We start from the raw sequence: 288,358 nt of genomic DNA on the forward strand, positions 1-288,358 counted from the left end.
AGGAAATAAGTCCACTCCTGGGAATGCATTAGTGACTTAACTCTAGTAGAAATATCTCTTAATTATTATGTGATCTAGGAAAAAGAGAAGAAAACAAAACACTGCAATCGATAATAAAATCTACTTTAATATTTAGAGAAAGCAACAGCTTATCTTTTTTCTTAGTTTCTGAGTGGAAAATTCAAAACTAAAATACAATTCTGAAAGTTAAGTACAGTAGGAATGTTTTGTATACTCATTAAATCAGTGGATAGTTCTTAGGATAAAATTTTAAACAAATGCATGTAGTCATGTTTTTTCTTTGTGTCTCACATGTTATATTTTCTGGGGAATCATAGCCACAAGTATATGATGGAACTCATTGTATGAATGTTTGCCTTATGAACTTACCTAAGCACTTTGATACTACTTTTTAAATAAATTTCAAATAATAAATCAAGAGAACATAGATATTATTGCATATTTTTGACTCATTCACCCTTGAATGAACTAAGCAATTTGAAAGCCCAGAGACATTTGGCATTCAACAATTTCTGAAAAGCTATTTAACTGCTAAATGTTTTATTCTCACTAAATTTAATCCACCCAGGGCAATGCCCTTTTGATTATCACAATCTTTACATTCTCCTCCATCAAGTTGAATAATTTTATGTTAATATCATGTTTAATGTAAATCTTCTGAGTTTTTTTATTAACAAGATACTAAAAGATGTTGTTATGCATTGAGATTTCTAATTATAGTACTTTCTAAATTATTTTGCTTTCTGAATTTCTTTTCTAAATTGCATCTTGAGTCAACCAAACTGCAATGAAATTTTTATAGATAATTTTATTTGGACAATATTTTAGAGTGAAATAATTTTGCTCTTGGATGGTTCATGAGCATTTCTATTACAACTTTTACAAAGATAAATGGGGGTATTGATTTATACTTTTATTACTTATTTATTTTATAATAATATGCACTACAGTTTATATTTTTTTCAAATTGAGATATATTTTATGTGTATGAGAGATGGGGAGAATATTACTGAGATAATAAATACTATTTTGTAATTCAGAGTTGCAATATAATCTAAAATATGTATAATGATTTTGACTTTAAAATCTTCATAAAATATCTCTTAATAAATGAATGCTTTATGAAGAAGTCTTCATGTACTTATTCTGTAATTTAGTCCTTTTGCTTTGAGAAAACAAAAAAAAAGTTATTTTAAAAACATGTTGAAGGCTTAATTTAATAATGACAAATATGACATTAATTTGAAAAACAATTATTTAAAACCTACTATTTTATGACAAGCATACAGGACAGTTTTACATTGTCATTAAATTTATTATTTTTCATTTTTAAAGTGTATATGTTTAGGGGGTACAAGTGTAGGTTTCTTGCAGGCATATATTACATAGTGGTGGGGTCTGAGCTTTTGCTGTACCCATCCCCCAGTAGTGAACATTCCAACCTACAGGCAAATTTTCAACCCTTATTACCCCCTTAATATCTTCCCTTTTGTAATCTCCAAGGTCTGTTATTCTACTCTGTGGTCATTGGGTTTCTCTGTCTCCACTTTATGTGTCCACTTTATCTTTATTGTTTAACAAAAATACAAAGTCAAATTGTTGACCTACCAAACATGGGGGAATTTTCCTAGTGCAAAATATTATAAGTATAGTTTAATGTAATATATATGAAAGTTAATTTTATAAAATAACTGTTTCAAATTTTATTCAAAACTAAACTAATAATTCAATATAAATACATGCAGAAAAATAATACCTTCAGATTCAAGTAGATGTACTTGTTATATGTCATGTATTACTTTAGGAATTTAGTTGTTAGCTGAAAGTGTAAGCAACGTGAGGCTTGTATTTCTCTTTAAAAACTAACTCCTCTTAATGCTTTTAACATAGTGTTTTCCAAAGAATGTTGTCACAGATGCTGAAGCATTCATTATATATTCAATTTGAAGGTGAGATTATTCAGTCAGCATTAACAACATCTTGTCTGCAACCTTGCTGCTCTGTATAAAAGCCAATAAATACTGTATGTAGCGGTATTATCTGAGAAGAGCAATCTTGCCCAGGACACTGAGCGATTGTTCCTGTCTTCCTTCAAGTGCCTTCATGAAATATTTACCTTGTAGATATACCAGCAGTGAATTTCAGTTTAATATCTATTTTCAACCATAGCTATGTTGATGCATGCATTAGCCTTTCTATGTGAATTTTGGAAATATGATTTGGCTTATAATAGTAAATCAAGATAGTCAATTATTGATTAGTTATAATGATTAGGGGAAATAAACACTGACATAAATAGTTGTAATGAAAGAATTTACTGTATGTATTTGAACTTTGTTTTATGTTATGATTAAACCCCCAATCTCTGTAATATTGTAGACTCAGCAAGATAGTGATCATAGACCCTGTTTAGGAAATACATTCCAGATCCAGATGCAGATTAAAAAATAGGTAAACTGAAGCTTTTATTCAATCTGAAATTAATCTTGGTTAAAAAAATGTGCTAAACGTAAACTAAATCAGAACACTCTGAAACTTTTTATATAGACTGAAGGAAAAAAAATCTATCTATGCTTATACATTATAAACAATTTCTAAATTGAAATAAATGAATGTAATTTTCATACATTTTAAATTGTATATTTGCATAAATTTAAACACCCATTTTACTCTTATAGAAACTTTTAAGATGTGTCTCAACAACAAATCAAAAAATGTTTTATGCTATTTATGTAATTGTATAAATAACATCAGTGATGATAATTGAATATTTTATTACAGCATTTTGATCTACTTTTAGGAAAAGTGATCAGTGTTTTACTATCTTTTTTAATTGGATCATCATTTTTGTAAACTTTATTTACTAAATTTTGCTTTCGCATGTGAAAAAATTACAACTCCCCCAAAAAAGCCTACTTTAATTTCAAAGTATGACAATATAGCAAGACAATATATGCTTTGGAATTCATAGATTTTCTCTTTTTTTTTTCTTGTTAGAGAACATCTGAATTTAAAGCTTTATTTATTGCCCCCATCCACCACCCCAACCGGCTATCATTTTATTTGATTTGATATCAACTTATTATAAGTTATTTTAGAAAAGATGGAATAAAAAGAGCTATACAGAAAAATGAGCATTGGCTTGAGAGTTGAGAAAGAATTTCTGACTAATATGAACTAATTAGCAAGACAAGTGATTGTGACTAAGTTCTATCCTATGAAGAAGAACAAGGTGGAGCTCGATGATAACACATATATTCTAGCTATTAGTATTTGTGAAATAGGGTTTTCACTCTTATTCTATATAAGACACATTAAAAAATTATCAATCATTGACCACACACAAAGATATACTTACACTTAGACATTCTAATGTCTCATAATCCTAATCACAACTTTTAAAGTGCTTATATTGCAGCCTTTGAACTAGTAGTACACTATTGATATCCTTTAATTGTGCTAACCTACCCTGTGTTAGCCTAACAGACTCCATCTTGATGAAAGCCAGACAGACTCTATCTTAACCCCTGCCTCACCCCTCCCACCATTTTTCCCTTGAATGCATACCTGGGTCACACAGTGCTGGGTCATGTTGTACTTAGAACCATAGAAACAGATAACCATTGTAAACATATCCTGCTTAACAAGCCCCCTTGCTATTGTTAACAACCCTTGATTAATTATACGGAAAGTGCCAAATGTCCCCTTGGTGACCAACAATCATGGGAACCACTTGTATATATCCTCCTTAGTTAATCAACAATCATGGGAGTCTCCCGCCTCCTGGTTACCAGCCTCCTCCCCTAACCTGCATAGAGTATTCTGCTTCTGTAAAATTCCACTTCAGCTAGGCCTCCCCTCCCCTACCTAAATCCAGGTATAAAGGGAAATCAAACCCCTTCCTCAGGGCTGAGAGATTTTAAGGATGAGCTGACTCTTGGTCGCTGGCAATAAAGGACTCACAATCACATCTCAGAGAGTGGCCCATTTTAACAACTTTCTCTGATACAACATAATTATAGATTGTTAGAACTCTGATGTAATATAAGGATAATTCTTAATTCTGTTATGATTATAAAGAAGATAAACACTAGTCATATGTTTGTTTAAGTTGTATTTTTTATAATAATTTAAAGGATACTGCCAACAACAAAACATAAATAAAGCATTCAGTTCTTGAAGATGTTCAAAAAATCAGCTCTACAAATGTATGTCCTCTCTTGACTAATAAGGTCATATTTAACTTGGATTCACATATAAAATGTAAGGAATGCATGTAGAACATTGTTTATAGAGTAAGAATATTTCTATAATACAATTTCTATTTATATCCCATTATTACCAAACTTAACTGATATCTTCCAGCCAGGAATAGTCTGCCAAATTGAAAAGCTTCAGGTTTATTTATGATGAACTTCCAGGACAGACTGGGGATATTATGCCAAATGCATTTAGTAGATAAGGACTTCCTGTTATCTTTTACTGAAATATTTTGGCCAGGATATCTGTCTTCTATGATAAAATTAAGAAATTCATTTTAAGACTGTTGAACCATTTTCTTCCCTCTTACCGATTTGTTAAGTAACGAGATTGTTCTGGGAGAAAAGCATAAGGACTGGTTATCAGAATGAAGTAAAAATCTGCGACAATCTTTGTCCTATGTCATGGTCATCAAGGACACCCACTATCAGTAAGGTTCTCCATAATCAATTAAACAACATGACCTATTTACTGGATATCAATGATCCATTCATGTGCTTGTCAAAGTTCTCTGAAACAAGGTAATCATGATGGCAGTGGTGAAGATTATGTATGAACTCAAAACCAGAAACATCTTTTTATCAAAAGACACAGACAAGCCAATACAAAAGAGTGCTTAATCTGCTAGCAGAAGAGAAAAATATGGTGCCCAACCATAGAAGAACTCACTATGGCACTCAACCATAGAAGAATCAGCTACAAGGAAAAAGGCTGATTTTCCAAAAATACATTTATGATAAGGGAAAACAACTTGCCTTCACTGGAATGACACATATTCTGGATAATTATTTCCTTTCCCTAGAAAATATATTTCTGCCAGAAAAAAAAAAAAAATTACCAAGTGCTATATTGACACTAAATGTATCCCATTAATTTTGTTTCTAAACAAATAAGTAAAACAAACAAGGAAAAAAGAGGCTCTAAGCTGTTATTTATGAATTTCCATTACATTAACACATGTGTTGAGTACATAATAATGAAAATTATATAGTAACTTTTAACTGACTTGAAAGTAGAACCATAGTAGAATAATAGAATAGCTTATTGATGATTTGTTTTCTGTGTTAGCTGAGACCATAATCTTGAGATATTAGAAATTTGACCTGTAAGATGCAACATATTCTGAACCATTGGACTTTTTAAAGTGTAATTAATCTTCTATACCTCAAATATAAGAGTCTAAGTGTCAATGCACACAAGTAACTTTCTTTTAAATGTGCCAGTTCTCCAATCTTGTGACTTTGAGATCTGTTTTCTAAGGGATCTATCTATTGAAGAAATGTCTCCAAAGGTGGTAGATATGTTCATTTTGACTTCTCATACCAGTGAGGAAATAGGCCAAAAAGTTAAAATAGTGCCTAATGTAATTAAGCCTCAGGTGAAAAAGCAGAATAAAAAGTGGTTATCATGAACTCTGTAGATAAACTGCATGGGTTTAAGTTCTAGATATATAACCATGAGCAAATTCATCTAATATTTATTTAACAATTTTCTCTTCTATACAATTTGAGAATAGAAGAATTTGCGAATTTGATTACTAATAGTTAAATTTCCAAAGCTCTTTGAAAAGTACCTGTTACATAATAAGTGATACATACATGTTAACTGACAGTGGTAGTATTACTGTGAGATAATATTGCTCCAGTTGGGGAAGTAAGGAGTTTATGTATGGAACCCAGGAGACCCCATGGGTTGCAGCATACAATAATAAAGTTATTACAATCAAATACAGAAAGGACCACAAAGGTTCAGACCATTCAGGAATAATGTTTGAATTATTCTATAAGGGAGACAAATAATACCTTAACATCTACAATTCTGAGGGTATTTGAAGTAGAGTGGGAATGGAGGAAAAAAATTATAAATGTATTATATTTATGATGAATATCAAAAGTAGTGTATTGTAGTTTAATGCTTACTTCTGTCTCCTTTCTTCTTTCTCACTCTTTTTCTCTCTCATTCCCTTCCCTTCATGCATATTCTCCTTCCATTACACTGTCAGACTCTCTCTGTGTTCTATTCTCTCTTTTACTATTTCTATATTATGCTATCATCAGAATTTTTCTTGAATTTTTCATCACTTTTGCCAATTTATTTTCTTCGCTCTTTTTAATCTACAATTTAATATAGAATGGGTTATTTATAAATTACTTTATAATTAAATACATTGGTGAACTTATATTAAGAGGGACATCTGAGTAAAACAGAGGAGGACTGATTGTGTTGCCCTTATTGGTGAGGCCAATATGCAAATAAAGAGGAATGTTGACAGTGAAACTTTGCACTCTACATAAGTGCAAAGTACCCCTACTGTGGGTAGGGGGTTGGGGGAAGACCTAGATTTGTATGCATGTAATGTTGAAGGAGAAAAGGAGCTAACTGTTGTAACATTCTTCTATGCCAGCATGTCCAAGTATTCTTTAAACTTTCAAATCCATTATTACCAAGAACAAGAAAAAGATAATATTTCTTTGCTATCAAGTCAACATTGAGCCAAGTTCTTAATAATTTACTTGAGGAAAACTTATGAAACCTCTTTGTAATGTATTATCATTCTTATTTTTATAGAGAAGAAATAATTGCTAGAGTGTGTAATATAATTTTCCCAAATGTCACATATCTAGAGAATGGCAAAATTTGTTTTTCAACCAAATTCAAATCAAACCCGAGGCCTACATGTCATTTTTCTACTCTGCCATACATTCTTAAAGGATATGAAATTAGTTGAGCATGATATTAAGAGGATAGTCTTTAGGGTTTTTATGGTGTTAGGTCTTATGTTTAAGTCCTTAATCCATCTGGAGTTAATTTTAATATAAGGTGTCATGAAGGGGTCAGGTTTCTACTTTCTGCACATTGCTAGCCAGTTTTCCTAACAACATTTATTAAACAGGGAATCCTTTCCCCATTGCTTGTTTTTGTCAGGTTTGTGAAAGATTAGATGGTTGTAGATGTGTGACATTGCATCCAAGGCCTCTGTTCTGTTCCATTGGTCTACATCTCTGTTTTGGTACCAGTACCATGATGTTCTGATTACTGTTGCCTTGTGGTATAGTTTGAAGTCCAGTAGCGTGATGCCTCCAGCTTTGTTCTTTTTGCTTAGGTTTGTCTTGGCTATGCAGGCTCTTTTATGGTTCCATAGGAAATTTAAAGTGTTTTTTTCCAGTTCTGTGAAGAAGATCATTGGTAGGTGGCAAAACCATACAGGACATAGGCATAGGCAAGGACTTCATTACTAAAACACCAAAAGCAATGGCAAAAAAAGCCAAAATAGACAAATGGCATCTAATTAAACTTCAGCACTTCTGTACAGCCAAAAAAAAAAAAAAAAAAAAAAAACAATCAATAGAGCAAACCAGCAGCCAACAGAATGGGAAAAAGTTTTTGCAATCTGCCCATCTGACAAAGAGCTAATCTCCAGATTCTACAAAGAACTAAAACAGATTTATGGGAAAAAAAAAAACAAACAAATCTATCCAAAAGTGGGTGAAAGATATGGACAGACACTTTTCAAAAGAAGACATAGATGAAGCCAACCATCATATGAAAAAATGCTCATCATCACTGGTCATTAGAGAAAAGCAAATCAAAACCGCATTGAGATACTATCTCAGGCCAGTTAGAATGGCAATCATTAAAAAATATGGAGACAATGGACACTGGTGAGGATATGGAGAAATAGGAACATTTTTACACTGTTGATGGAAGTGTAAATTAATTCAACCATTGTGGAAGACAGTGTGGCAATTCATCAAGGATCTAGAAATAGAAATTCCATTTGACCCAGCAATCCCATTACTGGGTATTACCCAAAGGACTATAAATCATTCTGTTATAAAGACACATGCACACATATGTTCATTGTGGCACTGTTTACAATAGCAAAGACTTGGAATCAACCCAAATGCCCATTAATGATAGACTGGACAAAGAAAATGTAGCATATCTACTCCATGGAATACTATGCAGCCATAAAAATGATGAGTGTATGTCCTTTTTAGGGATGGATGAATCTGGAAACCATAATTCTCAGCAAATTGACACAAGAACAGAAAATCAAACACCGCATGTTCTCACTCTTACATGGGTGTTGAGCAATGAGAACATGTGGACACAGAGAGGGACCATCACACACTGGAGTCCATTGTGGGGGCTAGGGGAGGGACAGTACAGGGGAGGATGTGGAAGGATAACATGGGTAGAAGTGTCAGGTAAAAGTGATGGGGGGATGGAGGTAGCAAACCACCTTGCCATGCAACAATCTTGCATGATCTGCACGTGTACCCCAGAATCTAAAGCACAATTTAAAAAAGAAGAAAAGAAAAAAGATTCCTTAGTGCCAAAAAAAAAAAAAAAAGATAGTCTAATTAAAAAAAAAAAAATCATGTAGGAAACTGGAAGAATGGTGTCTTAGGGCAGAATAAATATCATGAATAAAGGCATGTAAAATTTCCAAATAAGATATAAAAAGTTATTTATGGTTAGAGGCTACTAACCTGAAAGGCAAATAAATTTGGATATATGATTTGGTGATTGTGAAGGAATAATATGTTTAGATTTAATTAATTTATCCTGTTGGAAATTTGGAATCAGGAGATATAAGTCTAAAGCCCAACTGTGCTTGTGAATATACAAGCTAATCAGGCTGTAGGAAAGAATGTGAGTAAGAATATATCTTTGTAATCATAAATCTAGACTGTATATGATGGAAAGGCAGATGTCACATTTTGTTATACAGGAAAATGATAAAAATAATCCTATTTTCAAGCCTGGGAAGTAATACAACATTTAAAAAAAATAGTTCATAAATTCATTACATTGCTTCCTACAGATAAGTGAGTCCATGAAGAACGCAATGGGTTCTCCTTTCTTGTTCTTAATCAAATGAGAGTAATCTCTCCACTCAGCACATTATAAGACTTTTTAAGCTGTGAACAAACAGGCAATGTAACTTGAACAGGAGTCCAAAGATAATCCATGTAGAAGATATTTACTAGTATTGTTTCTACTCAACTGGATTCCATTTACTTGTCTTTGAATAAAACTTTTTTTTTTCTTTTCACTGTGCTAGCAGAATGAAAAATTAAGGGGTGATAATTGTTTGAATTTTAATTTCAAATGTAGAAACATTTTTACGTTTAAATGTTTCTTTTTTGGTAAAAGATATTTTGAATAATGTGCTTATGCATAATGCTAAGCATTTTGACAGAAAGGTCAAGTTAAATAGATATAATCCTTGTCTTCTTTTCCACAAAATGATTAATAAATATGTAAACAAACTTCTGTCAATGTTCTGATCCCTTTTCTTACTTTCACTTAGAGTCAGGGGTATTTTTACTTCTGTTATTTTCCCCGAAATTATAATATTTTGCATATTATTACAATTATTATTTTGTTTTCTTAACCTTCATTTCTGAGCTTTTAGTAACTTGTGGATGATTAGAGAAAAAGTCACAAGTTAAAATATAGCACTTAGATAATTTAATGTAGTGTTTTAGAGCATATATCTACTTGGCACTGATTTAAAGGGAACTCACACCATCAGGACTTTAAAGTCAATTCAGATAATGGTGAGGGGCATGTTAGAAGTCATGAATTACTTTTCAGGCTACTGAAAAGTTGTAAAATATGTTTTACACAGGAGAAAAATGAAACTCCAGAAACCATACTGAATTTTAAATTATTGTACTGTATCCTGAATATCATGTGTAGCAGTATCGTTGCCCCTACCCTCTTTATATCCACGTCCCAATCCCCGTAACCTGTGACTATGATACTTTACGTAACATAAGAGAATCTGGACATATAATTAAGCGTTCAGACTTTAAGATGGGGAGATAATACTAGATTATTTGAATAGGTCAATTTGATCACATAAATTCTTTACAACGGAGAATCTACAATATCAGAAAATTTGATGACTGAGTCAGACGCAGGAAATATTTGAAGTGTGACAGGGAAGGACTCTTGACTTGGTACACTGGCTTTGAAGATGAAGAAAGGGTCTATGAGCCAAGCCAAAGCATGTGGGTGGCATCTAGAAGCCAGCAATAGAGGCCCTTTCCTGACAGCCACCCATGACAGAGACATCAAGTCCTACGACTTCAAGGAACTGAATTCTGCCAATATCCTGAAGAAGCAAGGAAATTTATTTTCCCCTAGAGTCCCCAGAGAAGAATACAGCCTTGTAAATACCTTTCTTTTTCCTTTTTTCCTTTTTTTTTTTTTTTTTTTTTTTTCCCCTCACGTTTTTGAAATGGAGTCTCTGTCTGTCTCCACACTGGAGTGCAGTGTGGGTGATCTCAGCTCACTGTAACCTCTGCCTCCGGGTTCAAGTGAGTCTCCTGCCTCAGCCTCCTGAGTAGCTGGGATTACAGGCACGCTAGGTGTGGACCCAGCTAATTTTTGTCTTTTTAATAGAAACGAGGTTTCACCATGTGGGCCAGGATGGTCTCAATTTCTTGACCTCATGATCCGCCTGTCTCGGGCTCCCTAAGTGCTGGGATTACAGGCATGAGCCACCACTCCCGAAAGTAAATATCTTGACTTTAGTCCATGAGACTCACACTGGACTGCTGATGTACAGAACTGTAGTTAATAAACTTTTGTTTTAAGCTGCTAATTTATGGCAATCTGTTAACGAAAGTAATCTAAAACCAGCATACACGTTAAGGGGGTAGACTTTGTTAAGATTAGGTAACTGGAGACTTTGAATATTAAAATAGTAAAATCAGCTCTTTAGAAAATATGGAACATTTTTATTGTCATAAACAGCATATATTCCACCTTTCTGCCTTCCTTAACAAACCCTTTAGTTCATGTGTCTCCTTCTCTTATTGCAGTCCATAAACTGTCATATCAGGGTCATCTGCATAACTCTAGAGTAGTCTTACTAATTTTTCTCATAACTGATTAATATAAATGAGCAGCTAATCCAGTTCTTCCAGTGAAATTGTGAGAGGTATGCAGTATGCTTCTAAGAAGATTTTCTGAGTCTTTTGGGAGAGAAAATTTTCAAGGAATGGGAAAGGAACAGAATATAGTCTTAATTGTTGCTTATAACCACTTGGTGAACATCATGGAGAGAACTCTTATAATTATATTGATGTTATGAACAACAAAGCGGAGTGAAGGAAATGTGGATCCTCAATGATATAGTGCAGCCCATGGGGAAACAACCTTAATTGATGCTTCTTATGCCTTTGAATTTCTTCTTAGATACCTGAATAACTAAACTCTCTTATTTGTAATTTAAGCTATTTTTATTGATGCTGCAGTTTTTTCCAGATTTAATAGAAATACAAATATTTCTATTCTGAAAAAGAAATATTTGTAGAAACTAACTGGGGAAATTAAATAATGACCAAATTAGAGATACCAGTTAGTCATAGTAAAACACATTACAATGACCCCAATCAAATACTTAAAATAGCCTGTTCTAAACATTTGTAACTGTTCGTATAAATGTATAATTCCCACTGATTTCTCCTTTATAATGAGTATAGTAGTGATGGTTTAAGCAATTATATCTGTTGTTATAGATTTCTCGTGTATTACCCTCGGTCTCACAAAGTTAATGCTGTTCTAAAAATATTTTTTTAAATAGATTTCACAATGTTTTCTGACATGAAAAGAATAAATACAATTTTTGTGACTTCTCAAAATACTATTTGGATTTTACTAATGTGAAAATTTTAAGAACCGCAGATACTGATAAGAGTACATATGATTTGTCGAATTGTTCTCTATTAAATAATTTAACTCTTGAATCTGTCCTTGAGCTCTAAGTGTATTAGATCTTTTACACCAATTAAGTCTAAAGCATCCTACAAATTCACCATCCTTTAATCTCTAGATATAGCTGCACTAAAATAAAATTGTAAACAAATACATATTTAAATATCATTATGTAAAATACCAATGTAGGCACTACAAAGTTTTTCTCTAACATGTGTTACCGAGACATACAACAGAGTGCAAAACATTGTTAAGCTTCCTGCAGTTGATACACTTATATTCTTGCAATTACAACTATCAAATTGTATTTTAATATGTTTAAAATTTGGAAGGTATAATAAAGAATAAAATAGGAAAATATAAAGATATTTAAAATAATTAGAAAGATGAGAAAAAGAGTTTTGTACTTCACTTGATAATAAAAATCATAAAAGTCTGTAATTTTTTCTAAATGACCTATTATCCCTAACCCCAATTTGAATACAAGAAGAAGGAAGTACTGCAGAGAGAGAGAATAGAAAAAGAGAGCAAGATTTAAAAAAAAAAAAGAAAGAAAAAAAGATGCACCTGTTCATCTGATTATATTGCTGAAGATTTTATGTAAAAAGACATTTGTTTTTTCTATTCATTCGCATTTTAGTGGTACTCCTTATACAGATTAATTATCTGATATTTGATCCTCATTTATATTCCATATTATTTATTCTTGTATTTGCAAATTTAGCATCCAAATTCACAAAAACTTTTGCATTTGTTCTGAGCTACTTGTATTTCTATGTTCATAAAAAATCAACAAATTTTTAGCTGTGCTACTATTACAAAAGAAGAGTGTATATAATATATATACACAAACACACACACATATATATACTCACATATATATATACATATATATAAATATATATATGTATATATATATTAGAAAACACTCTGAATATCTGTGATGTTTGTTTATCTCCTTGGAAATTAACAGTGAATTTCTTTCTTCTCAAAACGATGATCATGCAACCCAGAGTCTGAGAAAATTATCAATATCTTATCTAAATTAAAATCTAAATTAAATCTTTTTTCTCCTATGATTCAACTTCTTGGTGAATATTCAATTATTATGATGAATTTATTGTTGTTCTTTGGACAGGAAAACATTTTTAAAATTGAAAGAATTTCTCAGAGGAAAGTCATTTAGCAACATATTCAAAGTTAAAAAAATAGGAACTGGTGTGAGAACAGAACAAAGGTGAGAAGAGGATTTAGAAACTCATGGAAGAAGTGTCTCAGGAAAGCACAAGAGCAAAGGGCATTTCTAAAACTAGTAGATAGTGGAGAAAGCTTCAAAGCTATCAATATATAAAGCATGAGAACAAGCATTGTTTAATATATTAATTTATTGATACTGGCTACATTTTAACAACCAAAACAAAAATTACATTGTAATTTTGTGTTTTAATATTGGTATAAAAAATGTATAGTAATACATAAATAATGACAAAAGCCATAATGTATGTATGTAAAAATGACAAAAGAAGAAATAATGTCTGTAAGCCTTTTGTGAGTTAAGATTTACGTATACCTCCTCAAAATCAGGTATTGAAGTCATCTTTCATTGTTGATGCCAGATTATTTATGTAATGCATATGTCTTTCTAAACACTCCTCTAATTATGTGATTCTTAATCTTTACACATCAGTAATACACTATGAAGTCTATGATAAAATAATTAGACGTTCTCTTAGGAATTATAAATGAACTTTTCATTCTAACTAGTAAATCAATTAAGAGCATTAATAATTTCTCCCACCATCAAAATATGTCCAGAATGTGACTGTATGCATGTAATAGAAAGAAAGTTACTATCATCTATCTATTATTTTATTTGCAAATTACTCTAAGTAGAAAAAAAGTCTGTGAATTATAAAAACATAGCAGGACAAAATTTATATACATTTGCTTATTAGCATTATTTTAACAAAATATGAAAATACTAAGATAATAGAGAAATTTTTAATAACATCTAAATGTTTATGTAATATGGAAATGACAAGAAAGGACAGATGGTTTTAGTATTATGAATAACAAAGTTTTTGAATACCCATATCAAATTATGTTATGAATTGCACAACTCTATAAATTACAATGTTTTGAATCACTATTTAACATAGGATCTTTCTTTTATTCAACATCGTAGTGAACATTCATAAACAGTTAAGTATAAACATTAAGTTAACTTCAATTTTTGCTAATTAAAAAATGTTGAAATATATCACTTGAAGTTTAGAACTTTTTTAGACACATTTTATATATTTGGATCCTGCATTTCATGATGTGACTTGTTTGAAATGGATAGCTAGATTTCCAACAGCTGTACCAGTGTTGAGAAGAGCTAATAATAAAAGGACTTCTTGGCAAGCTACTTCTCCTGTTAAATGGTGAATGCAATGTGCTTGACATCTGTAATTTAAGTAATTTGTAAGAAAACACATTACTTAGCCAGCTGTAGATTCCACCATTGCATGTTAAGTTTACAATCCATTAATCAACTTATATACATAAATACACTGTTGTTCTAAACAATAAGAATTTAAACACACTATAAGCAATGAATATGATTAAAACAATAGTCTACAACAGTCATTCATATGCCTTCCAGCTGTTTGTTGAAATTACTGAAGCATACAGCCAAAGAGCTAATGCCATGTTTAGTTTTGTTTATTGAAATAATGAAAGTGTGTTAATGACAAAGTACAAAGTTACATAATAGAAATTAATGTACTGTGAAATAAAATTTTGCTCAAAAATAAAAATGAGTACAGTATTAGCTTAAGACTTTAAATGAACATTGCATAACACATTTAACAAGTATTTGATCATTTTTATGTAAGTGTATCTGCAAATTATACTCCATGAAAAATGACAGCAATATGCTCAAGATAGACTAAGTCTACTGTATGGGTTTAAATGAATTTTACACAATATTTAAAGGCTATTTTGTATAATCACAGCAAACAGGAATGCAAAAACATCTGCATACACTGTACTTAACTCTTTTCAATGTTTATACCCACATAACATTTTTAGTCTCACTCTTGCATAGTTAATTCTTACAGCTAATTATTTCATGAAATTCAAATGAAAATAGACGCTGAGTATCTCATGTGTAGTATAAAATTCATAGATATTAAATAATTATTCACACATAAACTTAAACAAACTTAATATCATTAGACCTTACATATTAGATGGTATTGACACAAATATCAGAGGTTACTAATTTTAATGTTTGAATGTTGTCTGTGATATCAATAGCTTTATAGTTTTTTTTTTTTTTTTTTTTTTGAGACGGAGTTTCGCTCTTGTTACCCAGGCTGGAGTGCAATGGCACGATCTCGGCTCACCGCAACCTCTGCCTCCTGGGTTCAGGCAATTCTCCTGTCTCAGCCTCCTGAGTAGCTGGGATTACAGGCACGCACCACCATGCCCAGCTAACTTTTTGTATTTTTAGTAGAGACAGGGTTTCACCTTGTTGACCAGGATGGTCTCGATCTCTTGATCTCGTGATCCACCCGCCTCGGCCTCCCAAAGTGCTGGGATTACAGGCTTGAGCCACCGCGCCTGGCCGCTTTATAGTTTTTAAAAGTATAATACCATGAATTTATAGGCCATCATTTAAAAATACATTAATTTACCAACAGATACGTCTTAAATGAATGAGAAAGGCATACAATGATATTAGTATTAATGATTAAATAATATTTGGATATTGTTTCAAAAAGACTTTCAGCTGAAGTACTTTATGAATTTATTCATCAAAAATATTTTTTTAATTCTCACTGATTTCTATTTAAATTAGTAATTGATAAACATCAACATTTTAAAATTATATTTTAGTACTAAATTATAGAATATAACCATAGTCATTTCATTTCTAGTAAATGTTCAAAATAGAGTAAACACAAATACAATTTTTATGTTACCAAATTTAAACTTAAATATAAAACTTTCTTATGAAGATTGTGTATTTAATGTTGTAACTCCTTTTGGAGAGAATTATTAGTCATGGATAAGAGTAAATATACTTCAAAATAAATTTCTTCATTGAAGTGACCATTTTATCTTGTTCATACTAGACTTTCAGTATATCTTTACTGAATTATTAAAAGAATAGATGTATTCTGAATAAAATGAGGAACTGATAAAACACTAATCTCAATGGTAATTATGAAATTTGTTATGTATGTAATAAATGTTAAAAATCTATATGTTTAAAATATGGTTCACATTTCATCAACAGCTTTATTTATTTTCTAATAATTTCAGTTCTTATTTTAGATTCAAAGGGTTACAAGTGAAAGTTTGTTAACTGGGTATATTAAGTGATACTGAGTTTGGGGGTACAATTAATCCTGTCACCCAGGTACTGAATATAGTATCCAATTGTAATTTTTTTTAATCCTTGTTCCCACCTCCCCTCTAGTAGTCCTCAGGGTTCTATTGTTGCCATTTTTATTTTTATAAGCCTGCATTGTTCAGCTCCCATTGGTTTTCTGTTCCTACATTAATTTACTTAAGATAATGGCCTCTAGCTGCATCCACATTGCTGCAAAAAGTGTGATTTCATTTGTTTTATTGTTGTGTAATGTTCTATGGTGTATATGTACCACATTTTCTTTAGTCATTTCCCCCATTGATGTGCACCTATGTTGACTCCACGACTTTGCTATTGTGAATAGTGAGTGCTGCAATGAACATAAAAGTTCAGGTGTCTGGTTGAACTATTTATTTTCTTTTGAAAACCTATCCAGCAATGGGGTTGCTGGACCAAATGGTAGTTCTAAGTTTTTGAGAACTCTCTATGCTTCTTTCTCAGGGACCTAATTTACATTCTCATCAACAGTGCATACATGTTCTCTTTTCTCTGCAGTCTCATCAGCATCCTTTTTATTTATTTATTTATTTATTTATTTATTTATTTATTTTATTTTTTAGTAACAGACATTTTTATTGGTGTTAGATGGTATCTTATTATGGTTTTGATTTGAATTTCTCTGCAGATTATTTGTACGTTTCTTGGCTGCTTGTATGTTTGTCTTTTTTTAGACGGAGTCTTGCTCTGTCTCTGGGCTGGAGTGCAGTGGCGTAATTTCGGCTCACTGCAACCTCCACCTCCCAAATTCAAGCGATTCCCCTGCCTCAGCCCCCAAGTAGCTGGGACTACTGGCACGAGCCACCACAGCTGGCTAGGTTTTTTTCTTTTTTTTCTTTTTTTTTTTTTTTTTTGTAGTATTACAAAGAGACAGGATTTCACCACCTTGGCCAGAATGGTCTTGATCTCCTGACCTTGTTATCTGCCCGTCTTGGCCTCCCAAAGTGCTGGGATTTCAGGCGTGAGCCACTGCGCCCTGTCTGTATGTCTTCTTATGAGAAGTCTCTCTTCATGTCTTTTGCCTGCTTTGTAATGGAGTTATTTGTGGTTTTGCTTAATGATTTAAGTTTCTTATAGCTTTGAGATATTAGACCTCTGAGGGATCCATGCATTCAGTTTGTGAATATCTTCTCCTATTCTGTAGGTTTCCTGTTTACTCTGTTGCTGTGCAACAGATCCTTAGTTTAATTAGGTTCCACTTGCCAATTTTTGTTTTTAGTTTCAATTTCTTTTGAGGAGTTTGTCATAAATTCTTTCCCATGGCTGATAGCCAGAATGATGTTTCATAGGTTTTTTTCTAGGATTCTTATAATTTGAGATCTTCAATTTAAGTATTTAATTCATCTTGAGTTTTTTATATACAGTGAAAGAAAGAGTCGAGTTTCATTCTTCTGTATATGACTAGCCAGCTATCCCAGCAACATTTATCGAATACAAAGTCTTTTCCCATTGTTTATTTTTGTCAGCTTTGTCAAACATCACATTCCTGTAGGTGTATGGCTTTATTTCTGGGTTCTCTCTTCTGTTTCACTGGTCTGTGTTGTCTACATTTGCATCAGTACTATGTTGTTTTGGTTACTGCAGACTTGTAGTGTACTTTGAAGCTGAGTAATAAAATGTCTCCAGCTTTGTTGTTCTTGCTTATGACCACTTTGACTATTCAGACTTTTTTGGTTTCATATGAATTTTAGAATAGTTTAATATAGATCTATGAAAAATGTTCTTGGTAGTTTGATAAGAATAGCATTGAATCTGTAAAATACTTTGAGCACCATGGGCCTGCTTTTACATTTGTTTGTGTAATCTGTGATTTCCTTCAGCAGTGTTTTGTAGTTCTCCCTGTAGAGATCTTTCACCTTTTTGATTAAATGTATTCCTAAATATTTTCATCTTTTGTGGCTATTCTAGGAATTATGTTCTTGATTTAGCTCTCAGCTTAAATGTTATTGATGTATAGAAATGCTACTGATTTTTCTTCACTGGTTTGTATCCCAATATTTTACTGAAGTCTTTCATAATTTCCAGGGCCTTTCAGTAGCATCTTCCTCATTTTCTAGGTATAGAATCATACACCATCAAAGAGTTTGACTTTATTTCCTATTTGAATGTCTTTGATTTCTTTCTCCTGCCTGACTGGTTTGGCAATTGTACTTCCTGTATTATGTTGAGAAGGAGTGGTGAGAGTGAGCATTCCTGTTTTATTCCAGTTCTCAAGGGGAATGCTTCCAGTTTTTGCCCAGTGTGATGTTGAATATGAGTTTTTCATAGATGGTTCTTAATATTTTGAGACAAGTTTCTTCAATGCCTAGTTTCTTGATGGTTTTTTATAGTGAAAGGATGTTGGATTTTATAGAAAGCTTTTCCTACATCTATTGAAATAATCATTTGATTTTTTGTTGTTGTTGTTTTGTTTTGTTTTGCTTTTTTCTTTTTAATCCATTTATGTGGTAAATCAGTTATTGAATTTGCATGTGGTGAATCAACCTTGCATCCCAGGAATTAAGCTGAATTAATCATGATAAATTAACTTTTTAATGTGCTATTTGATTCAGTTTGTTAGTATTTTGTTGTGGATATTCGCATTTATGTTCATCGGAAATGTTGTCCTGCAGCTTTCTTTTTGTTGTGCCTTTGCCAAGTTTAGGTATTAGGATGATGTTGGCTTTGTAGAATGAGTTAAGAAGGAGTCCCTTTTCCCTGATTTTTTTGAATAGTTTCAGTAGGAGTAGTATGAGTTCTTTATACATCTGGTAGAAATCGGCTGTGAATCTATCTCATCTGGTGGTTCTTTTGGTTGGTAAGTTATTTTTTTAATTACTAATTCAATTTTGGAACCTGATATTGCTTTGTTCAGGGTTTAATTTTTTTCTTCATTCAATCTCGGGAGACTGCCTGTTTCCAGAAATTTATCAATTTTCTCTAGAATTTTTGGTTTGTGTGCATAGAGATCCTCATAATAGTCTCTGAGGATCTTTTGTATTTCTGCATAATAAGTTATAATGCCATCTTTGTTGTTTATGAATGTCCTTATTTGGATCTTATTGAATTTTTTTTCTTTTTTTTTTTTTTGGTTAATTTATCTAGAAGTCTATCAAGCTGGTTTATCCTTTTGAAAAACTGACTTTTGTACTTTTTGGTGTTTGATTCTTTGTATGAATTTTTGGGCCTAATTTCATTCAGTTCTGCTCTGATTTTAGTTACTTCTCTTTTTCTGCTAGCTCTTGTTTTTTTTCTTTTTTCTCTAGGCATCACCAGCTTTAAAATAAAAAAAAAGATACTGAACTCAAATTTAACAAGCAAAGTAAGACTAACAAAAAAGTTGAATTTTTGAATAAATATCAAAGGGAATATGATTCTTTTAAAAAATCTACTCTTTAATATTATCTTTAGAATGAGAATAAGTCAACCCCTACTTATACTTAATATTTCAACATGTGTTTTGTATTAATCCAGTTTATTGAATTTTTGGAGGCAGGAAAATGTTAAAAGCAAGAAATTAACAATTAGGTTAGTTGAAACAAGTTTTATGAAACTGAATAATCATTTTATTAAGAGTGTCTGTGAAATATATATATTTTTAAGACTTGTTAAATAACATAAACAAGTCTTAAAAAAAGAAAAGAAAACAGTAAAGTAGCAAACTTTCATAAATGGAAAATGTGTAGATTTTAATTTTTTCATATATAGATTTGCTCTTCTTTACTGCTACTTAGTACTTTCATGCACAGCTTCTATATTAAATTAATTTTGTTTATAATTCTAAAGTAAATCATTTGTGAGAGGTATTCGATTTTATTCTCTTCTTTGAGGTGGGAAATCTAAGTATCAGTTATAGTGAGAGGACTAAATCCAAGATGCTGTTCAGTTGGGTCTTTCCTATTGACAGCATATTTCTTCCCCTTCCCTTTCACTCAAACATGGCCTAAGCATTAGCGATGGGGTTAGGGGTGGAGGCTTGCATAGTGAATACTCAGATTAGATAATAAAAAAATACATTACTTGCTCTACTGAATAAATAAAAACTCTCCTGAAAACTAAAAATGTAGAATAAACAGTCAAAATGCTGACATTTTCCTCTTACTTGATTTTTGAGACCTCTTTCTGGGACACTGGATAGTTTAGTGCCTGACCAGGAAGACAAAAGAGGAAGAGGAGGCAAACAAGGAGTTCCCAACTGGTACATATAGGATATCTTAGGATACTTCTGTGTTACTAAAAATGATTATAGTGGCTGTCCAGCCCCTAAAAGTATCCTAAGACTCATTTTGGGTTTTGCTTCTTCCCAGGAGCTTCTTAAAACACTGATCAAGAGGCAGCAGTCTCAGCGCTAAATTTCTACAACTTTCTATACTCTTATTGTTAGATATATTATCTTGATTACAACTAATGTTTTATGTGAATATTTTCCCAAGTAGGTTTTCAGGGCAGACACAACATCTTATTTGAATCCCTAGGAACTAGAAGTGGATAGAAATTACAGTAAAAACTCAATAAATATCTACAGTTTAAATTGATGAATACATAAATTCCTTTTGACCTTCAAGAATAAAGTAAATAGATCAAGGAGCACTATAGAGAAGCTCATTGTACAAAAATAAAACATAACATATAAAAATCTAATTGAATTAAGCATTTCATGCAGGCTGGAACCATTAAAAGTTTAATAACACTGTTTTAAATTAATTGTTTCTTGCTGTAGTATTGCATCTAAAAGCTATACCACCACTGTGTCTAGCAGTTTTCGAAATAATCTCAAGCAGGTTAGTTTAATTAAGCCATAAAATTTTTCAACATTTCATGTTTGGCCATAGCAAAAATACATCTACAATAAGAACTTTCAGATCAATTGACTTAAATTCTATGGTTCATTGCCACAGAAACACAATACAGTTTGTGGAAAGCTGTTTTAATATTTTTTTTAAAAATCTTTTTCAAAATTAAGTAGATCAAAAAGTATGAGATGTGGATTTTAATAAGATTGGTCAAATTTGCATAAATTGTATTTGTTTTGTACCCATAACTTTGAATTTCACTTATTGAAAATACCAGTAAGGAGTTAATGTGTATTTGCAGGTGGGTGAGGCTGCGGCAGAATTTGCCTCCCATTCATACTTTAGACCTCCTGAGGGTGCAGAAAATCTTAGCATTCAAGATGAACATATCCTTTGGCTCAGGATTCAGTTACAGAAAGTGGAAAGAAAAGGAGAAAAAATCTTATAACAAAAAGAAAAATTAAAACTTTATCATTCATCAGAAAAACCTGTGCTATTAGAAGAGGCTAGCAACATGTCAGGCTGAAATGAATGAGTATCTTTACAACAAAACACATTATATTCAGAAAAAAGATGTGGCTTTAAGAATCAAACTGAAATTATTATATAACAAATAATATTGAACATACATTGTTCTTATAAGGGCAAATGTAGTTTTAAACATGGCTTGATGAAATAAAAATTAAATAACAAAATTGTATACAGACAAAATTTTTATATTTGTTTGACATTCTAAACTCCACTTAAAAATATACACAGGATCATATACAGTTCATTTGTCCTGACTCATTTCTCTATGAATTTGATGTTGAAATTACCTTTTGTCATACGTTGAACTGATTATCTTACCTAGGGAAGATATATATTACACGACTACTATCCTATGTTTAGAACATAATCTGTTTCTTTAATACGACATAAGTGTATATTGTATACCATATCCTCTCATATTATAAAAAAAAACCTTATTTTAGTACTTTATTCTGATAGTTGGTACTAAATATTTTCTGTTTACCTAATTCATATACATAGGATTAGGTAAATTTTTAACCAAAATAGTTGCTACCAATCCTGACATCTCTTTTGATGGTTATAAATCATAGAATTTTATTTTTAAATGTAGAATGTGGCAATGTAATTATCATTTATTTTTAATGGTCTAATACATGAACATGACTGTAATTTCTTTCTAAGAAATTGAAAGTAAGAGAAATGAAGTTACTTTCTGAGGATTAAATATTGAAATCTACAAAAAGACATATGATTTTATAGTTATATGAGTACATTTATATATCATAGAGGTATAATTTAAAAATTTGAAAATGTCTAAAACTTGAAGTAACATTCTGAAATTAGTCTCAATAAATTATGATGCATTAAGTAGAAAATCTATTATTAGTTTTACTGTATTTCTGTAAAATCACATGGAACATAAATATGATAAGATTAGTTATTGGTAAGGAAACAAATAGAAAAATATATTGCCTATCTTTTCTATCTTCTATGACTTGAATATATTTATTTTTACTGACTCCTTCTCAGCAATTATACATATATGTATGCCCTAATTAAATAAAACAAAACAAAATTTCAAACTGTCAAATCTATGTTCTCTTCATATACTACTGAACTTTCTCTTTTCTTTATGGATCCTTCTTGGGAAAAAATAAATTACATTAAAATCAATAGATACTGAGCTCTTAATTGCTTCTGTAACTGTTGTAAGTCCTTGACATTTGTCACTTAATAGCATAGATAAAAACACATATTCTAGTGGATAAAACTAAACATTAATAATAAACATTGTAAACAATTACACATTATATTAGATGGTTCAAATACAACAGAAGGCAAGAAATTGGGTGTTTGGTGAAGGCAGGTTGTAATTTGCAATAAAGAATCACAATAGGCTTATAAATATATGAAATTTGCTTAGGGATTTCAAATAAATGAGTAAGTTAGTTGTGTTATTATCTTTAGGAAGAATATTCTAGGGATAGAGAACCACCTGGACAAGTGTGGAAAGCAAGAATATGGTTAGAGACTTGGAACACCACAAGGTAAGCAGAGTGCATAGACTGGAATGAATAATGAGACTAGGAAAAGATAAGCAGGGGAAAAGCTGAATTAGGTAATATGGGGCGGTGTGACCCTGCATTACCTGATGGGTATTTGGCTTTTACTTTGAATACCTGCAGGGTATTTGGCTTTCACTTTGAATAAAGTGGGAGTTCTTGTGATGTTTTGAGCAGAGAAGTTACATGATTAATCACCTTTTATGATGATGAGGTTAAATGTTATGCTGAAGCAATGGTAGAATAAGAGAACCCAAAAAGGAAGACTTTGGACAATCGTGTCCATAGATATAGTTGTCAGAGCTAATGGATGAAACAATTAGGTGATGAGAATTCATCAGAGTCTGGAATTATTTTGAAGATATAACAAACAGTATTTGTGCATTGATTGGGTATTATAAAAGATGAGAATAATCAGTAATGCCTCTAAGGCTTTCCTCTGACCAGGAAGTTACGAGTTTTAATCAACCAAAACGAGAGAAACATTAGTGTAACAAAGATTTTTTGTGGAAGGTGTTGAGTTTATTATAGAATATGTCAGTGCTATAAATAAATAAAACAGGAATGTGAAATTAAATGTGTAAAATTTTGGAGTGGTATTGGAAATTGTTAGAAAAATGAGAATATGACATATAAATGTTATTTAACAATAAGATGAGGTTTTCATGACATTATTTCTAATTCTTTTCCTCCAACTACTTCTCAGACTACTCGGATTACTTTTGTACTCATCGTCCTTAAATACTCTGCAAATCATTAATACTCTCCTGGCCTCTATATATCTATTTCTTATTTTATTTAATTTCTGGAATACATTGCCGCAGCTGAACACACTGGCCTTTAAAAAACCTTCTCCTTTCTTGATATTTGAGTTAGTAGGTCTCCAGTGTTCTCTTTCATTCTCTTGACTGTTCACTTTATTTATTTTTTAATTTGTGATGGAGTTTTATTATTATATGTATTTAAGGTGTCCAACATACTTTTTTACCTTGCAATAATTTGGCATGGAAGATGTTAAGTTTCTATTCTCAAAAGAAGATATACAGATGGCCAACAAACATACAAAAAATGCTCAACATTTTTTGAAGATACACAGCACTTGTATATCTTCTTTTGAGAATTATTTTGAGACTATGTTTTACTCATTAGGTGGTTACATAAATAAGTTCTCTAGTGGTGAGTTCTGAAAATTTGGTGCACCCATCACTCCAGCAATGCACACTGTACCTAATATGTCATCTTATATCCCTCATCCCCCTCCCATCCTTTCCCCAGAGTCCCTAAATTTTATTGTGTCATTATCATGCCTTTGGATCCATATAGCTTAACTCCCACTTATGAGTAAATACAAATGTTGTTTACTTTTTCATTCCTGAGTTACTTCACTTAGAATAATGGTCTCCAATGCCATCCAAGTTGCAGTGAAAGCCATTATTTTATTCCTTTTTATGGCTGGGTAGTATTCTATTTTATATATTTATATATCACATTTCTTTTTCTTTTCTTTTTTTTTTTTTTTTTTCAAGATCATGCCTGGGTGACAGAGTTGAGACTCTGTCTCAAAAAACCAAACCAAACAAAAACAAAAACTTTATAAATTGAGAATGTTTCGTTTTATTTCTGTTCTGATTTGCAAAGTTGGAGATTTTTCTAAATCTAGGAGTTGGGATTATGTAAATTGTTGTGGAATGGGTTATATGAATTATGTATCCTACACATCCCTGAAAACTCAACTGATCTTGGCTGGATGATGGTCAGTTTTAAGAAAGAAAGAAACAACCTTTGGGTGAGAATCAATATAAGACAATCTTTGCTCCTTAATCAAAAACCAATTATTCTATGGTTAATTCTGAACTGCATTTCTACTCGCACTAGAAGTTTGCTTTTTTTTTTTTTTTTTTTTTTTTTTTAGAAAGAGAAAAAGAATAATAAGAAAAAGAATAAAGAAGAGGGAGAGAGAATGGGGGTATTGCTTTGTTGCCCGGGGTAGAATGCAGTCTAAATATGGGTATGCCTATAATTGTCCTTAATAATGGAGACATGAAAGAAAATGAGGGAAGAGAGTAACAAACAAGGAGCCAACCAACATTTCGTTTAAACTTCTAAGTTGATATGATGTGGTACTGATAAGAGTGTATATTTTGTGTAAAGTGGAGAGTTCTATCAATGTTAATTACGTTTACTTGTTCCAGATCTGAGTTCAAGTCCTGGATATCGTTGTTAATTTTCTGTCTCATTGATCTGTCTAATATTAATGTTGAAGTCTCCCACTATTATTGTGTGGGAGTCTAAGTCTCTTTATAAGTCTTGTATGTCTGGGTATTCCTGTATTGGGTGTGTATATATTTAGGACCTTTAACTCTTCTTGTTGTTGCATTGATTCTTTTATCATTATATAATGTCCTTCTTTGCTTCTTTTGATCTTTGTTGCTTTAAATACTATTTTATCAGAGGCAAAAATTGTAACTTCTGCTTTTTATTTATTTATTTTTGCTCTCTGGTTAGTTGGTAAGTCTCTCTCCATCCTTTGTTTTGAGTCTTTGTGTATCCTTGAATGTGAGATGGGTCTGGTTGCAGCATACAGTTTTAGTTTTTAGTCCAAGTTGGCTGTCTGTCTTTGAATTGGGGAATTTAGTCAATTTAAATTTAGAATTAATAATGATATATGTGAGTTTAATACTGCCATTTGCCCATTAGTTGATGTAAGTTCTTCATTATATTGATGTTCTTTAGTTTTTGGTATTTTTTAGAAAGGCTGATACTGTTTGTTCCTTTCTATGTGTAGTGGTTCTTTCAGAAGCTCTTGTAAAGCAGGCCTGGTGGTGATGAATTCTCTGAGTGCTTGCTTGTTCACAAAAAACTTTATTTTTCCTTCACTTATGAAGCTTAGTTTGGCTGGATGTGAAATTCTTGGTTGAAAGTTCTTTTCTTTAAGGATGTTGAATATTGGCCCCCACTCTCTTCTGGCTTGTAGGGTTTCTGCTGAGAGATCTGCTGTAAGTCTGATAGGCTTCCCTTTGTGGGTAACCTGACCTTTCTCTCTGGCTGCCCTTAGTATTTTCTCCTTCATTTCAACCCTGGTGAGTCTGACGATTATGTGCCTTGGAGTTGCTCTTCTTGAGGAATATCTTTGTGGTGTTCGCTGTATTACCTGGAGTTGAATATTATCCTGCCTTACTAAGTTGGGAAAATTTTCCTGAATAATATCCTGAAGCATATTTTCCAGCTTGGATTCATTCTCTTCGTCACATTCAGGTACACCTATCAAGCGTAGATTAGGTCTTTTCACATAGTCCCATATTTCTTGGAGACTTTGCTCATTCCTTTTTATCCTTTTTTCTCTAATCTTGTCTTCTAGTTTTATTTCATTAAGTTGGTCTTCGACCTCTGATATCCTTTCTTCTGCTTGATCAATTCGGCTGTTAAAACTTGTGCATACTTCACGTAGTTCTTGTATTGTGTTTTTCAGCTCCATCAATTCATTTATTTTCCTCTCTAAATTTTGTATTCTTGTTGACATTTCGTCAAACCTTTTTTCAAAGTTCTTAGTTTCTTTAGATTGTGTTAGAACAAGTTCTTTTAATTCACAGAAGTTTCTTTTTATCCACATTTTGAAGCCTGCTTCTGTAATTGGAACACACTCGTTCTCCATCAAGCCTTGTTTCATTGCTGATGAGGAACTGGGATCCCCTGCTGAGGAAGAGGCATTCTGATCTTGGGTATTCTCAGCCTTTTTTGACTGTTTTCTTCCCTTCGTTGTAGATTTATCCATCTGTGGTCTTTATAATTACCGTCTTTGTAATTGGGTTTCTGAGTGGACATCCAACTTATTGATTCTCAGCGCCGAAATCTGAGCAACCCACTGCACCGACTAAATCAGCGGTGTTAAGATTGGTGGTGCTTTTCTGACTCTGCACCAAGAACCGATGCTCTGAGGTGCCAGCAAAACCGCCTCGCCGGTCACAAGAGTCGTGCTGACGACCCGTGGGGCTCCTCCGCTGGGAATCTCCTGGTACGTGAGCAACAAGAATTCATGTGAAGGTGTGGCGTCCTCTCGTTCTTTGCGTTTTCACTGGGAGCTACAATCCCGAGCTGCTAGTGATCAGCCATCTTGGATCTCTCCCTCACATTTATTTTTCAATCACTGATTGAAGGGCATTTGGGCAGTTTCCATATATTTGCAATTATGACTTGTGCTTCTATAAACATGTATGTGCAAGTATCTTTTTTGTATAATAACTTCTTTTCCACTGGGTAGATACCAAGTAGTGGGATTGCTGGATCAAATGGTAGTTCTACTGTTAGCTTTTAAGGAATCTCCACACTTTTTTCCATAGTGGTTGTACTAGCTTACATTTCCACCAGCAGTGTAAGAGTGTTCTCTTTTAATCACATCCACACCAACATCTATTTTTTTTTTTTAATTTTTTGATTATGGCCATTCTAGGAGTGAGGTGGGATCACATTGTGATTTGCATTTCCCTTATCATTAGTGATATTCAGCATTTTTTCATATGTTTGTTCATCATTTGTATATCTTCTTTTGATAATTGGCTGTTCAGATTTTTTTCTTTATGCACATAAACTAGAAAATGTAGAGGATTTGGATAAACTGGAAATATGCAACCTTCCTAGATTAAACCACAAAGAAATAGAAACTCTGAACAGATTGATAACAGGCAGTGAGGCTGCAATGGTAATAAAAATTTGCCAACTAAAATAGTCCAGGACCAGATGTATTCACAGCTGAATTCTATCAAAGGAGAATTGGTACAAATCTTGTTGACACTATTTTCTAAGATAGAGAAAGAGGGAATCCTTCCAATGAAGCTAGATATCAAAATCACGGAAGGCCATAACAGCAAAAGAAAACTACAGACCAATATCTCTGTTTAATATAAACACAGAAATTTTTAACAAAATACTAGTTAACTGAATTGAATAGCATATGAAAAAAATGATTCACCATGATCAATTTGGTTTCATGCCAGAGATGCTGGAATGATTCAACAAATGCAAATCAATCAATGTGACACACCACATAAATAAAATTAAAATAAAAATTTATATGATCATCTCAACTGAAAAATTTTTTGACAAAATCCAGCATTCCTTTATTATTAAAATCCTCAGCAAAATCAGTGTAGCAGGGGCATACCTTAATGTAATTAACAGTCATATATGACAAAACCACAACCAACATAATACTGAACAGGGAAAATTGAAAGCATTCCCCCTGAGAACGAGAACAAGACCAAGATGCCCACTCTCACCACTTCTGTTCAGCATAGTAATGGAAGTCTTAGCCAAAGTAACCAAATAAAAGAAAGAGATCAGGAGCATCCAAAATGGTAAAGAGGAAGCCGCACTGTTGTGGTTTGCTTATGATATAATCATATACCCAGAAAACCCTAAAGACTCCTCCAAAAAACTTCCAGAATTAATAACATAAATTCAACAAAGTTTGAAGACACAAAATTAATTTACACACATCAGTAGCTCTGCCATATACCAACAATGACCAAGCTGAGAATCAAATCAAGAACTCCACCCCTTTTACAATAGCTGCAAAAATAAAATACTTAGAAATATACCTAAGCAAGAAGGTGAAAGACTTCTACAAGGAAAACTACAAAATGCTGCCAGAAGACATCGTAGATGACACAAACAAATGGAAAGCCATCCTCTGGTCATGGATAAGTAGAATCAATATTGTGAAAATGGCCATGTTACCAAAAGCAATCTACAAACTTAATGCAATTTCCATCAAAATACCACCATCATCCTGGACTGTTTACTTTCCTCTCTCCTCTCTTATGCAGTATCTTTGTGCTTTACTATTACCTAATGATTGCTCCTTCCAGAGATGTAACTGGGGACTTTTTCTTTTCACTTGATATGCTTTTTCTGGGCAACTTTGTTAGCCAGGGTTCTTTATTTCAAGGGAAAAAAAAAGACAAAAACAAACAACAACAACAAAATAAAACAATTTTCTGTTATCACGATCAAACAATGACTATATTGAACTCAAAAGATAAATAAGGAGCTAGAAAAGAAGACGGAATCCTAGCAGGCAGAGATACCTCTTTTTCCTGGCAGAATGTTACTTTTTGTTTGTTCACTGGTTTTTGTTTGTTTGTTAACAAGGTCTCACTGTGTTACTCAGGCTGGAGTGTAATAGTACATGCATGACTCACTGCAGCCTCAAATTTCTGGGTTCAAAGTATCCTCCCACCTCAGCATCCCAAAGTGCTGGGATTGCAGGTATAAGCCACAATGGCCAGCATCAGAATGCTACTTTTAAGAATATGTTCAAAGTCTTAAAATCATTCAAGGTCTTCTCTGCTTTCTTCTGCCCAGCTACTCACTTGATACTAGGTTGGTGCCAATGTAATTGCTTTCAGTGGCAAAACCACAATGACTTTTGCATCAACCTAATAACTCTCCCAACCCCACTCCTTCCCCAATTCTTTGTTCCAGCCATATTGGATCTCTCTCAGCTCTTCCGTGATAACATAGTCATTGATCTTAGGCATGTGCTTTTTACACATCTCATGGATACACCGAAGTCAGATCCTTTTGGTTTAATTTCTTTTTTCCCTTCTTTCTCTGTGGAAAGCGCTCCCGGACACTGCATTTTCTCTCTGCTCCACATATCTAGGTGGATGTCTCTACACTGTAATCTCACAGAAATCTAAATTGCTACACATTGGAATATCTGATAAGCTTGCTAACAATCTAATTGCTTATTTCCCCCTCTAGACTCTTAACGACTAAAGCATAACAATTGTGCTTACCATTATATCTCTATCACATAATATTACAGTAAATGTTAAACATTTGTTGAATAAATGTGTACACTGGGGAGTATATTGGAATCAATAAAATTATGAATTCTTACTTTGGAACAGATATATTTATATTGTTAATTATGTAGGTAACTCATCTCACTCTGAATTATTATTCGTTTCAGATGTAACCGTCAGATTTTAGTATGATGACTCAATTGCCTTGCTAACTTAGATCCAAAGAATATAGTAGTACATTGATGAGCATTCCGTTTTACTCAATATTTCTATTGGGGGAGGTTTATGAAGAGGTTTATCCTCATCTGAAGCAAAATTTGGTGACCTATTGCAGAACTGGGGCTGACTCACCCATTAAAACCCAGAAAGAATATGCAAATCATCACAGACCCCTGCAGGTTTCTCTTTTTTTTTTTCTCACAAACTTTGTGGGAAAGCCTAAACTACATGATTCAGAAAACTAGGACGGAATCATTAATTAATTCACATAAAGGAAAATACCTCAGTGATAATTGGTACTGTCCTTGTCTTACTGTCAGATACCTCGACCAGGTTGACAATGATTAAGCCTAGAACAGCATTTTATAACCTCTTAAGAGTTAATTTTTTGCTGCTATTGTATAGCGTTGTTGTCACTTATGAAAGTAACAAAGTGATCAACCTTTACATTCTAAAGAATTGTAAATGAACTTGCCTGCTTCCAGGTAAATTGCTGCTTGTGGAATATTAATAACCACCCACTAGTGTTTCTCTAATCTAACTGTGCAGTGAATCACAATACAGACTTGAAAAGAAATTCAGATGCCAAGAGATCCCCATAGGGCCACTGAATCAGAATCTTGATTTAAAGAGCTCTGTCTGTGCTTGATGCTCAAGTAAAGTCAGGGTTGATAATGATAGACTTAAACAGCTAAGACTGTTAACATACCTAGAAAATTAAGTTAGGACAAAGGTGATAATTGGTAAGAGAAGAAAAATATCAAAGTTTTTAAAAGTTGTGCTGTCTGTATACCAGCATATAATTTTAATCATATAAAGAAGGCTTGGTATATATGTTTGAATAATGAGCCTGGTTTAAACTAGAATCAGACTAAGATGAGGAATGAGTCAGTGAAGTTAGCATATATATGTGATCAACTTTTATATAATTAGAATCTCGCATACAGGTTTGATAAAGTTAGTATTGAGTGTTTGGAAATACAAATTCAACAACAGGCCCCCATGAGAAACATAATCTTGTTGTCTACATTTGCATTTAAAAAAATGGAGTGCAAGAATGTATATGTATTTTTTTGGTTGATCTCTCTTCCTCTTTTTCTTTTGAATGTGCTGATCAGATGTTGTGATTCCTCCTAATTTTGAACAGGCTATCATAATAGTTTCCCTCAAATACAAAAACAAAATGATATCATAAATATGTTTATATTTTTTATTCGTTTTCCTTTAATACACTTTCATATATAATTGACTTATCAAAATCAAATATTATTTTAGTTCTAGCATTTAAAATATGCAAGGCAATTAACTGCTTGCTAGTATTAATGTTGTGGGTTTAGTTTTCCCATACTTTATATTTTCAGTCAGGAGAGTGTCTAATGATTTTATGAGGTATTTTCTTTTCAACTTTGATATTACAAGCAAACCACTTAAACAACTCAAAAAAGATGGAAAGAAGTAGAATTCGCTTAGCATAGATAAGTGTAAGCAAAACAACTTAGAATGTTGTAACTAAAATTTAATTCCCTTCTGCTTGGTTTTAATTTCCATACTCTTAAATAGTTACTACTTAATGTAATTATTTAAAAAAAATCAAAGAAGAAAACACTTTTATGCTCTTGTAAAATGTAAAAGATGATTTAATGTATGTATGTATCTTTTTACTTTTTAGAAAGTTGTTCAAGTTTATGGTTACCATACCAAAAAAACTGAACTTTTAACGTTATCATATTACGTTTAAATGCTAGATCTAAAATAATTTTTGGATTTGGTAAAATGACAAAAATAATAACAATCAATTTGAAAAGCTTTCATTTTCAATTCATTTCTGTATTTGAGGCGCTTACCTCCCTGGCTTTTGTTTCATAAAGTTTAAACAGTAAAATATTGAAACTTATTTTGAAAGCCTCTTCTATTTTCTCACCCCACTGCTTAGTCTAAGGGAGAACAATCAGAGAAATCCTCTTTGATCCTCCACTCATAATGTTTACTGAAGTTCTGTTGTTTTCATGCTAATAATAATCATGGGAATTCCAGGCATTCTTCTGAAAACAGTAGTCTAATGTATAGGGTCCAAACTCCCAAGCTATACCACAGGATTATTTCTTGCCTCCATAATTCAAGGAGGACAAGCACATATGTGAACCCCACATAGAAACAGTTGTCTCCTTCCTTTATGGAGAGAAACTTTCTCTTTCAATGTTACAAAAATCAGTATCTTTTGAGGCAGAGAGGATGTATCTTTCAATCATCTATTTACAAATAAACTTACTTAGTGACAGAAATAAGAAGTGATCCTACACTTTTCTGTGATTTCAGGGTATGAAAAAGCATCAGAATCTCATTGGTCCTTAGTACTGAAAGGAAAAGGAAAGAATGAGATAATTTTTTTTTTCCTTTTTTTTTTTCTTTTTTCTTTTTTTTTTGGATTGCATTCTTTTTCTTTAGTAATGACTTCTACGCCTTTGGAAAACTTATGAAAACAAATCTCTAATGTACTGGTGTATCTTCACGCAATGGATACTTATTGAGCACCTTTACATGATGAAATATGAAGCAAAGGAAGATGATATAGGGAATATCTTTTTAGTTGAATGATAGTTTTCTCCAAGAGGTTGGAAAGGGTAAAAATGTAAATCAAACTTTCTAACATTCCTGCATTAACTTGTCTGCATTTCTCTTTCTAGCATACATGCATATTCTACAAACCCCACAAACACCCACTACAATCATCAAACACCTACCTTTTCACTGCCCTTCGAATGGTATTCTAAAAATGTTTAAACTTTCTGAAACAAAAACCAGGGAGGTAAGTGCCTAGAATATAGAAAGGACTTACTTTTTAAAATGATTATTACTTTTTTAAATCATTTTAGGAAGTTTTTCAAGTTTATGCTTACCACACTAAAAAACTGAACTTTTAATGTGATCATATTACTTTGCGTGATTAACCAAGTGTGTGCTTTCAAGCCTATGAACAGATGGGAGCACTGAAACATTGTAATTCATACTGGATAGCTTTGGTGTCCTTGTTTTCTAAAAGGTTTTAAGTGTATATCTTCTGTGAAAACAAAACTAGGAGCTGCCTAAATTGAATATCTAAAGGCAATTATTGTTTATATTTTGTTTTTGGATTGAATTTTTCATTATGGGAATTTATATTTATGAAAACACTGCTTATTGTTTATAATTCTTTGAGTCTCTTTGCCTGTTGATATGGGCAACAGCAGAAAACTATGGATAACTATGACAAGCTTAGCTAAAGACAGGGATTACAATGTATAAATCATAAATTATTTTTTAAACTGCTTTAAATATGTCTCTAAGCAAATGTTCATATACAGTGCACACACAGTGATACACATCCAGCAGCATTTCAAAGGTGTTCATTTCTGTCCTACATAATTTTAACAATCCCATTTCATATAACCATGTTATTCATCTGAACATCTTTATAATTTTCACACTTGTCATTTGGAAATTTTAAAGCAGATTTAAATATTTTATTATACATACATTTGAAGTAGGTGCAGCCTGATTCAAATCTTAAAAGAAAAAAATGTTTTCAGAATGCAAAAAGAGAAGTATATTTCATGGGACGGGAATTTTAACAAAAAAGATCTATTTTCTTCTTCAGGCATGGAGAAACAGTTTTCAGATATCTGTAAGCATACACAGAGCTCACGACATGCACAGCAATGTGATCATTTTAGAAGTTCCGTTATGGAGTGTGTGAAAGCCAGAACCATTCACTCAGCAGGCACAGTCTTCTGCAGTACTGGCACAGTCTGATATTCATCGGCAATCTCTGTGTCTAACTCTCTGTTCCAGCAGCCCTTCTGTTATTCTACGTTTAAAGAGAATACCAAATAATGTCCATATGCATATTTAAATATTTAAGATGCTATTTTGCTACTAAAATTCCTGTTATGATATTACTGACACTTAGGTTTTCTACGATAGGAACAGTATTCTAAAAACAATTACTGTTATCTCTTGAAGGAATAAAATAATTGTAAAACTTTTGGTGTTGGTTATAAGAATGTGATATGTATTAACTTAGGCCAGTTGGTGGATTTTAAGATATGATGTTGATATATTCGTATAGATTTAACAGAAGAGAACATTATTTCTACTCAAAGTATTAACCATATAAAAATGAAGATGTAGTAAATTAAAACAGACAGAAAGTATAAGGTATATATAGCTTTCTAACAGTAGTATGCATACATATTAAATTTTGAAATAAAAATAAATATTTTTATGAGATTTCACATTTCAGGGGTATAACATGACTGTCTTTGTGTGTCCAAGTTATTTGGCAAAGACATAGAATAAATAGCTATCAGTAGAAATAAAAGTGTAACCTGAATTAGCAATTTCAGAATGCTGTATTTCAAAATAATATCTATAGCAATGTTCATGTTCATGGATTTAACATATTTTAGGTTTATTTCACATATATTCTAATATAATGCCATCAACAATGTCTTCATTCTTAGGACACTAGATCACACCAAAACAAAGATTGCCTTTTATATTTTTATGAAATACTCTAGCTGCTGAAAAGTAAATTATATAGATTTTACAAAGAATTCTGGTTGCTTTAACTTTCCTACACCAGCTAATGTTATATATTTTAAAAATCCTTCACATTTGTTAGTCATCTCATTATATTAATAGAATAACCAATAGGCTCAATAGGCTTTAATAATATAAAAATCAAATATATACATACATTTGTTAATATGAATTTTTCATTCTTTCTATTAAGAAATTCTCATGCAAATAGAAATATAAATTGTTCACATTTTTAGAAAACTAAAACAAAATCTCTACACAATAATATCACTTCCAGAAATCAAGTCATTAGTGTATTATTAAAAGTACACCTAGGCTAGACTTGGTGGCTCACACCTGTAATCCCAGCATATTAGAAGGCTGAGTCAGGCAGATCACCTGAGGTCAGGAGTTCCAGACCAGCCTGGCCAACATGATGAAACCCTGTCTCTACTAAAGTGCAATAATTAACAAGCCATGGTGGTGGGCACTTGTAATTCCAGCTACTCAGGAGGCTGAGGCAGGAGAATCATTTGAACCTGGGAGGTGGAAGTTGTAGCAAGCCGAGATTGCACTACTACACTCCAGCCTGGGTGACAGAGCAAGACTTTGTCTCAAAAAATAAATAAATAAATAAATAATAATAATAATAAAATAACAGTACACCTATATATGTAAGAAGATATTTGTTACAGTATAGTTTATATTGCAAGGGGGGTGGAGATTATGTTAATCCATTCTGTGTTTCTATTAAAGAATACCTGAGGGCAGGTAATCTTTAATAAAAGAGATTTATTTCAGCTTGTGGTTCTGCAGACTGTGCAAGCATGGCATCAGTATCTGCTTCTGGTGAGGTGTCAAAAGCTTACCATGAGAGTGGAAGGCAAAGGGATAACTTGTGTGTCACCTGGTGAGAGGGAGCAAGAGTGAGAGGAGGAGGTGCCAGACTCTTTGAAAAATCAAATCTTATTTGAACTGACAGAGCAAGAACTCATTACCATGGGGAGCGCACCAAGTCATTCATTAGGGATCTGCCGTCATGACCCAAACACCTCCCACCAAACCCCAACTCCAACACTGGGGATCACATTTCAACATGAGATTTGGAGAGGAGGAAACATCCAAACTATATCAGGGACTAAGACCAACAAAGTACTAATTAATAGAAAACAAATTTCTAAGTTTTGTTATATTCCTACAGCTAATTACTCTGGAAATATTAAAATTAATGAAGTAGAATAAATCTAAGGCAGATATGAAAACTACATTATGAGAATAATGAAGAAATTAAGATAATTTTTAATAAAGATAAGAAACAAAATGTTTTCAGAATGCAAAAAGAAAAGTATAAATGAGTTTAAAAAGCTGTGGGTTGACATCCAATTTTGTTCTATAGTTTAATGAATTGACTGACTACTCTCACCTTATACAGGCATTACATTTATGGCTATTTATTTTTAATTTCAAAGTGATTATTGTATTGGGAATATGAGTCATTTTAATATTCTCCATTACATTTTTATTTATTTTGAAAACAATTATTATTAAAAATAAAAGAAGATGCCAGTAAAGAGAAAGATTATTTAATTACAATAAAAAAAAAATCCCTCTTAAGTAGAATGCTTTTTAATGGAATCTTTAATTCAGTTCTAAAAGTTTGAAAACTTGAATCTCCTAAGTCTTCATCTATTTTAATATTCATGAACCATCAGAAAAAAGAGCTTTACTTTCTTAATATTTTAGTAATATTTGCCTGTGCAAAAAGTGAAATGATTATGAATATTGAAATAGCCACTATCCTGTAGAAGTATCTGATTTTACAGATTAGAACAACAAAAATAACCATTTCCACACAAAGTGTTAATTATCATTTCCATTCATGAATTTCACCATCTGTACAAGTCTTAAAGAATTATGAATTTAGATTTTGCTTCACTAATTAAAGGTACTTTTTAAGATTCAAAGAAAATAATTGAAGCTATATTTTTTGCAACTGGTGACACATTAACATAATTCTGTGAAACAACTTTTTATACAATTGTATTTTTACTACTTTTAGTAATTTCTGAAGATATCAGTTTAATAACACGTTAATGTTTTACTGTTTAAATTTTGGATTAGTAACAACTAAAAAATTTTTTGTTTTAGTAAATATATCCTTTGGGAAAATTGTATTAGCTATAAATATTTATCCAAATTTTTAACAGTTAAGTCTCATTTTTTAAAACAAACATCCATTATTATATAGAACTGTTTGAAATCTGGGATTGTACTATATTTGCTAAGCTAGAAAACTAATCTCTTAGTGTCTGTGAATGCCCACAGAGGACACATGATTCTTGGAGTAGAGACAATGAAGTTTACTACTAATTGCAAAAGTCATGGTAAGAGTTTCCTGTTTCCCAGTCACAAAGGGTCAACTCAGGTGACTGAGAGAATGACTGCATACACAGTGGGTTGCATTAGAGGATGGAAGTGCTGTGAGCTGAGGTAATCTATTACTTTTATTGTAATCCTGCTGTTTGGTGGGATGTATTAAATTGAGATTACATATGCAAAAGCAATCCTCAGAAGTGGCCCATATAAAGAGTAGTGAGACACTGCATTCTTAGGTTACTAGTAAGAACATGCACCACCTTTGGAAGACTGTCTCTTACTCTGTTGTTAACAATTAAATTTCACTTGTTAGGAGATTTTTTATTATCTGACCCACAGGATATATACAAGGGTCTATCACAAAGCATAATGGATATGTGATGGATTTCAATTTGGAAGGGATCTTCTGGAAGCTCTTTAGTGTATTATAACAAATAAGATGTATAAAGAGTCAGTAATAGGGAACTCACAATTAAGTAAGTAGTACAAATTCATTAGGGACTGATTAAAAATATGTCACAAAAGGGAATTATAAATTGGAGAGAGTGTTGAAAGTAGCACACTTAACCTAGGGAAATACAACTAAAAGTATTAGTAAACTATTTAAAATACCTACAGTAACTAGAGCCAAGAAAGGAAAAATTATATCGAGAGATGTTAGAAGTATTGTACATGTCAGTTAGATCTGGAATTTGAAATAAATATACAGTTTTAAAATGACAAGATAGAAGCCTTAAATAAAATCTCCCTGGCTTCAATCCAGGAAGTTAAAAAGAACCCAGATGAAGAAATATGGTATGTCTAATAATGAATTGGTAAATTATTTGTCCACAAATAATGAAGTAGGAAATTCAGACAAAAGTCAAATTATGTAGGGCCATGGTATAAATCTCGGCTTTTATTTTCAATGAAATAGGAAGCCACTAAAATTTTTAAATAGGTTTTAGACATGGTTTGATTTGTAATTTGCAAAAACCACTCTTGCAGCCTTTGAGTTTTGACTATCAGGAAAAAAAAAAACAATGTAAGCAAGGGAAACTAGGAAGAAAAAGAGAATAGAATAGAGGTTGGGAGGGCAGTGAGAAAGGGAGAGATGTAGGTCAAAGGATGCAATATTGCAGATATTTAGTATGAATAAATCTAGAGACCTACTGTAAGGCATGAAGGCTATAATTAGCAATATTTTAATATCTAATGGACATTTACTAACAGTAGATTCTAGGTGTTCTTACCACATGCACACAAAAAAGCTAACAATGGTGTGAGATGATGAATATGTTAATTTTTATGGCTTTAACAATCATTTCACTCTGCGTATATATATCAAAATATCATGTTGTTCACATTAAATAGAAGAAAGAAAGAGAAAGGAAAGAAGGAAGGGAGAGAGAGAGGGAGGGAGGAAGGAAAGGAGGGGAAGGAAGATAAAAGGAAGGAAAGGAGAGAGTGAGAAAGAAATAGAAAGAGAAAAAGAAAAAGAAGGAAGGAAGGGAAAGAAGGAACGAAGAATGGAAGGAAGGGGTGGAGAAAGGGAGGGAGGGAGGGAGGGAGAAATGAAAGAAAGGAAGAAAAAGTTTATTTGGAAGTTTAAAGTCTTGGAAAAATTGTTCCCTGATATTATAACAAGGTGATTTTTAAATGTGTAAAGAATTAAGTATAAGAAATAATTAGTTCTTTCCTTTTCATTCTTTTTTCCCTCTAATCTTGTCTTCACACCTTATTTCATCAGAGGTCTTCAATCTCTGATATGCTTCACAAAGTTCTTGTGCTGTGTTTTTCAACTCCATCAGGTCACTTATGTTACTCTTTGGTTATTCTAGTTAGCAATTCCTATAACCTTTTATCAATGTTCTTACCTTCCTTGCATTGTGTTAGAATATGCTCCTTTAGCTCAGATGAGTTTGTTATTACTCACCTTCTGAAGCCTACTTCTGTCATTTCCTCAATCTCATTCTCCCTCCAATTTTGTGCCCTTACTGGAGAGATGCTTCGATCATTTAGAGAAGAGGATTCTGTCTTTAGAATTTTCAGCGTTTTTGCACTCATCGTCCTGGATTTATCTACCTTTAATCCTTGAGGCTGATGACTTTTGGATGAGGTTTTGGTATGGGGGTCTTTTTTGGTGATGTCGTTTTTGTTGCTTTCTGTTTGTTCTTTGTTGTTTGTGTTTTTTATTCTAACAATCAGACCCTTTTCTGCAGGTCTGTTGCAGTTACTGGATGTCCACTCCAGACACTCTTTGCCTGAGTATCAACAGTAGTGGCTGCAGAATAGCAAATATCACTGCCTGTTCCTTCCTCTAGAAGCTTTGTCGTATAGGGGCAGCAGCCTAATACCAGCTGGAGCTCTCCTGTATAAGGTGCCTGTCAACCCTTGTTGGGAGGTCTCTCCCAGTTAGGAGGCCCATGGGTCGTGGACTCACTTCAGGAGGCAGTCTGTTTTTTTATGGAGCTGGTACGCTATTCTGGGAGAATACCCCTTGTCAGAATCAGCTGCTGTCTTCAGAGCTGACTGGCAGGAAATTCAAAAATCTTGACTTAGAAAGTTAAAGTTTAGGAACTATTATTTTTCAACTCCTTCAATTTTAATTAAAGAGTCAATTTAGATTCATAGAAACAAAATGATATAGAATGCATATGGATTATATTTCTCTGGAAATAATATAACAAATGGAATAATGAATATTCCACTCAGAGTAAATCTTACTTCTGATACTAACCTGAACTCTTCTTTATCTAGGTTGTCTCCTACTGTATTTCATTGATTGTTAAATACAGAATATGGCCTATCATTCAGGTTTCAAGCTTGAAGCCTGGTGGTCATCCTAACTAATCCCTCTTACTCACGCCAAACAAGTCATACATCAAAAGCTCTATTTATTTTACCTCTTCAATATCTCATAAATCAACATTTTTATTTTCACAATATACTGTTCTGTTGCTGGTGCTTTCCCTCTTTCAAAAAAGGCAAGGAATAACAAAGTAATCTCCTCTAGTCTAGCTATTTCAGAATCTCTGCAAGATGAATTTTCGTTACTTACACCACTACACTTCCTTACTTGCTACTTAAACTCTGCAAGATGTAATACTCCTTCAGGGTATTACAGCATAAGCTTCCAGGTACAGTCAGAAAGAGAGAGAGAGAGAGTGAGTGTGTGTGTGTGTGTGTGTGTGTGTGTGTGTGTGTGTTACATATAGTAGAAATCATTAGCAGTTTGTAAGAAACATTGGTTTGAATTCTTCAAAAGTGGTATTTTAAATTTAAATGTAAAATGGTCACATTTTAGGACAAGTTATATTGTGCAATTTTGGTTAACTTCCAAGTGAACTCTCTATATTTTTGGAGAAGTAATTTTTGGAGAGTTATTTAATATTAGGTTTAATAGGTCATTTATTTATTAGTTTTACAAATGAATGGGAATGGTGGCAAAAGGACATTATTGGTAACTAATATCCATTCCTGATAGCTTTCTTTAGAATCTTTTTTCTCCAAATTTGAAATTTCTTTATTTGTTAAATACAGACAATACCGTTTAGCTTACAATTTTGTTGTATAAATTAAATATTAAAATTTATGAGCCATAGGGCATGCCCTGTAACTGAAACATGTTTATACATGACTGACACTTCCAGCTGCCACCCTTTCATTCTTAAAACTATAACTTGTAACACTATAATGCAATTATTTACATACATTAAAAACACTAAACAGAACTTCTGTGTGTTTTGGATTTGACAAGATGAAGAAGAATTTCAATCTGGTTACTTTATTTCTAATGTAAATTCGATAATGGGAGATAAATAATTTTCTTAAGTATTCTTTCACAATTTGGTTAAAGATATCATTCAAAAAAGAAGTGACGAAATAATACTAGCACCCTAAAAATTAAATCAAGCCTCCAAGATTATCAAGCTGGGGGAAAAAAATAGTAAGTTGTGCTATTTTTAATTAAAAAATTTTCATAATTAAAATGTTTAAATCATTGAAATTTATTGAGGTTGAATGTATACAATATAAAAGAAACAAATTTTGAATTATTTCTTGACAGTTTCAATTACTAAATTAAAGAGACTTTCTGTGAATAAATATTGTATAGACATACAAATGTGAACATAGTTATTTTTAGAGAAGTCTTGGGTAAATTAGAAAGATTTATTTAAAATATATATACTGTAGTTTTATCTCAAATCCCCTTTTATAAATTAGAAGTTGTTGCACAGCACGTTCTCCCCATGTAATGTGCCAAATCTCAGGTTATAGAGTTCACTTTTCTCATTTATAGGTGTGAATATAACTGCTATAATTGGCTTGAACATCTGTAGAATCATGACACAGCTGTCTGAATTCTACTTATGGTGGTAAGTAGCTGTCTTTCTGAATCATCTCTTAATACTGACTATAGTGACCTCAAGTTTGTATTGATTTGGCCACCACTAGAGGAAGAACACTTTTATTATCTGCTGTCTCGTCTATTACTATGAGTTTTCAAAATATTTTTCTGAAATACCTGTGACAAATAATTCCATTCTCTTAAGAATAATTTAACTTGACAGAAAAAATTTTAGAACACAATAAGATAAGTAATGAATTCTTAGTTTGTAACTGTGTTAAATAAGGACCAAACCTTTACCTAGGTTAACATCCGCTTGTAGAGCAGTAATTAATATATTAACTATATAGAAAAAATGTGTTTTTTACAAAATATGTTTAACAAGGAGAAATATATTTAATTCTGAAAAAATAATGTCCATTGATATTATTCTAATGTTATCTCAGTGTACTCTAAAATAAGTGGTTACTATTATTATTTAAATTTATATTCACTGCAATATTCACTTTTCTGATGTACTGTTATTTAGTGTTTTGTAAGTGAATAGATTCCTATAAACAACCACAGGCAGTATACACACAATTCAAGTACCCTAAATAAGGTCTCATGGTGTTCCTATATTTTTGCCTTTTTTAGTATGTCAACCATAGAGTGGCATACTCTATATAGAACCATGCAGTATGCCATAGGTTGAGTCTGCTGCTTTCACTTGGGATAGTGCATTAGATAATTTTTCATATTGTGGCTAGGTAATATTCCAAGGAGTGCTGTAACATAACCTGTATATCCATTTACCTATTAGAAAGCAGGTAGATCCATTCTAAATTCTGGCAATTATGAATAGCCACTATAAACATTTATGTCTAGATTTTTAAAAATTTATGGATAACATAATTTAAGATGTAAAATATCAGTTCAAACATAAGCTTATGAACATAAATTTCTAGGGAAAATACCCATAAGAAATGCAATTCCCAGGTGCTTCAATAAGTATTTTTAAGTTTATAAGAAATTTTCATACTATAATTTTAGAGAGACTGCATCATCCTGTATTCTCCTCCTCAATGTAGGAGTGTTTCTCTTTTTCTATCTTTTCCTATTTTTTTTTGTCTTGTTTTGTTTAGTTATTCTAATAGATTATAATGTGTACTTATTTCTCTACTGACTAATGTTGATTTGCATCCTTTCATTTGTTGATTGTCTTTCCATATATTGTCTTAGGTAAAGTGTCCATTCACAGCTTTTGCCTGTCTTAAAATTGGGGTTATTAGTTTTCCTACTTTTATATTTCTGTAATTCCCTATATATCCTAGATCTAAGTCCTTTCTCTGAAACTTAATTTGCAATATTTCCCTCCAGCTTGTAGCTTGCTTTTTCACCCTTTTACCAGTTCAAACATAAACTTATATAAAGCAATAACATTTTAACTTTGATGAAGCTCAATTTACAGGCTTCTCTGTTGTACATTGTTCTTCGGTTGTCATATTCTATGAATTATTTCCCTCATCCACAGTCACGAAGGTGTTTTTTCCTGTACTTTCTTCTAAGAGTTTTTAAATTGTATGCTTTATGTTAAGATCAATGATATGTTTTGAGTTAATTGTTAAATAAGTTATTATTTGTAGATTTATTTTCCCTTAACTATAGGTGTCCAGTTGTTAGTTGTTACAGGCCCATTTGTTGACAAAACTATCATTTCTCCATTGAATTACTATTAAATATTTATCAAAAATCACTTAAAGTATGTGTGTGAATCTATTTCTGAATCTTCTGCTCTTTTATTCCATGAGTTTTACTTTTCATAAATACCACACTGCCTGGACTACTATAGATTTATAGTATGTCTTAAAGTCTGAAAGAGTAGGCTCCCTAACTTTGTTCTTTTTCAAAATTGTTTGACTATTTTGGTTCCTTTAACTTTCTATGTAAATTTTAGAATCAAATTGTCAATGTCTAAAAAGAATCTTGGGGTTTTCATTAGGATTGCATTTCATTAATAAATTTACTTGAACAATATTAACCTCTTAACTATATCAATCAATCCAAGCTATGAACACAACACATCACAATATATATTTCTTTTTCTTTGGTATCTTTTATCAGCAATTTTTTAGTTTTCCACCTATAGATTGTGCACATGTTGTAAAAGATTTATACTTAAGCATTTCATTTTTGGAGGAGCTACTGTAGATGATATTGTGCTTTAAAATTTCGGTTGTTTATTCCTATTATATCAGAAATATAATTTTTCTACATTATTTTTATAACCTAAACTTGCCAAAGTGGCTTATTATATCTAAGATTTTTTTGTTAATTTTTTGGAATTCTCTATGTATACAATTATGTCATTTGTGAATGGTGATAGTTTTATTTCTTCCTCAACGATCTGAATGTATTTTATTTCTTTTTCTTGCTTTATTAAAATTTATAAAACCTCCAGCACAATATCATATTGGTGAGGTGATTATTATGAATACACAAATACAAGCAAAAAATTTTTAAAAATTAGAATAAAGCAGCACAGGAGCTGTTAAAAAATAGAAGCGTTCCTACAGCAGGACGCAGTGGCTCAAGCCTATAATCCCAGCACTTTGGGAGGCCAAGGCAGGTGGATAACGAGATCAAGAGATCAAGGCTATCCTGGTCAACATGGTGAAACCCCGTCTCTACTAAAAATACAAAAAATTAGCTGGGCATGGTGGTGTGTGCCTGTAATCCCAGCTACTCAGGAAGCTGAGGCAGGAGAATTGCCTGAACCCAGGAGGCAGAGGTTGTGGTGAGCCGAGATCGTGCCATTGTAATCCAGCCTGGGTAACAAGAGCAAAACTCCGTCTCAAAAAAAAAAAAGAAAAAAAAAAAAAAAAAAAAAGAAGTTTTCCTACAAAGAGACTTAGACTCCCACATAATAATGGTAGGAGACTTTAACACTCCACTGTCAATATTAGATCAAAAAGACAGAAAATTAACAAGGATATCCAGGACTTGAAATCAGATCTGGACCAAGCAAACCTAATAGACATTTACAGAACTCTCCTCCCCAAATCCAAAGAATATACATTCTTCTCAGCACCACATCACACCTACTTTAAAATTGACCACATAATTGGAGGTAAATCACTCCTCAGCAAATGCAAAAGAATAGAAGTCATAACAAACAATCTCTTAGACCACAGTGCAATTAAATTAGAACTCAGGATTAAGAAACTACCTCAGAACCACACAACTTCATGGAAACTGAACAAATGGCTCTTGATTGTTGACTGGATAAACAATGATATGAAGGCAGAAATAAAGATGTTCTTTGAAACCAATGAGAATGAAAACACAATCTTCCAGAATCTCTATGAAACATTTAAAGCAGTGTCTAGAGGAAAATTTATGGCAATAAATAGCTACACGAGAAGCAAGGAAAGATCTAAAATCAACACCCTATCATCAAAACTGAAAGAGCTAGAGGAGCAAAACAAAAAAAAATACCAAAGGTAGCAGAAGACAACAATAACTAAGATCAGAGCAGAACTGAAGGAGACACACACACACACACACACACACACACACACACACACACACACAAAAAACCTTCAAAAAATCAATAAATCCAGGAGCTGGTTTTTTGAAAAGATCAACAAAATAGATCGCTAGCCAGATTAATAAAAAAGAAAAGGAAAAAGAATCAAATAGATGCAATAAAAAACTATTAAGGAGATATCACCACAGATTCCACAGAAATCCAAACTGCCATCAGAGATTACACCAAACAATTCTATGCACATAAACCAGTAAACCTGGGAGACATGGATAAATTCCTTGACACTTGCACCCTCCCAAGCCTAAACCAGGAAGAAGTTGAAACCCTGACTAGACCAATAATAAGGGCTGAAGTTAAGGCAGTAATTAATAGCCTACCAATCAAAAAAAGCCCAGGTCCAAATGGGTTCACAGCTGAATTCCACCAGACATATAAAGAGGAGCTGGTACCAATCCTTCTGAAACTATTCTAAACAATCAAAAAGGGGAAATCCTACCCAAATCATTTTATGAGACCAACATCACCCTGATACCAAAACCCAGCAGAGACTAAACAAGAAAAGAAAGCTTCAGTCTAATATCCATGATGAACATAGATTCAAAAATCTTCAATAAAATACTGGAAAACCAATTGCAGTGGCACATCAAAAAGCTTACCCATCACGATCAAGTAGGTTTCATCCCAAGAATGCAAGTTGGGTTCAACATACACAAGTCTAAAAATGTTATTCACCACATAAACAGAACCAAAGACAAAAACCACCTGGTTATCTCAATAAATGCAGAGAAGGCCTTATGACAAAATTCAACAGCCCTTTATGCTAAAAACTCTCAATAAAATAGGTATCAATGGAACATACCTCAAAATACTACAAGCTGTTTATGACAAACCCACAGCCAATATCATATTAAATGGGCAAAAACTGGAATCATTCCCTTAGAAATCTGGCACTAGACAAGGATGCCCTCTCTCACCTCTCCTATTCAGTGGAGTACTGGAATTTCTAGCCAGAGCAATCAGGCAAGAAAAAGAAATAAAGGGTATTCAAGTACGAAAGGAGGAAGTCAAATTGTCTCTATTTGCAAATGACGTGATTGTATATTTACAAGACCCCATTATCTTATCCCAACATCTCTTGAAACTGATAAGAAACTTCAGCAAAGTCTCAGGATACAAAATCAATATGCAGAAATCACAAGCATTCCTATACACAAATAGCAGACTTAAAGACAGCCAAATCAAGAATGAACTGCCATTCACAATTGCTACAAAGAGAATAAAATAACTAGGAATACAACTAACAAAGGATGTAAAAGACCTCTTCAAGGAGAACCACAAACCACTGCTCAAGGAAGTAAGAGAGGACACAAACAGATGAAAAAACATTTCATGCTCATGGTTAGGAAGAATCAATATCATGAAAATGGCCATACTGCCCAAAGTAATTTAGACATTCAATGCTCTCCCCATCAAGCTACCTATGACCCTCTTCACAGAACTGGGAAAAAAACCTTAAACTTCATATGGAACCAAAAGAGAGTACATATAGCCAAGTCAATTCTAAGCAAAAAGAACAAAGCTGAAGGCATCACACTACATGACTTCAAACTATACTGCAAGGACACAGTAATCAAAACCACATGGTACTGTTACCAAAACAGAGATATAGACCAATGGAACGGAACATAGTCCTCTGAAGTAATGCCACACATCTACAACCATCTGATCTTTGACAAACCTGACAAAACAAGAAATGGGGAAAGGATTCCCTGTTTAACAAATGGTGTTTGGAAAACTGGTTAGCCATGTGCAGAAAGCAGAAACTGGACCCCTTCCTGATACCTTAGACTAAAATTAACTCCAGATGTATTAAAGACTTAAACATAAGACCTAACACTATAAAAACCCTAGATAAAAACCTAGGCAAAACCATTCAGGACATAGGCGTAGGCAAGGACTTCATGACTAAAATACCAAAAGCATTGGCAGCAAAGCCAAAATAGACAAATGGAATCTAATTAAACTCCGGAGCTTCTGCACAGCAAAAGAAACACTCTTTAGAGTGAATCATCAACCAACAGAATGGTAAAACGTTTTTGCAATCTACCCATCTGGCAAAGGGCTAATATCCAGAATCTACAAAGAACTAAAAGAGATTTACAAGAAAAAACAGACAAACCCATTCAAATGTGTGTAAAGAATATGAAGAGACACTTTTCAAAAGAAGACATATATGAGGCCAACAAACATAATGAAAAAATGTTCATCATAACTGGTCATTAGAGAAATGCAAATCAAAACCACGTTGAGATAAATCTCACACCAGTTAGACTGGCGATCATTAAAACATCTGGAGACAACAGATGCTGGAGAGGATGTAGAGAAATAGGAACACTTATACACTGTTGGTGGGAGTGTAAATTAGTTCAACCATTGTGGAAGACAATGTGGCGATTCCTTAAGGACCTAGAAATAGAAATTCCATTCAACACAGCAGTCCCATTCTTGGGTATATATCCAAAGGATTATAATTCATTCTATTATAAAGACACATGCATACATATGTTCGTTGTGGCACTGTTTACAATAGCAAAGACATGGAACCAACCCAAATGCCCATCGATAGTAGACTGGACAAGGAAAGTGTGGCACATATGAACAATAGAATACTATGTAGCCATAAAAAATGATGAGTTTGTGTCCTTTTTAGGGACATAGGTAAATCTGGAAACCATCGTTCTCAGCAAACTGACACAGGAACAGAAAATCAAACACTTCATGTCCTCACTCACAGGTGGGAGTTGAACAATGAGAACACATGGACACAGTGGGGGGAGAATCACACTTTGGTGTCTATTGGTCGGGGGGATCAGGGGAGAGGCAGCAAGTGGTAGGGAGTTGGGGATGGATAACATGGGGAGAAATGCCAGATATAGGTGACAGGGGGATAGAGGCAGCAAACCACATTGCCTTGTATGTACCTATTAAACAATCCTGCATGTTCTGCACATGTATCCCAGAACCTACAGTGCAATTATATATATATATATATATATATATATATATATATATATATATATATATATATGTGTGTGTGTGTGTGTGTGTGTGTGTGTGTGTTTGTGTGTGTGTGTGTGTGTGTGGTTAGAGAACAAAACCCTAAACAAAACCAGTATCTCTCGTATATAAACACAGACATTAATAAGCATTAGAAAGTATTAGAAAATCAAATCCATCTCTCTCATGCTCTCTCTCTCTCATGCACACATGCATGCACATACACATACACACACTAACACACATCAGGACCACTTAGACTTTTCAAGAAATGGAAGTTTGTAGTCACACTAAAAAATCCAACAATTAGATTCACCTTATTAATAGACATAACCAAGGAAATGATAATCATATCAATAGATAACAGATTCATTGCCTAGTTTCCCACCCTAAGTGGAGAACACAGAATCATCTTCATTAAATATAATGTTAGTTTTATGCCTATTCTAGATGTTCCTTATCAAACTGAGAAAAATATTTTGCTTCCTAGATTATTTAATCATTTATAGATACTGAGTTTTTAAAAAGTTTGCTCACTTTAGATAAATAGATAAACATGAATATAGATATGGGTAGATCTTTCTGGATTCATTTTCTAATATTTTGTTGAAGATTTTTATATCTATATTGGACTGTAGTTTTATTTCCTCTTATTATATTTTGTTTTGACATGATTATAATACTGGTCTCATAAAATGGCATGTTTCTTAAAGGAAGTTTGTTCATCTTTCATTTTCTGTAAGAAATTATCATAAGTTAGTACCACTTTTCCCTTAAATATTCAGAAGAAGTCAACAGTGGAACCATCTAAAACCAAAGGGATTGTTTTTGCAAGCTTTTAAACTGCAAATGTTATGTTTGTAAATAAATACATGGAGGTTCAGGTTATATTTTTTTTCTGAGTGATTTTGGTAATTTGTCTTTAAGGAATGGGTCCAGTTCCTCTGTTTTCAAATGTATTCTGTGAATCCAATTACGGTATTTCCTTATCCTTTAATGTCTGTAGTGTATTTGTGATACTGCTTCTTTTACTGATATCACCTCTTTTATTCCTGATGCTGATAATTTGTGTCTTCTCTTTTTACAAACTTATTTGCATTAAAAAATAAATAAAATGCATTCATTTATGTCATGATTGACGCAATTTTTTTCTTAAGATTAAAAATATATCTTCTGATATTGTTTCAGAAATAAACAGCAACCAAATGAAATATATCAATGTTGAAATATAACGTACATGGGAACAATTTGCTAATTTATAAAAATTGTCTATTTTGTCAGTGATAAATATAATTCTGTTGACCTTAAAATAACATTATGTGTCCTATGTTCTGACTGAAGGTAAACAGTTATATTATCACTTTTCTCTGTAATTTAAATATCTACTGAATACTGTAATAGTAATACATAAAGATTATCATAGATTGGATTATATAGTAACTCTTGTTTCCAGAGTAATTTTTAACAGCTTCATTTCTTTGTGTTTATATACTGGTAGATTTTTCCAGCTTTAATTTGCACTAATTGAATTACCATTTAACAATTAAATCAAGCTCTTTTAAAATTCACCAAATTTAGTATAAATATATTTAATATATCCATTTAATATTAACATTAATATATTGAACTATTTTGCTGACCTCTGTAGAAGTCTTTGAAAAATGTTTTTGGAGGAGGAACAATTTGTATAGTTAATGAGTTTATGAAGCATTATATTATATTCAGAATGACCCATTATAGCTACTCAGGTTGTTCAGTGCAAAAAGTTCTCACTTAAAAATCACAGTTTGTGCCACAGCTATATAATAGCATATTATCTAGCATGGGCAGGTGAGAGATTCCAGACCTCTTGGAAAGAGCAGCAGAGGGACAACCCTCTCCTATGTAAACCCACACCTTCTCACAAGACCCTGAGCTCCCTTGAGAATATGCTTCTCCGCTGAGAGTAATGCTTCATGGAAACATTCTTTCAAGGAAACAGACACAGATGTCTGCCTTGACCATGCTTCAGATGTAGTGCTGCTGTGGTCATTGTCTTTGCTCACCTGTCACATCAGACTTCATATCAAACCAGATATCTTTTCTTCAATTTACTATGGGTAAATTTTGGACTGTTTCTGTTGCCACAACCATCAGTGACAGACCAGATATCTGATGTATGTGGGAATAGATCAGAGCATGGTGGCATTTGTGTGAAGAGCCAGAACTTCTGCACTCAGGATGCTGAAATGCTCCTCCTAATTAAGAATAAGTTTATCGGGACTCTTCTTTTTTTTTTTTTTTTTTTTTTTTTTTTTTTGGAGATGCATAGTGTGTATTTACAAGTAAAATAATTTAAAAATGCATAGCAGTAGAGAAAAAGTATAAAATATATTTGGACCCAATGTGTAACACAGGTTATAAAAAAAAAAGCATAAAATCTATTTGAACCCAATATGCAATGCCTGACATGATTTCCTATTATTTCTATGATCATTTATAATATGTATTAACAAAATAATCCAAACTTTTCACATTGTTTACAAAGGTGAATTCTTCTTTTATCTGATAGAAGAGATAAACAAGCTAAATTAATTTTGTTTACTTAAGTTATCTCATGCAGCATTCTTAACTGTCCTTTAAGAATAGGGAAATTATCTATTTTCCTTTTTCTTTATACCCATAACTCTAAGAATTGGGCTTGGTATATTTTAGGTGCTAAGTAAATAACTTAAATATAAATAAACCTTTTTTTATTCATCTTATTATGGTGTATCTTTTTTAAAGAAGAAAAACAAAGGAAGAAAACACCTTTTATTTAACAGAAATTCAGCTTAATATAAAAACTAGAGAAATTGAATCATCATTGTGTAAAAGTGAGAGTGTTAAGAATAATAATGACTCCCAAACATTGAGAACTTCGAAATAACCTGTTAAATTCTCATTCTGAGTGACTTTTCTTAGAGTTTTATTATACTCTCTAACATTTCACAAATGTATCATATTGAAAAACGAAAAACAAAAACTAACTTTTTCCTTCTTTAACTGCTATTAATTATTTGGCTTACACTTTAATTTGTTCACTCATAAAATATGTGATTTAGACTAAATTGTTCTTGTGGCTCTTTACAGTTATAACCTGTATAAGACTTTATGCTTTTTACTTTGAAAATGAACTTCAGTGAATGAATAAAATATGACAAAATTTTAATTAGTGCAATGACTGCTAAGCAAGTAGGTATTGATAGTAAAGAAAGTAAGAAAATATAGTGGAAAGAAAATACTCTTTGGAATTAGCTAAACATGAACTTGAATTCCCTTTTGCTTACTATCCATGAGATTCTAGGATGAGATTGATAAGATAATGAAGGTAGAATAGAGGCAATGAGACATAAATTGTGATATTAATAACTATCGATATAATAAAGCAATGTCTGTTGTTTTATATGTCTGTCTGCTTTTTAGTGTAATATATTTTGAATGACAGTAGATCCCAAGAACTATTTTAGTGTGACAGAAATTCATGCTTTTTCATCTATTTTGTTTCCTAGTGGTAGTTTTATTATTATGATTTGAATTCACAGATGGAATTGCATATATTTATCATGTACAACTTAATGTTGAGATATGTATCTCAAGAGATAGTTTCAAAAGGGGCCCAGTTTCTGTTAAAATTTATCCATATAGTTCTTGGGTTTTTAGAAGCCAGTTAATTTATTTTACCTTCACAACCGTGAATAGTAGGCTGTTTACAGTATTTCTTTTTTGAGCTCTGTTGCTACAATCATGCACAGCTTTAAAAGAATATAGTTCCAACCTCTTCAGAGCAACATTATAGAAGCATATCTTAGCTACACCACATTTTGTCATATTTAGCTTTTTCACTCTCTTTGCTTTCTCTGAGGCAAAACACAGTGCTGATGTTCACTTGGATCAGGTTAAAACTTCAAAACACTCAGATTTTTCTTTTCTGTCTGTCATATGGTATAAAAAAATATACACCACAGGAAATTTTTCCATTCAGGTATGCAGAGGACTTAAACATATTCAAGAAATTGTTAAGTTCCCTAAATAAAAGCTATAAGCCATGGGGAAAAGCAAAGTTCAGCTGGATCAAATCTGGGTGTCCCATGGTGCTTTCATGCAAATATCCAGACTAATCTCAAATAATTTCAAGTATATTTAAGGTTATTACACAGATTACATTTAATATACCTTTGCCTGCCATCTGCTGTACCTCTCAGGGAAATGACACTAAACATTTGGGAATTCTTTATATATATATATATATATATATAGGCAATAATGTTTTATTGCTCATAAAATATGAATGAAGTAAACTCTTTTAATTTTAATTACATGAGAGACATTTATATAATGACAGTTCTGAGAGAAAGAGTTATATGTCTTTCTGTGCAGGTGGTGGATAATTACAGATGCAAGGAATATACACAGATATGTGCATCTCAAATACACAACCTTTTAAAATATTATTTTATATATTTTTTGACTTTGTTAAAGAACAAAAGTTACTTTTTAAAAATATGCAGCATCAATTCAAGCAGAAGAAAGACGGGGATTCCATCTTCCCAGGCAGATGTCAAAAACATTTAAACAGCTGTCAGACCAGTTCAAACTGTCATCACAAGTGACCTTAAACCAAGTTTAGTTTTTAAATGTTCTTAAAGAGTGAAAAAAAAAACACACACACACACACACAACACCGTGCCGTTATGCAGCTGTCTGAAATATTAAATGAAAGAATGAACATCTGTTCAGTTGCTGTTCAAACTTTAATGGTTTGTAGAGAAATTCTGTTGTCTTAGATCTTTGAGAACATCTGAGGCCCATCCAGCTTCAACACCTGTGAAAGGTCCTCTCTGAAAATGTAGATTCCCACTTCAAAGCCTTTTACTACTGCTCTTTGCCAAACATATGCCACCAAACAACAGAAAAAAGGTATTAATACTATTTATAATATTTAAGACCTTCTTGCATTATATTTTAGGCTGACAATACAATTCTTTGACCTTAAACAAGCTTTTATTTACAGAAAAATATATTTATTTCCCTGTGATGGAATATACTAAAGTAGAAATATTTGTAGCCGTAATTGAGATACCATTTTTAGCATGGTTAAACACTTGATATTTGAAAGCATTTGTTTTAGAACTAATATATAAATATGATAGAATGGTATTAAAATGCAATACTCTCATTTTTTTATTCAGCATCTATGATATCATTCATTTTAGAGCTAAAAGAAATGCTTCACAGAAAAGCATCAGGTTTAAAGTATTGATTGAATAAAAACTATCTTACTGATATAAATAAATAAACTGCTCCCATAAATGTTTCTGCCTAGTACATTTTCTGCTAATGTCTTTATACACATGTACATGTATGTGTGGGAGTGCAAATGCATGTGACTTTGTTTGGATAATATGTTTTCCAAATTTTAGATGAAGATATAATACTCAAAATTTAATTCAAAAATGTATAATGTGGCCTTATTAAAGAGATTCTTTCCATATAGGTCTACTTGTGTATGTTTCATATAGGTCTACCTGTGTATGTGAATTTGAAGAAATCATTTTCAAATTCCCAGTGATCTTTTGCATCTTTTAAGAAAAAACAAATTTAGGATTTAAAATACAAGTGAATATTTAAAGCCAGAGTTATTTTAAGTTAAATTGGAATTTAGGCACTTGCAAATCATTACATTTGAGAGTTTTAAAAAGAAACAATTTATTACCTGACTATACACATATAAATAATATATTAAATGTTTATTAGTTAAAAAATACTAGTGAAAATGTAGATGGATTTATAGGGAAACTACACTTTAATGCCTGGACACATGATTAATATTTCTGTAAACTGACATTAGACTGAAATGTTACTTTTTTTCATGTTTCTGGAGATGTTAGTCAGGAGCTCTTAACTCTGGCTCCACATTAAAAACATCAGGGAACATTTAAAAAATTCATATGCACAGATTATACCCCAGACCAAGTCAATTAGAATCTCTAGGTTCAGACTAGGCATCAGTAGTTTTAAGACTCTCCACATAGTTATAATATGCATCCAAGTTTGGGAACCATCTGTACAAAATGTAAACAAATAACCATTTATAACCAAATGATCATATGTTTTGTATTAGTTTATCTATATTTTACAACCTTTAGAAAATATTTTAATGCATGTCCATTGCATTTAATTTCACTTCCTTGGTTTGTGTTTGCCATCAGCTAATATTTCATTCTATAATTAAATGTGTATAATATTTACTAAAGTGTTTAGTATTTTCATCAATCTTCCAATAAAGACTCATGAAAATATTTATCACAGAATATCACTGGTTGATTGTAAAATTAAATCGACACTTGAGAAAATTAGAGAAAATAAGAAAAACAATTGTCTACCTACATTGCCAAAGGCAATTTAAGTTCAATTTGAATTATATACAAACCTTTATGTTTATAATGGCAACATGTAAATATTTTAAATACATTGTGATATATACATTCAACAGGGTTACTAAATTAGTTTTATATAATTTTTCTAAGAATACATTTTTCTAAGATTTGTTACTATGAAATTCATGATTATCTTTTGATCATATTTTAAACTACTTTTAGAACCTTAACATATGAAACTTCATTTTATTCCTAGTTTAACATGGAGAAAGTTTTGTCTTCTTTTGTTTAAAGATAAGGTCTTACTCTGTCACCAAGGAGGGAGTCCAGTTGCATAATCCTAGCTCACTGCAGCCTCAAACTCCTGGGCATAAGTAATGGCCCTGTCTCAGCCTCCCAATTACTTAGGACTGCAGTTGTGTGCTACCATGCTTAGTAGATTTAATATATATATATATTTTTTTAAATTAGAGTCAGGGTCTTGCTATGTTGCCCAGGCTAGTCTTAAACACCTGGTTTCAAGCAATCTTCCTTCCTTTGCCTATCAAAGAGCTAGAATTATAGGCATGAGCCAGCACACATGGCCAGTTTTCTCTTCTTTATGAAGCAATAGATATTTAGAAGATTTAGTAATAGTAAATTATATAATGACACTCAGTATACTTTCTAATTAATTGAGAACATCTCATTAACAATGAATGTGCTACTCACATTTATAGCGCATCTTACTATATTAGAGTCAACTTGATTAACTTGATTGGTTAATCAAGTACCCAATTAATAAGCAAAAATAAATACAAAACACACACACACACACACACACACACACACAGAGCCAAAAAACAAAAACACATTAACCTAGATGTTGTGACTAAAAAAAATCCCACTTATTTTAAATTTACATATTTATGTACATATATATGTACATATATACATATATATTACACATATATGTATGTGTATAATATATATATATATATATATATACACACACACACATACACACCCACACAATAAGGTATATTTATTAGTTCGAATTGTATATTAGTAATAAAATGCTTAATTTTATATGGATTACAGTTTGCTATTTACAGACAAAAAATTATATGGAATGGTTAAATATTAAAGAATCATAGGTAATTTTTAATAGCTAATAATTATAACTTAGATTATTTTTCTGAGTACCTGAATCAACAATTATTGAATCATAATTATTCTTCCTACAAAGTTTTGTTATATACCTGTATGAGTTTGTCATCACACTGCTATAAAAAATATACTTGAGACTGAGAAATTTATTTTTAAAAAGGATGTTTAATTGGCTCACCATTCTGCAGGCTCTACAGGAAGCATGGCTGAGGAGGCCTCAGGAAATGTAGAATTATAGTGGAAAGCCAAGGGGAAGAAGACACACCTTACATGGCTGGAGCAGGAGGAAGTGGGGGAAGGTGCTACACACTTTTAAACAACCAAATCTCATGATAAGTCACTCAATTATCATGAAAACAGCACCAAAAGGGAAACCCACGACCTGTAGGGAATCCATGAGCCCCACACATTGGGTGGCAGTACATAAGGAATCCATGAGCCCCACGTTGGGCACCAGAATGTAGGGAGCCAACCCTATATCACCCATGGGTACCCCAAGTTTGGTGGCAACAAAGGAATGAGAAAAAGTCAGATTAAGAGAGACAGTGGGATGAGGCACCATCACTTTATTACTCTGGAGGAGGCAGTGAAGGCCTTGAACTCTGGTTATCCATACTATTTATTGATTACAATCACTTTGATCTACAGGGTAGGGGTGGAGTAATGGTGGAGTGAATCAGTGAGCCGGAACTGATGTGTCATCCTAAGTATTGATAACGGTGGCAATTTGGGAGTTTCACAAAAGGAGAACATGTGGTTATCTTTAACTTGTTGTCTTTGTATACCTGGTAGAACTCAGGCCTTTCAAGGAGCCTACAAGTCTGGCTACCTCATAGTGGGACAAAGGGATTTTACGTCCTTGAGCACAATGCTAATGGCAACGTGACTTAGGTCACCCTGCACCAGAACATGAGGCATGGAGGGGCCTTCCTCCTCAGAGGCCTCCTGCGGCCTTCTGCAGTTTGTTTTTCCTTGTTTATGTGTTACTCATAACCAATTTATGTAGGCACTCTGTAAGTCCTTTCTCCTTTGCTGCTTTTCCCAACAGCCACCATGATCCAATCACCTCCCACCAGGTCCCACCTCCAACATTGGAGGTTAAAATTTGACATGAGATTTGGCCAGGGACACTGAGCCAAACTATATCAATACCATAATAGTTAAATAAGTTTTATAACTTCATAAAGTTTGTGTAAGTCGAAAAAATATTTTTAAAATTGTTTGCAATTTTTTTATAAGTCGAATTTGCATACTAAAAATGAACCAAAATTGTAGAATTCTTCATTAAAGAAAGCACAGCTCTGTAATTTATATCAGAAAATACAGTAAAACTTATTTTGTGTTTGAACTTCCTGTTAAACTCAAAGTATTTATGCTAATATTTTTATATGTTTCTCAGAAAAAGAGAAATTTCCATCAACTAGTATTCTGATGTTCTGCTTAACCTCACATATCATTTGCAAATAATTTTAATTATTGCTTATGTTGCTTTACTTTTGAAGTTATATTTCCATTTATTCTTTTATAGAAAGAGTAACAATTATTGAAATCATGAACCAATACTTATAAAACTCTTCAATACTTTTTTAAATAATTTTTTAAATCTACATGTTAAATTTTTAGAAATTCAGACCCTCTCTAAAACTAGGTATCTTTCAATTAAAATATAAAAAAAAAACCTAAAGTTGAAGATCAGTAGAATCTAAGAATAAGATTCTAAATCTTAAATCTTCTGTAATAATTGACATTTAATTCAATAATAGTATTAATAGATAATGAAATATCAGCAAGTATTGGTTGAATTACTAATATTACCTAATATATTTCTACTTTATTCTTTCCATCTGAGACTGTAAAAGACATTGTCTTATGTTTAGAGTAACAAATGTAACCTCTTTTACTCCTTGTTAAATAAAATTTAAAACAGCATATTGATTAGGGTTTATTTTATTCTCCTAACTAAACATGTTTAAGAACATATTTACTAAATGATTACTTGCTTGAAATTTTAAAACATACAAATACTAAGGCAATATGTACACATACACACAGTCTCTCAATACACATGTATATAAATGTCTCTATATGTAAACTTAACTAAATGTTTTATATATGTATATACATAATGTATTTTCATATGTACCTATATATAGACATAAATTTTGGTATACATATATGTCTGTGTACACAGACATGTATATCAAATATATATATTTGATTTTATTTTTATCTTACAGAGTTCTGTGTCTCTTAGAAAACATCTTTGTATAAATTAGGTAATTTAGTTTAAGACATGTATTTAAAACTCTATGTGTAACTAGACAAATGTCTTTGTATAAATTATGTCATTTAGTTATAGGCATATATTTAAAACTTCAAGTGTGAGGCCGGGTGTGGTGGCTCAAGCCTGTAATCCGAGCACTTTGGGAGGCCGAGGCGGGTGGATCACGAGGTCAAGAGATCGAGACCATCCTGGTCAACATGGCGAAACCCCGTCTCTACTAAAAATACAAAAAAATTAGCTGGGCATGGTGGTGCGTGCCTGTAATCCCAGCTACTCAGGAGGCTGAGGCAGGAGAATTGCCTGAACCCAGGAGGCGGAGGTTGCGGTGAGCCGAGATCGCGCCATTGCACTCCAGCCTGGGTAACAAGAGTGAAACTCTGTCTAAAAAAAAAAAAAAAAAAAAAAAAAAAAAACTTCAAGTGTGAAAAAATCCTCTTCTGGACTATGAGAAACACAAATAAATAATAAAGTAGGTTCTAAATTGAAAATGTGAAATTATCTCTTAATATGGGTTGTAATACAAATCTTTGACATATACTCTTTTATTAAAATATTTTTAATGTTTTTTTCTAATCATTACTATTTTTCAAACTATATAGGTAGTAAAAACTGTAATAGCTCATTAGCAGATGGTTTACTATCTGCACATAGAATCCAGTGTGGATTCATTCTTGAAACCTGTGATTAAATACCACTGGAACATATTTTCTTAAGGATATCTTTCATAAAATGGTTTGTTCAAATTGCGTACATGTACTGTTAAAGGAGTATGATGGAACAGGATCACAGAATGGAATTTTAAAAATTGATAAATGTTTACGATGTATTTGCAAATATTGTTTCACTGAAACCAGTAGTATTTAGCTCTTTGTGTTGTCAGTTATTCTTCGCATTTCATAAATTTTTTGGCATAGTTTAAGCTTTGAGTAGAAAACAATTTATGAAACTGTTATATCAAATTGGAGAAAAATTAGCTCAACATTATTTAGTCAGAGCAAAAAGATGTGATGATTTAAAAACGTTTGGCAGTGTAGTTCTCATTTAAGAACAAAATGATTTGCCTTCAATGAACTTTTACTATAATCATAGCCTTGTTCCAATGACAATAGTGCCTCATATAGATAAGCAGCAACTGATAGTAATATCTGAAAAACCGAATATGGTGATAGGAAAGGAAATGTGTAGAACTAAAATGCAGCGTACTACATATACACATATTTGGCACAATTTGAGATGGTCAACTGATACGTTATTAAAAGAAATATGTCTAATTCAAGAGAAAAATATGAATTTAACCCATCTTCAATTTATTTTTTATTCTTTTTCTGGTTAATTAGTAAAACATCACGTGGTATAGCTTAAGAGAGCATTGCATATGTTGGGTCTACCATGCACCCTAAGCATAAACCTACTTGATCATGGTGGAAAAGCTTTTTGATATGCTGCTGGATTTAGTTTGCAGTACTTTGTTGAGAAGTTTTGCATGGATGTTCAAGGGTATTAAACTAAAGTTTTCTTGTTTTGTTTTGTTTCTGCCAGGTTTGAGTATCTGTATGATGTTGATCTCATAGAATGAGTTTCTCCTCAATTTTTTTTGGTATAGTTTCAGCAGCAATGGTACAGTTCTTCTCTGTACATCTGGTAGTATTCAGCTATGAATCCTTCTGGTCCTGGGATTTTTAAACTCTGTTTCAGAGCTCATTATTGGGCTGTTTAGGGATTTAATTTCTTCCTGGTTCAGGCTTGGGAAGGTGTACATGTCCAGAAATCTATCAATTTCTTGTATATGTTATAGTTTATGTACACAGAGATGTTTATAATATTCTCAGATGATTATTTGTATTTCTGTGGAGTCAGTGGCAATATCTTCCTTGTCATTTCTGATTGTGTTTATTTGGATTGTCCCTTCTTTATTAGTCTAGCTTGTGGTCTATGCAGTTTATTAATACTTTAAAAAAAAAAAAAAACAGCTCATTGATTCATTGATCTTTGAAGAGTTTTTCATGTTTCATTCTCCTTACATTCATCTCTGATTTTAGTTGTTTATTGTCTTCTGCTAGTTTTTGGATTTATTTGCTCTTGGTTCTCTAGTTCTTTTAGTTGTGATGTTAGGTTGTTAAATTTAGATCTTTATAAGTTTCCGGTATGTGTATTTAGCACTATAAATGTCCCTTTTAACACTGTCTTAACCATGTCCCAGAGATTCTGGTATATTATATATTTTTTCTTGATTTCAAAGAACTTCTTGATTTTTGCATAAATTTCATTATTTACCCAAAAATCATTCAAGAGCAGGTTATTTAATTTCCATTTAATTGTATGATTTTGAGTTAATTTCTTAGTCTTGATTTCTAATTTCATAGTGCTGTGATCCAGGATATTTTTGGTATAATTTTAGTTCTTTTACATTTTCTGAGGAGTGATTTACTTCCAATTATGTGATCAATTTTAGAGTAAGTGCCATGGGTCAATGAGAAAACTTTATAATTTGTTGTTTTTGAGTGGAGTGTTATTTCAATGTCAATCTGGGCCTCTTGATCCAGTCCTGAGTTTAGGTCCTGAATAACTTCATTAATTTTCGGTCTTGATAATCTAATATTGTTAGTGGGTGTTAAAGTCTTGCACTATTATTGTATGTGATTCTAAGTCTCTTTAAGGGTATCTAAGTACTTGTTTTTATGAATCTACTTGCTCCTGTGTTGTGTTCACATATATTTGTTATAGATAGATCTTCTTGTTGAAGTGAATCCTTTACCATTATGCAATGCTCTTCTTTGTCTTTTGTTAGTGGTGGTAGTTTAAGGGCTGCTTTGCCCAAAACTTACATTCCAATTCCCTGCTTTTTTCCTCGTTTTCATCTGCTGGGTAGATTTTTCTTCATTCTTTTATTTTGAGCCTATGTGTGTCATTGCATGTGAGATGGGTCACTTGAAAACAGCATACCAATGGGTCATGGTTATTTATCCAGCTTGCCACTCCGTGCCTTTTATTTGGGGCATTTAGCCCATTTACATTTAAGGTTAGTATTGATAGATGTCGATTTAATCCTGTCATCATAACCTTAATGGTTTATTCTGTAGACTTTTTTATGTGGTTCTTTTGTAGGGTCACTGGTCTGTGTACTTCAGTGTATTTTAGTGGCTGGTAATGGTCTTTTCTTTTGATACTTCATTCAGGAGCTGTTGCAAGACAGGTCTTGTGGTAGAAGGTTCTCTCAGCATTTGCTTGCCTGAATAGTATCTTATTTCTCTTTTGCTTATAAAGCTTAGTTTAACCAGAGAGGAAATTTTGGGTTGGAATTTCTTTCTTTCTTTTTTTTTTTTTTAATGTTGTATATTGGCCCCCATCTTTTCTGGCATGTAGTGTTTCTGCTGAGAAGTTTGCTATTAATCTGGTGGGCTTTGCTTTGCAGGTTATTTGCTTTCAAAGCAAATGGGCTGTGCTTTGAAAGGTCTTGTGACCTTTCTCTCTAGCTGCCTTTAACATGTTATTTTTTTTCATTTTGACCTTGGATAATATGATGTTGGTGGGTCTTCGGGACTACCTTCTTGTGAAGTACCTTACTGGGGTTCTCTACATTTGCTGAATTTGAATGTTGGCCTCTCTACCTAGATTGGGGAAATTCGCATAGATGACATCCTAAAATATGTTTTGAAAATTGTTTCAACATATGCAAATCAATAAATATGATTCATCGCATAAACAGAATTAAAGGCAAAATCATACAATTACTTCAATAGATGCAAAAAAAGACTTTTGATAAAATTCAACACCCTTTCATGTTAAAAACTCTCAGCAAACTAGGTATTGAAGGAACATACCCAAAGTAATAAGCCGTCTATGACAAACACACAGAGAACATCAAACTGAATGGACAAAAGCTGGAAGTATTTACTCTGGAAAGTAGCACAAGACATGAATGTCCTCTCTCACCAATCCTATTTGGTGTAGTGTTAGAAGTTCTGGCCAGGACAATTAAGCAGAAATAAAGGGAAATCAAGAGAAAGAAATAAAGGACACTCAAACAGAAAGATAGAAAATTGAATTATCCTTGTTTGCAGACAACATGACTTTATATCTGGAAAATCACATAGTCTCAGCCCAAAAGCTTCTTAAGCTAATAAAAAACTTCAGCAAAGTCTCAGGATACAAAATCTATGTGGAAAAATTACTAGCACTTCTATACACCAACAAGAGTCAAGCCAAGAGACAAATCAGGAACACAATTCCATTCATGATTGCCACAAAAAATCAATAAATTACCTAGGAATACAGGTGAACAAGGAGGTGAACAATCTCTACAACACACTGCTAAATGAAATTAGAGATGACACAAACAAATGAAAAAAAACAAAAAACATTTCATGCTCATGGATAGGAAGAATAAGAATCATTAAAGTAGCCATACTGTCCAAAGCAATTTGTAGATTCAATGTTATTGCTACTTAAATACCAATAATATTCTTTGTAGAACTAAAATAAATGATTATAAATTAATATGAAACTAAAAATGAGCCCAAATAGCCACAGCAGTCCAAAACAAAAGGAACAAATCTGGAAACACCACACTACTCAACTTCAGAGAATATTACAGTGCTACAGTAAACCAAAGCAGCATGGGACTGGTATAACAGTAGACACATAAACTAATGGAATGAAATAGAGAACCCAGAAATAAGGCTGCACATCTATAACCATCTAATTTTCAACAAAGGCGACAAAAATAAGCAATGGAGAAAAGATTCTTTATTCAATAAATGGGCTGGCATAACAAGCTAGCCATGTGCAGAAGATTGAAACTGAACTTCTTTCTATCACAATATACAAAAATTAACTCAAGATGGATTAAAGACTTACATGTAAAACCCAAAAATGTACAAACCCTGGAAGACAACCTAGACAATACCATTCAGCACATAGACATGGGCAAAGTTTTCATGACAAAGACATCAAAAGCAATTGCAACAAAAGCAAAAACTGACAAATGGGATCTTATTAAACTAAAGAACGTCTGCTCAGCAAAATAAATGATCAAAAGAGTGAACAGACAATGTACATAATGGGAGAAAATTTTCACAAACTATGCATCTGACAAAGGCCTAATATCCAGCATCTATAAGCAACTTACACAAATTTACAAGAGAAAAAAAAAAAAAAAAACTATTTAAAAAAGTGAGGAATGGACATGAACTGTTTTCAAATGAAGACATACATGTGGCCAACAATCATGAATAAGTGCTCACATCACTGATTATTAGAGAAATGCAAATCAAAACCACAATGAGATGTCACATCAATCAGAATGGCTATTATTAAAAAGTCAAAAATAAATGCTGATGAGATTTCATAGTAAAAGTAATGTGTATACACTGTTAGTGGGAGTGTAAATAATTTCAACTCTTGTGGAAAACTGTGGTGATTTTTCAAAGACCTAAAAACAGAATTGCCATTCAACCCAGCAGTTCCATTATTGGGCGTATACTCAAAGGAATATAAATAATTTTATCATGAAGACACATGAACACAAATGTTTGTTCCAAAACTATTCACAATAGCAAATACAGGGAATCACCCTAAATCCGCATCAGTGTTAGACTGGATTAAGAAAATGTTGTCCTATACACCAAGGAATACCATGCAGTTAGAAAAAAGAACAAGATCATTTCCTTTGCAGGAACATGGGTGGAGCTGGAAGCCATTATCCTTAGCAAAACAATGAAGGAACACGCAACCAAATACTACATGTTCTCACTTATAAATGTGCACTAAATGATGAGAACACGTGGACACATAGAGGGGAACAACACACATGAGAGCCTATTGGAAGGTGGAGAGTGGAAGGAGGGAAAGCATAATGAAAAATAAAGAATAGTTCCCAGAAAAGTATCAGATATGAGAAGAGAAATGTGGTCAGCTTCTCATTTCTTGGCTTACATTTTTTCATTGAGCCTGCTGACTGTTTTTGATAGAATTTTGACCCATGACCAGTCAAATTTTTATGAAAAAAAAAATCACAATTCAGCAGCACCTTTTTTCAAAGAAATTTTAATGTATCTTCATATCAATATATTCACAATTGTTTTAGACTCTTGATGTAACTGAGACATTTAAATATGGCAAACTGCTCCTTGGTAGTTTATTTCTACAGAATGATCTGTCGCACAACATACATTTGCATCTAATTTCTATTTTAGGGAACCAACCAAAAATTCCATGTTAACAGCCTTTTTACTGGAATTCATTTGGAGAGGAGAAGGAAGAAGAAACATAAATAACTTGTAGTCAATTTTTTCTATGGCTAGCATGCCAGATAACATGCTCTCTTTGCTAGATAATATTAGTTTCCCATATAATTCTTAGTATTAAATGTTTAATTTAAAAGTAGATTTGATTTCAGAAACATGAAGCTATTTCCATGTATAACTCCATGACCATGTCACCTCCATGATATATTCCTGAATATACATTCAGGAAATAGTTTTTTCCAGGTCTGGCAAAGTTATTCTTTGAAGTGTTTTGATGATACTCAGTAATTTTAGTTCTCTATATAATCAATGTATGGACATGTTACAGTTTGGACTATGGGTTACAGGTCTGGAAAAGAGAAATGCACAATGATGAAAATACATGATATCATTTATATGGAGTTTTATATAAAGGTTTTGTCTTCCTTTGCTCCATCACTCCTTTCTTTTTCTCACCAAAACTTATTATGCTTTGTGGAAGTCACTACCTTGAACATCTACCTCCATAATGACTAGAAGTAAATAACTGTGCGTGCAAGGTGACATTTGTTGTACCAAGAGTATTCTTAAATTGAATCTTTTTTTTTTTTTTCTCAGAGTTCAGGCAGTTTCTCAATGAGAGAGAAAGACAGATCAGCTATGTATGTGTGTGTGTGTGTATGTATATATATATATACAGAGAGCATGTATATATATACATGCTCTCTGTATATATAATATATATTATGTATTATATATATAGTTGCTCTCTCCTTATTATTTATAGGAATGAATTGGCAGGAAAACTAATTTTATTAATGTGAGAAAAATCTCAGTTGTTATTCCAAAATAAATACTTTTGAATTAGTTATCAGTGTCAAATTAATTAAATATTTACAGGTTCTTTTAAAAGACCAGAAAATTAGACAACCTGAATTCCAATACTAGATAATAAGAGAAAGACTCACTGGAGCTAGGGTGGGAAAGAAGAACAGCAGAAGAAAGAGTAGAGAGGTACTTTTTTATATTAATATTAACAGGAAATATTTACTAGAAATGTGATATGCTAAAAGAGCAGGGAGGCCAATCTGGGCAATATACTTGAATAGACAACAGAGGATGAGATATATTAAATTTATAAGGGGATTGGCCTTAGTAGACCTATAGGCAGTTTCTCCATTGTAAGAGGCGGAAAGGCAGAATAGATATACTCAGATTCTGGAAGATAGATAATTGTGGTTGTAGCAGCTTGTAGTTCTCTATGATTGATTCTGTTTTCTTCTTGAAATGGAATAAGTGTACTTGCTGAGAGTGAAGAAGGAAAAGGAATGGTTGGGAAATTGTGTAATAGAAAGAGGAGAGAGATTTAACTGGAGAAATACACTGTGATTGCTTAATTTTATAATCATAAAATGAGACCAGTCAGTATGGTTGCTGAACATTTTTGGTAGGACCCTGTGGTATAGCTTTCTCATCTCTACGAATCACAATTTACTGATAAAATGCTGCTTTAATATTTACTCGTTACCATTTTATTATTAGTACATCTAAAAAATTAAATTTTTTAATGAGCAAAATCATTTGTCGATTACAGCAATTAATTTATCTTATCAGCAATGACATATGCTCAATAAAAATTGAATTTTTTGATGTAATAATAATAACAAAATGGTGGTAAATATTACTGAACCTTATAAATAGCCAAATCTAATTAATAAGCTAATATGTTGTGTTATCTGCAACTGTATTTTGTGTAATTTTTGTGACTCAGACTAGTACATTTCTTATGAAAACTGGTTATTTAGATGTAATTCCATTTGTGACTGAGAGCTATTTTTATTTTCATTATTTCTTTACTCGCAAATTTCAAAATTACGGGATTTCTACAGATGATTTTCAGATTATCTAATTATCTTAATACTACCTGTGCGGCAGTGCTGCAAGGTATACTAGAGGCAGCATGCTTCAGTCACATTCAGGACCCCATAAGTAATGCTTTTTGTATATGCAGAATTAAACAGTGATTTTATGGGAGAAGAGTTTAACGTTTCTTATGCAGAAAAAGGAAAGATCTTGTATAACTTTTCTTGAAAACTCCACCAATTGTGTGGATTTGCTGCATGAATTAGACATTTTGTGGCTAAGCTTATTTATTTCTTCACTGTGAATTTTTAATATTGTGCTTATTTCTCTTTCTCTGTTCCTTTCAAGTATGTCAGAATGGATTTCCTTTCAAAAATATTTTCTAATTTGAGTTATTCTAATCCATAAAAATGGAATTTGCAAACCTGTCAATTGACTGCTGAAATGGATTCCTTAGTCTATATGCTATTTTCTTCTATAATTTTATTTTTAAATAACAGCAGTGATCTTTGTTAACGTGTAATTTTTTAAATTTTAATTTTTGCTTACTTGCCATTTATTCACATTGCATGGATTGTTACACTTTCTCAACGGGAACATTCAAAAACTAATCCAAACTGAGATTATATTGTCTGACAATTCAAGTATTTTAGTTTTAGAAAACAATTTTCTATTTGAAGTAAAAAGGAAACAGTTATCCCATTTGATTGCTAAGAAGTTTTATATCTCTGTTACAATTTTATCTGCATCAAACAGAGAGTCCTTATTCCTCAACATGATTGTGACTGGCTGAGAACATACAGTGTCCTGGGTTTAGAGCACTGGATTGGGAAACACCTTGCTATCATCTATTGGTACTACAGGACAAGTCAATTTCTACTTAAAATTTCCACATCCAAAATGAAAAGACTCATCAAGGATTCAGGAGTTTGCAAAGCCTTCAAATGTACTGTGCTTGAATTTTTGACTACATAGGGTAACTTAATCACATAACTCAATTTTTAAGGTAAAGATTTATAATTCATTCAAAATATGTATTATGAACTTTAATATGTGCTGTATGAACTCTAGTAGGTGGAGTATAATTAAAATAGACTATTCGAAAGAGAAAGGACATATAATAACTGTGAGTAGATTAAGTATTGTCTCAAAACTGAAGAACTATGGGAATTCAGGAGAAAACAGTATTATTTTTATGTTTTCTGTGTAGAAGTCTTAGTGGAGTGAGCATTCGAACCTTGCTTTGAAATGTGGAGAGGATTTGGGAAGGTATACATTGTGAGAGCACATGGATAATTATGAGCCATACATGAGGAGATGAAATCGGGAGTGAACTTAAAAAGATAGTTGGTTGAGAATAATTTCTAGGTAGGGATTATCAAATTACTTGTCTAACACAAGTCATCAAATATGTATTGGAAGAAAGAAATATAAATTAAGCTATGTTGCATGGTGACTCTTTTACATTTGGGTGTATGGTAGATTCACAGAAAGAGCTGGAGGATGGGGGAGATAGTCAAGTGGCATTTCAAAGCCACATGATTACTTCTATTTTAATAGAAATTATTAGAATGAAGAAAGAGGAATAGGGTTGAGTAATATTGGGGATACAGACCACCTCTAGGCCTGAGGAAAATAAATTACTTTTAAAACAATCCCAGATGACTGGGATGATATTAATACCATTTTAAAAATTAAGCAAATGAGTAGGAAGAACAGATTTTATTTTATTTTATTTTATTTACTTCAGAGAGAGTCTTGCTCTGTCACCTAGGCTGGAGTGTAGTGGAGCAATCTTGGCTTACTGCATACTCCACTTCCTGGATCACATGATTCTCCTGCCTCAACCTCCCAAGTAGCTGGGATTACAGGCACCCATCACCACACCTGGCTAATTTTTGTCTTTTTTGTGAAGATGGGATTTCACTATGTTGGAAGGGCTAATATCAAACTCCCGACCTCAAATGATCCACCCCCTTGGCCTCCTAAAATATTCAAATCATAGGTGTGAGCCACCACACCTTCCAAAAGAGCAGTTTTAAAAAGAAGGATGATAATTTCAATTCTAGGTGTGGGTTTGAACATGAATAGGTTTCTGTAAAATGATCACTTTGAGGATAAGAAGTTACAGTTATACATATAGACTTTGAGATCATTCATACATAGGTAGGGTTAAAGAGCTGAGGTTGGATATGACAGGGAAACAATAGCAAAGCAGAGATGAGAGAACAATACCATTGGAAAAATCAACTTTAATCTATAAAAAAAAAAGGCCAATAAAAATGTACATAGAGGCTGGACGTGGTGGTTCACACCTGTAATCCCAGCACTTTGAGAGGCCAAGGCTGGTGGATCACCTGAGGTCAGGAGTTCGAGATCAGCCTGACCAACATGGAGAAACCCTGCCTCTACTAAAAATACAAAATTAGTCGGGCATAGTGGCACATGGCTGTAATCCCAGCTACTCAGGAGGCTGAGGCGGGAGAATCGGCTGAACTTGGGAGGCAGAGGCTGTGGTGAGCAGAGATCCCACCATTGCACTCCAGTCTGGGCAACAAAAGCAAAACTCCATCTTAAAAAAGAAAAAAAAAATGTACATATAGGTTATTTTTAATTCATGAGTACATATATTTCTCTGATAGTTTTAAACATTCATGAAGCTTCAAATTATATCTTTATTTGTTTGTTTTTGAATTACAAAGTTCAAAGTTAATGTATTTTGGTTAGAGGTCAGTTTGCAAGAATACTGCCATGTTTTTTCTAAGTTCAATATCAAGGCAACTCTAGAAAACTACTAAGTTCTACCTGGCACAATTTTTTCCAAATAAGAAAATATTTTTATAAGTATATGTATTAAAATATAAATATAAGATGTAGTTATGTGTTATTCAAAAATACTTGGTTGTTATAAATTATATATAATAATTGCTAAAAATATCAAATTAACATATAAAAGTACAAGAAGGTTTAAGTTTTTTTTTTCATTTTAAAAAAAGTTTTATTTTGAGATAATGGTAGATTTACATGCAGCTGTAAGAAACAATTTAGAGGGATCTCAAATACGCTTCATCCAGTTTTCCCAATGATAACATCATTCATGACTATGGTACAATGTCACAACTAGGACACTGACATTGATAGTATCCATTCACTTTATTTTGATTTCATCAGTTGCATATGCACTCATTTGCTTGCATATATAATTCTATGCAATTTTATCACATATGACCACCACCACAGTAAAATACAGAACAGTGCCGTTACCACAAGGATACCTTGTATAACATTTTAATAATCACACCCATCTTTTCCTCCCCTCCCCCCTGCCATCTCCTCCTGTGTCCATGTGTTCTCATTGTTCAACACTCACCTATGAGAACATGCGGTGTTTGATTTTCTGTTCTTGTGTCAGTTTGCTGCGAATGGTGGTTTCCAGGTTCATCCATGTCCCTAGATAGGACACAAACTCATTTCTTATGGCTGCATAGTATTCCATGGTGTATATGTGCCACATTTTCCTTGTCCGGTCTATCATCGATGGACATTTGGGTTGGTTCCAGGTCTTTGCTATTGTAAGCGTACGTGTTCATGTATCTCTTATAACAGAACAATTTATAATCCTTTGGATATATACCCAGTAATGGGATTGCTGGGTCAAATGGAATTTCTATTTCTAGGTCTTTGAGGAATTACCACACAGTCTTCCACAATGGTTGAACCAATTTACACTCCCACCAAAAGTGCTAAAGTGTTTCTATTTCTCCACATCCTCTCCAGCATCTGTTGTCTCCAGATTTTTGAATGATTGCCATTCTAACTGGCATGAGATAGTATCACAATGTGGTTTTGATATGCATTTCTGTAATGATCAGTGATGATGAGCATTGTTTCATATGTTCATTGGCCTCATATATGTCTTCTTTTGAAAGTGTCTCTTCATATCCTTCACCCACTTTTTAATGGGTTTATTTGTTTTTTTCTTGTAAATCTGTTTTAGTTCTTTGTAGATTCTGGATATTAGACTTTTGTCAGATGGGTAGATTATAAAATTTTTTTCCTATTCTGTTGGTTGCCGGTTCACTCTAATGATTGTTTCTTTTGCTGTGCAGAAGCTCTGGAGTTTAATTAGATCCCATTTGTCTATTTTGGCATTTGTTGCCAAGGCTTTTGGTATTTTAGTCATGAAGTCCATGTCTATGCCTATGTCCTGAATGGTTTTGCCTAGTTTTCTTCTAGGGTTTTTATGATGTTAGGTCTTATGTTTAAGTCTTTAATCCGTCTGGGGTTAATTTTAGTATAAGTTGTCAGGAAGGGGTCCAGTTTCTGCTTTCTGCACATGGCTAGCCAATTTCCCCAACACCATTTATTAAACAGAAAATCCTTTCCCCATTGCTTGTTTTGTCAGGTTTGTCAAAGATCAGATGGTTGTAGATGTGTGGCATTACTTCAGATGACTCTGTTGTGTTCCATTGTTCTATATCTCTGTTTTGGTACCAATACCACGCTGTTTTGATTACTATGTCCTTGTATAATAGTTTGAAATCAGGTAGCGTGATTTGTGAGGAAGTCTCCAGCTTTGTTATTTTTGCTTAGAGTTGACTTGGCTATGCGGGCTCTCTTTTGATTCCATATGAAGTTTAAGGTGTTTTTTTCCTGTTCTGTGATGAGGGTCATTGGTAGCTTGATGGGGATAGCATTGAATCTATAAATTATTTTGGGCAGTATGGCCATTTTCACAATATAGATTCTTCCTAACCATAAGCATAGAATGTTTTTCCATCTGTTTGTGTCCTCTCTTACTTCCTTGAGCCATGGTTTGTTGTTCTCCTTTAAGAGGTTCTTTACATCGTTTGTTAGTTTTATTCCTATGTTTTTTATTCTCTTTGTAGCAATTGTGAATGCCAGATCATTCTTGATTTGGCTCTCTTTAAGTCTGTTATTGGTGTATAGGAATGCTTGTGATTTCTGCATATTGATTTTGTTTCCTGAGACTTTGCTGAAGTTGTTTATCAGTTTCAGGAGATTTGGGGCTGAGACAATGGAGTCTTCAAAATACACAATCATGTCATCTGCAAATAGAGACAATTTGACTTCCTCTTTTCCTTATTGAATACCTTTATTTCCTTTTCTTGCCTGATTACTCTTACTAAAACTTCCAATACTCCATTGATTTGGAGAGGTGAGAGACAACATCCTTGTCTAGTGCCAGATTTCAAAGGGAATGATTCCAGTTTTTGCCCATTCAGTATGACATCTGCTATGGGTTTGTTGTAAATAGCTTTTATTATTTTGAGATATTTTCCATGGATACCTAGTTTATCAAGAGTTTTCAGAATAAAGAGCTGTTGAATTTTGTCGAAGGCCTTCTCTGCATCTATTAAGATAATCAGGTGGTTTTGTCTTTGGTCTGTTTATGTGGTGAATTACGTTTATAGACTTGCATATATTGAACCTGGCTTGCATCCCCAGGATGAAGCCTAGCTTTTTGATGTGCTGTTGCAATCAGTTTGCCAGTATTTTATTGAAGATTTTTGCATCTATGTTCAACATGGATATTGGCCTGAAGTTTTCTTTTCTTGTTGAGTCTCTGCCAGGTTTTGGTATCAGGATGATGTTGGTCTCATAAAATGATTTGGGTAAAATTTCCTCTTTTAGGTTTCTTTGGAATAGTTTGAGAAGGAATGATACCAGCTCCTTTTTGTATGTCTGGTAGAATTCAGCTGTGAACCCATCTGGACCTGGGCTTTTTTTGGGTGATAGGCTCTTAATTACTGCCTCAACTTCAGACCTTGTTATTGGTCTATTCAGGGTTTCAGCTCCTTCCTGATGTAGGCTTTGGAGGGTGCAAGTGTCCAGGAATTTATCCATTTCTTCCATATTTGCTGGTTTATGTGCATAGCATTGTTTGTAGTAATGTCTGATGGTAGTTTGTACTTCTGTGGAATCGATGGTGATATACCCTTTATTGCATGTATTTAATTCTTCTCTCTTTTACATTAATCTGGCTAACAGTCTGTCTATTTTCTTGGTCTTTTCAAAAAAACAGCTCCTGGGTTTATCAATTTTTTGAAGGGTTTTTTTGTGTGTCTCTCTTTCCTTCAGTTCTGCTCTCATTTTAGTTATTTCTTGTCTTCTGCTAGCTTTTGAGATTTTTTGATCTTGCTCCTCTAGCTTTTTTAATTTTGATAATAGGGTGTCAAGTTTAGATCTTTCCTTGCTTCTTATGAGGGCATTTATTGCTATAAATTTTCCTCTAGACAAATGTTTCCCAGAGATTCTGGTATGTTGTATCTTTGTTCTCTTTGGTTTAGAAGGACATCTTTATTTCTGCCTTCATTTCATTGGTTATCCAGTCAACATTCAAGAGCCAGTTGTTCAGTTTCCGTGAAGCTATGCGGTTCTGAATTAGTTTCTGAATTCTGAGTTCTAACTTGATTGCACTGTGGTTTGAGAGAGTGTTTGTTATGATTGCTGTTCTTTTGCATTTGCTGAGGAGTGATTTATTTCCAATTATGTGGTCAGTTTTAGAGTAGGTGTGATGTGGTGCTGAGAGGAAGGTATATTCTGTGGATTTGGAGTGGAGAGTTCTGTAAATGTCTATTAGGTTTGCTTGGTCCAGATCTGAGTTCAAGTCCTGGATATCCTTGTTAATTTTCTGTCTCGTTGATCTGTCTAATATTTACAGTGGAGTGTTAAAATTTCTCACTATTATTGTGTGGGAGTCTAAGTCTCTTCATAGGTCATTAAGAACTTGCTTTATGTATCTGGGAGCTTCTGTATTGGGTGTGTATATATTTAGAATCATTAGCTCTTCTTGTTGCATTGAACTTTTTACCATTATGTATGTCCTTCTTTATCTCTTTTGATCTTTGTTGGTTTAAAGTCTGTTTTATCAGAGACTAGGACTGTAACTCCTGCCTTTTTTTTTTTTTTTTTTTTTTTCCTCTCCATTTGCTTGGTAAATCTTCCTCCATCCCTTTATTTTGAATCTATATGTATCCTTGCACGTGAGATGGGTTTCCTGGATACAGCATATCAATGAGTCTTGACTTTTTATCCAATTTGCCAGTCAGTGTCTTTTGATTGGGACATTTAGCCCATTTACATTTAAGGTTAATATTGTTATGTGTGAATTTGATCTGGCCATTTTGATGCTAGCTGGTTGTTTTGCCTATTAGTTTACACTGTTTCTTCATTGTGTCAGTGCTCTTTACCATTTGGTACATTTTTGGAGTGGCTTTTGCTGGTTAATCCTTTCTATATTTAGTGGTTCTTTCAGGAGCTCTTGTAAGGCAGGCCTGGTGGTGATGAAGTCTCTCAAAAATTGCTTGTCTGTAAAGGATTTTATTTCTACTTCACTTATGAAGCTTAGTTTGGCTGGACACAAAATACTAGGTTGAAAGTTATTTTCTTTAAGGATGTTGAATATTGGCCCCCACTCTCTTCTGGACATAGAGTTTCTGCTGAGAGATCGTTTGTGAGTCTGATGGGCTTCCCTTTTGGGTTACCCAACCTTTCTCTCTGATTGCCCTTAGCATTTTTTTCTTCATTTCAACTCTGGTGAATCTGATGATTATGTGCCTTTGGGTTGCTCTTCTTGAGGAATATCTTTGTGGTGTTCTCTATATTTCCTGGACTTGAATATTGGCCTGCCCTGCTAGGTTGGGGAAGTTCTCCTGGATAATATCCTGAAGAGTGTTTTCCAGCTTGAATTCATTCTCTCCATCACATTCAGGTACACTTATCAAGTGTAGATTAGGTCTTTTCACATAACCCCATATTTTTTTGAGGCTTTATTTATTTTCACTCTTTTTTCTGTATTCTTGCCTTCTTGTTTTATTACGTTGAGGTGATCTTCAATCACTGATATTCTTTCTTCTGCTTGGTCAATTTGGCTATTGAAACTTGTGTATGATTTGCTAAGCTCTTATGTTGTGTTTTCAGCTCCATCAATTCATTTATATTCTTCTCTAAGTTGTTTATTCTCATTAGCATTTCTTCAAACCGTTTTCCCAGGTTCTTTGTTTCTTTGCATTGGATTAGAACATGTACTTTTAGCTCAGAGAATTTTGTTATTACCCACTTTCTGAAGCCTGTTTCTGTCAATTCATCAGATTCATTCTCCATCCAGCCTTGTTCCCTTGCTGATGAGGTGTTGTGATCCCTTGGTGAAGGACAGGCCTTCTGGTCTTGGATGTTTTCATCCTTTTTACACTGATTCCTTTTCATCTTTGTGGATTTATCTACCTGTGGTGTTTGTAGTTGGTGACTTTCACATGGGGTCTCTGAATGGACATCCTTTTTGTTGATGATGAATTTATTTCTTTGTTTTTTAGTTTTCCTTCTAACAGTCAGATCCCTCTGCTGTAGGACTGCTGGAGGGCCACTCCAGAACCTGCTTGCTTGGGGATCATCTGCAGCAGCTGCAGAACAGTAAGGGTTGCTGCCAGTTTCTTCTTTTGTTATCTTTGTCCCAGAAGGATACCTTCCATATGTCAGCTTGAACTCTGCTTTATGAGGATATAAACTCTTTGGATATATGGGGGTTGGGGAGCTGCTTGAGGAGACAGTCTTTCCCTTATAGGAGCTCATGTGGTGAGCTGTGAGCTCCGTTGTTCTGTTCAGAGATGCTGGGCAGGTACAACCACTACTGAGGGAGTCTGCCATTACTGAGGCAGATCTAACTACACCTCTATAAACAAAACCACAAGGAAGTTGACACAGCAGCTGGGCAGAGCCTGCAGCAGCTCAGCAACACCTCTGCTGGCAGACTGTGACTAGACTACCTCCTTGCTGGGCAAGACATCTCTCAAAAAAGGCAGCAGCACATCAGGAACTTATAAATAAAGTCCCACCTTCCCAGGACAGAGAACTTGGGAAAAAAAAAAAAATGTGGTTATCAGTTCTGCTGCAGCAGACTTAAACATACCTGCCCAGCAGCTCTGAACAGAGCAGCTTGAACAGAGCAACAGTGTAAGATTTCATTTAAAAATGAAGTGTTAAAATTAAACACAAAATGAGAAACAATATGATGTCCCCTCACTACGACCATGATCATATCACAATAAAATAAAATATTCCCCAAGGTAATATAAATTAATTGAAAAAAGCAATAATAACAGTTATTAATATAAAATTCTCCCTATGATTAGAGATTATAACTTTAGAAATGATTATCAAGTTTACTGTTCAGAAATTAAAAGTTAGCCTCAAACATACAGAAAGCAAAATGTAACTAGTTGATAGTTTGCTTTTTTGTTTGTTTGACTGTTTTCAGGGGGAGTCTCCCTCTGTTGCCTGGGCTCTTATCCTCTCACTGCAACCTCAGCCTCTCAGGTTCAAGTGATTCTCCCTGCCTCAGCCTCCCAAGTAGGTGGGATTATAGGCACCTGCCACTAGGCCTGGCTAATTTTTATGTTTTTAGTAGAGATGGAGTTTTGTCATGTTGGCCAGACTGGTCTTGAACTCCTGACTTCAGTTGATCTGCCCACCTGGGCCTCACAAAGTGCTAGGATTACAGGCATGAGCCACTGCACCTGGCCTGACACTTTGCTTTCAAATCATAGGGCTTACAAAGCCTTTATTGAGTTCTGGAGCCGAAAATGCCATTTCATATTGAACAGCCATAATGGAATTCCTTTATTATATTCATTCTGCCATGGGCACTCTCAGGTCATATTTCTTCCCTGTAATTCTGCTGTAATAGAATGAAAAAAGTGATGGTTTAAAAATCATGAATTCTCTTTTAGTGACCATTGATATCTTAAACTATTTTATTATATTTCAAACCAAATATGAATTCTAAAATATTGAAAAAGCAAAACTCAAAGAATAATAATCTGAATTTGGACATAGTACATTTTTTACATGATCATTGACAAGACCGTTTTTCTGACATAAGCCAGTATTACAACCTGGTTTACACAATGCATATAACTGTCTCTTTGACTGATTTAGAATTAGCACTATTATATGGAATGTTGCCTTTGTAAGTTGTGAACACAGGAAGAAACCAGATGAAAATACCAACTTGAAAGGATAATCTTGAGAATCCAGAAGGGTAACACCTCTATCTCTGTGCTCTTGACCTAGGTATAGTCTCTTTTTAAACAAATAGATAATCAGGGAGAAACATGCAGCAGTAAGGAAAAGGAGAATAGCTTAACCAGATGGGCCAAATGAACCTGATAATTAAACATTTGACAAATACCGCCCCCTGTTTACTAATTCATCTTGACATTACTCGAAGAACAGATCATATGCCTGACATTGTAAACTTTGCTAAATTTATAAGGCATAAAATAAAGCAAATAAATCATAAGGCACAGATAGCCAGTAAGATATTTCTCAAGAGAAATTCCGATTTGCAAACTTTCAATGATATAGTTGCCAACATTTTTGTTTAATTCAAAATGTACATGAATATGGTTTTAGAAAGACCAATATAGAGAGTTTTTAAATTAATGCCTAATTTTCTCTGAACTATACGTAGTGTTTTTGAAAAAAAAAATGCTAAGTATAGTAACATTTCTAAGTTAAAAATCTCCTCTTCAACCTATTTTGAGATTTAATTATCCAAACATGAGTAGTGGTAAACAAATTTTTAAAAATCAATGAATTGAAATTATTCTTCAGTGCAATTAGTTTACTCTAATAGCAAGAGTTTAAATAGCAAAATAGTCCCTGAGGATCTGATTGTTCTTGGAATTAATTTTATTTAACCACTCAATTACATCTTCATTCTTTCAGGCACTGACTCCAAGAAGACAGTGCTGTAGATTTATCAGATGGCAACTCTGTGTGTGTGTGTGTGTGTGTGTGTGTGTGTGTGTGTGTGTGTGTTTGTAACTGTGTGTTTTCTTTGCAGAAAATTCAAACTACTGATGTCTTGAACTTTGGACATTAGTTCAAAATAAAAGGCAATTTAGAAAGTAAGAACACAGACATATTACAACATATTACCAGATACAGAGGTATCTTAATAATGGGAGTACAAATAAGTCTTATCATCTAAACCATGGACATAAAGTCCTACTATTCTAAATGCACCTTAAATAGAAAAATGTGCTTAAATGGAAAAAACACCAATCACTTTATGTTCAGTGTTCTTTCTGTCCCACAGCCACTGTTGAAGAGGTACTTAAGTACAGGCAATTTCAACCTATCCACAGAGCTGTAACTGACTTAAGCAGGGATAGGCAGCTGAGCTGAGGTTAAAAGGAGAAATAAAAATTATAGTCAACATTCTAATCTATGGGGACTCATTGGAACAAAATCAGTCAGAATGTTCCTGGAAACAGAAAGAAACTCACTCTTCTCAGATATATAAAAAATACATAGAGAAAAAATAAATAGAAAAAGTAACCATGTACTATTAATAAAGATTTGTGGCAGGAAAGAGTTGAAAGACTAGTCATTTATGCAAAGAATTCCTAAGCTATTTTATTTATTCTTAATCATCCATTCCTACGTCAATCTAAATAGCTTTCTATTCCTATCACTTCACTGGAGAAGAAGGGGTTCCCTAACATCATACTGAAAAGTCAATGAGTATAATTTTTTTTTCTGGTATTTGAAACCTTCATAATTGTCTCACTCTTCCAACATTTTTCCACATATTTAACTATTCTACTCTACATATACCTCACTATCTATCAGAAGAATTAACCTGTCCTTAACCCTTAGCACAATCAATCTAGGTTCTTCCATTGGGCACATTTCACAAATCTGCAATCCTAAATCCATCATACAGAATATCTGTCCTAATATCCAATGAGGTATGCTTTACTAGAAAACATAAGAAAATCAATTAGAATATCATAAACATATTTAAAAAATGTGAAGCATAGTGGTCAGAAGCGTGGCTCTGGAATTAGATTTGTTATTTATTTATTTATTTATTTATTTATTTAATTTTCTCAAACAATTTTAGGTTCAAGGGTAAATTTGCAGGTTTGTCCCATGGGTAAATTGTATATCATGTGGGTTTGATGTACAGATTATTTTGTCAACAGGTAATGACCATAGTACCCTCTAGGTAGTTTTTTCTCATCCTCCTCCACCCTCTATCCTCTACCCTCAAGTAGGCCCTGGTGTCTCTTGTTCCCTTCTTTGTGTCCATGTGTACTCAACGTTTATCTTCTACTTGTAAGGGCTTATAAATGCTTAGGACAATAGCCTCTAAATGCATGTATGCTGTAGGAAAGGACATGACTTCATTCTTTTGGATAGTTGCATAGTAGTCCATGGTTTATATATACCACATTTTCTTCATCCAGTCCACCACTGATGAACTTCGAGATTTATTCCACATATTTGCTCTTGTGAATGGTAAAGTCATGGACATACACGTATATGTGTCTTTATGGTAGAACAATTTATATACTTCTGAGTATATATCTAGTAAGGGATTGCTGGGTCTAATGGTGGGTCTTTCTGTTTGAAGTTTGTTGAGAAATCTCCAAACTGCTTTCCACAGTGACTGAACTAATTTACAGTGTAAAGCATTCCCTTTTCTCAATATCCTCATCAGAATGTTAATTTTTTACTTTATAATAATAGCCATTCTGATTGGCATTTTATTATGATTTTGATTTGCATTTCTCTAATTATTAGTGATGGTGAGAATTGTTTCATATGTTTGTTGGCTGCATGTATGTTTCTTTTGAGAAGTGACTGTTCATGCCTTTTGCAGTTTTAATGGGATTGTTTGCTTTTGACTTCTCAGTTTAAGTTTCTTAAACATTCTAGATACTAAACCTTAGATAGAGGTATAGTTTGGAAATATTTTCTCCAATTCTGTCAGTTTTCTGTTTACTGTGTTAATAGTTTCTTTTGCTGCTGACAAGTAAGACCTAGTTTAATTAGGTCCTGCTTGTCAACTTTTATTTTTGTTGCAATTGCCCTTGGAGTCTTTGTCATAAAATCTTTGCCAAGGCCAATGTTCAAAATTGCATTTTCTAGGTTATATTCTAGGGTTTTTATGGTTTTAGGTTTTAATTTATGTCTTTAATCCATTTGAGTTTATTTTTGTATATGGTGAAAGTAATAGTTTCAGTTTAAATCTTCTGCATATGGCTAGCCAGTTAACTCAGAACCATTTATTGAATAAGGGGTTCTTTCCACATTGCTTGTTTTTATCAAATTTGGTGAAGAGCAGATGGTTATAGATATGTGGCTTTATTTCTAGGTTCTCTATTCTGTTCTTTAATCTATATGTCTGTTTTTGTATTAATATCATACTGCTTCAGTTACTGTGGCCTTGGAGTGGAGTTTGAAATTGGGTAGTGTAATGCCTCCAGGTTTGTCCTTTTTGCTTAGAATTTCTCTTGCTACTCAGGCTACTTTTTGGCTTCATATGAATTTTAGAGTAGTTTTTTTTTTTTTTTTTTTTTTTTTTTTCCTAGTTCTGTGAAGATTGCCATTGTTAGTTTGATAGGAATAAAATAGAATCTAAAAATTGCTTTGGGTTGTATGGTCATTTCAACAATATTGGATATTCTTATCTATGAACATGGAATTTTTTTTTTATTTGTTTGGGTCATTTCTGATTTCTTCTAACTGTGTTTTGTAATTCTTATTGTAGACGTCTTTCACCTCCCTGGTTATGTGTATTCTTGTATTTTATTTATGTTTTGGCTATGTAAATGAGATTGCATTCGTGATTTGGCTCTTAGCTTGGACATTATTAGTATATTGAAATGTTTTTGATTTTTGTACATTTATTTTGTAGCCTCAATCTTTGCTGAACTTGTTTATCAGATGAAGGAGCTTTTGGGCAGAGGCTGTGGAGTTTTCTAGTTATAAAATCATGTAGTCTGCAAAAGACATAGTTTGACTTCCTCTCTTCCTATTTGAATGCCTTTTATTTCTTTCTCTTGCCTCATTGCACTTGCTAGGACTTCCAGTATTATGTTGAAGACTTGCATTTCAGTTAGATTCCATACTGTATGACTTTCTACTTCTATAAAATTTGGGAAATTGTTTTGGTTCTTCACATATAAAATGAACATAATAAAAGGACTTACTTTAAAGGGCTGTTGTTCTTATTTAATGTGTTTATCAAATAGAAAGAATTTGGAAAAGCCATTAGCATATTTTCAGCACTCAGTGACTGTTATTTTTACTATTACATTACTACTACTACTGTTACTATCACTGTTACTCCATGTGAGTTTGAAAACTCACTTTCTTTTATAACATCATGAACTCACTTTTTGACTTGTCATTGGCTAGTTCTTTTGGTAGGCATTATTATTTTTTTCACAATGCTTATATTCCTCTCATGTCTTGCCTTACTTTTCTTGTGACTGCAGTAGACTTTCCTGGCCCATAGGTGATGTGCTTTGCCAATGTAATTAAATATATATAATATAAACAAAATGTTTAAATGTGTTTTTATAATTTTGCTTTGTGATTTTAATTGTTTGCAATTCTCTCTTCTGACATGCAAATAGCATGCTCTGTTGCCTCTGAGTTCCAGAATGAATGGACATAGGAACATAACTGAAAGTAACTTGCAGTTAGCCATAGCCAAAACCAGTTGAGCCTAGGCAACTTGCAGCCAATTTTCAGACCCTTGATCTAGAAATATATATTTGTTTTATAAACCATTGAAATGTTAGAAGAATTTATTGTCTCAATATTATCTAACTACTGCAGAAACGGGCCCTACCATAACTAAAACTAAAATATGTGGTGTTGGCTTCTGGGCAGTGTATCAGGCAGAATGAAAATGTCTGGAGTTGGAAACTGTAACCCATATTACATTCTGGTAAACATTTGATAAAACTGTAGCTTGTGATAGCCCAGAAAACTGAATTCACACAATAAACTTGTGATATTTCCAGACAAAATTTTGGTAGTATAAATTGGCTTGTATAAATATTTTGCAAAGTACTACAATAATGACACCTGTTCAGTATACAAGAAGAAATACAAAGTCCCCAGAAATCCCTAGAAATGAAGAGGTGGATAGTAGAACTATTTCTCTACAAATTAGGACTATGATCATCTGATGCAGCCTTGGAACAAAGATCAAATCATGTCCGTGACTGTTAGACCATCTAGTAAAATTTCTGTTTAATAGAAAAAAAGAAAAAGCATATAAAATGTCCCTAAATAAGAGACTAACTGTTGTCTCAGAGAAATCTAGCAAACTATATTTTACCAGGTAAACCTACATTTTAACATACACATTTTTACCATTCGTCACAAAAAGTTTTAGCAATATCAAATATATGGGGAATGACTGTTACAAACAATTCCCCACTTAACGGTTTTCAAATTGAGAATGAGTTCATTGGGACGTAACTCCATTGGCAGTGGGGAGAATATGGACCTAAGATGATTTGACTTACCATTTTTTTACTTTATGATGAGTTTATTGGGGTACTAATGCATTTTTGAATTACAATGGCTTCAGCAGGACTTAACCCCATAATAAGTCAAAAAGCATTTGTATATTGAAAATATATGAATTTTCCAATTCAATTTGTAGGAAAAATTAGAGTTGCTTCTTTCCTCAGTGTTGTTTCTAATTGCAAAACATTGAATAGTATATGTCCCATGATATGATCCTAATTTTAAAAGCATTAGGATTTCTTATAACACAATAGTATTTGTCTAAAATTACATATTATGTGAATATCTAATGACATTGAAATATATCATTATTTCTTAAATGAAAAATAAAATGGCATATCACATTCAGTTATGATCTAATTTTTCCTGAGAAGAAATATAGGATTTTGAACATAACTGTTTGGATGTAGCTGCACATTTTCCAACATAATGCTGTTAATAAACATCTCTGACCAGTACTCTGATTTGGAGGACTTGGTTATTCACAAGATTGGCTTCATAATTTGCCAGCTCTGAGACACATGAAAATGAGGGAGTCCTTGTTCAAAAATTGCTTATTTTAAAACAGCAGAGCTTGAAACCAAGCATTGGGTTTCCTGTATGTATCAAGAGCACAGGTCACATATCCATAAGGGTGGCCCTAGCTGTCCAATATAGGTGCTTTATTTATTTCCATGTTGTTAGGTGTTTTACAATTTTGTATTTCCTTAGTTTATTTTTATTTTTTATTTTTAAAGCTTTAGGGTTACAAATGCTTTTTGGTTACATGGATGAGTTATACAGTGGTGAAGTCTCAGTTTTAGTGCACACATTACTCCAATAGTGTGCCCTGTACCCAATATGTAGTTTTTTTATCCTTCAAGACCCTCCCCCTCCTCTCTTCTAAGTCTCCAATGTCCGTTATATCATTCTATATGCCTTTGCATGACCATAGCTAGTTCCCACTTATAAATGAGAATGTATGGTATTTAATATTCCATTCTTGAGTTACTTCACTTAGAATAATGGCCTCCAAATCCATCCAAGTTGCTGCAAAATACATTATTTAATTCTTTTTTTATGGCTGAGTAGTATTATATGGTGTATCTATAACACATTTTTTATCAACTTATCAGTTAATGAGCATTTAGGTTAGACTTATATATTTGCAGTTGTGAATTGTCCTTCAATAAACATACATGTGCAAGCATCTTTTGGATATAATGACTTATTTTTCTTTGAGTGGATATCCAGTAGTAGGATTCTGGATCAAATGATAGACCTATTTTTAGTTCCTTGAGAAATCTCCATACTATTTTTCATGGAAGTTGTACTAATTTGCATTCCCACCAACACTGTGTAAACATTCCCTTTTCACCAAATCTACACCATCTATTGTTTTCTTTTTAATAATGGCTATTCTGGATGAGATAAAGTGGTATCTTACTGTGGTTTTCAATTTGCATTTCCCTAATGATTAGTGATATTGAGGATTTTTGTCTTCTCATACATTTGTTGGCCATTTGTATATCTTATTTTCAGAAAGGTCTATTGATGCCAATTGCCCACATTTTGATGGGATTATTTGTTTTTTGTTTGTTTGTTTGTTTCTCCTGCTTATTGGTTTTAGTTTCTTATAGAGTTTGGATGTTAGTCCTTTGTCTGATGCATAGTTTGCAAATATTTTCTCCCATTCTCTTAGTTGTTATTTTACTCTGATGATTATTTTTTTTTGTTGTACAGAAGCTTTTTAGTTTAATTAGGTCTCATTTAGTTTTTTGTTGTTTTGTTTTGTTTTGTTTTGTTTTGTTGCACTTACTTTTGCAGTCTTAGTCATTAATTTTTTGCCTCAGCCAATATCTAGAAGACTTTTTCTTAGGTTATTTGCCCAGAATTTTTCTGGTTTGGTGTCTTAGATTTAAATATTTAAGCTACCTTCAGTTGATTTTTATATATGGTGAGAGAAAGTAATGTAGTTTCATTCTTCTACATGTAGTTATTCAGTTTTCTCAAAACTGTTTATTGAATAGGGTGTCCTTTTCCCTATTTTCCTTTTTGCATGCTTTGTCTAAGATCAGTCGATTGTAAATATTTGGCTTTTATTCTTGGTTCTCCATTCTGTTCCACTGGTTTGTGTATCTGGTTTTATACCAGTACCATATTGTTTTGGTGACTACAGCATTGTGGTACAATTTGAAGTTGCTTAACACTATGCCTTCATATTTATTCTTTATGCTTAGGAATGCTTTGGCTATTTGGGCTCTTTTTTTAGTTCTATATAAATTTTAGGATTGCTTTTTCTAATTCTGTAAATTTCAGAATAATTTTCATTATTTTGAAAAGTGATGTTTGTATTTTGACAGACATTACATTTAATCTATATATGGCTTTGGGCAATGTGGTCATTTTTATAATGACCAGTTCATGACCATGGGATATATTTCAATTTGTTTATAACATTGATGATTTCTTTCATTAATATTTTGTAATTAGCTTTGTAGAGATCCTTCACCTCCTTTATTAAGTGTATTTCTAGGTATTTTACTTTTTTTGCAGCTATTGTAAAGGGGATTAAGTTCTTCATTTGATTCTCAGCTTTGTCATTGTTGGGCTACTGCAGTACTACTGCTTTGTGTATGTTGATTTTGTAATTTGAGACTTTACTGAATTTACTTATAAAATCTAGAAGTCTTTTGGAGGAGGCTTAAGGGTTTCCTAGGTACACAATCATATCATCAGCAAACAGATACCTTGACCTTCTCTTTTCCAATTTGGATACATTTTATTTCTTTCTCTTGCTTGACTGCTCTGGCTAGGAATTCCAGAACTATGTTGAACAGAAGTGGTGAAAGTGGGCATCCCTGTCTTGTTCCAGTTCTTAGGGGAAGTGTTTTCAACTTTTCCCCATTCAGTATAATGTAGACTGTGGGTTTGTCTTATATATCTTTTATTATTTTGAGGTATCTTCCTTCTATGCTTAGTTTGTTGAGGGTTTTTATCATAAAAAAAATGCTGGATTTTATTGAATGCTTTCTCTTTGTCCATGGAGATGATTATAAGAACTTTGTTTTTGATTTGGTTTATGCAGTGAATCACATTTATTGACTTGCATTATGCTGAACCATCCCTGCATCACTTGGCTGAAATCCCACTTAGTGATGTTGAATCATCTTGCTATGCGGTTGAATTTGATTTGTTGATACTTTACTGAGGATTTTTGCATCTATGATCATTAAAGATGACTGTCTGTATGTACTTTCCTGGCTTTGGTATTAGTATGATACCAGCTTTATATAATGAGTTATGTAAGAGTCTCTGGTTCTCGATCTTTTGGAATAATATAGTGTCAGTGGGACTGGTACCAATTTTTCTTTCAATGTCTGGTAGAATTTGGCTGTCAATTTATCTGGCCCTAGACTCTTTTTGTTGCAAAATGTTTCCTGTTGATTCAATCTTACTGTTTGGTGTTGGTCTGTCAGGATTTTTCTTTTTTCCAGATTTAAGCTAGAAGGCTTGCATGTTTCCAGGAATTTATCTATTTCCTCTAGTTTTTCTAGTTTGTGTGCATAGAGGTTTTCATAGTAGTCTGAAATAATGTCTTATACTCCTGTGGAACTAGCTGTAATTTTCATTTCTAATTAAACTTATTTGAATCTTCTCTCTCCTTTTCTTGATCGATGTAGCTAATGGTTTACTGATTTCATTATTTTCTCTAAGGACTCAAAGTTTTAGTTTTATTGAACTTGGTATTTTTTGTTTCAATTTCATTTACTTCTACTCTAATTTTTGTTATTTTTCTTCTTCAGCTAGCCTCAGATTTGGGTTGTTCTTATGTCTCTAATTCAAGGAGTGATGTTAGATTGTCAATTTTGGATCTTTCAGTTTCTTGATGTGAGCATTTAGCATTACAACTTTTTTATTAGCACTGCTTTTGCTATATCCCAGAGGATTTCATATCTTGTGTTACTGTTACACATTTTAAAATTTCCTTCTTGTTTTAATTGTTAACCCAAAAGTCATTCAAGAACAGATTGTTTGATTTCCATATATTTGTATAGTTTTGAGGGTTCCTTTTGGAATTGATTTTAGTTTTACTCTGCTACAGTCTGAGAAGTTACTTGATATGATTTCAAATCTTTAAAATTTATTGAGACTTGTTTTGTAGCCTACAATAGGGTGTATCTTGAACATTGTTTCATCTGCTATTGAGAAGAATGTTTTCTGCAGTGCTTTTGTAGAATGTTCTGTGTATCTGTTAGGTCCATTTGTTCTAGCATGCAGTTTAAGTTCAATGTATTTTTGTTGACTCTGCCTTTTATTTATCTGTTTTTTCCTCCAGTATTTTTTTCACTATGTTGAACAGTTCAAGTTGTAGGACAGTAAGCGGTATCCATGGGTAAACACTCACTGGCTAAAGCAGGTTGGTAAATGCAATACTCAATGGTGGGCAAAGGTTCCAGTTTTGACAGAGTGGGGAGCTCTCAGCCAAATGTACTGAGGTCTTTTCAGGGGCAAAGGTAGGAGCCCCACAGCTTCCCTTCCAGTCCAGCAGGAAAGCAATTTGCCTCCCAATCAACTCTTGACCCAGTGTTCTGGCTATACAGATCAGAAAGGCTTCTCTTTTTATCTGCAGGAATGCTAACATTCCATGCAGAGAATAATGGTAACTCTACCTCTCATGCAAGCCTGAATCTGAAGGGTACTCTTTCTGTGGGGATACAGTCACCCTGAATGTTTGAGAAAAGCTGTCTACAGGTATACACACAATGGGCTCCTATGAAAAAAGCCCCAGCTATGTCTGCAATGGTGGGTAAGTGGGGGAAGTCACCTTCTGCTAAGATCTTTTGCAAGCACTAGGGCTGCCAGACTGTTGGGCTGCTGTCATCTTTCCCCACTGAGCCCAGTATTGCACCAGTGCCTCTGCTGAAAGAAGCTTCCCAAAAGTGTAAAGTTCTGGCACTCAAGGCCTGCTGTCTGGATTCTTTCGTCCCAACGGTGCTCCTTTGATGGGTTGTATTCCCCCTTCCCCTAGAAGAAGTTCATAAGAGCCAGATTACAGCTGCTTCTATGGGTCTAGCCAACAGTTGGGGCTGCCACACTCCAGTTTGATGTTGCGGAATGGTCTGCAAGGGATCCAGTGACATGACCTCTCCTCAAGTCTCCCAGCAATGGGTACCAGCACCAGCTCTGATGAGAATGGCAGGGCAGTGACATAGGCTCTGTAAGATTTCCTTGGCTATAAATAGCCTTAGTATGCTGGCTTTCTAAAATGTTGGGTTGTAGTAGTGGTGAACTGGTCATATGGACAGACTGAAGACCTCCTGGTTAGCCAGGATGATGTAGGCAATGGTGATAGCTAAGGTGGTGCACAAGTTTTCTTCTTCCTGGGTGCCATATTAGTCTGCTTGCAGATGCAATAATGACCTGTTGGCCTCTAGCCAGGAGGTAACATCTGCAAGAGAGCACCAGCTGCAGTGGCAGCAGTGGGATTTGTGTTTCCCTGATATTCCCCAGGAAAGATATTACGGTGTTTCAGGCAATGTTTGGGCCAAAGAGCTTCCAAAAATTTCTGTCCTTTGTGTTAAGCTACCAAGGCCAGTAGAGAGGTGACATAGTTTGGTTGTGTCCCCACCCAAATCTCATCTTCAACTGTAGTTCCAATAATCCCCATATATCATGGGAGGGACCAAGTGGGAGATAAATGAATCATGGGGGCAGTTACCCCTCTGCCGCTGTTCTCATGATAGTGAGTGAATTCTTATGAGACGTAATGGTTTTACAAAGGGCTTTTTTCCCTTTTGCTCAACACTTCTCCTTCCTTCCATCATATGAAGGACATGCTTACTGCCCCTTCTGCCATGATTGTAAGTTTTCTTAGGCCTCTCCAGCCCTATGGGACTGTGAGTAAATTAAACTTCTTTCCTTTATTAATTACCCAGTCTAGGGTATTTTTCCATAGCAACACGAGAACGGGCCAATACAAGGGCCCACTCCAGATGGGTGCTGGGTCAGGAAAATCTGTATTGTGGCTCCCCTATGCAGGCACAGGCAGTGACCCCAGAGGATTGGAGGGAAGTTTTTTGAATGCTGGGGTTATGTTCCATGGAGGAACACAGCTGCCTCTTCTGCACAGAACAATCAGCATGGGGTGTAAGGAGTAGCAAGTGGAAGTAAGCCCAACTCAGCTCCTATGCACTTGGCAAGGCAGATTTCACACCCGCAGTGTTCCACCAGCAGCAACTGGCTAGGTTCCAAACAGTCTGCACCAGAACTCAAAACTCCCTCAAGCCATAATACTTCCTCACCAAGATAGACATCATGGCGTTCAGGCCATGCCTCTCCTGGTCTATCCATGAAACAGGGCACTCAGCTCCTTCACTTATAACCATAGCCCACTCCCCATTTGCATCTCACTCAGTTTTGGCCAAGTGATCTTATCCCTACCCAAGATTATATTATGAATTTCAGCGGGGAGTTACCCTCAACCTATGACCAACACCTGAGTGAGCTGACTGACTTCTGCGAGGTCCTCTGTGAGGTAGGATAAGAAATGGCTTCCTCCATTTGTGCCTGAGTTTGGGGGCACATACAAAACATGTCCTGATGGTGCTTTGCATATATTTCTCACTACTCACTAAATCAGCTCAAGCGCTGGGTAGGGTTAATGCCTGCCCCTGTGGCCTGGCTTGCCAGATTCTCCAGAGGGAGTGTATAAAATGGAGGCAGTCTCTCCCCCTCACACTCTGGGGACTTAGTTTGCCACCTGGCTCACAGTGTAGGTTGCAGCCCACTGCTTCTTTCAAACGATCTTTGGTTTCTTTCAGTTTCCTGTTAAGTTTCTGCATTGATTCCTGGGGAAAAGTCCACAATATAAGTCTCTCCACACTATTTTGCCTTTCCAAGTTTAAGAGGGATACTAACAATGCTTCCAATTTGCCTCTTGGGAACAAAAGAGAGAGAAGGGAGGTCACAGACTCTTTAACCACCAGATCTTGTGGCAACTAATACTGAGAACTCACTCATTCCTGTGAGGAGAGCACCAAGCCATTCTTTAGAGATCTTCTCCATGATAAAAACACCTCCCACTAGGCTTCAACTTCAACATCGGGGGTCACATTTCAACATGAGCTATGGAGGAGCCAACTATCCAAACTATCATGGCCCTTTAGAGAAAATGTTGCTGAATCTAATTCAATTTGCTGCTTCTCTTTTCAAGCAATTTTGCACATTTGTCTTTTCAAATGTTGGAAGTTATTCTGGAAATTAGTTTTGGAGGGATCACAGGTCAAATTTTAGTTGTCAATTCATTTGCATTTGTCTATCAGTGGGAAAGGAAGATGGAAAGAACTATGTTCCCACTCAAGTAAACAATTTAAGGATCAGAGGTTCACTTCTATTTTTTCAAGGAGAAGAAGCATGGAAAGGGGCTATGTCTGTGACTCTAACGTAATATCTCTAGCAGATGCATGTTATGCATTGTTCCGTGTCCCTTCACTTCTGCAAATTTCAGCCCTCCTATGGTTCCACACACTACTGCCCAGTTACCACTTAAGGACTTCATTCCTGCCTCTCTATGCTCTGCTTTCTCCCAAGCTACAGCAGTGAATGCACTAGTCCCAAGACAGCACTGCAGAATAGAAATACTCATTACCTAGTTCAGGGCAGGATTTCTCTCATGACAGCTCACAGCTCAACCCTCCTCAGGAAATGTTTTCAGCTGGAGGGAGATGCCTTTTCCAGCCTCCTGATTCCTAGTCCAGCCCCCACCGAAAAATCAGTTTAGGTTTAGAGCTCTCTGAGGTATTCTCTAAGTTACCTATTGTAACAGAATCGTATTTCACATTCCTCTCTGCCCAATACGGCTTTCGTTGTCTTTACGCAATACTGTCGTGGAGCCAGTGGATGCTGATTTTTAATATTTGGGAATTTCGGAACCACGTTAAACCATTGGCAAATTGGAGAAAAAAGGCCATGGTAGGCATACTTCAGCTGATTCTGCACTCCAAGGATTCATGTTTCCCTAGAGGGCTGATTTAGCAGCATACTAGAGCTTACAGTTGCTATTTCCAAGAGTACTCCTTAATGCATTTTCTCTTTTTCTCTCCTTTTTTTTTTTTTTTTTTTTTTTTTGAGATGGAGTCTTACTCTGTTGCCTAGGCTGGAGTGCAGTGGCGCGATCTTGGCTCTCTCCAACCTCCGCCTCCAGGGTTCAAGCAATTCTCCTGCCTCAGCCCCCTGAGTAGCTATGACTACAGATGTGTGCCACCATGCCCAGCTAATTGTTGTATTTTAAACAGAGGCGGGGTTTTACCATGTTGGCCAGGCTGGTCCTGAACTCCTGATCTTGTGATCTACCTGTCTCAGCCTCCCAAAGTACTGGGATTACAGGATTGAGCCACATGCCCAGCTAATACATTTTCTTCATCCAGCTCTCCATTTCAGAGCCTGATTCCTGGGAAAGTTACCTAAGAAAGTTGGTGAGAGCTTCAAGGAAGCAACCGCCAAATGGAAATTTTTAGCTGGATTACTCAACCCCTCGTTAACAATGGGAACACTGTTACTGATGTGAGAAAGAATACTACCACCTGCAGCATGATGGAGTTGTGATACTGCCACAGTCATCACTGGTGGTGAACAGGGATTGAATGCCAGTAAAATAAAATGCTCTGATACAGTATCTTAGACATCTGAGTAGTTCAGGGTAATAATAGTTACAAAGTAATGGAATTAGATACATTTGAGATATGCATCCTGAGTGAGATAGATGCATTTGAGAAATAAAATGACAGGTTGAAGGTGATTAATTACCAGTTTAAGAAAGAGTCTAAAAGTCAGAGGGCCTATTTTATAGCATATAAAAAGAGTCTTATCTTTTGGAATCAGATGGAAGAGAAAGCTGAGGATGAGGCCCACAACTTAATTATAAGGCTAGCAGAGATCCAGAGAAATGTTGAATTCTCAATCCTGAAAAGTGTGTTGTGCCAAGTCAGGGATCTAGTTGGGAAGGACTAATACTTTTTCACTTGAGACAGGAATATCCAAGGCAACATACTTAGAACCTTGAAACTCCAGATTTCCCAAGACCTTCTAGCTTAAGGACATTCTCCATTGTTTCCTCTCAAAGGCTAACAATCTCCTCCCCTCACTATCCACTCCTTTCTTCAAGATTATATGGAGCCTCTATCTTACAAAGCAAAATCAATCGCCTTCAGAATCTACACATACTTTTTACTTCTGATCCATACTAAAGTACAATCACAAACTAACCCATTCTGGAAAGTGCTGAGTATGCTTTGCAAGGACAGTTACTATCCCACAAAGGAGCTGAGGACCTATTAATTATTTATCAGCAGGAAACAGGACAATATGTATGAGATTAAATCCTGAAGGTGCAGAATCAAAGGCAAAGGGATATAAAGTTGAAAAGGGGTTAGCTTATCCATACAGAAACATGCTCATCTGAGAGAAAATTTAACACCCTGGCAAGGTCCTCATAATACAATATTAATGCACTGCCAAGTGGAATTTTGGAAACTTAAAAAATGAGATGGCTTACACAAATTGAATTAAAACTGGCAGAGCAACCATGGTCCACCATGGGAATAAGGATCAAAGGGCTCAAGAAAACGAGAACAAGAGAAGGGATATGTTATGCAAGATCAGAAAACCTACCTGTTGCCTATGGCCCATGGGAAGACCCAGAAGACACTCACTTCCCTAAAATAATTAGAAATGTGTCCTTGAGAAAGGTTTTAGGACAGAATGGATAATAGGAGATGTTACAGAATTATATTCCCTGTTATCAATGTAGATGATCAAATATCAAAACAATACAGTATGGGCCCCTAATTGTGAAATAAAAATGGACAAATTTATTTTAATAAATGACAAGGTGAGATTGATAGCATAGGGTGCTTAACCTTCAGAGAGTTAGGCAAATTCTTCAAAAGCATAATTTTCAAAATAAATGGGCATCAACATCTGCTCAATTTATAAAATTTAAGGAAATAAAGAATTGCTGATGAGGCCCTTAACTCAATAAAAAATACTGACCGCTTGCCCATTGCTTGAAATGGAGTCATTGCTTTAGCTCTATATCCTACTGAAGAAGAGTATATTCTTCTGAGGACCCTGAGTATCTCATAGAACCTGATTTAGATGATGATATTCTGAACTTCAAGCATGCAACTGATGCCGTGAGGGAATGAGGCTTCTGGGGAAAAGGTACTATGAGAGGGCTATGTGTATTGTGCATTTGGTAGGTATGTAAATTGTCGTAGAGGACTTCTAAAAACTGTATTTTTCCTAAAATGAGAACATTATTTCCTATCATAAATGACTGGGCTGGTCGCGGTGGCTCATGCCTGTAATCCCAGCACTTTGCGGGGCAGAGGTGGGCGGATCACAAGGTTAGGAGATTGAGACCATCCTGGCCCACGTGGTGAAACACCATCTCTACTAAAAATACAAAAATTAGCTGAGCATGGTGGCTGTAATCCCAGCTACTCAGGAGGCTGAGGCAGAATTCCTTCAAGCATGGAGTCAGACATCGCAGTGAGCCAAGACTGTGACACTACACTCCAGTCTGGGTCACAGAGCAAGACTCCATCTCAAAACAACAACAACAACAGAAAAAGCAAAACTGTCTTCCAGCACTATCTGTTATTCAAAGTCAGAAAAAAAGTTGTGACATATATTTTGTCCATATTTATGTTGTGGATTGTAAAAATAAGAACCAAGACTATGACTGCTGGTATATAGCAGAAGGTCTAATATCCAAAGGTCTACATCTACGTCTGTCAGTGGATGATCACAGTTGTTAGTCCAGAAAAAAAAATTAATGACATGAAGCCTACAAATATCCCAAATGTGACAAATTGGAAATATCATGAAAGAACAGTTTGAACATTTCCATTTCTCTATAAGGACCCCAAATTTATGAAGAGAGATTAGTCAAAAGTACACATTCAGTCTCCTGTGCAGTTCTGCTATCCTTTACAGATCTGCTATACAGTCCTGAAACTGATTTTCAAAGCAGTCTTTCCTACTGCTACAGGAGCAGGGGGTGGTTAGTGGAGGGCTCTTTAAATGTTTCCCGGAGACCTTGTGGCTTTTATTGTACCTATGAAGTTAATTTAAAAAAAAATAATAATAATTGTAAGAGGCCCAGATCATCAAATTCCTTCAAGGCTTTTACACTTATTGACAAAAGCAATATTCAATTCTAAAATATCCTTAAATTATTTACTTGAACTATATATACAAGTGTTAGAGCTATTGAAAAACTCAATGTTTTACTTTTACTTCTGATTAGTCACAACTCACCATACATTAAAGTTTTTCTACTTTTGATACTACAGCCCTCCAGAAGTTATCACTCTCCTAACTTAACACCAGAAATGTGACTAGCAATCTATCGATTTCCAAAATCTCAAGAGGCTACTTTCTGTATTTATTTTATAAAGCATTCAACTTTTTTTTTTTTCCTTGAAGCAGGGAATGAGAAAAAGACTCCATTGTAGCTTATTAATTTGTAGCATAATTTCACAAAGCAGGATTTAAGAAACAGGTAGATTGGAGAAAAGAAGAGGAAAAGCCAGACTTAAGGTTCATTATTAAGGTCACTGCTGTAGACAATGTAACCATTACTACTGCTGATTCATTATTAACCCTAGAATATATATCAAATGCAACCCAGAACTGTTGGTCTACTGTGAAAATCCTGGATCATTTATTGCTTCCATCTCCTTTTGTCGGCTGCTATCTTGGGTTGCTCCCTGCATTTTCTGAGACGGTAGCAGTAGGTTACACACGTGCTGCACTGTAGTCTGTTCTGAGTCAAAAAGCAGAATTCATGCTTCATGCAAACTTGAAACAAATAGCTAGTATCATGAGGTGAATCTGATCTCTCAAGAAACTGACCAACACACCTGAAACTGTATTGAAACGTGTATTGAAACACAAACTGTATTGTATTTTGTATTTAAATACAATAGTGATTAATTTTAAGAAACATAAGTTTTAAATCAAGATCTATCAAATAGAAAATTTCAATGGAATATTTACTATTATTTTTGCCTTTAAAGACCATAAAACTGATAACATTTAATAAAAAAAAAATTGTGTTTCTAGCAAAATAATGAATAATTTGACTGAACTATATTGTTGAATGTCTTCAGCTTGACACATTGCTGGTGATGTTGACAGGTTACATGGAATTATACTGCATTACTTGTGTGACGGAGGGCTGTAACATGGGTCATCAAAGGTTTCTGCTACAACTCACTTTTAATATTCTAAGGATCTGAATACCTGACTAGTCTGTTATCTCTTTTCCCATTCACTGTCTTTCTGGGTAAATGCCTTTTTGATTCCTTTAATTTTATATTGCTAGGAATTCTGGAGTGAGTAGAAATAATTGCTTATTTCACTGAGGATACCAAAGAAGCATATCTTATTGCCTATTTTTTTAAAAAAGGTACATTGAGTAAATCATTAAAGAATTTACACAGTTATAAAATAGCATAACATTCAAATGAAGTTAGTTATTAAAGACTAAGGTTTACTATATATAGTATACTGTCGAAAAAAACAAATAACACATTCAATTTGTTTACATGCCCAAACTAAATATATGTGACATATCAAAATTAAATTACACAGAAAATAATTTAACTTTTACACTGGTGTATTTTTCGATCTGAAAATATAGTGCAATTTTTTAAAAAAGATATGTGTAAACTCAAGGTAAAGCCCAACCAAATATATGTTAAAATTTTTAAATGATCGTTATAATTTTGACTTTGATAAAAATGCTTTGTTGACACTATATGAATGCAGAGTTTTTCAGGACAAACTTAATTAAAATCATTAATGGCCTAGTTTATTGCACTGTAAGAATCACAATTTTCAAGAATATAAAATATATTTGCATTATGTGTAAGATTAAATTTATGAAAATTACCTGTAATTTATTGATGTATATATGACACTGCATTGTTTTAAATATCTACTGGAAGTCCATTTATTTATAATTTTCTTTTAATGGAGAAAATGCCAGGATTTCTTTCTTCAACTGATAAATAATTTAATGACAATAGTGATTAATTTTAAGAAACATACATTTTAAATCAAGATCTATCAAAAAGACAATTTCAACAGAATACTGTTATTTTTGTCTTTAAAGACCATAAAACTCTAATAATATTTAATAAAATAATTATTGTGTTTCTAACCAAACAGTGAATAATTTGACTGAACAGTGTTGTTAAATGTCTTCAGCTTGACACATTGCTGGTTATGTTGACAGGTTACATGGAATTATAGTGCATGCTTACTTGGCTGATATTACATATCATCAGAGTGTTTCAAGTAAGAGAATGTTAAAATTCATGCTCAACTAAATGTGGCATGAAGAGAAATATATTAAAAATCATTCTATCCTCCATTAGCATATGCTAATGATGTTAATTATGAAAGCATGCATCATGTAATCTTATTGTGCTAAGGTTTTCAATTAGACAGTTATCTCAGAAGAGTGCCCACTGACTCTCTTAACTATCCTCATCTATGATTGCAGGTTTGGTAATTCAGGTAGCAAACTGTGAGATGGACAATAGCATGTGGAAGTCTATTAGGGAATATTCTTGGGGTTAAAATCTGTGGAGGGGAAAGGAAATGCAGTAAATTCTTACAATTTATGTTGACTTGGGATCCATTTTGAATGTAAGTTTAACTTTCTCATGCCAGAAGCAGGGCTCAGGCATCTTTGGCACAATTTCCAGTTCTGTATCACACCCAAGTGGCTTAAGCCTGTGGCCAGAAGTAAAAACTTAAAGTCATCTCTTCCACCAAGCTGACTGGGATTCCCACTTTTCCCTCTGCTTCTGCTTCCTTTAAACAGACCATTCAGATTTGTCCATGAACTTAAAGTGACCCAAATTCTATTCCCTTATGAATACTGCCAGTTGTCATTCACTTTTCTATCTCTGCCTGGCTTTTCATTCCTGCCTAGTGAGACGTGAAGACAAATGATTGCCTTCCCGACTTTTTATGCCCTTCTAGCTCAGGATCTGTAAGAATCTTAGTACTTGTTTTCTATTTGTGCCTTCCATCTGAAGAACTAGGGATTGCCCCAGGCTAGGTTTTCCCTGGTACTTGGAGAGAACACAAATTTGAACTCCCAGCATTAGAGCAATGGTTTGGCAGGCATAAACTGAACACAGGTCAGGCAAGAGCCGTAAGAGAAGCTGCCAGTGATTATATTCACATGAGAATCTTATTCATATGATTTTTAAATTAAAAATAAAAATAAAAACCTTTTTGTTATGGGTTGGACAACTAGGCATTAGACCATATGCCAGTAAAACATTATCCCATGAATGGCACACTGGAAACACCCATTTCCAGCTTCCCTTCATTTCCTGTTAGGGAAGAGTTGCTAGCTGCTCTCCTCTTAGTTTATCTGGGGACTCTCAAAATAAGGAGAAAGCAGGATTAAGCAGTGAGAAAGTTAAGTGTGATGCAGTCTTAACAAAAACCTCAGCCAGTTTCAAGGAGACTGCTGAACCTGTAATTGCCCAATGGGTTCTTCTTGCCCAGTGCACAGATAAAATTAATTTACTGAGACAGCAGTATATTACAGTTATAATTGGCTACACATCTAGCCAATTATCACAAGGCTAGATGTATAGACGATAAGAATTTATTATTTAAATTAAGTCTCTTTGAAAATTCAGAGGCTACAGTTTTTCAGGGATGATCTGGTGGTCATAGGCTAGGGAATGGGCATGCTGATTGGTTTAAAGATGAAATCAAAGGGGGTAAAAGCTGCCTTCTTGCACTGAGTTAGTTCCTGGGTAGGATCCCAAGGCCAGTTGAATGAGTTTCTTGGAATGGGTTACCAGTTAAGATGGTGTCAGCTGGCCTTATCAGAATGCAGGATTTAAAAATATCTCAAACTCCAGTTTTAGGTTTTTATAATAGTGATGTTATCTGTAGGATGAACTGGAAAGGTTGCAAATCTTAGGACCTCTTGCTGCAATACCTGGTGATTGTTTAACTCTGCCTTCAATTTAACAGAGTTTAGACCACTCCCATAATCCTAATCCTATGGCCTTTCATTTGTGTTATAAAGGTGATTTTTGCTCTCAGACAAATAGGGGGTAATTTTGAGAAAGGCTATTCTTATCCTTGCTTTAATGTTCAATTATAACCTAAATTTCTCCTTAAGCTAGTTTTGCATATTCACAGGAATTAACAGGGAGAGCTTGCAGATAGAAACAGCATGGAGTCAGCTATGTCAGATCTCTCTTACTGTCATAATTTTGCAAAGGTGGTTTTATTCAGAGATGGCTTATTCAGAGTAGTCTTGAATTGGGGTGTAGGGGCTGAGCCTTTTGTCCCCCACCTAAAGCAGCCATTGGTTGGTGAGCTGCCTCAGAAAGTTAATGAAACTTTAAGCAAAGCTATTTTCTTTAGGTAATGTAAATTCACACAAGGGCCAAAAATCTAATGTACTCTGGTAGAAGTGCTCCAGGAAACTGAAGAAAAATGAAAGTTTCTCATTATTTTTGTTTGTTTCTTTGTTTGTTTGTTTGTTTTCTGAGACAGAGTCTCATTCTGTTGCCCAGGCTGGAATGCAGTGGCACAGTATTAGCTTACTGCAACCTCTGCCTCCCAGGTTCAAGTGATTCTCCTGCTTCAGCCTCCAAGTAGCTGGGACTACAGGAGCATGCCACCACACCCAGCTAATTTTTTGTGTTTTTAGTAGAGACTGGGTTTCATCATATTGGCCAGGGTAGTCTTAAACTCCCAATCTCATGATCCACCCGCCTGAGCCTCCCTAGGTGCTGGGATTACAGGAGTGAGCCACCATGCCCAGCTGAAAGTGTCTTATTCTTGAATGGGAATCTGGGTTCTGTATCACACAATCCACTACAATTTGTCCATTTTGCTACACTAAACTATGTATTTATATAAGTTTTTAGAGTAGCTCCTCTAGAACTCTAGAATATTTACTATACCAAGTGAGACATAAAATGGGAAAGCTAGTGGGACAGATGACATCTCCCAGGATTGCAGCTGGGCTGGGAACAGTAACTTGCATGCATCATATCTTATTATCTCCCTTCATATCATCATCTAGATTCCTGTCAAACTCAAAAAGCAGCTATGCCAGTATCAGTGGCTAAACTGGTGATATGATGCAGATTCTCATTCATCAGTGAAAGAATATAATATTTGTAGGATGTCCAGCTGGACCAAGTCTTTCTGGATTATGTTAAGATAGAAAGTAGAAGAAACAATGTAGCTCTGGGCAAGATTGTAAATGAATACTGAGGTCTGTTCCAAGTAAATACAAAATGTTTTAGATCTGCTTTTCTGATAAAAATGGAAAAGAACCAATTTGCCAGATAAATGGCTGCACGTCATGTACCAGAGCCCATGCTGATTTTCTCTAGCAAATGTATTACATCTGGCAGAGCAGCTGCAGTTGAGGCTGTTACCTGGTTGAGTTTGTAGTTATCCACTGTCATCATTCAGGCTCCATCTTTTTTTTTTTCTTTTTCTTTTTTCTGGAGCCATATGGGTAAATTAGATGGAGATATGATGGAATTGTAGATCCTTTAGGTCTTTAAGAGTTGTACTGATTTTTGCCATTTTTTCCCCTGAGACTCAATATTGTTTTCTATTTACTTTGTACACTAAGGACTGGTACATTTTTAACATCCACATGTATTTATTTTGTTCTGAAAGCATGAGATTTTGAATTAGAGATCAGGTTTATTATTATAGAAAAAAACAGCACTTATTCCCTGTGGTCTAATCTTCCTGGGGTAATACAGTAAGGACAGATATATAACCTGTATATTTGTAGGAGAGAGACCTGGTAATTATGTATATCAGAACTTATATAGGAACTCCTTTTTAGTTCCCCATCACTTCCCACTGCTCTTGAGCTAGGAAGAGAAAATCTATTTTGAAAGCGTAAGCAAATTCTCTTTTGGAAGAGAAGGGGAAAGTCACTAATTTGTACAGCCCTTTGAGATGTAAATAAATGACTAAGCATTTAATTACATTTAAAATGCAAGAACAAGGCTATAGATGTAACACCCTTAGATGTGAAGAGCAAATAATTCTGGGGGAAACTGCATTCTTTATAGCATTTCAAATTTCTTTTTTCAGAAGGTCCTGTCAATGCCAAACGAAAATATATTCCTTATACGGTATGGCAGTTTTAGAGTTTTGTACTTTCAGAGTTTTGTACTTAGGCTTCACCAAGATAGTTCTTACACTTAAAGGCAAAGAAAAATTAAAAGATTCTTTCAATTAGGTAATGTTTAAGAAATTACCCATTTGAGACTGGATGGGCTCTGAAGGCCTTGGGTAGCTCTGTTCTTGTGGCTCTGCAAGCTACAACATTTATGCCTGCTTTCAAGGACTGGCATTGAACATCTGGCATTCACCTGCCAGTGAATCTATCATTCCAGGCTCTGGAGGATGATAGCCTTCTCTCAAAGCCCCACTAAGCAGCCACCCAGTGAGGACTCTGTGTGGAGAATCCAGTACCACATTTTCCCTCAACACTGCCCTAGCAGAGGTTCTCCATCAGGACTCCACCCCCATAGCAGACTTCTGCCTGGGCATCCAGGTTTTTCCATACATCCTCTGAAATTCAGATGCAGGGTCCCAAACTGTTGCCTTCTGTACACATGAAGGCCCAACCCAACATGGACATCACAAAGGCTTCTAGCTTGCACCCACTGAAGCAATTGCTTCAGATGTACTTTGGCCCCTTTTAGCCATGGCTTGAGCTGGAGCAGCTGGAATGCAGAGTGCCATGTCCCAAGGCTGCACAGAGCAATGGGGCCCAGGACCTGGCCCATAAAACCACCTTGTTCCTCCTAAGCCTCCAGGCCTATAATGGGAAAGGCTTACACAAAGGTCTTTGAAATACCCTGGAGGTATTTTCCCCATTGTCTTGTCTATTGCCATTCTGCTCTTCTTTACTTATGCAAATAACTGTAGCCATGAATTCCTCTCCAGGAAATGGGTTTTCTTTTCTACTGCATGGTCAGGCTGCAAATATTTCAAACTTTTTTGTTCTGCTTCCCTATTAATACATGTTCAGTTTCAGACCATCACTTTGTTCATGCATATGAGCTATGCTGTTAGAAACAGTCAGGTCAATCTTGAATGCTTTATTGCTTAGAAATATCTTCTGCCAGATACCCTAAATCATCTCTCTCAAGTTCAAAGTACCACAGATTCCTAGAGCAGGGACACAATGTCGCCAGTCTCTTTGCTAAAGCATAGGAAGATTGACATTTGCTCCCGTTCCCAATAAGTTTCTCGTCTCCATCTGAGACCACTTCGGCTTAGACTTCATTGTCCATATCACTATCAGCATTTTGGTCAAAATCCTTCAACAGGCCGGGTGTGGTGGCTTACCCCTGTAATCCCAGCACTTTGGGAGCCTGAGGCAGGCAAATCACAAGGTCAAGAGATTGAGATCATTCTGACCAACATGGTAAAACTTTGTCTCTGCTAAAAATAAAAAATTATCTGGGTGTGGTGGCTCATATCTGTAGTCCCAGCTACTCAGGAGGCTGAGGCAAGGAAAATTGCTTGAACCTGAGGGGCCGAGGTTGCAGTGAGCTGAGATGGTGCCACTGCACTCCAGCCTGGTGACAGAGTGAGACTTTGTCTCAAAAAAAAAAAAAAAAAAAAAAAAAATCCTTCAACATATTCTAGGAGTTCCAAACTTTCCCTCATCTTCCTGTTATCTTGTGAGTGATCCGAACTGTTCCAACCTCTGCCTGTTACCCAATTTCAAAGTTGCTTTCACATTTTCAGGTCTCTTTTTAGCAATGCGCCACTTTTCTTGTATCAATTTTCTATATTATTCTGTTTTCACACTGCTATAATGAACTACTTGAGACTGAGTAATTTATAAAGAAAAGAATTTAATTGGCTCACAGTTCCCCACAAGTTTAGTAGGAAGCATGACTAGAAAACCTCAGGGAATTTACAATTATGGTAAAAGGTGAAGGAGAAGCAAGGGCCTTCTGCATATGGTGGCATAAGAGAGAGAGAGAGCATGAATGGGGAAGTGCCACATACTTTTAAACCATCAGATATTGTGAGAACTCACTGACTATCATGAGAACAGCAAGAGTAGGTGGAAATCCACCCCCATGATCTAATCACCTCCAACCAAGTCCCTCTCCCAACACTTAGGATTACAGTTAAACATGAGATCTAGGTAGAGTCACAGAGCCAAACCATCTCAGTTCATATATCTATATATTTCATATACCCCACTACAACAGGGACTTGCCATGAAACTCTGGAGTCCTGCACATCAGTGTCAACTTGAAATTTCTGTCTAATAGTCCTCAAAATATATGTCCCTTTCCTCGCTTATATATTTAACTGAATACATAGTTTAGGTTTCTTTGAAGAATAATAATTACCATGTGTAAAAGACATGATATGGCAGGTTTTCCTCATGGAGACCTAGAGTCTTCTTTAATCAGTGTGTTCTAAAAATGAATTCTAACACACTTGGAAATGAACAAGGAAATAGCACATTTTTTTTAAAGCTAGTGCATTGTATCTTCTAATTGTCTATATTTGATTACATAAATTGAGTATTACCTTGGGTGACTGTCCATCTATTTTGCCTTTAGAGAAGACATGATCCATTAAACACTTCCATCTGCTATTTGGGCCAGTCCCTCATTATGATGATTTTGTTCACTTAAATTCTGATGATGATAGGTTGACAGAAATTGAGAGTTACTAGCATCTAATGGTTTGACATGAGGCCCTACTGCAGGCTCAGAAAGTTGCGGAAAGTCTGGAAATGCATGGTTATGGGGCAAATGAGTCTAGTTATTTCCATCTCAGGTATCACAAACACATTCTTTCCCAGCTAGGGACTTGATCTTGAGATAGTTGACCTCTATAATTTAATAGAGTAACTTTCTTTGAAGCTCTGCTGCTCTAATAACACAAGTCCTCAGATTTTTCTTCCTTCCGGCTACAGAATTTGAGTCTTTTAATATAGTAACAAGAAGGCCTCTGACTTTTATGTAAGGGGTTACTTGTTAATTAATCACTCTCATTCCTTTATCTTTTAAAGCATAAATTATGATTAGAAACATCAACTCAATTTCAAATTCCTCATAGTTACGAATTTTCTCTTATTCTAAAAGACTTGATATTTTGTACCTACTAGTTAATTCCTTCTACAGGAATATCACTCTAGTGTACCACCATAGAAAGTGTTAAAATTGCCCTATTACCTGTTGCCAGGAGATTTCTTTGCTTTGCCTTGAACTAGTGATTGTGACTTCCTGCCAGCTAAATAGCAGTTGGTCCAAAATCTTATGTTAGTGTCTGCTTTCTCACACCAATACTGATACTAGATGCCAAATGTTGAATTCCTCGGACGTAGATTCTAAATATCCCTTTGGAGTAGCACCTGAGATGGAGATTAGCAGCCTGTAGAAAATATAAGAATGCTCTTGGAATCTTTACTTACTGAACGGGTGGTTACAAATCAATGTTAGGCCAATGGAGAACTTGGGCTACAATGCAGTTTCAATGAAGGACTCACATAGTCCCATGGGAAGTTCTGTAAATTTGAATTATTCTGAATTTTAACAAATGAATTGGACATTTAAACCCTTGTATTAAAATTATTCACTAGTTTTGAGCTGTTCTTGCAAAGGAGTGTAATCTTGGATGAGACAACTCACTTTACCCAAAGTAATTCTGCCAGAAGGCTGAGAGCCAAGGGTTATCTACAGGTAACACTCAGCAGCTGAAGCAATAAGGCTTGAAGAGGGATCGGGCTGGTGCATCCCAGTAGGCATTATATCTACTAAAGTAGAACAGGTTTTTTCTTTCTCACTTCCTCTTTTTAAAAATTCATTTTATATATACTTTTGGAGGTAATCGTGATCAATTAACACAGACACTATTATGGGTTGCATTGCATACCCCAAGATAATATGTTAAATACATAACCCCCATAATCACAATATTTAAGATTGTGATTTTTTTCGGAAATAGTTTTTTTTTTTTTTTTTTTCAGTCAAGGCATTCAGGTTAAAATAAGTTTATTAAGATGTGTCTTAGTCCAATATAACTTGTTTAGACATAGAAACAGATATCTGCAGAAAGAAGACAACATGAGGGAACACAGGAGAATGTCATGTAAAGGATTGCAATGAGTATCGATAACCTAAAGAACAGTCAATATTGCCGGAAAACCGACAGAAGCTAGGAAGAGTCAAAAAAGAGTTTCCCTTCAGTTTCCAAAGGGAGTATCAATTTTCTAAACCATGATTTGGGACATGGTTTTTTGTTTTTTGTTTGTTTGTTTTCCAAATCACCACCAATACATATCCACAACTGTTAGACAAACAATTTTTACTATAAGATACCCAGTTTATGATCTTTTGTTATGGAAGCCCTAGGGAACTAATACAGAACCAAAAATAAATAATATAACAATTCACTGAGACTTTTTCTTAGTTTGGTTATTCCCCCACTTAAGGTTGTTCCTTTACATAGATGACATACAATAAAGATGTAATTGATGGTGGCTCATGCCTGTAATCCCAGCACTTTGGGAGGCCAAGGCAGGTGGATCACAAGGTCAGGAGATGGAGACCATCCTGGCCAACTTGGTGAAACTCTGTCTCTACTAAAAATACAAAAAAAGAAAAAAAGAGTGGGGTGTGGTGGCACACACCTGTAGTCCCAGCTACTTGGGAGGCTGAGGCAGGAGAATTGCTTGAACGCAGGAAGTGGAGATTGCAGTGAGCCGAGATTGTACCATTGCACTAGAGCCTGGGGGTCAGTGCAAGACTCTGTCTCAAAAAAAAAAAACCAAAACTACAACAACAAAAAAACCACATAATTGAAGAAACAATATCAAATATTAATGAGATTACTGATGTTTATAACATTGTACAGATTGAGGATTTCAAATCTAAAAATCTGAAATCTAAAGTGCTCCATAATTCTGAACTTTCAGAATTGCCAACATGACATCATAGGTGGAAGATTTCATATTAGATCTCATGTAGCAGGTTGCAGCCAATATACAGTTAAAACTTTGTTTCATGAACAAATTTATTTAAAATATTGTATAAAATTACTATCAGGCTATGTGTATAAAGTTTACATAAAACATAAATTTTATGTTTAGACTTGGGCTCCAACCCCAAGATATTTCATGGTTATACAAATAGACTAAAATCCTCTGGTTCCAAGCACTTTGAATAAGGGATACTCAAGCTGTAACAATACTAACGATTAATAAAAAATCTGGAGAAAAATGATTTTATGGTTTGATCATTGACTAAGAAGACAGTTTGTGATATTACCTGTTCTGAGTAGTCCTCACTGGAAAAATAATGTTTGTGCACAGATGGTATGGTACAGTTGAGAACATGCCTGATAAACTGTAAGAAAATTAATGTGTCCAAAGTGAATAGAGTGAATGTGTTATGGTTCAAATAATAACAGAAGATTTTTTTTTTAATTTTGTCTCAAAGAAACTTAAAGATTGTTAGAAATGGCATATATTAATAAAATGAGATTCTATTGCAATACTTTCTTTTTTTGTTGTTTTGTGTTGTTCTTTTTTGAGACAGAGTCTCACTCTGTTGCCCAGGCTGGAGTGCAGTAGTGTGATCTTGGCTCACTGCAACCTCTGCCTCCTGGGTTCAAGTGATTCTTCTGCCTCTGCCTCCGAAGTAGCTGAGACTGCAGGCGAGCACTACCACACCCGGCTAATTTTTGTATTTTTAGTAGAGGTGGGGTTTCACAGTATTGACCAGGCTGATCTCAAACTCCTAACCTGATGATCCGCCTACCTTGGCCTCCCTAAGTGCTGGGATTGTGAGCCACTGTTCAATGCCTGTCATATTACAATACTTTGAATAGAGAAGTAGTGTAATCTGATTTTCATTTTAACTGCATCACATACATTATTTTATTAATAAACATTAAAAGAACAGACAATAGAAACAAGGAGAAAAATTAGGAGGCTACAAAAATTCAGGCTAGAAATTATGATTTGGCTCTGGGTGGTAGCACCCTGACAGATTCTTTAGATTTGATCTGACTCAATTTTGGAGTTGGCTAAGCAATGTATAGATAATTGTTTTCCAACTCTGGTGGTAAGTAAAACTGCTACTTCCCCAGGGACAGTAGCTGGAAAGCAAAGACAGGTATGAATCAAAAGAGAGTGTCTACAAACTGAAACCTCTGAGGACAAATTGGATCCCAAAAGAACAAACTGAAACACACAGCACCAAATAAAATCTACATTTAATATTCAACAACTCCAACCTCATTAATGCATGTTACCTCCAGAAGAAACTGACACCTTTCACCATAGAGCTACACATTTACCTGAACCAGAACTTGAAGAAGCCTAATGAGAAAATCTAAGGGAGTTGGAAGAGCTGTAGGTCTGGCTGCTGCCCCAGACCAACAAGATATGCCAGCATATCAGTGCCGTTTGTCTTCTGCAATTGTACCTGGTGCTCTACACCAACTCTGAGAGTAAAATGACTGCTACTTCACTTCCACCTTTCAAAATAGCACTCACATACCACTTGCCCCCGACCCTAGCCTGTAATCATGCAAAAAGGAAATTCAGCCTGTAATTTTGCAGAAAGGAAATTCTAAGAAACTTCTTTACACATTGCTAAGTTGACACTACAAAATTACCAAAATTTATCCTTTGTCATCTTAGTCCGTGTATATTCTTTTAAATGTATTTAACTTGTTTAGTAAGTCAGAAGCAGAATCATGCTTTTACTTAACATGATGCAGCTATCTTTCATACAACTTAAATATAATAACTATCTTTCTAAAATGTATATTATATGTTTCCTCTATCTTATACATGCAACCCTAACTTGTAATCATGCAGAAGGGAAATTCAGCCTGTAATCTGGCAGAAAGGAAATTCTAAGAAACTTCTCTCCACATTTTTATGTTGACACTAAAAAATCACCAGAATGTATTGTTTTTCTACTTAGTATCCATGTATACTTTTTCTTTCTTTTCTTTTCTTTTTCTTTTTTTTTGAGACAGAGTCTCACCCTATCACCCAAGCTGGAATGCAGTGGCACAATCTTGGCTCACTACAATCTCTGCCTCCCAGGTTCAAACAATTATCCTGCCTCAGCCTGCCGAGTAGCTGGGATTACAGGCTCCTGCCACCACACCCAGTTACTTTTTGTGTTTTTAGTAAAGACGTGGTTTCACCATGTTGGCCAGTCTCATCTTGAACTCCTGACCGCATTATCCACCCACCTCAGCCTCCCAAAGTGTTGGCATTACAGTCATGAGCCATTTTAAGTGTATTTAACTTTTTAAAAATGTCAGAAGCAAACCTATGTTTTCATTTAACATAATGCAACAGTCTTTCATACAATGTTATAATGACCCTCTCTCTAAAATATATGTCATATATTACCCCTGTCTTATGCATCACCCTATCCACCTATCTTTGAGTGATGGCAATCTAACTGGCTCAAAAACATCCTTTGATATTCTGGAACTTAAATACTGAAATATAAGTTAGACCACTATTATACTGTATTAGCTGAATAGGAATGGTGAAGGAGAAAATAATTGGTTGACATATGGATACATATTTATACCAAAATAAGAAATATGTACTTTATTAAAGTCTTTGTTTTGGCCATGGGTTAGATGGGCATAGCTAGTATTTATAAATTCCACAACCTCTTCCACAATCCCTTTATTTTCTCAGCAAGAATTTAGGAAAGTAGTAATTTACTGTCTTGTTACTTATATATATATATATATATATATATATATATATATATATATATATATACTTAAAAAAAAAATCAAGTCCTAAAATCTCCTACCCACACTGGGTTTTTTTGTTTCGTTTTGTTTTGTTTTTTTTTTCAGTTTTCCATTGAATTTTATCAAAGTACATGGCTAATCTGAAAGGTTGCCTAGGAGATTCCGTGCATTACAGATATCCTATTTATTTTCTTCATTATGTAACAGCAACCCAATTTTGCCTTGATTATTGAGTTAAATAGCCTTAATCGGTACAGCAACACCATTGATTGTGTGTTAGTTCACTAACGTGAGGAGCTGATGTAGGCAGATAGCAGTCCTAACTGTCATTGTAATGGAACAGATGCTATGTCTTCTCGTGACACATTGAGAACCAAGGTCTCTAGACCAAGTGGGCCCAAAGTTGGGGTGACTGAAAACAAACATTTCACTAATAAAATTATCCTGAGTAATAATAGCAGAAAGATTTATCTGATGTACCTATGAGTCCACCTCTTAATTTCAGACTCAGGAATTCTAAATATAGAAGACACATCACTGTATATTGGTCTATGATTTAGAGAATATGTACGTATATCCTGTTATGAGGATAAACTTCAGCCACACAAGGTGTTTCTACCTTATAGCTTAAGCGTATCACTAAAAGGCTCATCAGTGATACGCTTATCACTGTTGCAGTGATAAGGATATATTGCTTGTGCACCAAAATATGATAATATTAAATATACAAACGGAATTAGCTCAGTGTAATGATTTATGAGTACAACTCTGGAGCCAGAATGCTTATGCTTAGTTTGAAATCATAATGTCCATTTTCTTCGTATGTATAGTGAAGTAGATTATAATAACTACTCGATAGCTCTGAATATACATACATACACAGAAATAAGGTTTAACCAAATATCAGGATACCCTTTGATCCAGTCAAATTGGCACTTAAAATTAATTATAGTAGCTTTCTGAAATAGTACATCTTGTCTCGAAATTCTAAAGAGGAGCACCGTATGTCTGCCTCATTCTCAGTGATAGAAAAGGCAACGTTCAGTAATGCTACCCTTTGCCTTGTAGAGAAACTCTTAGCACTTCTAATTACTACTCTAATTACTCAAGTCTTACACATTTCACCATGGACAGGCTGAACCTTCATTGAGTCTATCTTTTACTTCCTCGCATGCATATTTCTTGTTAGGGCATCTAGTATACTTGTTACTTCCTGTTCTTTAGGTATAATTAGAATGATATTGTGGAGCATTACAGTGGATGAGTGTAAGTTACATGGAATGTCAAGACGATCAAGGTCCTTTTAAACTGTATTGTGACAGAGCAAGACAGTTAACATATCTCTGGTGTAAAATATTTTATGCGATTGCTGTCCTTATGTGCACAGAAGCTGAATTTTATTTTCTTCGATGATAGGGATTGCAACTAATGCATTATCTAGATCAACAAATTCATAAAAAAAAAAAAATCAGAGGTTATATTTTTCCCTCATTGCTGATACCATACAAGTTGTCATGGGAACTACTGCTTAGCCAAGCTATCATTGGGGCAATGATTTGGTTAAGTTTTCTGGAGTAATTTACCACTTTGAATGGGAGTAGAGATCTGAAATAAAAGAGGAAATGATGAGCACCACTCCTCTTTTATATTCATATATAGAATTAAAGATGATAGAGATTTTAAGTTTTAAAGGCTCTCAGCTTCACCCTTCTGTTCATTAATGGCTCATAAATGGTTGATGGACCAAAGTGAGAGTTCTAAATTGCTAGATATTCCTATTCTAATTATCTATTGAAAAAAGTATGAGCATGTGGGTGTTTTATTTACTAAAATGTAGAATTAAACCAGGACTCCATTTATCACCTGGTTTCCATATGCCTCCTGCCTGCAAGGAAGCCCATTACTTTTCTCAGGGATCAGTTTTATTTCAGAGCTTCTGTTGAACCACCCTGAAAAGGTTTAGATGTTTTCTCTCTCCATTGCTGTGTAGATGACCACAGACCCTTTGGAAGAATTGAGAAATTATTTACTCCCATATTTATAGTGGTGTTTCAGTGTCATTTTAGGGAAATCCACCTTTCATGTCTATGGGCTCTGGATTTAAGAAATGCTCAAGTATGTAAACAGGGTTTGAAATCATTTTTCCATTTGACACATTGATATGAGCTTTCTACTTAACAGATTTTTACTTGATTTTGTTTTCTTGTTATGAGTTTAATGGCAACTAAACTATCACTTGCTAACTATCTCATTTGTAGGAACACTGTGGTTTGTTAGCTATCACTATAGATTCCTGTAGATATAGATCCCTATAACTATAGGGACTTTGGCTGCTGCTTAATATTTATTGTACATTTGCCTAATTATTTTTGCCATGCATCTGATGGTTAAACGTCAACATCTGACCTTTGTTATTCAAGATCATCTCATTCCCATTAACGTGGAAAAGCCCAGTTACATGGCTATCAATGTTAAAGTTGTCCTTTTGAGGAAATTAACCACATAGCTAATCAAGGAATTAATTAATAACGTAGCTAATTGCAAAGTGTCCCCGTAGATTGAGGTTATGTTTTTTTTGTTTTTTGCGTGGTCTCTGAACAACGATTTTTCTTTCTAATAAAAAGGGTGATACATGCAGGCCCAAGGGTGTTAGGGCAATCTGGTGTTAAAGGTTTTCATGTGCATCTATCTAAATATTTTCATCTGCATCCCTGGACTCACTCTTTTCTAATCAGGACAATGACTTTGATGTATAAATCCAGTCATAGATAACATTGGCTTTCCTTACATATCCAGAGTGAGAGATAGCTACCCTGAGCCTATAATTATTTTTTTCAAGCCTTAAAAGACATTTAATGAATGCCATTGATTGTACAATTTGTATGGTCATTACCACTCCCAAATCATTTAAGTGCTAAAGCATTGACTCTCAAAAATTAGTGAGTATGAGTGTCCCCTAATTAAAATACAGATTTATGGGGCCTGAACCTCAGTTTCTCATACAGTAAGATCAAAATAGATCTAAGAAATGGCATATGAACAAATTTCTCAGCATGACTGATGCTTCCAGTTTGGGGTTGCTCCACATCTCAAGAAACATGTGCTGCAACTCCTATATAACTCAGGTACCTCCCTTTCATTTGCACTTAGTTCCAGTTCACTAAAGGCAAAATTCTTAGTTATTAAAATGCTATATATAATATGACAGAGACTACCAACAATCTACTTGCCATCAGCATTGTATCCTTCTTGCCATGTAGTCATTGGGAGATCTCCCAGATTCTCATCTCAATTACGAGTCTACTTACTTTAACCTCTCCTAATAACAACTCTTTAAGTTTGGTTTCCCTTGAAAGCAGAACCTGTCAGAAAGTCTTAGGTACAAATGCTTCAGTAGGGAGGTGACCACAGTGCCACAATAAACATATGTGTGCATGTGTCTTTATAGTAGAATGATTTGTAATCCTTTGGGTATATACCTGGTAATGGGATTGCTAGATCAAATGGTATTTCTAGTTCTAGATCCTTGAGGAATTGCCTCACAGTCTTCTACAATGATTGAACTAATTTACACTCCCATCAAAGGTATAAAATCATGTCTATTTCTCCACATCCTCTCCAGAATCTGTTGATTCCTGACTTTTTAATGATCACCATTTTAACTTGCATGAGATGGTATCTGAATGTGGTTTTGATTTGCATTTCTCTAATGACCAGTGATGACGAGCTTTTTATTCATATATTTGCTGGTTGCATAAATGTCTTCTTTTGAGAAGTACCTGTTTGTATCCTTTGCCCAGTTTTTTTTTTTTTTTTTTTTTTTTGCCTGGCTATTTATTTATTTATTTATTTCCATTTTTTTTTATTGCATTTTAGGTTTTGGGGTACATGTGATGAACATGCAAGATTGTTGCATAGGTACACACATGGCAGTGTGCTTTGCTGCCTTCCGTCCCCTCACCTGTATCTGTCATTTCTCCCCATGCTATCTCTTCCCACCTCCCCACCCCACCATGGGGTTGCTTTTTTCTTGTAAATTTATTTAAGTTCTTTGTAGATTCTGGATATTAGCCCTTTGTCAAATGGATAGATTTCAAAAACTTTCTCCTTTTCTGTAGGTTTCATGTTCAACCTGATAATGGTCGCTTTTGCTGTGCAGAAGCTCTTTAGTTTAATTAGATCCCATTTGTCAATTCTGGCTTTTGTTGCCATTGTTTTTGGTGTTTTAGTCATGAAGTCTGCACATGCCTATGTCCTGAATGGTAATGCCTAGGTTTTCTTCTATGGTTTTTATGGTTTTAGGTATTACATTTAAGTATTTAATCCATCTTGAATTAATTTTTGTATAAGGTTTAAGGAAGGGATTCAGTTTCATCTTTTTGCATATGGCTAGCCAGTTTTCCCAACACCATTTATTCAATAGGGAATCCTTGACCCATTGCTTGTTTTTGTCAGGCTTGTCAGAGGTCAGATGGTTGTAGATGTGTAGTGTTATTTCTGAAACCTCTGATCTGTTTCATTGGTCTATATTATCTGTTTTGGTACAAGTACCATGCTATTTTTTGTTACTGTAGTCTTCTAGTATAGGTTGAAGTCAGGTAGCATGATGCCTCCTGCTTTGTTCTTTTTGCTTAGAACTGTCTTCACTATGTGGGCTCTTTTTTGGTTCCAGATGAACTTCAAGGTAGTTTTTTCCTAATTCTGTGAAGAAAGTCAATGGTAGCTTGATGGGGAAAGCATTGAATCTATAAATTACTTTGGGCAGTATGGCCATTTTCACAATATTGATTCTTCCTATCCATGAGAATGGAATCCTTTTACATTTTTTTTAATCCTCTCTGATTTCTTTGAGCAGTGGTTTGTAGTTCTCCTTAGAGAGGTCCTTCACATCCCTTGTAAGTTATATTTTTAGATATATAATTCTCTTTGTAGCATATGTGAGTGTGTGTTTGAGAGAAGGTGTTCTCTTTCTGGGTCCACAAGGGGGCATAGTTTTAAGGGCAAGAACTTCCTAGCACCATGCCCCCCTCCCATCTCTCTTCATCTGGGAGATTTAATGGTTTATGTTTGAATTTCGCGGGTGGAGGAAGAAACTAAGAGTCAATCACTCCACCAAAGTCCTAAGGAACTCCTTTCGTTGGCCAGGGGTCTTAAAGAAGGTTGTGGTCTCTCCTAGGTTAAAAGTCTACTTCTTCCACACCCCTTTGGACTCCATGTTTTGGTCCCCTTCCACGAACACTCCCTTCCTAGAAGCCATCTTTCTCCCTCCTGGATTTCCCCTTTGGGGTCCCCTTCCACACTCTCTCATGGAAACCTGTCTTCTCCTCCTAAACTCTATCTCTGTCTATTCTCTAACACTCTTGTGGAAGCTTTTTTACTCTCCTGGATTCCATCTTTCTGGATTCTCTCTCTCAGTGTGAGAGTTAGCTGTTTCTTTCTCTCTCCTCCTGTTTCTCTCTCTTTAAATAAATTACTTTCTACAAACACTTTTGAGTCTGGCATTTACTGTGCACTGTGCCGTGGTGCCGTCTCTCATTCTTGAGAGGGCAGGAGGTCAAGAACCTGGAGAAGCATCCTCTCAGGGGAACTGAGGGCACCCTGAACCCCTAATCTCCAATATTACAAGTTCGCTCATGATGTGGCTCTCTGTCTGTTATTGATGTATAGCTTGTGATTTTTGCACATTGATTTTGTATCCTGAGACTTTGCTGAAGTTGCTTATCAGCTTAAGGAGATTTTGGTCTGACATGATGGTGTTTTGTAAATATACAGTCATGTCATCTGCAGAGACAATTTGACTTCTTCTTTTCCTAATTGAATACCCTTTATTTCTTTCTTGTGCCTGATTGCCCTGTCCAGAATGTCCAATATTATGTTCAATAGGAGTGGTGAGAGAGGGCATCCTTGCCTTGTGCCAGTTTTCAAAGGGAATGCTTTCAGTTTTTGTCAATTTAGCACGGTATTAGTTGTGGTTTTGTCATAAATAGCTCTTATTATTTTGAGATACATTCCATCAATACTGAGTTTATTGAGTTTTTATCATGAAGGTCTGTTGAATTTTGTTGAAGGCCTTTTCTGCCTCTATTGAGATAATCATTTGTTTTTTGTCATTGGTTCTGTTTATGTGATAGATTACATTTATTGGATGCTGAACCAGCCTTGCATCCCTGGGATGAAACAGACTTGATGGTGCAGGCTAAGCTTTTTGATATGCTGCTGGATTTGGTTTGACAGTTTTTTATTGAGGATTTTTACATTGAAGTTCATCAGGCATTCTGGCCTGAAATTTTATTTTTTTTTTTGTTTTGTCTCTGCCAGGTTTTTGTATCAGGATGATGCTGGCCTCATAAAATGAGTTAGGGAGAAATCCCTCTTTTTCTATTGTTTGGAATAGTTTCAGTAGGAAAGTATAAGCTCCTCTTTGTACCTCTGGTAGAATTCACCTGTGAATCCATCTGGACTTTGACTTTTTTTGGTTGGCAGGCTGTTAATTGCTGCCTCAATTTCAGAACTTGTTATTGGTCTGTTCAGGGATTTTACTTATTCCTGGTTCAGTCTTGGGAGAGTGTATGTGTCCAGAAATTTATCCATTTCTTCTGGATTTCCTAGCTTATTTGTGTAGAAGTTTTTATAGTATTTTCTGATGGTAGCTTGTGTTTCTGTGGGATCGGTGGTGATACCCTCTTTATCACTTTTTATTGCGTCTATTTGATTCTTCCATCTTTTCTTCTTTATTAGTCTGACTAGTGGTCTATCTTGTTTGTTGATCTTTAAAAAAAAAAAAGAAAGAAAAAGTAAAAAGAAAACAGTTCCTGGATTCATTGATTTATTTTTTAAATTTTTTTTTCCTGTCTCTATCTTTGTCAGTTCTGCTCTGATCTTAATTATTTCTTGTCTTCTGCTATCTTTCAAATTTATTTACTCTTGCTTCTCTAGTTCTTTTAATTCTGATGATAGGGTGTTGATTTTACATCTTTCCTGCTTTCTCTTATGGGCACTTAGTGCTATAATTTTCCCTCTACACACTGCTTTAAATATGTCCCAGAGATTCTGGTACGTTGTGTATTTGTTCTCATTAGTTTCAAAGAACATCTTTATTTCTATCTTAATTTTGTTATTTACGCAGTAGCCATTCAGGAGCAGGTTGCTCAGTTTCCATGTAGTTTTCCGGTTTTGAGTGCATTTCTTAATCTTGAGTTCTAATTTGACTGCACTGTGGTCTGAGAGACTTATAATTTCCATTCTTCTGCATTTGCTGAGGAATGCTTTACTTTCAGTTATGTGGTTAATTTTAGAATAAGTGTGGTGTGGTGCTGAGAAGAATGTATATTCTGTTGATTTCAGGTGGAGAATTCTGCAGATATCTGTAAGATTCACTTCATCCAGAGCTGAGTTCAAGTCCTGGATATCCTTGTTAATTTTCTGTGTTGTTGATCTGTCTAATGTAGTTATCAGTGGGGTGTTAAAGTCTCCCACTCTTATTGTGTGGGGGTCTAAGTCTATTTTTATGTCTTTATGAACTTGCTTTATGAATCTGGATGCTCTTATGTTGGGTGCCTATATATTTAGGATAGTTAGCTCTTCTTGTTGCATGGATCCCTTTACTATTTTGTAATACCCTCCTTTTTTCTTTTTTCTTTTGATCTTTGATGGTTTAAAGTCTGTTTTCTTGGAGACTAGGATTGCAGCCCCTGCTTTTTTTTTTTTTTTTTTTTTTTTTTTTGCTTTCCCTTTGCTTGGTAAATATTCTTCCATCCTTCTGTTTTGAGCCTATGTGTGGTGTCTTTGCACGTGTGATGGGTCTCCTGAATACAGCACACCAATGGGTCTTGACTCTTTATCTAATTTGCAAGTCTGTGTCTTTTATTTGGGGCATATAGCTCATTTACATTTAAGGTTAATATTGTTGTGTGTGAAATTGATCCTGTCATTATGATACTACCTGGTTATTTTATCCATTAGTTGATGCAGTTTCTTCACAGTGGCCTTTACATTTTGGTATGTTTTTGCAATGTCTGGTACCAGTTGTTCCTTTCCATATTTAATGCTTCCTTCAGGAGCTGGCAGGCCTGGTGGTGACAAAATCTCTCAGCATTTGCTTGTCTGTAAAGAATTTTGTTTCTTTATCACTTATGAAGCTTAGTTTGGCTGGATATGAAATTCTGAGTTAAAGATATTTTTTTTAAAAAATGTTGAATATTGGCCACTACTCTCCTCTAGCTTGTAGGGTTTCTGCTGAGAGATCAACTGTTAGTCTGATGGGCTTCTGTTTGTGGGTAACCCGACCCTTCTCTCCAGCTGCTCTTAACATATTTTCCTCTCATTTCAACCTTGATCAATCTGATAATTTATGTCTTGGGATTGCTTTTCTTGAAGAGTATTTTTGTGCATGTGTGTGTGTGTGTGTGTGTGTGTGTGTGTGTGTGTTCTCGGTATTTCCTGAATTTGAATGTTGGCCTGCCTTGCTAGGTTGGGGAAGTTCTCCTGGATACTATCCTAAGGAGTGTTTTTCAGCTTTGTTCCATTCTCCCCATCACTTTCAAGTACATCAGTCAAATGCAGATTTGGTCTTTTTACATAGTCCCATGTTTCTTGGAGGTGTTTTATCTTTTCTTCTTTTTTTGTTTTTTTGTTTTTTTTTTGTTTTTTTTTTTTCCCCCACTCTTTTTTCTCTAATCTTGTCTTCTCACTTTATTTCATGGAGTTCATCTTCAATCTCTGATATTGTTTATTCTGCTTGATTGATTTGGCTATTGATAATTGTGTATGTTTCATTAAGTTCTCATGCTGTGTTTTTTAGCTCCATTAGGTAATTTATGTTCTTCCCTAACCTATTCTAGTTAGCAGCTCATCTAAGCTTTTGTCAATGTTGTTAGCTTCCTTGCATAGGGATAGAACATGCTCCATTAGCTCAGAAGAGTTTGTTATTATCTACCTTCTGAAGCCTACTTCCGTCAGTTCATCAAACTCATTCTCCATCCAGTTTTACTCCCTTGCTGGCGAGGAGTTGTGATCCTTTGGAAAAGAAGAGACATTCTGATTTTTGGAATTTTCAACCTTTTTTGCATTGGTTTCTCCCTATCTTTGTGGATTTATCTATCTTTGGTCTTTGATGTTGGTGACCTCCAGATGGTGTCTCTAAGTAGACATCCTTTTTGTTGATGTTAATATTATTCCTTTTTGTTTGTTGGTTTTCTTTCTAACAGTCAGGACTCTTGCTCCAGGTCTGCTGGAGTTTGCTGGAGGTCCACTCCAGACCCTATTTGTTTGGGTATCACCAGCAGAGGATGCAGAATAGCAAAGATTGCTGCCTGTTCCTTTCTCTGGAAGCTTTATCCCAGAGGGGCATCCACCAGATGACAGCCAGAACTCTCCTGTATAAAGTGTCTGTGTGTGGTTTTAATATAATATTTGCAATGTGTGGTTTTGTTAAATGCTTGATAATTAAATTTTAAAAATTTCTAATAGAAAACACTATAGAATATTTCACTAATATTTTAAAATATTGAATTGATAATATTTTGTATATGTTAGATATGTTGGACTAAATAAAATGTATTTTAAAATAATTTCTTCTCCCTCTGGCTATACCAAAAATAATATATTTGACTCTCACTATGTTTCTATTTGATGGCACTGTTATTAAGGAAAAGCAAATTCAAAGTATATTTATTCAGTTAGAGAAGATGATATGATAGATTATTCAAACAGTTTGCTTCATTCAAGGTATATCAAAACCTATCTCCCAATTTCCATCAAATTTACAGTAGGATTCAAAGATGTTACCTAGGGATACAAATATGAGCATGTTTTGTTTCTGGACACTTTTCCAAATTAACTGAACAATGTTCCTACCACACCAGTCTTCTTATTTTACATATAATCTGACAAACATATTCTAACACTGGAAACTTCAAATTTGCTTTTATCTTCATTTAGAATACTTTTGCCTCAGATACTCAGATATCCCCATACCTTCTACATTTTATGTTTCTACTTAAAAGTCATCTTTTCAGAAATGTGACCATTTCCTTTCCTCTCTATCCTATTGAAAATTATACTCTTTATTTCAAATTTTGTGCTGTATAATATTTTTACTATTTTTTATTATCTCTTTGTGTGTTTATTGCCAATCTTCCTTATTACAAAATAAACTTCGAAAAGACAGAAAATGTTTCTCTTTTTCACTGCTGTATCTCCAGTTGCATGAAGAGTGACTAACATACTTTAAGATTCAATAAATAATATAGCTAGTCTTTGCAACCTAACTGAACTTTTTTAAATGAACAAAAGAATGGTTAATTAAATGACCTAGAATTAAGTAAAGCAGACTGAAAAATTACCTAAGCATCAAAATCAAATTACTGTATAGAAAAAATATATATTTACTTACACATAAAATGATACAGTAAAATATTTTCACCAAAATGTTGCCAATATATTATAATGTTCATGAAATTACAAAAATTTTCACTTTGATTATGCATATATTCTGTCTTTTTTACAATTTACATATTCTATTAATTCAAAAAATATTATATTTAAATTAATCTTCAAATACCTGTATTTTGAAATTAATTTGAAACATAAATTGTTTAGCTACATTTGACATTTTTAAAACAAAGCACAAACATAAATTATTTTAGTAGCCTGAACATATTTAGAAAACAAACCATATTCAATGCACATGAAGTCAGCATACATTATTCAAGACAGAATGTAATAAAAAACAATGTTTTATAAATATCACTTTTTTTGAGAAATAGGTATAATTCAAAATCTATAAAAATCCTGGAATATGTTTTTACATATTGTTTTTCTCTCTATCATCTAATCAAAGGTGATAAATATTCAGGGAGTAAAAGGGTAATGGACATTTTATCCTTCGCCTTGAGAAAGATTTTAATATTCAAACAAAGTTTGTAATTGACCCATTATCATAAATCTAAGTTCTTTAATGTAAAAATTTACATTGTAAATATATATTGCTTGTCTGAGTGGAAAATGTTCTTCATTTTTCTAGTAGGCACAGAAGTTCTATGTTTTAAAGAAAAATAAAATCATTATAATAGGAATAGTTATGTCTATTAATACTACAGCTCACTTTCTTTATGGTAATAATTTGAAGGTTGATTGAGTCGTTTTATATCATTTCTTTATTTAATAAGATGAGTGAAAAACCCACCTCATTCATAAAGCTTTTAACTTATATAAAAATAGGGTATATTTATATAATATGCTCTATTTAAAGAATCTCTCAGTGGCAGCGTGCAAAGATTATAACATTTTATTATTATTTCCAGTGCACATTAAATTATTTTTGATAAATTAAAATTAGGCATTTTAATTAATTCCTTTTTTCCTGGCAACATATGTCATGCTTTATTCAGGATTAAATTAGACTTTTAGAATTTAATTAACTCATTTTAAATGCACACAACTTCTAGTAGCATAAAATAAAAATTATGTACATACATAGAAAACAATAGATCCTTCTGGCTTTAAGAATTTAAATAACTCAGTTGAGTTACAACTGCTTATTATTTGTGATACAAATGCATATATCTCTTCCACTTAGAAAATCAAACATAATTATACTAAATACAGTTTGGTACTATATCTATTAAATCAAACATTTTATTATAAATAACCAAAATGTTAGATTGGTAAACACATTCATCTTTAAGTAATTATTTGAAAAATGAATATTGTTAATTTAAATACATCTGAACAGATACTTTTCTGATCGGTGGCGTATTTCTTTTAAATAAAATAGTTTACTAACATCATAATTACTAATGGATCTTTAAAAAATATATATAACTCATATTTTTAATTTTATTCAGAAGGAATAAAGAATTATTAACAGCATTTTGAAATTGGAATAATTGACCCTGTATTTTGAAATCTTACACCTTCCAGACAGTAGAAAAAACATAATAATCAGAAAGGAAAATATAACATACTAAACCTATAATATTTAGAATATGTTGTCTTCTAGATAACAAAGCAATGAACATAATAAATAAGAGTTTCCCTTCTCATTCTTGGTTATATAGTCTAGTTTAGAAATAAAGTGAGAAGAAAAATAAGTAAAATAATTTCAAATATGATAAGTCCTGTACATTTTAAGAAGAGAGTACTGTGATTGTGATTTATGTTGGCAGAAGGGAGGAAACACCTTCACTATGGAGGAAAGTAATCAGGTTTTGATGTATTTCATTGTGTAAAAATTGAAATATAATACCAAATGATCTACACATGAATGGTGAAATGAAAACTATTAGGATTGGGATTGTTAGTTTATTTAATTTAACATGTTATATTTTTAGTCCATTTTAGTTCCTCTGTGTTTTTCTTATCACTATCCCTGAACTGAATTCCCTGAGGACAGTGGCTGTGTCCTCTTTTAGCCATAAACTTGCATAGCACCTGCATTTAGACTACCCTAGATGCATGTTTCTTAGGAAAAATAACTGATGAATGGCTAATTATTCCCAGCCAAAAGATCCTTTAAGAGGATTTGATTGCTAATAAATACCTAACTTTCCTGAATGCTAGTGTTTTGACAATAAAGATTTTCTATTTTAGCTTTTATGCACTTAATTCTACAAATTATAGACTAATCAGATTCCAACCAGTTTTCACATAAACATTCTACTTAGTCAAAATATATGTAACAGTGATCATTTATAAGTATCTAAGCAATCGTACCTCTCAGTAGACACCCTATCAGATGGTGCCTCAAACTGATACAGCCAATTATTACTTCTGTTGCAATTGACCTTTCTTGAAAAAACTCACGATTTTCAGTTACTGATATGAGAACATGGAGGGATGCAATACACACAGAAATATGTGATTTTTTATTATTTGCTGATGGTTTCTAGAAGAGCAACAATAACACAAAATAAATGTTTGATTCTCTTTTTGTATTTGGTATCAAAACATAAAAATACGGATTTCATGACTCAAAGGCAAAATTCCACAAAAATTATGCATTCATTTTTATTCTAATTTGTGGTCTTGTATCATTAGGTTGGATTATAAATATTAATACATTATAATTAAAATATACCCCTGTATTCCTGTCACACATTCCTCCACTACCCAATTAATCTCATGCCTTAAACTATTCTTCATATCATACCTAAGATTTCATTCTAATTATTTACTTTCTGTTGATGTACTAAGTTTCTATATGAATTTTTTCATTGTCAAAACCTTTTGCAGGTTGAGTTTGTGTTGTTTTTTAAAATTTGAAACGTCCATAAATATATGTTAAAGATATTACTGGTTATCATCAATTTTATATGGCATTTTTCCTCTTTCTAGCACTCCTGGTATGCCTAACCTAATAGAAGAAATTTCTCTCCCCCTTCCCCTCCAAATTGAGAAAATGTTAACATATTAAAAGTCTTACTAAACAGAAAATATGATCTATTTAAAAACACGTAGACCACTTAGACTTATTACAGATGTGATGAAGTGTAGGTTTTCTAGGTTTCTAGGGCATTCATACCTCATTCAGTTTTACCCTGATCACCGGTAACTGTTTTCCTGCATACTTATATGAACCACACACTAGGGATCCAATTACCCCAGCTGTTTTTCAGAAGGCTTGCAAGTGTCCCAAAGAGATAGACCCTTCTATTTTAAAAATTCTATGATAACAATGTTTTAAATGGCTTTGCGATGATTCCTAAAAATGGTACTTCCTCATCTGTGGGATAGAAGACTTCTGCTTTTTCCACATGTAGAATTTTGTGCATCACATTTTTTCCCTCTCTCTCTAAAGTTTCAGCCATTACCCATGTTCCCTCTACACTTTTCTGCTCTTATAAAGTCTTTGAGAGAAGAAAAATTCTTCTTTCCCCTTTTGTACTGGATTGATTCTTCCTATATTGTTAAAGGATCAATTAAAATGTTAGTGGTAGAGAAGAATGGAAACAAATGGGATATGAAGTGATTAGTATTTGGAGAAACCTAATGAAAAAGAAATAAAAAAATACCAGGAAACCTCACTTTTCAGCAGCCCACCTAACTCTTGCTTTGAAATTTTTTTGCTTTGCATTATTAAGCACTTGAATTTGAGGACTTGTCTTTTTTTTTTTTTTTTAATCTTTCCATTCAAATTACATTGACTACCACTCTTATGGGTGTACACTTCAGGGAATTTTTGTAAATCTCACATGCATATTTTGGTTTTCCTTAAGTGAATTTACAACTCATTAGCTCTCCAAAGAACTTTTCCCGTAGGATTCACTGAGCTGCTGTTCTACTGAGCCAACTGCTCAGTATTCCAGTGGCCTTTGCTAATCTCAATACTTTTGTCTGCAAATAGTTTCCTATTTCTTTCTTAATTTTTCAGGACCTCATAGATCAAGAAATAATTGCTGTCTACTACTATAGAATATTTGAGGACTTATTTCTATGCACTATGCATTTTTCTTTACTTCTAAAAAAAAGTATTTTGGGTCTCCTTTACCTATAGGCTGGATTACCATAAAGATACCTATGATACACATGTTTAATCATATGTGCTTGATTGACACAATTTAAGCAGCAATGGACATCTTAAAGCTGCTACTCCAACATGCTTTAATTACTAATGCTCTTTCTCTTGGAGACTGCGTTTTTGATATAAGATAGAGCTCTAAAATCTCATACCTCTCTCTGTTTTTGCTCCCCAGTGAAGTTCTGTATTCTCTGTATTTCAATTCTTCCTTACCTATTATATTTTTATAACTTTTATATAGTTTATTTGTTAAGTTTGAAAGTAAGCTTCTCTGTATTTTACTTGCAGGACTTACATAATTTTGAACTTTACCTTATGGATGGGAAATTACATATATGATTTCCTATTTCAGATTTTATGTCCCTTCAAAATTTTCCCAGCAAAAAATCAAGAAAAAAACGATCAAATCCAATCTTCCAGGAACCTGTGTGTTAGTCTAAACTTTACCTTGAATTACTCTAGTAACAAGTTATTGTGAGAAATGTGAAGATTTTTGATACCAGGGAATAACTGATTTCTTTCTGTGTTCTCAGTTATCTGTGGATCTTTCTCAACAGTCACCCACATATCTACAGAAAAAAAAAATTACTAAGATTTTCAAGACTTATAGTACATAAACCGATGCCTTATGTACTGACTGTTCTTTTTTTCCTTCTTTTTAAAATAACTGGGTCATATATTTCTTTGTATATATTCTGCCCTATAAATAGGCCCTGTGAAATTTTCATCTTCTATATTGTTCCTAGTAACTTATAGCCAGGGCTATTACTAATATGATGTCCTCTTATTCTCGTATATTTTCATCCTCAAGATACAAGATTTTTGGTGTTTAAAAAATATTCCTTTTTAAAAGGGGTGGACACGGTAGCTCACACCTATAATCCCCGCACTTTGGGAGGCCAAGGCAGGTGTATCACCTGAGGTAGGGAGTTCGAGACCAGCTTGACAAATGTGGAAAAACCCTGTCTCTACTAAAAATGCAAAATTAATGGGGTGTGGTCTTGCATTCCTGTATTCCCAGCGACTTGGGAGGCTGAGGCAGGGGAATTGCTTGAACCTGGGAGGCAGGGATTGCAGTGTGCTGAGATCGTGCCACTGCACTCCAGCCTGGACAACAAGAACAAAACTCCATCTCAAAATAAATAAATAAATATAAATAAAAATATTAATTTTCACCTATTAACTTCCATTCATTTTCTGAAGATTTTCTTTCATCTATCTTAATAATTATATAATTATTATATGTATTAAGAAAAAGGAAGGCAGCAAACCACACTGCCATGTGTGTACCTATGCAACAACCTTGCATGTTTTTCCCATGAACCCCAAAACCTAAAATGCAATAAAAAATTTAAAAAAAGAAAGAAAAAGTTGCTATATTATCAATTAAGTATTTTGTTTTTATAATGTCAAAAAGATTATGGGATATTGGAGAGCTGGAGTTTTGAAATATAATACACTTAATGAGTAATCTTTTAAATTTTCAGAATAAATGTACAAATAATTACATATTTATATCTATGTTTGCCCATGTAAACATATGTAGATACACCCAGATACATTTATGAAAATATATATGATTAACTATAGATAGACATATATATGTAAGAATGTGGGCATGTATACACATATTGCCTTTTTCGAAAATATATCTGACATAATAGCATATTCAGTAAAAGTACAGGTTACTATATCTAAATTATTTACTTGATATTAGAAGACAGGTTATACTAAAAATTGCCTGCAAAAAAAGCCCACATTTAACAGTCTCACAATTAAACATAGAAAGTTTCTATTGAACCACAAATTTGCATAATCCAGCTATCATAAGAAGTCTGACATTTGCATTAGTTATATAATATCAGTATTTTTTGTTTTTAAGTTTAAAATTGCATTGTATCAAAATATAGTCAGGGTTGTATATTCAGACTGATCACCTGCTGGAAACCTAAATCATAGTTTACTTTTACAGTTTCTGAGTGTTCACATCTAAGACATGTTGAATTGCTGTTTGGAGAGATTTTTATTATAGATATGGTTGAGATATCACATTTTGAGGAAAACGACCAATAAAATCTTTAGACTTCCTCACATGAAAAATACCTGAGTTCATATTCTGAATCCTATCTCATTGGCTCTTCTTCTTTTCTTTCTAATCAAATAGATTTTTAACTTTGAATTGTGATCATAATGCATTCATCACTTTAATTAATATTACAGAAATTCTACAAAATAATTTAAATTTTTGCTTTTTTGTAACATAAACATTGAAGATGTTTTTGCACAAATATGTATACATAATACATTTGCTAATATGTTGCTAGGGTTATTATATCTTGAAATGGGAACGATCATATAGATTATTCAACTCCACTTTCTCCCCCATACTATTTTATTGTTAAAGAATCTTCTGTGTTTTAACAAACTATTGCCACAGAAGCATGTGCCAAAATATCAGAGATTTAATTTAAAAATGTATTTACTACTTTATCTTTGTCCATCCATAATTATAATAGGTCCTTTGAGTTAAAGCGGCCATCCTTTTTATAAAGTAGATACTTACCTCTATTTCCTTTTTTCTTATATTATTTTTAATGTAAGACAATTATTTTTACTCTTAAATCTCATGAACACCTATTTGCTCAAAATGTAACAAATTGTCTTGTGCTATAAAATAAAATCTTTTATCCAATTAGAGGCTTTTATTTCTATCCTAGATTATCTGTGTTTTGAATTCTTTTAGAGGAGATACTTTCATTTCATTCTCATGTGTGTTGCATACAGTGGTATTGGATGTGGTTTAAAGGGACCTGCAGTCTTCTTTGGACAGTATAGCTATCATGTACAATTTATGGTGCGTGCATGAAACTAATGGTTATTTCCCCTTATCTCCCAAGCTTTTCAGTGCTCTATACTCTTAGCATAATGAATAAGCCAGCTGTTGTCATTCACTCTATAAAACAAAAAAAGCACCTGTAACACAAAAAACAGTAGCCAATTGGACCAAAGTTGTTGTTGTTGTTGTTGTTGTTTTTAATAATTATTAGCTATTATTTCTATTCAATATGGCAGTTAGATTCAATTCTCTCTTAATTCTTGGGGCAGGTCAGTCATTTTCAAATTTAAAACTATTCTCAAACCAATTATTACCCTCTAAAGGAAATGTAAAAAATATAAAAGAAAAATTGCATTTGATATATTTGCTTCTAAATAGAAATGAAGCAGTACATGTTCTGCCAAGTTCAAAGCACAACATAATGGAAGGAGTTATTTTTAAGATTTTATATTTAAAAAGGTAGAGTTTATTGTATATGCTATCTTTATTTGATAAAAATGCATGCTCAACACCAGAAAACAAAATGATAAAGTGATTACAAAAGGTATTAATTGCAATCTGAAAGGATAGTATGATAAAACTACAATGTTTGTGTGATCTGTCATTTTTTTCTCAACTATAAAAGCAATTCTTTATAGCTATGCCCAAATATGATATTTTTGTAGAAAAAATGCTTTAAAATTTTTATGAACCATAAAAATATTTGCTTTTCTATCATACAAGTGTATTCTCTTTCTTTCATAATGTAATCTATTACCTTAAATACTCTTAAGTACTGTATTATCTTCTTTCTTGTACCTTCTGTTCTTGACACTCATACTGAATTATCCTGTTCAATTCTACTAAATATAGAAATCATATCCAAGTAATCACAGGGAATACAGACTTTTTGTTTCTACTGTTATATTATTAATATTCCACAAAGTATGTTATTATTAATATTAATAATATTATCAGTATTTTATATATAGATAGATCTTGACTAAAATTTATTATTTTTAAAATTAGGTTTAAAATTATGGTTTGAGTAAAATGAATAATTTTTTATTTTAAATGAATTTGCTATGATTTGGTGATTAGAATAACAAAGGTAATATGATACATCTGAGAGTGTCAAAATATTCTATGGCTAATGGTTGGTCTTAGGAGATCAAATGGGGAAAAAGAGAATGAATTATCAAAAATACTTCATGAATATGGCCATTATTCATAGGAAAAATAATTTAATTATAGATAAGAGTAAAGTAAGCTGACATTTTATAAAGCAATAGTATCAGATTTCCTTTTTTTGTGTGTATGTCAATCTATTAAAACACTTTATTGGTTTAGACATCAAAATCAAGTACTTTGTTCAATGATCTATATCTTTTTCACATAAGGTCATCCAGTTATATAAACTTGTCTATTATAATTGAATATGTGTCTAACCACTACTCATTGTAGAGTTTATATAATTTTAACATGCCACAAAATATTACAGGTCAAATATATATCTGTTTAGAGATCAAAATTATTTAATGGAAATCAATTGTTTCATCAGGAGCTTTTACATGCTCTTATACTTTCCAATTTTCACATTTTTTTCCTTTTCAAAGATGTACAAAAATATCTTTGAGAGGTTTTAAATGAAGTTCTAATTATGTGACTAGCTTTTGTAATCCAAACTAATGCAAAAGAATAAAAACAGAATCAATTTATAACTAAGAATATGAGTAAATGTATGTACAGTTGTTAAATTGGACCTCTGTCAATTTTTGCTGATGTCCAAAAATGTGAGATGACAACTACTCTCACTTTCGATAATAAAGTTCTAGATCACTTCCTCATGAAGAGCAAAGGCTGTATCCAAGAGTCAAATCAGAGACAAAACACCAACAGGCTTGAGCCTTTTTAAAAACAAGTTAACATATCTGAGAAAGAATCAAGGAATTAAGAAGAGAATTGAACTGGAAATAATTATCTGTGTTACGAGGGTCAAATTCACTGATACATAGGAGAAGCTTAGAATGGATTCTTTTAGTCGTGAGAATTCCTTAGAAAACTTAATATGGGTTTTATGGAATTTGAGAAGCACAGTGGACTACTGTAAAAATTATGCTTAAGAAAGTTTAGTCAAGAAACCGAGTAAAGTGGCCTGCGGGTTGTAGCTGCAAACTCATCTACAGCAACATAAAAGTCCTGTAATGCCAGCATACCACATAAGAGAATCATTCTGATGTTAATTCAGATGACATTTGCCTGGAGAGGTAAAGAGAATTCAGCAAAAATAATGTGGGCATATATATTCACATCCCAAAAGAGAAAGCAGCTGTCTAGAGGTCAAATGTTGGGGATCCTCAAGGGGCTCTGAAAGATGTCCCAGAAGAGAATACTTTTAAACATCTTTCAAGCTCAAATTAATCACAGAACCCATAAGCTAGGCATATATTGATTTCTTAATCCTCCTTCCTTTTCTGGCTTTTATCTGAGAGGTCAGTAAAGACATTTGGCATGGGAAAGGTGTAGAAGTGCAAAGCACTAATTTGAGGACGCCATCCCCATTCCTCAGTTCCATTAAAGGCTTTCAGGGTTAATTCTGAACTACAGAAAAAGAAATGTTTTGTTTTCAAAGGAAGTACAGAATTTTGTCTGTTTAATTAGACTGGTTATTTAATGACAGTTTAATGACTTTAAATCATTAGAGGGTTGTCATTATCTTACTGAAGAGTTAAGTCATGAGACCTGTCTTAGATCTCATCCAGGTACTGGGGAATTAGACATCTAGCTTCATAGAAGAACATTTCTGAACAAGTAAAGGGGAAAATAATAAGATTTTCCCTATTATTCTCTGAGTTCCATTTATTCAATGTGAAATTCCTCAAATTAAAGACATGAATGATTCTTAAGAACTCTATTGTTAAAGGTATTATATCTTGTCATTTTAGGTAATGCTATAATTACAACTGAAATGTTAAATTATGTTAATAATATTTCTATTTTAGTGACCTACTACTGCATTGTAATTTTATAAAATTAATATATTTTTCTGTATTTCTAAAAGTTTCTGAAGATTTTCTTAGCATTTTAATAATATTTCAAGCAGCTGACTATCAATTCTAGTGTTTACATTTTGCTGTTAGAGATTTCCCCCAACTTAATTCGGTTAATTTTAGCATATATTATGATTTTCGTAACTATTTTCTTATGCATTTTTTTTCAAAATACATTAATTTAATGAAAAAATCACTTGGTAGGTATTAGATGATTAATTATCTTTGATTTGTTGCTAATTTGTATGTTTTTCTATGTGAAGTATTATAAGCAGAAAATCTACTTACATTATTGTAGGGAACCAGACCTACGTCACCTGCAGGTACCCCATATTGGGTGGTGACAAAGGAATGATAAAAAGACAGATTAAGAGAGAGAGTGGGACCAGGAGGCCATCAATCATTACTTTGGAGGAAACAGTGAAGGCCCTGAGCTCTAGTCATACACACTATTTATTGATTACAATCACTTTGATCTATAGGGTAAGGGTGCAGTGATGGTGGAGTGAATCAGTGAACTGGAAATGGAGTGTCATCCTAAGGATTGATAACAGTGGTGGTTTGGGAATTTCACAAAACAAGAACATGTGGTTCTCTTTAGCTTATTATCTATGTACAGCTAGTGAAAGCATGGACCTTACAAGGAGCCTGCAAGTCTGGCTACGTCATAGTGCTATGAAGCAGTTTCACATTTGTGAGCAGATTGTGGTAAGGAAGCCTAGGTCACCCTGCACCAGAACATGAGGCATGAAGAGGCCTTCCTCCTCAGAGGCATCCTGCGGCCTTCTGCAGTTTGTGGTTCCTTGTTTATGTGTTACTCATAATCAACTTATGTAGGCACTCTATAAGTCCCTTCTCCTTTGCTGCTTTCCCAACACATTGTATTGCAGGCTAAGTAATTAACTTGATATTTGCAAAATATACAACTGATAGTTCCAATATTGCTTAAATTTTGTCAAAATTTCAATAAATATTTTACCTGAATAGAAGCTAGTTGGTTTTAATGCATTTTCCTTATGTTTTACATGCCTTTTGAATTGACTTTTAATTAATAAGAGCTTTATTATGTAGCCAACTCTTTTGTAATAAAGGATAAAATATGGACATTTTGAGGGAATTATTCTAATTCTATTGGTATGCAGCCAACAACTTCATCAACCAACAAATAGCTCAATTACTTTTAAATATGGCTGGAACCAATAAGTTATCTAGAAAGAAAAGGGTAACAAGGCTGAATATATAATTAGACTGCAGTGTGTCTGAAATGTATGCTAAAATAATTGTTTTGTAGTTCAGTGGAAAGCCAGTAAAATTTTGAATGCAAGAAGCTGGCATAGTCAATACTTACTTTGATTCTGATTCATCTCTTGGCAGTGTATGTAATTTTTTAAAAAATTGAAAAGACTAGAATAAGAAAGAATATAGGCCATTGAGTAATATCAGAAATTAATAATATTCAGAGTATAACTAGCTAGTGGCTAGTTAAATTAAATAAAAGGGTAATTATTGTGAAGAAAGAATTTGCTAGAATCAATTTCTGATGTAAAAATGTAGATTAAGAAATAAATTCTAATTGTTATGCTAGAATAATATAAATTTTATGTGGTCATGCTATCCAAAAATAATTACATACTGATAAGAGATGTGTTCAGGGACAATCTATTGTTGATTATTTTTTTATTCTGAGAGTAAGCCCCATTCAACTGAATTAGGCTGTGTAGTTTTCCATTGTGTGGAGCATTCTATGAAAGACTGAACATTTGTCTGTGCAATTGAGGGGAATAACTTTTATGTCTTCTCTTATTTATTCTGTCCTGTGCCTGCCCAGGTGTTCTGTCCTCTTGATATCTACCAATTCGCCTTGCCTCATCCCATGCCATTAATTGCTGCTTTGCTGGCATATACTCTTGGATTAAAATATTTTTAAGAAATACTTATCATGTTTTGTATTATCCTGGCTTTTGGTGCTTCAAATAAAAATTACAAAGCAATTGAAGCCCTAAAAATGGCAAATAAATGAAAAGAAAAATGGATAGAGTGTCAAGCATGAGAAATGTCTATACATATACATATATAAATACACACATATATGTTCATTTTATATATAATTATATAAATATGAATTATAAATAGAAAAACAATTGGTCAGAAACCAATTCAAAACAATATTAAAGTTCATGAAGAGTCTGGTTACTTCAGATGCACTAAAAGTAATAATACTTGGTTTATTTTTTTCTCTGCAAAAGGTAGAGACTAGCCTCATTTGCCTCCTTGCAGACCTCGTGCATGCTAAGCCACATAATCATATGAGAATGCAGCATTTAAGCTTGACAGAATAATAAGAAAAATTTCTTTTTGTAAAATTGATTCCAAGTTTAACTTGGCTTTAATAAAATAGCAGGATATAAGACCTTAGTTATTCTCACAGCAGAAATTTATGCTGGGACTGAAACCATTCATTTACACTAAATAAAAATGTAGATGTTTCTATCTTCAAAATGATTGTGGAACTAGTCTAATGGCAAAAATTTAATAATATTTGGATATTTATTTTTATATATTCAATTTTATAATACTGTGTTATATTTTTATGATATACAGAAGTTTAAACATTCTGGCACAGAAATGAGGCAGCACAAAGAACCCTTCATTAAACTTATTCACTCTGAATTACATAGAATCAGCATTTATGCTTTGGCATCTTTTTCTTATATTTTATAATTTATAGTTTCCTACTAATTGTATGTTTTGCTATGAATATTCTTTCATTTTCATGACTTGGGAAATCAAATGCTAAACTAGTCTCTGAGTATATATATATATATATATATATATATATATATATATATATAATAACCAACTTTTTCTATCCAAATATTTTCTCGTATTTTACTTGTCTTAGAAAAAATTCATTAAACTGGCTGGTTTGTACAATAGTTACACATTAAATAGAATTGCCTCATTTAAAAACTATCTTTTCCCTATGAATTTTTATTTTATTGTTGAATTTATTTCATTAATGTCTGCTATTTAACTTAGCTGCCTTGGTCAATTTTCTAAGGCTAATGAATATTAGCATTAACTTGACTTAGTCTACTGAGCATTATAAATGTCAGAAAATGATTTCCTCTTTTCAGCAGTTGTCTTCTTTACAGCTTTTTTTCTCCATATTTTTTGACTCCTGAAAATATATTTGAGATTCTATTTTGCCATGGTTTTGCTTAACATCAAATAAAATGCACAAATAATTTATTCATATATAAGCTCACCATTAGCAAGCTTACACAAACCATTAAACACATTATTTGCAGGTTTGTAAATTACATTTTTTAGCACAAACTATTGCTCAAATCCACTATATATTTTATAAATGGAAAAGAAATAAACAGGGTCAATTGAATCCTTTTAGCAAAAAGGTTTTAAATTCTGCCTTAAGTGAACTTATTTCCATTCATTATTTTTGGACACATATAAATATGGACACATACAAAGAATGAGAAGAAATACTTCTTTTTTGTTGAAGAATATGTTTTAATTCTATTCATATCTGTTGAAGCATAAGAATAATAACTTGTTTAGAAAACCATGAATCTTATGTTGTAAAATATACATAGTAAATAATTTTTAAAAATTAATTATATGTTTTTATTTCTGAAAAGTTATTATAAAAAGAAAAGCAACTAAAAATAAATCACTTCTGTCTTATTTTCTATTTCCTTGCTATTTTTCTAAAGATAGCTATCTACTATCACATTTCTAGAGTATCTTGTGCCCAAAGAGTGTTTGATATAATTATTGAGGGTACATTTTTTCTGTATGTTTTATAATTTTGAGTGAACAAAAAATACAAAAAAGTGTGGTAGTGGTTATTAGATAATGTTATTATATGGCTATTGGTTGTTACACAATGTTATTATGTAGCTATTAAATCTGTTTAACTCATAAGCTAAAATAAGTAGTTGTTTTTGCATATAGACATTTTGACATTAGCATTGCTCTTTAAATTAGAATAAATATTAACAGGACTATATGCATAGGGTTTGGAAGGCCTTTAAGGAAAACCACTAAAGGTTAAACAGACACAACACAATGTAAAAATGTAACATCTCAAGTACTCATGGTAATCAAGAGAAAGATGTCTTCAATGATATTAAATGTTACATTATTTACTCAACACTTACTTTGATTTCTTTATCATAAAGGACAATTACTAGGTGAGCTTCCCATACTCACTTCAGAGATACTTAATATCCAGCTAATTCATTACTATTTCAGTAAGAAAAATTACAGATATTACTATCGATTACTTTGGAAATCAATTACTACCCACACAGTGCCTAAAACCATACTGAATAGGAGTTGTCCACTCCTTACAATTCAGAAATATACTGTGTGATAACATTCAGAGAGAGATACTGTGAAATTTTTTGAGTCCTAAAGATTTTATTTAAGAATATTATTGTATATCAGAAATGACAAAAAAAAAGTGGTGAAAATGAATCATCTCACTTCATATGATTGATTCTTAAAAGATGACATCATCCTCCCTACTTCATTTGTCTCCCCACTTCTTCACCCCCACCAAAAATGCATAAGTGCAAATAAATGGTTTCCTGTATATTCCATAGAAGTATTCAATCTCATAAATATCACATATTAAATTGGAAGTCAAGTGTTCTGTCTTAACATATGTGTTAGTTGCTATACTGCTTTCATGTCAATAACAATAATAATAAAAACAACTAATACTGAAACAATGAGGTGGATACTGTAGACATTATTCTTGGGTCTTAAGATTTCAAGAATTAAATTTAGTTGTTTCCTTGTGGACCTAAATTAGGTCTACGCATACATTAGTCTGTGTCCTAAATTCATGCTTATTGACATGAGCCTTCTTTTTAAATTGAACATATGTACAGATATACAAGCCAGTCCTGGGAATTCTATAAATGAGTGGGGAACTTTTAGTAAAATTGCTGTAGAGCTGTATAATTAAAGTACAATTAGCATAATATATATGTAGTTAATATAATCTACTTCAATTATTAGTTATTAATCAATAATTTAATCCCAATTCTTTGCAAAACACCACATGAGCATTAAGATAAATGATAAACCCATTTGGTATTTTTCATTCAGAAGTACAATATATGTAAATTCAGATCTTATATAGCACCCTATGAGTAATACAGACTTAAGTATTGAAGTAGATAAGACAATTAGAAGACGATTCAGGGGGAAGATAAAAATAATGAGTCATTTTTATACTGCATTTTAGAATCTGTAAATGTATTACATCAGAAGTCAGCAAACTGTTACAGATCCCTGGCCAAATTATCTAAATTATCTACATTGCTTATTTCTATGAATCAATCATATTGGAAAACATCCACACCTGTTTATTTATATATTGTCTATGGCTGGTTTTGTACCACAGTTGCAGAGGTGAGTGGTGCAACAGGAACCATATAGCCTGTACAGCCTATGCTACTTGCAGCCTGGATCTTTACATAAAAATTTGCCAGCTTTTGCATTATGTCATTAGAAAAATGTCATTAGGAAAAATATTGAATTATTATAGAAAAGAAAAAATAGAAGAGACTTTGGAGAAAATACTAGCATAATGTGACACTCAATCCTTTCTACTAAAAAGAACAAGAACTGTTGAATAAAATAAAATAATTCAAAATCTGTAAGGAAGGGTCAACCAAGAAGGGCATGTTAACCAAACTTTTTAAAATTTCAAGCTGATATTATATGAGCTATGGAGAAAGGGTTTAGGTACTAGATCTAAGCATATATTATTATATCTAAGGATTTAGGTTTCTAAAACAATTTTGGGACAGGCAATAAAACCTACCTTTTGTTTGATAAATAGGCAGAGACTAAAATCTGGAACCAACTTCATAAAGCTACTGGCCTTTGCTGAAAAATTAATATCAATAATAATTTTGTGTGTGTGTGTGTGTGTGTGTGTGTGTGTGTGTGTGTGTGTGTGTATGTGCAGCAGTCAGAAAATCAGACACAGGAATGGGTTGAAAAGATCACATAAATATTGACAATCATATGCATAAATGTAAAGAAATAATTATGATAATTTGGGAGGCATTCAAAAATGTAAGAAAAATGGATGTAATCAAATTTAAAGCATATAAAGCCTTGAATTATTTAACAAATGGGCATAGACATTGATCAATATTAGGCATATTTCATATACATGAAAATGTTGGGCTACTATGAAAAAAATATAATGCATAACTTTCTAACCAGTATGAGAAATTAACAGAAAAAAAAAAAAGATTATGAATCAGATGAAAAAAAAAAAAAGCAAGGAAAGGGGAAAATGTGTTAGAGGTATAGGAAAAAGCTTAATGAGCACAAAATAACATGACAGGGTGCAGTCTAAATATAAAATAATCACAATAAATATAAATGAATTAAAAATGCCAGCATAATCAATCTGGATTAAAAGACATGGATAACTCACAATTTGCAAAAGTCAGAGTAAAGCATAATTACACAACAAGAATAAAAGTAAAACTGTGTGAGACAAATAACCAAAGAAATATGATTTAGCTATACCATCAACAAGAATATAAAGCAAATACAAAGTAAATTACTTCATATAAAAAATGTTATGAGATAATAAAGAAATCACTAGTAAACTATGAAATTACAAAATTTTATGCCCTAATAATATAAACTACTTTTGTAGCATTCAAAAATAATGAAACAATAAGAAAAAAATTAAAAAATTCCCAAGCAGTGGAAAATTTTAAACACAGTTTTTAGAGAGATTTCCACATCAAGTTGAGATTTTCTTTTTCAGATGCGGTGGCTCATTCCTGTAATCTCAACACTGGGGAGGTCAAGGTGGGTGGACCACCTGAATTCAAAAGTCTGAGTTCAAGAACAGCCTGGGAAACAAGGTAAAACTACCAAAAATACAAAAGAATTAGCTGGGCTTCATGGTACCCACCTGTAGTGCCAGCTCCTTGGAGGCCAAGGTAGGCGGGAGGTTGCAGTGATCCAAGATGGAGACACTGCATTTCAGCGTGTATGACAGAGTGAGACCCTGTCTCAAAATAATAATAATAATAATAATAAATTAAATAAGAAAAATAAAAATGAGAAGAGACATTTTTCATTTTTAGCTAGAATATAGAACGTGTAAATAATATAATTAATTATTCATCAAATTTATATATATATATATATATGCCTATCTAAAATAATCATGTAATACATATTTTCAAACACACATGGAATCATTATAAACATTGAACAACTAGGTCATGAAATTTTTTCATAAATATCAAATAATCAGTATAATATAGAAAACATTTTCTAACTACATTGTTGTTATAGTATATCAGAAATAGTCCCTACCAAATTACTAATATATGAAACTGAAAACATGTATATATATAATTAAAGAGTAAAATAATAAAGACTAATGGAAATATATGTTTTCATACACATACACACAATTAGAATTAAACGGTGATGAAAATATGACTTTGTTACTTATACTTCTATGCAGCTTCTTGTAACATAAAGCCCAAAATAACAGTTGTTCATTCAAAAGAGAAGTTTATTTCTCACACACACATTAATTTAGAGCAATCCTTGGTATTGAGACACGATCATCCATTACCCAAGTTTCTGTCATGTTGCATTTGCCAATATGTAATTTAATTTTACCCACCTAAAAAGGAAGACTGATCAGGGAAAGAACATACCCTGTTCTTTAAGGACTCTTACCAGAAGTTGCACATAGTTCTTTATTTTATATACCTTGACTAGTTGTTAGTGATACCTCCACCTACTGATGCAGAAGTTGGGAAGTGTACTCATTCTTATGGTGAGACTGGAGTCCAGTGGATACAATTAAGGTTTCTTTTACTATAGAAGATTAGGTAAACAGACACTAGGAGACAACTGATAGCTATCGTAGTCACAACATGTTAAAACAGAGAGGCTCAATAACCAGAAATCAAAGCTTTAAAGAAGTCATTTCATCAGTAGCAGAATATATATTACATCATTTCTCTTGAATTTATTTGCTCTATTTAAAATTGAATTGTTTTTATAATTTATTAGATATATTTCTAATAAATTTCTAATTTATTTCCAATAAATGTCATAATATATATGTTTCTTTGGAAACAAAATATACTAAATTCCAATACTTTTTTATTATTATAATTAAAGTTCTGGTCTACATGTACAGAACATGCAGGTTTGTTACTTAGTTATACACGTGCCATACTGCTTTGCTGCACCCATCAACCCGTCATCTGCATCAGGTATTTCTCCTGATGCTATACTTCCCCTAGCCCCCTACCCACCAACAGGTCCTGGTGTGTGATTTTCCCCTCTCTGTATCCATGTGTTCTCATTGTTCAGCTCTCACTTATGAGTGAGAACATGTCATGTTTGGTTTTCTGTTCTTGTGTTAGTTTGCTCAGTCTGATGGTTTCCAGCTTCATCCATGTCCCTTCAAAGGAAATGAACTCATTCTTTTTTATAGCTGCATAGTATTCCATGGTGTATATATATGTGCCACATAGGCTTTATCTAGTCTGTCACTGATGGGCATTTGGGTTGGTTCCAAGTCTTTGTTATTGTGAACAGTGTTGCAAAAAACATATGTGTGCATGTGTCTTTACAGTAGAATGATTTACAATCCTTTGGGTATATATCCAGTAATAGGATTGCTGGGTCAAATGATATTTCTAATTTTAGATTTTTGAGGAATCACCACACTGTATTCCACAATGATTGAACTAATTTACACTCCCACCAACAGTGTAAAAGCATTCCTTTCACTCCACTTCCTCTCAAGCATCTGTTGGTTCCTGACTTTTTATTGATCACCATTCTAAATGGTGTGAGATGGCATATCAATGTGGTTTTTATTTGCATTTCTCTAATGACATGGTATGATGAGCATTTTTTCACATATCTTTGGCTGCATAATTGTCTTCTTTTGAGAACTGTCTTTTTATATCATTTTTCCACTTTATGATGGGGTTGTTTTTCTCTTGTAAATTTGGTTAAGTTCTTTGTAGATTCTGGATATGAGACCTCTGTCAGATGGGGAGCTTGCAAAATTTTTCTTCCATTCTGTAGGTTGCTTGTTCACTCCGACGATAGTTTCTTTTGCTGTGCAGAAGCTCTTTAGTTTAATTAGATCCCATTTATCTATTTTGGCTTTTGTTGACATTGCTTTTGGTGTTTTAGTCATGAAATCTTTGTACTTGCTTATCTCTGGAGTGGTATTGCCTAGGTTTTCTTCTTGGTTTTTATGGTTTGGGGTCTTACATTTAAGTCTTTAATCCATCCATCATCCATCTTGAGTTAATTTTTGTATAAGGTGTAAGGAAGGGATCCAGTTTCAGCTTTCCGCATAGGGCTAGCCAGTTTTCCCAACACCAATTATTGAATAGGGAATCCTTTCAACATTGCTTGCTTTTGTCAGGTTTGTCAAACATCAGATGGTTGTACATGTATGGTATTATTTCTGAGATGTCTTTTCTGTTCCATTGAGCTGTATATCTGTTTTGGTATCAGTACCATGCTGTTTTTGTTACTGTAGCCTTGTAGTATAGTTTGAAGTCAGGTAGCATGATGACTCCAGCTTTATATTTTTTTTATTTTTTCTTAGGATTGTCTTTGCTATGCAGGCTGCTTTTTGGTTTCATATAAAATTTAAAATAGTTTTCCAAATTCTGTGAAGAAAGTCAATGGTAACTTGATAGTGATAGCATTGAATCTATAAATTACTTTGGGCAATATGGCCATTTTCACAATATTGATAATTCCTATCCATAAGCATGGAATGATTTTTCCCATTTATGTGTGCCCTTTCTTTTTTCTTTGAACAGTGGTTTATGGTTCTCCTTAAAGAGGTCCTCACATCCTTGTAATTTGTATTTCTAGGTATTTAATTCACTTTGTAGCAATTTTGAATGGGAGTTCACTCGTGATTTGGCTTTCTGTTGTTCTATTATTAGTGTATAGGAATGCTTGTGATTTTTGCACATTGATTTTGTATCCTGAGACCTTGCTGAAGTTACTTATCAGCTTAAGGAGATTTTGGGCTGAAGTGATGGGGTTTTCTAAACATACAATTATGTCATCCTCAAACAGAGACAGTTTGACTTCTTCTCTCCTTAATTGAATACACTTTATTTATTTCTCTTGCCTGATGCCCTGTTCACAACTTCCAGGACTATGTTAAATAGGTTAGAGAGGGCATCCTTGTCTTGTGTGGATTTTCAAAGGGAATGCTTCCAGTTTTTGTCCATTCAGTATGATATTGGCTGTGCTTTTGTCATAAATAGCTCTTATTATTTTGAGGTATGTTCCATCAATACCTAATTTATTGAGAGTTTTTAGCAAGAAGGACTGTTGAATTTTGTTAAAGGCCTTTTCTGCATCTATTGAGATAAACATGTGGTTTTTGTCTTTGGTTCTGTGTATGTGATGGATTACATTTACAGATTTGCATATGTTAAACAAGTCTTGCATCCCAGGGATGAAGCCAACTTCATTGTGGTGGATAAACTTTTTGATATGCTATTGGATTTGGTTTGCCAGTATTTTATTGAAGATTTTTGCATCAATGTTCATGAGGGATACTGGCCTGAAATTTACTGTTTTTGTTGTGGCTCTGTCAGGTTTTGGTATCAGAATGATGTTGGCTTGATCAAATGAATTAGAGAGGATTTCCTCTCTTTGTATTTTTTGGAACATTTTCAGAAGGAATGATACCAGCTTATTCTAGTAGCTTTGGGAGATTGCGGCTGTGAATCCATCTGGTCCTGGACTTTTTTTGATCGGCTGGCTGTTAATTCCTGCCTCAATTTCAGAGCTTGTTATTGGTCTATTCATGGATTTGACATTTTCCTGGTTCAATCTTGGGAGGGTGTATGTGTCCAGGAATTTATCCATTTCTTCTAGATTTTCTGTTTTATTTGTGTAGAGGTGTTTGAAGTGTTCTCTGATGGTAGTTTGTATTTCTGTGGGATCAGTTGTGCTATACCCTTTATCATTTTTCATTCTGTCTATTTGATTCTTCCCTCTTTTCTTCTTTTTTAGTCAAGTTAGCAGTCTATTTTGTTGATCTTTTTAAAAAAAACAACTCCAGGATTCATTCATTTTTTGAAGGGGTCTTCATGTCTCTGTTTCCTTCAGTTCTGCTTTGATCTTATTTGTCTTCTGCTAGCTTTTGAATTTGTTTCTTCTTGATGCTCTAGTTCATTCAATTGTGATGTTAGGGTGTCTATTTTAGATCCTTTCTTCTTTCTCTTGTGGGAATTTAGTGCTATAAATTTCCCTCTACACACTGCTTTAAATGTATCCCAGAGATTCTGGTACATTGTGTCTTTGTTCTTGTTGGTTTCAAAGAACTTCTTTGTTTCTGCCTTAATTTGGTTACTTACCTAGTAGTCATTCAGAAGCAGTTTGTTCAGTTTCCATGTAGTCGTGCAGTTTTTTATCTTTATTAACAGATATTAAGTACAAATTGGTTTTAGACATATACAGAAAAAAAGTTCACCAGTTTCCTAAATCAGTATTAAAAATAGATTGATATTACTTAAAGTATCATCTAAATATTTAAAAACAAAGTAATATTGCTTCCTAACCCTCTCCTTTCTCTTCTCTCCTTACCCTTTCTCCCATGATCATCCTCCTTATTCATCTTCACAAAAGGGGAAAAGAAGTGCTGCTGTTAAAGTTACCTTAAACCTCTCCTATATTCTGTTAAGTCCTATATATAAATGAGGCCTAAGAATTAAGATTGTTTTTTAACTTTTTGTGTCTAACTTCTTATTTTAAGGGATAAAATGTTGATCTTAAGAAGTATTTGTAATTAGTGCATAAATACTAGGTAATCAATACAGAAGAAAGAAATGTGCTTACAAATATACAGAAATGCAGATACATGAATGAGTGTGATTATATATATAGTACATATAGATTACATATACATGTATATATTTATATGTATTACAAATATAATATACATATAATAACATCTGGTAATCGTGTATATCTGAGCCATGGTTTTCAAAACACTGTGATTAATGTGCTGTCAATGTACTCATTAGTTTATTTGAAAACATACTGTCTTCTAAAAATAATAAAGCCATTCAATTTAAAAATAGTATTTTTCTCATTTTAATAACGTTTAAAGCATTTTTTTTTTCATTTTAAACTTTAATAAAGGAAGTGTTTAAAAATATTTTAAAAAATTTAGCTGGAGGGATCATATGTACTATGAATATTTGTGACAAATTTTACTCTTTTGAGACATGTGTTAGAAAGCTGTTGTCATTATTAGAATTTCCAAATATAATACTTTCACTGTTATTACTTTTAGTAACATATATTATGAAAATGGAGTAGATGTAAACTGCAGGACTTGGTAAAATGAAATATCCTTAAAGAAAATAATAGTGTTGAATTTTTTAAAGTACCCCATAAAATAAAAATATAAATGTGCTGTCAATAAAAAGATACTAACTTACTATAAAATGCCTACTTACATTCAATTTATGACTGCTTTACTCTATACCACTGAATAAATTTCCTCAGTTTATCTTTTATGGTTTTATCATTACCCAGTTTAACAAAAGCAGCATCATTATCTTTGCTATCATGTGATAGAATATAAATGAAATTCGGCCCAATTCTTCCTTATTGTTGAGAACAAGATTTTAACCCCTACCATACAAGCAAAACAGAATAGTCTTAAAAATCTGGGGTTATGAAATACACTTTCTGTATATTTCAAGTCTGTGACATTAATTGAGTTATTGAAATGTTCTGAGAAAACATTTACACATTTGTTATTGGAGCTAAGAAAATACAGGAATAGGGTAATGATCAAATGGAGTCATACATGCAAATTTCCTATTTAGGGTCATATAAATAGAAAAGATTTAAATTTTAATGTATTGTTATTAACATTCAAAACTATTAATTAACTATGTTTTCATTTGCATTGTATTTCTATTAATATTGGTTATGGTATCATGTATACTGTTTAGGAGGATTCAAATAAAAATGAAGTTAATGCTTGGAAATAATTCAGTTGTAACACATATCACCATACATGTCAGTCTACAACTTGCATTCTTATAATCTATCAAATAGACTGTTTTATAAATATCAAGATATTATTTATTATATAGCAGACATATATAATATGGTGTCTATTATATATTGAAGTTTAAAATAATTAAGAATATCCAAGAGTATCCTAAAATATTGGATACATTATTATGGATTTTGTTTGTAATATCAAATTTAAATTAATTTAAAGTCCCATTAAACTATAATTATGAGGCACAAAAAATTAAGGTACACATTTAATTAACTTTGGTGAATATGGATGTAACTGCATGACATGACACTAAATATAGAAACCATAAAGGAAAATACGGAGGGATAGACAAATTAAAATAAGTTAAAATTACAACTCAAGGAGAATAAAATAAAAAATACAAAAATGTAATTAATAAAATTACATTTTTTCATGCTTCTTCCTCAGTAGCCAGAGGAAGAAGAAATGATGAGTTGAAGGACAAGAGCCCTTGGGTTCCAATGCTAATCTCCTCTTTCTGGCTAGAAAATGATCATGGAAGGCTGGGCATGGTGGCTCATGCCTGTAATTGCAGCACGTTGGGAAGCTGAGATGGGCAGATCACCTGAGGTCGGGATTTCAAGTATGAAAAATATTTGTATTACAAGTGATAGGAACTTACTAATAATGTAGAAACAATTCAGTGTAAAAAATGAATAACTTAGAGGAGGAGGGAGCCAATGTATGTTCAGAAAAATCACAAAAACTATCCAATAAATAAGCAAAAATAGATGTATTCTTACTAATATTAAAAGAAATACAAACTAAAGTCAGGTTACAATGTGGAAATTTTGAATGGTAAGATGATAAAGCATAATAAGAATGTCAGGTTTGAAGCCTAACCCTCTCCTCCCCTTTCTTTTCCTCTCTCCCTCCCTCTTTCCTTTCCTCCCTCTCTTTTTCCCTCCCTCCCCTTAGCTTTGTCTCTGCCAGGTGTCTTCCACAGTGAGACTTCAGAGGCTTCTTCTGGGCAGAAGACAGGAGGGCCACGTTAAAAGTTTTTTTTCACAGTTTTTAGAAGACAGAAGGGGTAAGAATAGTGGTGGGAATCTCGCACCATGCTTCTCTCCCTTCCTTCCCATCCTGCTTCCTCTTCCCACACTTCTCTGCTGCCTTGGCAATGAAGTATGTTTATTGGTGGAAGAAAAAAAAAGCTGCTGCTGCTGGTCTCTGCTCCGTAATTTTTTTTTTTTTTTTTTTTTTTTTTTTTTTTTTTTTTTTTTTTTTTTTGAGACAGAGTTTCACTCCTGTCACCCAGGCTGGAGTGCAATGGCACGATCTCAGGTAACGGCAACCTCCACCTCCCATATTCAAGCAATTCTGCCTCAGCCTTCGAGTAGCTGAGATTACAGACATGCACCACCACACTCGGCTAATTTTGTACTTTTAGTAGAGAAAGAGTTCCTCCATGTTGGTCAGGCTAGTCTTGAAATCCCAACTTCAGGTGATCTGCCCATCTCAGCTTCCCAAAGTGCTGCAATTACAGGCATGAGCCACCATGCCCGGCCTTCCATGATCATTTTCTAGCCAGAAAGGGGAGATTAGCATTGGAACCCAAGGACCCTTCTCCTTTGACTCATCATTTCTTCTTCCTTTGGCTACTGCCTCCTGAGGCCAGGAGAGGGAGGGTGACATATATGACTGACACCCTTCTGTTTTAAACAAACAAACCAACAAACCACAGATCATCAGACACAAGGCCCAAAATATGATCCTTTTTGTTTGTTTGTTTTGTTGTGTTTTTATTCTGCAACTTAGCCTAAGTTCTTCCTTGTAGATGTAGACATGCCACCCAATACCCCTTTCATCTTTCTCCTCTGAGGATGCAAGCTCTCACAGGCTGTGAAGAATGTGTCACAAAAACATTTGCCCCTTCATGTTCTGAACTATCTTAGATTTTGAAAGGGTCGCTGAAACTTACTGGTCTAAAGGTGTACCTGTCAGGTGTATATAGAGATGGTGTGACTAAGGAACAATTTCTACTTTGAGAGAAAACACTTACCGTGTTATCTTTATGACTTCGGACCTCTTTCTACACTTTGCAGACAGGATCTACCTGAATAAGTGATACTGGTTAGTGATGAACAATCCCATTATTTTCCTGTGTGGGGTTATGGTATCTCCAGTTATTCCAGTCATTTATATCCTGGGAATATGACATTGATATCCAAGCCAAGGAACAATCTAAAGAATGCCTTGGACTACCAGAATCTGAACAACACAAGGCATATCCTCTCCTACCATCTTAAAAGAGAGCATGGCCAAGCCATTATCTTAATTTCTGATATCTAGTCCCAGAACTGTGAAAGAATAAATTTATATTGTTATAAACCACCCACTTTGCAATAACAGTAACTCTAAGAAACCAATACACATAGTAATTTCTCTTGATTAATTTTTGCTGTGGAAACAATCTGCTAGATATGTGACAGTACATATTGGACTTGCTATTGCTATTGCTAAAATAGCAAAACTAGCCTTGTTATTGCTTAAATAACAAAAATGTAAAAATCATGTATATGTAGGTTATAGGTGATTTATGAACCAGTATATATATCAAGAATGAAATAAATCTCTACTAATAGTCATTAAAGTGCATAAATGCGTAACAGAAATAATCCAACATGCATAATTGATACATTGATTTTGTTTTTCATCTAATCATAGCTACACACAAACACGCATACACACAGACACACACATTAAATAAAAATTAAAATAATGCACATAAACACAAAATAAGATTGCTTTTATTCTGTTTCTATGTTAGTATTATGAATGATCTTGATATTTTTATACATTTTATAATTGAACAAAATTTTTATACAATAACCATATATTCATAATTTTAAATTACAATTAAAGCAGCAAATATATTTTAATTTAGAAAAAAGATAAATCATATCTAAGAAATGCCTAAGTTTATTAAATTTTTCTGCTTTAGAATTCCACAGAAGATTAATGATATAAAAAATTTGCGATGGTTGGTAAGACTAGGACAAAAGCATATATATATATATTTTAATAGGTTTTAAGCCTGATTTAATGAAGTTTTAATGTTATACTTCGTAACACACCAGTATATCCTCTATAGTATGAAAGATAGTAATTGGAATATATGGTCCAATTCACATTCAATTAGTGATATACTATTTCATACTAAAACTGGTGCTGCTGCTAAATCATTTCATTTGCAGAATTCTAATTGGATTTTATAATGACAATTCAGAGAAATTATCTGGTGAAATTTTATAGTTATTTCGATATCTCTTTATAATAATGTTATTAATTATTAAATCTATCAACTCTGATTTCTACAAAAAAGACTAGTTATTTTAGTTACTTAATTGTAAGAAATAAGCTAAAACCATTAGTGTAATTTCATAAATGAAACATATGTTGACCAAATACAACATAATATGATTGACACCTATGTTAAAAAGTAATTATTTTTCAAACATCAACTCTTTCTTACAGACATTAATAATATTGCAAAAGAGAAACCAAACTTTTCAAATAAAGTGTCTCAAATATGAAATTTAAAAATATGGTTTACAGATAATTGCATACAAAGTGTTCTAGTAACATTTTAAAACAGATAGTAAACACTTTTAAATATATTATTTTCAAATAAATAAAATAATTTAGAATAAATGATTCAAATATTTTTCTATTAAACACATGTAACATCAAAAATTTATGTAGCTGGCTAAATGTGAAAAAAATAGATCCAGAAACAATTATAGGAGCTTATCTGTATTGGAGCAGATTATCTGTATTTTGCAATCATGTAGAATAGAAGTTTAGTGAATTAATTAGTAAATTTTTGAAGCATGTGGGCATTCTTATATTAATATAAGAAGATATGCCATTTTTATTACTTACCTTTTGTACAATTAAAATAGGTATTAAATAGAATATACAGCTATAATCTTTGAAAACAGATGACATAATTTCAAGATGATATCATTTCCAAACTATAATAATAAGGACTACCAGGATAGTGAAAAAATGTTACTTTATCAAAGTTATTGATTAAAAAATAAATAAAAATTACATTGTTTTAAGCAATGATAATGATTTTGAAAATATGCCCAATGCCATTAGTAGTATTAAAAAAGATTACAATATATAGCATAATAATCTACTTACTAAGAAATAAAAAATTCTCATATAAAGAAAAATTGAAAACTATAATATTCAAAATAAAGCTTAAATAGAGAAATATACAATATTTCTCAATGGAAAAATCATGTAAATAATTCCAATTAAAGGTACACTTCATTTTCTTGTGCTTTGTAGCTATCGCATTTTTTTTTTTTTTTTTTTTTTTTTTTTTGCAAATTCATGATTTGTGGCAGCTCCACTTTGAGCAAATTTATCGGCACCATTTTTCCCACATCATGTGTTCACTTCACATTTTGTGTGATGCTTCAGTAACTCTTGCAATATTATAAGCTTTTTATTATCATATATGTTATGGTGACCTGTGATCAATGATCATGATGTTTCTATTGTAATTTTTGGGGTACACCTCAAACCATGCCAATAAGATGAGAGTTAACCAGTGTATGTTGTGTGTGTTCTGACTGCTCCACCTTCCAGGCATTTCCTCATCTCTCTCCTTCTTCAGGCTTCCCTATTCCCTGGAGCATAACAATATTAAAATTAGTCCAATTAATACCACTACAATAGCCTCTAAGTGTGTTTCTCACTTTAAACGAAAAGGTAGAAATGATTAAGTTTAACGAGGAAAGCATGTGGAAAGCTAAGATAAGCTAAAAGCTAGGTGTCTTGTGCCAAACAGCTAAGTTGTGAATGCAAAGAAAAGCTCTTGAAGGAAATTTAAAGAGCTACTCCAGTGAACACACAGATGATAAGAAAACAAACCAGCCTTATTGCTGATATGGAGAAGGTTTTAGCAGCTTAGTTGGAAGGTTAAATCAGTCACAACATTCCCTTAAACCAAAACCAAATACAAAGAAAGGCTCTTATTCTCTTCAAGTCTATGAAGGCTGAGAGAGGTGAGGAAGCTTCAGAAGAAAAGTTTGAAGCTAGAAGAAACAGGTTCGTAAGGTTTAAGAAAAGAAGTCATTTTTGTGATATGAGTGAGTTAAAGGTAAAGCATCAAGTGCTAATGTTGAACCCACAGCAAGTTATCCAGAAGATCTAGCTAAGATCATTGATGAAGGTAGATATGCTAAACAACCAGTTTTCGATTTCACTGAAGGCAAATAGGAACAAAACAGCCTTATATAAGAAGAAGATGCCACCTAGAACTTTCATAGCTAAAGAGGAGAAGTCAATGTCTGGATTCAAAGCTTCAAATGACAAACTAACCCTCTTTTAAAGGTTATGCAACTGGTGACTTTAAGTTGAAGTCAAAGCTTACTTAATATTTAAAAATTCTAGGGCCTTTAAGAAATACACTAAATTTACTCTACTTGTGCTCTATAAATATAACTGTAAAGCCTGGATGACAGCACATCTGTTTATAGTATGGTTAACAGAATATTTTAAGCCTACTGTAGGACTAATGCTCAGAAAAAAAGATTTATTTCAAAATACTACTGCGCATTAACAATGAACATAGTTATCCAAGGGTTCTAATGGAGATGTATAAGATTAATGTTGTTTTTATGCATGGTAACATCACATCCATTCTTCAGCCCATGGATAATAGAGGGATTTCTACTTTCAAGTCTCATCATTTAAGAAATATATTTTTAAGAGCTATAGATGCCACTGAGATTGATTCATCTTGTGGATCCACACAGTCACTGAAAACCTTCTGGAAAATATTCACTATTCTAGATCCCATTAAGAATATTTGTTGGCTGGGCATGGTGGCTCATGCCTGTAATCCCATCACTTTGGGAGGCCGAGGCGGGTGGATCACAAGGTCAAGAGATTGAGACCATCCTGGTCAACATGGTGAAACCCCGTCTCTACTAAAAATTAGCTGTTGATGGTGGTGCATGCCTGTAATCCCAGCTACTCAGGAGGCTGAGGCAGGAGAATTGCCTGAACCCAGGAGGTGGAGTTTGCAGTAAGCCAAGATCACGCCATTGCACTCCAGCCTGGGTAACAAGAGTGAAACTCCATCTCAAAAAAAAAAAAAAAAAAAAAAAAAAGAGAGAGTATTTATCATTTATTGGAGGAGATAGAAATGTGAAAATTAATAAAAATTTGGAACAAGTTGATTCCAACTCTCATGAATGTGTTTGAGCAATTCAGCACTTCAGCCCAGAAAGTAATTGCTTGATAAGACAGAAATATCAAGATAGCTAGAATTACAAGTAGAGCTTGAAGATGTGACTGAATTACTGAAATCTTATAATATAAATGAAGAGTTGCTTCTTAAGAATAAGCAAAGAAAATGATTTCTTTCAATGAAATCAACTCCTGCTAAAAATGCTATGAACATTGTTGAACTGACAACAAAGGATTTTGAATATTATATACACTTAGTTGATAAAGCAGCAGCAGGGTTCCAAAGAACTGATTCCAATTTTGGAAGAACATCTGTGTATAAAATGCTATGAAACAGCTTTGCATACTACAGAAAAATCTTTTGTGAAGGAAAGAATCAATCTATGTGGCAAACTTCATTGCTTTCTTATTTTGAGAGGTTGCCACAACCACTCTAACCTTCAACATCCACCACTCTGATAAATCAGGAGCCATCAATTTGAAAGCAAGACTTTCAACCATCAAAAATAATATCATTTATCAAAGGTTCTGATGATCATTACCATTGTTTAAAAATGAAGTATTTTTAATTCAGTTATATAAACTTTTAGACATGATGCTACAGCACACCTAATAAACAACAAGATAGTTTTAATATGACTTTTATATGCACTGTGAAGCCAAAAACATTAATATGACTCACTTTACTGTGCTATTGGTCTTATTGTTATATTCTGGAATAAAACCCACAGTATCTCTGAGATATGCCTATTCTTACAAATATTTCTATGAATTCAAAACAAGTCTAAACAAAGTTATAATATTTTTAACTCTATGACAATTCTAAAATTTTCCTGGAAAAATCATCTCAAAGCACCAAGTAATATTTTTTTAAAATTAAGTTTCTTTATCTAAAATAAAAATATAGGTTGATAGAAAATTCAAATGCATACATGCCACTTTAAAATATGGTAAAGATAGCCTTTCATATCAATAAAGAATAAATAATTACTACATCAAAAACATCATTAAATAGAGCTACAGCAAAGAACACATTACAAAAATATACAACATATGTTGGAGAAAAGCATAATATTGTTTTAATTCTTTAAAATTAATCAATGATAGATAAAAATGTATCCTTATCAACAAAAATAATGCAAAAGGAAATTAATGAAATTTTAACTTTTCAAGTTGCATCCATTTGTAAAATATTAATAAAATGACAGTATCAAACATCATCAAGGACCATGGTGAAACAGGAATTGCATGTACTGTTTGTGGGAGTGTATATCAGAAGAAAATTCTGGAAGACCATTTTACAATATATATTGGAAATTGTAAGCTATGTATTTTCACTTACAAAAATTTATTTCTTAAAGTGAAAATTGACTGTATACTTATTTAACTTGATGCTTATTGGTCATTAAAAGATGAATATGTCCAAAATAGCATGTCCTTAACAACAATGTCCAAACCAAGAGCCAAATTAAAAATTCAGTCCCATTCACTATAGCCACACACACAATACCTAGGAATACAGCTAACCAAGAGATGTGAAGGACCTCTTCAAGGAAAACTACAAACCACTTCTCCAATAAATCAAAGATGACACAAACAAATCAGAAAACTTACCATTCTCATGGATAGAAGAAATAAATATTGTTAAAATGGCCATACTGCCCAAATAAATTTAAAGTTTCAGTGTTATTTCTATCAAACTGCAAATAGTATTCTTGACAGAATTAGAAAAAAAAAAGCTATGTTAAAATCAGATGAACTTAAAAATTAATAAAACTATAGAACAATAAAAAAATTCATATGGAACCAAAAAAAAAAAATCCAAATAGCCAAGATAATCTTAAGCAAAAAGAAAAAAAAAAAAAAAAAACAAACTTTAGTCATTGTGTTACTGGACTTCAAACTATACTACAAGACTATAGTAACCAAAACAGCATGGTACTTGTACAAAAAGAGACACAGACAAAGAAAACAGAACACAGAGCCCAGAAATAATGCCACACATCTACAACCATCTCATACTTATTATTCACATGTAAAATTCACTTATTTGAGGCAAACATTGGCTTACACTCACAAAATGACATTAAAATAATAAAATTGTTTTATTTTAATTATTAGGTATTATTAAAATATAAGATAATAAAATTAAGTTCAGTATGCCATTAGATTCACTTCTGGCATGGTAAGTGATGGCAGAGTTTAGATATATGTAAGTTTTGCTACCAATCCAATATGCATGCTTGAAGTCATTTCTTTATCTGATATTTATAAAAATAGACTTTGGATTGTGAATTAAAGAATTTTAAACCTAATAAATTGCCATAGAATTATCATTTATCTTGAAAAAATTTGGTAATGAGACTGTTGAAATAAGAACAAAATCTTAGAAAATATAGCATAGAAATAGTAATCATGATTATTTCTTCTCTCCATCCTAGTACTCTTATTTTCTTTCTTTTATTTATTTATTTATTTATTTATTTATTAATCATCTGTTTAGGCATAACATACTTTTTAGACTAACTCTTGAAAAAAGTGAAAGGTTAGAATGTGTGTGTTTGTGTTTGTGTGTATCCATGGTTGTAATTTAAGACTATTTTGAGTAGAGAAATTACTGATCTGGAAAATCTAAGTGACCCAGATTGCTGCAGGGAATCCTGTCTGCTGCCATTAACCCTTCCCTCCATAATGACAAACTATGAGTAAAGAAAGCTTCTCACAGCAGGTTGTGACCACTATCTATGATTGTGCAAAGGATTATAACTAGAGTGATACAATAGATAGAATGAGGCAGAAAATCTGTATCAGAAAACCTAAAAACTAAATATCAAATATTTATGTTTATTTAAAGGATAATTGAAATTAAGATTTAGCCTCACCTTTTAAATTTTATTTACTACTGCACATGCAGAATAATTACCATACCTATACAATCTCTAATAAGGTTCATCTGAAACCAATTTTAAATATTGTGAAAATAAATATGTAACAGTGAATAGGATAGTTTAACTGGAACTAATATAATGTGAAACAGTATTATTAAGAAAATACTTAAGCATTGTCTATACAAATTTACATGCTAAAACATAGCACTATAAAATCTTTTGATGCTTAACTGATACATAAGAGAACTCCTTTTATGCCCGTGACACTTTTAAATATCAAGGTAGATTGAATTCCTTACTGATTCTCTGATTTTGTAAGTGCTATTTATAAACTTTATATTTTCATTAATTTAGTTGATCCCCTTCAATATACAGAATTTTCTTAGTAATTAATTCAATATTAAGAATGAATATAATTTGACTGTTCTTATAAAGAAGAATAAAACTTATTGCCATAATTATAGGTGTTCTTCTGAGTATCTGAGACTTTGAGAAAGGAAGTCAACTTTTTTGTGAAGGCCACTGAACCAATTTATAGCCAACCAGCCATCCAAAAAATTTCATAGTTCTGGTTTTACTTATGGAATGAAAGAAGATAGAGCTTCCCTTATTTTTTTTTTTACACATTCTTAAAACATGACAAGAAATTTTTATTTACAATGTAACTAAAACTGTACACTTTTGAGATTATATGTCATACATGCTAATTTTCCTGTTTTATCTATTCAATGGTTAAATATTTTTTATGTAAACATTATAATAATGCATGAAACAGGAATCATTAAAACAATAATAAAAATGATTTCTAGTGTAACCATTTTATCCAGGTAATAGTTCACATTTCTGGTAACTTTTATATCAACTTGTCAAGATAAACATAAGAATTCTATTCATATAATCACATTTGAGGTATGGATCCTCAAAGATAAGTTTTTAGAAAACTCTCATTTTACAGATACAAAAAAATAGAGGTTGCAAGCACTTTAATAACTTAAAGATGATTTCACAATTAATGCAAAGTCAAGACTATAAGCCAAAGAATGACTTTTAATTATTTGATTTTATCCACTATTATTTTAGTGTCTACATTTGAAACAACAATAATTGAATTTAATTGGTTTAAAATGAAACAAAAGACAATATAGCAGCTATGAATATTCTATTCACATTTCAATATTATATAATGTTTTAACCATTGTGTTCCCAAATGAAATTATTTGATTCATTACATACTTAGTTCAAATTGACTTCCTCCAGTTCCTCTAACATGTAAGAATTTAGAGTCAGTAAACACAAATTGCCATAAATTGGCACATGTGTTTTGCATATAGATTTTTATTGTAGCTATATATATATATATATATATATATGTATATATATATGTATGTATATATATATGTGTATATATGTATGTATATATGTATGTATATGTATTTAACATATATATAATATTATATATATATACAAACACACTACTGTATATATTGTGAGTGTATATAACTATTTCCAAATATTTCCAGAAACTAAGTACCTCTTAAGCAATAACTTTCCAGTACCCTTTCTTTAGATCCTGTAATTCTTTAATCTACTTTTTGTTTTTATGGATTTTCCTCTTCTCGATATTATGTGCCCTATTTGTCCTTTCGATCTGGCTGATACTACACATATTGTTATGGAAGTCTATCCATATTACACTATGCACAAGAACTTTAATATTTTTGCCGATAATCATCCAGTGTGTGTGTATATTACACTTTATTTGGTTATTACTCTATTGATGGACATGTGTGCTTTTTCACCTTTTGTATATTTTGAACAATTTCACAATAAACATTTATGGATAAGAGTCTGCTTAAACCGCCCCCCTCCCATTTTTCTTTATTTTAGGGAATATATACCTAGAATTAATATTTCTAGTTCACTTGGTAATTCCATGCTTAATTTTTTTTAAGAATTGCCAAGCTGTTTTCTACACTGGCTACACCATTTTACATTCCTACCAGCAATAATCCCTTGAAATTTTTGCCAACAATTGTTAATTTATATTATTATTATTATTATTGCCAACATGCCAACATCCTAGTGCATGTGATATATTATCTCATTGTGATTTTGATTTGCATTACTCTGATGGCTAATTATGTTGAACATCATTTTATATGCAAACTATTTTAACATATTTTTGAAGAAATATCTATTCAACTCATTTGCCTTTTTTTGAACTTGGGTTATATTTTTTATTAAGTTATATAAGTTATTGATATTCTGACTATTAAATCTTCATCAGATATAAACTATGCAAATATTTTGTCAGAATATTGGTTACATGTTTCAAATGTAGTTTTAATGTGTTTTAAATAAAGTAATTCATATAGAATTTTCTTTTTAAAAATAGCATATTGTAAAGAACTGCCAAAGTAACAGTAAAGTATATTAAATTTGAAAGCTACTATGAGTGTTAGAGAATTACTGATGAGGGTACAAGTTGTGTTTGATCCTTGTTCTTCAGTTTCCTTTTGCTAGAGAAAGGTAGATTGCTATTCAGCCATTCTAATAAATAGCATGAGTCATGATTATCAATTTTTATTCATGAAAACATTGCTTAAAGAAAGTGATCCTCACTAAGTATATGTTCTTCATTTGCAAGAAAATTCTGGCAAAAGCATTAAGCTGAGAATAAAAACTACCTTAGTTAATGTGATGACTGATACGTTAAAAATTATTAAAATAAACATTATGATCAACAACATTATGGTAAACAAGCAATATATTGTTGTGAACAAACATTCTCACAAAAGGAATTTGGAAGAAATAGATTGTATTCCAGTGAACAGTTTGCAAAACAGGGATATTTAGTCTTTGGTATAAAATGAAAATCTGTTCCAGAGAAAAAATAGAGGGTTCATGTTTTGTAGAAAAATTTCCATCCCAGGTTCCCAGTAAGGTTTTTAATCCAAATGAAGGATTTAGAGTGACACTGCTAAGTCCTAATTGGTTGCTAGAGCTGAGTTCTGACTGGCTGGGGCAAATGAGCACTGATTGATTGGTTCCCAAGCCCCAAACCAGAAATCCCTATCTTTGTTGTTGTTGTTGTTGTTGTTGTTTTTAAAGCACAACAGGAACTGGTTTGGATTCATTGTAGAAAGGAAGGTTTTATGGTACATTTAAAGCATGTCTGAGAACAGGTGACTACTCTCTCCCTGAAACATGACCACCTGGTTCTATTTTAACTTTAAGCACCTTAGTTAGCAACGTAAGTACTCCATTTTGTTTGTTGGCTGGAGTGTGCTTTAAAATTGTAAACATTAAAAAATATCACATTGAATCAGTGCTGTAGCCATGAATCACTTGCTGTCAACATTTAGCAGAAGGTGTTAGCCAGAACCGAGAAATTAAGAAACAAAAGGCATAAATCAAAAAGATGAAACAAAATATTCACTGTCTGTATTTATATATTAACAAGTATCCTATTCAGAGCATTCTAAAAATTTAAATATTTTTACTACCTTAAATGCTCTTTTGTAATTATATGAAATACACACACACACACACACACACACATATATATATACATATATATATATATATATATATATATATATACTGTGCAAAAGTACACTCTGTTCCAAGAATAGATTTGCTAATCTAGAATAATAAAAATATGTGTTTTAGTATAAACATATTGTCACAACAGCTCAGTTTCACGGGAACATTGGGAGAGCGATTTTTAAACAAAATATCTGTGAATTGATTCAACCATACAGTAAGAATATTAATATCTTCTCTGTTCTTCAGGTGACTAAGTCATTTGGGGAGGTTAACTAATTTGTTTAGGAATATAGAAATAGTATAGAGTCAAAAATAATTAAAATCAGAAACAAATCTAATTCTATCCATAACACCAGTACTTTTAGAATTTTATTATTTTGTAACAATTTAGGAGGACATAACACAAGTTTTGAAAGATAATAATAGGTTATTGAAGATGTTCTACAACAGAAAAAAGGCATAAAATAGATTTATTTATACATATACTATGATACCTTTTGTTTACATGTTTTAAGCTACAAAGTTACTGAGCTTGTTATTTTAAGTGTCATATTACAAGGTGTTTTGATATTTCAGAAAGTGAAATTGAATAACATATTAAGGGACAGGGTGAATGTATTATGAGTATGTAAGTGTATTTATAACTGATTAGTTTTGCTTATACCAATGATGAGGATGAATATTAGTGAATCACTTTCCTATTTAAGTTTTGATATGTATATATTCATTCTTCTTTGACACATGCAAGTGTTTTTATATGCACAAGTGGCTGATGCATATATACTATGATTAAAAATCTTTTATATGCATAACTACCAAATAGTTTGCTTATAGATTTTTTTTCCTGTGAAAGTATGTTCTGAAAATCAAGTACACAGAATTGCAAGACAAACTCTACCTTAAAGCACTTACATATCCCTGACAGCCATGTACAAGGAAACAAAAGGATCAAAACCAAAAAGAACACCACAATAAATGCATCCATAAGTTACATAAAAACTGTTTATTAACTTGTGAATATTTAGCTTGAAGCAGAACATGAAGTAAAAATAAGGTCGGTAACAGTTTGAGAAAGGTACATTCAAGATGTGAGATTTCAAATAAAAATAAAAAAGGAAGGATTCTAACCAGTCATATTTTGTTTCTTGCCACACTGGCTACTACTTAATAATGTTATTTGGATCTCAGAATTTGGAGGTTGCATCTTTTAAGCCTCTAACTGGCCACCCTGGGAACCTCCTAATTCTGATGATGTGCTATTTCATCAAATACAAAAGTGGAGTTGTCACCCAGTAAAAATGAAGCACTGACTGAAGAAAATAACAGATAATCAAAGGAGACTAGAAGAGAATACAGTGTCCTTTTCTAATAGCATTCGAATTGAACTGTGTTCTTCCACTATATCTTGTTTCAATTTTAAAAAAAAAAAAAACATATTGAGACTTCAATTTCAGTGTGAGAACAGTTTCTCTCACTCATTTCTGAAGAGAAAAAAAAAAAAAACAAAACAAACAAAACAAAACAAAACAAAACAAAACAAAACAAACAAACAAAAAAAAAAAACACGAAGTAGAATTAGCAATCTTTTTATAGTAGTAATCAGCTGTAATCTCCTGGAAGACTCCTGCATAGTCTTCCAGGAGATTATAGCTCATCACCATTACAAAATAATAAAATAATTTTTTTTTAGTAAAACAATTTATAGTTGCCTCTACTATAGCTGAACCTGAGCCATTTACAGACAATCCTTATCTCCTGCCTTTAAAACTTATTATAGATTCTTCCCCTTCTTGATGGTAAAGCTCCTTACTGTTCTGATGTGGTCTGGTTATGTGTGCTGTAGTTCCCTGTTGACATTACTGAGTGTGGAGTTTTTTGACCAGTAAATCCTCTGGCTTCTATATTCATCACTGTTTCTAATGTATTAGAGCACTCCAAAATCTCTGTGGTAATCAGGCTAAGCCATTCTAACAAATAACTCTCTGTGACTTCTTGGTCAAAGAAGATATATCACTAAAATCCACAAAACGAGTTTAAATGAAGCCATATTGTGTCCATTGAAGAAAATGCTCCCTCAAACAAGCCAGAGTCCAAGTTAGAAGAAATAGTAAACACTAATGCAAGTGACTAAAAGAAGGGCCACTGTTAACGCTACCCTGAGATTCACATGTTTTGGACATAGAGATAATGTCATGTGACTCAGTTATTCATTCAAGAGATACTCTGAATCCTGGAGGGCATGCACTAGCTTCACCAAGAGATGGCGGTACTTTAGCTTAGGCTTTAAATGTCTATTCCAAATCACTAATAAGCCAGTTGCATCTAGCTGTTGGGGTACATGGTAAAATCAATGTGTCCTATGACCTGAATATCTTCGTGTCTCTTATTTACTGTAAGATCAACCCATTGGTTCAAGCCAATGCTCTATGAAATGATGCCATAAAATAAGGCATCCTGTAAGCCCACAGATCATTACACTGGTAGAGACATTATGACCAATAAAGGTAAACTTATTCAGATTGTATACCTGTATACATTCAAAGTATATACCTGGTATAATAAGAAAGTAACCTGGGCAGCATACTCAGCTCCTAGTTCAGAAGAGGTTCTTAGCCTGGCTACCCGAAAGAATGGGGAAAGGGGCCCGGGAGGTGTGGTAAATTTGCTGTTTGAGTAAATACCATGCACCCAAAGGGTTTTGCAGAAAAGCAATTTATTAGAGAGAGAGAAATAAAGAGAGCTCCCACACTGTCATGGGAGGGGACCCAGAGAAGGAATCCCTACAGGTAAGGAGCAGCTGGAGTTTTAGCCCTTGAGTTATTCCCTCCCCATTCATGTTCTCATCCATTAAGAGGAGTTCTTTCAACTTCCTCTGGAGTGATTGATCTTTGACTCAGATTGTCTGCTTGGTCCACAACTCTGTGTTACAGAGCCCCTTCCTCCCAGAGCTTTCTGCAGGCTTTTTGGGATAAAGGAGCTTCGCCTGGCTTTCTCTACCTAGCCCTGGCACAGGAAACCCAGACAAAGAACTTTAATTTGAAACCCGTCTGGTTCCTGGATGGAGGTGTGGAGCCAGGAAACTCCTGCCTTTGAAACCATGCCCCTTGTGGACCCTGGAAGAGAAGTCTCTCACTACTGCACAATCAAAAGTCAAGGGGGTTCAGATATCATTTATCCACTGCCAAGTTATAGGCTAGTCTTCCCATGGAAATGTGCCAGTCCTAGTCTATACTGCTAACAGGTTGGTACTCAGTGATGGAAGTAGAGAGAATGCCTTACAGAAGAGAATCCCATGTTGTTGAGCTCAAACATTGCCCACTTTTGTTTGTGAGCTAATTGTACAAGATCTGTAACTGAGGAGAATATTGTTTGGAATCCAATATAAGGTTTGCCCTTTAGAGTACTAGACAGACAGATAAGACAAAAATATCTAAATGCTCTGAACCCATTCCCAGAAATCCAGCCACTTATATTTTTGTCAGACTTCCTTATCAATTTTCTATGAATTGCTGTATGCAGGCTTGTGACCACTTACCAAGTAATCTATTATTTTTCAAGTCATTATAGATTATTACTTCAGTACATGTTTCTTTATATACAAAGTAGATTATGAATTATACTTATCACAGGTCTGACTACTGGAGAAACTTCCTTTTATCTCTGTTCTCTAGGATCTTTTCTGAGGAAGACTGTTACTTGACAACAGATCACTTTCATATTGAGTCAAAATATTCTGCATACCAATTTGTGAACCACGACTAAGTTATCTCCTCCAATCTCAGTTTGTGGAAGTAATTTTCCATAAAGACATAAATGAGATTTGAGGGGGATTAGTATTGCTAAGAAGATGTAAAGCATACTTGAGTATCTGGGCCACTTGAGGAAAACTTAAGTAACTTCAATACTACTAAATGTGAGAGTAACTATCATCTAATTTACCAACAGTTATTTGGTTCCTATCATTTGCAGATAGATAAGAAATGTATCTATGAAAACCCAACTGAAGGTTCTATTTTCTAAAACTGTTTCAGTACCAATTATCTGATTCTAAGTTCTCCAAAAATAAGAATGATAACATAATTAATATTCTAATACTTTATTTGGAAATATAATTTTAAGAAAATGAGATTGAAGAAAAAGTTGGACTGAGGCAATAAAACAACTGATATAATGCATTACATCCTAAGCAAGAAGACACAATGACTTATTCAACAGCACTTGGCACACAGCATGTGGTATATGATGTGTCTCAAAAAAGGTACAAGAAAGAATGGAAACTCAGAGTACTCTACTGAAATAATAAAATAGTTTATGTCTGTTACCTTGTCCCATTTTTTATTGATCAAGTTTTGTCTTGCAACTTCAGATTTAATCATTTAATTTCTTGATGGACATTCCAAATTCTAGAACCTATAATCCACAATGTAGTGTTTCATGCAGATTTAAAGAGAGAAAAAAGAAGAGAGAATACTGAGCAGGTAGAAAGGTGACTAAAAGAAAAACAAGGAGAGCCAGAGCCAAGATGGCTGACTAGAAGCAGCAGCATTCAGTGGCTCCCATAGTAAAAAATCGTAATAAGCATGTGAATCCTTCACCAGCCACCAATGTATCCAGGTACTCTCATCAAAATTGGCTAGAAGTCTGGCATGACCCAAGGAGAGAAGGAAGAACAATGTTTTGTGGTGGCCCACCTGAGAATCACTAGGGGCAGGAGAACCCCCTTCCCCCAGTCAAGGGAGTCAGTGAGTGAGCATGCTCCTTAGCCAGAGAAACTGTGCTTTTTCCACATAACACTGCAGAAAGATTCCAATGGTGAACTCATGCCAGTAGGGCCTAGCATCTCAACCCTGGAATGTGCAGAATCTTGCAGTCTCTCCACTGGAATCTGCTTTAACCTACCAAAATCCCTGGAGGAGGGACAACCAGCACTGGCTATGGCTACCTGCTGTCTAAGCCATTTGAGCTCCTTGGGGGAGGAGCAGGAGCCAGCACAGGGACTTGCAACTGCCTAACATGTTGAGCTCCCTGGATGGAGGAAAGGTGGCACCCATTCTATAGCTCCAGGCTGTGCTTTTCCCCTGCTGAAGACAGGGAGGATGGATAGCTTGGTCCCAAGACTTGTCCCAACACTTCAACGCACAAGCTGTGGCAGTCTGTGGCCAGAATTTCTTCTTTGGGTGTAACCCTAACCCATCTTTCCTCAGTGGATGGGCTTCCCTGCAGGAACTCCAATAACTCCAGCCATAAATCAGATCTCCCTGGACCCGAGCCCCTAGAGCAGGCGTCCCCAAACTACGGCCCAAGGGCCGCATGCGGCCCCCTGAGGCCATTTATCCGGCCCCCCGCTGCACTTCAGGAAGGGGCACCTCTTTCATTGGTGGTCAGTGAGAGGAGCACAGTGTGTGGTGGCCCTCCAATGGTCTGAGGGACAGCGAACTAGCCCCCTGTGTAAAAAGTTGGGGATGCCTGCCCTAGAGAGAGGGGTGGCTGTAGTCTCTGCAGACCAGCACACTTAGCCTCTCTTTCTGGTAGTTCTGAGGAATCTGGGCAGCAAAGATGAGTGAGTTTCCTTCTAGCTGAAACACACCCCCTCCACCAAGGGAGAAAGTACTTCTTAAATGGGTCCTGCTCCACACTGATAAAAGTAATTACAAGGACCTTAAACACACTAACAAGAAAAAACAAACAAACAAACAAACAACAACAAAAAAAAAACCACTTCAAAAATGAGTAACAGATATGAACAGATGCTTCTCAGAAGACGACATTTACTCAGCCAAAATACATATGAAAAAAAGTTCAACATCACTCATCGTCAGAGAAATGCAAATCAAAACCACAATAAGATATCTCATACCAGTTAGAATCGCAATTATTAAAAAGTCAGAAAACAACAGATGCTGGCAAAGCTGTAGAGAAATAGGAATGCCTTTAAACTGTTGGTGGGAATGTAAATTAGTTCAACCATTGTGGAAGACAGTGGCAATTCCTCAAGAATCTAGAATCAAATATACCATTTGACCCAGCAATCCCATTACTGAGTATATAGCCCCCAAATTCTTTACTGTAAAGATGCATGCACACATATGTTTATTGCAGCACTATTTGCAATAGCAAAGACATGGAACTAACCTAAATGTCCATCAATGAGAGATTAGATAAAGAAAATGTGGTACATATACACCATGGAATACTATGCAGCCATAAAAAGAAATGAATTCATGTCATTTTCAGAAGCATGGATGAAGCTGGAAGCTATTACCTTCAGCAAACTAACACAGGAACAGAAAACAAAGAACTGCATGTTCTCACTCATGAGTGGGAGTTGAGCTTTGAAAACATGGACACCGAGAGGGAAACAACACAAACCAGGGTCTATTGGGGAGTGGGGGTGTTAAGGGGAGAGAACTTAGAGGACAGGTCAATAGGTGCAGCAAATCACCATGGCACATGTATACCTATGTAACAAACCTGCATATTCTGCACATTTATCCCCCACATTTATCCCCCTTTTTCTTTTAAGAAGAAATAAGGGGAAAAAAGAAAAAAAAAAAGGAGTAGTTTAAGTATTTCAATAAATAGAAAGTTTGGGTACAAATGCACTAATATACAAGGAACTATGAAGCACAGTGCTGTGACACAGGAGAGGTGACTTATCACTATAACTTGAGCAGCCTAAACTGTCAGAATTTTAATTACAGTTTCTGAAAATAAATAAATAAATAAATCCAATAAGTAACTGTTCAGTTGTTGTTTAAATAATAAGCATCTTATTAAGTAAGGGAGTAGGGTTATTGCTTTCTGAGTTTATAAATGAGGGCATTGTAACTCAGAGAAGTAATAAGTTCAAAGCCTAGATATAAATGGTAAAGGCAATACTTAAATCTATGCTTATCTGATTCTAAATTCAGTATACTGAAACACTGCTGACATTAAATAATGCTATGTACAAGATTGAATACTGGTGTTTATATCAAATAATGTTCTATATCTTACACAGAAAATCAAATTATGGCCATCTTTGTTAAAAATAAATAATATTTAAAATAAGTTATCTCACAAAAGCATACACACACATTTCCAAAGATCTTGGAAGTTATTGTTCCTGTCATATAAAATAAACAGTGGGCCAGGCACAGTGGCTCATTCCTGTAATCCTGGCCTTTTGGGAAGCCAAGACGGGTGGATCACTTAAGGTTAGGAGTTCAAGACCAGTCTGGCCAACATGGTGGAACCTCATCTCTACTAAAAATACAAGAATCAGCTGTAATCCCCTGTAATCCCAGCTACTTGGGAGACTAAGGTGAGAGAATCACTTGAATCACAATCTGGAAGACAGAGGTTGCAGTGAGCTGAGATGGCACCACTGCACTCAGTCCTCAGCCACGGTGTGAGACTTCATGTCAAAAAAAAAAAAAAAAAAAAAAAAAAAAAAGGAATAAACTGAAAATCAATGTTCTTTTCTAGAATTATCAGAGAATACCATTACAGGGCAAAGTGCCTCCCTGAAATTTGGAGAGAAGAACAAATACAATGAAACTGGAGATCGCTCACCCAACTCCACTTTAGCCATATATTAGTAAGAACATTTAAATGGTAATTTTAATTAATTGCCAGAGGCTGAGTGTGAATTAGCTTGACAGTGAAAAATCACTTGGGGACTAGACTTAAGGGAACACCACACTTCTATGAGTTTTACCTATGAAACCACATTAGCATCTTAAAGAAGAAGACACATTTCCCATTGCTCCAGGGATAGAAAGAAAAGAAGTAGCCATTTGGTAATGACATTATCAATTAGATAGGGCAATTAGACTATTCAGCACCATCTAGTCTTCCTGCCTTTATAATGGAAGAAAAGGAAGGGCCAAAATTCATTTCTGAAGGTCACATCCCAGATACTCAGGTCTTTTAAGTCCTAAAAGGACTAAAATTTAATGATAAGAGTTAAGATCTTTTTCCTCCACATCAAATGATAAAAAGGCAGATACTGAAAGTATTTTTGGATTAAAAACAAACAAACAAAAACAATGAAATAATACCCAACTGAATTTTGTCTATCAGATATCCACTTTAAATATAAAATCATTAATAGTGGACCCGGGTTTTTTCTTGGGTGCTGGTGAGGCTCAGCTCCCCAAGAGAATGCTGTAGGTTCTTGGCTTCCAACCTCCTAAAGAATAAGTGATGGGACCACTGCAGGTGTGCTGTATGCTCAAAAAAGTAACTATTAGACCCAAGAAGTATTGCAGTAGTGATTTTATTTAGGTAGAGAAAAGGGAAGAAGAGAAAGACTTCCACAAAGAGTATGGAAGGGGATTCCAGAGGGGAAATCCCAGAGAAGAAAGGGAGCTCCCACCATGTGGAAAGGAATTCCAGAGAACTGGAAATCTGGCATAGGTGAAGGAGCAGGGGAATTTATCTTGGGAGAAATTCCCACCTTCCCAAGTTCCTCTGGCCAATAAAGGAGTTCCTTTAAACTTCCACTGGGGTGATTCACTCTTAGTTTCTTCCCATGCATGTGAAATCAAATATATACTCTTATATCTCCTGAAAGGAGAGAGATGGGAGGGGGGGCCATGGCACTGGGAAATTCTTGCCCTTAAAACTACACCCCCTCATGGACCCAGAAAATGAACACATTCCCTCATTCCCCGCTCTGAATGGGAAAATTCAACTTCTGTTGGAATTGGGGCGTCAATCGTCTTTAACTACTTCCTGCTGAAATGGGGCATAGAAGAGGCCCTGCAGCTGAGGTTTCCTCTAGAGGGGAGTCTTTCAGGGGTGCAGGTTGATCTAGAGGTCCACAAGAATCAAGGACTTCCAGAGGTCCAGTGGCAGGATTAATTGTGACCTTATGTTTCTATAAGAAATGAATGTGACAAGGTGGTTAAAGATGAGAAGCCCAGAGTTATAAATGAGCCTAGGAGAGAACAGAGTCAGGTTTTTGAAGGTCTCTAGCCCTGTGTTTTATTGATTTCTGAGTTCTGTGTTCAAAACAACACTTGAGTGGTTTACAAAATAGCAGCATTTTTCCTAGAAAGAAACAGGTTTCCTTCCTCTCTGTTGTTAGCAGATTTAGGGCCCTTTTAATTTTAAAGCTATGGCAGCTAAAGAGTTAAGCTAGTTTTCAGAGAGAGCTGCTTTTTGCAGAGAGAATTAGCCTTCTTTTTTGTTATATTTAACTTCAGATATAGCTTATAGTAACTGAATAGAGGTAGTAATTTTCCTAATGCCAGCACCAAGTTTTTCTATTATTTGAGGGACAGCGAAGTTGAGGGTTACAGTCCTATTAATGCCAGGATAAATTAGACTTATGAGGGGTTACTCTTCTGAGGATCTTGTTGGAAAAGCAGATGTACATCTTCTAATGGCTCGCAGGTATATGAAGGGTCATCTCCTTGAACTTCAGGCTGTGGAGTGGAGGGTCTATTACTTTCCTCAGGGGGCATCTAAGGCTTCAGCTGAGTGTGATGAATCCATGAGTTAATTTCCACTACCTTAACTGCCACTGGGGTAGACAGAATAACCAAAAATGGTCCTTCACAGGATGGGCCTAGAGAGGGACAGTCTCAGGGAAGAGAATTAACAAGTACCAAGTCTCCGGGGCAGGAAAGAAATACTGAGAAGGCCACGCCGGTGTCCCGGAGGAGATTAACTTCCTGGACCTCTATGGTCAACATTACCCAGGGCTCTGTGAGGGTGACAGCTCATGCTAGCACTTGTTCCAGGCATCATCAGTCCTACCATTGGGTCATCTAGTCAGACATCTTAGACCCTGGTGACCTTCTTCCCCTAGGACAGTGTGCTTTCCAGTGATTTCCTTGGCACAGCAGGCATGGATGAGATGGTGGTCCATTCTTCTGGGGACAGTTTCTTATAACATGTCCCTTCAGACCACAATGGTAAAAAGCTTTGCCAGCCTGGCAGCTAACCCGAACCTTTCCTTCATTTGAGCCCCTGGGGTCTGCTTGCCTGAAGGCCATAACTAAGGCTGCAGCCTTTCTCTGATCTCTCCTATTCCTTTCAGCATGTTCTTCTTGGTCTCTATTATAAAACACCAAGGTTGCCTGGTTCAGCAATGATCCTAAACTCTGTTCTGGTCCCAAGGCCAGCTTCTGAAGCTTCCTCCTGATGTCTTCTGCTGACTGAATAATAAACTTGTCCTTTAGTGTTAACTGACCCTCAGTAGAGTCTGGTGACAGGGGAGTGTACTTTCTTAAAGCCTCTCACAATTGCTCAAGGAAAGCTGTTGGGTTTTCTTTCCTTCTTTGAGTTATGGCGGACAACATTGCATAGCTCAATGGCTTCTTCCTAATTTGCCTTAATCCCTCATGTATACAGGTTAGGAAATGCTTATGGCTCCAGTCCCCCTCTTCTGAATCCAGATCCCAGCAAGGGTCTGTGCCAGGGACTTCCTGTGTACCTCTGGGATATTTATCCTTTTCTAAATTCCCCTCCCACTGCCTGTAGAGGGCAGAGTTTGGGCATCTGGGTAGCCTGAGATGCCCTAGCTGTCTTGGCCCTCCCTGGCTCCTGTTGAGGTACAGGAGCCGAGGAGCCCTGGTTGGCATTGGTGGAGGTAGTTGCCACAGTGAGTCCCACATGTGGCGAGAGTCCCACATGTGGAGGTAGTCCTGAAGAGGGCTGGATAGGGTATGGGGCACAGACCTGACAGCTGAGGCTTATTCCTTAGGGAAAAGAAAAGTTGCACATAGGAGACCTCAAACCATTTACTCTCACTTTTACAATGCAAGTCTAATTGTAGAATAGTGTCATAATCTATACTTCCCTTTGGATGCCAGGTTTTTTCACTCAGCAGGGGGTATTTCAGCCACTCTGTTAGACAGAGAAAGATGAGCTGCTTTTTCTTCAAAAGACACTTGTCAAATTGGTCCTAATTTTTCAGTATACATTTTAATGGAGACTTGAGCTTGAGAATAGAAGCACCCATATGAAATTGAACACAAGGGACGCCCAGATCCCCAGTTAAAAAAATTACAACCTTTTCCATCTGAGGCATCCCCCGGGTAAAATGGGTACTGAAATACAATGTCTTTCAGTCAGTATACCAATTTTGTGTGCCCAAATTGCATGATCAGTCTTATCAGAGGGCTTTCCATGTACTGGATTCCAATCACAACCTACCAGCATCATGGACTCATGCCCAGGGCCTTGCATGACCTCCAGTGACCACCATGGAGGCATGGAAAAAAAGGACCTATTGGGTTGGATGGTAATTGTACAAACAAGCTCCAGCAAGGACAGTGAGGCTCAGGAGGTGGGTTCCAATATTTCCAGCAAAGGTCCAATTATCGCAGGCCAATTTATAAAACTGCCCTAGAAGTGTAAGCTTCTAGGGAGGGGCCATTAGAGCACACAATTCAAAGAGGCAGGCTGGGCCACTGCAGCCACCTTGACTGTTTGAGTGCCTTTTTTGCCCTGCCTCCTGACAGAGGAGAAAGTTTGCCATGCTTCCACTCAGGGACCTGTGGTCACTATGTTGCCAGGACCATGTGTGCACCCCAGGCCTTATCCTTAGCCCCCTTAAACAAAACAATTATTAGCCAAGAATTTTCTATCACATGAAACTAATCTTTATAAATAAAGGAAAGACATAGTTTTTTGTTTCTGTTTTTTTGTTTGTTTGTTTTTGTTTTTTTCAGAAAAACAAATGCTGAGAGATTTGCCAGTATGTGCCAACACTAATGAGAATTGCTAAAATAAACAGACAGAAAAACTTCTAAATCTTGAAACAAAACCTCAAAATACACCAAAATAGTATCTCCTTAAAGCATGAATCTCAAAGGATCTATAAAACAAAACACAATAAATTAATTTAAAAGAGCACAGAGTATATAGGAAACAATAGCACAATGAATAGAATAGTACCTCAAATCTCAATATTAATGTTGGATGTAAATGGCCTAAATGTTCCACCGAAAAGAAACAGAATGTCCAAGTGGGTAAGAATTCGGGAATCAAGTATCTGTTGCCTTCAAGAGACTTACCAAACACATAAAAACTTAAATAAACTTAGGTTAAAGGGGTGGAAAATAATACTCCAAGCAAATGGACACCAAGACACCAAGAGCGAACAGGAATAGCTATTTTTTTTTAATTAGACTTTAAAGCAACAACAGTTGAAAAAGGCAAAGTGGGACGTTATACAATGATAAAAGGACTAGAGAACAGAAACATATCACAATCCTAAATCTATACACACCTAACACTGGAGCTTCCAAATTTATAAAAAAAATTACTACCAGACTTAAGAAATGAGATACATGACAACACAATGATTTTGGGGTACTTCAATATTCCACTGACAGTACGAGATAGTTCATCAAGACAGAAAGTCAACAAAACAACAATAGACCATAGAACAAATAAACTTGGCAAATATTTCAGACCATTCTACCCAATGGTAGACCATTCTACCCAACAAAAAGTAGATGCAACATTCTCCAAGATAGACCATATGAGAGGCTACAAAACAAGTTTCAATAAATTTAAGGAAATCAAAATTATGTGAAGTACTTCTCAGACCATACTGAAATAAAATTGGAAGTAAACTCCAAAAGAAACTATCTTATATGGATTGACTTTCTCCCCACCCAAATATCATTTTGAATTGTTGCTCCCACAATTCCCACATGTTGTGGGAGGGACCCAGTGGCAGATAATTGAATCATGAGGGTGGGTCTTTTTCATGCTATTCTCTGGATAGTGAATAACTCTCACAGGATCTAATGGTTATATAAAGCAGAGTTACCCTGAACAAGTTCTCTTCTCTTGTCTGCTCCATATGAGATGTGCCTTCTTCCATGATTGTGATGCCTCCCCAGCATCATGGAACTGTGAGTCCATTAAACTACTTTCTTTTGTAAATTGCCAAATCTCATGTATGTCTTTTATCTACAGCATGAAAAGGAACTAATACAGTATATTGGTACCCATAAAGTGGGGCACTGCTGAAAGGACAGATACTCAAAAATTTGAAAATTGGAACTGGGTAACAGGCAGCGATTAGAACAGTTTAGAAGAGAGGACTCGGAAAAAAGACAGAAAAATATGGGAAAGTTTGAAACTCCCTAGAGATCTGATGAATGGCTTTGACAAAACTGCTGATAATAATATGGACAATGAAATCCAGGCTAAGGAGGTCTTAGATAGAAATGAGGAATGTGTTGGAAACTGGAGCAAAGATGACTCTTGTTATGTTTTAGCAAAGAGACTGGCAGCATTTTGCCTCTGACCTAGAGATTTGTGAAACATTTAACTTGAGAGAAATGATTTAGGGTATCTGGTGTAAGGAATTTTTAAGCAGCAAAGCATTCAAGAGGTGGCATGGGTGATACTAAAGATATTCAGTTTCTAAAGGAAACATAGCATAAAAGTCTGAAAAATTTTCAGCTTGACAATACATAGAAAGAAAAAATCCATTTTCTTTGGTGAAATTCAAGCCTGCTGCAGAAATTAGCATAAACACAGAGGAGTGGAATGATAACCTTCAGGACAAATGTGAAAATGTCTCCAGGGCATGTCAGAGATCTCCACAGCAGCCCCTTTTATTACAGACCTGGAAGCCTAAAAAGATAAAATGGTTTCTTGAGCAAGGCCCAGGGTCTCTCTACTGTGTGCAGTCTACAGACTTGGTGTCCTAGTTCCCAGCTGCTCCAACAGTGACTGAAAGGGTCAAAGTACAGCTCAGGCCATGGCTTTAGAGGGTGCAAGCCCAAAGCCTTGGCAGATTCCTTGTGGTTGTAAGCCTGTCAGTGCACAAAAGTCAAGAACTGAGGTTTCCAAACTTCTGCCTAGATTTTAGAGGCTGTTTGGAAATGCCTGGATGTTCAGGCAGTTGTTTGGTGCAGGGACAGGGTGCTCACCAATAACTTCTGCTAGGGCAGTGAGGAAGAAAAATGGGGGGTGAGCACACCCTCACAGAGTCCCCACTGGGGTGTTGCCTAGATGCTGTAAGAAGAGAATCACTGTCCTTAGACCACAGAATGCTAGATCACCTGCACTATGCACCTAGAAAAGCTGCAGACTCTCAATGTTTGCCCATAAATGCAACTAGGAAGGAGGCTGTACTCTTCAAATCCACAGGGGAAGAGCTTCCCAAAGTCACGGGAACACACCACTGGCATCACCACATGCATCAGCATTGATATGAGATACAGAGTCAAAGATTATCTTAGAATTTTAAAATTTGACTGTCCTGCTGGATTTTAGACTTGCATGGGGCTTTTAGCCCCTCTGTTTTGTCCAAATTATCCCATCTGGAATGGCTGTGCTTACCCAATTCTTATACCCACATTGTATCCAGGAAATAACTAGCTTATTTTGATTTTACAGGCTCATAGGTGGAAGGGACTTGGCTCATCTTGGATGAGACTTTGAATTGTGGACTTTTAAGCTAATGCTCAAATGAATTAAAACTTTGGGGGACTGTTGGGAAGGCATGATTGGTTTTAAAATGTGAGGACATGAGATTTGGAAGGAGCCAGGACAGAATAATATTATTTAACTATGTTTCTAACCAAATCTCATCTTGAATTATAGCTCCCATGTTTTCCAAATATTGTAGCAGAAACCCAGTGGAAGATAACTGAATCATGAGGAGGGTTTTCTATGCTGTTCTTGATATAATGAATAAGTCTCATGACATCTGATGGTTTTATAAAGGGACGTTTCCCCGTACAAGTTCTCTTCTCTTATCTAACACCATGTGAGATGTACCTTTCACCTTTCACCATGATTATCAGGCCTTCCCAGCTATGTGGAACTGTGAGTCAGTTTAACCTCTTTCTTTTGTAAATTGCCCAGTCTTGATATTTCTGTATCTGCAGCATGAAAATGGACTAGTACACCCTCAAAGCCATTCAAATACATGGGAATTAAATAATCTGTTTCTGAATGACTGTTGGGTTGACAATGAAATCAAGATGGAAATTTTTTTAAAAAAAATTAAACTGAGTGATAATAGTGACACAATCTATCAACATCTCTGGGATACAGCAATAGCAGTACTCAATGGAAAGTTCATAGCATTAAATGCCTACATCAAAAGGTCTGAAAAAATACAAATAACAATCTAAAGTCATACCTCAAAGAACTAGAGAAACAAGAATATACCAAGGCCACATCCAGCAGAAGAAAAAGAATAACCAAGATCAGAGCAGAACAAAATGAAATTAAAATAAACAAACAAAAGAACGATACAAGATAAATAAAATAAAAAGCTGGTTCTTTGAAAGATGAACAAAATTGAAAGACCATATTGAGATTAATCAAGAAAAGAAGAGAGAAGATCCAAATAATCTCAGTTAGACATGAAGTAGGAGATATTACAACTGATACCACAGAAATACAGAAGATCATTCAAGGCTACTTTGAATACCTTTACATGCACAAACCAGAAATCCTGGAGAAGATGGATAAATTCCTGAAAATACATAATTTATCTAGATTAATCTAGGTTGAAATTGAAACTCTGAACAGACCAATATCAAGCAGCAAGATTGAAATGGTAATAAAAGAAAATGCCAACAACAAAAAAAATCCAGGACCAAATGGATTCACAGCTAAATTCTATCAGATGTTCAAAGAGGAATTGATATTAATTATATTAAAACTATTCCAGAAGTTAAAGAGGAAATTCTCCCTAAATCATTCTATGAAACCAGTATCACCCTATTATTAAAACCAGAAAAAGACACAACAACAACAAAAAAAGAAAACTACAGACCAATATTTCTGATGAACATAGATGCAAAAATCTTCAGCAAAATACCTAGCCCACCAAATCCAACAGCATATCAAAAAGTATGCTGTAATTCACCATGATCATGTTGGTTTCATACCAGTGATTCAGGGACGACTTAACATACACAAGTCAATAAATGTGACAAATCACATTAACAGAATTAAAAACAAAACTTACATGATTATCTCAATAGTTATGGAAAATCTCTTGACAAAGTCCAGCATTCCTTTATGACTGAAACCCTCAGCAAAACTGGCATAGAAGGGATATACCTCAAGGTAATAAAAGACATGTATGGCAAAGCCACAGCTAACATTAGAGTGAACAGGGAAAAGTTGAAAGCATTCCCCTGAGAACTAGAACACGACAAGGATGAAAACTTTCACCACTTCTATTCAGTATAGTATTGGAAGTCATAGTCAGAGCAATCAGACAACATAAAGAAATCAAAGGCATCCAAATCTGTAAAGAGGAAATCAAACTGTTGCTGTTCACTGATGATATAATCATACAAATAGAAAACCCTAAAGACTCAACCAAAGAGTTCCTAGAACTGATAAATGAATTCAATAAAGTTACAGAATGCAAAATCAATGTATACACATCAGTAGCACTGCTATACACCAACAGTGACCAAGCTGAGCATTAAATCAAGAACCCCAATCCTTTTACAATAGATTCAAAAAAAATAAAATACTTAGGGATATATCTAAGGAGGTGAAGGACCACTATAAGGAAAACCACAAAACACTGCTGAAAGAAATTATAGATGACACAAACAAATGAAACACATTCCATTATCATGCATGGGTGGTGTATTAGTTTGTTTTCACAATGCTGATAAAAACATACTTGAGACTGGACAATTTATAAAAGGAAAAGGTTTAATTGAACTTATAGTTAAGTGGCTGGAGAAGCCTCACAATCATGGTGGAAGGTAAGAAGGAGCAAGTCACATTTTTCATTGATGGCAGCAGGCAAAGAGAGAGATCTTGTTTAAGGAGACTTCTATGTTTCAAAATCATCAGATCTTGTGAGAATTATTCACTCTCATGAGAACAGCATGAGAAAGACCTGCCCCCATGATTCAATTTCTTCCCATCGGATCCCTCTCACAGCATATGGAAATTTGTGATGAGACTGAGAACCAAACCATATCAGATAGAATCAATATTGTGAAAATGACTGTACTATCAAAAACAATTTACAAACTCAATGAAATTTACATCAAAATTCTACCATCGTTCCTCATAGAACTAGAAAAAAACAATCCTAAAATTAATTTAGAATCAAAAAAGGGCCCAGATAACAGAAGCAATACTAAGTAAAGATAACAAATCTGGAGGCATTACATTATCCAACTTCAAACTATAATACAAGGCAATAGTCATGGAAACAGCATGGTACTGGAATAATATTGGGCACATAGACTGATGGAGCAGAATAGAGAACTAAGAAATAAAGGAAAACACTTACAGTCAACTGATCTTCAACAAAGCGAACCAAAATGTAAAGTGGGGAAAGGATATCTTATTCGACAAATGGTGCAAGCCACATGCGTAAGAATGAAACTGAATGCTCATCTCTCATCTTATTTAGAAAAAAAAAAAAAAAAAATTCATCCAAGATGGATCAAAGACTTAAATCTAGGACCCTAAGCAACAAAAAATATCGATGATAATATTGGAAACACCCCTTTAAACATCGGCTGAGGCAAAGACTTCATGACCAAGAATCTAAAGCAAATACAACAAAAACACAGATAAAGAGATGGGACTTAATTAAACTAAAAAGCTCCTGGAAAGCAAAAGAAATAATCAAAGAAATAATCAGCAGGGTAAACAGAAAACCCACAGAATGGGATTAAATATTTGCAAACTGTGCATCCAACAAAGGACTAATATTTAGAATTTACAAGGAACTCAAATAAATCAGAAAAAAAAAAAAAATTACTATCAAAAAGTAGGTTAAGAACCTGAACAGACAATTCTCAAAAGAAGATAAACAAATGACCAACAAACGTGAAAAAAAAAAAAAAAAAAAAAAAAAAAAAAAAAAAAGCTCAACATCGCTAATTACCAGGGAAACCCAAATCAAAACAATGCAGTACCACTTTAATCCCACAAAAAAAATGGCCGCAATTTAAAAATCAAAAAATTATAGATGCTAGCATTGATGTGGTGAAAAAGGAACACTTTTACACACTTGGTGGGAATGTAAACTAGTACAACCACTATAGAGGACAGTGAGGAGATTCCTTAAAAAACTAAAAGTAGATCTACCATTTGATCCAGCAAGCCCACTCCTGTGTATCTATCCAGAGCAAAAGAAGTTATTACAAGTTATTACATGAAAAATAACACTGGCATACACATATTTATAGCAGCACAATTAGCAATTGCAAAAATATTGAACCCTCCCAAATGCCAATCAATCAATGAGTGGATGAAGAAAATGTGATATGTATATACTATGAAATATTACTCAGCCATAAAAAGAAACAAAATAATGGCATTCCTAGCAAGCTGGACGGAGTTAAAGACCATTATTCTAAGTATAGTAACTCTGTAGTGGAAAACCAAATGTTGTATGTTCACATTCATTTATATGGGAGCTAAGCTATGAGAACACAAAACCATAAGAATGATACAATGGACTTTGGGGACTCGGGGGAAGGGTGGGAGGCAAATGAGGTATAAAAGATGACACATTGGGTATACTGTACCACTGCTCAGGTGATGGGCACACCAAAATCTTGGATGTCACCATTGAAGAACTTATTCATGTAACCAAACACAAGCTTTTCCCCAAAATCCTATTGATATAAATAAAAAATCCCCATAATTGAAATTTTAAAAAATCAGTTGATTCCAGTACTGAAATAGAGAAAATCTTAGGTAAACCATGAATGTCTGGTGGTGTGAGAAAGTAAGATATTCAAAAGAAGGTGGGAACATTTTGAAAGAACACAAGAGCCAGTGGAACACAGTAGCCAATCAGACTTATGGTCCTAAAAACCAAAGCTGAATCAATTTAGGCAACAAATAATGATGGCATTAAATTTCAACTTATAAAATAAAATATTTAGAAGTATATATTTATATAAATAATTGAGTAAATAAATAGGAGAAGTAAAAAAGTATAAGGTAAAATATATGGTAGGCATATTCTTACTCTAGTTAGAATAATTATTACCAAAAAAATGCTTGTGAGAATATGAAGGGGAACTCTTATACACTGTACAGTCATTATAGAACATAGTATGAAGATTCCTCAAAAAACTAAACATAGAAATACCATATAATTCTGCATTGCCACAACTATATATATATATATATATATATATATATATATATATATATATAATCAGTGTGTTGTAGAGACATCCATACCTTCATGTTTATTGCAGCACTATTCACAATAGACAAGACATGGAATCAACTTAAGTGCCCATCAGCTGTTAAATGGGTAAGGAAAATATACTATATATCCACAACAGAAAGTTATTCAGCCATAAGAAAGAATGAAATCCTGTCACTCCTGGCAACATAGATTAACCTGCAGGACATTATGTTAAGTGAAATAAACTAGACACAGAAGACAAATACTAATTTTTTCTCACTCGTATGTGGAAGCTAGTAAAGTTGATCTCACAGAGGTAAAGAGGAGAATAGTGGTTACCAGAGCCTGGGAAGAGTTGGGAGAGTGATTAAGAAGATGTTGGTTGCTGGGCACAAACACACAATTTGATAAAAGCAATAAGTTCTAGAGATCTATAGCTCAGTAAAATTATTACAGATAATGACAATTTATTGTATATTTCAGAATAACCAGAAGAGAGAAAAGTGATTATTTCCAACAAAAAGAAATGATAAATGTTTGAGGTGATGACTATTCCAAATACTCTGATTTGCTTTACTATACATTGTATACATATATTGAAATATACTTGTACCCCATAAATATGTGAATTATTATGAATCAGTTAATTTTTTCAAAAATTTAATTTTTAAAATATGATTTAAAAAGCATACCTAATTATACTTTAACATTGTTGAACATCTTTGAAAACAATATGTCTACTACTCGAGTTTTGTGTAACAAGTCACCTCGTAGCTACATGTAGCTTAACTCAATTGGTTGTGATTAATGAATGACATCTAGTTTGACAATGAAGCAAAAAGCAGAGGGACAATGGGTTCTCTAAACTCATAGGTAGGGATGATCATGAGAACACAAACTCTAGCAATAGTAAAACGTCTTGGGATAGCATTAAGCCTTCCAAGTTCTGTGGAATAAATATTAAACTCATTTATAAATGTAAAGATCAGTGTGATCTCAACCAACTTATATTGATGAGCCTAAAAAAGGAAAGGAAACTCATTAGTGAACCAGAGACAATGAGGAAGTAAGAGGTCTCTCATTTTGCTTTTAAAATTTGTTAAGTGGCAGCCTTTAGCTTTTTATGTATTTTAAAGAAATCAAAATTACAGCATATAAAGTATAAAATGTATATTTACATATATTAGATTTGGTAATACAGAGACATTTATCTTTAACATTTAAAAATATTAATTAGCATTAGAAAACTAGTATCTTTCAGATTATAAATGTGTTGAAGAATGAATAAAAGATTTTTATATGATTTAGATAACTCTGAATGTCTTTATAGTTATAAGTTCAATAAAATTAATTCATTTTCAAGTCACATTTTTATAAAAGTGGGCTGTTGCAGTTTTAAATCCTATAACTTTCTTATTGTTGGAATTTTCTAATTTTACAGTGCCAAAAACAGGGTAATGATATAGAAAAAGTATAATGCAGTATAATATATATCCATACCAGTAAAGTAATGAGCTCAGAATGGTAGTAAAAAAAAAAATCAATTAATTTTTATGGATGTTTTAAGATTTCAATCTTGTATGGTTATTTTCTGAGCTATGTGTAAATGTTATAACAACACAATGTAAAGGAGCAGGTGGTCTCTTTTAAAGAATACAATGTGCACATAGATTCAAAATAATTTTACTAATATTAACATAACAATATCCCTTGTAAGTATCAGAAATCTAAATATAGTCTAGCTAGAGACATACAAAAGCACCTATGCCTCAAACAATTAATTTTAAAATTGCATTTCTTATCTACCTTTAATTGTTTCAGCCAATGCCTTCCAGATACACAGTTCATATAACACATCCAAGATTCAAAGTAGAATGTAGATTAGATTATTTTCATTTGTCCTGAAAAAATAATAATTATCTACTGGCATTCATTAGGGTAGGGCCTAAGTGAATGAAAAAATTCAATTGATACATTATTCGTTTAAATACTAGAGAAGGCATTTTGTTTCTGTGAATATAAGAATCTAATTTTAGCATTCAGTCAATGCTGAAGAAAAAAAAAAAGTGAAAATATGTGTCTACCTTGTACCATTTTTAACACATTTTCCCTATATGTGAGGGGGTTCTCCAGGTATTACTTCAGTCATTTTTAGACTTGTGAATTGATCATTTTGCCTTCCCAGGAGATTGGGAAAGACAAGTTACCAAGATTAGTTTGATTTTTAAAAAATCTTTTGAGGCAATTGTCTTTTTAATCATAAGAGTCCCTCAACATTATGATAGAATAATAATCCATACTGACATTGATTCTCCACTGACATGGTTTATTCCCTGGAAAAACATGCAGAAAAGTATCATATGTATTTTAATCTTGATTTCCCATATAGTGATTCCTCTGTGTTTGTATTTAACATCTACGTGATATACACAATAGAATTTGGTTGAGAAGCTTACACAGTTAAATTGATTTTCTGCTCAACTATCGACGTGATCCTGGGAAAAATCTGGAGGTGTAGGGCAGTATTTTCAAGGATTAATGTGAAAAAAGATCAACCAAGGACTTTTAAGTGCACATTCTGGTTCAGTAGAACTGGAGTAAAGACTCAGATTGTGTATTTTTGAAACACTCTCTGTCGATGACAATGCTGGCCCTTGATGCTAATACTGCTTGTCTGTGAGGAAAAATTGTGAATTGAATATAAAGTACTTAGCATCATGTCTGAAATTCAGAAAAAATAATAGCATGTATTAGTTACTTTCTAGCTAACATTCTTTCAAGAGAACATATGTATAGTGCATACAATTACATAATAAATACCAAATTTATTATTTTTCATTTCTCAGATTTTCCTGTTTATCATTCATATTATTTTAAAGTTTAATCAAATAGTTTTCTTTTTATTTTTCATACATATATATGTATGAAATATATATATAAAATATAAATATATAGAGATTACATATCAAGAAAAATTATATATATATATAAAAAACGTATCAAGAAAACCTAGCTAGTTTGAGGGAGAACTGTCTTTTTCCTATGCTTATGATATACATTATCATACTATTTTTGAAGTTATGACAAGGAAACCTAGCTTGTCCCTTAAACACAGTCTCTTATAGTTTATTTCATTTGTTGAGCTACTCATTGAATTTTTTTGGCTTCAGTAATTATTGCCGTGTAAATCAGCAGGAGTGTGTTAGTTAAATACTCTTTTACATTCTCTCCATCAAATCTAATGTCATAATTTTTTTTCATTAATAATTTTTTTAGCAGTTTTAGGTTCACAGAAAAATCGAGCAGAAAGTACAAAGTTTTCAGGCACCCCATGCACAATCTCCTGAAGTAGGGACGGATTTCCTGCCCTGTACTTGAGTGGTAGCTTTATTTTGCATATTTTATTTTTCCAACTCCCTCAGCAAGCTGAATCAAACTTTACTTCTGATATTTGAAAGGAAGATTATAAACCCACAATTATTAACTCCTCTCCAGCCCCCACCTTCATCAATTAATCCAGACACTATCAGCCTGCTGTGTCAGCAATAAATCAGCATTTTGCAAAAGATCGTTAAGAGTTAGCAAGTGGAAAATATAGTAGCCTCAGAATAAATTTAGATATCTTTTCTGAGTTTACCTAGAAAAAATATATTACTGCTGTGATGTGAGTTTTGTAGAGGCACAATTTAATACCAGGTGAATAAAGGAGTATTGATTCATCTTTGAACAGTGGAATGAGGGAATTACAGACTAGATTCTTTGCAATTGGGTCAGAGAATATAGTACGTGAATGAGTCAGAAATTTATTGACATTTAAGATATAAAATTTTAAATATTTTAAATTTTATATGTAAAATTTTTTAACATTTGTATTTTTTATCCATGGAAATCCAGGCGTCCCCAAACTGCAGCCCCCTGAGGCCATTTATCCGGTACCCCGCCGCACTTCGGGAAGGAGCACCTCTTTCATTGGTGGTCAGTCAGAGGAGCACAGTGTGTGGCGGCCCTCCAACGGTCTGAGGGACAGTGAACTGGCCCCCTGTGTAAAAAGTTTGGGGACGCCTGAATTAGACTATTCTTCTGCAGTAAAAGTATATTAAATATCAAATTTTATTGTGAATTTAGAGTTTTCTTCCAATTTTTATTGTTAGGTGTTTATAAGTGTACGATTAAATCTTTAAAATGTATTTTTTTTTTAATTTTACACTTATGTAGTTCTTCTCTCATAATCTCAATGTTTTCTTCCTTTGATTTTATTTTGCCTTATACAAATATTGTTACATTAGCATTATTTTACTTAGGAATTTCCCATAGATCTCGGAACTCTGCCTATGTTTTTATTCTTATTATTTCATTTTGTTGTAAGTAATGTCTTTGTGAGTTATATATCTGAACACTTCAATCTATGAGAGTTTAATATACTCACTTTTATAATAATTAGCTAAAAACACTTGCCATTATTATTTTGTTTTTAGTTTAATATGTTCCTTTTTTCTTCATGTTCTATTTTTGAAATTACAAACTTTTCTTCAATTTTTTTTCTCATATTTTAACCTCCATTTTTTGAAAGACCCTTATTATATTTGTTTATTACAGTTTACTTTCCAGTTGTTATTCTTAAAATTTTATCATACATAATCTTTTTCACAAAGTATAAATCTGTTTTGGAAGTAACTTGTTCTTCAGTTATTTTCATTCTCCAAAACATTCTTAACTTCTTTATAATTTTTGCTTAAAACATATGTGTAAGGACTTTTTAAAAATCAAAATATTTCTATGTAATCTTATAGTTAATAATTAATAATTTAAATTAGAGTAATATATTAGTAAATGTTTGACATTTTAAATAATTTCTCACTACAAGGTCTTGTATATTCTTTAATAAAGATATGCACAATATACATTCATGTTAGAATTTTAATTTTATTACTGAATTAGAGCTTTATATTTTACTGGAATTAGACACCTAGATAGGCAAATATTTTCTCTTAGTTCTTTAAGTACATTATTTCACTGCATCTTAACACTTAATTTCACTAGTAAGAAGTCTGATATCAATCTGTTTGTCCATCTGTTTTTGAACTTACTGCTTTCCTGTTCATAGTTAAAATTATGGCTTTTCATCATAGTGCCAATTTAATTTTAGAAATCAATTTAATTTTATTTATTAAACTCATTGCATCTTCACAATTTAAAAATTCAGAAATTTGTTTAGCTCTCAATGCTGTCCACATATTGATTCCTTTTATATCATTTCTATGTCATTATCTTCAATTTTTCCTTCTTCTGCCTAGAAGATTCTGGAGAGTTTTGTTTTTATTTTTTGTATATTTTCTTGTTACTCTTATTCATTCATGATAAATTTCATGTTTTAAAAGCTTTCTTAATTCACTAATTTTTGCTACTTTATTTATTTTACCTTTTATCTTATTTCTCTTTTATTATTATTTGAAATAAAATTAATTCCTGGCACTTGTAAATAGTTCAATGTTTATTGAGGACAGTGTACAAAAAGTAGATGTCACTGAGAATTGAAGACAAAATGAAATGTACATTGTGAAAAACCTTATAAACTTCACAAAGTTGAGACTTTCTTCTACAAAGAGAAAGAGGCATTCCTATAAATAGAATCATTCGGTTTCAGTTGGTAGAGCAAAAGCTATTTTGTACAGACATGACATATGGAATTTAGTATGTACTAATAGCTTGCATGCCTCTTGCAAAAACTGGGGTACCAGAGGTCAGAAAAGCTGATACTGCAGTTTATGAAGCTGCAGACCAAGTATGATAAAGGTCTTTCAGCCTGGCTCCGTGGTTCACGCCTGTAATCCCAGCACTTTGGGAGGCCAAGGCAGGTGGATTATGAGGTCAGGAGTTTGAGACCAGCCTGGCCAACATGGTAAAACACTGTCTCTACTAAAATAAAAAATATTAAAAAAATAAAAATAGGTGTGGCGGCATGTATCTGTAATCGCACCTGCTCAATAGACTGAAACAGGAGAATTGCTTGAACCCGGGAGGTGGGCGAGGATTGCAGTGAGCTTAGATTGCCCCACTGCACTCCAACCTGGGAGACAGAGCAAGACTCCATCTCAAAAAATAAAAATAAATAAAAAATAAAGGTCTTCCTTTAACACACTGGAATGGTTGGTTCTCAGAACATGCCACACTCCACAACAGTTCTCTTGAGTATCAAAAAGCTCCAAATACCAGTGATATAATTGAATATATGGTTTTGAAGAGCTCAATGTAAAGGACACTCGATTTCATGTTTCGCTCTTCTGATAACTGTTGCTGCCTTGTGAAGTGAGTTCTGGATGCTTCTGCTCATCTTTCTCTTGGGACTTCTGGACCATAGGACTATGGATACTCTTAATTTTCTCAAGTTCTTCCCATTCATTGCAAGTGGTTTCTTCATTAAATTTTCTTTAATTTCCCAGTGTGAATGTCCTAGCTTATTTTCTGGTTTCCTGACTGATGACCTTACCTTTTTCTCAGATTCCTTCTATTTGAACACAGAAACTGGTCTATTAGTGTTGGTGGAATTATTAAATATATCTCACTATTATTAAAAGTTTCAATTAACATAGTAGATGGAAAATAAGCCTCTGAAGTAAACTATTTCACTTGGCCTGTATATTTTTTTATGCATACAATAACCTCTAAAATTATTTTATAAAGTGTTTCTGTCTTGGTTTCAAAAAAGTAATAGTAATATATTCTCTGTGGCCTTAGAGGTAAATTTTTTGAATCTAGAATCTTAATTTGTTTTTTCTATGCAGATACAATGGATAAAATACAAGGAGCAGACAGCAAGAAAAAATAAATTATCTTTTTTTCATAAAGTGTGCAGAATGCTAGCTGAATCAAATAAGCACAAAAAGATAAATAACTGCTTGAACATTAACTATATTTATATCTTAATATGTTTTAATTAATATAGAAGTTATTAATTTATATATAACCACATATACTAATTATGTAAATTACACATAATTTACCTCAATTATATTATAAATATAAGTTTTATTAAGATATAAATTATACATACATTTTAATTACACTATATTATTAATATATTCTATATTTAGATGTATCAGGATGATATAGCATATATAAAAATTATATTGTGTAATATATTAAAATGGTAGTATCCATATATAAATATTACCTATTTGTAAGATGTGTGAATATTATATATAAATATATTTGAATATTAAGATAGTAATATAATATGCTAATTTTATATGTTTCTATTAAAATAATTTACACATGAATATATGATAATGAATATAAAAATAATTTATTTATAAATATGTAACATTATTTAGTATATGTTACATATTCTTAATATATTTTAACTTTCAAGCCATTATTTATATATATATATTTATCTCATTACAACTGCATTCATGTTTGCTGCATAGGTAGTTATTAAAAAATATTTTATCCATAACCTGGTATAAATTTGCCTAAACTTTGAGAAACCCCTAATTCTAGCATCGTTTAGAAATGATGTTACTAATAAAGTTTAAGAAAATAACCAAAATTAACCCATAGGTACTTATGTTATAGTAGCTTTGAAAGACAGTTTATCTATATTAGTTTCCTGTAGCTGCTGTAACAAATTACTACCAATTTCATAGTTAATATATCAGAAATGTATTTATCACAGTTTAGGTGGTCAGAAATCTAGACTGAGTATTACTGACCTGAAATAATGGTGTCCACAGGGTCATTCTTCCTCTGGTGGCCCTAGTTTAGAGTCTATTCCTTAAATCTCCCAGATTCTGTTGGCTGCCAGAATTTCTCATTTCTCACTTCAACCCTCAAGGCCAGTATCTTCAAATCTATTTGGCTACTGATTTATTTCATCTTATCCTGCATGTTTGACATCTCCCACTGCCTTTCTCTTATAAAAATACATATGATTATATTTACTAGATGTATCTTGCATTATTCTTCAAATTTTAAAAATACATATTAGTTTTCCAAGATATATTTGAAATCTTTCTTCTCCTATTTATATAATTCTCAAACAATTTTTACAGTTTAAGACCTGATGTTAATGTTTCTCTTTAAATATACAAATGTAAAATAGTATGAAAAGTATATTATAGCTCCAAGTTCATAGCATATTAGTTTCCTTCTCTGATTCCTATGCTAGCTAATTAAAGTGTTCAAGAAACAAGTTCCTAAATAAGTTATTACATTAGAATGAAATACCTTATTGAAAAGTTTAGATGCTGCTGAAGTATTTAAACATAATTCTACTTCTGAAATATTTAACATCAGGCAAATTTTAATCAGAACACACTGTACATTTTAGTGAATGAATTATTTCTATTTCATCACAGAAAGGTGCATATGTGTATACAAGGGGTTTTAAAAAAACAAAAACACTTTTTGTCTCCTCTTCTCCTCCCAACTTCTGCTTTTGATCAAATTTGGACTAAACTGATGCCTAGTATTGTCTCTGACTTTCTGTGTCATTTATTATTAGTGTCTGGAAAAATTCCTGACAGTCATGATTATATTACTATGGCATTCTTGCATGTCCTGAAGCAGGATCAGAAAATGGAAAACAGTACTCACCTTGAACTACTTATACTTTCTAAATCATCTGTTTAATAATAAATATTTACAAGTAATAAAAAGTACAGATAAATTAAACTCTAAGGCAGGCGTCCCCAAACTTTTTACACAGGGGGCCAGTTCACTGTCCCTCAGACCGTTGGAGGGCCGCCACATACTGTGATCCTCTCACTGACCACCAATGAAAGAGGTGCTCCTTCCGGAAGTGTGGCGGGGGTGGGGGGATGGATAAATGGCCTCAGGGGGGCTGCATGCGGCCCGCAGGCGGTAGTTTGGGGACGACTGCTCTAAGGTAATCCTCAAGAAGGCATATGTTATATTATTGTACATGAGATGTTCATCTATTAAAGTCCGTCACTCTGTAGCCAAGACATTATATCCTATTAATAAAAAATGAGAAGTTCTATGATAGTGTAAATACTAGAAAATGACCATCTGGCTTATTTCTTATACCAGCTTGAGCATTATTATTGGGAAAAATTTAAAGAAACATTTCCTCATTGTTCTATCATATCTGTCATGGGACCACAGCAGACTTGTAGATCTTAATGTGAGAATGCAGAAGAGGATCATTTTCCCTATACTCAGAAGTTTGAAGCTGTATGATTAAGGAATCAATTGCCTTTCACTTCATGGACGTAGAGACTTACATAAAATAGTAATAAAGTATACTGAAACCCTGGCTCCTACCAGCTTTATGTCAGTGATTAGTGACTGAGGGTATGGAAGTCAGGTCTTAAAATGTCAGTATTATTTGTCTTAAGAACTGAAACTTAGCTAAATTCCCTGGAGTTCTGAAGGAGGCAAACTCCTTTCCTGGGAGGACAATATACATGTATAATGTAACTTCACATCAATATTCCAGAAACACAATTGGATAATGCTGACACTACGAAAGAGAATAAGACACAAATTACTAACAATAGATCCAACTTTGATTCAATATAAAGGAATATGGCAAGATTGAGTGGAAAGTTAGTCCAAAGTGGCATGTAAAAATGAAGATAATAAGAGGCATCAGAGACTTATACTAAAGTAGAAATTAGAGACATAAGAAACAAATTAACTGTGAAAGAATAAAAAGGAATCAGAAAATTTATTTAAGTAGGAAAACAGTTGAATATTATTAGAAATAAATTAATAATGACAATCAAAGATTTTGGGATGCCAAAGATGAATAACAGTAACTAAAATTCTTATGGTTAAAAATCTGCCAATAATGCCTAAGCATTACAGAAAAGCAGAATTGATTTCATATCATTGCACTAAGAACAACTTGCAAAGCTATATATATATATATATATATATATATATATATTTGACTATTTAAAGATATTAGAACTGTCAAACTAGCAAACATTTGCAAAACTGGATTTTAAAGAAAACAGAATCAAGCCAATATTTGGCAATGCTTTTCATCTTAAGGACGTTTTCTATTTGAAAGTAAATGAGAGGCTGAGAAACTGAGCAGAAATTGCCTATGGATCAGTGGATAACTGTGAGAAGAAACTCAGAGACTGAGGGAGACGGTCCTAAGGAAACAATCTCAGCTTTTAGTTAAGAAACTATTAAAGGCGAATTGAAAATAAACCAGACATAACAAAGAATAACACATAGATTGAAAGTGTTCCATACCTAGGTTAGTTGACAGAATCAAAGTAAATTTTCTCTGAGAGAATATTATCTCCTCTATAGCAAGCTTGCTGTGGTCCTATGACAGATATGATAGAACAATGAGGAAATGTTTATTTGAATTTTTCCCAATAATAATGCTGAAGCTGGTATAATAAATAAGCCAGATGGTCATTTTCTAGTATTTACACTATCATAGAACTTCTCATGTCTCTAGGATATAATGTCTTGGCCACATTGTGAAGGACCTTAATATATGAACATCTCATGTACAATAATACAACATTTTTTATCTTTACTTTTTATTACTTGTAAATATATATTAGTAAATAGATAATTTATAAAATATAAATAGCTCAAGGTGAGTACTGTTTTCCATTTTCTGATCCTGCTTCAGGACATGGAAGCATGCCACAACAATATAATCATGACTGTCAGAAATTTTTCCAGTAATCTAAACAGCATGGTACTGGTACCAAAACAGAAATACAGAAATTGCCACACATATACAACCTGCCAAATCTGATCTTTGACAAACCTTACAAAAACAAGCAACGGGGAAAGGATTCACTATTTAATAAATGGTGGGGAAAACTGGCTAGCCATATGCAGAAAGCTGAAATTGGATTCCTTCCTTGCACCTTAAACAAAAATTAATTCCAGATGGATTAAAGATTTAAACATAAGACCTAACACAATAAAAATTCTAGAAGAAAATCTTGGCAATACCATTCTGGACATAAGCATAGGCAAGGACTTCATGACTAAAACACCAAAAGCAATGGCAACAAAAGCCAAAATAGACAAATGAGATCTAACTAAACTTAAGAGCTTCTGTCCAGCAAAAGTAACAATCATTAGAGTAAACCAACAACCAACAGAATGGGAAGAAATTTTTGCAATCTATCCATCTGACAAAATGCATAAAGAACTTAAACAAATTTCTAAGAAAAAAAAACAACCCCATCAAAAAATGGGCAAAGGATATGAACAGACACCTTTCAAAAGAAGACATTTATGCAGCCAACAAACATACGAAAAAAATGCTCATCATCACTTGTCATTAGAAAAGTGGAAATCAAAACCACATTGGGACACCATCTTACACCAGTTAGAATGGTGATCATTAAAAATCAGGAGACCACAGATGCTTGTGATGATGTGGAAAAATAGGAATGCTTTTACACTTTTGGTGGGAGTGAAATTAGTTAAACCATTGTGGAAGACAGTGTGGCAATTCCTCAAGGATCTAGAAATAGAAATACCATTTGACCCAACCTGCCATCCCGTGACTGGGTATATACCCAAAGGATTATAAAACACTCTATAATAAAGACACCTGAACATGTATGTTCATTGTGGCACAGTTTACAACAACAAAGACTTGGAACCGACACAAATGCCCATCAATGGATAAAGAAAATGTGGTGCAATACACCATGGAATACTATGCAGCCATAAAAAAGGATGAGTTTATGTTTTTTGCAGGGACATGGATGAAGCTGGAAACCATCATTTTTAGCAAACTGACACAAGAACAGAAAAACAAACATTGCATGTTCTCACTCATAATGGGTGTTGAACAATGAGAACACATGGACACAGGTAGGGGAATATTACTCACCAGGGCCTGTCAGGTGGGTGGGAGGTCTAAGAGAGGGATAGCAGGGGTTGGGGTATTGGGGAGGTATAACATTAGGAGAAATACTTAATATAGATGATGAGGGCATAGATGCAGCAAACCACCATGGCATATGTATCCCTATGTAACAAACCTGCATGATCTGTACATGTACCCCAGAACTTAAATTATAATGATAAAAAAAGAAGATATAGAAGTGGCCAATTACCATATAAAAAAAGCACAGCATCACTAATCATCAGAGAAATTCCAGTCAAAACCACAATGAGATACCATGTTGTACTAGTCAGAATGCCTATTTTAAAAAGTGCAAAACAACAAATGCTGATGAGGCTGCTAAAAAAAGGGAATTCTTATACACTGTTGGTGGAAATTTAAGTTAGTTCAGCCACTGGAAAGCAGTGTGAATATTTCTCAAATAACTTGGAACTACCATTTGGCCCAGAAATCTCATTAATCAGCATATATTCAAAACAATGTAAATTGTTCTACTAAAAAGACATATGTATGCATATGTTCATCGTAGCACTATTTATAATAGCAAAGATATGGAATCAACCTGGTTGCCCATCAATAGTGAGTTAGAAAAAAATATATATATATATATATGGTACATATATACCATGGAATACTACACAGCCATAAAAAAAAAAAAAACACAAAATCTTGTACTTTGAAGAAACATGGATATGGCTAGATGCCATTATCATAAGACAACTTAGAAATATAAAACCAAATATCACATGTTCTCACTAATAAGTGGGAGCTAAACGTTGGGTACTCAGGGACATAATGATGGCAACAATAGACACTGGGGATTACTAAAAGGGGAAGGGAGGGTAATAGTTGAGTAACTACTGGATACTATGCTCACTACCTGGGTGACAGGATTATTTGTTCTTAAATTCACAGCATCATGCAATATACCTATGTAACAAACCTGCACATGTATCACCTGAATCTAAAATAACACTTGAAAGTATTCTAAAAATTAAAAAAATAGTAAAAAATGGAATTGAGTAGTTTTAACTTAATATAACTAAAATTTAAAATTTTAAAATGTCAGAACAAACAATATAGCAAGACCGAGATTGCTATTTTTAGAAAGATATGCATACAAGGGTAATTTTGCACTTAGGAATTTGGATTTGGATCTGGAAATTTTTATATCATTACCTAATAAAAATGGCTTATGTTGATCAACTGTTTGTAGAAACAATGTGGTTTATGCCTAACACTTACTTTCTTTCTGGGAGTCTGAAAATTTGACATACGCTAGCAGAAGGTACCTACATGATCAGCCCTAGTGTAAACACTTGGCTGTGAATCTCTTACAGATTTCCTTGGTAGACAATAATTCATGCTTGCTAAGCTGTTGAGAACACATATTAGATAAAGGACTTATAACCAAAATATATAAAGAACTCTTAACCCTCAGCAATAATGAAAACCAATGACCCAATTTTTTAAATATGAAAAGAAATCTGAACAGATGGCAATGGTTATCTAAAAAGATAAACAAAATCATTTGTCGTTAGAAAAATGAAAATTAAAACAACAATGGCCAGGAGCAGTGGCTCACATCTGTAATCCCAGTACTTTGGGAGGCCGAGGCAGGCAGATCACTTGAGGTCAGGCATTCAAGACCAGCCTGGCCAGTGTGTTGAAACCCCATATCTACTAAAAATACACAGAAATAGCCAGCACACGCCTGTAATCTGAGCTACTCAGGAGGCTAAGGCACAAGAATTGCTTGAACCTGGGAAGTGGAGTTTCAGTGAGCAGAGATTGTGCTACTGCACTCCAGCCTGGATAACAGAGTGAGACTGCCTCAAAAAAGAAAAACAAAACAAAACAAAAACAAAAACAAAAAATATATGAAATGTCACGACATGCTTGTTAGAATGACTAAAATACAGTATAGCTAACAATACTAAATGCTGAAGATTTGGAGCAACAGGAACTCTCATCCATTGTTGGTAGAAATGCAAAATACTACCATCAGTTTGGAAAATAGTTCAGCAGTTTATTACAAAGCTAATTATATCTGTACCGTGTACCTAGAAATTGAACTTAAAGCATTTATGCAATCAATTGAGAACATATGGCCACAAAAAAAATCTGCGTATAAATGTTGATAGTCTCTTTTTCTTAATGGTCCTTCAGTGAAAGAAACACCTATGTCCTTCAATAGATGAATAAACAAACTGAGATTATCATTCCATGGAATACTACTCAGTGATCAAAAAGAAAGAGTTATTATGCTCTGCAAGAATGTGGAAAAATCTTAAGGCAAATTTTTGAATTAAAAAAGCCAGCCTGAAAAGGCTACATACTGTATGATCCAATTATATGACATTTTAGAAAAAATAAAAACTGTAGAGATAGTAAACAGATTAGTGATTGCCAAAGGTTTGAGAAAAGAAGATTGAAAAGGAGAAGCACACATGATATGTAAAAGACATGAAACTATTCTGTAAGACACAATAATGGTGGATAAATTATTTTGTACATCTGTCAAAACTTACAAAACTTTGGATCACAAGGAGTAATTCTTAATGTATACAAATATTTAAAAAAAATAATTAAGGTGTCCAGTAATTCCAGATGGAATGTACATAATTATTTTAAAAATCTGTTAACAAAAGTATGAAATGAATTCTGTGGAAAAAGTACAGGCCTAAGTAATTTTGGAAATGTTTAGACTGTGCAAATAAAAGCAAGAAGAACTTCATATAATCACTGTACCCTACATCATAAATTTGTTTCTTACAGAGGTGTTGTTTAATAATTCTGAAGCCACTAAACTTGTATACTAGAATAGAATAATTAAATAATGAATACCATTCATGTTTTTCACTGTTGGAGTCTGAGGCTAAACAAGTAAGGACAAGAATAGAAAAGACTAGAATGATCAACGTGTTAATGTATTAATATTGGAAATATCAATATAAATGTATGTTTAGCTTGATACAGATACAAAAGGTTATGTATGGAATTATGTACAGATATTTTATGTGCATATGTTAGTATACATATGAACATATAATTGTTCTGCAATCTGAGAGACCCTAGTTTCAAAATACTGCAGTGTCAATAAGCACAGGTAACATTCAGATCTTGGCATCTACTTCCATTTTCAAATAAAAGATTAATCTATGCTTTTTGGAGAAATCACTGTGTCTAGGATAGAAACAGAAAAATATACAAGATACATCTTGAGTATCCTACAGTGCACAAAAAGAAGACTTCCAAAATCCCAATTACAGAGTATGTCACAGATACACTGGAGCCTACTGAAATAGCTCTCAGTGACTAAAGCTGGAAAAATCAGAGTTAAAAAAAAAAAGAGTATTTTATTATAGCTCAAAGTAAAAATATTCATGCATAATTACATGTATAAATGTGGATACAAATACATAATTGAATAAAATTATAAGTGAAAGAAAATAAACAAATTACTGATGTAAAGTGATTCTAATAATGTACATAGATAATTTAAGAAGATGGAGCATAATTCTCTCCTTCCTTAAATATGGGCTAATTTGAATCCTTTCAAATCACAGAATATGGAAGATGGGGCAGAGGACTTAAATTTCTGATGTGGAAGTCTGGCAAACACTGTGTCAACCTGGTGACCAGCCTTAACATTGACACTATTAACTTACATGGAAAATATGTTTGTTTCATATGATAGGAAGAAATATTGCTTGAATTCTGTGGTATTCCTCTCAAGAACATACTGGGTATAAAATAAGAAAATTTGAATAAAATATTATCTTTAGTTAATAGTAATGCATCTGATATGGTCTGGCTGTGTCCCCACCCAAATCTCATCTTGAATTGTAGTTTCTGTAATTCCCATGTGTTGCAGTGAGAGGCACCTGGTGGGAGGTAATTTAATCATGGGGGCATTATGCTGTTCTTGTGATAGTGAGTGACTCATGACAAGCTCTTATCTGACAGTTTTACAAAGGACTTTTCCCCTTTTGCTCGGCACTTCTCCTTCCTGCTGTCATGTAAATGAGAATGTGTTTGCTTCCCCTTCTGCCATGATTGTAAGTTTCCTGAGGCCTCCCAGCACTGTGGAACTGTGAGCCAATTAAGCCTCTTTCTTTTACAAATTACCCAGTCTTGGGTATGTCTTTATCAGCAGACTGAGAATAGACTAATACATCATATAATTGAATGAGTAATACTGATAACTTCATGAAAAGAGAAACAGGAAAGGGATGAGGATAATTAACTTGTAAACATTGTAGTAAGAAAAAAGTAAAAGAAATAGGATGAGAAAGAGAAAATAAGTTTGTCATTTCTTAGAGATGATCCATTTATGTAGACAAAATAAAAAAAAAAGAAAAATCTATATACTGTTATCAATAAGTAAATTTTTCATGATTGCAGAATACAATAATAAAATTATTCTCAGATTTTGCCTTGAAAGGGTATTTTTCTGCACAGTATGATTCTGACTAGGCCCAATGAGTACATTTGTCCAGTTAAGTGACATTGTTCAACTTCAGAGTCTAAATATTAAGAATTTTGCAAGGCTTTACAGACTCATTTGGGTCCTTCTCACCTTTACCGTATGAAAAAGTCAAAACTAGCCTCCTAATGATTATAAACCACATGTAGCTAGAAACGTCATCTTACCCAAGTGTCTTAGAGTAGTCAGTTCCTAGCTTTCCTGACTATTTATTGCAAACCCAGGAGGGAATCCAACCAGAATGATCTAAGCAAGACCCACACCAGTAAAACCACCCCAATGAGATGCAGCCAATTTGTCAATGCATAGAATTATGACCTAAAAAATTGTATGCTCTTTTATGCTGATTAAATTTTGAGATGCTTTATATAAACCAAAGCTAACTGACACAAACCCAACCAAATATGTGCAAGACCTATAAAAGAAAATTATGAAGCATTATGAGACCTATAAGAAGTTCTAAGTAAATTGAGGTATATACTAATGTCGTGGATAGAGAGAGGTAAAGATGTGTATGCTCCCCAAATTTATCTAAAAATTCAATGTTTTCCCAAATGCAACATCACCAGAATTTTGAATTTGAAATAAAAAGCTGATTATATAATATTTATGGTAACAACAACAACAAAAATAAACTATTAAGAATCACTGGGACATTCTTGAAAACAAATAAAAAAATTTGTAAACATAATTAACAGATTGGTTATCAACATTTATTTTAATTAGGACAAACACAGCAAATAGGACAATATAATATTTGCATGAAGAAAGACAAATGTAGAAATACAACAGAATAAATAGACAAAAACTAGACCTACATAATAAATATGCTCTTGATTTATAGCAATGTTTACATTACAAAATAATCAGCTTTAAATAAATGAAGGTATGAAGTGTATACTGAAATAGAAGAAAATTATCTGTGACCCCTATCAAACATTATACACAGAAAAGTATTACACAACCTAACTGATAAAAGTTAATTTGTAAAATTTATGGATATAAATGTAGAGTTAATTAATTTAACATATTGTTTTACATGAAAATTAAGAACTTTGTTCATAAAGAATACCAATACAAATGTAAAATCAAAGAAGAGATGAATTATCTGCAATAAATACAACTCATAAAGGTCTTAAAAATATTCTCCCGGAATATAAATCTGTAAGAAAATATACTAATCAATAAGAATAAGAGAGATAATGCAAATGAAAAATGAAGAATTAAACTTGAGGATAACTTCATAAAAATATTCAGATATTCAATAAAAACACACATATGTATAGTTCCCTATTATTAATCAAGAAAAATACCAAGCAATGCAGGCACTGTACACTCATCAGAATGGCTAACATAAGAAAGATTTTTAGTATCCTGAGTTGGCAAAGTTCTGTAGCAATTGAAACTATCATACGTTGCTTATACAAATGTGGGTAAATAGATGCCACTTAGAAAAGCTGGGAAGATCTACTAAAATAGAATAAAATAACTTCTGATGACCAAGCAATTCCACTATCTTTACATAGCCTTGTGAAATTAAGTAATTCAAATTTAATGTTATTGGAACTTTAAATTATTTAAGACCTGAGAGGAATATGACTTCCTGGCCTAAGTCACATAAGATGCATCTGTAACTTCTCCAATTCCAGATGAAATCTCTACCTCATTTTTGTTCTGCAAATTTTTAGGGAAGACTAAAGGCTACCACAGAAAAGACCCCTAAAAACTGTTAGCTTTTCTCACAAAATATTAAGCAATCTTTCTTGGAATGTAGCAAGCTGTAACCAATCAAATCACCTTAACATATTCACTTGCATTATTGCAACCCTATTAAACATTTCTGTTTCTGGCTGTGTGAGTGAAACCTTAGCTTTCCCATTTTGGGATGCTGACCATATTTATTTGAAGTTTGTGTTTCCTGGGTGACTATCCTAAAGCTTTGAACTGAGATAAACTCTAAACATAATCATGTTTTTAAATCTAATTTAAGTTGACATTTTGGTGACCATGAAGAAACCCAAACGGACCTCCAGTGATACCCAAATCTTGGTCAACAAGCAGAGCTCTGCTACCAGCAAAATGACTTTCACTCATCCAGCCTTGCTAGACTCAATGGGCAATATCTGATAAGGAAGACCCTTTTGGAGGGCTGAAACTCTCAGCTTGGTTGAGGTTCAAAATGTTTTCAAGATATAGACTTTCTAACTCAACAGAGTTGGAATTGAAGCTCTACCACTAGGTAGAACCAACCTTCCCTCCTTCTCTTCCTTCCCTTCCTTCCCTTTCTTCCCTTCCTTCCTTCTTTCCTCTTGCTTTCTTGTTCTCTCTTTCTCTCTCTCTCTCTCTCTCTCTCTCTCTCTCTCTCTCTCTCTCTCTTTTTTCCAGACTGAGTCTCACTCTGTTGTCAAGGCTGTAATACAGTGGTGTGATCTCGGCTCATCACAACCTCCACCTCCTGGGTTTAAGCAATTCTTCTGCCTTAGCCTCCACAGAAGCTGGGACTACAGGCACATACCACCATGCCCAGTTACTTTGTGTGTGTGTGTGTGTGTGTGTGTGTGTGTGTGTGTGTGTGTGTGTGTTTATTTTTAATAGAGATGAGGTTTCACTATGTTGGCCAGGCAGGTCTTGAACTTCTGACCTTGTGATCCCCCTTTCTTGGTCTCCCAAAGTGCTGGAATTACAGGCATAAGCCACCATGCCTGGCCTTATTTGTTATTTTCTAGAGATTTTGCTCACCAGAAACTTGTGACTTTCACTTTTCTCTGAGGTTAAGATCTTGTTTTGAATTATTCATTAGAGTTTCTATAGCCTTTTCTCTCATTAAAAATTTTGGGCAGGAAGAAAACAGTTTTTCTTTGAAAGTAGAAAGTAAATCTTTGTAGTTTAAGCAAAATTTGAAATCTTTAAAATTGGCCAGATTCTGAAGCTTTGTTTGATTGTCAAATCTAAACTTTCCTCTTGAGTGACCAAAATTATAAAAGGCTTCCTATGTAAATAAAAATAAGAACCAAAGTTGTTTTGTTTTTTAAATTTTTATTTTATTATTATTATTATTATTTATCTTTTATTATGACCAGAAGGCACCATAGGTGACTAGGGCCTTTCAGGTAAGTCAGAGTGTATTTCTCATGATGTAAAATCATCTCACAGGGAATCCCTTGTGAAGAAAATACAAGAATGCTTGCTTAACCCAGTGGGCCCACATTAAAAAATGGCCACCTAGTGCCTTAAGCACCCAAGTCTCTTCTGATCACTGAGATACAAGAAAGGGAACATTTGATTCCAGGGTGACAACTCAAGGAAATGTTCCCACAGGCTGTACACTTGACTCAAAATATCTTCCACTAAGCTTTTTGGATACTGAAGAGAAAAATCTAAATTATGGGCAGTCATCTAAAACCAAGTCTTCATTTCTTTTTTGAAACTTTAAAAATATTTATTCATTTAGAGGATAATAAACTCAATACACGCTAACACAAATAACATTTTTTTTCTTTTTCTTTTTTTTTTTAATTGTACTTTAAGTTCTGGGGTACATGTGCATATCTTACAGATTAACAAACTCACTCAAAACTGCACAACTACATGGAAACTGAACAACTTGCTCCTGAATGACGACTGGAAAAACAATGAAATGAAGGCAGAAATAAAGATGTTCTTGGAAACCAATGAGAACTAAGACACAATTTACCAGAATCTCTGGGACACATATAAATCAGTGTCTAGAGGGAAATTTATAGCAATAAATGCCCACATGAGAAGCAAGGAAAGATATAAAATCTACACCCTATCATCAAAATTGAAAGATCTGGAGGAGCAAGATCAAAAAAATTCAAAAGCTAGCAGAAGACAGGAAATAACTAAGATCAGAGCAGAACTTAAGGAGATAGAGACACAAAAAAACCTTCAAGAAATCAATAAATCTAGGAGCTGTTTCTTTTGAAAAGATCAATAAAATAGACCACTAGCAAGACTAATAAAAAAGAAAAGGGAGAAGAATCGAATAGATGCAATAAAAAAGGAAAAAGGAGATATCACCACTGATTCCACAGAAATACAAACTACCATCAGAGATTACTACAAACAACTTTATGTACATAAACCAGTAAAACTGGAAGAAATGGATAAATTCCTGGACACTTGCACCCTCCGAAGACTAAACCAGGAAGAATCTGAAACCCTGAATAGACCAATAACAAGGGCTGAAGTTGAGGTAGCAATTAATAGCCTATCAATCAAAAAAAGTTCAGGTCCAGACGGGTTCACAGTCAAATTCTACCAGACATACAAAAAGGAGCTGCTACCATTCCTTCTGAAACTATTCTAAACAATACAAAATGAGGGAATCCTCCCTAACTCATTTTATGAGACCAACATCATCCTGAAGCCAAAACCTGGCAGAGACACAACAAAAAAGAAAACTTCAGGCCAATATCCAGGATGAACATAGATGCAAAAATCTTTAATAAAATGCTGGCAAACCAAGGCTTCATTTTTAAGGAGAGATCCACCACTAGAAACACCAATTGCATTCATTGTATAATACTTATGGTGCCACTTCATGAAAATATTTAGAAAACTGTTCACACATACGATGACACCAAATTTCAATGATCAAAATAGGGCACATTTGAAATATCTAAATTAATTTACTGCATACTTAATTAGACAAAGCTAGCTCTAAAATGAAACAAAATAACTAGAAAATTTATTTGGTACTTTGAAGGCTTTTAAAAGAGGTTCTAATAAACATATTCATTTATAGGAGTAAAACAAAAAATTGTCTAAAATAATTTCGGAATTAGAAAAAGATTCTGAAATTTCTCCTTCTGCTTCAGCCCTTTCTTTTCATTAGCACGCATCTCCAGAACTTCCTAGCCAAGACTTACATCTCCCTCCTTTTTTTCCTTAACCTTATTCTGCTGTTCTGATTACTCTCTGGGAACATTCTGTATCCAGTAGAGAAGAATCTGTCTCAGTTTATCAACCATAATCAGAGGTCAAACTTAAAACTATAATTAAAGAATTCCCTGACTGATGTTCTTAAGAACACTATTAGAAATAACAGAATAGTCAAACATCTGAGCTTATAATTTCAGGTTATCTGATTTATATCAACTGGTCTACAGGCTTGTTTTAGAATGTAAAGCCAAATATTTGATATAAAAAAAAAACCTGAAGCAATTTTTAGAAGACTTTCATACATTTTCTGAAGCAGATTATGAATGAAACACTACTGCTAAAACCTAACTAAATATTTCCTTAGTTTTACAAAAGGTGGTAGATAAGAACAAAATACAGGGCCAACAAAAACACTAATGAGCTTCTAATGTTATACTATGAAAGATTTGGGGAAAAAAATTTAACAATCAGATCTATTACGAGAAAGGTATGCTAATCACTGAAATAATACTCTCCCTAACTTAAGCAATATAAATGAATTCAATGACAAATTGGCATGTATAATAAAGAGAGAATTTCCCGGTTAGGCTACCTCTGAATCTCATGATCTAGTTACTTTTGTTGGCCAAATTTATATATCCCAACCAAGGAAGAAAAGAAAATAACATTACAAAGAGAAGAAAAGCAAAAAGGTCTTGAGTTTACAGCTAAAATAATTGTTCAGCAAATTTATAACCCCAAATGACTTCTTAAACTCAAAAACTAACCCAATTCTCTCTTCTCAATGAATGTAAAAACTGTGGACAAGAATTTGACCAAAGGGTATAAGTCAGAGTGAGAGACTGAGGCATGTTTTAGAACAGAAGTGAAAATTTATTAAAGACTTTTAGAGAGAAAACAAAACTTGGAAGACGACAAAGCAGGTGACTTGAAAGATAAACGCAGAGTTTGACCTTTGACTTTCATACGTTGGTATACTTGGGGTCTTGCACCCCTTCTCCCCTGATTCTTGGGGTAGGCTGTCCACATGTGCAGTGTCCTGCCAGCACTTGGGAGGGGCCACATGCGCGGTTTGTTTACTGGTCGTGTACACACACACTTGAGGCATTCTTCTCTTAACACTCAAATATTTCTAGACGGTCACTTGCTGGTTAAACTAAACTATTTTGCCTTTTAGTGTGCATACTTGAGCCCACTTGCCCAATTCGTAACATCTTTTTGGGAAGCTGCTGATCACTAGCTACTTTCAGGTTTTTTCTGTCTATCGGGAGATTACCTTTTTCTTGTGCCAACTTGCCAAAGTATTATTTTAGAAAGGCAATATAACAACTGCCTGACCACCACCTGATAGGTGCCTGACGTTTCTACTGTGGCTGGCAATTTGGGGGTCCTCTCCTGCACTGCTCCTGTCTGACTAGCAATCTACTGCAGCGACACTAATACTTCAGGATAAATTTAAATTATTTTAAATTGAGAACAAACAAAGTCTTACTGACACTGAGTTACATTATTAGCAATGAATCCCACATTATGATAAGTACTATTCCTTGAATTTGAAAAACAATACTGATGGTAGGTGAAACATACACTTTTATATCAGCAAATAAGTCTTAATTTATAGTTTTCAATTAAGTTTTATATAAGGAACACATTTTTCTCTTGATTTCCTCAGCCCCCATCCATTTGATAGGGAGAAAATTTTCAGAATTATATAATGCCCACATCGTCTTCTCTAAGAAGGGGGTAGGGGGATAGATTTAGAATTAGAAGATGAAACTGAATTACTAGATATAATTTTTGCTCAAACTCTGATTCTTTTAATTCATAAACTGCAATTCTTATTGCTATGGAAATACTAAATTGTTAATAATGAAGAACTACAAAGCTGTCAAAAGTAGTATCTGATCAATTGTGGTCAAAATCATCCACCAATACTGGAGAACTTAGCTGTCTCAATCAAAACTGAAGGAGGTCCATCTAAATGTCTTTCAAACCTTAAGCAGTATCTTCTAAGATCAAAGACTTTGGAGGGAATAAGAAGTACATTTTTGAAATGCATGAAAAGATAATTTACTTCTTGTACAAGAACATGTAACACTCTATTCCTTCTTGTAAGAAAACCAAGTGGTATAGGAATGGTGAAGATTTGTACAGGATCCAAGAGCAGTTAATAACATGGTCATTCCTTGACATCCTGTAGTAAAAAAAAAAAAAAAAAAAAAAAAAAAAAAAAAAAAATTGCCTCGTGGAGACCTTAAAATCTCCCCAGTTTGACTCCTCTGTGACTTATTCTTCTATTTCCTGCCACTCTGTTCCTTTTTGTCATCTTTGATAGAACATGAAGAAAATTTATAGACTTCTCACAGCCCTGTTATTTCTTAAAGAACACACAAAAAGGAAACCACATGCCCTACTTTTAAAATTTTCTGCTTCCCTGGTGGTATTCCAAGAGTCATGGGAATGTAATAACCTACCCTGGGCTAGCATAACTGACTCCGTTTTAGCTTTAAACTCCAACCTGGCTTCCCCCTCCTTACCACAACCCCTTTGGGTGCATAACTGGGTCATGCAGCACTTAGAAGCATAGAAGCCTACTGTTCCTAACACTTGTAACCATTGTAACCTCATCCTGCTTGTCTTACCTACCAACTGCTATTCTAAGCAAAAAGTTTCCCTTTGATCATTGTATAGAAAGAGCCTGATCCCCCGCCCCCCCCCACCTTCTTGGTAATTGTGTGGAAACCACCTGTGCCCACAGGCCCTTCCTCTAACCTGCTTTTCTGCTTCTGTAAATTCTGCTTCAACTAGGTACTCCCCTGCTACCTAAATAAAGGTATAAAAGATAATCTAACCCCTTCCTTGGGCCGAGAGAATGTTGAGCTTTAGCTGTCTCTGGGTCACCATCAAATCAAGAAAGGAGTCTTAATTTGGGACTCAAAGTGTGGCTTGTTCCTTCTAACTAGTTGGATTACAACAGGAAGAATCAGATCTAAAGCTCTGCTCTCTTTCTGGGATTTCTTTGGTTTGTGGGAGTACCAGGGATCACTTTATACCATGAAAGCACGTGACCTTTTAATGTGCAATTGTAACGGGAGGGAGGTGGGGATGGTGGGGGGATGGTGGGAAGGTAGTACCCAGCTCCCAAAGCTGTAGATTCTTGGCCTCTCTAACCCAGAAGAATGGAGAAAAGGGCCCTAGAGGTGCAGTGAGTTTAACGTTCGAATGAAATTGTGGACTCAAAGAGTTTTGTGAAAGAGTGATTTATTAGAGAAAGAGAAAAGAAACCGCTCCCACACTGTCATAGGAGGCGACCCAGAGAAGGAATCCATTTTGAAATGAGCAGCTGAAGTTTTAACCCTTGAGTTATTCCCACCCCATTCATGTTCTGGTCCAATGAGAGGAGTTCTTCAAACTTCCTCTGGAGTGATTGATCTTTAACTCTGATACCGGATTGGCTACTTATTTTACAAACCTGAGTTACAAAGCCCCCTCCTCCCAGAGCTTTCAGTGGGAATTTAAGACAAAAGAGCCTCACCTGGCTTTCCTTATCTGGCCAGGCAGGTGGGTGGGGGAACCAAATAACTTTATGTTTGAAACCGCTCCCTTAAGGGACCAGGGAAGAGAAGTTTCTTTAAGGCAGTCCCTCACAATGCCCAATAACTCATTGGTGAGTGCTGTGGTTTTAGATGGGACTAAGAGAGCTTATGATATATGGTTATTACTGCACAGTGCGACTCATTTATTTGTGGGTTTAGACAAGAAAATTGTGGCTTGGAGCCCTGGAGCCTGTGAAACACTCACCACTGAAGGATAAGAATCCCAAGTGGGATGGACTGATCACAGAATGGACTTATTTGTATCAGGTTGCCCACCAGCCTTGGGGGAAAATGTCCTTGCAATGAAGTGCACTGTGGAAGTATTATAGACTCATGGTATTCCCCTTTTTCTAGGATCCAATAATTCCATTATTGAATGGAATTATTGGGATTCTCAATTGGGATGGATTTAAGTGTTTTGTTATTCACTTATGCCTACTTTTTGCATATTTAAATATTAAGGTGTTGAAAACTGCATGCTTTCTTTGTCCTATACATTAAGGGACTCCATCCTGACGTCAGCAATAAAATCAGGGAACAAGTTAAGTTGAAAAGACTGCCTATCTAACTAGATAGGCTTCTAAAATATGACTTAGTGGCATTAAGTTGGCTATTTTTAAACTATTTGTAAAATAAATTTACATTTACAAAGGAAATCTCAATTTATAATGCCATCTTCCTCTCTGTGCCTAAGCCACTAGAAATTTTTGAGATAAGGAAAACATTGGTTTAAAGTTTACATAACAAACATTATCTTTGTTAAATATACTTTTATTGACAATCTTGTCTTTACTGGGCCTTTATCTATTCTCTTCTTCCATTCAGCAAATATGGTATTTAAATGTAAGTTCTATGTCTTTGGGATGTAAATTTTTACTTAAGAGTTGTGTCTTTGGAAGTTGCCTAACTCAGATTTAGAGTTGCCTAACTCGCTAACAATTATTTAGAGCAATGGAACAGGTGAGAAAGAGATTGATAGAATAAGGGTGGGGGGGGGAACTATTGGAAAACTTGCAAATGCAGAATGTTACAACACTGTAGAATTTGCTTCTATCTATATAAGTGTAATATTTTACTACCAATATATATGAAATAGATTCAATTAGTAGACAGGCTTTTTATGAAGTTTGTTTGTTTTTTGCTTTCCATATTACAGTTTCTAGATGCAGAAATCTAAATCTTACTCTTCTTCCCCTGCTTTTAGATGAAAAGCCACATAATTTCCTAATCTTAAACAACCAGCTGCTTTCTACTAGGATGGTCCTGCAAAAGAAAACCTCTTCTTACCAACACTAATGTTGTTTTGTTTACAGATGGATCATACTTGAAGGATGACTCTGGAATTTATCATGCAGGTTATGTTATAAGATTTTTAACTGAGAATACAGAAAGTGATTATCTTCAGAAGCAAACTTGGCTCAACAAGCTGAGTTAATAGCATTAATTAGAGCTTGTCAATTGGCAAAAGGAATAACAGCTAATATTTATAGAAATAGGACATATGCTTTCAGAGTAGCTGATGACTTTGGAATGCTATGGAAACAAGGAGAATTTTGAACATTTCAAATCAATCTAAAAAATTGGACACTTTGTTTCAAAATTTCCAGAAGCTATATTATTGCCAAAAAGCATTAGCCATTATGAAGATTCCAGACCATTGAAAGTCAGACACTGCAAAAAGCAAAGAATAGCAATTATCAAGTAATATAGCAAAAAAAAAAAAAAAGGGGGACTCCCTTTAATGTATCTGAGCAAGAAAATCAACCCATTTTGGCTTTTAAGCAAGCACTTGATTTTGATATACAATTATTTCAATTCAAAGTTCTAAAGTAGAACAAGAAAATTGTTAACAAGTAGGGTAAATAACTCCACTGTGACTGAACTATGGTATGGACCAAATGGTCTACTCATACTTCCAACAAAATCACAGTTATCTTTCCTAACTTATGTACATGATGTAATTCAATGGAGCCCTGGTAAAGTGATTACCTGGAGAAAACAGGATTATTGAAATTGTCTCCAGTCATTGCTTATAATGTATACAATCACTGTCACATCTGCAAAAACCATAATCCAGGGAAACATTTACATAGTTCTCAAGGTCATTTTTCTTTACCTGAAGGCATCTTCCAAGCATGACAATTATATTTTATTCAAATATTTACATTACAAAGTTACAAGTACATTCTAATGTTGATTTATATGTTTTCTCATTTGGTAAAAGCATTTCTATGCAGAAGAGCAACAGACTTAGGAATAAATAAAATTATCTTAGGGAAAAATATTCTGATATGTGGAATTCCTCTAGAAATTCAGAGACTCATTTCACTGGACAAATAATCTATTTTATATGTAAAATATGGCTCACTCTCCAACATTTCTATTATGCATATCACCCCCAATCATCTGGGCTAGTGGAACACACAAACAAAATAATCAACATTCAATTGGCAAAATTAACCAAGGCTTTTCAAATCCCTTGGCCAAAAGCTCTTTCCTTGGTTGCTTTTTCTTAGTCTAACATCCACCTCTTTCTCTGTTGATAAACACTGGATGTCTCTATTTGAAATTATCACTGTCAGACGTATGAAATTATTTTCAGGTAATTGTAAATCTGTAATATCAAAGGGTTATGTGTTGTATTGTTGCAATAGCATTATGAGGGGAGCAGAAGGACCATGGCCATCAACCAGTAGATTTATCTATTGAAAACAGCATTCTTCTAAAGGACTCCATTTAACCAAAATGGAAGGGACCTTACTAAGTGCTCTTAACTGACCTGTGTGCTGCTAAGTTAAAAGTAATAGATTCTTAGATACATGTCACTCGTTTTAAAATGTCACTTTACTAATTTATATCTTATCTTAAATCAGTGATTTAAAATTAAGACTATCTAGAACCAACAAGGATTAGAAAAAAATATCAGATGCAGTTAACTTTGCTTTCTCAAAACACCAAACCAGACCTGTGTCTAAACTGATGCTTATTATTAATAATTATTAATAGATTAATAATCATTAAAAGTCTTATTTTTGCAAGTTCACACTAAATATCTTTCTTTTCAACCCTAGTTATTATGCTTTATTGCTACTATCAAAGCTATTGTTTATGACTCTAACTTCTTCGTGAAATGGAGACAAAACTATGCTGACAGATTACAGAAAAATAATTGTTGGATAGGTGACCTCATACCTATTTCTGGTGGTTTATATCTATTGTGGTGGGTATTGCCTTCTAAGGAAAATATTGGATAGAATATTAGAAATATATCTGTATTTCTCAAGAACAATCATTGGTGCTTACATTAGTATGACTAAGGATGACATTCATAACCAGACTATTAATAATACTTAACAAAGCAAAGGACGTGGGAAGAGCTTTATGATAGATGAAACCATTTTTTACCTTTATCATGAATACTACTATTGCCTCAATGGAGAAATAAAAAAACTTAATTCCAGGGTGGTACAATGTTGGAATTCACTCAGAGTGGCTGGCAAAATATTAGGGAAAGTTATAGATTATAGTCTGAAACCTTTTGGAAGGCTAAAAGTATTTACTGGGGCAGGCTGAAGATGGCCAGTCTGTTACATTAAGGAAAAGATAAGGGCGATAAGAGGCTTTCCCAGTTAAGTCTATTTATCCCACATCCATTTATCTCTACTCTAACTCTTGATTCATGTAAATGTTGTGCTGGATGGTCCTCTCAGGGAGATCAAAGGAGAATCACCCATTAATCGTGTGTACTCTGGGCCGCAGAACCTTAAGCTTTTATCATTTGTAAAACCACTCTTTCAACCATGTTAATTACAGACAAATGTGTTGACTAGAGAACCTGTGTTATAAAATCTTTACTGAATAAATGTAAGAATGGGACAGGGAGTCTTGGTCAATTGGTGGCAGTTGCCCTTTGAAAGCAGCCAACAACCATCCCTAGCTCTGCAAGTGGTGATCGATGTCTAAGTACAACACAAATTTGAGACATCTCTATACAGCTTACCCCTTCTTTTGGTCAACTTAGCTTTATGTTTAGAAAAAAAAAAAAAGAATTACATCAAAGACACATAGCTCAGTAACACTGAAGATATATGATGAATACCTAAGAAATAATGTATCCAATGTATCCACACCCTTATATTACAAAGTACCGATTGACATGCTACTGAATGAATGCAGTGACTAGTATTTACTGGCTAGCTCCAAATGGAATGACTTGGCAATGAAGCACCAGTTAACGGCTACAGTTACCCAAGGACATTTAGGACAGTGTTCTTTGGGTTATAGCTGGGCACAAGGTTAAATGGTTCATAGTCTTTCAAAGCTTGAACATTTTTCTTATTTATAGTCTTATTGGGCTCATTTCCTATTTCATTGGTATAATCATTTAGCTTTCATCTTTCTGCCCCAACTGGGTACTGAGGTTGTCATTTGACGTGTAGAAGCTTTAACCAATTACACAATAAAAGGTTGTAAATGGTAGCCACCTGGATCTTATTATTAAACAGTGAAGTTTCTCTTATGAGAAATGCTGTATTGCAGAACCATATAACTTTACATACTCACTGCAGTGCAAGGGGTCATAAAAGCTTGAGTGTTGCATCTATATCCCAGATGATCTGGATAATATCTTTACATTAATGGTTAATATAGAAACCCAAATAACTAACCTTTCTGTTGTAGTACCGTCTCTGGATTATTGGATAAGAACCTTATTTGGATCTTAGGAAACTGGTGGCAAAAGCTAGAAATAATAATCATTTGTTGCATTTTGTCTTATTTTTGTCTTTACTTCTGGTGTGGCATTTCTTGGCAATAGAGTCAATGCACAACTGAAAAAATTAAAGGTTGTTCAAAAAATTTATTCATTGAAGATGAAGCTGTGAAGCCTGACTCAGGTCACAAGGTAACCTTCTTCACTTGCTCCAAATTTGGGCTATACCCCGTCAGCTTTATAGATTGGTAAATTCCTCACCAATGGGGCATGACTTCCTAGGAATGAGCTTTTCTAGCAACACTGAACTAAGCTCCTGAGCTTATAGGGAACCAAACTGTTTGAGTTTACCTACCATGCTTTCTCTGAAACATCTTGATGGAAAAAAAGAAATGTGAAATTAAATAATTCAAGCTTAAAGTTGTTGGAACTTTAAATTACTTAAGCCTTGAGATGAATGTGATTATGTGGTTTGAGTGATGTGGCATGCATTTGCAACTTCTGCTTCTTTGTTTATAGATTAAATCTCTTTATTTTTTTCCTCTAAATAATTAGACCAAATGCTACAAGAGATAAGGCCCGTAAAGACCATTGCTTCTCCTGACAGAAGGTTATAGCAATCTTCCTTGGAACATAGCAAGCTCTAACCAATCAAATTGCTGTAATGGATGTACTGGCCTTACATGGAAAATGTTGTAACCCTTTTGAACTTCTGTGTTTCTGCCTACATAAGTAATACTTTAGCTTCTGCACTTAGGAAAACTGTCACTTTGGAGTCTGTATTTCCTAAATGCCATTCTCAAACTTTGAGCTTGAATAGACTGTGTACTTAATTATATTTCCTGGATCCCATGATTTAAGGTTGCCATCTTTATCTTGCATGTAAGCATATTTTTTACAAAAAGATATATATAAGAATATTCATTATATTCTTAAATGTAAGAACATTCAAATATTCTATCTTTTTAATAACAAAAATATTAAAGCAAAATTAATTTTGGTGTATTTATTCAATAAAATATTACATAATAAAAAATGAATGAATTTATTTTCCATAGAAAAACAGGAATAAATCTTTCATATACATTTAGTAGAAGTTCATATACAAAAATATACAGCTCTATAATTTCATTTTATTAACGTTAAAAAAGAAGTGAGATGTTTAATATAGTTTCATCAGCATGCATTATCGATTACTAGATAATAGTTTTAGTTTATCAAGAATATAAAAAAATTACCTTTAATTGTAGTTTAAAGATTTTTTTCAGCACAACACAAATTGAAAGATGTGAGAATTGGAAACCACTTGAATTATTAAAAAGTTGGATTGTTATCAGAGCTTCATGAAGTAACTGGAGTAACATTAGAAGAAGCTTTCATTTTTCCTTCTATTGCCTCAGATTGTAGACTGTAAATCTTAACATATTCCATAAAATGAAGAACAGTGTACTTGCCAGGTTGCAATTTGTTATTCTTGGTTTTAATTTAGCATTGCCAATGTACCAAAATATAGAAAGGAAAAAATAAAAGTTCTTATAAGAGAATATTTTCAGTAATTTGACCAGAAATATCTATAAGCTATTAGTTGCTACTTTGGTATTACTCTATGGATTTTTTTTTTTCACTTCTCTACATATTACCCATAGTCACCTTGCTTTAACTTATCTTCTGTGCTGCTGATATAATCTAAGCACATTTATCCTCTTAACATGATCAGCCTTGTGGAGCTGGGTCACAACTAACATGACATTAATGTTGATAAACTGATGTATTTTACTACCTCACTGATGTTGGTTTTGTCTTGCCTTATGATGTAAGGTTTGGCTCATACATTACTGATAAGACTACTCAGGAAATTAGATAAATGCCTGTGGCAAGTTCAACTATTGGAGTCATAAAAAAGACAGACAATACTACTACTCTGAAGACCTAAATGTTGGTGACACATAGATGAAAAATTATTTGTCCAAGTATTTTTATAAAGTTGGAAATTTACTTCAAAGATGGTACTTCCCCACATTGTGCTAACATATTTTATCTTATATATATATATATATATATATATATATATATATATATATATATAATGACACATAAATAACAGATATTTGTGTTAGGTATATTACTGTTTTGAAGGTCAGCCCATTTATTAAAAAGTTTCTTTTATCCTGTATATTTACAAGACATATCTGAGCTGAATTTTTTATCATGGGCATTTTAACAATAATTCGACTACTGCCTATTTCCTACTGAGTTGGAAAAGAATAGACTTTTGTTATGATAAAATGTTCTTGATTTTATTTAGAAAAAGATGAAACAATTCTATGGCAATATAATTTACGTTAACAATATAGATGAGCCTATAACTGCTTTCCCATTAACACTTGGTTTTACTCTGTTTACCATTTTCTAAAAAGTCCACCTTTAGGGTTGGAATATTTTATACTTGTCTCCAAACAAAACGTGTCTGTTTCTATAACATTTTACTCATGTCAGGTGTGCTGTTATTCTGTGAAAGAAAATAGGAAGAAAAAAATGTAATTTTTATTTTCCCCTAAAGGCTTTTTACACATAAGTAAAACCTGTATGGCAAAAATATTATTTTTTCTACAAGTTCTTCATGAGGATAAATGTTACTCTACTTATAAAAAATAGCCTGTGTTAGTGAAAGTGATGGCTAATTTAGTCCAAGATGAAAATCTCCAATGGGAGAAAGTAGTTTTTTTTTTTTTTTTAAACATAAAATGGTTTTAAGTCACTTGTATAAAACAAATTAACCATGAAACCTTAAAATAATTTTACGTTACCTTTGATGTTTATGTAGATATGTAATATTTAAAATAGATTTAGAAAACATATTTCAATCGATTTAGAAAAACAAGAATGTGTGTGTATATGAATATACCTGTGTATGTTTATATAGGGGTGTTTGTGTGTTTTTGGCAGTGAGGAAAGAAAGAAGATAGACTGAATTGCTTTTAACATAGTAGAATTAATTTAACATAGAATTTAATTAAAGAAGATTATTGAGGGAGAATGTGATTTAGTGATCAAGGTGGCTTCTAGGGTTGACTAAAGTGTAGATTTCCTTCTCACTATAGGACCTTGACCTCTTTTATCTTAGAACATTTACCTTAGATGACTTGTAATTGCCAATTTTTTCTCTGCCTCCTTTGAAATGTATACACATTTCCTGAAAAGCCTCTTGTCAAGTTTAGAACCTGGTAATATCCTTCTCAAGGATGTGGGAGCTCATAGTCTCATAGAGGAGATTTACAGATTTCTATTGTATTTATCTTCAATGTTTAATAATGAATATATTTATGTGAGTACATATATAATATAAAATATATAATTTTATTTTTTCCAAAAGGAGGTAGAAGACAAGTTCACTTAGAAAATTTACCTTACATATAGAGATAATTAATAGTCTTTTAGCTACATAGACCTAGATGCAGAATTGAGTTATTACTTGCCTGAAAATAAAGATGGGTTACTCATCACCACATAGGAACAAATTTTATATCATAAGTACAGTAGCATATCTGGGGTATTTTAAATAGGCCTGGTAGACACTGCTGATGAATTTAAATTCCAACACACTACCAAATGTATGTATAACAACTACAAAAAAAAAAATTCAATAGGGCCGGCACGGTGGCTCATGCTTGTAATCCCAGCACTTTTGGAGGCCAAGGCGGGTGGATCACGAGGTCGAGAGATCCAGACCATCCTGGTCAACATGGTGAAACCCCGTCTCTACTAAAAATACAAAAAATTAGCTGGGCACGGTGGCACGTGCCTGCAATCCCAGCTACTCAGGAGGCTGAGGCAGGAGAATTGCCTGAACCCAGAAGGCGGAGGTTGCGGTGAGCCGAGATTGCGTCATTGCACTCCAGCCTGGGTAACAAGAGTGAAACTCCGTCTCAAAAAAAAAAAAAAAAAAAAAAAAATTCAATAAACAATTTGGTGCAGTTAGTTAAACAAGTCTATTGGAAAGTTTGACAATGCTATGAATTCACTAAATTGACTTTAGTTTCTTCATGGGCAAGGAGATAAACAATATATTCCAGCATTACTACGAGATAAGGCTATAAGACTGTTTTGTTTAGAGAAGTAAACAAAATACCAGACTGGCTGCATATGAGCATTTCCAAACAAGCAGAGTTATGTATTAAGTTCCATCGAAGGCCAAGTGGCAGTTGAGTATTTGGACCCAAGCCCTGAGGTACAGAAGAAGAAATATGCCTTCAAATGTCACAGACTAAAAGAAAATAATATTGAGCAGATTTACCCAGCCAATGCCATTTCTTTTCACAATATCCACAATACATTTGCCACAGGTGGTTCTGATGGCTTTGTAAATATTTGGGATCCATTTAACAAAAAGCGATTGTGCCAATTCCATTGGTACCCCCACGAGCATTGCATCACTTGCCTTCAGTGATGATGGGACTATGCTTGCAATAGCATCATCATATATATATGAAATGGATGACATGGAACATCCAGAAGATGGTATCTTTATTCTCCAAGTGACAGATGCAGAAGCAAGTGGTTGTCAGATACAAGTGGTGGTCTAAGGTCAGATGTCTAAGACCTCTTGTGAGGTCTCATATTATTATTAATATTTTGGTTTTGATATATTGAAGTTTATTTTCTACCATAGTAGAGTTTAGCATAACCTATGTAGGTAGGACAAGTAGAATAAAAAGATAAAAATGTTATTTTAGTGTTTAAGAAACCAATATTTTACATAGCTGAAGATCCTCTGTATCAGTTTTTTATTTTTTTTCTTTCTATAATTTTTATGAGAAATTTACATCCAGGCACTATCATAGATCCCAATTTTGGTGAGTATGAAAAAATATGAATAAATTAACTAAAATTAACTGTGTTTGCAAAATAATGAGCTCTTACTCCTGAATTATATATGGTTATGTTTTAGTTTGAAATGCGTGCCGTTAACACAGCATTAGTTAAATTATGTATTGCATATTGTCTGTAGTAAGTATAAGTATTTTACCAGCCTACAAAATTGTCTTCCTCAAGCAAGTTTTCATTAAGAGGATTGTGAAATATTCAATAATTGATTAAGCATTGACTAAGTAACATAATGTTCCCATTGAATTTTTCTCAATTAACTTTATATTTAGTAAAAATATTTTGATTTAAATATAAACTTTAAAATCATTCTGTCTATAAATGAATGTTAAAAAGAGAATATAATATTGAAATAGAATAAATATTATAAAATATAATTGAGTAGAAATGCTTTGCATAATATTAAACATATTTTAAAAGGATTTAATTTACAATTTTAATTGTAACTGGGAAGGTTTATTGTTTATGTACCTGGTCCATGAAGTATGGATCAGCTGTCTCTACAGTATCTTTGTATTTTAAATTGGTGCTATTCTGTGTGTTTTTTAAATATAAAAACATTTGTTTATAATACAATAGCTATTTTAAAACTAATAACTACACTGAATATGAAATAATTAGCCATGGCTATTCATAAAATGATTTATTCATTAGTTATTGTTCATAAATTTTAAAGAATGCATAATATGTGCGTGTGTGTGTGTGTGTGTGTGTGTGTACTATTTTTTCACATACATTTAAGACATGATAAAGTTATTGAGAGGATAGAGCAGCAATAAAATGTTCTCAATGTATGCATTTTTAACATGACAGAATGCTGTACATAATAAGGGAAAAGGTTTACAATGTAACCTGACAGACTTTGCTATGTAGAAGGAGGTTATAATACTATAAAATAACATTAACAAAATATAGTAATAATATATGATATTGTTTCTATGATGAATATAGATTAATGATAAATATGAATACCCAATTTATAATATAAATAATTGTAATCTGGAGTTAATTCAACGCCAACTGATTACAGTGTTATAAAATATAAAACATGCAGATGATAACTGTTAAAGTTCTAAAGACAAAGGCTTAACTAATCCCTCTTTTTATTATGTACTTATTTCTAAAAATATGTTGATCAGTACTGTCATTTATCTGCTTAATGAATGCAGATCTTGCTTTTGCATAAAGTTAGTGTCTTAGTCCATTTTCATGCTGCTGATAGACTGGGCAGTTTAAAAATAAAAAGGTTTACTGGATTCACAGTTCCACATGGCTGGGGAAGCATCCCAATCATGGAGGAAGGTAAGGAGGAGCATGTCATGTCTTACCTGGATGACAGGAAGCAAAAAGAGAGCATGTGCAGAGAAACTCTCATTTTTAAAACAATCAGATCTCATGAGATTCATTCACTATCATGAAAAAATCTGGGCCTACAACATGTGGGAATTATGGGAACTACAAAATAAGATTTGGCTGGGGACACAGAGCCAAATTATGTCCTAGTAAGCCACAGCTCATCGGGATGGGTTACTAGAATTAATCCTTTACCAACAGAGGTTAGGAGCTCTGACCCCCAACCAACAATTGACAAATATTTTGTTCGCTATAGGTATTATATATTGTATTCTTACAATAAAACAAGCTAGAGAAAAGCAAATAATATTAAGAACCTTATAAGAAAAAATAATTTATAATATTGTGCTATATTTATCCTTACAGTAAGTTGAAGTGATTGGTTTGTAGGATGAATCATCTATCTGAAATGGTTGATGACCACAGCTGCAGACCTCAATCTAAAATTCATATTAAGTGATTCCATTTTTTCTTGTAATGTCGACTTTTCTCTGCTTGGGAGCACTTCCAGCATCACTAGTGGGACTTTGTATGGGTATTGAGACAGCCAGGTAGGAGGGTGTGATGGTTAATACTGAGTGTCAACTTGATTTGATTGAGGGATACAAAGTAATAACCCTGAGTGTGTCTGTGTGGGTGTTGTCAAACAAGATTAACATATGAGTCAGTGGGCTGGGGAAGGCAGATCCACCTAAATCTGGTGGGCACAATCTAAGAAGCTTCCAGCAAATATAAAGTGAGAAGAAAAATGTGAAAAGGAGAGATGGGCCTAACCAACCAGCCAACATCTTTCTCCTAGGTTTGATGTTTCCTGACTGCAAACATCAGACTCCAGGTTCTTCAGTTTTAGAACTTGGACTGGATCTCCTTGCTCTTCAGCTTGAAGACAGCCTATTGTGGGACCTTGTGATTGTGTAAGTTAATACTTAATAAACTTTATACTTGTAAATATAAATATCCTATTGGCATAGTATATTTTTATAGTCATGTATATATTTATTATATTTATATATGTATGTATATATATGTATGAGTGCAGATGTATATATATATATATATATATATATATATATATATATACACACACACACACATATATATATATCTTTCCTATTAGTTCTGTCCCTCTAAGAGAAGCCTGACTAATACATATTTTGGTATCAGGAGTGGTTCTAGGGAACAGAATATTATAGATAGAATTCTTTCATTGGTTTTGTAGTTTCTGGAGTTAGTTTCTGGTAGCAAGAGTGGTTCTAGAGGAACAGAATATTAAGGATAGAATTATTTCATTGGTTTTGGGGGTCTGGAGTTGGCTGCATAATATGATTAGATCTCAAAATGCTAAGACCTCTATGTCTAATAGCATGAACACTGACAGTCCTTGGCATAAACTGTTCAGAGAGTTATGCAAAATAAATGCATTTCACACTCCTGATTCACTGTTGATGAGAGTCAAGGAGTTTAGTGACTTTATACATGATATCTTTGACCATATGTAGAGAACCAAGAAACATAATGAAGCTGTTTGGTTGCTCCCAAGTTCAGTAGACAAAGTGATAAAAGAAAACAGTGAGCTCAGGATTCTGTGTCCCAGCTTCAGAAGCAGATACTGAGCCTCAAATCTGCTAAGATTGCCCTAAGTGAGTCTTATCTCCTGTAGGGAAAGAGCTGAAATTGTGGAAAATAGACACAAGCTCTTATCATGTGAGTGGCTGTCCTGTAATGAAGGTGCATGCACAGCCTTGCCAGGTGTCTTCTGTTAAAGTGAGGACATTGATTGAAAGAATGGGAACCTGCAACTTGGAATGGGGACATATGGGAGAACCATGATGAAGCTGGCTGTTTGTAAACTCTGATGGACCTTTTTTGCCAGAAGGAACAGCTTCCCCATCCCCAGTAGTGGCAACATCCCCTCTCCCATCCATGCTGCTGTCAGCCTTTCCACATTTGTCTGAGGAGATAAACTCTGCACTGCCTGAGGCAATAGTGATGGCCTCCCCTAGGCAGTTCCCAGGCAAAATAAAGTTGATTCTCTGCAGGAGCCAACCACAACACCCCTGTTTGCTTCTAGACCTATCACTAGACTAAACTCCCACCAGGTTCCTGGAAATGAGTTTGAGAGTGTGACGCTTGAGGAAATGTGCTACACCCAAAAAGAACTGCTTGAGTTCTCTAATTTAGCATGAGAGAACAGGCATGAGAATGGATATTAAGGGTAATGGATAATGGTGGAAGAAACAGAGTTGGATCAGGCTGAATTTATTTATTTGGGTCCACTAAGTAGGGACTCTGAATTTAATATTGCAGCTTGGGGAGTTAAAAAATGTTCTAATAGTTTATTTGCTTGGTTAGCTGGAATATGGATTAAAAGATGGCACTATGAGTGAGCTGGAAATGCCTGATCTCCCCTGGTTTAATTTAGAGGAAGGGATTCAAAGATGTAGAAAGATTCAGATGTTTGAATGGATTAGTCACTTTAGACCTACTCATTCCAGCTGGAAGGGGTCAGAAAATATACCCTTGACCAATGCCTTGCAAAATAGATTTGTGAGGGCAGCACCTTCATCTTTGAAGAGCCCCATGATTGCTTTTCTCTGTATGTCAGATCTAACAGTAGGAATCACAGTCACTCGACTACAAAATTTAAATACAAACTAATACTGAATCCTGAGGTGGTACGAGCCAAATAACACTCAATTGTCAAAAACAAGGTGGGCATAGCTATCTCTGCTGGATAGCAGAGGCAAAGCAAAATCAAAATAGTCTGACTTGTGTAGAGCTCTGGTATTGTCTAATTACAGTGTTTCTAGACGTAAAATTGATAGTAAGTCTACTACATTCCTACTTATTTTGTCTAGGTTGAATGGACAAAAGAGTAATTTGAATTATAAGGGAATCATGACCCCTCAACCAATGTCCAGACTTTAACCAGTTTACAGACCCAGAACACTTGGAATGAAGGGAAGACCAGGTCCCCTGAAGGAAGGAACCCACTACATTATTGACAGCTTATGCAGTGAATCTTTCTCCCATCCTTCCCCAAAAAGGCGTCTGACATTTTGCCAGGGTAACTGTGTGTTGGGGAAAGGGCAATGATCAGACATTTCAAGGACTACTGGACACTGGCTCCTAGGTGATATTGATTTTAGGACACCCAAAATGTCATTGTTGTTCTTCAATTAAAGTAGGGGTTTATGGAGGTCAGGTAATGGAGTTTTAGCTCAGGTCTCACTTACAGTGGGTCCCTGGACTTATCCTATGGTCATTTCTGCAGTGCCAGAATGCATAATTGGCATAGACATACTTAGCTGCTGGCAGAATCATGACATTGACTCTCTGACTGGCAGGGTGAGGCCTACTATGTTGGGAAAGGCCAAGTGGAAGCCATTACAGCTGTCTCTACCTAGAAAAATAGTAAATCAAAAATAATATTATATCCCTGGAGTGACTATGGAGGTTAGTGTCACCATTATGGATTTAAAAGACACAGGGGTAGTGACTCCCACCTCATCCCTGTTCATCAACTCCATTTGGCCTGTTTAGAAGAGAGATGGATTTTGGAGAATGATAGTATATTATCATAAGCTTAACCAAGTGGTGACTCCAATTGTAGCTGTTGTACCAGATGTGGTTTCATTGCTTGAGCAAATTAATACATCTCCTGGTATGTGGTATGTAGCCATTGACTTGGCAATTGCCTTTTTCTCCATTCCTGTACATAAGACCCACCAAAAGCAATTTGACTTCAGCTGGAAAGGCCAGCAATATACCTTTACTGTCCTACTTCAGGGGTATATCAACTTTTCAGCTTTGTGTCATAATCTTATTTGGAGAGAACTTAAGGCTTTTTTGCTTCTGCAAAATAGCAACCTGAACCATTAAGTTGATGGCATTATGCTGATAGTAAATCTTATTAAAATTCAGGGGCTTTCTACCTCAGTAAAATTTCTAGTGTTCCAGTGGTATGGGGACTGTTCATTTAAGATAAAGGATAAAATGCCGCATTTGGTCCCTCCTGCAACCATGAAATAGGTACAAGGCCTAGTCGGCCTTTTTGGATTTTGGAGAAAACACATTCCTCATTTGTGTGTGTTGCTCTGGCTCATTGATCAAGTGACATGAAAGACTGTCAGTTTTGAGTGGGTTCCAGAACAGGAGAAGGCTCTGGAATAGGTCCAGGCTGCTGTGCAAGATGCTCTACCACTTGGTCCATATGACCCAGCAGATCCCACTGTTCTTGAGGTGTCGGTGGCAGATAGGGATGCTATTTGGAGTCTTTGTCAGGCTCCACTGGTAAAATCAGAGGGGAGGTCTCTAGGATTTTGGAGAAAGGCCCTGACAGATTCTGCAGATAACTACTCTCCTTTTGAGAGACAACACTTGGCCTGTTACTGAGCTTTGATGGAAATTGAATGCTTGACTGTGGGTCCTCAAGTCACCATGAAATCTGAACTGCCTATCATGAACTGAGTGCTTTCTGACCCATCTAGCCATAAAGTGGGTCATGGACAGCAGTGTTTCATCATTAAGTAAAAGTAGTAATTTGGCTCAAGCAGGTCCTGAAGTCACAAATAAGCTATATGAGGAAGGGGCTCAAATGTCCATAATCTCCACTCCCACCATCCTGCCTTCTCTTCCCCAGCCTGCACGAATGGCCTCATGTGGAGTTCCTTATGATCAGTTGACAGAAGAAGAGAAGACTAGGGCCTGGTTCGTAGATGATTCTGCATGATACGCAGGCACCACATGAAAGTGGACACCTGCAGCACTACAGCACTTTGCCTGGAAGGAAAAATGCCAGATGTGTTATTACATACTGATTCAGGGGCTGTGGCCAGTGGTTTTGCTGGATGTTCATGAACTTGGAAAATGCATGATTGGAAAATTGGTGATAAAGAAATCTGAGGAAGAAGTATGTGGATGGACCTCTCTGAATAGTCAAAAACTTGAAGATATTTGTATCCCATGTGAATGCTCACCAACGGGTGATCTCCACAGAGGAGGAGTTTAATAATCAATGAATAGGATGATCCATTCTCTGGACACCATTCAGCCTCTTTCCCCAGCCACCCCATCATCACCCAATGGACCCATGAAGAAAGTGGCCATGGTGACAGGGATGGAGGTTATACATGGGCTACAACCACTGCTGGGTGCCCACTTTGCCAGCAGCAGAGACCAATGCTGAGCCCTCAATATGGCATCATTCCTCGGGGTGATCAGCCAGCCACCTAGAGGCAGGTTGATTATATTGAACGTCTTCCATGATGGAAAGGGCAGAGATTTGTCCTCATTGGAATAGACACTTCAGATATGGGTTTGTTTATCCTGAAACTATACTAAAACTTTTTTTTTTTAATCAGTTCTCAGAACCCATGGGCAGAGACTATATGGGGTTTTGTAAGTTTTATATATAATCATATCATCTGCAAAGGATATAGTTTAACTTTCTTTCTTCCTATTTGGATGCCTTTCATTTCTTTGTCTTGCCTGATTGTTCTGGTTAGGACTTCTAATACTATGCTGAGTAGGAATGGTGGGAGTGGGCATCCTGTCTTCTTCTGGTTCTCCAGAAGAATGCATTCAGCTTTTATGCATTTGATGTGATGATGTTTTCTGTGGGTTTGTCATAGATGGCTCTTGTAATTTCGATATATGTTCTTACCAGGCCTAGTTTGTTGAGGGTTTTTAATATGAAGGGATGTTGAATTTTATCAAAAACCTTTTCTGCATCTGTTGAGATAATCATTTGGTTGTTCTTTTTAGTTCCATTTATATGATGAATCACATTTATTGATTTGCATCTATTGAACCAACCTTGCATCTCAGAAATAAAGCCTACTTGATTATGGTAGATTTTTTTTTAATATGCTGATGGATTTTATTTACTAATATTTTGTTGATAGTTTTTGTTTACATGTTCATCAGGGATATTGTATATGGTGTTTTTGCATTGCTATAAATAAATACCTGAGACTGGGTAAGTTATAGAAAAAAGAAGCTTAATTCACTCACAGTTATGCAGACTGTACAGGAAGAATAGCAGCTTCTGCTTCTGGGAGGCCTCAGGAACCTTTTATTCATGGCAGAAGGTGAAGCAGGAGCCAGCCCATCATAATATCATACATGACAGGAGCAGGAGCAGGAGCAGGAGCACGGTGGGGAGGTGCTACAAACTTTTAAACAATCAGATCTCATGAAAATTCACTCACTATTACAATAACAGCACAAAGGGAATTGTACTAAATCATTTATGAGAAATTCACCCATGATCCAAACACCTCCCACAGGCCCCACCATCCACATTGGGCATTACAATTTGACAGAAGATTGGGTGAGGACACAGATCTGAATTATATCAGTTCTTAGACTGAAGTTTTATTTTATTTTTTTTCTGTATCTGCAAGGTTTTGGGATCACAATGATGCTGGCTTCATACAATGGGTTAAGGAGTAGTCATTCCTCTTTTATTGTTTGGAATCATTTTAGTAAATAGTACCAATAATCATTTGTATGTCTGGTAGAATTTAACTGTGGTTCTGTCTGGTCTAGAGCTTTTTCTGGTTGGTATGCTTTTTATTACTGATTAAATATTAAAAATTGTCTGTTCCCTTCAAGATTTCAATTTCTTTCTGTTTCCATCTTGAGAGGCTGTATGTTTATAGAAATTTGTCCATTTCTTCTAGGTTTTCTAGTTTATGTGCATAGATGAGTTTGTAATAGGTTGTGATGGTTTTCTGTATTTCTGTGGGGTCAATGGAAATGTCGCTTTTGTCATTTCTGATTTTGCTTGTGTGGATAGTCCCTGTTTTCTTCCTTATTAAAATTGTTAGCAGTCTATCAGTCTTGTATATTATTTCTAAGAGACAACTTTTTGGTTTCATAATCTTTTAAATGAATTTCTGTACTCAATTTTTTTAGATCAGATTTGATTATGGTTATTTTTTTTTCTTTTGCTAGCTTTGGAATATGTTTGCTCTCTTTTTCTAGTTTTCCTAGGTATGATATTAGGTTGTTAGTTTGAGATCTTTCTAACTTTCTGATGTAGGTGTTTAGCACTTGAAACTTTCCTGTTAACACTACCTTAGCTGTGTCACAGAGATTCTAATAGGTTATATTCATGTTTTCATTAGTTTCAAACATTTTTTTATTTCTTCTTTAATTTTATTCCTTACCTAAAAGTAATTCAGAAGCAAGTTATTTAATTTTAATATAGTTTTATGATTTTGAGAGCTCCTCTTGGTGATAACTTATATTTTTATTGTGATCCGGTCTGAAAGTATGGTTACACAATGCCCATTGCTTTGAATTTGGTGAGATCTGCTTTATCGCGGAGCATGTTCCTCAATCTCAGAGTATGTGCTGTGTGCAGATGAGAAGAATCTTTTTTCTGTTGTTGTTGGGTGGAATATTCTCTAGGTGTCTGTTAGGTCTTTTGGGAAGTATTGAGTTCAGGTCCTAAATATCTTTGCTAACTTTTTGCCTCAATGATCTGTTTAACACTGTCAGGAAGTATTTAAGTCTCCCCCTGTCATTGTGTGGTTATCTGAGTTTTGTTTTAAGTTTCTAAGAACGTGTTTTATGAATTTGAGTGCTCCAATATTGGGTGCATATGTATTTAGGACAAATAAGTATTCCGAACCCTTTATTATTATGTAGCAGTCTTCTTTGTTCACAGTCCCCTCCCCCCCCTTTTTTTTTTTTGAGTCCTGCTCTGTTGATTAAGCTGGAGGGCAGTGGCCTGATTATGGTCCACTAGAGCCTCTGCTTCCAGGGCTCAGTCAATCCCCCGACCTTGGCTTTTTGAGTAGTTGAGACTACAGGCACATACCACCATGCCCAGCTTTTGCCATGTTGCTCAGGCTGGTCTTGAACTCCTGGGCTTAAAAGATCCACTCAGCCTCCCAAAGTGCTGGGATATCAGGTGTGAGCCACCATGCCTGTCTCTCTTAGTACATTTTTATCATTGTTGATTTAAAGTTAGTTTTGTCTGATTTAGCAATAGCAGCCTATACTCTTATTTGTTTTTTGTTTGCTTAATATATTTTCTCCAATTCTTTGAGCCTTTGGGTCTCATTGCATGTGAGATGGGTGTCTCAAAGACAACACACAATTTTTTAATCCAAATTGTCACTCTGTGACCTTCCAATGAAGTGTATGGCTCATTTACATTCAAGGTCAACATTGACATGTATGGATTTGATCCTGTCATTGTATTGCTAGCTAGTTATTATGTAGACTTCATTGTACAGTTATTTTGTAGTGTCAGTAGGCTATGTATGTGTTTTTGTGGTGGCAAGTACTGATCTTTTATTTCAGTGTTTAGCACTCCCTTACCATCCTGGCCAACATGGTGAAACCCCATCTCTACTAAAAATACAACAACAACAAAAAAAAAAAAAAAAAGAGAGAGAGAGAATTCCTTTTTAAGGATGCTGAATATTGGCCCTCAATCTTTTCTGGCTTATAAGGTTTCTGCTGAGAGGTTCCCTGTAACCTTTATATATATATATATATATATATATATATATATATATATATACACACACACACACACACACGAATACAAATGACATAAAGAGACATAGTTTTATATAAATCAGAAGACAAAAAATTACTTTATACCATTGAGCAGTGAATAGAGAGTATTTATACACGGGCTAGAAATTTAAGTTGGCTATACATTTTTAGAATGCATATTTGCAGTTATATCAATTTCAAATTGTGTACAACTGCAATTCGGTTAGTAATTAATCCTACACAAATAATTTTTCATATACACAAAGTTATATGGATGAGGATACTTTCTACATCATTTGTCATAATAGGGCAACTGTAAAACCTAAATACTCATAAATAGGATAAATATTAATAAGTGATGCATCAATACTGTAGCATTCCTGCCATGGCATTCTCCCAAATAATGTAGTATCAATAATAGACTATTTTTACCATGACTCTCTCAAACCAAATCAATTGAAAAATTAAAGCTGATCAGAAATAATTTTCATGATTTCTTCTTAATCAGTAAGGGATTATCAGAGTATTTATCATTTGGTACTGTGGATGTAAAAAAAAAGAAAGAAAGAAAAAATACCCACTATAATGTAATCGTGCCTAAAGATCTATGAAAAACATTGATCTGTTATTAAGAGTAGATATGTCCAGGGAGGGGAAGCAGTTTGGGATACATAGGTTACAGTTTCAAATTTTATTTTTATGAATTTGTATGCCTTCATTCTTAAAGAACTATTAAAATAGTCATACATAAAAAAAGATCAATGCTTAAATATCTATTAATTAATTTTGTATATATAATTAAGCTACCAGATTGCCAAAACTTAAAATTTTAGAAAGTAATAAAATTGTTGAATCACATTTTAATTTTTATTGTAGTTTAATGTGGTTCTCTTTGCCTGGGAATCCTCTTATTCCTTTTGTTATCTGGCTTGGGGTCAATGTTAGATGATAGAGTAATGAGATTTGTGCTTTTAATACTTTACTTATACCAATGAACCTAATTGACTGTTTAATCTATTACTTGATTTTCTTTAAGCAAGTAGTCTCTAATGTACTATAGTATTTTTCTATCAGACAAAACCTTAGGAACCCTTCTTAATATAATAAATTTAGCCCGGCGTGGTGGCTCACACCTATGGTTCCATCACTTTGGGAGGCCGAGGCAGGAAAAGCATGAGGTCAAGAGATCAAGACCATCTGGACAACATGATGAAACCGCGTCTCTACTAAAAATACAAAAATTAGCTGGTCGTGGTGGTGCATGCCTTTAATTCCAGCTACTGGGGTGGCTGAGAGAGGAGAATCACTTGAACCCAGGAGTCAGAGGTCACAGTGAGCCGAGATCACACCACGGCACTCCAGCCTGGTGAGAGAGAGAGATTCCATCTCAATAAATAAATAAAATAAATATAAAAAAATATAAGTATATAAGACTCATGAGGACCAGTAATATGAAAATATTATTGTTGAAATAATAATGAACAAGTTTCCACATAGTAAGTTTTATTTTTTAATTTTTTTATTAAATTATTAAAATGTTAATGAGTTCTAGATGTCATAATTTTAAGGTTCCAATAAATATAAACAATGTTGAGACTTTCCAATAATTATAATGTGAACTGAAAATATATCTTATTTCTATTGTTAACAAAGGCACAGATGCAGTTAAAATTACCATGATTTATTATCACGGAAGACAGCCTCTAAAATTTACCCCTGAACCATGATTTTATCTCCTGGTAGTCATGTCTTTGGATAATTCCCTCTTGAGTATGAGTTGAACTGAGTAATTAGTTTCCAACAGATAGAATGCAACTGATGTGCTGAAATGTCTTTTCTCTGATAGGTTATAAAAAGGCTTAAGCTTCTGTCTTAGTTTCTCTCTCACTGTTTTGACATGTTCACTTGCTCTTTTGGATTATTTTCTCTGGGTAAAGCCAGGTGTCTTGTCAAGAAGCAGCACTGGACAGATACTCAAGTCATGATCTTGAAAGTAGACTTTGTAAGGCTTGCCTATAGACAAGTGGATGAATTTGGAAGAAGATACTCCTGGCATTAAGCCTGACATAATTAGAGTCCTGGCTCACACCTGCATCTAAAAGACTCAGCTGAGATGCCTAGCCTAGATTCATGACTAAAAGACATCCAAAGATAATAAATGTTTATTGTTTCAGATGCCAAATTATAGGGTAATTACTAGGCAAAAATAGCTAGCTAATTGAAGTGTGTACACTCTAGTTAAAAGAAATAATAAATTTCAGTTTGAGATGATAAGAATAAAGATGTATTCCAGTTTCATAGACCTCTGACTTAGAACTCTAAATTAAGAATGTCAGTTTTAGGTCTACATGTTTAGAGTAAAATAGTTTCACTCATTTAAGCTAAAAATAGAACAAAGTGCATGTTACAATTATCTTTAAATACTTTAAATTCCCGAAAATAAAGTAAGCAATTTATGCAATGGAAGAAGGCAGCACCAATAGGCTTAAATTTGCAAACTATTTTATCATTTTCTGAGGTGAAATTTTATTTAGCAGTTAGGAAATTCTGCCATTTTATTTGGTTACCAACAATAGGTAGAAATTTTCAGAAGCTGCAGCCATACACATATGTTAAGTTATATTATTCAATTACATTAATTTATTTAAAGTCATGGATGCTATAATTTACTGAAATAACAGGCAGTCATCAGTTTAAAGATAAAACTCAGGCAAAGGATCAAGGAAGTATTTTTGTCAACATAAAATATAAATGAAAAGTTTTTAACACTTTTAAAAAATAAATTTTATTGTTTATATTTAAAGTATACCACATAATGGTCTAAGATATATGCATATAGTAAAATGGTTACCATATCGGAACAGATTAAGGTACACATCCTCTCACATAGATACCCATTATTGCCCCTGTGGCAGGATAAGGCTTAAATGACTCATGTTGTAAAAGTTCTGAATGTAATATACCATTATTAACTACAGTTTTCATGTTGTAAAAACTTAGTTTCTAAAACATTTTAGTGAAGTGCATATTTGATAGCATACTAAGGAAGTGAGAAGAGGCCATGATATTAAAAACCTGTTTCTCTCATTGTAATAATAAAAACAAATTTTTAATAATAAAATAAGTGCTGTAAATATTCAAATCAATTTAAAAAGTTTAAAATATATAGATTAATAGAGAACAAAGCTTGAAGATTTGTTCATAGAAAGTCAAACATCAATTTTGAAATTACTAAAAAGAAATCAAACAGCCTGGCAGCTCATAATCAGAACAACTCAGCTTCTTATTTTAAATGACTAGTTGATAACTACCAAAAAAAAAATGTAAATCTTACACAATTTGCAACAAGAAGAATGATAATAAACTTCACATCTCCATTTATACCTGCCATGTGGTATACCAGGCAAAACAAAACTTTGCCTATTCAAGAAATATAGCCCAAACATAGTTTAGTCACTCAGAATTATGTAAGAGAAGACTGTCTTTAAAGATACTATCTTACATCTGTATTTTTAAATATTTTTTATTTAAGAAAATTCTGGGCACTTTAGCAAAAATTTTAGTTAACTGTGATAAAAATGACATATACCAATACACAAGAGAAACAAATTTAATATTTATTTATATTGACTTGTTGAATAACCACATAACCACAGAAGGAAAATTTTGAGGTTTTTGGTTTACTTGTTTTATTCTAGAAAACATCCTTATGAGAAATCCTATTTTGTATGTGAACTATAGCATCATCTCTTGAAATCGCTGTTTTTCACAGATTGAGTAGTACAATTTGTTAGCCACAAAAGTTAAATATGTGTAAGAGGCAGTTCATTGTTATTCTCAAAGTAAATGTAATATACATAATATAATAGTAAACAAACACGGCATGTTCTCACTCAGAAGTGGATGTTGAACAATGAGAACACATGGACACAGAGAAAGGGAACCACACACAGGGGCCCATTGGGGGTTTGGGGGACTAGGGGAGGGACAGCAGGGGGTGGGGAGAGCTAACATTAGGGGACATACCTAATGTCAATGACAGGGGGATGGATGCAGTAAACCACCTGGCATATTACCTATGTAACAAACCTGAACATTCTGCACATGTACCCAAGAACTTAAAGTATTAAAAAAAAAAAAAATCGAAGTCATTAATTCTCTTCTTGATAAACTAAATGATTTTTATATTAGAACAAATATTCATTATTTTATCATTCTGATGAGGCTTTTTTGGTCAGAAGAAACAGACTCCCCACTCGCAATGGTGGCAACATCCCCTCTCCCACCACATTGCCATTAGCCTTTCCACCTTTGTCTCAGGAGATTAATTATGCACTGCCTGAAGCAACAATGATGGCCTCTCTTGAGGCAGTTGCCAGTCAAGACAATGATGATTCTCTTCAGGATCCACTCCCAACACCTCCTTTTGCTTCTAGACCTATAGCTAGACTCAAGTCTTGGGCTCCTAAAGGTGAAGGTCAGAGTGTGACTAATGAGGAGATGCACTATGCTCCAAAAGAACTGCTTGAGTTTTCAAATTTATTAGGCAGAAATCTGGAGAACAGGTATGGGAATGGATATTAAGGGTGTGGGATAATAGTGGAAGCAACATAAAGTTAAATCAGGCTCAATTAATTGGTATAGGCCCACTTAGCAGGGATTCTGCATTTAATTATGTAGTTCCTGGGACTTAAAAAAATCTTCTAATAGTTCATTTGCTTGGTTAGCTAAACTATGGATCAAAGGATAACCCTCTGTGAGTGAGGTGGAAATGCCTGATCTCCCTTGGTTTAATGTAGAGGAAGGGATCCAATAGGAATATTGGGATGGTGGAGTGAATTAGTCATGTTAGACCTACTCATTCCAGCTGGAAAGGTCCAGAAGACATAACTTTCACCAATACCTTGCAAAATAGATGTGTGAGGGTAGCACATGCATCCTTGAAGAGCTCTGTGATTTCTGTTCTCTGTATGTCAGATCTTATGGTGGAAACCACTGTCACTCATTAACAAAATTTAAATTCAATGGAAATAATTAGATCCTGAGTTGGCCGGAACCTAGCGGCAACACTCAACTGTCAAAGGCAAGGTGGGCATAGCTACCATGATGAACAGCAGAGGCAAAGCAGAAATCAGAATAGTCTGACTTGTGTAGAGCTCTGGCATTGGCTAATTAATCATGGTGTTACTTGATAGAAAGCCTATTACATTCTTACACCATTTGTATAAGCAGAACACTTCCATGTCTACAGACAAAAGACATTTGAAAAAATATAGAATTATAGCTCCTCAATAATTTCTAGACTTGAACCAGTTTACAGATCCAGAACCCCTTGAATGAAGGGATGGGTGGGTCCTCTTGAGGAAGGACCACACTATACTACCTACAATATATTCTGTTAATATTTCTCCCATCCATCCCCAACATTTGCTCAAAGCCACTCAACAAGTCTCAAGGAGGTTCCATACTTTCTCACATCTTCATGTCTTCTGAGCCCTCCAAATCTTAGGAAGTTCCAAACTTTCATCTGTTTCCCTGTCTTTTTCTGAGCCCTCCAAACTGTTCCAGTCTCTGCTACCTAATTTAAAGTCACTTCCACATTTTCCATTATCTTTATAGCAGCACCTACCCTCTATGGTACCAATTTACTGAATTAGTTTGTTCTCATGCTGCTAATAAAGACATACTGAGACTGGGCAATTTATAAAGGAAATAGGTTTAATTGACTCAGTTCTGCACGGCTAGGGAGGCCTCAGGAAACTTACAATCATGGTGAGAGGGGAGGCAAACACATCCTTTCTCACATGGCAGCAGTGAGGAGGATAAGGAGTAAAAAAAGGGAAAGCTCCTTATAAACCATCAGATGTAATGAGAATTCACTATCATGAGAACAGCGTGAGGGTATCCACCCCCATGATTCAATTACCTCCTACCAGACCCCACCCATGACACATGGGGATTACGGGAAATACAATTCAGGATGAGATTTGGGTGGGAACACAGCCAAACCATATCAATAACATTATGCTGACTGGATCCAATGAGTAAGAAATAGCAAACACACTGAACTTATTGGTGAGACATTTGCATGCTAGACAATGGAAAATTAATCTTACTAAAATTCTACCTCAGTGAAATTTCTAGGGGTCAAATGGTGTGGGGTCTGTTGAGACAATTCTTCTAAGGTAAAGGATAAGTTACTTCATGTGGAACCTCCTACAACCAAAAAAACAAAAGAGGCACAACACCTAGTAGGCCTATTTTGTTTTTGGAGGCAATGAATTCCTTATTTGGGCGTGTAACTCCAGCCCATTTATCGAGCAACCCAAAAGGCTGTCAGTTTTGAGTTGGATCCACAACAGGAGAAGGTTCTGGAACAAGTCCAGGCTGCCATGCAAGGTGCTGTACTACTTGGGCCGTCCAGCAGATCTGATATGGTTTGGCTATGCCCACATTGAATCAGGAAGGCGGTAACCCTCATGCTGTTCTCATGATGGTAAGTGAGATTTTATGAGATCTGATGGTTTTTATGAGGCTTTTCTCTTTTTCACTGATTCTTCTCTTTGCTGCCACCATGTGAAGAAGGATGTGTTTGCTTCCACTTTTACTATGATTGCAAGTTTCCTGAGACCTCCTCAGCCATGCTAAATTCATGTGTGATTCAATTAAACCTCTTTCCTTTATACATTACCCAGCCTAGAATATGTCTTTATTAGCAGTGTGAGAATGAACTAATGTGTGATTCTGAATGTCTGAAGCCATGTGTGATTCAATTAAACCTCTTTCCTTTATACATTACCCAGCCTAGAATATGTCTTTGTTAGCAGTGTGAGAATGAACTAATGCAAGATCCAATGGTGGCTAACGTGTTAGTATCAGACAGGGATGCTGTTTGGGGCCTTTGGCAGGCCCCAACATGTGAATCACAGCAAAGGCCACTAGAATTTTGAAGCAGGGCCCTGCTCTCTTCTGTAGATAACTGCTCTCCTTTTGAGAGACAACCTTTGGCCTGTTACTGGGCTTTGGTGGAAACCGAATACTTGACTGTGGGTCATCAAGTTACCATGTGACCTGAACTGCCTACCATGAAGTGGGTGGTTTCTGACCCATCTAGCCATAAAGTGGGGCATGCACAACAGTATTCCATCATTAAATGGAAGTGGTGTATACCTGATCAAGCTCGAGCAGGTCCTGAAGACATAAGTAAGTTACATGAGGAAGTGGCTCAAATGTCCATGGTATCTAATCTTGTCACCCTGTGTTCTCTTCTCTAGCCTGTAGAGATGGCCTCTTGGGGAGTTCTCTATAGTCGCTCAGCAGAAGGGAAGACTAGGGCCTGGTTTACAGGTGGTTCTGCATGACATTCAGGCACCACTGAGAGGTGGACAGCTGTAGGACTATAATCCTTTTTCAGGACATCCTTGAATGACTGGTGAAGGGAAATCTTCCCAGTAGGCAGAACTTTGAGCAGTGCACCTGGCTGTGCACTTTGCATGAAAGGAGAAATGACAAGTGGTGTAACTATATATTAATTAATAGGGTGTAGCCAATGGTTTACTGAACTTAAGGGACTTCAATGAATCATGACTGGAAAATTGATGACAAAGAAATTTGAGTAAGAGGTATGTGGATGGATCTCTCTGAGTGGTCAAAAACTGTGAATATATTCGTACCCCACGTGAGTGCTTACCAAAGGATTACCTCAGCAAGGAATATTTTAATAATACAGTGGATAAGATGCCTCATTCTGTGAATGTCACTCAGACTCTTTTCCCAGCCACTCCTATCATTGCCCAGTGGGCCCATGAACAAAGTGGCCATGGTGACAGGGGTGGAGGTTAGGCATGGCTTCAGCACCATGGACTTTCATGCACCAAGGCTGACCTGTAAAGTCACTGATGAGTGCCCAATTTGCCAACAGCAGAGATCAACACTGAGCTCTTGATATGGTACCATTTCTCAGGGTGATCAGCCAGCTATTTGGTGACAGGTTGATTATACTGGACCTCTTCCATCATGAAAAGGGCAGCAGTTTGTTCTCACTGGAATAGACACTTACTTCAGATATGGATTTCCCCTATCCTGCATGCAGTTCTTCTGCCAAGGGTACATCTGTGGGCTCACAGAATGCACAGAATGCCTTATCCACTATCATCATATTCTACACTGAATTGCTTCTGAAAAAGGCACTCACTTTATGGATAAAGATGTGAGGTAGTGAACTCCTGCTAATAAAATTCACTGGTCTTACCATGTTCCCCATCATTCTGAAGCAGCTGGTTTCTTAGAATAGTGTAATTAGCTTTTGTAGTCACAATTACAGTGCCAATTAGGTGACAATGTTGTGCAGAGCTGGGGAAAAGTTTTCCAGAAGGCCATGTATGCTCTGAATCAGTGTCTGATATATTGTACTGTTTTTCTCATAGCTAGGATTCAAGGGTCCAGAAATCAAGGGGTGGAAGTACAAGTGGCACCACCCATCACCCCAGGTGACCCCCCCAACAAAATTTTTGCTTCTATTCTTGTGGCATTATGTTACTCTGGACTAGAGGTCTTAGTTCTAGAGTAAGGAACACTACCACCAGGAGACACAGCAATAATTCCACTAAACAGGAAGTTAAGATTGTCACCTGTCCACTTTGAGCTTCTCCTACCTCTGAGTCAACTGGCCAAGAATGGAGTTACGGTGTTGGCTGGAGTGACTGACCCATACTATCAAGATGAAATCAGTCTACAACTCCACAATGAACTTAAGGAAGAGTATGTTTGAAGCACAGGAGATCCCTTAGGGCATCTCTTAATACTACCATGCCGCGTGATGAAGGTTAACGGGAAACTACAACAACCCAATCCAGGCAGGACTGCAAATGACTCAGACCCTTCAGGAATAAGGGTTGGCTCGTTTCACCAGTTTAAAAACCACCAACGTCTGAGGTATCTGCTGAAGGCAAAAGGAATACAGAATGGGGGATAGAAGATAGTTTTCAATAGCAACTATGATCACCTGACCAGTTGCAGAAATGAGGAATGACATGAATATTTTCTCCTTACTTTGTTAAGAATGTGTTTGTACATATATACACTTGTACTAAGAAAATATCTTCATTTTATTTCCTTTCTTTTTCCTTTATTATGTGACATAAGATTTATTGACTCCACATTAGAATTTAAGTGTTGTTAACTTTATGTAATAGCATTTAGATTAAAAATTAGTTTGCTTCTGGTTGTATGAAGTATAGCGGAATTATGTTAGGTGTAATTATGACCTTGTTATTGTCTTTATTTGCAGAGGTATGTGGGTTTCAGTTGACAAGTGGTAGACTTGTGATGGTTAATATTAAATGTCAACTTAATTGAAATGAAGGATGAAGAGTATTTTTTCCAGGTATGTCTGTGAGAGTGTTGCTAGAGGAGATTAACATTTGAATCAGTGGATTGGGAAAGGCAGATCCACCCTTAATCTTCATGGGCATTATCTCTTCAACTGCCACTGCGGGTAGAAAAAGCAGGCAGAAGAAGCTGGAATGAGCAGATGTGCTGAGTTTTCTGGCCTTCCTCTTTTTCCTGTGCTGGATGCTTCCTGCCCTACACCATCAGATGCCGAGTTCTTTGGCTTTTGGATTCTTGTACTTACACTCGCTGTTTGCCTGTGGCTCTTGGGCCTTTGGTCACAGACTGAATGCTGCACTGTTGGCTTCCCTACTTCTCAGCTTTTGGAATTTAAAAAGCTCCACTACAGGCTTCCGTGCTCCTCAACTTGCAGAAGACCTATTATGGGACTTTACCTTGTGAATCACTTCTCCTTAATAAACTCCCTTTCATACATACATATATCCTATTTGTTCTGTCCCTCTAGAGAACCCTGACTAATAAAAACAGTTACTATAACTTTTTTTCTGAAGAAAACAACTACTTTTGATATTAAAATCAAAGGGTAAAATAATTCGCCTCAGAGGCTTTATAAAAAAGCAGTTGTACAAAGCAGTAAATTATATTCTTAACCACATCCTTTCAGTAAATAAATAAAACTCCATGGAGTATTTCTCAAAATATAGTCACACTTCAGTATCTGTGAGGGATTGGTTTCAGTCGACCCTGAAAATACAAAAATCCACAGATCCTGAAGTCTTTTGTATAAAATAATGTAGTGTTTGTATATAACCTATGTGAATCCTCATGTGTACTATGAAACATTTCTAGACTACTTACAGTAACTAATACAATGTAAAGTCTATGTAAAAAGTTGTTACACTGTATTGTTTAGAGAATAATGATATAGCAATCTGTCTGTACATGTTCAGTACAGACACAACCTTTCATTGTTTTCTCCCCAGTGTTTTCAATCTGTGGTTCATTAATTCCATAGACTTGAAACCCACATATATGGAGGGCTTGCTATGTATATATTTTTCTTTTGAAACAGGGTCTTACTCTGTTGTCCAGGCTGGAGTGCAGTGGTATGGTCATGGCTCACTGCAGCCTTAATCTCCTGTGCTTAAGCCATCCTCCCACCTCAACTACCTGAATAGCTGGGACTACAGGCATGAGCCAGCCTGTCCAGCTAATTTTTGTACTTTTAGTAAAGATGAGGTTTTGCCATATTGCCCAGGCTGATCTCAAACTCCTAGGCCCAAGTGATCCACCCAACTTGGCCTCCTAAATTACTTTTATTACAGGCTTGAGCCGCTGATCCTGGCCTATATTTCTTAATTAATGGGAAAGTGCAATGTGTAGTTTAATTAAAGCACTTCTATATAGCATCAGTACAATTTTGACCATGGAGTTCACTGAGGGATTGGCTTAGGTTGGAGATAGATTATGAATACTGAGATTCATAATAATGGATTAAATAGCCTGTTATTAAGATTCTATGAATATTGTTTTCTCAAATGAGATTTTATAAAAATCATTCAAAAATTTCTTTTTTTTAAACAAAAGACCAGTTTATACATTCCTTTGAATTCTGTCTAAAAAAAAAATTAAATATACAAATTACATTCTCAAACCCAAAAGAATCTTTCTAAATAAATGAAATACAGATATAGACAAAGTCAGGACCCAAATTATTTAAAAAACGGTTTTTAAATTATAATAAATTATATTTTAATAGCAAATGCAATAAAAAACTGACACTTATACAATTGTCAAATTTTCAACAAGTTCAATGACAGAGCAATGGTGCCACAATTTATTTAAGTAAGAATTGTTCACAAATGTTTATGCTTTTGTAATATGCTTATTTAAATTTTGTCATTGAATTTAAAGAGCAAATGTTGAATCAACCAAAAAAATAGACATGTATTTATTCTTAAAACATCCAAATTTTGCCCAAGTGTCTAAAGTTGTGAATTACAAAAACATCCTGCAGAAAAATCGGGTATTTGGTAAAGCAAGGCACATAGGACAAGATTTTTATAAAAGTGCTTGTTCTCTGCTCCAATAACTACTTTAAATAACGTGGAGATTCTTAAGATGCCTTTCAATATACCATAAGTTACTTTTATAAACCTTTTTAATGTAAAGCATACACCCATAGTAGTTAAATATCATAACAAGGACTGTATAAATCAAATTGAGTGATGCCAAACCCTTAAGAAAAAACCCAGTTCAGTTTAATAACCATACAATGACATTTTAAAAGTTCAATAATTTGATATGTAAGAATAATCAGTATTACAGTAAGTGTAGAGAACATAATTAGTTTTTTTCAGATTATATCTCCTTAGAATCTAAATGTCATACATTTTTTTCTTCTGTGAAATCATGTGACATTCAATATAAATTGATGTAAATATTTTAGTTTTACACCTCTAAACTATATATTCCACCATAAAAGTAGCCTACATTTCTACAATCACTTATTACAGAATTGATAATATAATACTACTATGTCAAAACATCCATCAGTTTCATTTCAAACTTTTCTTCCCGAATACCATATTCTTAATTTGTAAAATAACTATTGATTGATGCTCTTCCCCCATGAGTTAGCACATTTTCACATTGAACAAAGTAGTTGCATGACAACAAAACATATAAGAATTCAAATAATGAAGGAGTTATCATTATGAAAGCTTGATACAGTAAGGCTTGTAGGGGTCATGAAAACACACATCACGCATACAAGGAAATGTCATTATCTGTATAGGTGACATGATTCTAGGACACAGGTCCATTTTCTCATATATGATTACTTTTTATGAATTTAAAATTATAACAACACAGCCCAATCTCTTATAAACATTTTCAAACCCACTAGAAAAGCAAAATATAAATTATGCCTTTCTAATAAAATCATGCTTTGAAATTATACTTCTTTGTCCATTTTTACAATCTCTTGTTCCCATTTTTATAACTTTTTTTAGGAATCTTGAAAATTGTGTTTAGATACCTAAAAAGGTGTTACTACTGTAAATAACATGCCTACTATCCAACAATTTACTTGTATAATTTTTTAAATTATTAAAAGAGAAACAGACTAATTCTAAATAATTAAATGTGAATGCACACTGCATTAGGTAGTACCCCAACCAATATTTCAATGTGAGCTAAACATGAATCATATTTATTCTTGAATTTTGAACATTTGCAGGATTTAGATTTTACTTAGCAGTAGGGAAAAAATGTAAGTCTGAATATTTTGCAGTTTAAAACTGCCATGTTCAAAATATGGTGAACTTATTAAACAAATATTCTAAAGGGTGATTACTGAAAATCATGTTGGGCATCCAGAATGTGTGCTTGGTGCCAATATGGAATCACTACAAAATTGCTTTTAAAGATTTTGTAATTGTAAATGCTTTTAAACTTTGGATGGAATTGAAGAGACCTGCAAATTGTAGACTATGACAGCAAAAGCAAGATAACAATGCCAGTTGATGTTAGGCAAGTGTACCCAACAGTTTGTAACATCGTATTTTTAAGCCAAATTCTGTTTAATAAAATCCATGAGAGTTATATAAAAAGAATTATTTTGAGGGCTGGGCGTGGTGGCTCATAACTGTAATCAAAGCACTTTGGAGGCTAAGTTGGGTGGATCACCTGAGGTTGGAGTTCAAGACTAGCCTGACCAACATGGTGAAACCCCGTCTTTCAAAATAAATAAATAAATAAATAAAAAGAAGACTTATTTTGTACAGTATTTATATCTACTAGAACAGGCTTTAAAAATACATAGAGTATGGCCTGGGTGTGGTAGCTCACACCTGTAATCCCAGCACTTTAGGAGGCCAAGGCAGGTGGATCACAAGGTCAGGAATTCAAGACCAGCCTGGTCAGCATGATGAAACCCCTTCTCTACTAAAAATATATACGGATTTGGAAGATATATCTGTTCACAGGTGATGTGGTTGTCTATGTGAAAATTTTGAAAGAATTGACCAAAAATACCTCCTGGATCTAATAAATAATTGGCAGGGCAGAATAAAAACTTCATACAAAAATGTCAACTGCCTTTTTATATACCAGCAAAAAATGAGTGGAATTTAAACGTAAAAACACAGTACCATTTATATTAAAACCCCCAAATGAAATATGTAGGCCTAAACCTAAAAAAAAAAAAAAAAACAACTTACGAACTCTTAACTCTAACGAAAGAAATCAAAGGGAAACTAAATAAATGTATTCCAGTTTCATGGAAGGAAGACAATATTATCAAGACCTCAGTTCTCAAATTGATCTGAAGATTCATAAATCTAAAATAAAATCCAAGAAAGTCACTTTGTGAAAATCTCCAAACTGATTTTAAAATTTTTATAGAGAAGCAAAAGATCCAGCATAGCCAACACAATATTTAAAAAGAAGAACAAAGGCCAAGGAATTACACAACCTGACTTCAAAATATTCTGTGAAGCTGCAATAATCAAGACAGTGTTGTGCTGGTGAAGAAACAGACAAATACGTCATTGGGACACAAGAGAGCATCCAGAAATTGACTCACATAAATATAGTCAAGTGATCTTTGACAAAGGAGAAAATACAATACAATGGAACAAAGATAGACTTTTCAACAAATGGTGCTCAAACAACTGGATGTTCATATACAACAAAACAAAAGAATCTAGACACAGACCTTACAGTATTCACAAAAATTAATACAAAATGGATCAAATAACTAAACTATAAAACTCCTAAAAGATAACATTAGAAAACAATTAGATGGCCTTGTGTTTGATGATGAGTAATACATACAATACCAAAGGCATGACCAATGGGAGTGGAAAAGAAATTTGATTAGCTGGACTTCATTAAAATTTGCTTTGCCAAAAACACTGTCAAATGAATAAAACGACAAGCCTCAGTCTGGAAAGAATATTTACAAAAGACATTTCAGATAAAAGATTGATAGTCAAAATATACAAACAACTGTTAAAACTTAACAATCAGAACAGAAACAATCCAATTAAAAAAGCAAGCCAAAGATCTTAACAGCCACCTCACCAGAGAAAATATACAGATGTCAAGAAAGCATATGAAAAGATGTTCCACAGCAAATGTAATAAGGGGAATAAATATTAAATTAAAACAATGAGATACTGCTCTACACCTGTTAGAACTGTCAAAATTAAGAGCACTGACAACACCAAAAGCTGGTGAAGATGTGAAGCAACAAGGTCTCTCATTCATTGCTGGGTGGACTAAAAAATGACACAGCTACTTTGGAAGGCAGTTTGGTGTCTCACAAAACTAAACATAACCATACTATATTATCAAGGTCCTTGAGATCTACCCAAAGGTGCTGAAAACACATTCACATAAAAACTTGTACATGGATATTTACAGCAGCTTGATTCATAACTGCCAAAGTTTGAAAACAATTGAGATGTTATTTTAATGGATGAAAAATAACATTTAACAAAATTTGTCAATATGCAAAGGTCAACATACAAAAATATTCCAGAAACTGGAAAATTAAAACTTTTTAAAAAGTCCATTTCCAATAGCATAAACAAGAATCCTTGAGAATGAATATAAAGAAAGTATATAATATCTGTTCACTATGAATTATAAACACTGGTAAAAGAAAAGTAAATAAAACCAAAATAAAGAAAGCAGCTTCGATCATGAGAAAGAGTTTTAATTGTTAATTTAAGAATTCTTCATAAATTGTTCTACAGTTTAAAAGGAATTCGGTTGAAAATTCTGGCATATGTACTTTTGCTTTCAGCTATGATAGATGGAAAAACAGGGGCCAGATTTGCTCTCTCACCTGAAAAAAAAGAAAAAAGACAAAGTATGTGAAGCAACGTTTCATGACACTGTGTAAAAACTGACAAAGGCAATTATCTTGAGAGACAGGCAACACATTAGAATAACCCTTCCATTGCTTTAGTTTACTGCCTTGTGAGGGTTTTCAGGCTATGGTGCAGGACGGGCAATGAGTCAGACTGCCTGAATAGAGCAGACCGAGCTGAGACTGCAGAGACCAAGGAGGCTACTTGCAAAATAGAGAGGAGACAGCTGCACAGTGAGAGAGAAATCCAGATACATGCAAAGAATGCCCTTAAGTATTCAGCTGAGTTCTGTTCAGTAAATGCTGTGAGGAAACAGCCTTACAACAGGAAAAGAACTACCCGAAAGCCAGTGCCTGACATTCAAAGGGCCAGAAATAATGGCTATTCTCAGGAGCTTGACTGAAAAACCTCAATTTTCATTGTGCATGGAGTATAAAACAGAGTATTGGCTCAATACTGGGAAATTAGGTCTAGAAATTAAAAAAAAATACTAATTTGGGTGGAAGAAAGAAGATATATGGAAATCTGTATCTCCACGTAGAAATAAAGAACCTGGAAAATAATAACTAATAATAAATGATTGAACACGGAAGCTTTTTTTTTTTAATTATTTAAATCCCTAAAAGATAACTGAATGTTTAAACATAAACAATAATAAAGTGTTTATCACATATTTCTGTTATTTGGGTTTATTTGTGCCTGAACTCATTTGTACCCTTTTTTATGATAGATTACTATAGGGGCCACCCAATATTCATATTTAGTAGGTATGATAAGACCCAACTCACTCTGGGTAGTTGTGGCTGCAGGGTTACTTGATGTCCCGTGGCTGAGTTCTTCGTCGCTGTCAGAGTGCAGAAGTACACAAGGAGCTGTTTTTCAGTGATGTACAATTAACTGTTGCAAGTAATAGGCCTTTACTTCAAAATTCTACATACGGCTGACATTCTCTTATTAAAGATTGACATAAAATTTATAAGATTTCTGTCAAATTGCCCCTGCAGCCTAGGAATGCATAAGAAAAATTTCCTACTCTAGACCAAAAATCAAAGCTACCTGAGTTTCTTGTTAATCACTGAATTGGCTTACAAGTAAGTGTATAGCATACTGTCTTCAAAACCGGAAGAGTCATTTTGCTTTGCTCCTAGTGACAGGAAATGTACAAGGCAATAATTTGTGCTTTGCAAGGGTTGTTCCAGTATGTCTATATTTCATAGATCATTCCCCACAACATTCGCTGATGTGGGTGGGCACCTTATGTATTTTTGGTTTTCATTGTTGTAACCAAGCGAGTTGTAAGGACAGCGCCACACTCTGAGACTAAATGAGTCCTTTATTGCTGGCGACTGAGAGATGACTAACTCTCAAAATTCTCTCAGCCCCAAAGAAGGATCTTGATTCCTTTGTATACCTTGCTTAAAGAAAAGGGGATGGCAAAGCAGAATTTTACAGAAGAAGAACAAGCAAGTTAGTAGGAGGAAGCTGGTAACCAGGAGGCAGGAGGTTCCCACAGTTTCTGGTTACCAAGGGTATTTCCATACAATCATCAAGCAGGGTAGCAGGGGGGCTCTCCATACAATCAATCACCAAGGTGTTTTTTTTTTTTTTTTTTTTTTTTTTTTTTTCACAATAACAGGTAAGGTTGCCAAGCAGGATGTGGTTACATCAGTTAGAGGTACTGAGAACAGCATGACCAAAACCTCAACAGTTCAAGGCTCTGAGTACAGTGTGACCCAGTAATGCACCTGAGGGGGCCATGGCAGGGAGGGAGAAGCTAAGATGGAGCTTGTCAGGCTCACAGCTAAGATGGAATCAGTTAGGCTAGCACAAGTTAAGCTAACACATTATCTCCCATCTTCTAGAGCATATATGTCTTATAGTCTCCAATGCTCTTGATATTTTTTGTAAAGTCCAACTAATATGATAGAGTAGATATACTGGCTGATATAATAATATAGTATGATGGCCTACATAATGCCCAGCTGGTTCAAGTTTCTCCAGAATACATAGTGACAGAGGACATGGGGAGTCAAAAGCCTTGTAGAAAAACTCTAAACAAAAGCCTTGCAGAAAAACTCTAAGTATATATACTGTTTTTTTTTAATGGGCCAAAAAATAAAGTTTATTAATATAATGCCTGGTATATGTTCAAACTTCAATAGCTGTTATTAATCTCACTGGCAAGAAACAAAATTTCAAGGGTTAAATCTATGACTTTTCTGAATATTTTATAAAATCATGCTGATTAATTTTTATACAGAATTATTTTTAAATGGTATTACCATTCAACTTGTTTTTTCTACATTTCACTTGACAATATATTTTCAGAATATCAACAAGCTTTTTGGAGTGTAAGTAAATTCAGACTTTGCTAAAATAGGCCTCCAGTTCCCCTCCCTGTGTCCATGTGTGCTCATTGTTCAAATGTGGTGTTTGGTTTTCTGTTCTTGTGTCAGTTTGCTGAGAATGATGGTTTCCAGCTTCATCCATGTCCCTGCAAGGAACATGAACTTATCCTTTTTTATGGCTGCGTAGTATTCCATGGTGTATATGTGCCATATTTTCTTTATCCAGTCTATCCTTGATGAGCATTTGGATTGATTCCAAGTCTCTGGTATTGTAAACAGTGCTGCAGTGAACATACATATGTGTGCATGTGTCTGGCGAAGATGGCCAAATACGAACAAGTTAAGAATATATACTGTTAACCAAACCATGTGAGTATAAGCTATTTCTGATCCTCAGTCCTGATAGAGATGGAAAGGAACATATTTTCTCACAAAAGGACACACAAAGGATTGAAGTAATATTAATCTAACAAGGATAACGCATGACAAACAGCTGCAACTAGGGCTACTACTGAGTTTCCAGTAGTCTACTGTCTATTGTAATACTTGGAGATATACTTTTTTTTTTTTTTTTTAACAGCTAGGCTGTTAGAATAAATGGTAATAAGATAGGAACCCTCTTTTGAAACTTTAACTTTTTAGGGGTGGCATTAATCTCTACCACATTTCCAAGAACATAATATCATTTTTTACTTACGTTTTTGGCAAAGGTAGAATATTTTTCAGGGACTTTATTTTTTCTCCTCCACCTTATAATAGCATTTGTCCTATAGTCTAAGTGGGTCATTCATGAACCACACTTGGGCTAGGAAATCTTTTTGTTTTCTTTAACATTTTGTATACATGCTGCTTCTGAAATGGGAGCCATCAGAGTGCTCAGACCTCAGATATCAATGGGAACTCAAACTCTGAATCAAGAGGTCTTCAACACATTGTATTTCATTTTCTAAGGGTAATTTAGTAAATGACCATAGGTCCATTTAAAAAAGGACTTGGAACTCATTATTGCATATACAGTACTTGAAATAGAAATCCAGCATTCATTTTCATGGGAATCTGTCTTCTTTTTCAGACAAAATATTTTACATCTGAAAACAGACTCAGGTTCAGAACATATGCACAGAATCATGACTTTTTGTTGGAGTCACTTCTTTTAACCTCTTGATTATCTACCTTTAATTGCTTTTAATTTTCTACCTTGTTGCGTGAATATCTATGTTGCCACAAATCAATCCATTTTATATTAAGCATTTCTATATGTCTAGTGTATTAGATAACCATGGCTGCATGACTACCGCTCTGAACTTGACGCTCATTGTAATGACTGCACCCAACTACAGCTTACAGTTAAATAATAGACAATATCTCTATTATTTTGAGATCCTGCTATCTGTATTACTCTCAGAAAGCCTATTTTATCAATTAAATAATTTAAATAGAATAAAATTGTTTTATTTATTTATTTATTTATTTATTTTTGTGAGATGGAGTTTCACAAAACTCCAGAAATGGCACGATCGTGGCTGACTACAACCTCCACCTCCCAAGTTCAAGCAATTCTCCTGCATCAGCCTCCCAAGTAGCTGGAATTATAGGCATGTGCCACCAGGCCCAGCTAATTTTGTAATTTTAGTAAAACGGGATTTCTCCATGTTGGTCAGGCTGGTCTTGAGCTCCCGATCTCAGGTGATCCACCTGCCGCAGCCTCCCAATTGCTGAGATTGCAGGTGTGAGCCACTGTACCCTGTCAATTATTTAAATTATTAATTTTAAAAACCCGGCCACTGATAAATGAAAAACTGGGTTTGCTTAAGAAATATTAAAGGGTAACTAAGCTATACTAACAGCTCAGATTGAATAATGTTTTTAGCAGGAGAGCATTTTATAGTCTGCTTATAGTTTGATTGTTATGATCGACCATTTTCCTTGAGAAACGAGCACTCTATGTATTCTCAAAGCAGAAAAAGCAACTAAAGTGAAGACTCCTACTGCCAAAGATGCTGCTGCATATTTTACATTTCCAACGTTAATCCAAGTCTGATTCTGCCTGGGTCTTTACTTTAACTTTTTTTTTTTTTTTTTTTTTTTTTTTGAGATGGAGCCTCCCTCTATTGCCCAGGCTGGAGTGTAGTGGCATATCTTTGGTCATGGCAACCTCCACCTCCCAGGTTCAAGAAAATTTCCTGCCTCAGCCTCCCACATAGCTGGGATTACAGGCACATTCCACCACAGCAACCTAATTTTTGTATTTTTAGTACAGACAGGGTTTTGCCATGTTGGCCAGGCTGGTCTTGAACTCCTGACTCAGGTGATCTACCAGCCTTAGCCTCCCAAAGTGCTAGTATTACAGGCATAAGCCACTCTGCCTGGTCTACTTTAACTTTTAAGATAACTCATTGTGAGAATTTTGTTTTTATTGGACTCTAGTAACCTCCAGAGATCTCCTTTAGTTACCTTCTTTTAAAGTGACCAACACAATCGTAAACATTCCCCAGAAATGAAGGAATAAGAAAATTCAAATTCATGAACATTTTTGGTCACTTTCTCAGTGTATGGCAGGACATTTCTAAGCACTAGAAAACTAAGATAATATCAAAAAGGAAGAGTCAATCATTTACATAACTTCAATAATTTTTAAATTAATTGATTTCCATTGTAGAGATTACTTTGAAGAAGATATTAGAAAGGATAGATAAAACTTTAGATCTCTGAAACAGTAAAGATGGTCACCTAAAATAAGTTCAACAGGCTTAGCCTTGGAAAAACCACCTATTCCACAGACAATAAATGAAAGAGAAAATGAGAGAGCAGGAGATAGAAGAGATTCCATGGAATGAAAAATTTAAACAAGTCAATAGAGAACTAAGAATAATTGAGATGTTGGTGATTCCTAACTTGCAGTTAATGAGTTATGGTTCCAATATTTTTACATTAATGCATTCTGAATATTGAATATTTAATATTCATACATTCATAATATATGTATTTTTAAAATAAGTAAGGGTTAGTACTATGCGGAGAATTAAGTACTTGACTATTTGCCAAGTAAATTTGCTAAGAACTTTGTTTTTCTGATTATAGTCTGGATTGGATTTTATTACTGTAATTAGTTTTATTCTTATTCAATATTTTAGGTTTGATTTGCATTCTGAAGCATTTTAAGGCATAATATTCTACTAGGTAATTTTATTATAGAAATTATTATTTATATCCCTTCCCTACATTTTTCTGCTTTTCTTAATTAACACATATATTCTTCTCTTTTCTTTTCTTTTCTTTTTTTTTGAGACGAAGTCTCACTCTGTCACCCAGGCTGGAATGCAGTGGCAGAATCTTGGTTAACTGCAACCTCTACCTCCTAGGTTCAGGTAATTCTCCTGCTTCAGCCTCCTGAGTAGCTGGTATTACAGGTGTGTGCCACCAAGCCCAGCTAATTTTTGTGTTTTTAGTAGAGACAAGGGTTCATTATGTTGATCAGGCTGGTCTCGAACTCCTGACCTTGTGATCCACCTGCCTCGGCCTCCCAAAGTGCTGAGATTCCAGGAGTGAACCACCATTCCTGGCCAATTATCATATGTAATCTTAATGTTAATTGGTATGTACTTCATGTCTCTAAGATTGCAGGACATGCTTTCAAGGGAACCTTTTTATACCTTCGCATTTGTTACTAGTCTGGATATTGTCACCCTAGGTTTTATAAAAATTGTTTGTTACAGTACATTGTTTTATTTTTCCATTGCAATTGCTTTGAGGTTTCTATTCTAATTAATACTTCATTTGTAGAGATCTGAAATTTCTCTGTTTGCTTTTGAATATATGCAGTTTAAAAGTTTTCTTTGGATGCAGAGAGAAAGTAGAAATCACAACCACTTAAGAGACCCTCTGCTTCAAGGAAAGGGTCTTTTTTTGTTTGTTTGTTGTTATTTCCCCAGCACTTAACAGATGCTCCATTTAATAACATTTCTTGATTAAATAAGCATATTATGCATTCTACATTACTGCTTCTCTTTCCATAGAATCCATTCCAATCCAATAGATAATTATCTACTACTTAAAAATTGGTTTCATCAAATATAAGAAACATCTTATGGGCATAATTTCTCTCACATTTTTGTGATATTTATAAAGTTTTATTTAAAAGTACTTCATTCTTAGTAAAAGGAATAATTATACTGCTGTCTTTGGAAACAAGTTTTTAGTTGTGAGGAAAAAGAAAGCAGTATCTTTTTTATTTTCTTTTTCTCAGCAATTAAAAGTATAGAGAAATAATTACTAAGAAAGACGGGTTTAAGATGATCAGGATTTAGGCCACACGTACTTTCTGACTTCAGGTAGTCTCTAAACTTAGCTTGGCTTTATGCATAATACAAAGGATTGTTTTCACTGATTTTCTTTAGGTAGGTTTGCAAATACATGCACATAGTGATTGGCAGCAATTTTTCTGAGCAGCATCTTCTCTCAGTAACCTATCCAGAAATGTGAAAATATACTCACACATTTATTTTGTCATAATCAGAGGAAGTATAAACTTTTATACCTCAAGAAATGTTTTTTAAAAATCTGTATCATCAGTAAAAGTATATCACAATAATTTTTCTTTATCTTATTAATTCACGTGAAGCTGATGAGACATTATGGGTAGAGAATTCACTGATTATGTTTTGTTAGCAATGGGTTCACATTTCTCATCTCTTCAATTCTTTTTGCACTAATTAGCATATGGAATGTATTCAGTGCAAGTAAATTTGTCAATCACATTCATCGTGACCTAGTAAGAGGAATTCTTATTCCTACCTACTCACATGTAGCAGTAATTGTGTTGAATATATCAGTGTGTATGTGTTTGTACATGTGCATATATTTGTATATATGCATACAATTTTGTGTGCATATATGTATATAAATATATACATATAAGCTTTATCTATCAATCCATGTATTTGTCTCTAAATGTGTGCACCCACAAACAGTATATGAAGTTTTTAGAATGAATTATATATGTTTATATATAGTTTATTTATTTATTAAACATATGTTTAATATATATGTTTTTAACATGAATTATATTAACAAATAATTCTGTTATATGACACAATTTTAAATATTACTCAGCATGTATGTTTTAAATGACATTTAATTGAATTTAAAAGATAAAATTTAAAGAATAGCAATTATAATTTTTCTCCTGGCACTAAAAAGAAACAATTGAAAGATTCAGTCTGCTTAGCTGTTAAGGATATCATGATCAAAACAATAGTGGTCTTTAGCCATTTCTTTTCTTTTCTTTTTTTTCTTTTTTCTTTTTTGAGAGAGAGGTCTGGCTCTGTCACACAGGCTGGAGTGCAGTGGTGTGGTCTCAGCTCACTACAACCTCTGCCTTCTGGGCTCAAGTCAGCCTCCCACTTCAGCCTCCCGAGTAGTTGGGACTAGAGGCAGGCACCACCACACCAGCTAATTTTTGTACTTTGTGTAGAGACAGGGTTTTGCCATGTTTCCCAGGCTTATCTCCCCCAGTGGAGGCATTGCAATTTTGTAAGGGAAAAAAATCTGATAAACATCTATTTATATAAATAACTATCTGAAGAAAATATTGCCTAGGTTTTTGTTTTCATTTTCAAATATATTTTTTATTTTCCCAAATGGCTTGCTTTTGAAAAGTGAATAATGTATATTATTAACAAAGCAAGTAAAGATGCAATATTGTAGTCCATGTGCAGAAAAAAATCACTATTGCCAAATTAGATATTCAGTTTAAAGATTATAGGATTGCATTTAGAAACAGAACAACTTAGTATAATCTATTCCATGAATACATAATTTTCACCAGGTCAGCCCCTTCCTTTTTTGATTTTCTCTACAATGCCCAGATGAGCTCTTTGCTATTTTGCATCAAAGACAAATTACTTCCTTCCTGTACTCAGGAATATAAGAATATAATGAAACTCAATGTCATTTAGCCAGCCATCAGATTATAAAGATTGGCCACTACGACTAGGTTTAAAAACCTTCTCAGATAAATAGCACCCATTTTGTCCCTTTCTTGATTTAAAGTAGAATGGAAGGAGATAAAATTACAAGCAAGGGTTTACTACATAATTTTTGCAAACATCTAGGAAAGTAATTTTCAAACATTTTTTGTATGTTGCCCATTTACATGGGAAACAATTTTATTATTAAATGATAGAAATACTTGATTTTCATAAATTAGCATGTTAAAAAGCATACACTGGAAGTCATTGAGATTTTGAATTAAGGAATTTAGTAAAGTTTCTTCCTGTTACATAGCATTGCAGGACTCCTATAACACATTCATTCTAAATATGAATGGAAGTTCCAAAACTTTTCAGAGAATGTATCCACTACTGAACTTGCTTAGTTACTTTCAGAATTACTTTTTAAAAAATAACAATTTAGTTAGATTTGTCATTATAATCTCTTTGTCAGATTTTTAGCAAGTAGATATGTCAATTTGAAGTATTTTGACCTCTAGTTCCCAAGACATTTACCCATGAAAGTGTGAGTTTTCAAAGAGAAACACACCATGACTTAGTGTTAAACAGTTGCAAAACACATATCCCAGGCTACCTTACTTGTACTAAGGCATGTTATTAGTTATTTGCTGTGCGGTGTTTCATTAAATATGTTGCCTATTAACATAATTTTTAAAAAGTACCTTTCTTCTGATGGTCTCTGTATAATTCCAGTCCTTACTGCCCATCAGATTTGAACTACTGCTATGATTGGATCTTCCAGGATTTTCTAAATTTTTCATTCTGAAAACTCCCTGGGTCATGCTTTGATAGAAAGAGATAGGCCAGTCATGGTGACTCAAGCCTGTAATCCCAACATTTCAGGAGGCCAAGGAGGTTGGACAGCCTGAGGTCAGGAATTTGAGACCAGCCTGGCCAACATGGTGAAATCCCACCTCTACTGAAAATACAAAAATTAGCCGAGTGTGGTGGTAGATGCTGTAATCCCAGCTACTCAGGAGGCTGAGGCAGGACAATCACTTGAACCCAGGAGGCGGAGGTTGCAGTGAACCAAGATTTCGCCACTGCACTCCACTCTGAGCAGCAACAACAACAACAACAACAACAACAACAACAACAACAACAACAACAAAAAGAGAGATACTCCTTTGCATTGTGCAAAGGATTCTTTCCTAATTAACTCTGAGGTAAAAAAGCATTTCACATTATTCAAAGCATTAAATGTTTTGTCATTGTGCCATCTTCAAAATAATTATTTTGTGTATGTTGTTCAGGAATTTCAGTCATTTGACTTTATTTGTACAATATTGGGTGAGCATAAAATGAGTATTTTATTCTTTTCATACATCCCAATTTTCTTCTTTATTACAACCCATTTTGCACATGCTTTTTTCTCTTCCTTCTTTCTGAAGCATTGTGCACATTTTTCTCTTTGAAGGTGTGATTATTTTAAACATATATTATTCATTTGTGCCATATTTGATGATTTAAGTTTTCTTGAATAAAATTTTTTGATTTACAGAAATGAAAATTAAAGTGTCTCATAATAATATCAAGATTAAGAGCATATCCAATGTATTGAATACCGTCTGTGAAACAGACAACTATGATATTTAGATATACTGACTAATTATATCTTTATAATACATTAAAAAATTAATAATGCAAATGTTAAATTAACAAATTGGAAAGAAACTTTGAATTGAATAATTGGATAGGTTTGTTTTATTGAAATTATGTATAATCTGTAATATATCAAAAACTAGGTGCTTCATAAATATTAACTCTTATACTCCACATGACAAATATGAGGTCATTCATTATTATTACTATACACTTTTTATAGATGAGGAAAATGCAGCACCGAGATGTCAGACAAGTGGAGTCTCTAGATCATGTAACTAATATCAAACCTGGACAGGTTGTCTACAGAGTACACAGGCTAACCCACAATGCAATGCAGACTCCTCTTAATTGCCTTCATCCTGAGGGAGCACATGCTACCCACAACTGACACCTCCTGCTTTGTTTAAAAACAAATAAGGGCACCAAGGATATACAGTAAGCATATACGGGCACAATGGTTATACAAAGTTCCAAAAGACTGAGGGTTAAAGACAACATTTATAATTCCTTTTGCAAATAATTGTGAGTTCATAACAGAGAAGAGATTGCTAGATGGTGCTAAAATGTAAACTAACATACTGTGTCATTACTTAAGAGATTAAAATGATGTAGCTTTAACAAGGGTGCAAGCACACCATATTGAAAAAGAAGAGATGGAATTTTCCCTAAGATTAGTTGGTTCTATCATTATACCTCTAAATTAGAGAGAACATTATTAGGTAAATCTACAAACTTAAGTATTACATGAAGAGAAAAGCAATAGCAGAAGAAATATTCAAACACAATAATAAAAGGGGAGTGGCTCACATTGAAGTCCCAAAGCTTGACTGGTTGTGTCATTAAGGTGGCACTCTGTCATACTGGATGCACACTATCAGGTCTACCTGGAAGCTTTTCCTTTCAGATGTTTATGTATTTCATCATATTTGGAAGCCCTCTTTCTGTATGAAACTACGCTGTTGGATGCTGCCTTATATTTTTTCTTTTTTTTTTTTTTTTGTTCCTCCTCCCTAGTCCGTCCTTACACTTCAAGACCCATTTGGAATCCTACTTGTACTTAAGTTTCCTCATATTATCACAATCTAATTGTATATTTTTTTGTCTGCATTTATATAAGAAATATGATTTAATTGTGTTAAGTAACAGCATATTTTCTTAGGTAATTATAGTTTAATATAACTGCCTATTTTAAATTTTAGCAGTCCTTTGTCTTTATCTATATTTTTGGTTAAATACTAAGTGTATTTCCCACAGTAGATTTTCAAAAAAAAAATGTATTTTAAAAATTATTAGTGTGGCTTGACATTCCTAAGATATATATATATATATATATATGGTTTAAAGAATGTCTGTTCTTAAGGCTTTTGACAAAATGATTTATCATAAAAAAAAATTGTCAACAATTTCTTAGAATGTGTGTACCCTTGTGGTGGCATAATAATAGTTTCCAAAGATGGTCACATACTACTTCTCAGAATTTTTCAATATGTTATCTTATATATTTAAGAAGGGCTTTCTATGAATGATTCAGTTAAGATCTTGATATTCTTATTTAATCCTGGATTATCTGGATAGACAAATCTAATCTCATGGATCAGTAAAAGCTGGGACTCTTTCCTGGCTGTGGTCAGAAGGAAAGAATGGTCAGAGAGAAGCAATGTTTCTGGCTTTGAGGATCCAAGGAGATAAAGAATCAAGAAATGTGGTGGCCACTAGAATTTGAAAAAGGCCAGGGAACAGATTTTTCCCTACAAGCTCCAAAAAAATGCAGCTCCGCTGATACTTTGACTTCAGCTCAATGAAAATCCCATAGGTTTCTGACCTGTAAAACTACAAATTAATACATTTGTAGTTGTTTAAACTAATAATTTTGTAGTAATTTGTTAGCACAGTAATAAAAATCTAATACAATTACAATGATAATAAAAAAATTTTACACTAGTAAAAAATTCCATATAGTTCGATTTCTTTTAGTTTATGATCTTTAAATCATAATCATTACCTCAGCTTTCCATGTCATATGGCTGTCACAAAGTCTCATGAAATTTTTTTTACCATCTGTACTTGGAGAAGGGTCAGCATGTAAGTTGGATATAAGAGCTGAGAAAATTTTCTTCCAGTTTTTGCATAACAGGTAGTAAAATGCATGGAAATTCTTTTCATAAATTTTCCTGATCATGTTCGTGAAATTCTCTCTCTCTCATCAATCACTCATCTATATCTATCTCACTAATCTCTCTTTAGCTCTCTCCAGCTATCTCCCTCTTTACATCTGTGCATCTCTCTACCTCTCCTCTCTCCATTCTATCTCTCTTACCTCTGTCTCTCCTTTCTGTTTCTATCTTTACTCCTCTTCTCCTTCTTTTTCTCCTCTATCTCTCCTCTCTCTCTTTATTTTTCATCTCATCTCTCTCTCTCTCTCTCTCTCTCTCTCTCTCTCTCTCTCTCTGTCTTCATCAATTTCTATTAACAAGCTGGTAATATCTGTATACCTGTAAAATTTCGAAGATAAGAATCTATCCAAGTTTTAACTGAAACAAGTTATGTCCAAACTGGGGAGCTTTCTAGTCTCAACACTCTCATTTGTTGTCATTGATAACATGTCCTACACATATTGATAATCACAGCTCTATCTCTTTCATTTAGCTTTTATCTGCTCTCCCTTCCTATGTTTCAGTTTCCTAAAATAGGTGACTGTAATGTTATTTATTTTCTTTAATATAATTATAACTGAATATGACTAAATTCTAAGGTAAACAAAGCTGACTACATTCTTGTTAATAATCATATGATCTCATGATTTTCGAATGTTGACCCTAATCAAACAAAAAGAGACTAGCCCTCTTTTGCCCACTTGTTTCTGGTTTTGATCATTGTATACATGTCTTCTCTTTTGAAAGTCTTCCACGTCTCCCACCTCTTGCCTCATCTGTTAAGCTGTCTAAGATCTATCATCTAATTGAGACTTTATTCCCATTTAAAACTCTATCAGAATTAGTCTACAAAGGTTTTTAAAAATAAGCAAAATAAATTACTTTAAGCCCCTAGAAACATATTTGGAACTATCTTTGATTTTTCTATTATTTTTTGCCTATTCCAGAAAAAAGAAAAACTTAACTTTTTTGTACTCTTTAACTCAATATGCTAACATTAAGTTTATCATAGACACAGAAAACAATCAAATTCAATAAAAAGTACTTAAAATAAATATTCAGTAATATTCTTTAAAATTTGTAAATAACAAAACTCATGTCTTACTTTATTTTATAAATATACTATAAAGTTACTCATATTCATTCATCAAATTAGTTACAAAGAAATATTTTTTTAGAGAGTGTCTGTTAATGATTAGGTGCACAAACTCCAGATGGAGGCTATTAGCTTAAAACCTTGGTTCTAACTCAGAGTGGCTCTTTGGTCAAGGGGAAGTTTCTCTGTGTTCTCTCCTTATCTTGGCTCTTTATTAAGTTCCTGGGAGAATTAAGTGAATTAATATACATTATGTCCTCAGAACAGTATAAATACACAATAAAAAACCATCATAAACACTAGGAGACAAATAATGTAAAACAGCAGCTGGAACAGGTATTAGATTACATAGTGATAAACTGAAGATGAACAGATAAGACTAAAAATCATATTTTCTGAATGAGAATGGCATATAAATACGTGTCATAATACATTACTCTGCCTTATTATCAAAATAACTATTGCTGTGCTCTTTACCATCAATGAAGCAATACCACAAAAATCCCTTAAAGTAGTGAAAATTCAAAACATGTCCAGATAAAAATTGCTTTTATATTGATGCCACCTCTAGGGATATGTTTGGAATTGAAATTCTTGTTTTTGATCACCTTGACATTATTGTTCATCGGAATGAACATGAGAAATTGCTCATCAAAGACACATAAAATTTCTTAAAAGACTGAAATTTAAAACCCATCCCTGGAGCTTGTCTTAATATTGATGCAATTTCATAGCCAGGTTTGAATTTAATCCCTTGTAGATTTTAAATGAGAATTATTTTTACACTGCTTACACAGTAAAATAGGAGGATTCTCAGCACAGAAAAATGATATTGAGATGGTACAAAATTCAGATTTTCCCAATGAAATAATAATGTATATGTACTACCACATTTTTCTAATAAACTCCATGTTCATTTTAATGCTCAAGTTTATAACAAAACAATAATAGAATTAATACAAGATATTGTTTTATTAAATCAGATTTGTAAACCAGAATGACAAAAAATGTAACATTTTTCTGCAGACATGAAAATAATGCTAGAGAAATACTTATTTTTGTATTCCTTTCATAGATTTTTAAATGATACTTTTACATGACAGCATAATATATTTATAGGTAATATATAATCATGTCAGTCAACTGTTAATGTATTTTCTAAAAGCATAGTTCATAACACTCAATTAACATGACTGAAAGAAAAATATCAAGAATATAGATTAAGGCTGGGCGCGGTGGCTCAAGCCTGTAATCCCAGCACTTTGGGAGGCCGAGGCGGGTGGATCACGAGGTCGAGAGATCGAGACCATCCTGGTCAACATGGTGAAACCCCGTCTCTACTAAAAATACAAAACATTAGCTGGGCATGATGGCACGTGCCTGTAATCCCAGCTACTCAGGAGGCTGAGGCAGGAGAATTGCCTGAACCCAGGAGGTGGAGGTTGCGGTGAGCCGAGATCGCGCCATTGCACTCCAGCCTGGGTAACAAGAGAGAAACTCCGTCTCAAAAAAAAAAAAAAAAAAAAAAAAAAAAAAGAATATAGATTAGACCTAACTATGAATGTTTCTTTGTTTTGTTTTATTCATGTAGGTACAAGTTTTAGAGTAGACACATATGTTTAACGTGCATCTCTAAGAAAGAGATTGAGGCATTGTTGCTCCAGGCCACTGAAATGAATCCAGGAGAAATAATCATTAATTTGACAAATATTTTTTAAACACATGTTAGGCAAACCTATTGCTGTGGTTAATAAAAATAATTCTAACACTCAAATTCGAGGAGAAGGAAAATAAAGTAAATAATGTCATTTCTTAATACATTCTGTAATGAGCATAAATAGAAAAAAAGAGAATGTAAGGGAGATTCAGGAAAGCACGTTGCAGGAAGAGATAAGAGCCACACACTGGCCAGAAAAGAAACAAGGAAAATCAAGTTAATGGGGTGTGTTTGGGCTGAAACATAGCCAAAGGGAGGGAGATAATGGTTTGTAAAGAGCTCAGGAAGACTGCTTTGGACCAGTTTATGTAGCCGCAGAAAGGCACGTTACGTTTGCTTTAAAATTACACAAGAAAGTCATGAGAAAAAGCTTTTAAGGACATCCGTTACTGATTTAATTTGCATTTTAAGAAAATTTCTGTGACAACCTGTGAGAGTATCTGAGGAGTTTGCCTGTGGAGGGGGTTGTCAGCGAGGAGGTAAGGAAGGAGGCAAGAGGCTCTTGCAGCCGGGCACGGTGGCTCATTCCTGTATTCCCAGCACTTTGGGAGGCCGAGGTGTGTGGATCACGAGGTCAAGAGATGGAGACCATCCTGGTCAAATGGTGAAACCCCGTCTCTACTAAAGATACAAAAAATTAGCTGGGCATGGTGGCGCATTCCTGTAATCCCAGCTACTCAGGAGGCTGAGGCAGGAGAATTGCCTGAACCCAGGAGGCGGAGGTTATAGTGAGCCGAGATCACCCATTGCACTCCAGCCTGGGTAACAAGAGCGAATCTCTGTCTAAAAAGAAAAAAAAAGGCTCTTGCAGTCTTCAGTTGCAAGAGCGAGTAAAATCATGAGAGGCACAATTTGTTTTTGTTGTTTAAAAACTCAGCTGGCAGCCTGTTTGAGAAGATATAAACTTGATATTGGTATATCTAAAAATTGAGCCACATACTTCAGTAATTCACCAAAAGAAAAAAGGATACTTTTTAGTTATAATGAGAAATGTCTTTTTGTTATGGTTGAGATCTGTGTCCCCACCAAATCTCATGTCAAATTGTAGTCTCCAGTGTTGAACGTGGGGCCTGGTGGGAGGTGACTGGATCAGGGGAGTAGTTTCTCATGAATGGTTTGGCATCAACTGTGTGGTACTGTTCTCATGAGAGTGAGTGAGTTCTTGTGAGATCTGGTCATTTAAAAGTGTGTAACATCTTTTCTCTCTCTCTTGTTTCTCCTCCCACCATGAAAGATGCCAGGCTCCTCCTTTGCTTTCTGCCATGAATGCCTTCTGCCTTCTTGAAGCTTCCTCCAAAACTGAGCAGATGCTAGTCATGCTCTTGTACAGGCTGCATGTGAACTGTGAGCCAATTAAATCTCTTTTCTTTATTAATTACCCAGTCTTAGGTATTTGTTTTTAGCAATGTAAGAACAGGATAACACGCTCTCTGTCCTTCAGACTTGATTCAGATTCTGATTTTTCTTCCTCTGTATGACCAATAAAATTGAATAGCTGGGTTTCCTAGAAGGAGCTGTTACAACATTGCAGAAGTTTTTAGAAAGATACTCAATAATGACTCTCAAATGTAATTTATCAGAATTCTTCCACAAAAGAAAATTTTAGAAGTTCAACATGTTAATATGTGCAGAGTCGTTTTATATTCTAAAAATACTTAACTCTGACTCTAAAAAGTGGTTATGACTTACTTGTAACTTCTAGTGTAGACCCAAGAATGTACAGGGTCTACAGTTAATGTACATTAACTTCCAATAGTGACTCTGCAATTGGTAGTTGTGTGACATTGTACAAGTCACTTGGGCAGTTTAGCTTTTCTCAAACTCTATTTCCTTATCTATAAAATAGAGACAAAAAGAGTATCCCTTTCAGAGGGTTGTTGTAAGATTTACATTAGATAATAAATAACTTAAAAAAAAACAGAGTATAACATATAACAGTGACTAACTAAATATTAGTAATACTATTATTTACATATTTGTATATCATTTATACTCCTCTATGTATATATGAATTCAAAATTAGTTTTTCTGACAGAAAGAACATTTATATAAATTAGTTTAGAAAACAAAGCAACTTTTTGTACAAATCTTTTTATAAGGGTGAACAATAGAGATGGTTTAATGATTTTGCCGGTACTTTTAAATGTATTACTTTTCTATTGCTCCTACTACGAATATCCACAAAATTTATGCCTTAAAATAAGCTGTTACATTGCAGAAGAGTTTTTAGAAAGATATTCAATAATGATTCTCAAATGTAATTTATCAGAATTCTTCCACAAAAAAATTTTTTAGAAGTTCAATATGTTAATATGTGCAGTAATTTTATATTCTAAAAATACTTAATTCTGACTCTAAAAAGTGGTTATGACTTACTTGTAAATTCTAGTGTTATTTTAACAATAGTTTTTTTTTTTTTTTTTTTTTTTTTTTTTTTTTTTTTTTTTTTTTCAACCTTACAGTTTTGTGAGTTAGAAGCACAACATGAGCCTCACTGAATTAACATCAAGATGTCAGAAGGGCTATACCCCTTCTGGAGACTCCAGGGGAGAACTCTTTTCCTTGTTTTTTTTTTTTTTTTCAGCTTCTATAGGTCGTCCAGATTCTCTGTCTTTTGATTGCCTTTTTCTCTCTTCAAAGCCAGCAATGATGCATTTTTCTGTGTCTTTCTTCTATAGACACATTTGCTTCTGACTTCTGCCTCCCTCTTAAACACATAAAGGTATTTGTGATGAAAATGGGCCCACACAGATAACCCAAAATAATCTTATTTTAAGGTCTACTGATTAGCAATTTTAATTTCTGCAGCAACCACCATATATGTGTGTGTGTGTGTGTGTGTATATATATATATATATATATATATATATATATATATATATATATATATTTGCCATCTAAACCTAATTTATTCTAAGGTTCTAAGAATTAGGAAATAAATATCTTTGAAGAGCCATTATAGAACATTATATATAGAGAGGGAGAGAGTTTTCATGACTCTGATAATAGTAATTCCTTTATATGATAGTTGTGTCATTTAAAAAATCAATTCTACCTTTTCATTTTGCATTCTGAAAGACAGTGAGAAATGTCTTTTTGAAATACATTATTTATTATGAGTGTTTTTATATAAATGATACATTTGACACGTATAGAAGCTAAAAGTTAGTAACAAACAACTAACATTGCAGACTCTAAATTAAACTGCCTCTGATACATATTAATCATGGTACAATTAACATATTTATTTATCTTACCATTTACATCAACTATAAATTATCTATTAATATTCCCTTTCACTGAAAAATTGTAATATGTAACTAAACATGCATTATATTTTGAGCAAAATAACTAAAAGAAAATGAAAAAAGGACAGATTTGCTTCCTAGGAAAAACAGGCAAAACCTATTTTGATCACAGTGGAGATTTCTGCTTGGAGTTTTTCTAGTCAGAATTCTACTTTATTATTTTACCATCTTAGCATATTTGAAATACAAATGTTTACTCCATTTGTATACATGTTAAATTATGTTCAGTGTCTGTTAACATTTTGAGCTTTTTTAACTAGTGTATAGTCCAGTTACTGGTCAATGGTTTGAGGAGTGGAGATAGGAAGAACAAAACAAAAATTTCACTTTCCTGGAATGTTAATTTTACACGAAATTTTGTCTAAGTGGCTGAGTATCACTTTTTATGTTTGAAGAGTTGTTTCATAAAATACAATGCAATATTTACATTTTCATGACAAATTTTGCCTACTGAGAAATGCATTCTTTTTTTTTTTTTTTTTTTTTTTTTTTTTTTTTTTTTTGAGATGGAGTTTCGCTCTTGTTACCCAGGCTGGAGTGCAATGGCGCGATCTCGGCTCACCGCAACCTCCGCCTCCTGGGTTCAAGCAATTCTCCTGCCTCAGCCTCCTGAGTAGCTGGGATTACAGGCACGTGCCACCATGCCCAGCTAATTTTTTTGTATCTTTAGTAGAGACGGGTTTCACCATGTTGACCAGGATGGTCTCGATCTCTTGACCTCGTGATCCACCCGCCTCAGCCTCCCAAAGTGCTGGGATTACAGGCTTGAGCCACCGCGCCCGGCAAAATGCATTCTTTTAATGCAGCAAATTTACTTAGTAACTTGAAGAACTATGCCTGGGCATGTTTATTCTTCCCTGCTATGATAGTATCTGTATTAATCCATTTTCACAAGACTATAAAGAACTACCTGAGCTGGATAATTTATTTAAAAAAAAGAAGTTTAATTCATTCACAGTTGCACAGGCTGTACAGGAAGCATGGTTGAAAAGCCCTCTGGAAAGTTATAATCATGGCAGAAGGGCAAAGAGGAAGCAAGCACATCTTACCCTGGTGGACAAGCAGAGAGAGAGAGAGTAAAGGGGGAAGTGCTACACACATTTCAACAATCAGATTATGTGAGAACTCCATCACAAGAGCAGCAAGGGAGAAATCCATACCCGTGATCCAATCACCTCCCACCAGGTTTCTCCCCAGTGCTGGAGATTACAATTCAACATGAGATTTGGGTGGGAACACAGAGCCAAATCATACTGTTCCACCCCTGGCCTTTCCCAAATCTCATGTTCTTCTCACTTTTCAAAATCAATCATGCCTTCCCAAAAGTCCCCTAGAGTATTATTTAAGCATTAACTCACAATCCAAAGTCTCATCTGAGACAAGTCAAGTACCTTCTGTCTATGAACCTGTAAAATAAAAAAGCAAGTGAGTTACTTAGCAAGATACAATGGAGGTACACGTATTGGGTAAATGCTCCCATTTCAAATGCAGAAATTAGACAAAACAAGGGGCTACAGGCCCATGAAAGTCTAAAACCCAGCAGGGAAGTCATTAAATTTTAAAACTTCAAAATAAACTCCTTTGACTCCATGTCTCACATCGAGGGCACACTGATACAAGGGATGGGCTCCCAAGGCCTTGCACAGCTCAGCCTCTGTAGGGATGCAGGGCACAATATCCCAACACTGCACCAGCAGGACCCTGGGCCTGGCTCATTAAACTATTTCTCCCTGCTAGGGCCTGTAATGGGAGGGGCTCCCACAAGGTCTCTGAAATATATTGGAGGTCTTTACCCCATTGTTTTTTCTATTAACATTTGATTCCTCTATATTTATGTAAATGTGTGCAGCCATCTTGAATTTCTCCCCAGTAAATGGATTTTTATTTTTTACCACTTTGTCAGGCTGTAAATTTTCCAAACTTTTGTGCTCTACTTCCCTTTTAAATGTAAGTTTCAGTTTTAGATCATCTTTTAGTTCATGCATATAAGTGTATGTTCTTAGAAGCAGTCAGGACACTTCTTGAATACTTTGCTGCTTACAAATTTCTTTCACCAGACACCGTAAATCATCTCTTGCAAGTTCAAAGTTCCACAGATCTCCAGCGCAGGGGCATGATGCCCCCAGTCTCTTTGCTAAAGCATTACTCATTCCAAGAAGTTTCTCATCACCACCTGAGACCACCTCAGCCTGAACTTCACTGTCCATGTCTGGATCGGCATTTTGGTTAAAACCATTAACAATTTTCTAGGAAGTTCCAAACTTTCCCTCATCTTTCTGTCTTCTTCTGAGCCCTCCAAACTGTTCTGGCTTCTGTCCATTTCCCAGTTTCAAAGCTGCTTTCACATTTTAAGACATCTTTATAGTAATGCCCCCCTTCTCTGGTACCAATTTTCTGTATTAATCCATTCTCACTCTGCTATAAATAAATACATAAGACGAAGTAACTTATTAAGAAAAGAAATGTAACTGACTAACAGTTCCACAGGCTTTACAGGAAGCATGGTTGTGGAGGACTCAGGAAACTTACAGTCATGGAGGAAGGGCAAAGGAAAAGCAAGCACATCTTACCATAGTAGATCAGGAGAGAAAAAGCCTGTGGTATTTTAATAATGACTTCATTTCATTTAGTGGAATTGTCACAGATTTATAATTATTTAATCTTCTGAACATTAAGCTATATTACCTATAAACAGTAAAATTGTAATTTTACACAGGGATACAATTAGTAAAAGATAAAACAAAATATTTTTAAAATAGAAAAAGTTGTATGATGATACAGTTTGTCCAGCCATAATCTTTAGATAGATAGGATCATAATCAATATTCATTTACCATTGATAATATTTATTTATTTTTATTACTGAAGACCCACATAGATCTATTTCTATATATATTTACAATGAACAAATGGCTTTGGCATGAAAAATTAAAAATTGTAATATTTATTGTAGCATATAGGATTATTTTATTTTCTGATTTCTACTTTAGCTTCCTGGAAGATATCAATGTTCTTTATAGAAATTAAATAACTGTTAACTTAAAACACCACAAGGAACAATGAGGAAGTGGTAATTTCAGACTTATATTTTGTTTTATTGTTGGTTTTCTGCTTAGAATTAGCTCTATGCCAAAATTTATGATTGTTAAAAGTATTACTATCAGTAAATAGATCAAAATTCATGAAAAAATATATAACATTTATTGTCTTTTTAAAGTATATTTCTAATCTTTACAATTAGACTATTATTATCTCACAAAGAAATACATACAATAGGTTCTCAGCATGCTCAATTTTGTTGTTGGGGTGTGTGTGTGTGTTTGTGTTTATGATTGCATACTTTGAGTTATTGTTTTCTTTTTATATTAATGTCCAAAAATGTTAGAATTATGTCACAACAGTCACACTTTAACGCACAGTAAAAAAGATTGTTTAAAAAGTGTTCAGTCAAATATCATTTGATAGTAAAACAGGAAAGTAAAACAGTTTTACTTTGCTGACATACATGAATTATTATAAACATATCAATAACATAGTAATCACATGATTAATATAGGATTATTTTAAAAACTATGCTCAGAGAATAAAAGCATAAATTTATCTTTAAAATTGGATTATGTAAGATAAAATATGTTTATGTTGATCTGCTTTATAAATTAGTTTTAAAATGTTAGTGAACAAAACAGTCATTTTTATTAAGTTTTTATGTATTAGGTACATTTAGCTTTATAGTTCCTGAAAGTTGACACAACCTCACAAAGATAAAGATTTAAAGTACAATTACAAATACTGTAATCTGTTTTGGGAAAACAAAACTTTAGTCAGTTTTTCACAGAAAAAAAAAAATGGTGCACTAATTTCAAAAATTCATTGTTTTAGTTTAGTTGTATTGGGGAATATTCAGAATCTAAGTAATTATATAGCTTTGTATGCATTTGAATTATTACAGTGAGCAATCTGCAATTAAGAAAAATTATTTAAGACTGGATGTTGTTCTTCATAAAATCACAATTTGGTAAGCCAGTAAACATACTTGAAACTATTGATATATTAAAAATTGTATTTAAATACTAGTTTAATTGGGAAATAGACATTTGATATGTTATCACAACCTGACACTTTTAAGGACTTAAAAAACTACTTCTTTAACAATATAAATTTCTGAATATCAGTAGTTGATAACCATAATATTGCTACTGTAACAATGTTCAGCTTTGATGCACGTGGTTGGTGAAGAAGGTTTTCATCAGCATCTCAAGATTACAGCACACATTTTCTTATGCAAAATAGAGAAATCTACAAATCACATCACAAATGGTCTGCACTGCTGAGATGACAAAGCTTTAAATTTATCACTAATTCAGCTTTATCGCTCCATTTCATTTCTAAGAGGTAGTGAGATGTACATATTTTATAACCTAACGTGTACAATGAATGTAAAATATCTAACCTTCGCACCTCAGACTCAAGCATGAGGAACAGAAAAGATTTGGGTAAAGAATGAAAAAACTGCACAGACAGGAATATAAACACGAGGGTGGAGGGAGGAGGAGTTCAGTTTGAGGAAGATTCTTACTGTTTCATATATACCCCATTTATCCTTGGTCAGTATTAATTTAGTATTAAAGTTTGACAGCTGTCTTCTAAGAAACCATTCCTGAACATCCTTCAGTCTTTATGCAATTTCAATATATAGTTTAAAGGCAAAAAAAACCCATAAATGTATGTACATACATACATATTTGTACTATACAATATATGACTCCTTTAAAATCATATTATTTTCAGATGACGTACTGGTCAGAGTTGTCCAGAGAAACAAAATAAATAGGATAAATATAGACATATAATCTATGAGAATTAGTGGAAGGACCAAGAACCAGGAACTCCAATGTCCTAGGGTAGGGGAAGATGCATGTCCTAGCATAAGAAGAGAGAGAGGAAAGACTCATCCTCTGTTTATTTGCTCTATGGAAGTCCTCAACAAATTGGATGTGCCTGCCCACATTAGCGAGGGCAGATCTTCTTTACTCAGTATACTGATTCAAATGCCAAATGCTTCCAGAAACACCCTTCCAGAAATGCTAACAGACACACAGAAATAATGTTTGCCAGATATCTGGGTATTGCTTGGTTCAGTTAAGTTGACACATAATATTAACTAGCACTGATAATTTTTTTACCTTGAAATTATTAAATTGTTTTATAGCTGCATGAATATTTAATCCCCAAATGTGTAGCAAATATTTGCAAGTTATTTAGTTGATGCAATTTTTGTACAATATGTTGAAATTGTTTATATTCTAGAACTGTCAAACAAAATACTAAGTTGATACTGTAGGAAAATAAATATTCTTAGTGCTTGAATAAGAATTATTTAATTCTTAACAAAATTGGACTATTCCAGCTCAAAAATAACTTTGAATATTTTCTCAATTTAAAAAATTGAGAAGCAATACTTTTGAAATATAACTAACAAAATACTTAACAACTGCATAACTGAAAAGTTTGAGGATCCTTAGTTATAGTGGTACAAATGTGCCACTGTAAAGCTTGAATTGGGTCTAATTGTTGCTCCATCTTTAAGAATTTGCTTACAAAGTGTTTATAGTTTCTGCTTAAAAAGGTAGAATATCATTTACAAACAAAATAAGCAAAATAAAGATATTTGAGCTCAACAAAAAAATGTTAGTATTAACTATGCAGTTGGCTCTGAAACATAGTGTAAAATTTTAAAAAATTATGTACAATATAAATCAGTACTTATGGTGTATATGTGAATTACATTGTTACATTCCTATTCATTTAAATAAGACAACTGAAAATTATTATTTTTGCTTTCTAGTGGATCTTAGTTTCATGGATGTACATCTTTGTGTGTGTATGTAAGCATGTGTGTATAAATGTGAATTATATATTGCTATATATTATCTATATATTAAATGTATTAGCACTATGACATGAAATATACATAGCACTGTATGTTGAAGTGGCTTATAGAGAAGAAATTCTGACTACAATTAAATTATTCTCAGACAACATGCTTTCTATTGACCTCTGTGTGCATATGCATTCCATTTTCCTCACAATATTTTCTGTTGTATTTTGTCTTTTTTAACACTGTGACCTTCTTTTTGTTTTTCTGTTTCCCAAAAGCTTCCTCCAGTTTTCTGGATAATTCTCTAAGCTAATCAATGTTCATAAGATGTTTTAAATCAGCCAGCCATTTTTGTTGCTTTCTGCTAAAGACACTAAGTGGTGTAAATAATAAATAGGTATTTATTTGCAGTAGGAGAAAAATCTCAACACGGTTTATTAACTACAGAGCAAATATCTGGGCTATAACAGCCAAACTACTCTAGAAAAAAAACTGATTTGTTCTTTAAATGCAAGTATTATGGATATATGGGGGAATTTAAGAAGCTAGACAGAAAGAGAAAAAGAGGTACAATAACTGATCACACAGTATAATCGAAGAGACATAATAGATTGATTTCCTTGAGGGTAAATAATGTAAGGATCGATATATTAGCTTCTGTACCGATGGGAATCATGTGGGCATGAAAAAGTCAACTGAAGTGCAGTTCTTCAATCTGAAGTCGGGTCTGAAAGTGCTCCGGGCTAGTCACAGATCATGGGCAGATGTGAAGCATCTGTTACTTACACCTGAGTAAGCTAATTAGTTAATTAAATTCTTGGAAGGAGTAGAAAAATAAGCCTGAGGTATAAGCTTTGCCCCAGCAAAGTTATCTGCTGTACTACCAAAATGAATTTGAATTTTAAGCTCTCTGACTAGAAAGCTGGGAAAGAAAGCAAGGAAGGATTTTATTTCAAACCATAAGAATTACAAAAGTTAATTAAATAAGAGAAAAATTGTACTGTAATAGAAACAAGAAGAATGCACACTTCTGAAATGTCCATATAATTAGTTTTATTTGAAATTAAATAAATTTATACCTATTCAAGGCAATATTGCTAAATTAGTCATTATATAAGAATAAAATTTATTCTTCTCAATTATACTTATCTAGGAGGAAAAAAAGCCCTTGATTTAGGGCCTTAATAAAGCATAGGGTCAGCTGTTAATTAGGCCACTAAGGTCAGCAAATCTATTTGTTGCTGTGATTAGGCTTTGTCCGTTGGCTCTGTAGAAGGCATATTTATGTGAACCACACTTCCCACTTATAATTCACATAATTGGGCAAACTCAGAGTGCTAAAATTTCCTCAGTTTTAAGGTCAAATTTTATTTTATACTAAAGCTTTTGATTAGATGTCTTGTTAATGCAGTTTTCTTCTTATACATTAAATATAAAAATATTTTGCACACTCTGTGTAGACAGCATTTAGCTATATGCAGAACATACTAGCTAAAGAAGTTTGAGCTACAATTTAAATTATATAAGTTTTGAAATATATGACATTTGTAATTGGGGTTTTTTTTAAGTTTTAATTTTCAGTTTGTGTGGGTATAGAGTAGGTGTATATATTTTTGGGATACATGAGCTATTTTGATACAGGCATACAATGGATAATAGTCACTTTAGGGTAAATGAGTTATCCATCACCTCAAACATTTATCTTTTCTTGTTCGACAAACATAATTTAATATTTTGCATTGTTGTAAGCTACCTGCTTTCAACAAGTGAAGTTTTAAAAAGACCAACATTCATATTTCAGTATTTTGATCATAATAAAAGTGTTGGAACTAAAGCAAACCACTTGTATCAAAGCTAACATTAATAAATTCTATTGTATATTAGGTCATATTAACTCACTACAATTTGTTAAACAGAAGAAGTTTACACTTGCAAAATTTCATAAAATATTAAAGATGCATGATATCATAGGGAAAAAGAAATGTGTAATTACATTAAAATATAAATTTAAAGTTTTTCTCTTTGTTTAGTAGTATATTTGATTTTTTTAACTTAATGCCTCTGGAAGGGAAAATATTCAGTTTTTTCTTATAATAAACTGTCCCTCGATTCTAATTCTAATAATGAAATTCTTAAGAATCTTGAAATAAAGGAAAAAAGAATACTGTTAAAGGAGGATAACTGTTTGATCATTAAAATAATATATTCTTGTAAAGTGTATTGTAAATGACCCAGTGTGCCCTTTAAGTGGTTCCATATGAGGCAGTAAAAAATGGTGTATTACATTTGCAAAGTCAATAAAGCTGGCATAAAAAGAGATTCTTTGCTTTTCGAAACATCACATAGCCATTACATAGAAACACAATATTAAATAGCTTTAATTCTTTACAGTTAATAATTTTCCACAAAGTACATATATTTCAAAACATATCTTTTAATATAGGCTAGAAATTATTTCATGTTTGCTTAGCAGGCATAAATAAATTAAACAATAATGCGAATATTCTTCAAACTTCTAATTTTTGATAGCTAGGAATACTTGAGAAAATTAGTGGAAAAAATAATTTCCAAAAGGATATGTTTAAATAATGTGCAACATCAGAATAATGCTATGTTAGTTTGTGATTATTTTAGCTTATCTAAATGTCTACATAAAACATAAACTTTAAGATATAAATGCTTCAAATTATGCTAAAGATAGGGCAATCACAAATACAACATAATTTACAAACTAGTGTAATTTACTTGAAAATAAAAATAATTTTATTCTGGAAAATGTTGATAGGGTCCTCTTTCACGAAATTGGCTGATGGAAGCTTGATTGTCAATATTATGGTTAGTAGTTATATTTTTTTAGAATTTTGTCTCAGCAATGTAATTGATGCCATTAGAGTATGACCGAGTTACATGAAGGGAGGAGGTTTTTATCTTTACCAATGAGTTTGTGGTAAAAATGGAAATGAGGAATTATAATATAAGTTCATGTATTCAAAACCTTGCCTGGCTGGCTCATTGTTGCACATAAATCTACATAATATTCATTATCATTGATTGCCTAGGTGCCATGAAATAGCTTATCTTCCTGTTGATTTTAAAATATTGTAACCTTTTTCAAATACCCAGCTATATGATTATATTGAATTATTTTTCCAAAAATAATCTTTATTTTATGCAGGGAATATGGATTCAGCAGTGTTTTTAAGTTATAGTGACCTTGGCAAGCTATTACCTTTTCAGGGCTCAATTTTCCTATTTCCAAGATGTGATAACAATACTTGCCTCCGTTTACTTTGAAAAGAATGAAAATAACAAAGATAAGGCAGATTCTCCCAGGGCCTAAAATAGCTCCTGATAGTAAATGAAATACTTTATAGAAACTGAATTAACTTCTGCTGTCCACAAGTAAAGTTTGAGTAAGTTACTATATCAAAATCATAGAAACTCAAAGAACAGAAGTAAAAATATCACATAATTAAATTAAGCTTTACATTGATTTGGAATTACTATAGAGTTAATTCTGTAATACAAACATAACTCAATAAAGAAAAAGGCAAGAAGGCAGGAATTGGTAACGAGAAAAGGTGCTGTTAATAAGATTACTTATAGAGTGTCTTACAGTTTATAAATACCATCACATACTTTATTTTGATTCTCCTAATAATAACTTGAAGTAATGTCTTACAATGGGTTGTGGCAGATATGTTATGTGTCCCTCACAACCTCCTTCAAGACATTTTTATTTTTCCATTGCCTACAGTGTGGTTAGTTGGCAGCTTTCTTCTCTTTGTTTAGCATTTTCTCAACATTTAAGCCAAGGTTATGCTATTCTCAAGGTGCCCCTCAGCCAATGAATGACAAGGTGGTGATAACTAAGAACACTCTCTTTTCAGGAAGGCTCCCAGCCAGTGACTAAGCAGAATGGTATAATGGTCTACTCCTTCCCATCCTACTTGGCACACTTCACATGGGCAATTTTTGCTCCAGAGCTCCACTGTGGACTAATAGTCTTATCTGTGTCAAAGTTATATGTTTAGCCCTGTCTGATTCTTCTTCCTCCCTTTCCTTTCCACAGAAATTACTTCCTCATAGTATGTTGTATGTCTACATGTGTTTTCCAGAGAGCTCAAACAGGGAAATGGAAACCCCAAAATTGTTCTATGGAGTGTATATGGTTAACGTTGTTTATCAACTTGACTGGGTCACAAAGTACCCAGATATTTAAATATTATTTCTGGATGTATCTGTGAAGATGTTTCTGGAAGATATTAGCCTTTTAATCAGTAGATAGAGTGATGATGATACTCCCCAGTGTGGGTGGGCATCTTTCAATGCATTGAGGACCTAAATAGAACAGAAATGCAGAGGGAGGAAGAATAATCTTTCTCAACCTCACTACTTTAGCTGTGGTTTCAGTCTTCTCTTGCTTTCAGACTGGGACTTAAACTGGCACTCAGGCCTTCAACTTGGATTATAGCTTATACCATTGGTTCTCCTGTTTCTCAGCCCTTTAGACTCAGACTAAAGCTACACCATCAGTTTTCCCAGGTCTCTAGCTTTCAGATAGAAGGCAGTGGGATTTCTCAGCCTCTGTAATTGCATAAGTCAATTTTTATAAGAAATCTTACACACACACACACAGACACACACACACAGATGCACACTTGATTTAATTTTTCCTCTGGAAAACCCAAACCAAATACAGGGTACAAATAAATTAAAAATTACTGTGGAAAACCTTATAAACCAAGAATTAGCATAGTGTGAAGACTCCCAGTCTCTCTCAATTGTGTGTAGAAACAATTAACAGTGCTTTATCATACTTGAGGATCATTTTCAGTAGCAAAAGGACCAAAACCTTACCAACAAAAGGACAAAAATTTGAAAACATGAAATTAAATAGGCCATAGTATGAGAGCTGAAACAAGAAGGCATCTTGTGCAAATTCAGCTGAGAACATGCACATCAGGTGATTCAAATAGTTTATCTCTCCTCACATTTCTGCAAATGACCACAAAAATCCTGGAAAGTATCGATTTGAAAATTACAAATATATTTTTGTGAATAGGAGAATTTTCAATATAGAATCTTTGAATAAAGCAAATTGATTTTATGTATTTTTATGTGTTAATATGCATTTCTTTAATTGAAGAATTATAATTTTAAAAATTAGATTCCCTTCACGAGAGCAAATATCTTTAAAAAATCAATATCTGACTGGGCATTTATGTCTTCCCTTTTTTGTCACCTCCTTTCAATACCAAATAGAAAAATATCCACTTTGAATGGTTTCTATGTTATCTTTACTATCCTTGTAGGGACATATTAGCTCCCTTCTATTTTTTCCACTCACCTGAGATCTGAGAACATCACAATCATAAATTGAAATATATTCCTATTTCTTGAACTACTCTGAATACTAGACATTATAATTTTATTGGACAGTCTGCACTTGCTATCTTTACTTCCATTACTCAATAATCAAAAAAAAAAAAAAAAGCTCAACATTTTGTATATGTAAGGTACTGATTAAGGAAATGCTGGCTTATTGTGATGGTTAATTTTGTATGTCAACTTGGCTATGCATGATTCTTAGTGGTCAAACACCAGTCTAAATGTAGCTATGAAAGTTTTGTTTTTTGTTTTGTTTTGTTTTTTGCTAAGACTAACACTTAAATCAAGAGACTTTGAATAAAGCAGATTGTCCTCCATAATATTAATGTGCCTCATCCAATCATTTTAAAGCCTAAAGAAAAAAGACTGAAGTCATCTAAGAAAGAGGGAATTCTGCCTTGAGATTGCTTTTGGACTTAAGTTGTAAGCATAAACTATTCTCTGGGTCTACAGAATGCTAGATGCCCTTCAGATTTCAGACTTGCCATCATCCACAATCACGAGTCTATTCCTTAAAATAAATCCCTCTTTATATACACGTGCTATTGGTTCTTTTATTCTGTAGAACTCTGACTAATACAGTCTTTACACTCTTATGTGATATAAGTAGTAAGACAAGTTCTACAAATGGGAGTGTGAAAGCATTTGGTAATGTTTATATAGCCTTTGGAAAACACATGTACACACACAAACCCTAGTCATACTGAATTTAAAAACAAAGAGAGTTTCCATACATACTATCTTGAATCCTTAGCTTCAAGCATCACTGTCTATATCTATAGTAATCTGTTACTTGAGAATCACTATAATTTATTAATAGGAAATTCAGTTCTTTTAGTAACTGTCCCAAGTTTTACATTAGTTTGGTACTCCTAACATTGTCCTTTTTATGGCAATAATTTTTTATCTCCTATTTTTTTTTACTTCTCTCTTGGTCTGCATAAGAAAATTGGTACCTTCTAATTACTTTTAATCATTTCTAGTTAGAAATCTATCAAACTTTCTTTGAAATGTAAGTTTTGGCATTGTGATTACTTTTTAAAGTGAATTTTTAAAATATTACAGATATTTTTATAAAATCAACTATTTAAATAGTTGGCTTCTTTTAAAGTCTATTTTGATGATAATTATTGACTTTTAAAATTAAGCTGCCTTCTATCAAAACCCAGAGTGAAGCAGTGCCATGCATTTGCCCATGTTATCCCTCTCCAACCTCCCCACCCACCACTCTCCCTCCCCTAGCCCACTCAACAGACCACAATGTGTGATGCTCCCCTCCCTGTGTCCCTGTGTTCTCATTGTTCAGCAACTGCCTATAAGTGAGAACGCGAGTGTTTGATTTTCTGTTCTTGTGTCAGTTTGCTGAGAATGATGGTTTAGAGATTCATCCATGTCCCTACAAAGGGCAGGAACTCATCGTTTTTTGTGGCTGCATAGCATTCTATGCTGTGTATGTGCCACATTTTTCTTGTCCAGTCTATCACTGCTGGGCATTGGTTGCTTCCAGGTCTTTACCATTGTAAACAGCGCTGCAATGAATATATGTGTGCATGTGTCTTTATAATAGAAAGATTTATAATCCTTTGGGTATATATTCAATAATGAGATTGCTGAGTCAAATAGAATTTCTATTTCTAGGTCCTTGAGGAATCGCCAGACTGTCTTCCACAATGGTTGAACTAATTTACACTCCCACCAGCAGCGTAAAAGTGTTCCTATTTCTCCGTATCCTCTCCAGCATCTGTTGTCTCCAGATTCTTAAATGATTGCCATTGTAACTGGTGTGAGATGGTATCTCAATGTGGTTTTGATTTGCATTTCTCTAATGACCAGTGATGATTAACATTATTTTCATAATTGATTAATCCCTTTTCTGTTGCTTATACTGAAATACCTAAACCTGGGTAATTTATTTTAGAAAAGAATATTTTTTTTTACTAGTATGAAAACAGAGAAGTCCAGGGTGGAGAGGCTGCATCTGACAAGGGCTTTCTTACTGGCTGTGACCTTCTGCAGTGACCCTAGTCAATGCATGGCATCCTATGTCTAAGGGATGGAGCATACTATTATAGCTCAAGTCTCCCTTACTCTTCTTATAAAGCCAATACTTCTACTTCCACAGTAAACTATTAATGCATTTATTCACAAATGAATTAATCCATTAAAGTGGGCAAGAGCCCTTATTATCCACTCATCTCTAAAGGCCTCACCTGTCAATACTACCACATAGGATCATGTTTCAATATTAGTTTTAGAGAAGATAAACATTCAAACCACAGCCATTTCCACCACATAAATTTACAAGGTGAACAAAACTAATCTGATTTTGCAAGTTAGGACTGAGTTTACTTCTCAAGAGGAAAATTGAGATGGTAAGTAGGAAAAAGTAATGTGGTATCTAGTTTGATGGTAATGCCTTATTTAATGAGTCTGGTCACTTTCTTACATTCAATATGTTGTAGCCTTATGGTTTATGTACTTCACTATGTGTATGTTACCCATCAAAATCATTAAGCCCAAGAAAATTTATTACATTATTGTTACTATTTCTAAAAATGTAAAATATATATCAAAATCTTATCTCTAGGAGAACCCCAGTAAAAATTTTAAAATGCAACAATTTCTCATTTGTATGTTGTTCTACAAGTTGTTGGCCATGTTTCCAGGGACACCACTTGGTATCAATCTAGGAGGAACTACTTTTACTTTATTCTCACCTTAGTGCTCTTATTTAAGTCCATCAAAAATGATGGCTTATCCAAGATTCAATAAAATCTTGAAAACCCTTGCACATGTTAAAAGATAAAGCCCCTCTTAAATCATTTTCATCCTTTTCCCCCAATTTCAACTCCTCTCTAAATTTTTCCCCATTTCACCCTCATGTGGTAAGAAAATCCACACATATAATCTCGTCTGTCTTTGAAATACACAGAAGAATGTTTATTAAAAGTACATGTATTGGTGCCAAAAATTATACTTTAGAGGAAATGATGTAATTTCTTTTAGACTTCTGGTGATATTTAGACTTATAAAAGCCATGAGCTAACCAGGTTATCTGAAACATAATTACAGTCATTTAACAATTTTCATTAAAGCTTTAAAGTCAAATCTTGACCCTAGATGTTCAAAAGAAAGTCAGAAGTTAAATCAATTAAAAATTATCAGTTATATGTTATAGAGCAAATTAGAACAGGTGCAAAATTCATAATACCTTTGTATTCTGACTTGCTTTGCATCCTTTTCAAACTCTTATTTCTCCATGAAATTTTGTGTACTTTTATATATCAAAGTAATAATATTCACTAAATGTAAAACATGCAAAAGATACTTTGGGTTTTGTTCTTGTTCTCTATATTCTGAAAGATATGTTTGAAGGACAAATTCAGTTTTCCAGATGAGGTCAGCTTGGAAATCCAAAGAGTCTTTTTTGATTCATGCAGAGTCATGTATTAACCGCTTGAGAGTTAGATAAAAGGGATTTAAGATTTCTCTTCTCATTTACAGATAATTGCTTTAATAACTTACTCTCTAGTTTGTCTTCAGAAAATCAACTTTCTAAATTAGTAGTCTATTGAAGGTCCTCAGGTGTACACAATGTCAAATTTAATATTAACTGAAGTGTATTCTCTATCAGAAGAAGAAATTCCATCTGTGCTTATATTCAATGTCTGGCTACTGAAATATACTTAATCTCCATCTATAAGTTAGTTATGCAAAAAACAAAATTTACAGCATGACAAGTTAAAGCTTCCATCCTTTCATTATCCAATGGATGCAGATCATCCATTAAACAGTTGGCCAATACAAAAAGCATTCAAAGTTATGCATTTGTAACGAAATATATACACACACACACACACACACACATATATATATATATATATATATATATATATGTATATGTATATGTATATATATCAGGTAAAGCATAATCAAATAACAGTATCTTGTATTAAGGTTGTCATTTAAGTTATAGTTTGTACTTATTTATTTTCCACAGAAATATAAAATAGACCAATTTTATGAATCCTTCAGAAAATATTTGACTTTATTTGAAATATGATGATGCAACAGGAAACATCTCATTGTAGTTATGATTGCTCCACAAGACTCAAATTTATGACTGTTTTCTCAATAGTCAGAGTTTAATAATAGAATGAAACTTTGTATGTAGTATATAGAGTTGGTAGCTCCTGAATGCTTTTCTAGAAACTTTATAGAGTTGGTATCTCCATCAAACTTAGATATCTTATGTCTCAATTATATGTCCACAAAAGACAAATTGCCTTCTGCATCAATACTTTCAATCATTGTTCTTGGTTTCTCTGTCTCTTATTATTTATATATCGAAACCTCTCTTTTCTAGAGGTTTTATTTTAATAATGTGAGTAAAATACTCTGTTTTTATGGTGTTGTGGCACTTTACTATAATATTTAGTATTATGAAAATTGAACATAAATTAATATTAAAATGTAGCATTATTTAAATAAGAGGATGACAGTTGAATCTTCAACTGTGAAGTACATAGCTCAACTTAATTTAATGCTATAATTTTTGTAATCCCTTCAACTAACAGTGCATAAAAGTCACCTTTTATAGTTGGCAAACATATAAACTAGGTTGGTAATTTATGAAAATGAACAATGCATGTAATCTGATGCAACAATTTTACTACAGCTGCACACTAAGTATCTAATGAAATAGTTATGTTTATATGTTTTATTAGTTTTATTTTTTCTGAAAAATAGCCAGTATATTTATCCTAACAAAGTGATATTGGCTATATTTTCAATAATCCAAAAATGTTTTGATGTAAAATAAGCTATCAAATACATATTTATATAAATTGAAATTACACAATTTTTAAAATTTATAGATGTTATACCACTAAAGAGAAAAATACAGTTTTTTAAATTTCTTATAAAATCTGATGATCTTGTTTTACATATGAATAAAATCATCACCGAATTTATTCTGCTTTCAGGACTATGCTTTAAAATAGTATTTAGCTACATAAAAAATGAGTCATTGAATTCTAAAACTGTCATGTGTTAAGAATATTAAATCACTTTCTTAATCCTACAGGTCTACTAGAGAAAAGGTGAATCTGTAATACTTTCATATTTTCTTAGAATAAGCTTTAATTGTGCACTTAAGTAGAATAATAATAAAAGGAGTACTCAGATTTTCCTTTTGTATGCTGAAATGGACTATTCACATTTGGAAAACTACCAACCAATTAAAATAACTTATCTTTTAATTCATTTTAATTTTAAGATGAAGAGATATAAAATAAGAGTAAGAGATATTTTCTATTTCAAGTTCCCGTATAATATATTATGGTAAAAAGCATAAGTATACATGAAATAATCAACTCACAATGTAAAATATTGTATATGTGACAGATAAAATCAGGGATAAAGTATATTCCTATTGAAAAGAAGAATAGAAGATAGTGTAAGAAGGCTGACAATAGAATAAGCTACATTTAAAAAATATAAAATAAAGTTAAACATGTATAATATAACAGATTATACAGTGACTTGAAATAAATTAATGAGAGAAATTTACATTTGATACATACATACTTGAAAGTTGTTTTAGAGGGATGACAAGCTGAAAATTCAGTTATAACTAGAATAATGTAAGTTGTTGCTTGCCCTGATTTAGACTTACATCTTCTGTTTAGAATGCATACAGCTTCTGCACACTTTTGTTTCTTTTTCCTAGATCCCATAAAATGAAGCAGGGTAGTTAATTTATAAATAATATCCAACCTGAATATCATTAGTTATATATGGCATTACCACCATATATACCCAAAAAGGGGATATGACCTTTACCCTAGGTGAGGTGTTGTGTGAGTCAGCTAACATACCTCAATCTGTTCTTTCCAGTTCTCTTGGTTATCTTGTCTTTCTCTATCTTCCCTAAGCCTTTGAAACTGATGGGTAAGAAACCTGTTAATCATGATAGTTATTATTTTAGATAAATTAGCTTTTCCTTGTCTTTTTTTTTTTTTGGTGGGTTAAATATTTATATTTCTATCAAATCTACTTTGCATGTCTTAAGTAGCATATTTTAAATTATCTGTGTTTTTTTTTTTTTTGCTCCCTGCAAATATTAAAAAGAGAGAGAGAGAGAGAGAGAGAGAGAGAGAGAGAGAGAGAGAGAGTACTTGTACACTGGATGTTGAGAAAAGCATTAGTGAGTAATAAAAGTTTAAATCTTATCCAAAAAGAAGTTACTGAATGGTGATTGGGTAAAATTAAAAAGATTTTAACAATCCTCTGAGGTATCTAGTGTGTCCGTTCAGGAAAATACATTTTTCATATTAAAAGGCAAAGGAAAACTAGGAAGAGAAATTTCTATAAATGACTAATGAAAACTATGAAGCTGCATTCACATATTGAATTAGAATATATGCTAGTAATCCAAGATTAAATGTGCAATCGAAGATATATATTTGTACTTGAATGAGAAGTCACAACTGTCCATTTGTGAATCATTATTGGATGAAATATGTAATAAGAGATTGTAAGAAACAAGAAACATTAAAGACAATGCAGGTTTCTGAAGACTTAAGATTTTCTTTCTTCTTCTAAACCCCTGCAGGTGAAGGACCACTTGATCCTATAACCCTCCATTCCTATATCCAGAAGTGGAGAATCTTACTAGGTAAGGGGTTCCTAAAGGGAGCACCAGCAGTGGCTGGATTGAAACACCTCTGTCGTCCTAGGAAGGGAAATGAAATGAGGAGATCTGGGGAAAATTGTGTTCTAGTTTCATCTGCATTTATGTAATTTGAAAATTGGACCAGAAAACACATTAGGATATTTTAAATTCAAAAGACAGTGTGAATCTATTATCCATAAAATATTAGATAGTGTTAATAGTTAGAATGCCAGAGAAGTTAAGAGAGCATTTGGAAAATTAAGCAGTTCTAGGATCTTTTATTTTCAGCTCCTAAGTATATGCTGATGAGATGAACAGGGTTTCAAGAAGAAAGGCAGTATCTACCATGTCAAATAACACATCAGGACTAATCATGATAGAACACGTTGACAGTTTATTAGAGGGTTCTTCATAATCCTCAGGATCACGCTAATTCAGTAAAACACAGAGTTGAGTTTCTGCTCTGCCTTTAATAGTATGCTCCTAGGCAAGTAGCTCAACACTTTCAAAACTCAGTTAAAAAACTGAAATGATAATAAGTATTCAAGTCTGAATGAAATTGTAGTTGGTGTTTTTGAAGATTACTAAAGATACTCAAACACTTTTTGATTACTCTAAGTGTTCGTATTTTATTCCAAGAAATATAGAAGGATAATGGAGGGTCTTAAACAGAACTAAGATAATGCCTTAAATTGCTGTGCGAAGAACAGGGTAAGGGTACAACATCAGGAGAAGGAAGACAGGGAGGGAGGAATAGTGTAAATCTATGTGACAAAGGATGTCAATTGCTTGTCAGACACATGATGATTGCAATGAAGAAGATAAGTAGTAATCATAATTTTAATAGATTTTGAAGACAAAATCAACAGTATTGGCTTCTAGAGTCGGTGCTGTATTGTTGCCTGAGTTTGTGAAGTTAGACATTTGTTCAATGGCCAGCAATGGAGAGACAAGTTCTCCATTCTCCAAGCCATGAATGCCAGTGCAAGGCAAGAATACCTTGAGAAATGAAGGCCTTTACTTTTTTCTTAATTAATTTACTTTTTATTGCAGAAATAACACTTAAGACCTCTTAATTTTTAAATGCACAATACAGTATTATTAGCTATAGGTGCAACGTTGTACAACAGGTCTGTAGAACTTATTCATCTTATGTAACTGGAAAGTTATACATATGAATAGCAACTATCTATTTTCCACTTCCCTAAGCCCCTGGAAACTACTGTTCTACTCTCTGCTTCTATGAGATTGACTGTTTTAGATAGCTCCTACAGGTGAATCATGCAGTATTTTTCCTTCCGTTACTGGTTCATTTTGCTTAGGATATTGTCCTTCATGTTCATCCATGTTTTCATAGATGAAAGAATTTTCTTTTTTGAAAGGCTGATTAATATTCTATTGTGTATATATACCACATTTCTTATCCATTCATTTGTCAATGGAAATACAGTTTGTTTCCATATTTTGGCTACTATGTATAATTGTCCAATGACCTTGGGTGTGTAGATATCTTTTCAAGGTCTGTTTCTACTTATTTTGGTTACAGATCCAAAAGTGGAATTTATGGCAATTTTATTTTGAATTTTTTGAGAAATGATCACATTTCTTTTTATAATGGCTATACCACTTTTTTTATTTCTAGCAACAGTATATGATTATACAATGTTCCTATTTCTTCATATCCTCACCAACACTCACTTTTTAATTTTCTGTTAGCAATCCAAGTGTGTGCAGTGATATCTCATCGTGTTTTTTATTATTATTATTTTTATGTTTCTAATTTGCACAGGGGCTTCATTGCATGCTATGCCCTTAGACAAGTAGATCCCTTCAGGATTGAATTGTCACCTTTTTTTTTTTTTTGCTAATAAGCCCACTGTCTCATATGAACTAATTACAGGATATGGTGATTATTGTCAAAACATTGTTGAAAGTTTTTGACTCAAACACTTGTTAGAATTGTGGAAACACAGTTAGTTGTAGGCTGTGAAACACTTTGGTAGCACATAGTTAAATTCTTCTGGAAACCAATGAGGATATTAGCAACTATCTATTTGAACTCGTGATAACTAATCACATCCTCTTATTTATCATTTTTCCTGTTAATATCTACAATTGGAAGCATTGCTGTATTTTTAAAGCTGTATAAGCAGGCCATTTCTTCACCTTGACTGCCTGAAAAGACTAGTTTTCCCATATTTATTGGGAAAAAGATTTGTCCCCACATCTATGGTTAAAACATAAAGGAAAGATCTTCACCAAGTACAATTGTTTTTGAAGACCATCAAGTTGCTTATTTAGCTCCTCATATTAGATGTAATAGTGTTTTTGTTTTTGTTGTTGGTGGTGGTGGTGGTAAATATCTTTCTCTGTATTATTAGCCAACAGAATTCCTATAGAGAAGCAGTAGAGGGTGTTCCAAAGAAGCATTATATTTAGTTGTTCTACAATCACTTCATCTGATGTCTATACTCTTGTAGATGGTAGCAATTACTCTTTTTGTAAACTACTTGGCCTAAAAATCATTATTTCCAAATTTTTACTGAAACATAATTTTAAAAAGTTTAAAATGATAATGTTTCACATGTTTTTATTCTTATTTTCTCTGAATAGGATGCATAGCTTTCTCCTTACAAAGTAAAATTAAATGTATTGGTAGTAATGTCTATAGAATATTTAATTTACTATTAAAAAGTAAATTAAATTAAAATAGTTATAGCAGCAGCAAATTACTGAATAGTTACAGCTTACTGAACTCTGCTTCAATTCTCTTTCCAAGACATAAAAATCAGTAAAGTAAAAAACAGACCGACCAGGTGCAGTGGCTCACATCTGTAATCCTGGCACTCTGGGAGGCTGTGGTGAGTGGATTGCTTGAGCTCAGGATTTTGAGACTAGCCTGGGCAACATAGCAAAACTCCATCTCTACTAAAAATATAAAAACTTAGCCAGGCATGGAAGTGGGTGCCTGTAATCCCAGCTACTCAGGAGGCTGAGGCAGGAGAATCGCTTGGACCCAGGAGGCAGAAGCTGCACTGAGCCAAGATCATGGCACTTCACTCCTGCACTCCAGCCTGAGAGAAATACCAAGATTCTGTAAAAACCAAAACCAAAACCAAAACAAAACAACAACAAAACAAACAAACAAACAAACAAAAACAGATCTACTAGAAGAAGCAAGGCTGTGATCAGAGAACTAAAAACTGAAACTAAAACTTGAAACTGAAACCACAATTTTCCAAAAGCTACTGTTACTTTAAAAATAAGAAAGCATTATACTAAACCAATATCTAAGAGAGAAACTAAGCTCAAACTCAATAATGGTGTATTTAGATTTACATATATCAAGAAGAAACCATTAATACTCTGAACTAACAGTAACTACACAAAAATTTATTTTTGAAAATAAGAAAACTTCTTCTTTCAATAACTTGGTTTATTGACATATTCTGATAAATCTTGTAACCAAGGTGAGCCTTCCATATTCTGTAAGTACCTTTCACTGACTCCCCCATGATCTATCCCATGGATCTCCTGGTTTCCATTTTCCATTGCTAAAAATAACCTATACATCCAACTTTGTTCAACTACAGGTACTGCTACTGATGGTCTTTGTGGACTTTAGCAAGTAACGGTTCTATAGAAATTTGTCTGACATCCTCACTGTCATAGACAATTATGCTTTGCTTAGTTGCCAGTGCAAATGTGAGACTTCTTTAGTATTCATGTATTTAAAGCACCAAACTAGAAACTACTCCAAATGTCCATTGAGAGTAGAATGGGAGGGGTGTTTCAAGATAGCCAAATAGAGGCAGCTCTGGAATGCAGTTCCAGCGAGAGAGACACAGAAGCTGAGTGGTCTGCACAATTCTAGATGAGGTACCAGGTTCATTTTGTGGGTCTGGTTGGACAGTGGGTATAACCGAAAGAAGGCAAGTTGAGGCAGGGCAGGACACTGCCCCTCCCAGGAGCTGTGTGCAACTGACGGGAGCATCAGGGGTGCACCCTTTCTGGGACTCTGGTTCAGAAACTGCGCTTTACCCAAGTCTTCTACAACTCACGGAACAGGAGACCTTTGTCAGGCTTTAAAGAGCCCACAAGCTGCCTGAACAGGACTGAGCAGCAACTTTGGCCAGTGCTGGGGATTGTCTGCACAGATCTAGGCAGAAGTACTGGCTGATGCAGAGAAAGTCTGCAGACCGAGCTACCTGCCCCCCAGAAAGAAGAGGAACTGAAAGTAAGGCATCAGACTATATGGCTGAGTGGGTCCCTCCCTTTCAAAGCCCAGTAGGCTGAAGCTCCTCACGTGAGAATTTTGCAGTCAGCACATCAATTAGAGTGTGACCAGGAACAATGGAGCTATGTGGGGGGAAGGGCAGCCACCTTTGCAGATGTGGCCTTAATCTTCCTGAGTAAAAAGAAGATGCAGTAAATACATGCAGCAGCTCCACTGAGTCTGTGGCAGCCCAGAAGGAAAGGTCACCTCCCCAAGAAGCTATCTGAGATCAAAACTATATAAATCCAACAAGATGGGAAGAAGCCAGAGCAAGAAGAATGAAACCATCAAGATCCAAAACACCTCTCCCCCACTATGAAATCACAACTCCTCACCAGCAAGGGAACAAAGCTAGATGGAAAACAAATTTGATGAATTGACAGAAGCAGGCTTCAGAAGGTGGGTAATGACAAACTTCTCTGAGTTAAAGGAACATATTCTATCCCAATGCAAAGAATCTAAAACCTTGAAAAAAGGTTAGAGAAAATGCTAACTATAATAACCTAGAGAAGAACATAAACGACTTGATGGAGCTGAAAAACACAGTACAGGAACTGAATGAAGCATACACAAGTTTCAATAGCCAAATAGATCAAGCAGAAGAAAGGATATCAGAGATTGAAGACCAATTCAATGAAATAAAACGAGGAGGCAAGAAAAGAGAACAAAGAGTAAAAAGAAATAAACAAAGCCACCAAAAAATATGGGATTATGTGAAAAGACCTAATCTATGCTTGATTAGTATACCAGAAGATGACAGGGAGAATGAATTCAAGCTGGAAAACACTCTTCAGATTATTATACAGGGGACCTTCCCCAACCTAACAAGGCAGGCCAACATTCAAATACAGGAAATACGGAAAACACCACAAAGATATTCCTCAAGAAGCGCAACCCCAAGGCTCATAATTGTCAGATTCACCAGGGTTGAAATGAAGGAAAAAAATCATGAAATGAAGGGCAGCCAGAGAGAAAGGTTGGGTTGCCCACAAAGAGAAACCCATCAGATTTACAGCAGATCTCTTGGCAGAAACCCTACAGACCCGAAGATAGTGGGGGTCAATATTCAACATCCTTAAAGAAAATAACTTTCAACCCAGAATTTCATATCCAGCCAAACTCAGCTTCATAAGTGAAGGGGAAATAAAATCCTTTACAGACAAGCAATTGCTGAGAGATTTCATCGTCACCAAACTTGACTTACAAGAGCTCCTGAAGGAAGCACTAAACATGGAAAGGAACAACCAGTATGAGCCACTGCAAAAAAGACCCAAATGCTAAAGAACAATGACCTAATGAAGAAACTGCACCAACCAAAGGGCAAAACAACCAACCAGTAACAAAATGGCAGGATCAGATTCACACACAACAATATTTTTATTAAATGTAAACAAACTAAATGCCCCAATCAAAAGACAGACTGGCAAACTGTGTAAAAAGTCAAGAACCATTGGTGTGCTGTATTCAGAATCTCATGTGCAAAGACACAAGTAGACTCAAAATAAAGTGACGGAAGAAGATTTACCAAGCAAATGGACAGAAAAAAAAAAAAAAGCAGGAGTTGCAATCCTAGTCTTTGATAAAATGGACTATAAACCAACAAAGATCAAAAGAGACAAAGAAGAGCATTACATAACAGTAAAAGGATCAATACAACATGAAGAGCTAATGATTCTAAATATATACACATGCAATATAGGAGCACCCAGATACATAAAGAAAGTTCTTAATGATCTACAATGAGACTTAGACTCCCACACAATAATAGTGGGAGACTTTAACACTCCACTGTCAATATTAGATCAATGAGACAGAAAATCAACAAGGATATCCATGACTTGAATGCAGGCCTGGACCAAGTGGACCTAATCTATAAACTGTCCACCCCAAATCCACAGAATATACATTCTTCTCAGCACCACATCACACTTACTCTAAAACTGACCACATAGTTGGAAGTATATCACTCCTCAACAAATGCAAAAGAATGGAAATTATACAAACATTCTCTCAGATCACAGTACAATCAAATCAGAACTCAGAATTAACAATCTAACTCAAAATCGCACAATGACACAGAAACTGAAGAACTGGCTCCTGAATGTTGACTGAATAAATAATGAATTGAAGACAGAAATAAAGATGTTCTTCTAAACGAGTTCGAACAAGGACACTATGTACCAGAATCTCTGGGACACATTTAAAGCAGTGTCTAGAAGGAAATTTATAGTAATAAATGCCCACATGAGAAGCAAGGAAAGATCTAAAATAGACACCCTATCATCAAAATTGAAAGAGCCAAAGGAGCAATATATACATAAAAAAAAAAAACTCAAAAGCTAGCAAAAGACAAGAAATAAGTAAGATCAGAGCAGAACTGAAAGAGATAGAAACACATAAAACTCTTCAAAAAATCAATAAATCCAGGATATGTTCTTTGGTAAAGGACAACAAAATAGACTGATATCTAGCCTAATTAAAAAGAAAAGAAAAAAGAATCAAATAGATGAAATAAAAAACAATAACAGGGATATCACAACTGATTCCACAGAAATGCAAACTACCCTCAGAGATTACTACAAACAGTTCTATGCATACAAATCAGTAAGTGTGGAGGAAATGGATAAATTCCTGGACACCTGCTTTCTCCCAATACTAAACCAGGAAGAAGTTGAAACCCTGAAGAGACAAATAACAATGGCTGAAGTTGAGGCAGCAATTAATAGCCTACCAACCAAAAAAAAAAAATCCAGGTCCAGATGGGTTCACAGCCGAATTCTACCAGATGTACAAAGAGGAGCTGGTACCAATCATTCTGAAACTATTAGAAACAATCCAAAAAGAGGGAATCCTCCCTATCTCATTTTACTAGTCCAACATCATGCTGATACCAAAACCTGACAGAGACTCAACTAGAAAAGAAAATTTCAGATCAATACCCATGGTGACCATCGATGCAAAAATCTTCAATAACATACTGGCAAACCAAATGCAACAGCACATCAAAAAGTTTATCCATCACAATCAAGTAGGCTTCATCTCGGGGATGCAAGTTTGGGTCAACATACACAAGTCTATACACATAATTCACCACACAAACAGAACAAGCGATGAAAACCACATGATTATCTCACTAGATGCAGAGAAAGCCTTCAACAAAATTCAACAGCCGTTTATGCTAAAAACTCTCAATAAGGTCTGTATCCATGGTACATGTCTCAAAATAATAAAAGCTATTTATGACAAACTGACAGCCAACATCGTACTGAATGGGCAAAAACTGGAACCTTTCCCTTTGAAATCTGGCCCGAGACAAGGATGCCCTCTCACCACTCCTATTCACTATAGTATTGGAAGTTCTAGCCAGAGCAATCAGGCAAGAAAAAGAAATAAAGGATATTCAGTTAGAAAAGGAGGAAGTCAAATTGTCTCTATTTGCAGATGACATGTTTGTATATTTAGAAGACCCCATCATCTCGGCCCAATATCTCCTGAAACTGATAAGAAACTTCAGCAAAATCTCAGAATACAAAATGAATTTACAGAAACCACAAGCATTTCTTTACATCAATAACAGACTTAAAGAGAGCCAAATCAAGAATGAACTGCCATTCATAGTTGCCACAAAGATAATAAAATTCCTAGGAATACAACTAACAAAGGATGTAAAGGATCTCTTCAAGGAGAACTATAAACCACTGCTCAATGAAATAAGAGAGGACACAAGCAGTTGGAAAAATATTCCATACAATAGTTAGGAAGAATCAATATCATGAAAATGGCCACACTGCTCAAAGTAATTTACAGATTCAATGCTAACCCTATTAAGCTACCAATTACCTTCTTCACAGAACTGGAAATGACACTTTAAACCTCTTATAGAAACAAAAGAGACCCCATATAGCCAAGACAATCATAAGCAAAAAAAACAAACCTGGGGGCATCATGCTGCCTGACTTCAAACAACACTACAAGGCTACAGTAATGAAAACAGCATGGTACTGGTACCAAAACAGAGACATAAACCAATGAAACAGAATGGAGGCCTCAGAAACAACACAACACATCTGCAACCATCTGACTTTTGATAAACCTGACAAAAATAAGCAATAGGAAAGGATTCCCTGCTTAATAAATGGTGTTGGGAAATCTGGCTAGCCATATGCAGAAAGCAGAAAATGGACCCCTTCCTGTCACCTTACAATAAAATCAACTCCAGATGGATTTGGGATTTAAACATAAGACCTAACACCATAAAAACTCTAGAGAAAACCTAGGCAAAACCATTCACAATATAGGCATAGGCAAGAACTTTATGACTAAAACACCAAAAGCTATGGCAACACAAACCAAAATTGACAAATGAGATCTAATTAAATTTCAAAGCTTCTGTACAGCAAAAGCAACAATGATTAGAGCAAACCAGCAACCAATGGAATGGGCAAAAAAAAATTTGCAATCTACCAATCTGAAAAAGCACTAATATCCAGAATCTACAAAGAACTAAAAGAGATTTACAAATAAACAAACAAACAACAATCCTATTCTAAAGTGGGTGAAGGATGTGAACAGATACTTTTCAAAAGAAGACATATATGAGGCCAACAAACATATAAAAAAAGTTCATCATCATTGGTCATTAGAGAAATGCAAATCAAAACTACATTGAAATACCATCTCACACCAGTTAGAATTGCAATCACTAAAAAATCTGGAGACAACAGATGCTGGGGAGGATGTTGAGAAATAGGAACACTTTTACATCATTGGTGGGAGTGTAAATTAGTTCAACCATTGTGGAAGACAGTGTGGAGATGCCTCAAGTGTCTAGAAATAGAAATTCCATTTGACCCAGCAATCCCATTACTGGGTATATTCCAAAAGGATTGTAAATCGTTCTGTTGTAAAGATACATGCACGCATATGTTCATTGTGGCACTGTTTACAATAGCAAAGATCTGAAACCAACCCAAATGCCCATCAATGATAGACTGGACACGGAAAATGTGGCACATATACACCATGGAAACTATGCAGCCATAAAAATAGATGAATTTGTTTCCTTTATAGCAAGTGTCCCCAAACTTTTTACACAGGGGGCCAGTTCACTGTCCCTCAGACCGTTGGAGGGCCGCCACATACTGTGCTCCTCTCACTGACCACCAATGAAAGAGGTGCCCCTTCCTGAAGTGTGGCAGGGGGCCTGATGAATGGCCTCAGGGGGCCGCATGTAGCACACGGGCCGGGCCGTAGTTTGGGGATGCCTGCTTTATAGGGACATGGATAAATCTGGAAACCATCATTCTCAGCAAACTGACACAAGAACAGAAAATCGAACACTGCATTTCTCACTCATAGGTGGGTGTTGAACAATGAGAACACATAGACACAGGAAGGGGAGCAGGACACACTGGGGTCTGCTTGATGTTCTATGGGAGGGACAGTGGTGGGTGGGGAGGTTGGAGAGGGATAACATGGGGAGAAATGCCAGATATAGGTGACAGGGGGATGGAGGCAGCAAATGACCTTGCCATGCATGTACCTATGCAACAATCCTGCATGATCTGCAAATGTACCTCAGAACCTAAAGGACAATAATAAAAAAATATAGAATGGATAAATGTGTTGTGGCATATTTATATATCTCCATGTCATATAATAATAATGATAGAAAACTACAGCACATAAGAACATAATTGATTCTCATAAACAGTATTTAGAGAATCATGCACACAAAAAATACATACTACCTGATTACATTTGTAGAAAGTTTTTAAATAAGAAAAGTTCATCAATATTGCTAGGAGTTGAAATGGTAGTTATCAATGGTGGGAGAAATACCTCCAGGGGTATTTTGGAGAGGCTCTGAATGCTTGTGAAATTTTGTTTTGTTTTGTTTTTGTTTTTACTTTTTTTCTGTGTTCTGCTTGCATGGGTGTGTTTACACCGGAGGAACATTCTTAAAAAGTAGATAGTTAATGATTTGTATAGTTTTATGCATGTCTCTTAGATCTCAATAAAAGGTTATGGAAATAAAACAGAAACCAAAAGTCAAAAATATTAAGTAATATGTTTCTTCACAAGATCTAATCTACACAATGGGCTCTAGTAGATAAAAGTAGATAAAATGAGTTTTATACACTTTAATAAAAATAGATAAAATAATTTTTCATTTGATTTTAGTCAAATGTCATTCATATTTAAAGGGCAAAACATGCTATTATAATAAAGTTGTATTTCACCAAATAAGTAAAATGTTATTAGAAAATGGGAATAGTCTCAAAACGGTATACAGATATGAATTTTATATTTTAATTAAGAAATAGAATACATTTATATGCAAATATATGCCTGTTAGATAAATGTTATTTTCTGATTACATGTGCATGTATCAAATGAGTTTATAAAATAATTTGGCTTTGCTGAATTCACATTTCTTTTTTCCTTTTTACATCATTTTTTATCATTAAAAGTTTAAATAGGAATGAATATGTTGTCAAAGTCCTTCTACACACCCATATATCAAATACATGATTACCATTTATGTGGAGTTCTCAGACTCTAAAAAATATATTCTCAGGCAATAACACATCCAGACTTAACCTGTGTTATCATCTTGTAAACTTCAAAGTTATGTGACCAATCCAACAATAATCATTAGTTATTATAAGCTGAATATGCTTATTTTATCAGATTTCACTTCAATAACTTTCTTATTTTGAATACTATATTTTTAAATTGTCAATGTAATCAGAAGATTATTTCACCAGAGTAGATGTGTCTAGAGATGTGCTACATGAAACATACATCAAATATGCACCAAATTAAACATATATCTAACATATTAGTAGACGTGTCATAATGTAGTTACTATGTAGCCATTAAAATGAGAATTTTTGAGTTATTTGATAATTGGTCATATTGTTTGGCTGTTTGCAACAGGATTCATTAGTAACTACACAAAATAAATGCCAATGGCTGATAAGAAATCTAGAATAATTAGCAAGCATGATGTTAATAATACTGAAACACACAAAAACTCTTTTAAGAAAGTAATAATAAATCAAATTAAATGACGCAGTATTAGCAAGTGTGACAATAAAAGTTCTCATGTTGTTGATTTACCAGCAGAAACAGGCTTAAAAATACAGTTGTTTTAGATTCTGCTTTAAAACATTGTATAATTGCAAAAAACATTTCTAAAGATGTAGTTAATTTTTTTTCATAATGATATTTTTTGAAATGTCACAAAGCAAAGAGGACCACTCTCATCACTTCTGTTCAACACAGTACTGAGAGTACCAACAAGGGCATTTAGACAAGGGGGAAAAATGTATCCAAATTTGAAAATAAAAAGTAAAATTATCTCTACTTGCAGATGATATGACCTTCTATGTGGAAAATACTGAAGACTTGACAAAAATCTATTAGATCTACTAAATAAATGTGGTAAAGTTGCAGAATATAGAATCAACATACAACAAATCCATGCCATTTTTATACACAAATAACAGCCTAGTCAAAAAAGAAAACAAGAAAACAATCCCATTTATGATAGCACCAAAAAGTAAAATAAAATACTTAGGAATAAATTTAACCAAGGAGGTCAAAAGCCTGTATGCTCAAAACTATAAGAAAAAAAGAAAGAAAAAAAGAAAGAAAGAAAGAAAGAAAGAAAGAAAGAAAGAAAGAAAGAAAGAAAGAAAGAAAGAAAGAGAAAGAAAGAGAGAGGAGGGAGGGAGGGAAGAAAAAAAGAAAGAAAAGAAAGAAAGAAAAGAAAAGAAAAAGAAAGAGAAAGAAGAAAGAAAGAAAAAGAAAAAGAAAGAAAGGAAAGAAAGAAAAAGAGAAGGAGGGCTGGAGGGAGGGAGGGAAGAAAGAAAGGAAAGAAAGAAAAGAAAAAGAGAAGGAAAGAGAGAAAGAAGGAGGGAGGGAGGGAAGAAAGAAAAAGAAAGAAAAGAAAGAGAAAAGAAAAAGAAAAGAAAGAAAGAAAGAAAGAACAAAAGAAAGAAAGAAGGAAAGAAAGAAAAATTAATTGGGCCAGGTGTGGTGGCTCACACCCAGCACTTTGAGAGGTCAAGGCAGCTGAATCAACTGAGGTCACAAGTCCGAGACTAGCCTGGCCAACATGATAAAAACCCATCTCTTCTAAAAATACAAAAATTATCTGGACATGGTGATGGGTGCCTGTAATCCCAGCTACTTAGGAGGTTGAAGCAGGAAAATCGCTGAAACCCAGAAAGTGAAGGTTTCAGTGAGCTGAGGTCGCTCCATTGCATTCCACTCTGTCTCAAAGGAAATAAATAAATAAATAAGTAAAAAGAAAGAACGAGAAAAAGAAAAGATTGTCTATGCTCATGGATGAGAAGAACTTTATGTTTCTTAAATTGCTTTAACAATAAACATCATTAGGAGGATCATATGGAGTTTCAGTGTAAAAAAACACTTCCCATGACATAATCTTTTAGTTTGCTCTATACGGTAACAAACTCAACATTATTTGCTATATCCTCATGATTTAGAAATGTTGATAGCTAATATGCATTTGTTATATTGATTTTATTAATGTATTATATTTTATTTATCACAGTGTGATAACAGTAGAAATAATAAGGTAAAATTATGAAAACAAAACTAAAAATGTTCTAATCACAAAAAAGGCTTGCCTGTAACAGTTATCAAGAGAAAAGTTTCAGTTCACCATAGTGACACTGTGACTTTTAGCTCATAATCTCTTGCAGAGGTACAACAAACAAAAATTCGCAGCTACGTGGGAGACTGAGTCAGAAGGGTCCTGTGAACCCAGGAGTTCAAGGGTGCTATGAGTTCTGATCGCACCACTGCGCTCCAGCCTGAGTGACAGAGAACTCCTCTCTAATAAATAAAACAAGAAAACTATCCTCTGCCTTTAAATATTGTTTAATTGACATAAATTTATGCCAGTGTATTAAATCTCCTGATTATCTTAAGATTTCATTTATTGGATGAAACGTTTTGCCTTCAATGAAAAATACAAATACTTCATGAGAGATATATACATATTTTAAATGTAGGACAATGTTTCTTGTTCCTGGAAATCATTGTCTGCTCAAGAATTTAAATTTCAATGGTTTCTCTTTCCCTGGTTTTCTGTTTCTTCTCTGTGAATAGTGATAAGGAAAACATATCCAAACAACATTGGCTCTTTATAACTGAAATTGATAAATCACTGTGCCCATACATTGACAAATAACTATATGCTTATCTGAGAAGTACTTTATTTTCCTCATACATATCTTAACAGTACTTCATAAATTATACCTCATCAACATATATTGAACATCTGCTACATGTCCACAGGCAGATTATGGGCAATGCAGTTGACCAGTTGTCTGCATGCATTGTGTTTACATATCAGGGTACCCAAACATCATACCAGTCACAATTTTACATTAGCTTAAGATTTTACTTTAAAGTGGAATGGATAACTTGAGTACTAGATAATTGTGTTAAATTTAAAGCATTTAAATTAATTTTTCCTGTATATACTCTGTCTTCACAGACTAATGCTTATATGCAATGTTTGTTTGCAATTTTAAAATAACAAAAGCAAAGTGCTAACAAACCATTATTAAAATTATTTAATTTGTTTCTCTAGAAATCTAAACCCATAAAATAAAATTCAAAAACATAATTTTGTCTCTGACATGAAAGAGTATTTAATGGTATATCTTAATACTGTAAATAAAAACACTTAGGTCATTTGTATTTTCTCTCTGAGTAAAAGCAAAATGGCCTTTAAAAGATACTCATAACATGGAATCCCTCTATTACCCCCTCTTCTTAATAGTTTCTTCCCTGGTCACTGTGGTCCAACCCCATTGGCCTCCGAGATGTTTTTTAAAGCCATCAAGCATACTTCTGCTTTACAGCCTTTGAAATTGTGACTCTCTTTGCAGAATCTTTATAAGTTGAATATGTTTACCTTACCAGATATTTCACTTCAATAACGTTATTTTGTTGAATTTTTGAAGGCCTTCTCTACATCTATTGAGGTAATCATGTGGTTTTCATCTCTTGTTCTGTTTATGTGGTGAATCATGTGTATAGACTTGTGTATGTTAAACCAGACTTGCATCTTTGAGATGAAGCCGACTTGATTGTAAGGGATAAGGTTTTTGATTTGTTGCTGCATTTGGTTTGCCATGATATTATTGAAGATTTTTGTGTTGACATTCATCATGGATATTGGCCTAAAGTTTTCTTTTTTTGTTCAGTCTCTGCATGGTTTTGGTATCAGGATGATGTTAGTCTCATAAAATGATTTGGGAATGATTCCCTCTTTTTGGATTGTTTGGAATAGTTTCAGAAGGAGTGGTACCAACTCCTCTTTGTATGTCTGGTAGAATTCAGCTGTGAACCCATCTGGATCTGCACTTGTTTCGGTTGGTAGGCTATTAATTGCTGCCTCAACTTCAGCCCTTGTCATTGGTCTCTTCAGGGTTTCAGCTTCTTCCTGGTTTAGTATTTGGAGGGTGCAAGTGTCTAGCAATTTATCCATTTCTTCCAGACTTACTGGTTTATGTGCATAGAGTTTTTTCTAGTAATCTCTGATGATAGTTTGTATTTATGTGGAATCAGTGGTGATATCCCCTTTATTGTTTTTTATTCTATGTATTTTATTGTTCTCTTTTCTTTTTTATTAATCTGGTTAGCTGTCGATTTTGCTGATCTTTTAAAAAAAACAGCTGGTATTTTATTTTAATTGTGTATTTAATAAAACTTTCCACTCTGAAATTAAAATTACAAAAATAATTCCAATGCTTTATTTTATTAATTTTTGTTTTCAGTACTTTTATTTTTTTATTTGTTGTTGTTGTTTGTTTTTAGATATAGGTGTTGAACTTTGTTGCCTAGGCTGGAGTGCAATGGTGATTCTGAAACATGATCATAGCACACTACAGCCTCTAAATCCTGGGCTCAGGAGATTCTCCTGCCTCAGCCTCCTAAGTAGCTGAGACAACAAGTTAAGTACTACTGCACCTCGATATTTAATTTTACTTCCTAAGTTAATGAAATATTGGATAAATTTAGAATTAATTTTGATTTTTAAAATGAGAACAATGTCCAAACATTTATTCTTGAAATAGTAATTAGTCACAATGTGACTGATTGAATTTTTAATTTTTTCCTCACATTGCCCCCTCTATCTTAGACAATATTTTTATATCTGTGTGAATTGCTCTATGCATTATGCTGTTTTCTTAAACAATTTGCCTATTTCATTGCCAGTAACCAAAATTATTAGTTTAGCTTTGTATCTTCATATTTTCTACAAATTCTCTTTTCTTGTACTTTAATTCTTTTACATGAGCCATTTAATAGGATTTTCCATGTTCAAAAATGTTTGTAAGCAAATTGATTGATCAATTTAAGAATTGACATGTTTACAATATTGTCTTTTTCCTCTGTAAAAACACTGTACATTTTAAAAAATATTTAAATCATTTTTACCTGTTTAAATAATTAGGCTTGTAAGACTTTTCTGCTGAAGTTCCTATTTTTTTTCTTGGAAGACTTTCTCGTGTGTGTGGTTAATTTCATTTTTACTGCTATTATAACTAAGATGGTTTTCTTTTATTAAATGCTGGAGATGATTATTGTTAATACAGAGAAAAGCTATTGTTATGTATATATAAATTCCTATAATGAATCCTATACACATTTGTTATTGCATGCATTAATATTTTTCATTTGATTTTGGTATTGATTTTCCAACTATTAAATCCCATCATATAAAATAATGATAAATTTGCATCATTTCTATAACTTTAATTGATTTCTTTCTGTTGAATCCTTGAATTTACTGCTAATTCCAGAAAAACATCTTAAATAATGTTAGTAATTTTGAATCTGCTTGTTTATATTTGATTTAATACTGATTTATGCTTCTGGGTTTTCAATGTTTAGAAATGTTTAGATTGGTTTAGGTTTATCAATGGAAACATGGAGGAACGAGATCTAGAGAACAAGGGAGCGAGAGTAATGGAAAGTGCAAAGGAAAAAGATGGACAAGACTAATGGAGGAAAGCAGGGAGGAAAAGAGAGAGGCAGACAGAGAGAGAGAGACTTATTTGAGGTGTTTGTTTTTTTTAATAATCAGTAATTGATGAATTTTTCAAATAATTCTTAAGTCTTTAGGTTATTTGTGTTATTAAAATTTTAAAATATAGAAAAAATTAACCTATTACTGTGGTCTCAATAGATTTTCTAATACTTGTCTTTTGTACATTTGCACATCCCATGATCTTTTCAAGTCAAATCCCATGACATCTGTCTGAGGTGGGGCAAGGTAAAGGTATTGGGGATGTTGATATTATTAACTGTTTTGTAGATGGTAACACCTTTGCTGAGCTATAAAAGTATGATCATTGAATAAGAGGAGAAAAAAGGCAATATGATTTAAACAGCTAATTTGGAAATAGTGAGATATGGTATCGGATAAAAAAGGTAATCCTGAATGAATGTCAATCCCAGAGTGTGATGCAATTAAGCTCTTTCCTGCCTTCACCTCAGCACAAGAAAATAAAACTCTAAGTTTTATCTCTCAGACATGGTTTATACTAACAGCTGATAGAAGAAACCCCAAAATTAGTTTTCTCTTGAAGATATTTGGATTTCTGCTGATCTTTAAGCTCTATTTAAAGAATTCCTAAAGAAGAGATATATGAGACCAACAAACATATGAAAAAATGCTCATCACTGGTCATTAGAGAAAGGCAAATCAAAACCACATTGTGATACCATCTCACACCAGTTACAATGGCAATCATTTAAAAATCTGGAGACAACAGATGCTGGAGAGGATGTGGAGACACAGGAACACTTTGACACTTTTGGTGGGAGTGTAAATTAGTTCAACCATTGTGGAAGACAGTGTGACGATTCCTCAAGGATCTAGAAATAGAAAATCTATTTGACTCAGCAATCCCATTACTGAGTATATACCCAAAGGATTATAAATCGTTCTGTTATAAAGACACATACACACGTATGTTCATTGCGGCACTGTTTACAATAGCAAAGACCGGGAAGCAACCCAAATGCCCATTAATGATAGACTGGACAAAGAAAATGTGGCACATATACACCATGGAATACTATGCAGCCATAAAAAATGATGAGTTCGTGTCCTTTGTAGGGACATGGATGAACCTGGAAACCATCATTCTCAGCAAACTGACACAAGAACAGAAAATCAAACACCTCATGTTTTTACTCACAGGTAGGTGTTGAACAATGAGAACACATGGACACAAGGAGAGGAGCATCACACACTGGGGTCTGTTGGAGGTGTCTAGGGGAGGGACAGTGGTGAGTGGGGAGGTTGGGGAGGGATAACATGGGGAGAAATGCCAGATACAGATGACAGGTTGATGAAGGCAGCAAATGACCTTGCCATGTATGTACCTATGTAGCAATCTTGCATGATCTGCCCAGGTACCCCACAAGCTAAAGTACAATAAAAAAAAAAAATCTAGAAAAGAAGCGACACACCTTCAGAAGTAGTGAACATTATACCAAATGATATTTATTTAAGTTATCTATTGCTGCATAATATAGTAGAACAATCTTAGCTAAAAACCAGCACACATTCTTTTCTTACAGATTCTCTGTATCAGAAATCCAGTTAAGGCTAAACTCTATGTATGTATCCGCTGCTTCACGGTCTATCAAAAGACTATCATGAAGAGATAGAACAATACTAGATTCTCATGGGAAATTAGACTTGGGAGAGTCTTACTACTTCCAAACTCACATGGCTGTTGGCAGGATTTAATTCCTGGAAGCTGGTAGGATTGAGAAACTTGATTTCCTGCCAGATGTTGGCTGGAGGCCTGAGTTCTTTGTCATTTGCGCCTCTCGAATATAGCTCCTAGCTTCATCAAAATGTACTAGCAAAGGGAGTGGTGGCAGCAGAGACGGAATAAATTAGCAAGCAAGAAGGTAAAATCATGTTATGTTGGAAGTAACATCCTAGCTCCTTTGCTGCATTCTGTTGGCTAAAAGGAAATCACAACTTCCTGTTTCAGCTCCAACATGTAAAGAGCTTTGATGTAATGGCTTGGTTCTTACAGAAAGATGCAAGCAAGATAAACCAAAATTTGACAACCATTTTTGTATCCATCAGAGAAATGAGATTCGGTGAGGTGAAAATATGATGAGATGGGAGCAAGATCTCACGAAATATAAATTTCCACAGAGTGTTAAAGCTATCAACCCAGTAAATATTAGCACAATAAAAATAAAATAATTATAGAGCCTGAAATAAATATATGCTAAAATTAAATAACAGAAAATAGAACCCTAGACTAATACTGAATTGATGAATTTTTTTTTCTTTTCTTTTCTTTTCTTTTTTTTTTTTTTTTTGGAGTTGGTGGGGGATGTAGTCTTTCTGTGTTGCCCAGGCTGGAGTGCAGTGGCCTCTGGGATTATAGGTGTGAGCTACCGCACCCAGCCGACTTTTCTCCATGAAGAAATAATGTTAACAACTTTGGAATACAGTATGGTGAAACTGACTGGGTATCTTACAGAGATATACTCTCAAGAACAAGGGAATCTTGTAATTTAAATAGATTTTTAATTTCTGTTTCCAAAACCACTAGCTAGAATCTCCTTTTTGAACACATCCTTGTTAAGTCAGTTGGGTTCTGACACTGTGTTCTGCGCCTGTCTCTGGTGTATGTCTTCCTCATCTTGCTAAAGTGTTGATATCTCAGGTCAGACCTCCCCTGCAGGGAATTATGGTCTTTGCCCTGCTTGTGTTTCAACACCCTGTGCAGGTATACATTCTTGTGGACACGACCATTTTCCTCTGTGGTGCATGAGCCACCTTTTATTTTCTCCTTAAGTTCATGTGGACTAGCAATGACCAGAACCTTAAGAACTTTCCCAAATATACATTCTCATATTTGTAAAGAGTCTAGGCCTAAACAATTAGACATCTTAGAAAAACAATTACCATAGAAATTGATAAAAATCGTAACTATTACACTATGATTATTATATAATCATAAACAAACATGCATGGGTAATGTTACACTTGAATTCCCCAAACTTTTTTTTTTTTTTTTTTTTTTTTTTTTTTCTTGAGATGGAGTTTTGCTCTTGTTACCCAGGCTGGAGTGCAATGGCGCGATCTCGGCTCACCGCAATCTCCGCCTCCTGGGTTCAGGCAATTCTCCTGCCTCAGCCTCCTGAGTAGCTGGGATTACAGGCACGCGCCGCCATGCCCAGCTAATTTTTTGTATTTTTAGTAGAGACGGGGTTTCACCATGTTGACCAGGATGGTCTCGATCTCTTGACCTCGTGATCCACCCGCCTCGGCCTCCCAAAGTGCTGGGATTACAGGCGTGAGCCACTGCGCCCGGCCCAAATTCCCCAAACTTTTAAAATTTATTTGATTTTTTTTTTTTTAGCGAATAACAAAAGGATATATTCACACTAGCAGCAAATGTGTATACACCTGTGCACTTGCTCTCTTTCTCTCTGTGTGTATATATACATATCTATGATTTAAATGACGAACACTAAGCATTAAATCATTGTGAAGTAACATTTGCTGGATGAGATTGCATCAAATTAAAAATAAGCAGGTTTATTAAGAGATGTTTTACATCCAATTCTAAAAAATTTAGGACTTATTTGGTTCCTCTGTTTTTGTTAAAAAATATATGTAGGATATAAAAATCTCTATATTTTATAGATATATAAAATATATGTAGGATATAAATATATATAGGTTATTTTATAGGATATATAAAATATATGTAGGATATAAGCTACATCTGTATTTTTTTTTAGGTTAACATGAGGTATTTGAATGTGGAGTTAGAAGAGAAGGTATGCTAATTATATGTATACCCCTCATTCAGTATAAATGCTTATTTATAGTATTTAAGGAAATGGATTGCATATCTACACTAATTCCAATTCTTATTATTTATATAATCACCATAGTTGATAGTTTTGTGAGCTCTCTATGCCAGGCACTGACACGAAGTTATTATTGCTATTACTGGATTGTTTAATTTGAATCTTCCTACCACTCTATTTGAACTGATTACCTTTTCATTTTTATATATGAGGAAACTACACCTTAGAAGATTATTTACTCAAGATCTCACAGCTAGGGAAAAAATAATGAAGTGAAGGGAAAACGTATGAGCCTAGAAACTTTGAATCACCACATGCTTCTGTCTCCCAATATCATCTCATGAATCCCATATAAGAATATCATTATTTCCATTCAGAATCAATTAAATGTTTATTAGTGTGCATGCAAATAATTGAGGTCAAAATATGATAAAAGTATTATTTCTACTTTTACCAAAACATATTTTTGTTTACATGGATTAATCCACTACTTTTACACATTAATGTCCTTAATGAAAAAATAAATCTATATATTTCTCACCCACTATCTATAATTTTAGAATTTCAATAGACACTGACTTTTTTCTCTAGAAAAACTAATGTTAAATTGGTGTTGTACATATTTGACATCATAATTTTCTCTACAAAAATTATTACAGCAATTTCTCATGGTTTTGTAACATTCACTATTACACATTTGGTAGTTGGAATAAAAAACTTAACTTCTAAATAGGAAGAAACAATATCATAAATGAACAATGTTCACTGAGTTTGTTTTTTTTTAACATTTTTCTAGAAATAATCTAAACAATTACTTTCCCATCTTACATAT

General features: G+C 33.9%; 1 long non-coding RNA gene across 1 annotated transcript; it reads left to right on the top strand.

Annotated features, from left to right (window-relative positions):
* The first annotated feature begins 18,985 nt into the window (after window positions 1-18,985).
* Window positions 18,986-133,601, top strand: LOC141583934 (uncharacterized). Its single transcript, XR_012516765.1, has 3 exons — window positions 18,986-19,235; window positions 41,526-41,601; window positions 133,508-133,601. It is a non-coding gene; the product is annotated as an uncharacterized LOC141583934 (long non-coding RNA).
* The last annotated feature ends 154,757 nt before the right edge of the window (window positions 133,602-288,358 follow it).

The sequence above is a fragment of the Saimiri boliviensis genome, chromosome 3 (assembly GCF_048565385.1).
Source record: "Saimiri boliviensis isolate mSaiBol1 chromosome 3, mSaiBol1.pri, whole genome shotgun sequence".
Lineage (NCBI taxonomy): Eukaryota > Metazoa > Chordata > Mammalia > Primates > Cebidae > Saimiri > Saimiri boliviensis.